The sequence below is a fragment of the Periplaneta americana genome, chromosome 3, assembly GCF_040183065.1.
Source record: "Periplaneta americana isolate PAMFEO1 chromosome 3, P.americana_PAMFEO1_priV1, whole genome shotgun sequence".
In the NCBI taxonomy this organism is placed as follows: Eukaryota; Metazoa; Arthropoda; class Insecta; order Blattodea; family Blattidae; genus Periplaneta; species Periplaneta americana.
The window spans coordinates 155455293-155718679 of record NC_091119.1 but is presented as its reverse complement, the minus strand read 5'-3'; the positions used below and the strand labels follow the sequence as shown (position 1 = coordinate 155718679).

Genomic DNA, 263387 nt, shown 5'->3' with positions numbered 1-263387 from the left:
CTAATCCTAATATAAGCTTATCTTAACGAAATTTACATTCATCTATAACACACCAGCAAGAATTCTGTGGCTTCAAGGCAAAATGTGATAGGTAGAGGTTTAAAGTCTCAGTATTTTTTTTTTTTTTTTTTTTTTCGAAAATCAGCTTGTGTTCGCGATTCCAGATTTGATGCTGTCGTGTCCGAAGTAAGTCAAGGGTGTATACGACACCGCATCCCGTTCCTCAATATCGCCTTTATTTCCGGAGATTAGGGGCTGAAACATTTTAGATGGTCAGAAAAAAGTCTAGAAAAAGAAGTGCAACGGATTTGCTCGATTTTACTGGTGATTACTTATAAACATGCAGGGATGCTACAGTTAAAAGGGCGGACCTCTGAGCCCTTTCGTTTTCCTTGTGTAGAGAAAAGTCTGTTTTGGAAAGCCAAAATGACCATTTTTTGAAAATTTGCCGGCCTCTACAGTCCATATCCCTGGGGGCAGAGGGTTGTCCTTTGCGCTGCAGATAGAGTTCGAGGAGCTCTATTCGCTCCACTTATCGGCTTTGTTCGCACTACACTTGCGGCGGAGATATGGCGGCGAGAATGCTGGCGGACTAGAGGTATTTTTTTCTCGAAAATCATCTTGTGTTCGGGATTCCCGATTTGATGCTATCGTGTCCGAAGCAAGTCAAGGGGGAATACAACACCGCATCCCGTTCCTCGATGTGGCCTTATTTCCCGGGATTAGGGTCTGAAATATTGTAGGTAGGCAAAAATATAAGTGAAAAAAAGTGGCAACGGATGATCTCGATTTTATTGATGATTATTAGTAAATATGCGGGGATGCTACAGTGAAAAGGGCGGGTTTCTGAGTCCCTTCATTCTTCTTGTGTAGAGAAAAGTATGTTTTGGAAGGTCTAAATCACCATTTTTTTTAATCTTTGCCGGACTCTATAGTCCATATGTCTGCGGACAGAGAGTTGTCCTTTACACTACAGATAGAGTTAGAGGAACTCTATTCACCGCACCTATCAGCTTTATTCTGACTACACATACGGCGGAGTTATGGCGACGATAATATTGGCGGAATAAGCCTTGGTATTTTTCTTTCTCGAAAATCAGCTTATATGTTCGGGATTCCCATTTTGATGTTAGCGTGTCCGAATTAAGTCAAGGGGGAATACAAGACTGCATCCCGTTCCTCGATATGGCCATTATTTCCGGGGATTAGAGACTGAAATATTGTAGATAGGCAAAAAAAATAAAAAATAAAAAATAAGCGTACAAAAAAGTGCAACGGATTTGCTCGATTATTAGTAAACATGCGGGGATGCTAATTTAAATATTAGGGTCTATGATCAACGTAACAACACAACCTAATCTACTTTGTGAGATATTCGAAGTGTTTTAATCTGTGTTAAAGTACAAAGTGACAGTATACGAAGTGAGAGTAGCTTACACTGAGGTAATCAAATTATTTAATAATCTATATTAAGATATGATCAAAGTATTAATATGCTGAGATAATCGTAGTTCCTTAATCTATGTTAAAATATTATCAGTGTCATAATACAACAACATAATCCAAGTGTCTTAACCTATGTTAAATGTAATTAAATTAATAGTATATTAATAGGTCTATAATCGAAATGTAGGCCTAATTAAATTAATAGTATATTAATAGGTCTATAATCGAAGTGTCTTAATTTATGTTCAATGTTATCATTATAATAGTACAATGTTATAATCGAAGTGTTTTAATCTATGTTAAATGTTATCAAATTAATAGTAGGTATATTAAAAGGTCTATAATCGTAGTGTCTTAATCTATGTTAAATGTCATCAACTTAATAGTAGGTATATTAAGAGATCTATACTGTAGTGCCTTAATCTATGTTAAATGTTACCATTATAATAGTACAATAATATAATCGAAGTGTTTTAATCTATGCTAAATGTTATCAAATTAATAGTAGGTATATTAATAGATCTATAATCGAATTGTCTTAATTTATGCTAAATGTTATCAAAATTATAGTACAATAATATAATCGAAGTGTCTTAATCTATGTTAAATGTTATCAAAATAATTGTACAATAATATAATCAAGGTGTCTTAATCTATGTCAAATGTTACCAAATTAATAGTACTGGTATATTAATAGATCTATAATCGAATTCTCTTAAACTATGATAAATGTTATCAAAATAGTAGTACAATAATATAATCGAAGTGTCTTAATCTATGCTAAATGTTATCAAAATAATAGTACAATTATATAATCGAAGTGTCTTAATCTATGTCAAATGTTACCAAATTAATAGTACTGGTAGGCCTATATTAATCTATCTATATATAATTTGAATTCGTAATGGAAATTACGGGAAAACGGCTGAACGGATTTTAATAAATGACCCCTCATTTTGAAGCTTGGAACCCAAAGTTTTTCAGAAAAATATTAGTTTTCAGTGAAATGTTAATTTTCCTACATCATTTTCCTATTTTCCAAAATCCATCTGTCGTCAATTTTGAGAATTAAGAATAAAACAAAACACACACTACAATAAACAATATTACGCGAAGGTCATGACCTGCAGGATTGCTGACATATTTAGAGCTCAAATTCAAATGGTTATTAAAAACTTCAAAGCTTACCCTACTAAAAATAATTTACAGGTCTGATTCTATAGCGTGTAATTTTATGAGCACAGCTGTGTATTGGATATTAAAAACTACAAAACTTGAGGTAGTTTGATAACATTATTACCATTAGAAATGAAATATTATTATGCCATGATGCGACTATTTTTCATTAATTATACATATAACATATTATTAATGCTATATAGATGATATGATAGTGAAACGTTTTCGGGTTATATAAATGGGTGTAGAGAATATCTTAAGTTAGATATTCATTTCTATAATTTACTGAGTGGCGGCTATATAGTATATGTTACTGAAAACTACAAAGCTTACGTAAGATAATGATATTATTAAATGTAAAATATTTTATAGTTATTAATTAATCAAGTGGGGTTGGGTCTTTTTCATATATTTAATGGCAGTGTGGTGTAGATATTTATATGCGTGATTCTCTTCAGTACTGGCTCGAGAGAGTGCAAAAATAACAGTTCCTAAGGTAAAATAAGAGGCCTACAAAGTATTGTAGTCTCCCGATCATTTCAGCAATATTTCTTAGCAGGATAGAATGATTTTACCCTCTACATTTCAAAGTAGTTCACGAAACATCCAGCAGCTATACCAAGATGCTATGTCTATTGTTCGAAAGCATAGCAAACCTGACATTTTTTTAACTTTCAACTACAATCCACAATGACCTGAATTAGCTATTGCTTTACTCCCACATGATTAACTCACTGATCGTCCTGACATTGGTACTTGCGTTTTCGCGTTCAAACTCAAAAACTGAACATGTATAGGTTCAAGAAAATGTATTTGGGATAAAAAACCATTCAGAGGGAGTATGTTTCATTATTATGGAAGCAAATAACTTTCATAAAATCTGGTATTTTTCATTGAAAATAAATCTGAAAATGTTTATTTGAATGTCTAATGAACTTAGTTTGCAGCAGTTGCTGCACAAGCCACTAGTAGATCTATAATCGAATTGTCTTAATCTATGCTAAATGTTATCAAAATAATAGTACAATAATATAATCGAAGTGTCTGTATCTATGTTACTGTTCAAGAATTATACTATGTACGTTAAGATATTTCCAAAATAATAGTACAGTAGAATACTTGATATTGTTTTGAACAATGCTGAAATACAAAATGAGAGTAAACTGTAAGCAAATCGAAATATTTTAATCTATGTTAAAGTACGATGCAAATAACATCACAATGGATCAGTGAAGTTGAAGTTTTCTGAGTTGTGCTAAAATACGATCAAAGCATAATAGATACATCTAACACAGTGAGGAGAGCCACTTACCTCGGACATCGTGGCGACGCTCAACTTTATGATAGCCGCTTGGTGAACGATACTGAATATGGCCCATGTTAATAAGTAATAGTGTTCTAATTTGACATCAATGTGAACTTCCAAGACACCCAGGACGACATGCAGCAGTCCTAAGGTGACTATCACGAAAGACGATGTTCAGTAAACAAGAAGCGGCAAGGTGAAGCATGTGTTAACCGTGTCGCTAATATTTCGGAGAGTCTCAAAAAGGTCACGCAAACATGCCAGCTTTTTCTTTTTTGTTCTACAGTCAGGTACTGTGTTATTAAAACTGTTAATTTGGGAATTAATATAGGAGAAATAACTCTTCAATATATAAGTAACAGTAAGATACAGCATCCTAAAAGCGTCGTTTATGACGTACGTTAGAGACATAGCAAAGAACACCGTGATGGCTATCGGTGTAACTTCTGCAGACAACTTCGTACACAAGAGAACTCCTACACATGCGGAGTTAAGGATTATGTGAGTACAGGAAATTCGATAAACAGCTTTGTAGAAGTTAGTGAATGGTTTCTTGAAAGTTCTGTCAAGCACCATTAAGATATTAAATATCTTTATAATTTCCGTACGTTTCACATAACATGTAATGTAAATACACGGGACATTCAGGAAGAAGATAGCAGTTTGACCAATGAGAGTGAATTGGAAAACAGATTTCTTCATCAATGGAACTATTAAGAAAAGAATGAAACAATGAGCTCCTGTCAATACACAGAAAGCTGTAACACTCTGTATCAGAGCGTACCTCTTAAATTCAAAATGCCTCTGTCCTGTGTTTCCTACAATTCTGAATGATATCAAACCGAAAACATATGATAACACTAATGTCGGTCTGATTGCAGAACCGACATCCATAGAAAGAAATATTAACAGCGGAACAATCTCAGGAAACTTAAGGCCTGTACAGTAGTGTTGTTATAACCAAAGCCACCGTTTTTGGCGCGTGAAATAGTCTAAGTAATGGGAACGTTGAGAGCGAGTATCTTATCTTTGCCACAGTCTTTGGACGAGAAACCTGACAACTATGATTGGCAGATTGCTGACGTCATACCTGTTTAGGAGGTGGTACCACTCTCAACAGAAGTGGCAACAGATGCCACTGACTGGACAGTGTACTCAAGAACGTAAAATGCGAGTGTCTTGCCTTTGACACAATCAGTAGGCAATAAGACTGTCAACTGTGATTGGCAGATTGCTAATGTGAAGTGTTGGATGGTACCATTCTCAGCTGCACCGGCAACAAGTGTTCACTGACTGGCTTTTTACTGAAGGACACGCGCCTAGCTGTATAAATACGGTTCACAACGTAGGCCTATATAAATGTGTTCCAACACATTTCGAGATATGACACTCATGAACATGTGAGTCTATATTTATCTTGAAAATATTATCTTTAAAATTTAGAAGCGTTAATAAAATCTACAAATTCTTCACCTTGAATTTATCTATAAAGAATTTATTTACCGGTATTACATTTTGTTTTACTTCTCATAAGTGGTCTTCCTGCTAATTTGTAGTTCTGGTTTTCGATTGAAGTGATTTAAATCAGTTACATTATACACATATTACTTCCGAAACATAGCTAAATTATACTCAGCTAGAATGGGTGACTCAGCGATTTACAGAAAATATTGCCTACTTACAGAAACTCAAACATAGTCACGTAGTCCATCGTCTTGCAAGAAAAAAAAATTCTCATTTGTTAGGTCTTAGTAACATCGTCGATATAATTCAAGTTTTATTAAAGACGTTGAACTGTGGTGAATTTGGAATGACGGAGTTCTTCATAACGTTTAAGGACAGTGACAGATTTTTGAAGCACAAAATGATACCTCACTGTAGACCTATGTTTCGTAACTTAATTCTTCTTCAATACTTATATCAATTGTTTTGTGAATTTCATTTACAAGTATGATGTCCTCCATAATGAAGATTTTATTAATTTTAATTATGCAATTTTATTTCTTTACTAATAAATTTTAGAACCCGCAAATTAAAAAATAAGGCCTATCACTACTCGTAAAAAGCTAATATTTTTAATATTCAAATCCGTTGTTAAACTCTTGACATTCTGTTATTCAGTGATTATTTTAAAGCAATTATGTTTCTATCGAATAATGCTTAGGCTATATTTTAACGCAGATTTTTAGACTGCCATATGCGCATCTAAATGTCTAGTGTTCCATTCGTGCTGATTTCACTTCTGAAAGAAACATTTCGAAGAGAGATTAAGATTCCTACTGACTGAAAGAACATGACACTAGATGCAGTTCTAAATCGATCGCTAAAGCACTCACTTTAATAAGTTAATATTTATTGGGCTTATCACTAATGTCAGCTTTCAGAATATCAGGAATACTAGATCATTCGTAAACATTTCGTGCATAAAAATATGTTATTAATGTCTTTTATCCTAATCATTATACTAGGATCCTAAATGCGCAGTTCATTTTCAAGGTCTATTATACTAATTGGTTACTTTTTTTAGGTTTCTTCTGAGCTTTCAGAAAGAGAGTTTTGTGAAATTATGTTATGAATCGCAATGGTCCGTTTGGACCTTATTCGGAACGATGTAGATGCCTAGTGAAAAATCCCGGTTTTGTTCGCAACCTCCACAACTACCGGTTAAGTGAGATATGGTCCACTTTGCAATAGGTCCTCTATACGAAAATGCCCGACGTTTAGAAATGTCCGTATAGAAAATTCGTCCATGCCATAAAAATGTCCTTGTCTGAAAAGGTCCACTCTCAGCAAGTCCTCTTCTTACAAATGTCCTACGTTTTAAAATGTTCACAAATAAATTCGTCCATTTTCCTAAAATGTCCGAAAAGGAAAACTGCAAGGAATGTGCCGAGAAATTTATTGTCATTTCAATTATGTTACGTCACTATATAATTTCAAATGGTATGATATCGCTCTAAGATATCGAAAAATTTAATTCCTATCTTTGTAATCTTGGTAATTACAGACGATGTTGAAAATTCTCGTTTGATTATTGATATACAGTAGAACCTCTATTATCCGTGGTAATGAAGGGGGTGGAGTGAACGGTTAATCGAAAAAATCGGATAATCCATACCATAAAAAGTTTACATAAACTAAGTACATAATATTTTCGTAATTTCCTCCATGGTCTTTTCTTTTAATAAGCCAGGTAGTGGATCAGAAGTTCACTAATTTAAGTCTGTTTTTTTTACAATTCACGTTTGATTTTCCGATAGGTCAGTTATTAAAACATTATTTATGCTCGACCATGCCGAAATGTAGTAATTATACACCTGGTAGCAGACCTTTAATGCATGTCATTAAAGTACACCTACTCATTAAAGGTCAGGTCTTTCAGCCAATGACGACTCAGGTTACAACTGTTCATCCAATGACAGGTCAGCTTTCTACCGTTATAAAACCGCAAGTATCGATTATTCTCGGATATGCAATCGAAAGAGAATTAGCGAAAGTCACGGAGGCTGGAAATCCAATACTGTCGCGGGTTATGTTCTGTTACTATAATAATTAGCGTTAATTGTAAATAATATTCAAATAAATTCAATTTGTCATCTCGTTTTTCAATGTCTAATTTAATTTCAATGTTATCTCTTGAGGTTCTTATGGCCTAGCATGGTCAATGTGGACATCTGTTCCTCGGAAAAAATAAACACTTTCGCGTCTGCGCACATCTCACAACATACGGGACATTGCTCAAAAATGAATAATATCAAGTTAGAAATATGGTCGAGTATAAAAAGTCGTATGAAACTCGCCTATAATGGTAATTAAGAAGCTCGTATGAAAATTATGAAACTCGCTTGCGCTCGTTTCATAAATATCCATACTCACTTCTTAATTACCTTCATTATAGGCTCGTTGCATAATGTACTATTATCTCATTATTTACAGTGCGGTATTTTCAGTCTTATTTACAGTTAGGCAATATACTAAAGGAAATACAAAACCTCAAACAATCCCATGCACTGTGAAAAGCTGAAAGTATTGATTTCGTGAGATGGACATTTTCATATGATGGGCTTTATAATATGGTGGACCACATAGAAGTTGGGCTTTTTTACTCCATGGAAAAATTGTATGTAGGATTTTAAATGTTGGACTATTTAGTTTATGGACATTTTCTTGTGGACATTTTGTACTTGTGGACATTTTGTTATGGACATTATAACCTGGAAGCCAACTACCCTAAAGAAAGCAAAACTGTGAGGAACAAAGACGGTAACTGTTTCGTCGAGGCTAACTAGACATTCAACCTTAAGCGTTCGAAGTGAAGTTCCATTATCTATGTCCAACTGGCCTCATGTTACGTTGTTATATAACCTTTGTAGTTGTAAGAAGCCGGTAATGAGCCACGAAATAAAGCTATTATTCACTATTACTAATTTATATCGGGAGTGTAACGACCCGAGCACTGAACCATAAGGAATTCAGGTTAGGTTACTTTATTGTTTTGTGAAATCATCATTTAATTGAATGCAGTCCTGCAGTAAGTTTGTTGTGAACTGAACTTATGTCTCGTAGTGTGGAATATTTCGAAATAGCTTCTAGTAATTAGGTTGTTACAGCGTTGTTTAGGACCATGACAAAGAGAAACAAAATATTCGTTGATCACGTAATGCCTCCATTTTGATTAATATAGATTTTCGCAGATTTGTTTGATTGCAGTGTAGCCGTATAAGTGACATGTAGCATGTAACATGTTAAAGCTTATAGTGTGCCCATCTTTAAATGGTTTCCACTACTCGAAGACTACCGAACGGTTTGTGCTAGATATTGTCTATAAATTTCAGTACTAATGGCGTCATCTCCATTAAGATAATTGAAGATAATTCGGCGTGCAACAGCATTCGAGAGACAGATATTACCAGTAGACAGTAACAGACCGAAAAATGCAAAAAAAAAAAAAAAAAAAAAAAAGTAAAATAAAAGCAGGCTATGTTAGTTCGTGTTGAAGTGAATTTTTCTAAAAAATTACCAGTAGACAGTCAAAGACCGAGAAAAAATAATGCAACATAAGAGTAGGCTATATTAGTGAAGTGAAATTTTCTAAAAACAATTACCATTAGACAGTAAAAGACCGAAAAATGCAAAAAAAAAAAAAAAAAAAAAAAAAAAAAAATGCAAAATTAAAGTAGGCTATATTAGTTCATGTTGAAGTGAATTTTTCTAAAAAATTACCAGTAGACAGTAAAAGACCGAAAATGCAAATAAATAAATAAATAAATAAATAAATAAATAAATAAATAAATAAATAAATAAATAAATAAATAAATAAATTAATTAAAAGTAGACTATTAGTTCATGTTGAAGTGAAATTTTCTAAAAAATTACCTGTAGACAGTAAAAGACCGAAAATGCAAATAAATAAATAAATAAATAAATAAATAAATAAATAAATAAATAAATAAATAAATAAATAAATAAATAAATAAATAAATAAATAAATAAATAAATTAATTAATTAAAAGTAGACTATTAGTTCGTGTTGAAGTGAAATTTTCTAACAAATTACCAGTAGACAGTAAAAGACCGAAAATGCAAATAAATAAATAAATAAATAAATAAATAAATAAATAAATAAATAAATAAATAAATAAATAAATAAATAAATAAATAAATAAATAAATTAAAAGTAGACTATTAGTTCGTGTTGAAGTGAAATTTTCTAAAAAATCACCTGTAGACAGTAAAAGACCGAAAAATGCAAAAAAAAAAAAAAACAAAATAAAAGTAGACTATATTAGTTCGTGTTGAAGTGAAATTTTCTAAAAAAATACCTGTAGACAGTAAAAGACCGAAAAATGCAAAAAAAAAAAAAAAACAAAATAAAAGTAGACTATATTAGTTCGTGTTGAAGTGAAATTTCTAAAAAATTACCAGTAGACAGTAAAAGACCGAAAAATGCAAAAAAAAAAAAAAAACAAAAACAAAAAACAAAATAAAAGTAGACTATATTAGTTCGTGTTGAAGTGAAATTTTCTAAAAAATTACCAGTAGACAGTAAAAGACCGAAAAATGCAAAACAAAAAAAAAAAAAAATTAAAAAAATAAAAGTAGACTATATTAGTTCGTGTTGAAGTGAAATTTTCTAAAAAATTACCAGTAGACAGTAAAAGACCGAAAAATGCAAAAAAAAAAAAAAAATTAAAAAAATAAAAGTAGACTATATTAGTTCGTGTTGAAGTGAAATTTTCTAAAAAAAATTACCAATAGACAGTAAAAGACCGAAAAATGCAAAACAAAAAAAAAAAATAATAAAAAAAAATAAAAGTAGACTATATTAGTTCGTGTTGAAATGAAATTTTCTAAAAAAAATTACCAATAGACAGTAAAAGACCGAAAAATGCAAAACAAAAAAAAAAAATTAAAAAAATAAAAGTAGACTATATTAGTTCGTGTTGAAGTGAAATTTTCTAAAAAAAATTACCAATAGACAGTAAAAGACCGAAAAATGCAAAACAAAAAAAAAATAAAAAAAAATAAAAGTAGACTATATTATTTCGTGTTGAAGTGAAATTTTCTAAAAAAAAATTGCAGTAGACAGTAAAAGACCGAAAAATGCAAAAAAAAAAAAAAAATGGAAAATAAAAGTAGACTATATTAGTTCGTGTTGAAGTGAAATTTTCTAAAAAAAAAAAAAATACCAGTAGACAGTAAAAGACCGAAAAATGCAAAAAAAAAAAAAAAAAAATGCAAAATAAAACTAGGCTATATTAGTTCGTGTTGAAGTAAAACGAGTTTGTACTTCAACCTGCATTGCCTGAGATGTCTCAGAAAAAGATGATATCTCATCAACTTCCGAGCCTTACTAATAATTATATACACGAAAATGATTGTTTCTTCCTTTACAATAATTTGCAGAGATCGAACCACATCTCAACACCTTTCCTCTCGCTCACAAAACTTGATTACAATATCTCGTCTGCAATGTGGTGTTTATCCCAGTTTTTGACGTACCCAGGGAACGGAAGCAAGGCGCGTCCGCTTCTGGCCTCTAACGTGAGCGCCTGTTTGTTTACTCGCTTGAAAGACGCGATGACAATTGGGGTTAAGTGCCATTTAAATTGCGATCCACTTCATCTCTCACGGCCGTCTTTTACAATACACTGCTATTTAGTACTGCATTGTCTTTTATTTAGTCTCTTTGTCGATTCTTTTGTTCTCGATAGCATTATGCATTTACCGTACTTGCATGTCTAGGAGGTCCGAGCTGAATTTATGCCAATTGTATCGTAAGTGGTTATTGAGGGTTACTCATATGAGTCATGGTCGCAGATTCGAGTCCCGTCTAAAGGACAGATGTTTCTATCATTGTTTTTATGATGCTCCCTATTTATTTTAAATTTTATCATCATCAGCATCATCTACCATTGATGGAGGTTCTGGCTGATATGTACAGTAGTGGGAAAAAAACCGGACCGACCCTTGTAGCTGATTTCAGAGCCTTGTTCACTCCAGAGCACGACAGACTGGTAACTAAGACTTTCGTGGTTCGAATCCTGCCTGGGGAGGAAACTTTTTTTTGTTCCTTATTCAAATTTATTCCCAATACTTTTCGATTGCTGGTAAAATTAATGTTCTGGGAATAATAAGTTAATTAAGTAGTAAAATATCGCTTCAATCCGCATCCTTTCTATTTACACCAACTTCAATATAACAGTCAACTAGACAGTCGCGGCTCGTGATAAAATATTATGTGTGTTCACAATTTTGTGACAGTGAAAATTTGAAATCGTACGTTTTTAGCCTAATATGAAATGTCATGATTCCAATGTTTCACTGTCGAAAAAACCGTATATAAATTCAAAACAACATATAATAATAATAATAATAATAATAATAATAATAATAATAATAATAATAATAATAATAATAATAATGAAACCTAGTCTTTTTATATCCAATTTTTCCTAGAAAGCCAGTTTACCCAGTTCTTTACTCTTCAAAATTACTTGAACAGAGTTCATTTTTTACGTTTGTTAAAAATTAATACATAAAACAATTTACAAAAGCGTGTGTTCAGTAATATACTGTATTTTAATTTACAACACACTTATAGACTATAGCCTATACCAGTACTGTAATTCCATTCGCATAGATTGATTACTATAAATACATGCCAGTAAATATTATTCTTAAATAATAAACACCACCATATAGATATTTAAATTCATACCACCATCATATTCAGCCAGCACGTCTTTGAAAGCCAAACTATGCTATATGCCGACACTGAAGTATAGTAATTCACAAACTACACTCTCGTAGTAGCACTATACACACATCCACATAAAGTAAACGTTCCGACAGTGAGATGCTGACACCTGCAGGCTAAAATACAGACTTATTAAATTTTCTCCTCGAGATATAGCACGTAAACGATAGGCATCGATGCACCTGACATCTGTAGGATAGATTCACTGTTCACTTAATGCTTTGTGCTCTTGACGAGTCATAAGCGGCCAGCGAAAGACAATTTTCTCTCTCGCATGCGTGAAATTTCTGTAACCTTCTTGAAAAGAGCACGGCTTGTACGTGAACGGATGTTTCCAAGTTTAAATGAGAAGTTTATGCAAGATGCGGGAAGTTTAAAATACTCGATCCTGATATTATACATCCCCACTACGCCAATACGGTATTAAATAATAAAACTAGTCGTGCATTAATGGAAACAAGGTGTTCACGTGCTCTTGTGCTCTTATTGACGCACCGCTACTGCAACTAGGACCCCTTACACCTTTCTGACCTTTTTTGATTTTTTGATGATTTTGAATTTTGATATGTAATATTTTCAAGTGACTTTCTGTTAAAATATGCACATTTAACCTAAGAGTCTTATTGTTAAACAAGTATTCACCTTTGAGTTATTATGCAGTTTATTGATCCAATGTAATAACTCGTTCGCGATCTCTAGCTGTCATGAATGATTATAATATGACATTAAATATGCATACTTATTATACAACTACTTTTTGTTGCTGTATTTTTAGTGTACCTTTTTAGAAGATGTTTCAAGTGTATTTATAAACTTCCATTAATTGTTTGTAGAATTTTAATATGCATTATGCAATTATGTACAGATATGTTTATGGTCTGAAAATGCCCAAAAATGGGCGAAAACGTTCACAAGTAAAATATTAAAATGTGTTAACAAACATATTCCTGGATTAAAATTAAAAGAAGTCAAGACGGAAACAAAACTAAAATTATATTATTTCTTCATTATAATTCGACTTATTTGACAGCTTTATTAAAATGAATTCAAAATTCAAATTTAATAATTTTCATTGTTGAATGACAAGAGAATAGAGAACTTCATGGTTTTTGAGCTTTTCATTAATTTCGGAAAGGTAAGTTTCACTTCCTAGTAGATAGTTTGATCCCGGTACCGCTGAACGTTCCATGACTCCATCAGAGCTATTCGTGTAAAATTAAAACTATGACCCCATCAGAGCTATTCGTATAAAATTAAAAAAAAAAACTCCGTGTATTTTAAGTTATAGCCGCTCTTTTATTTGAAATGTTATTTCATGATGGTGTTACAGTAGTGACGTTTACTCCTTCTTCAGACGAAGAACTATTCGACATCTCGAACTGCAGCAAAACCACCAGATATGTCACCAACATCGAACCTATCTGAAAAAAGTAAACAATCATATAATGAAATAAATATTAATAAAAGTGTCAAATTATAATACTTTAGGTAAGCTATAAGAAAATCAGAACTGCAGAATTCCCATATGTCATGTTCCAACCAATTGAACCTACATTTACGGACAGAAACTTCTTTATGCGATATAGTTTTCGGATATTTAAATTATGATAGAAGAAGAAAGTTCTAGAATTTTTTGAAAATATCATGACATGTTCAAATCTTAAAGAGACTTGGTTTGAGCATAGCAAAGAGACAGTTAATACAGAAACTTGATACTTCAACAAGGGGACTATTTACATTACGTTGAAAGAGAATTTTGTACACGGGTAAATACTGTAAATAAATATGTCCCTACAAATCATAGACAAAAAGAAAGTTCAAATACACGGATCTAGTAATATATGAGTAAAGTTTCCATTTGTCTTTAGCGAACGTAAAGTAGAGTGCGATCAGTTATGCTTTCTCCTGCGACGCGGGGTTTTTCCTATGAGCGAGCCCCCACTCGTTTGCCGCGCACTGGAGGGAGTAGCAAGCCTGCTTGCTTATCAGTCAGCTCGTGAAGTTCGAAGACGGTTTCAAGAAAGATTCCCGGGTGTAGACATTCCACATCGTAAAACAGTCCATAATCTTAATCATAAATTTCAGGAAACTGGAAGTGTCCAGCCTAAGAAATATTCCCAATAGTTCAATATTGTATTTTAGCATAACTAGATCTACTAGTTCCAACTCATTTCAACACTACGCAGTACAGAGACTTACAGACAGCAGCATTCCTCTGTTCACCACGACGTATCCACCGAAGTTGATTTCTGGAGGGCGCAATTCAATCGTTCTCAAGAAAGCGTCCACCTGGAACACGAGTTTGTTTAAAACTGCAGTTGTTAGCAGGAGATCCATCTTATCCGTTTATGTTCCAGATTTTATAAGAGATGTTAAATATTTCGCTTCTATTTTTAAGATTGAAAAGCATGAAGAGTTCAATGTAGACACGCATATGGCTTAGAAAAAAAGATTTAAGACAAACGTTTGCCGATTTGTTGAAGATAACTAGAATATCCAAGAAAAACGTTCATTATTCCATTCAAAAATATCGTCGGCCTCGGTAGTGTAGTCGGTATAGTGCTGGCCATCTGTGCTCGAGGTTGCGGGTTCGACCCCAGCCCAGATCGATGGCATTTAAGTGTGCTTAAATGCGACAGGCTCATGTGAGTAGATTTACTGGCATGTAAAAGAACTCCTGCGGGACAAAATTCCGGCACATCGGCGACGCTGATATAACCTCTGCAGTTGCGAGCGTCGTTAAATAAACCGTAATTTAATTTTTCAAAATATCATATCTGACCAACCGTACCCCATACCTAAGTGGGGCTCAATTGAATACCGTTCATGACACAATCTGGAAGGCTCCCTTCTCTAATGAGATTTGAAAAATCAGCATTTAGTTTTACTGATCTATTTAAGAGAAAGTAACTTGTAATACTTTATGTGGGCCACCTTGTACATTATGTGATTAATAATTAATTAGCTAAATAATTACTTACTTACAAATGGCTTTTAAGGAACCCGGAGGTTCATTGCCGCCCTCACATAAGCCCGCCATCGGACCCTATCCTGTGCAAGATTAATCCACTCTCTATCATCATATCCCATCTTCCTCAAATCCATTTTAATATTACCCTCCCATCTAAGTCTCGGCCTCCCAAAAGGTCTTTTTCTCTCCGGTCTCCCAACTAACACTCTATATGCGTTTCTGGATTCGCCCATACGTGCTACATGCCCTGCCCATCTCAAACGTCTGGATTTAATGTTTCTAATTATGAATTAACTAAATAACATAGGCTACAATTAATTTCAACAAGCTAAATCATTTCAGTACGGCAAGCTATGTGAGATTAGACAGTAATTCGAGCAACTATCAAAATTCAGTTACTTTGTTCTTAATAGTTAATTATTCCAGCACTTCTATATAAATGTCATACGTTAATTCTCTCACCTCCTGCTGTGCTTGATCATTTAATGACGTCTGCCCGATGTCCAAGAGTTTACTCTGAAAGGTCAGTCCCGCCTGCAACATGAAATGATAAAACAGTTATAAAAATCTGAAGTTTACATTAAAAATGGTAAATTTCCATTCATTCTTTAATTCATTATTTCATTCGTACACATTACAGTAATAGTACCGGGTGGAAAGGGACTGAATATGATCCCTTTCAGAGATGCTTCAGGAAGGGGGATTAAATATAAAAGTCTAATAGCCTATCATTATGGTCGTTTGTGAACGATTTTTGAGGAAGATATTCATACAAACAAAAGCTAATAGATTGAAACATTGCATCACTTGATCACGTAACAGTAGCGGTTTAGTGTCAAAATTTTTTACGTAACTGTATGAAAGGTTCAGTAATCTAACGCGTCACAGAGCGACGTTGATGCTTGTGCACTTCCTCCTTCCCTCCGTAGTCTTGCTTCCGACTTGCTACTACCTCAGTTTAGTATATATAGTCACGAAGCTCAATACGCAGTAAATATGCATCCATAGATAGTTGCTAACCACAAGGATCGCTACTATCGCCTCATTACAGACGATGTGAAATAGTACCGGCACAGCTATTGTTCCTAGCACCCTTATAAACTCAAGCTTCGTGACTGTGTACAGTATACTAACTAGACTGTGCTACTACCGTCACTGAAAGCACGGTTGCCACGTCTTCCTGTCACACACTTTGTTACCGATCTTCAAATTAAATTATGACCAAATCGTCAGTGTTACACAACAAACCAATAACAACATATTTGCCTCTACAAAATCCCCCATTATCACCTCCTCCCCAGAGTCTCCCGTTTTCCTGGAAGACGCATTAAAAAATTCAGCTAAAAATGCTACTGCACTTTTTCTCGTAACATGTTCACAAAAGACAATAATGATAGACCCTATTACCCTTTTCGATCTAACTCACTGCCCTCATCCATCTCTCAAAAAGACTCTATTTAGTCTTCTTGCACTTTGTATATCTTATTACCCTTTGAAACTCAAGATGGAATAACAATAAAATTTATCAAACAACATTCTTTCCCATGGTAACCGCTTTCGCTTTGTTTATAACGAAGGTACAAGACTAACTATTTATCGGTACTCCTTAGTAATGGAAATTTTCGAGTGATTTTAGTGATAGAATTAGAATTACTCTTATAATAGAGTAATTTGAACCATTTAAACTATTATAATAGGTCATTCATTCATAGTTTTGTGCTCAAGAACAGACTGCAAACCCAGCATTCTCCACTCTTTCCTATTTTCTGCCTTCCTCTTAGTTTCCGCATATGATCCATATATCTTAATATCGTTTATCATCTGATATATTCTTCTGCCCCGAACTCTTCTCCCGTTTACCATTCCTTCCAATGCATCCTTCAGTAGGCAGTTTCTTCTGAGGTAGTGACTCAACCAATTTTAATTGTACAATATTTAAAATAAACAAGTGTCTGTCTGTCTCACCCTGTTCTTCGAAAACGGTGCGTAAAAGAGAAAGACTCTAAAGACCAGAAACATTACATTTTGAGAGCGTACTCCGGGAAAATTATTGGTTTCTTTCTCAGCACCCTGTGGGCCAAGAAATATCACCATTCAATGGTGTAGATCAGACATGTCAATTGATGCTCACAGGAGCAAGCTAGCGCTTTAGAGCCCAGGAGAGCCTGAGCGCTTTACAGCGGAAAGGAAAGAGACCGACGAAAGAGGTGGTATATGCCGCTTGATCGAGCTATATACAGGGATGGCCAGCACTGATTCAATGGATAAAGGGAAGAGAACTTATTAAAACTGTATCCATGGTAATTTTTAGATTTGCCTGAGAAGTATAAGTGCATTATAAGAATGTAAGTTTTAATTTTAATGCTCATTTATCACAAGTTTGATTTTTTTATTCAAAAGAAATATTTTCTCAACTTTTCGTATAGAAAAATGAAATTTTCAGATATAGGCCTATTTATTTAGTAGCCTTACAGAATGTTTTCTTAAATCTAATATGCCGTATATACGTATTACTGAAGATAGTGTATTGAAAATTTTGAAAATATTCGCATGGAAATTGTTTGTAAGGAAATGAATTAACAAAGCAACTACTGTTACATTATAAGCAAAAGATACGTGCCCATGTCTTGTAAAAATGTCAGCTCTATAGCTTCAGCAGATTTCGAGAAAATAATTTAATATTCCGATGATAGGAAGTTGCTCACAAATATCACCTTAAAAGCATAATGAGATAAGAATTTTGTTACGTAATATTAGTTACACTTAAAACAGATACAGTACCTAGGTAACTTTGCTTTGTACTGTAATATTGTTTTGATTAGTTTATTGATTACTTTTGTAAGGCTAAAGATACCATCAATATCAATTCCAACTTACCATGTCATACTCAATCTCTTTCTTTGGAATATCACTTTCTTTACGAATGATGTGTTTCATCCATTTAGTACAGTTTAGTTGTACTACTATGGAATTTATATGAATATTTCTTCTTAACTTTTTATTGTGTTATTAAGATTTGAAACACAAGTGCAATATTAAGAAATCAGTGTTAGTACTTTTGTTTTACAGACAATATAGATAATATTAAACAGAAAGAAGCCATATAAAAATAACGACATAAAATTTCACGTCCCGTTTGAAGTTTGTGCACCACTGTTTTCTTAATCCAACAGGTTGCTTATTCATATACATAACCCTTCCTCTTTCCATACTTAGGGCTTGCTGCCCGCGCACGACGTCAAGGTCAGAAAAATGCGCTTGCTTTGACATCACTGGTGTAGATTGAAAAAAACATTGTATGGTACACATTCGTGAAGTTATGTTTTTGGTCCTCGTGTGTTTGTGAAACGAGGTGAAGCCGAGTTTCACAAATTTCATACTCGTGCCAAAAATAGAACCTTTACGAACTTGTGTCATAATTAACTATTTTGAGTAGAATACTTGCGTGAATTTTTAATGCAGTATTTCTATTGTAGTGAAGTATCTGAATGAATTGTTTCGGTGTAAGTATGTGCTGCAGTTGCTGACCTCTCGAGTGACGGTGTTGGCGCCGTCGCAGACGACGAAGAGTTCGGCGCTGGTGAAGAGGCTATCGCAGACGAGATAGACGAGGCGCGTCTTTAAGCCCTCCGCCAGCGTGGTGATGAAGCCGAATAGCGACACGGTGAGCATGAGGAACAGGTACAGGACGTAGAAGCTGTACGTGTAGCACATGGCCTGGCCTGCCCTGCTCACCAGTCGGCTCAACTGCAGCCACAGCGTCTTGTAGCGCGTCACCACCGCGCCGGGCCGCGTCGCCGCGTCCATGTCCTGCGGGACAATTAACACGGTCCAGGGTTTTGGGCTTCTACAGGGTGTTTCAGAATAGTTATTCCTACTTTCCAGATGTGATAGAAGGCAGAAGTCTCTGGACTAAATTTATCCCATATTTCATCGAAGTAATAATAATAATAATAATAATAATAATAATAATAATAATAATAATAATAATAATAATAATAATTTATTTTGAAAGATAATAATAGTACACATTTGGTTGGTACTCCCGAAGAAGCAAAAGTTTGTGGCCGTGAGTGGAGTTTACATTAAATAATGAAAAAGGTAATATTACTCGCTTAAGCATATACTAAAATAATTATTTAATTGTTTAATTTAATTAAACAAGTATAAATAAGTGGAAGTAAAGTGAAAAATACCAACATAATAATACAAGATATACAATGAAATTGTATCGGGTAATGCATAGAAGAGTAGGTAAACTAGAAAGCTCAAAGGGCGATGGCCCCTTTAAACAATAATAAATCAAAATGAAAAAAGTATTAAATAATACAATTGTAAAATAAATACAAAATATTATGCAATAATATAATGAAGTAATATAATATAGACAAGTTTTAATGAAGGATGATGAAATAAACATGAATCATTTTAAAAGGTACATTATGGAAAGTACAACGTTGGCAAACAAAGAAACAAATGTTAGGGAGGTGATAAAATTATAGCATAAGCAGACATGATTGATTAAAACACATCGTTCCGTACCGTTTTATTGGTCAAAAGTAGTATGACATAATGAAAAATGTGTAATAGTCGTATTAACTTCATACAGAAGAATTTCCGGACATTACTTTATTGAAAAAAAAATTGTTAATTGTCCTCTATCATATCTGAAAATTAGGAATAGTTATTCTGAAACACTCTGTAGAAGTCTAAAAATCTGGACCGTGTTATTTTTCATTCTGAAACATCTTGTGTAAGTATTATTATGGCCCTTGTTTGTAACAAATAGTTCTTAGGTTCTTAAAAAACAACCAATTTTTAGTATTTCAGAGCACTTTATTAGAAATAGATGCTTAAGCAATCATATAAATTAGAAAGTTATCATGATTTATGAACACTTAAGTTTATCATCTCATTAATAATTTAATCTCATTTCTGTGTATAATTAGGCGCAGTGATTCAATTGATGTGAAGGGAGACAGAAGTGAAGAATATAAATATTAGAAGAAGTGTAGAACAATGTAAAGGGAGCAGCAAATGAGGAAGGACATACATATTGGCATAATTGAAGGGTTCAGAGCCATAGTGGGCCAAGCGCCATTTACTAAAACCGTAGAAAACAAGGGTTAAAATGAAGTTATTATCATAATTCAATGCAAACATATAGCAAGTGATATAAAGTATACACATTCAAATTAAATGATATGTCAATCTTCATTAAAATATAGTATTCACTTAACTTTAACCCTTGCTTTCTCCGTTTTTAATAAATGGCGCTTGGCCCACTATGGCTCTGAACCCTTCAATTAAAGAGACTGTAAAGGGAGAAATATATAAGAAAGTATATAAAATCTGAAAGAATTAAGGAAGGCTGATAGAGAGGAAGAAATCAGGTACAATGTAAATAGTGGAAGAAGTACAGTATCTAATGAATTATAGGTCCTACGAAGGATGAATGTGGAGAGATTGAATTAAGGAAGAATGTAAACAGAAAAAGATCAACGAGGATGAAAAGTGAGGAGGAAAGATACAAGTAAATATATAAGAGAAGACAAAAGGAAGGAATAAGAGGAAGTATGGATATAGGAAAAAGATGAAAGAATAAAGGAATCGAAAAGACAAAGAATAGGAAAAAATCAGACTTAAACAATAAGGAAGAAAGAAAAGGAAGTATTTAGGGGGAAAGGACAGTGTAAAGCGTTACCGCTCTTTTCTGTGTGGCGCACGCCTGACCTGCTGGAAGCTGGTGGCCAGGCTCTGCGCAGTCTGCTGGAGCACGAGGCACAGCAGGTACCAGTGCAGCGCCATGGCGTCCCGCAGCGTCCCCTGATACATGTACGTCAGCAGCACCAGGTAGTTGTGCAGGTTGTTCTCCAGCATCTGGTACACGGTCTCGCGTGTGCACGCCACCACCACCATCACGACGCTCAGCTTGGCGGCGCGCCGTCGCAGCTTTATGTCCAGGCTGCGTCCAGTCGTCAGCTGGTACTTCTTCTGTGGATCAGGGGAGAGATACTACACCTTTCCCTGGTATAATTTTGCTATATTTCAACTTTTTTTTTCAGAATGCATAGATCCTTTGGAAATAAAAATTGGCATCCTTAATATACACTACCTTATCAGACAGTACATCTCATTTGACGATATGTGTCAGAGGAAGAACAATTGTTTGTATGGATCTGAAGTCAGACTAGTGTAATATATAGCTAGTCGGCGATGTATGCATTGGAGAGGGAAAGGAACTGGCCACCCTACCCCATTACCTCCTGGCGTACTTGCCTGGTGCCTTGTTGGTATCACTTGTGAGGTTCAGACTTGTCTTCGGACAGTTGACAACAAACAATATACACTATCTGTACATCACTAAGCAGTAATATTTTTGAAAACCTAATAATTTTGTTAATTATGAAAATTTTTGGAGTATTTTGTTTAGCCGGAGGGCGTTTACCTGATAAGTAGGGAAAGGAAATTCACGCATTTTCATATTTGTTCTCTATCGTTGTGTGAATATGCTGAAAGATTATCTACATGAATCACAAATTTCTGAATACAAACAATATACTTTTATTGTGCATAAAAGTGCATATTTTGCCTTTATTTATAAAAGCATCATATTTTAAAATTTATGCAGGGAAACGGCATATTGGGCCAAGTGAATAAAAAGTAAGCTGTAGCTGTTAGAATTAAGTATTAGCAAAAGTAATTGCTATCTAGCATTCAGTACTAGCATTAGCATTAGCTTAACATTGTGTGAATAATCTTTTGCTAATGCTAGGTAGAAAGTGCTGGAAAATCTTAGATCTTAGCTTTTGCTGGCTAGACACGTGTATTTACAGTGTGGCATGTATTGACGATAATACCATTATCGATTGTTGAAATTACTTTAATTAACACCTGTTTTCTTTATTTTGACTCTGTGTTGGGTTAATTCAGATGCTTTCTTTAACATTTATTTAGTTCGACTCTGGGTAGTTCAGGTGTGTAGTTTTAGAAATGTCTTCTTCGGAAAGTGAGTATCCTGATGATTGTGGAAGCGATTCTCGAGCAAGGCTTGTGACTATTTTGAGCAAGCATCCTATGATTTTTAATAAATCACAGATTCCTATAACGATAAGCTAAGTAACAGTGAGAGTAATGACTTAATTTACACAGTTTTGTGAATGGTCACAGAATGAAACATCTCTTGCATTTAAATTAATAATAATTGTAAAAACAATTTAATTTTCATAAGTTTGACCACCTCTGGATTCATTCGTCGCACCAAGAAAATAATTAGCAATCCATTCCACATTCTCCTCATTAAACCTGTAGAAATCACAGTAGTCTTCTTCCCTGGTCCTTACTCGTTCCCTTTAGAACTTGGGAAACCTCAACTGCATAAATCCCGCCATTTGAAATGAAAGTTTAGAAAAAGACTGAAACCTTTAAGTCTGGGTTGACCCACACTTAAAATTTTTTAAGCAATTGCTAATAAAATCAAGACAATGCTTGGTTTTATTCACACTTTTTCTAGTATATGCTGGAAAATTTAGCTTTTACTAGTACCGCTAGATCTTTCTATTTAGCAAAAGCTTTATCTTAGATGTTATTCACTAATATTACTAGCTTTTGCCTAAAATGTACTAGTAAAAGCATTTGCTAGACTTTATTCACTTGACCCATTATGTATGTTTATTTGTCTTTCCCTCATTTTTAAAAGTGTGTAACCTCGAAAACACGACTAATTTACGTTTATGAATTTTGAACGTAACGATGACGCCCTCACAGGGAGCCTCTCAAGTTAGCAATTGGTATTCCTTTACTGCAGTCTTCAGCAGATTTCGATAGAACAATATCCAGTTTAACATCAGTTTCAGGAAATGTAGGAGAGAAAGTGAACGAGAAAACAGCAAATATTCTTTCCAAAAACCCTGGCTATTATCAACTTAAAGAAATTCAAGATATTCTCGAAGAAAAAAACACCCCAAAAACCAATAAAATTTTCTATAGAACAGCTCACAGCTTTTGTGCAAGCCCCTCTTACTTCTTGTGACGTAGAACGAAGTTTTTCGCGCTACAAATCTATGCTGAGAGACAACAGGCGAAGAATGACGACAGAAAACATACGTCACTGCTTAGTTGTGAACTGTAACAGCATAAATGGAGCATTCAGCAATGAGGTAAACACTTCAAAATCCATAGACTAAACGTAAGTTACCTATACCTTATTATTCTGTTAAAAAATCCCAGGCTGATGATGCATATTTTGTAGCATATTTATCTATTTTACAGCATAAATACATACATATTCTTCACGTTTTTAGGGCATGAACTTCCTTTCCCTGCTGATAACTCAAAAAGTAGGCCTACCTTAAGATGTTTTAATGAAATTTTACATGCATGTGTAGTTCTCCCATGTGAACTACTTACTCTAAAATCTTTAATGCAGAAGTATAGTTTAAATTTTTGAAAAAAATATTTATCCTTTTTTTTTAATTTAAGATGAAATTGATATTATATTTTTTTAAATAAACTATAAGTTACACTTTACAGTAAAGATTTTAGATTTTTACGTATATGCATGCAAATTTTCATTAAAATATCTTAAATAGTTTTTGAGTTATCAAGTAAACGCTGTCTGACTGAACAGAATACTCCACAAATTTTCTAAATAGAAAAGAATAACTACTATTAGGTTTTGAAAAATATTAAAATTGCTTGGTGATATACAGGGTGTTTAAAAAATACGGGGCATAATTTCAGGTATGTATTTCCCACATGTAGACAATCAAAATAGTTCATTACAACATGTGTCCGGAAATGCTTTATTTCCGAGTTATGGCCTTCACAACATTGAAATTCACTCTGTATAGATACTGTATATTACGCATACCAATTTTTATTTCAAAAGGACTTTAAGATTCTGAGGGGAAAAAATGTTGAAATACAGTAAAATTATGCTAGTGAAAGGTGTGCCTCCACCATTAATCACATATCCACTATACCCTGAACAGCAACTGCATTTTACAGTATGTTCTATGTTTAAAGTAATTTCCAATCTAATAATTTAACATCTAACCGAACCTCTTGCTGAGGAGGAGAGGAAGCCTTACACTGTAGCCCGAGACTTAACTTAATGCGTTTTACATTTTTATTGAAGGGATGTATATTGAAGTCTGTAGGACCGCATTTCTATAGCCTATGTACTTATTCTGATTCACTATTTGGTGCTGAATATCGATCAATTTTTACAACACTCATTTCCGACGAAGTCCGCGGCCCCTCCGCACCCCTTAGAGCTCGGCAACCTGTGCCAGAGTAAAACTTTGGCTCCTTCAGATGTCATAAGTCTGTTGTTTTAATTTCACTAAAGAGTATGAACAGTGTTGCGTTAATACAAAAATGGATGAGTAATAAAATTATATTAGCCTATACTGCGTAACCGTTTAAATCACCTAGAAGATATGTTTTCCGATAAGTCAAGTATAAGTCGTAACAATAAATGAATGGTAGGTCTAATCAGTCACTGGGCTTATCTTTCAGATAAGTTCAGTGACTGATTACCATTCATTTATTATTAGACATGTTGATAAATACGCAGCACGATAGCAATTGTGTAATGTAGAGCCGTCTGGTGATATGTACTCACGTTCTCGAAATATATTTCTCACCACTGGTATCTGCGAAATAGTTGCTTTGCGTAAATTTAGGGTTCCCATTTTATTTTATCTGAAAACCGGGACTTTTGAAAAATACCTCATTAAAAATATGGGACATTTTGTAAAAAAGCGGGACACACAAAAAAGGAAAAAAATCTCAACATTAAGTTATTAACTAATTAAATTTTAATTAACTGAAGTACCTACTACTAAACTACTTGTATTTTATTTTCATCACAGCATAGTAATTTTTACGCATTTTTTTTCACATACAGATATTATGTTGAATGTTCTGCTGAAGTAAATGGACAGTAATTTTTTTCTGCTGAAGAAGATGATGCAGTCTTTTTTTTTTCCGCTGAAGTAGATTCACAGTGAATTTTATATTTACACGAACTGTGTATTTGTTCAACAAGTTTGGACTCTTTCAACATTACATTGAAAAATTCAACACACATTCTCTACGGCTGCATTTGAACTTGTTAATGCTAAGAGATAATCGCGATCGGACGCAGTCGTCTATCTCTAGTATTCGATAGGACACTTACAAGTAAACCCCTTTTTTGAGATCGAGAAAAAGCAGAACATTTTCCCGATCCGAAAAATGTTTTTGAGATGGTGGGACATTTTGTAAAAAATGGGACTGTTCCAGGTGAAACGGGACTGTCCCGGGTAAAACGGGACTGCCCCAGGTAAAACGGGACTGTCCCGGGTAAAACGAGACTGTCCCGGGTAAAACGGGACTGTCCCGGGTAAAACGAAACTGTCCCGGGTAAAACGGGACAAATGGGATCCCTACGTAAATTGCGTGTAGAAATTGGTCTGTACAAATTGCATGTATATGTAAACGGTACTTAATTCGACTATTGCTGACCTGAAAAGCGTTCCAGCTCGCCACGTACGCCGCTATTAGCCCGGCCTCTCTCCAGTTGGTGAAGGGCAGTGCTAAGTCGATGAGGTGGTACGCCAGGTCCAAGTAGCCTATCACAGTGGTGTCGAAGGACTGTGAGTTTAGAGCTTCGAGGAAGCCCTTACTGTACGCAAACCATAGGGCGACGATCAGGGCTGCGTATACACATGCAGACCACAGCATGATGGCGGAGAAATGTCTTCGCAAGCAGACAGTAGCCAGCTCTGAAACGGAATTAGACATGCTAAAACACATTTCATCGTCCCTACTCTATTCCCCTTATTTCATCCTTCGTACTCCGTTTTCTACTTAGCTTTATTATGTTAACAGGAGAGTGAAAAGTATGGAATACTGCTTGCAGCTCTCCCATATTTAATTTATGAAGAAATTCTATGCAGAGGGTATCAGAACTTACCACATTACACACACTAGAAGCACCAAAGCAGGAGTGCAAAGCGATGATACCTGCTTAATTTATTTTACTCACCGATCACGCGCAGGTCCTGTTACTGACATACCTTGTCTAGACCTCTTCTTTTGTTGTCCTATCTTGTATTACTAAATATACTTCATACCCTTTCGGCTTTTCCATTCTGAATTTGCTAAGTTTCTTCAGTAAAGCAATGATTGCCAAACTAAAACAAGTGACCAGTCCACTTGTTGCTCATAGTTTGCTACGTTCCCTTCATTGCAAGGACGCGATTTTATTTTCTCTTTTAAATGTTTCTCCTCCCAACACCACGCTGATTCTAAACCTTATTCTGATTTTTAACGCATGTTTGCCAACATAAATATTTTACAACAGATGCCAGAATACTTTTTACTGTTTGAATAAATATCATTTCTAAAATAAAATGATACAAACAAAAAATGAAGTTACCGACATTTTCGAATGATTTTAATGTGACTATTACACTTTCACTACATCGTACTACTTTTGACCAATAACACAGTACGAAAGGACGTGTTTCAACCAATCATGGTTGTTTATCGCTACAATTTTATCACTTTCCTAGCATTTGTTTGTTTTTATTACTTCCCTAGCATTTGTTTCTTTTTTGCCAACATTTTAAAATGCAAATTCTTTACGGCACTATAAAACATGCTTTGTGATCATCATTTGTTTCCCGCATAGATAGTCAACTGAAAATGGCGGCTCCGTTCAAATGTTTTGGTGAAGCTAACATTACTAAAGTAGAATTTTAGTAAATCAATTATTATTTTATTGTATTAGAGTATTTCATATCTTCTAATATTTATATATTTTCTTCCAATCGTGTAATAGTCAATTAAATCCCACTCGAGTTTTGATTTTCTCTAGATAAATCAAAACCTCTAGTGAGATTACTGTTGACAAAAACCTATCACTAAAAGTATCGAGTGAATATCAAGTCTTTTTGTTGAAAGTATCGAGGTAATTTACATAAGGATCCACTTGTATAAGTTGCATTACCGGATTTTTTGTCCTGTATGGCGAGGAAATTCTTGATGGGAAGTGCTCCGATTGCTCTCAGAAGCCAGAGGATAGGCGCCATATTGGTGTAGAAGACATCGGTTTGTTCTTCAGCATGAAAAGTTGTTGGAAACGTTCTCAAATCAAAAGGCTCTTGTGATGCGGATTTTGTGGCGTCATGGTCATTTTTAACCAACCAGATCCGCGTCTTAGAGCTCATGTTTCTTAAATATAATTCACAGAAGCCGAGGGCCACAAAATTTTCAAAGTCATTGTCTGTTTCATGTTGACGGAAACTTAGTCACAGGTGGCGGGAACAAAGCTGCTGACAGAATGTAATATAAATTAGCTAGAGTATTTTAAAAGATTGCTGTAAATATGTCTTAAGTTATAGCTACTTCACTTGAGAAAATGACAGGAATTGTATATTCATTTTCGCTGTAAATGTCACTAGGACATCATTCAATCGAATGTACACAGCCATCTACAATCATGTTAAAAAAGTAATGACAGTTTTACTTCCGATTGAAAAAAGATTGATGACGAGATTATTTGCAGAGAAGCTAACGAAAACAGCTTCATAAATTTTCTGTCAATGTTACAATTTTTATCAGTGAATATTGTCAGCAACATATTGAGTACAAAGCTCTTAAATCGATTACAAACTGTAAAAATAAGTCCAGTATAGGATATGGACAATAAATGCTTACTTTGGGGAAATGAATTGTTAAAAATTAATCTGAACTTTGAAGTTCAGAGGGATTTAATGTAGCATGAATATTTCGGCCATGTATTCTACTTTACGCGATTGAATTTATGAGTTAAAGGTTATAATTTATAATTAATTTTATTTTACATCTATAAGCGCCAATTATTATGCACTTAGTCGTGGTGAACATATCTAAAGCTGTTTCATTTGCAAAATTTAGTAACAGTCTTTTCGATGAGTGAAAATTCAAATTGAATCCAAGCATCTGAGTGTTTTTGTTAACAATGCATATATTAAAATTATTATTTTCAAACACTTCAAATAATTTCAAAACAAAATCGTAATTATTATTAAGTTTTAATAAATTGGACATTTATGTAACATTATGCCATTAAAATTTCTGCATTTTAACAAATTAGACAAAATTATGTATAAGTATTATATTTGTTCTGAACTTATAGGTTCTATTATTTATGCCATACATTTCCAGTGGCATTATATATTATATACTGTAGTTGCCATTATTCTTTCTCATAATACGAGGAATAAAGATAGAATATTATTGCCATATTGAAAAAAAATCGATTTCGAAATATCCATGGAAATACATTTTTCCGGCATATCTGAAAATCTTCAGTGAGTTCAAGAACACATCCGCTACATTCATCATATTGTTGCCCCAGCTACTACCAATTATGGAAATCCACACAGGCATCAAACTGTACCACTATTACTCCTGATTATAATAATTTTAAAGTATTTTATGTAATTTTATCATCAACAATTTTAACACTCTAATACAGCCTACAGAGCCGCTTTGTATTTGTAATGTAATTATTGCCATATAATCATCGATTTTATACAGAAACATGTTATTTAATATTAATTGAGTTTACTTGTACGGCAACATACAGTGTACTTACATCATACATATGGGCTTACTTGTTTCTGATGATGGCTCCATAGAGCCGAAAACGTTCAATTGATATATTATGTAACAAAATATTGTATAACCAATATACTTGTTAAATAAGGATAAACATAGACGGCACATGAAATAAATTTTAATTGTCACTAATAGTAAATTAGCTTATCGGTCCCATCATGCCTTTTAAATTTGAAAATCTTGGCTGTTCCTCTATGTAGGGCTATCATTCTGGCGTCCGTTTCGGTGAAGTGCGGACGTCAGCATTGGATATAATTGTTTGTACTTGCTAGTAACTTTATATTTGTGGAGCTAATAGTTATTCTTACATGCCAGTGATGTTACATTTACATGATTATTAGTAATATTTTCAGTTATATATTTTATATGAGTCTTTGGTTTCTTAATATGAATTAACATAGACCGTAATGGTTGACGTTGAACCAATCAACCAACCGTCGGTATAGCGCTGGCCTTCTATGCCCGAGGTTGCGGGTTCGATCCCGAGCCAGGTCGATGGCATTTAAGTGTGCTTAAATGCGACAGGTTCATATCAGTAAATTTACTGACATATAAAAGAGCTCCTGTGGGACAAAATTCCGGCACACCGGCAACGCTGATATAGGCCTAACCTCTGCAGTTGCGAGCGTCGTTAAATAAAATATAACATTTAAACATTTAATTGCAATAAAATTTATGATCTCAGAATTATAGTATGTTGAAAATTATACCACAACCATCTAGGAAATTCTCGATTGTAGAATACAACTATTATGTTTTCACTGCTTGTGTCCAGTTAAATTGTTGGAATGTAAATTATTTTTATAACAGAGTATCGATTTTTGTTTACTGAAACAAATAAATGTATGTAAATTTTCTAGTTTTATCATGTGGAAGGCAGTTACTAGGCCTAAGTGACATATGCTATCTCAAAACAAAAAAAAAAAAAAAAAAACAAAAAAAAAAATATATATATATATATATATATATATATATATATATATATTACAAAAACTTCAGTCATTGTATATGCAATGCTTTTTTCAGAGATGGATAAATTACAACAAGCGATGGCGATGACAATTTTATTATACAGTGTGACACAGAAGTCAGTTGATGAATGGAAAACGTTGCTAATTGTAAAACTGAAATAATTATTGTACAAAGTAACATAATGACGTGTTCTCTCCAAGATGTCCGTAATCTGAGTGACCTTTTTCATTTGTACTGTTAGGTTGGCAATACCATATATATTCCCCTTTTTTGCCGCTAGAATTATCCATCTTTCGTCACAAATCTGCTACTGATGGACAGCATTGAATACACATGATTGCGAAGATGTCGGTCAGCCTTAAAATTTCAGTACGCTATGTGGTTCGAGAAAGTGGTATGAGTAGATAATCTTTTCGTAGAATATTGAAAGCTGCACGTTTTCACGCGTACAAATTACAACTTTTATACACAATGCAAGAAGAGGATCCACTCAAGGGGCGAACATATTGCAACTGGATCACACAGCGTTAGCATACTGATCGATCCTTCCTTCAGCATGTTCTGTTCAGTGACGAATGCTTATTCGTTCTGGATGGGTACGCTCATACACAAAATGCACGATACTAGTCCAAAGAAAACCTAAGATAGATGGATGCGTGAAGCTAACAACTCTGGTGCTCCAAAAGTTATGGTGTGGTGTGGAATACTAGGTGATATAGTTGTGGGACCATATTTCTTTGATGGAAATGTAAACGAACACATATATGAGGAATTGCTGGACAGCGCTGTAATAGGATTCCTGTATGATTTATCACTGAACAAACGAATAAGAATGTGGTTTCAACAAGATGGGGCCACGGCACATTATGCTCTAACAGTTTGCCAGAAACTAAACGAGATTTTTGGTGTGCACTGGATTGGACGAGGTGGACCTCAGTCATGGTCTCCACGTTCACCAGACCTCACATTCCTTGATTTATTTCTATGAGGATTTGTGAAACGGCACGTTTTTCAGACAGAGCGTACATATTATATAGATGACTTGAAGCAAAGGATCACGCATGTTATCCAGCACATCCCACACTTTTAAGCGTGACAGAAGAATGTCAGGATCGAGTGAGGCATAGTTTTCAAGTAACTGGAGCACATTTTGAACATTTGCGTAGTGAACATACTGTACACAATTGTATTTCCAATTAGAGTAATGTTTCCCATTTGTCAACCTGACTTCTGTGATACATGGTATTAGTGATAAACAATAGTGATGGCGATAATAATAATAATGTTAATAACAATAACAATAATAATAAAATTCACTTCTTTCGCTCTCCTAAACAACAATGTAACACATTTTTATATTTAAAAACTAAATTGTTGACATTTCACAAATAAATATGTAACGTCACACAAGAACTCAAATCCACAACTGTCGCTTCTGATAACTAATGCTGTGATCGATGTTCACTGCATATAAGCATCGCTAAAACTGAAGTAAACACTCATAGCAAGTATCGCATGTCCGTCAGTGTTTGCGTGATCAGCACCGCTGGTAAAGAACTGTCGGGGAAGGGGGCTGCATAAAGATGATGGATCTTGTCCCCGATAGTATACCAACTTAACATTTCACCCTGATAGAAATCCAAAAGTAATTACAATTCATTTCCTAGAAAGAAGTATGAAAGGACAAATGAATGTTGATACTGTCGGTAGAAGTATTAATATCTGAGATAATATGGGGTTGTTTACATTCAGGAAAAGAGAAAGCGTAACAATATTACTTTCTCTTCTGAACTGGGGTGAAAGCATGACTGCATGTGTTGGCATAATACTCTAACCCCTAAGCTAGGTTCATTCTCATTGCCACCGGCTGACTGCGCTAAGGTACTGGCCCTAGACTAGCTTCCTACGATCGTCGCTGACCGGTGAATGATCTGAAAGAGGCGTAGGTTGGACGTCTGACGTATAACTAAATCTTATTCCGAGTGTGGCTGAGGGAATACATACAGAGTTTCGGATGTCCCAAAAAGTGCAAGTTTACTTGCTTACTTACTTACAAATGCCTTTTAAGGAACCTGGAGGTTCATTGCCGCCCTCACGTAAGCTCGCTATCTGTCTCTATACTGATCAAGATTAATCCAGTCCCTATTATCATATCCCTCCTCCATCAAATCCATTTTAATATTATCCTCCCATCTACGTCTCGGTTTACCCAAAGGTATTTTTCCCTCCGGCCTCCCATATAACACTCTATATGCATTTCTGGATTCGCCCATACGTGCTACATGCCCTAACCATCTCAAACGTCTGGATTTAGTATTCCTAATTATGTCAGGTGAAGAATACAATGCGTGCAGTTCTACGTTATGCAAGTTTCTCCATTCTCCTCTAACTTCATGTTTCTTAGCCCCAAATATTTTTCTAAGCACCTTATTCTCAAACACACTTAACCTCTGTTCCTCTCCCAAAGTGAAAGTCAAAGTTTTACAACCATACAGAACAACCGGTAATATAACTGTTTTATAAATTCTAACTTTCAGATTTTTGACAGCAGACTAGATGACAAAAGCTTCTCAGCCGAATAATAACAGCCATTTCCCATATTCTTACTGCGTTTAATTTCCTCTCTAGTATCATTTATATGTGTTGCTGTTGCTCCAAGATATTTTAACTTTTCCACCTTTTCAAAGGATAAATTTCCAATTTTTATATTTCCATTTCGTACTATGTTCTGGTCACGAGACATAGGCCTAATCATATACTTTGTCTTTTCGGGATTTACTTCCAAACCTATCTATTTAATTGCTACAAGTAAAATTTCCGTGTTTTCCCTAATAGTTTGTGGATTTTCTCCTAACATATTCACGTCATCCGCATAGGAAAGCAGATGATGTAACCCGTTCAAATCCAAACTCTGTCTGTTATCCTGGACTTTCCTAATGACATATTCTAGAGCGAAGTTAAAAAGCAAGGAAAACAAAGAGACCATAAGGGTAACAAGGTGAATGCAAAGAGAACAATTAGAGGGAATGCATTTTTGTGTGACTATCAACTCTCAAGTTACTCGCTCCATACCTAGTGAGAAGGACGTAATTCTATATAAAATAATTTCTACAGAAATTAAATAAATGTCATGAATTTTGTCCTGATGTGGATACTTGACTGCATCATTCACCCAAGCATCCCCATCTATGAGCGAAGCGCCGAAACTGTAGTTATTTTTGCTGCCGTAGGCGTCGTTCTCGGTGCACCATGGGTGGCAAAGTATATAGCATCGCATGATCGTGATTAATGGAGCAATGGTGGAATGCGAGTAGGGGAAACGAGAGTGTCTGTCGAAAACTTATCACCAAGCACAGTCTTTGTCCACCACAAATTTCGCCTGGACCCACCGGGATTCAAACGCAGGTTAGCAGCGTGTAAAGCCTACGCGTTAGCCGTCCCACTAATAGAGAGCCAGGAATATTGTAAGTCGTGATAGCATATTTCCGACAACGCCAATTGTACCTATAATTTCTGGTGCAGATCAGTTAGACTGGAGTACGAAACTTTTGGATATTTTGCGTGTGACCAGTCTCTTGGTCTAGTAGTTAGCGATGCTGGATCTTAACCAGCAGGTTTCGGGGCCGATTCCCAATTCTACGAAGGGATTTTTTTCTCTATTAGGAAGTATTCCTTCTTTAATGTGGCCTGGGTGTTTATGTTATCTTTGGATTTAAGTTATATTTATATAGACATAGGCCTATAGGTGTTAAGAGGGGACTGGTAATATCTATCAAAAATACGCTCGAATATCCCATTACAGAAAGAATCGCTCGTGACCAAATGGACTTTTGTATAGATCCCAACATCAAAAGTTTATGAATAGAGTATAAATAAACGCGTTTTATACTCTGAAATCAAAAGCACACACCGTTGTCCATCCCTCCTGGAAGAATAACACGTAGCCCCACCTTACTGCATTGCTTTGTTACACATTAATTGAACAGCTGTCGCCACGTAAAATAGAATTGATTATGTGGGAAACCTTTCTCGAATCTACAGCTATAAGCAGGACAATAACAGCGCAATTATGTAGATCACTGATGGCAGTAAGCAGATAGCATTATCCACACCAGACTAATGACTAGAAATAACAGAGTAGGCCTATCAACAAAACATACCGAGGCTTACGAGCTCTCTAATAATTACAGGGAAAGCATACGATATCCAGTCGAAATGCTTTGTTTCCAGGATAAAATATAAAGTAGAAAAACTGTTCAATTTGTTTTTCAACATGGAAACATCTTGTTCGTATGTCTGTGAATCCAACTGAATTTCTTCCATAGTAATATCATCAGTCTTACATTATTTTACTACCTCTGTCCCATGTGAAAGTGTGCAAACATGCCAGGCTGTACATACTGTAGGCCCTAAAATATTTTGCGGGCTCGGGTTCGTTTCCCGTCGTTCACTTAAGTAGTAGAGGCATAGAAGTGCTTAAGGGGTGCGACAAAAATCATCTCTAAGCACTTCAGCTTAAAGAGGCTTTTGCGCACCCGTGATGAAATGAGGTGCGTGCCGACTGTGTTGTCCGGCTAAGCCGGCCCCATAATCCCCCTCACTACGCATTCCTTTCCAGCTTTCTAATCTGTATAGCATACTTGCGGTGGTGATCTGCCGTATCTCGTGTATTATACAGAATTTTCTAATATTTAGGGAGGAGGCATTATACAAAAAATAGAAGTCCTACAAACATGGGTACTAAAATGAATATCTTCTGAGAAAGGAGCAAATTTTACAATTATACAGAATGTTCTGAAAAAATGTTCTAATATTTAGGGAAGAGGTATTATACAAGAAATAGAAGTCCTACAAACATGGGTCCTAAATAAATATCTTCTGAGAAAGGAGAAAATTTTACAATTATACAGAATGTTCTGAAAAAGGTTATAATATTTAGGGAGGAAGTATTATACAAGAAATAGAAGTCCTACAAACATGGGTCCTAAATGAATATCTTCTGAGAATGGAGCAAATTTTACCATTATACAGAATGTTCTGAAAAAGGTTCTAATATTTAGGGAGGAGGTATTATACAAGAATAGAAGTCCTACAAACATGGGTACTAAAATTAATATCTTCTGAGGAAGGAGAAAATGTTACCATTGTACAGGATGTTCTTAAAAGCTTCTAATATTTAGGGAGGAGGTATTATACAAGAAATAGAAGTCCTACAAACATGGGTCCTAAATGAATATCTTCTGAGAAAGGAGCAAATTTTACCATTATACAGAATATTCTGAAAAAGGTTCTAATATTTAGGGAGGAGGTATTATACAAGAAATAGAAGTCCTACAAACATGAGTCCTAAATGAATATCTTCTGAGAAAGGAGAAAATTTTACCATTATACAGAATGTTCTGAAAAAGGTTCTAATATTTAGGGAGGAGGTATTATACAAGAAATAGAAGTCCTACAAACATGGGTCCTAAATGAAAATCTTCTGAGAAAGGAGCAAATTTTACCATTATACAGAATGTTCTGAAAAAGGTTCTAATATTTAGGGAGGAGGTATTATACAAGAAATAGAAGTCCTACAAACATGGGTCCTAAATGAATATCTTCTGAGAATGGAGAAAATTTTACCATTATATAGAATATTCTGAAAAACGTTCTAATATTTAGGGAGGAGGTATTATACAAGAAATAGAAGTCCTACAAACATGAGTCCTAAATGAATATCTTCTGAGAAAGGAGAAAATTTTACCATTATACAGAATGTTCTGAAAAAGGTTCTAATATTTAGGGAGGAGGTATTATACAAGAAATAGAAGTCCTACAAACATGGGTCCTAAATGAATAGCTTCTGAGAAAGGAGCAAATTTTACCATTATACAGAATGTTCTTAAAAAGGTTCTAATATTTAGGGAGGAGGTATTATACAAGAAATAGAAGTCCTACAAACATGGGTCCTAAATGAATATCTTCTGAGAAAGGAGAAAATTTTACCATTATATAGAATGTCCTGAAAAAGGTTCTAATATTTAGGGAGGAGGTATTATACAAGAAATAGAAGTCCTACAAACATGGGTCCTAAATGAATATCTTCTGAGAATGGAGAAAATTTTAGCATTATACAGAATGTTCTGAAAAAGGTTCTAATATTTAGGGAGGAGGTATTATACAAGAAATAGAAGTCCTACAAACATGGGTCCTAAAATGAATATCTTCTGAGAAAGGAGAAAATGTTACCATTATACAGAGTGTTCTTAAAAAGTTTCTAATATTTAGGGAGGAGGTATTATACAAGAAATAGAAGTCCTACAAACATGGGTCCTAAATGAATATCTTCTGAGAAAGGAGCAGATTTTACAATTATACAGAATGTTCTAAAAGAGGTTATAATATTTAGGGAGGAGGTATTATGTATCAAAACAAGAAGTAGAAGTCCTACAAACATGGGCCCTGAAATTAATATTTTCTGAGAAATGAGCAAATTTTTACCATAACTGTAAGAGCAGCATATCTTCCACTGCGAAGTCTTTAGCAAGAAACAAATGAGACAACAATGCAACCGTTTGTCACTGTGTATCACACAACATACCTTTTTTTGTGTTTGTATCAAGAAGACCCTTAATCAGACGGCAGCACGTTAGAGTTCGTAACCGTACTACTGTACCAGTCAGGTAAGTTAGTTTTGTATCTGTAATACTTGGTGACAAACGGTTGCATTCTGTTTCATTTGTTTTTTGCCAAAGAACTCACAGTGGAAGATATGCTGAGCGCTCTTACAGTGATGGCAAACATTTGCTCATTTCTCAGAAGATATTCATTTTAGGATCCATGTTTGTAGGACTTTTATTTCTTGTTTCGATGCACACTACCTCTTCTCTAAATATTATAATTTTTTCAGAACACTCTGTATATATTATATGTATACCTATATATATATACAGGGTGGAATTGAAATAACCCTGCAGTTGAAAGGGACGATAGGTTACACTGAAATTAATAGAAAACCTATGTTACATTTTGTGATTAAATGCACGGTTAATCAGAAAATTAAGTTGGAAATTTGAGCAGTCCGGCAACATCGTCTTTAACACACCCCTTCTCCCTTCTTGTAATACTCATGAAAGAGGTCAACGAACTCAGGCTGTCTAACTGTCTCCACCTGCCTCTCTGACTACAACGATGCAATCTTGTCGCATCGTTCAGTGGCTTCAAATTAAGTGCTTTACAAATTAAATTTACACGAAAACCGTCCACGCTATTGAAATATGCCAGAAGGATAAATGGTTATTTTTTAGATTTTCTATCGATATGGACGAAAATGACGATCTTATTCGCAATAGTTACCGAATAAGAAGGTGTTGAACATTTGGGGTAAAAGGTAAAGGTATCCCCGTAACATGCCATGAAGGCACTTGGGGGGCATGGAGGTAGAGCCCCATGCTTTCCATGACCTCGGCACTAGAATGAGGTGGTGTGGTCGGCACCACGCTCTGACCGCCTTTTACCCCTGGGAAAGACCCGGTACTCAATTTTATAGGAGGCTGAGTGAACCTCGGGGCCGTTCTGAAAGTTTGGAAACGAGAAAAAACCCTGTCACCACCTGGGATCGAACCCCGGACCTTCCAGTCCATAGCCAGCTGCTCTACCAACTGAGCTACCCGGCCGGGAAACATTTTTTCTGAGAAAACTATGAACTTCCTACCAATATGGTATCTATTACACTTTTTTGTTACATACAACAACATGAGCTATTTTCTCTGAAAATATACAGGGTTATTTCACTTCCACCCTCTATATATAGGGAAAGGCGAAGTATATGTGTTGGAGGGTGCTTACACTCTGCAGATAACTGACGTGTTTACTGTTTGGGTTAGTGTAAGGTGCGGACGGGTTATCGAATTGTATAAAATGGAGTGCTGACAAGCGAGACAGTTTCCTAATAGATAACAACTTTCGAAAGCTTTCCTCGATTGTTGACGCAAGTTTTGACGTGCCTTTCTCCCGGCAAAGGGAATATATAGGCTACTTTTAGCAATGCATTTAAACACCTGCGTGAGCACTGTAAAAACAGACAGTTGAATAAATTTCCGAAAGAAGTCTTCGTTGATTTTGAGCAGGCGATTCACGAGGCAATCAGAAATACTTAGCCATCATCGGAAATTAAGGGCTGCCGATTTCATTGTGCAGAACAATGCAATCTCGTGGTCTGTACAGGCTGAAAGTTTGGAAAAATGTTAAAACTAATTCTTAGCCTTCCATATCAGCGAATAGGAATTAATGAGAATGGACGCTGATCGAAATTTCCTGTTCTGTCTTTAGTGCGCATGTGCTAAGTTAGTGTTTAACTCCACTTTCAAACTCTATAGAGATCAGTCTGATCGAGCAACCGCGAACGGTGGAACAACAATCCCTATTTGCTGGCAAAGTCTGTTAAATATTAGCCATTTGCTGATGCAATACCAGCGCCAACTCTAGGGAAAACGCAGAACCTCACGCTGATGTAGGTACAGCTGGTTTGAAGGTAATTGAAATGGCATCTGTTACATCAAATGTTCCAACACGCAGTTTCATACTCATTACTCCCTATATGATGTCTATATCTTTCTCCATAAGAACCTGAGCAGAGTTATATTTTTAACTTAGACTTCTGATACTTTATCTGTGCGTTCCGAAACAGTTTGTGTGCAAGATAGAAAAATAATAAAAGTCAGGAATAGAAAACTTCACGCAAGCCTAGACCAGTACTTTTCCCACTCTGACGCATTTCCACGAACATGAGTTGTATAAAATGTAAAAAATGCACAATTGTATCCCTATTCTGAAGTAGAATTTATGTATAAAATAAAATAAGAATAAAACAAGACATTCTAAGAAAACTTATAAAATCTCCTTTCCTCTTACAAAACATTGAACTGTTCTTGCGAAACCAACGCTAAGCTTGCGCGCTTGAACTGATATTTTTGTCATGAATTATAGTCTAGATCATACATACCCAGATTGCTCGGCCTTATAGGTTTTGACGGTAACAACTTTTGTCAGGTTTACTATTCTGCCATCTAGTTGTTACATAAGGATTAAGGTCATAACTCCCATTTGAATTGCATTCCATTCCTCAATAGTTTAGTAATTTCTCGTGTTTAATGAATGAGTTCTTGTAAAACACTTCACTCTTGGTGAAAGTGTTTGAATGTAAATTGTATTTTTTATACTGAATCATGTTTTGCGACCTGGTGCTATACATAAAAATTGAATTGCATAAGCGACTGTACTGCTATCTCGTGTTCGTTTACGGCGGACGGGTGGCGATCCTGGCGATTGTTTTCTTCAGAGTGCTACCGATTTTAACATAGGGTTTAGCAATCTATATGTGATCTGGGTTGTAGTGAAATATCTCCTCTTCGCTCTAACGTCTTCAGAGCGCACAGATAAAGTGTTAGAAGTCTACTTTCCTTGCAGTCTAGTGATGAAGAAATTAATTTGTTAATGAGTTATTTAAGGGGTACTTACGCACTATAATCGAGATACACAATTCTGACTGTACCTTCAGACATTCAATTTAAACAGATGTTACGTACAGGTATTTGCAGTAAGGTGGAAAGAAAAGTTCTGTTGTGGAAGATGAAGTTAATGTTAAAAAAGTCGAGGATGGTAGAAGGAGAGCTGATGTGTATCATGAAGAATTTAGATTGATTTACAGATTCAGTATTTTGCAAAACTAAAGGAGAAAAAATACAGATTTCTTCAACTTACGTTCTTAATAATTTCGTGCGTAGTATATGTACCTTATTTAATTTACATTATATAATTTACAACGCATTTCACAATCCAGTACGGCATTTTTAAGAAAAAAAAAGAGTGAAGTATATAACAAGTTGTACTGTATGCCTATATTAAATTGCAAAATAAATTATAATGTTGTATAAAATACGTAATACTCTGGATATATTTCATCTTTAAGGTTTACCTACCTACAGTATTTATTTATTTTTATAGCGACACTCGCTTATTGCGACATAATTTCTTCAATCCCTTCGATGACGCTATAACCGAGTTCAACTCTATACCATAATGCTTGTACTAGGATTGAATTTGTAACATACACAGTAGCAGTGAAATAATCCTGCAGATTGAAAAGGGCGATTGGGTACAGCAAAATATATAGAAAATCTATATTACGTTTTGTGATGAAATACACTGTTCATTAGAAAATTAAGTTGGACGTTTCAGAAGTCTGGCAACATCGCCGCTAACACTTCTCGTAACACAAGTGTAAGAGGTCAACGAACTCAGGTCTGTCTCCGTACGTGAACTACCTCGCGTCTCCATATCTGGTCACAATGTTGCAATTCGGTTGCTTAGTTCAGTGGCTTGAAATTGTTTCCTTTAAGGTGTTAGGTACAGCTTACAGCAGTAAAGGTTTTAGAAATATTCAACATTTTTTTTCCTCCATTACTGTGTCCTGTACAATAATAAAACTTGGTATGTGTAAAACACTATCCTTCTGCTATATTAAAAAAAATATTTTTACGATTAAAAAAATTATTTATACATTTTTTTCAAAATTAAAAATGGTAGCAGTTTACTGTGCAGAGATGAAGTATTTCCCTCACAACTCATAAACTTGCTAATTTTTTCATGTTCTCTCTCTTTTATTTTATAGATGAAACTCATGTTTGCAACATCACGCTCTTTCAACTACATTCCTTAATAAATAATGTTTTTTTTTTATATTTTGTGTTAGAAAAAATGACTGATATTTGACCATTTTTAAAAATGAATTTATTTTTTATCAGACAATCTATCAAAGATAGAGAAGTGATCTTGCATCATATTGTAGATATGACATGCATTAATACACACAAGAAATTTAATCACAGAATGTTGGATAGTTTTTGAGTTATGTGGGAAAAGCTTCATCACTGAACAGTGAACTGAATTTTGAAAACAAAAATGTAAATAATCTTTTTTAAACCGTAAAAAAATATTTTTTTTTCATATAACAGAAGGACAATGTTTTATACCCACTAATTTTCATTATTGTACGAGATACAGTAATGGAGGAAAAAAATGTTGAATATTTCCAAACATTTTACAGCTGTAAGCTGTACCTAACCTCTTAATTAAATTTACATGAAAACCATCCACGCTATAGAAATATCCAGAAGGATAAGTTATTCTATATTAGATTTTTCTGTCGATATGATTATAAATCACGATCCTACTCGCAGTAGTTACCGAATAAGAAGATGTTAAACATAAAATAACATTTTTTTCTGAGAAAACAATGAACTTTCCACCAATATGGTATTACACTTTTTTGTTACATACAACATAAACTATTGGCTCTGAAAGTCTGCAGGGTTATTTTACTTCAACATATAGCCTAAATTTTACCCAATATTTAACCACTTAACAGAGAAAGAATTTATTGCAAAATGAACAGCATTTAATCAATCAATACGCCAGTCTTAAGTCTGTGAAAAGTGTGAAGGAATTTGTTGGAAAACGATGTAAAATCTGTCTTGAACGGAAATGTACTGTACTACTCCTGTCAGCATTTTACTCGAGGTACAATGGATTGTGCCCCGCACTTTACCCTGTCTTTACTTCACGCTGTTTTCGAATTAAAATTAATATTCGCACTTTATCGGAACGAGTGTGGGATCTGCTACTAAGAGTTGTTCTCCTGTCTTCAAAACGTTGGGTAGCTATACTGTTTTCGCTGTAAGAAAAATCCTAATGTAAACACAAGCACGTGGCTGTCATACCCGTGATTGGCTCACCGTCGAAATACTCACACGACGCAGGGAAATATAGTCCGTATTTGAAAACAATCATCTTGTATTAAATGAAAATAAAAAATTAAATTCTAGTTGTTAAATACAATGAAACATATAACTTCACTCATATGTAAAACGATATGTAAAAGAAAAGCTACTTTTGCAGTGGGGTATACTGGTTAAAGGGTTTGGGCTACCGCTGACCCTATTATTACACAAAATATATCTAACAATTACTTTAATTTTAATTACTATGGTAAAACTAATAATACAAAATTATTACATTATGTTATATTATAAACTTTTTCTTTTGTAATTTCCTTGGGCTACCGCCGGTAGCCCCGGTAGCCCGCAAAATACGCCCCTGATATTTTGTTATGTGCTAAAACGCGGATGAATACAAACAGTAACACCGAGGTAGTCTGTTCTTGTAACAAGATGGCGTCACTTGAGCTCGTAGTTGTTCACGTTGTAGGCACGTGGTATTGAAGTATGAGCGTATTTCGAATCTCAGCGCTGAGCAATCTGATGGCATCACGGTGTTCCGAATTTCACCGATGGCGACACTGATGCTCCACTGGTGTCGCACCGGTGCCATCAGCTTGCAGAGGTGGTGGCAGTCTCCATCAGCGGCCATCAGTGAATCTCATTGGTTCTTGGATAGGGCGGGAATTAGCAGACGAATGACATCTTGCACTGTTGTGTCATGGCGGCGTGTTCTGCTTTAGTTCTGCTGTATTGTTTGTAATGAGCACAACGTAAAAACAATATGTTAATGGCTTATGAGCGAACATGTCAACGGACCAATTATTACTACCGGTTCAAGAAATAAATTGTTTATGCTCTCTTTTCTGTGAATGAGATGGCAATACGGAAATTTCGCAAAATTTTGCTGGCGTAGCACAGACAACAACTTACACAGTCGCCATGACAGCCATCGATTGTTCCTATTTCGCTGCAGCGTGACGTCATTGTTGTCCACCGGTCCGGTGAGATTCGGAATACGCTGTATGGCTTCTGCATCCTCGGTGTGTTTGGTTATTAAACTTAAGAGTAGAAACCCTCTCAAAAGCGGAGAAAAACAAATAGTCTTAAATGTATATAATAAGTTAAATGAGTTTTAATCACAATAATTATAAAGTAAATGTTTCCTAAACAAATGAATGCATGGTAGTGAGGTTAGATCTACTTGACGAGTAACGGGACATGTTTAACATGAAACAGAATGTACAACAGTAGGCGGGAACACGTACTGAGAATCTATGGCACCTAACTGCGCCAATGATGCCTCACTTCAGCCACGTGCTATTGTTTATATTAGGATTTTTCTTACAGCGAAAAGATTATGGCTACCTCTACATCTAGAACTCGGAGCAAATACTCGAAAACTTCCTCTAGGTTGATCACTGTTAACGTCTCAAATCATACTTCCTTCTAATTTCTCTCCCCCTCTGTTTCCTCCTTCCTTACCCAACAGTAATTCACAGTTGAATATATTAATACGAGTATACGCTGTCAGCGTTATTGATCGAGTGGCCACTTTTGTATGAATTAATAATAGAATTCTGTATTGGAATATAATAATGTTACGGTTGGGAAAATAATGATCTTTTCATTCGTTATGTCATGTGGAGTGATATAGGCCTACCAAAGTTAGATACACATTTAAGAAGGCAGGCCGTGACTTATTGTACAATATCACGCCACCGTAAATCTATTATTTAAGCGACACTAGTAAATTACTAGCAAAGCTAACAACCATTCGTGAACAATCACAGTCCAAAGAACACAAAATCAAGCTGACGTAATAACGGCAATGGTATACAGTTTGGCTAATAATAATTGTAATAGGCTATAATAATAATAATAATAATAATAATAATAATAATAATAATATTAATAATAATAAACTAATCGTCCCGCGCGCTGCCAGTTCCAGGTTTCACTATCGAGACACGTTGAAACGTTGTGTTCAAGAAATAACATTTTTAAAATCACTAGTAATTTAATGCAAGTTACAATTTTCAATTTTTACAAGAATAAAAGCGGGCCACATAAAAATCCGTAACTTGCCAGACATGGAAGTCTCATTTATCGCACATTTATTGTTCAATTTATTTATTTATTTATTTATTTATTTATTTATTTATTTATTTATTTATTCTGTTGTAGTTAAGGCCATCAGGCCTTCTTTTCCACAACACCAGGAATACAAATACAATAATAGAAATAAACAGAAAAAATACACTATAATATACAAAGTAAAGCTACACAAGTAATAAAGAGAGAGAAAAAACACTATAAACAAAGTAAAGCCACACAGAAATATAAAGGTTGCAGTCACACAAACTTTAAATGAGTGATTAAGTATCATAATTAATACTATCCTAACTAATTAACTAACATAAACAAGAAACTTGCAATTTTAATCTAGATTTAAAAAGAAAAAGAAAAAAAAACACAAATCAATACTTCTAGCAATACCTAAAAAACATTAACTAAGACACAATTTTCCAATTTAATTTTGAATTGTGATAAAGTCCAGCAGTCCCTGACATCATTAGGTAACGAATTCCAGAGGCGAGGTATTTCTACAGTATAGTAGGCCTACATTGCGTAACGAATTTTAACTATTTTTGCGCTGGACATGTGATACATGATTTCTGTATAATTTGAACCTCCTGAATACGAATATGACAATATAAAACAGTTGTTGGTTACTTTTTTTTTTTTTTAGAAATTTTCGAATTTATATATATATTCAAAATAATGCTTTATATAATGACAAGTCCACACCTGTGGAGTAACGGTCAGCACGTTTGGCCGAGAAACGTGGTGGCCCGGGTTCGAATCCCGGTTGGGACAAGTTACCTGGTTGAAGTTTATCCGGGGGTTTTCCCTCAACCCAATATGAAAAAACTGCTGGGTAACTTTCGGTGCTGGACCCCGGACTCATTTCACCGGCATTATTACCTTCATTTCATTCAGGCGCTAAGTAACCTGAGATGTTGATACAGAGTCGTAAAATAACACAATAAAAATATATATAATGACACTCACTGTTCAGAAGATGACAGCTTTCCTTTCCTGCATTTTCTTTTATACTGCGCATCAGGTACATCATGAGCTAAAGTCCAACAATAGTTTGCTAGCATATTGGTACTCCACTGACCTTGGTATCTTTCTTCCATAGTTGAAATTTCTTGATGAAAACGCTCACCATGCTCATCACTGAAATCGCCACAATTCTCGGGGAAAGGTCAAGATGGGAGTGAAGGAAATGAATTTTCAGGGCCATGTTACATTGTTTCATACGCCAACAGTAAATTTTGCACTACTTCTTCGTAGGTCTCACTTCTACAGTTACCCAGAAAATTTAATACAACCTCCTTGAATGCAATCCAGGCGTCTCTCTTCCTTCCAACAAACATTCGAAGTGATTGTCCTTCATTATTTCTCTAATTTGTGTTTCATTGAAAACTCCCTCTTTTATTTTTGAGTCACTAATAGCAGGAACATTTTCCTGGATAGGTCTATGTTTAAATGCTTCAGTTTCATGATACATCCTTTTAACAAAATTCTCCATTAACCCTAACTTAATGTATAAAGGGGATAAAATTACTTTATTTTGAGGTACAAGGGGTTGATGTACAATATTTTTCTTCCCCGGGTCTAGTGATTGTCGTGTTGGTGATATTTTTATTTTATAATGCTCATCTCGAGCACGATTGTCCCATTCTCACAGAAAGCAGCAAAATTTTGTGTAGTAGCCTAATTGCATTTCAAGAAGCAATACTGTAACTTTCAAATCAGCATATATAAACCATTCGTTGCTCTGAATATTATCATTAAAGCACACATTAAAAAATACACGTCTTACACAGAATACTACACCACAGAAATCTCCTGGTAAACTGAAGCGATTTCATACGGCGAACCTGTTTCTCCCCCACCAAATGAAACCAAAAAGGGCAATAAAACTATTTCCGCTTCTATAAGTGCTTCTAACATGATGGTCTACTTATACTAATATTGTTTTCACATAATGAGTCGTAACATTTGTAAAACAAAATAGTTACACACGAAATGCGGTAATTTTTTAAAAATAAAATTCATAGAAAATTAATTATATTGTGCATCTGGAAAACCTGAACTGATGGAAAATTTTGCTTGTTATTTTTTAATTCAGGAGGTCGAAATTAGTAAGAATTTGTTAGTTTTATGTCTGGCGCAAAATGACTGTTGACCAGTGTTATCCGTTCTTATCATTACAAAATTTCATAAAACGACTAAACAGGAAAACTGACTTTCTAGCCATACTGTAAACAGAGAGGCGTCGTGTTGAACATAGCCATTACGTCAAGACTCTTAAATACTGCCCTGGTTAAATAACATTATCTCAAAGTTGTTTGCCAAATTTAATGGGAAAAGCTAGCCTGCATGCAATTCTCCCGCACTACAGCTGCGGTGAAGAAGTTGCCTACTGAGCACGGCGAAGGTCTAAACTTATAAACAGGTTATAGTGCGCTTGCGCGGGGAGGGATTTTTAAGACAAGCCCATTTGCGTCTGTGTGTGAACTTCAGGCGCCTGTAACGCACTAACTACGTATCGCAGCTACGTAAGTGTGGTGTCTATGGATGGACAATTATAAGCTTTCCTTCATAACCATAGCTTGTTTATCCACGCCATGTTATTCCACATTGGCGATTTCAACGTGGACATCACCAACAACAATGGTATCGATGAGTAGCCAACATTTCAAACTTAACTGCAAGAAAATTTAAATTATGATTTATTTAACGACGCTCGCAGTGGTTATATCAGCGTCGCCAGTGTGCCGAGATTTTGTCCCGCAAGAGTTCTTTTACATGCCAGTAAATTTACTGACATGAGCCTGTCGCATTTAAACATACTTAAATGACATCGACCTGGGCCGGGATCGAACCCGCAACCTTGAGCATAGAAGGCCAGCGTTATACTAACTACGCTACCCAGGCCGACTTAACTGCAAGATCTAACATATATTTTATGAAGAGGCCAAGAGAAAACCTGATAAATCTCATGTTACTATTTTACAGGATAGCAAATTAAAAGATTCAAGACTCACTATCAGTGGCGGCTGATTGGATGAAGCAAGTGAAGCACTTGACTTCCTCTCTAATATGACATACATATGAAAGCTGTGTCATTTGTAGTTTTTGAGTAATAAATTAAGACTTTTGGGACTTTTGGTATATATATATATATATATATATATATATATATATATATATATATATGTAGGAAATAAAGGGAAATGTCGAGGGCATAATCTTAATTCTTTAGCAAGGCCTATCAATTGTATTGGGGATAAAGATAAGCCTTTTGCTCCTCATCTTTGTTGTGCAATTAACTTGCGTAAATGGATACAGGGTTCTCGATCATTAATGGCATTTATGGTATCATTGGTATGGCGTGAACAGAAAGATCATGTCACTGAATGTTATTTTCGTTTGACAAAAGTAAAAGGATATTCTGCAAAATCAGTACCCAAACTTGCCCTCAGCCATGCGACCAGTTCCTCACGATTGTACTCTGCCTCCTAAGGCACCAAGTGGTTGGACCATTGATGAAGACGAAGAACATGTAGAGGTATTATCCGATATTTGGAATGAGCTAGCAACCAACACAGCACGTGCTGATCCAGAGTATTCTCATAAGATAATCAATTCGCAAGAAATAGACTTAAGAAACTATGCGAAATTTGCTTAATTAGACTGTGTTAATACAAGTGGACATTGTATGCAGCTCTGAAATTACCAGGACTATTTCTTGTTTTAAGGTTACACGGAGTACTGCTGTTTTCTGTGTAATTGGGACAGTCGCAATAAGAAAGAATATTATGTTCATAAAGAGTGACCTAAAATGAGTGTGCATTGTGAGCCATTATTAAATCCTGAAGATGTATATATCTCACCCCTACACATATTAGAATGGGGTTAATGAAGGGATTTGTAAAAACATTGGACAGAGGAGGAGAAGCTTTTGCATAGGTACTTGAGAACAAAGTTTGCCAAAATAAGCGAGACAAAAATTAAAGATTGAGACTTTATTGACCTCCAATTGACGATTTGAGGAAATCTGTAAAAAAAATTGTGTCATTTTAGTGTTTTGAATCTATCGGTAGGTAAACGTTTATACATGCAACATTTTTTAAAATGCATAATTAATAACGAAGTAGTATCAAAACCACTAGGTTTTTTGCCTACCATAAGTACTTAACTACTTGAGAGGAAAACTAAGTGGGACAAAACCACTAAATCAAAATTCAGTGGTGATAACATGAGATTGAGAATAAAGAAAAACCAGTTAATACATGCTACAGTTTGTATAGTTGCCAGGAAAGTAAAATCTGTATACTTCTGCCATCTGCTGAGATGTTGGAGAACAATTACTGCATAACACGCAAATTGTAAGATAACATAACGCTACATAGTATATCTCATTTTTGACCAAAATGTCAGTTACTATTTTTTACGCCCGAGCCCCTCAATTTATACTTAATCTACATCAACATTTTCCCAGATACGTATTTACCAGTCCCAATAATAGTGTCACCCACCTATTGAGAACTAGCGGAACTAATTCAAAGTTTGTCAGTTGCTTAGATTTCCCCCCCCCCTCGTGGTTAGAAATTTCACGACCCGAAAATTGGAGGTTAGATAACTTTGAACGCCGGCACGGGAAAAGTCAGAACCAAAGAGATAAAAAATTGACAAACTTTGAAAGAGTTCCGTTAGTTCTCAATAGGTGGCACCATTATTGATGTGGTTAAGAAGTGTCAGGAAAAATGATTATCTAGATTAAGCATAAATTATTCTCATAATTGACAATATCAACGGTTTCCAGTTAAACCTATACTTGGTTTTTTGAAAGTGGGACATGACAGTTAAGTGGCCGAGCTTGGAACTATGTTGCCAATATGAAATACCATGCTGCCAGCTGATGGAAGCTAGCAATTGACATTAAGATGGCTGACGTTAAAACATTCATTGACAATTGACGCGAAGGTAAGAAAACAATACAAAAATCGACAGAGAATCAAACACGAAACGTATCAATGCTAACATTGTGTGCACAATAAATGTCGCCAAGAGAGCTATGCCTACTACGCTAAGCGACATTCAGTTGTTTTTCCGATCGCAACGCTCCTGTCATGTCCCATCTTAAAAAAAAGTATAGTGTTGTTTTGCAATCAGTATAATAATAATAATAATAATAATAATAATAATAATAATAATAATAATAATAATAATCATAATAATAATCCGTGTCGCAACAGCCCTTGAATGGTCCAGACCGACCAGCCGACTGCTGACCTCACGTTCACATGTCCAAGCAGAGGTGGACGATCATCCAAGTAGAATGGAGGTTCATGTGGTTAGCACGATCATCCCCAGCCATTATAGCTGGCTTTTGTAACCTGATTTCGCTACCTATCGTAGCTCCCCAAGTGCATCACGATGCTGGATGGCCACCGGTCCCAGCAAACTAGTATAGTGATATGAAAAATTTAATTCTATAATGCGGGTATATTTATGTACTATTGGGAACACTGACTATTATCTTGGTCATCTATTCGTAGAAATAATATATATATATATATATATATATATATATATATATATATATATATATATATATATATATATATATATATATTTAAATATTGGTCGACCAGCAAGCTTGCTATACAGACCACTGTTAAATTATGGAATATCACATGCAGAATATCATGCTGAGGTTGGCTCTAAAGGCTCCTCTAATTAATTTAAATTAATTAATTAAACTTTTTGTGAACTATGTGAATAAAAATATGATGATTTTCTGTGTTAAATTTATGAAGAGTCGTCAGTATCACTAAGAAGGATGTCTTGAGGGAGTTTCCTTTTAAGTCGAGATGGCTGACAAGATCTTGCTCCAATGTTATATGTCACAGCTCCAGGAAAACCAGAAAGTTTGTTGAAGAAAGATTTTGACATTGAATGGATGTACTGTTCTAGTGGAAGAATTCCCAATTCTTGATGCAGTTGTTGATTTCTTACAAACCAGGGGGCATTTGTTGCAGTACGCAGGAACTTGTTCTGGAGAACTTGTAGGCGATGCATGTGTGTCTTATTTGCAGTCCCCCACACTGGCGCTGCATAAGTTAAAAGAGGTCGTACAAGCGAGATGTAGAGTAGCATTGAACAGTCCAATCCAATTTGTGAACGTCTATTAACCAAAGGGTATAATTTTCGAATTCTAGAAGAGGTTAGTGTAACAATGCGAGTTATATGGGCATTCCATGTAAGTTTCGTGTCTAATAATATTCCCAAATATTTGACAGCTTCTTGACTAGAGAGCCATATAACTTGTTCATTTAGAAGAACCAAAGGAGGTGGATTATGAATAGGCCTTAAAGAGAAGATTTTAGCTCTGTCTTGGTAATGTTGAGTAGTAATCTCCAGTCAGAGAACCATTTAGACAGCTCCTGTAAGGATGTCTGAAGAGTGCTGATTGCAGTATTTAGGTTACTATGAGAATAAAAGAGAACTGTATCGTCAGCATACATAGCTATGTGTGACGGTTGTAAACATGGAATGTCATATGTGAAGATATTGAAGAAAAGTGGTGACAGTATAGATCCTTGTGGTACTCCGGCTAAAACTGGACGAAGCGTTGATTTAATGCCTCTATACGTACTGAGAACTGACGCTCAGATAAAAAACTTTTCACGATGCGTGTGAGATAGTCAGGAAAACCAATTCTATATAATTTTAGCATTAAACCATCATGCCAAACAGTATCAAATGCTTGGGCAATATCCAGAAACACAGTGGCATCACAGTCTACTATATACAGTCGCGAAGCTTGAGGTGTTTTTTTGCAAATCTCGTGATAAAGCGCTCCAAGCGGTTAGCAACTAGAAACAATAGACTGTCCATGGTCGACGTTGGACTGTGTCGTATTTCTATCGAGTGCTAGCTCATTGCGTATTTCACATTGATGCTTGTGAAATATTCGTTATTGGTTATAATGAAAATGTTAATGGCTAAAATATAATAATTGGAATAATAATATGGGACAAGGAGGAGACTTTGTAGTGCTATAAATTGTAGCAACAATAAGAGAAAGAGGCCAGAGTTATCCTTTTTCCGATTTCCGAAAGATTCAGAAAGGTTCCTGGGTTTCCACAAGAATGCCGTGCAGAAACAAAACTGTTAATTTGAAGTTCTTTGTGACTGTTAGAATACATTATATCCTTAAATTTCACAATTAAATGATTCAGTCTAACCGAAAGGACATTAGATACCGGTTAAAGTTCTGTCACTTAGGCTGCTAAATTTCCAGAGAAATAAAGGTTAGGTCTACTTTTTTTTCAGAGGATATATTTTTAATTGTAGCTATTAATTTTGTTATTATTTTTATGTGTTATTTTACTAAAGACGTAGAAAAATTAAGTTTGTTTTAATGAAATTTATTGATCACGTTTTATTTTCAATTCTGGTGGGATTATTATTGCTTAGGCCTACTTTTTTCTTCAAAGTATATGTTTTTAATTATAGCTGTTAATTTTGTTGTTATTTTTATTTGTTGCTTTACTAGAGACGTAGAAAAAGTCTGTTATAATAAAATTTATTGATCACGTTTTATTTCCAATTTTGGTGTGATTATTATTGCTTAACATCATCCCACTTTGTTAACTACGTAAGCCTACACTACAAGTACCGGTACATGTAAGTTACTCCATTAATTCATATTTCAATTATTATTGTTGTAAAGAGAAATGCAAATTAATATTTATTGATTTCATAGTTAATTATCGCTATAATTTTGAATGAGTGAAGGTATTATAGTAAATTTCAGTTCGTTTTTCACAAACAAAAATTATATTAACTTATTTCTTGCAGGTATCTTCGAGTTTATGTTGGAATTTAATATACTTCATTAAAATAATAAATTAACTTTATGCATTTAATATTTCAATAATGGAAGGAAGGTGTTAATTTTTCCAAAAGAACACGACAACGAAAGTATAACATATTTTGTTGGCTGCTAGGAGAGAGATCTGCGATGATGAGGCGATAGTAGCGATCCTAATGGTGGGCAACTACCCATGTTTGCATTTTTACTACATATTGAGCTGTATATAGTAGACTGTGGTGGCATTATACTGTTTTTCTTCAAAGCCTTTTATAATGGATTCAGTGACTCTTTGCAGTTGGTGTGTTGTAGAATGTTTTGGACGAAAGCCAAACTGAAAATTTGGTATTATCTTGTTTTGGAACGTAAATTTACAAATTCGATGATGAATAACCTTCTCAAACAATTTCGATAGCGTGGGCAGTAAGCTAATAGGTCGATAACTTGATGGCAAGTGCTTAGGTTTGTTAGGCTTATGAAAAACAATGATTTCAGCAAGCTTCCAGGCTCGAGGAAAGTACCCAATTAAAAGGACAGCATTGAAAATTATCGTCAAGTAAGTAACAGCTTTGTTGGTGAGCTTCTTTAGTACAATGTTGGGTTTAAGATCATGGCCTGGAGATTTTTTATTTGGAAGCCTTTGAATGAAGTGAAACAATTCTTGTGGAGTAGTATAGGAAATTTTCTCTGGGACAGTCGGTTTATTAATATTTTCTATAAGTTCTTCTTCAAATTCAGAGGTAGTCTGTTCATTTTTATTCTCGTTTGGGGTGAATACATGTTGATAATGAGATGCAAGCAAGTTACAAGAAATAATAATTAAATCAGCCACATTCTTACAACAACAAATTATCATCACTATCGATTAGCAAGGTCAGATATCTTTGAACGTCAGTGTACCAGGTCTCTTTGGACCCTTGCCTTTTATAAAAAAATATGATTATACAAATTGAAGTATAAGTAGATAATATTGAAACAAAATTGATTAATAAGACCGTCAAAGACGGAGGTATTTGCTTGAAGTTATGTTAGTTTTCTTAGTAAAGGATTGGCAGTTGGAGAAAAGTTCTGAAAAACGCAATCAGATATCAGCTCAGGCGGGGCTCGCTCGGAGTCTCGGAGCATGAGCCCGCTCGGTATGCTTAGGGTACGTACACATTGGAGCGACGATAAATGATAAAACAAGCAGCGATGCTATATCAGAGAGAATTGAAGCATGCATTGTCATTGAGTTGTGCATCACAGTCTAGTATATACAGTCACGAAAGTGAATACGTACTAAATATGCATGCATAGATAGCTAGACGTAAGTGTAGTTTGAACAATTAATTACTGAGATTTTCGATAAATTAATTTGTTTAGGAAATTGTACATTTATTATGTATAACTGCTTTTGTATATAGATCATTTTTTAAATTATTAAGTTTGTACTTTTGTGAACTAATATCAATAAATCTATCACTATATGCATCCATAGATAGTTGCTAACCATTAGGATCGCTAATATCGCCTCATTACAGACAATGCGAAATAGTACAGGCACAGTCTATTATTCCTAGCACCCTCACAACTCAAGCTGCGTGACTGTATATACTAGACTGTGGTGTGCATATTGGAGTAACGATAAAAGTGAAGATACACGATAAAAGCGACGAAAAAGAAAAATTCTATTTTCTTCGCTCTTGTCCTTCATATGATCCCTGATTAAGATAATATTAATCTGTATAATGACCGGTGGTTATCAGTATAACCGAATATTAATCACTTTATGATTATTTCGGCATATTAAATTAATTATCATGGATCTTGACAAATTGATCAGTTGTGTATTCATTTGTGATACCTTATGTGATCACAAGAACCAGTCACATCACAATGAATTTATACTAGTTTTAGGATGAGAAACAGGTTCAATTTTGTACGTATTTAAGTTATATTAACCTTGAACCTAGCAGCTGATATTTTCTATATATATTCTTTCATTAAGTGTTGTACAGAATATCTTCTACTGATAAATCAAAATGTTCGCTTGCCGCGACCTCGTTCTTCCGATATGAACACTTGATTCTTTGGTAATACCACAGTCTAGTGTATACAGTCACGAAGCTTGAGTTGTGAGGGTGCTAGGAACAATAGATTGTGCCGGTACTATTTCGCATTATCTGTAATGAGGCGATATTAGCGATCGTATTGGTTAGCAACTATCTATGGATGCATATTTACCACGTATTGAGCTTCGTGACTGTATATACTAAACTTGATACCCTTAGGGTACATACACGTTGGAGCAACGATAAACGAAAAAAAGAAACGACCCAGCGACGCTTTGGTATTATGCCGAAATAATATTAAATCGATTAATCTTCGGATATATTGATAATATTATAATATTAAGATTAATATTATCTTAATCAGAGATCATATGAACGACAAGAGTGAAAAAATGGATTTTTTTTCTTTTTCTTCACTTTTATCGTGTATCTTCACTTTTATCGTTAGTCCAATATGCACACCTCAATGACAATACATGCTTCAATTCTCTCTGATATAGCATCGCTGCTTCTTTTATCGTTTATCGTCGCTCCAACGTGTACGTACCCTTAAGACACTGCTGATGATCTACACACATGTTGCGCCAAACATGAAGTAGGCCTATGAGAATATCGCAGCAATTTTTTAACATTCACAACGTAATTATGCTCAACTTCATGTTGCGCTGACACAATTATCTTGTAGCAATTGCGTACATTTTCCCATTTTTATACTGACATCGATTACTTATAGGATGAGTATGTTTGTGCACCCCTGAGTGCGCTCTAGCGATGTAGCTGGTTAATTTCTGTACTACGTGGACGGAGTCAAATGTAGAAGAATATTTTTGAACTGGGTGAACTTCCAACTTAATATTTTATTACGATTGTTTGTACGTGTGCGTGGAATTTAAAGGCAGAAAGATAGAGAATTTAAATATCCGCATTTGAAATTAATTTTCCCACTATTATACACTCATTTAAAGCAATATGTTACCCTACATTATATTAAACATATATTAATATTTCTCAATAGCGATATCTACGTCATTTCCGTATGCAGTGCTATTGGCTGAATTCGAAGGCTTGAAGTTAACTAGTTTACTTGCTGTGAGCAGCGGCCTCCATTTAAACCAATGTACATCGTTGAGTACGGTACGGTCCTGGATTTGTAAAGGTAACTGTTGAATTTCCACTTTCTTTTAAACTCATTCGCAAAATTGTTTTATTCAGATTGAGTTAGAATATTATTTCAAAGTAAAATTAGTTTGATACGATAAAGTAAGCAACTTTCTATTGCAGTAAATTCAATGAACATATTTCAATAATGAAATATTGATAGTTTAACCAAGTGAAATTATTAAAATGCTATACTAAATGAGTAATCTGTAATGTAAAATTGTCTGTCTTCACTATTTTCTTATTAGAAAAGAATATAGGCCCACGGTTTTTTTACTAGACCAATGGAATCTATAGATATTGGAAAACCTTGTTTTGTCGATATCGAATAATTTTATCATAAATTACATGTTTGTTTAGCTACATTTTCTGCAGCTATGTAAGCGTTACAGGTCTACTTGGACTGATAGAAAACGAATGCGAATTAAATACTTTGATATAAAAATTTTATGTTATACACTTCTTCATAGTGTTCGGATAACATATGTTATACGCGTTCAAATTAGAAAGCACGTAAATTAACTCAGATTTTGAGATTAAACTTGTCTAAATGATAACGGGAAATGGAAAGCCTAAAGTTTTATCTTGGTTTCTAAAATGGCCACACTTTAATCTTGATTTCTAAAATGGCCACCATTTTGTATCAATGATGGAAGTGCAGTATGAAGATCGGAAAATTTTAATGTCTGTAGAAACTAATTTGGTGAAAGTATTCTGAATGTTTTGTGTTTGTGTTGGGTAAAATTAGACCTAATCGTAGTATGTGGACATTTACTAAGTTGTAAGATAACTTTGTGGTGGTGAAAGTATAGCATACTGCACTTCTTCAGTCCAAAAATTTAACTGTTTTTCTTAGTTAAAGATATGACTACTGGCTATTTTTTTCGTCATTGTTAGATCGCATAAAATTAACTATCAAAGAGTACGACTTGATACAATTTTGTGAAGTTTCAGAATTTCATCACAATTCTCGCTCAAAGATTTCTACTTATTAAAGTAACTAGGACCTATTAGTTAAATTTTGCTTTGTCGTGTGTTCCAGACCGAAAAACACTGTCCCATTTGAAGTACAAAAGAAGGAAGAATGAAGCTTTTAAATTTATTCAGCTGAAATGGTGCAGAAAATGTTTTAATTGCTGTAAAATGTATTGCAAGGATGCATTTGACTGCTCCAGGTATACTTCCTATAAGCAGTATTGAACGTCTCTGAATTCTTTTCGTTCCCGATAGGTGATAGAAAGCCGAAACCAAACTCCTTGGTAAAATGCATAGAGCCTGTAGAGACTTTCTCGTCGCATAGTGTGAGAAAGTAAAATGATAGAATTGTAGAATAAAATAAATTAGGAAGTTACGACCACGTCTATCGAAAATGGTAGTCTGACGAGTTCCCGTAAACGTGTCGTAGATTCTTTTAAGAGACCTTCGTACCTGAAGGAAGACCTCAGGAATTATTTAGATCAAATTCCTGATGTAATTTTCAGCGAGTGTCGGCTTCACCACTTGCATTAAAAAAAATATAGGCCTATAGCATGGACCATCGATCCCAATTCTGTGGTCTGATTCATCTGCGATCCTTTCTTAAGCGAGTGTTCCTCTTTTTAGACTTGCTGGCGTCTTGATTTTGAGCTCATCGCCTCATGAGGCCGAGAATAATTGAGACGTTGAGAATTGTCCTGCGTCGTTCAGTGAATGAACAGTTTGTAAGTATCGACGTTACATATCTCTAAGTAACGTAGTCTAGTAGGAGGTCTTGGTTATGCAGAAATTATGGCGTGGTCCTGTATGTACTCTTAAATTTAATTCTGAGAACCTTTAGTTATATGCTGATCCACGACTTCGTTACGAGAAGAGAATTTGTGAATCTTTGGATGCGTTCAGGCGATGGGTTTGAATATATCCGCATTCCCGGGATTCTTTGAAGCTGAGTGAGTAAGAGTAATCAATTGTAATTCGTACCCAAGTTCTCACTAGGTAACGAAATGGAGTAATTACGTAAGGAAATCATGGTGAAAATCTGTAATTCGAACAAAGTTTTTAAACGATCGCTACAACATGGATACAGGGAGTCCACACCTGTGGAGTAACCAGGTGGCCCGGGTTCGATTCCCCGTCGGGGAAAGTTACTTGGTTGAGGTTTTTTCCGGGGTTTTACCCTCAACTCGATATGAGCAAATGCTGGGTAACTTTCGGTACTGGACCTCGGACTCATTTCACCAGCAATATCACCATCTCATTCAGACGCTAAATAACCTGAGATATTGATAAAGCTCGTAAAATAACCTAACTGGATATAGGGGTATAAGAACGACAGAGAGATAAGGTAACTTGGTTCTGCATGCAAAAAGTCTTGTATCATTTGCTCGTCTCTATGGCTTGTTCCCGTTAACTCGGGCATTACAACTTATGAAATTGTAAATATAATTGGAGAAGGTAGCATTCAAATCAGCGAGACTGTAATTTCGAAACGATATATTAAGACACGGAGACTTAAAAAAATGAGAATGAAATTTCCCCGTAACTACACGTCCAAATCGGTTTAGAATTTTGAAAAAAAATTGTCTTTAAAAAACAAACCCCTATTTTAAAACAAAAATCCGTGGACTCTGAAATAACCTAGCTCTATATGAGTACAGTACAATTAGCCTGAAATAACCAATATAACCTAACCTCTCCCCACAAAGTGTATAAAGTGAAATTTGTCAGAAAATAACCACTCTATAGAAACCAGAAGTGGCGTAAACAATTTGCACATGTTAAGCTCAATAGAATAAATTCGGTCGGAGCGATAGCTGAAGGTTTATCCATCAGGAGCAACTACATATTAGTGCAGGTGTTATCTGCCAGCCTGTAAGGTATCATTGTTTATGCCATAATATTGAACAACTTTGGTGTCGAATGTGGGAGGGTGGGTCTCTTAATGAGGTCAAATTCTAGTTTCATCTTTTGAGAATATTTCGTATTGGAATAAAAAAAGCCAGACGAACAGATGAATGAGATGTATTAAAATGTAATGAATCTGCTAATTTGAATTAAAATTCTTGATATGTACATGTTATAAAAAGTAACGTTTTTGTTCATAGCATGAAGACCTGGACCTACTTCACGTAGGCCTAATTTCCGTCTACAAGTCACGGCTTGCAATTGGTGCACGTCGCTGAAATGTGGTATTGGTCAAACATACCCAGTGGAGCAGAGCGTATGGTCCTGAGTTCACTAAGGTAAGTGATCTGAAACTTCTTTAATAATAATAATAATAAAATAATAATAATGATTTATTTAACCTGGCAGAATTAAGGCCATATGACCTTCTCTAACACTCAACCAGGAGTCAAACTGCGTTACAAAAAACACTACAAATTTACAAAGTACGCTAAAATTTTATACACAAAACTGAATAAGATAATAATAATAAAATGTAAACAACAAGTAAGTAGAAATCAGACATAATATATAACATACAGAAAGAAAGGAGAAAGCATAATAAAATGTGAACAGCAGGCCAAAACAAATGAGACATACAAAGTATAAAAAATAAGACAATTATTGATAATGATAATAATAATAATAATAATAATAGTAATAATAATAATACTAATAGTAGTAATAAAATAGTGCAGTATAAAGCATACAATGAATACAATATTTTTAAGTACACAGAGTAAGGAAAATTATGATTAGACAGTTTTCGTGTATTTGAATTAAAATTACAAATCCATAATGAAGACTGCTGTTCCCAGGGTACAATGCCAAGTTATAATTTATATTGTAACAGAAGAAATCGGATTTCAAGTTAAGATTCTAACAATTCTTCGGGCCCAGGGCTCTGGAGAAGGCCCGGGTTCAAATCCTGGTTGGGACATCTTACCTGGTTGAGGCTTTTCCCAGGGTTTTCATAAACACACTTCCCCCCTTCTCCCCGTATGTTGTAGCTAATAAGTTACGCCCATTTTCAGCTTTCCCCCTTCCAAATTTTCTAGCGCTGTTTCTGTTGAGCGGCGAAACCCTAAGTGAGACAAGTGGCCAACAGGCTTGGGGTTCACATATTCAGTATTTCTCAGCCCCAACTCCCTTGCAAGGACATGTTTTCACGTACTTTTAAAGTTTCTCCTCCCATTTTCCTCTCATTCATTCTGAGCCCCTACGCGCCTCTGATTATGGGTCTGTGAACAACTGCTTTTGGACTACACGACATTGCCCTTTGAGCCAAACGCTTCTGGGATCAGAGCTGTGTGTCACTGACGCTAGCCTTCCACTTAGTTAAATACCCCTCCTTCAAACACACTCCTGTCTTGTCATTAACCTCGACGTATTACAATCACAGATAATGTTAAAATGTTCCGATTGCATATTATGTAATAGTCTCTGATTTCCTTTTTGATGTCTTTCAGGTATTGTCACTACTTTTAACGCCTATTATGAGAAGCTTAAGGGAAGCTTTTCATCTGGCTAATATAAAGTCGTTAGTACTTTTTAATGCTGTAGGACGACTTGCCATTCGTTCATTTTTCTCGTTCAGCTGTCAAGTGAACATAAAGTTTAAGATGAGATGTACTGATCTTGACTGACACTCATAAGCAGCCAATCATAACCAATAACCGAACATGACGTTTTCGACCCATACGAATGAAGTAATGTAACATAAAATCTAAAGCGTAAATTTGAAACCAAAATTATGAAATCGTTTAATATTTAGATATTCAGGCGCTCATTTAAATTCGTAAAAATTAACTTCTTATATGAAAGGCATTATCGATGATGAATAAAATGAGAAAAGGCAGCATTGATTTTGGCTATATAGATTATTTTATAGAAACTTTCGATTTATTGCTGTAGAATATTTTTCATAATCAAAATCTATTTTTATTATCTGTAATTTGTGGTTATGGTTTTTACATAATTGTTGGAATAATAGCAACCAACGGAAACTGAATAAGCTATTAACTTAAGTCTTAAGGAATTGCTGCCCACATTTTTAAATATGCATTTGAAAATCAATTGGTGATATTTGTCAGTGCGACGGAATGAAAGTAGAGAACTGATACCTACATTACCCTGGGTGTCGAGAAAATTATAACAGTTATTAAATTCTCTACCTTTATTAAGATACTAAAAATAAATTGATCAACATTTTACATTCATCAATGGTAAAGTGCAGTAGACTGGCCAGAATAGTTTTATGTGGCATGTAACTAATTTGGTGAGAGATCTGAATGAATTCTATGACTAGTAGTTATGGTTTCAGGAGTATTGAAAATTATTTTGTAAAGGGGTTTTGAATATTAGCCGAGTTGTGAATGTGTTCCATACATTTATTGTAATTGAATCACAATATTAAGAAACTATACATGTCCATTTTTTTTTTTACGAAATTGAGTTATATATGATTACGTATTCTAAACATGTAGACTCATGATATGAAGAGACATCCTACATATTCCCATAAACATTCATTTTAGCTAAAGTGTTAAGAAAAAAATAATTTGAGCACAAATCTAGGATCTCAGATGCATTTTGTATCTCCTGAAAAGTTAACTTTTCTAGACATGTGGAGTTTCTCAATATTCCGGTTCAATTAGATGATTAGTAGTTACTAAATTGGTATTGGTTATGGTGGTGATGGTAGTGATGGTGAAATATACATGTCGTACTGCACTTTTCACATTATGAAATGTGACCTTTAAAAGTCAAATATGTATGCGTCCATTAACTTCTGGTTCAAGAATGAGTACATTTTACAAGAAATGAGTCCACAACTGTGGAGTGACGGTTAGCGCGTCTGGCCACGAAACCAGGTGGCTCGGGTTCGATTCCCGGTCGGGACAAGTTACCTGGTTGAGGTTTTTTCCGTGGTTTTCGCTCAACCCAATATGAGCAAGTGCTGGGTAACTTTCGGTGCTGGACCCTCGACTCATTTCGCTGGCATTATCACCTTCTCATTCAGACGCTAAATAACCTAAGATGTTGACAAAGCGTCGTAAAATAACCTACTTAAAATACAAGAAAGAACATAAATAAATTTGATAACCGTGAAAATTTATTCTGAAATGTTACGAGTACAAGATTTTCTTCAATACAATTTAACATTGCCGCTAACCAGGCTAGATTTTTCCATTAGACAACATATTAATTGAAAGTGTGGGGTCCACACCTGTGAAGTAACTGTTAGCGCGTCTGACCGGGAAACCAGGTGGCCCGGATTCGAATCTCGGTCGGGGTAAGTTACCTGGTTGAAATTTTTCCCCGATTTTCCCTCAACCCAATATGAGCAAATGATGGGTAACTTTCGGTGCTGGACCCTGGACTCATTTCGCCGGCATTATCATCTTCATTTCATTCAGATGCAAAATAACCTGAGATACAGCGTCGTAAAAAAACAATAAAAAGTGTAGGAAGACTTGAACGCAAATTAAATAATTAATTTTGGGGTTTGTGGTCGATATGAATGAAAACGTTCTCATAAAAATTTTGTATGCATCGTTAAATTTTCACAAATTTGTTGGATCTAGATTTTAATTACCAGAATTGTTAATAATGGTACTGCTCCAAATATTAGCTGTGAAGAGTCTTATTTTATACAGCAACTTTATCAATGTCAGTTTTAATTTGGATTAGGTATACTTCGCTTGCAAAGGAGATAATTTGTAACCGTGTACTAAGTTCTATTGCTGAATTTCGATGAACTTATTACGAAAATATATAGGCTAACAAGATACTATGGAAGTTAATATAAGAATAGTAATTTCAATTTGAAATGTTAGTGAAAAGGATTCTTGTGTGTGTGTGTGTGTGTGTGTTTGTGTTCATTAAGTGTTACCATATTGTGATATATTACTTATTTTATGCCGAGGATTGCTGCTGAGAAATTCTGCAACTGGATGAACGGAATCAGTACCAAGGGACCAGACTGCAGTCATCATTATTCCCCATTTCATAGTAGTCGGTAAGTTCAATTAATATCTCACATAATTTCTTAAATAATCAAATTTTTTGTAAGAAAACTAAGTAATGGTGGAAGTCTAGTCTTCAAAACAGTGGTCTAATTTAGCTGTTACATTCCTTTGCTATATTTTGGGACAAATGCAGTATTATTATATTTTCAAGTAAAATAACGCAATTAATTTATGCAAGTATCGTATCTATTTCAAAATATTCTTCATATAAATTTACGTTGCGTAGGTACACAAATATTACAGAGGAGTGTGGTGTACCTCACTAATGTTCAAAAGAATTAGTTCTACTGAAGCTGTTCATATGGGTAGGCAAGTTTACCATCTTTACTTTTCTTCCTATGACCATGGTCTTCGTCTTGTTGGGATTTATCTTCATCCCATTTGGAAGATCAAAATGATAATTTTTTTAAACTTTGCCGGCCTTTACCGTCCATATGCATGGGGGAAGAGGGTTGCCCTTTACACTACAGATAGAGTACGAGGAGCTCTATTCGCTCCACTTATCGGCTTTGTTCTGACTACACATAGAGCGGAGTTATGGTGACGAGAATGTCGGCGGAGTAGAAGTTTAAAGCCTTGGTATTTTTTTTTATCGAAAATCAGCTTGTTCTGGATTCCTATCTTGATGCTATCGTGTCCGAAGTACTGTCCGCATTTCACGAGAAGATCCGAGCAAGGAATGCGAGTTTTCCCCTCCCCGCTCTTATAACCTACCCTCAACTCGGAACCGCCCGGCCATTGACTGAGTCTTGTTTGTCCCAGCCGGCCAATGACATCAACCCCATCCACCTGCTCCTTCAAGAACGCCGAGTTACTGGCTTACTCTCTCCTCTTACCCCGCAAGGACCATACTCCCCTCGCAGGGATTCTCTCGTGAAATTTGGATAGTAAGTCAAGGGGGAATACAAGACCGCATTCAGTTCTTCGATATGGCCATTATTTCCGTGGATTAGAGAATGAAATATTGTAGGTAGGCAAAAAAGTCTACAAAAAAGTGCAACGGATTTGCTCGGTTTTATTGGTAATTATTAGTAAACTTGCGGGGATGCTACAGAAAAAAACGGAGGGTCTCTGAGCCCCTTCGTTCTCCTTCTGTAGAGAAAAGTCTGTTTTGAAAGGTCAAAATGACCATTTTTTTTATATTTGCCGGTCTCTACCGTCTATATAGACTACATCGGGGCAGAGGGTTGTCTTTTACACTACAGCTAGAGTAGGAGGAGCTCTATTCGTCGCACTTATCAGCTTTGTTCTCACTACACAGGGCGGAGTTATGGCGACGAGAATGTTGGCGGAATAGAGGTTTAAGCCTTGGTATTTTTTTCCTAAAAATTCAGCTTATGTTCTGGATTGTCATTTTGATGCTATCGTGTACGAAGTAAATCAAGGGGAATACAAGACCCCATTCAGTTCCTCGATATGGCCATTATTTCCGTGAATTAGAGAGTAAAATATACTAGGTAGGCAAAAAAAGTCTACAAAAAAGTGCAACGGATTTATTCGATTTTATTGATGATTGTTAGTAAACATGCGGGGATGCTACACAAATAAGATTTTAATAAATTAAAAGCATTATTTTTAATTCAACACATTTTAATTTCTCTAGTAATAAATGATGTCTTAGAGTATTAAAAGCTTTTAGAGAGAAGAATCCAAAAAGGATAGCTCCCCTTGAAAAGGGGTACCGAGCGGTAACAGCACCTAAATTAATTGTAGATCAACAATATTAGATTTCAAAATTTAAATTTTATTTTTATTTAATTTTATTTTAATTTATTTCTTTTTGGGAGGGCAGTTATCCTCGACAGAAATAATTTATTTTTCATATATAGAACTGTACAGATGGTTATTTACAATTAACAAGGAATGTCTTAAAACATTAATGGCTATATCTTGAAGTTCCAAAAGATCGATATGGAAACGATGAAAGAAATTGACACAAACTCTTGATATAGTGCCCCTTGCACCAAAAAGCAAGCCAATTACTTCTCAGCGACAAACGGGTATGTGGTATTTCTCTTCCAGATAAGTAAAGCAGGGTTCATAATGCTTTTTCTTTTCCAAAACACTTAAAATCTTGAAGTACCTTATTATTTTTTTGAGCAACATTGAAAATAGAATTCTCTGTACTACAGTTTTTTCTACATCTGGGTCTTATTATGGCATTCACTCAGTTTATATTTTGTTTATGTACTGAATTCTAAAATATTTTCATTGTTACTTCAAATTGTAGGCGAGTTATATGGCTGAGCAGACAGTCTGGTGCCTTGACAAGAGGATCTTCCTGGAAGATGAGGTTAGAGCCACGCCGAAGTGAACGAAGTTAAGTATTAGATAAGAGATTTTCTTTTCTATTGTACGTGCATAAAATAATTTTAAGCTTCTAGCAGTATTGAGATATACGTACTACATTGTAATTTTCGGACCAGAAAATCCCATATCAGGGTCGTGTTGCCCAAGACATGAATTGTCTCCATTTTTGTTCGGTCCTGTATGTCTGGTAGAGAAAAATTCTATCAAATGTCATAGAAAGTGTAACTCTTCAGATATAGGCAGATACATCCCCGATTGTGAAACGTATTCAAGGAACGTGGAATATAATAAGCGTTAACATGTTATTGGAAAGCGAAAATTCATTATAAGAACTAGATTAATTCTTAAATTACAATTGAAGTGAACGAAATTAATAAATTTAACATGTTCCTGAGTAGTACAATTTGCGAGAACACTTCGAGCATTTGGTTGCTTTGTGTAGTTCAGTCTACATAAACATCGAAAACTTTATTAACACAATATGACGGTAAAACTTGATTTCCTAAGATAATTTAAGTGTCAAAAAGTATTCTAAATAACGTTTAATTAAAATTATTTAAACATTCCTCTGCTCAACCTTAAGAAACATTTGAATTATTACATATGCTCACATAATATAAAACGGTTCGTAATAATCAGTTAAGCTTATTAAAATTTTCAATTTACATATCCATTCTGCAAATTTTATATCGTGCTTTTCATAAACTGTAATGAATTTTCCAATGTTCTCCTGGAAAACATTTTCCAAGCCTGATCTGTGTAAATTTCTAAATTGATAACAAATTATCATTATTTTATTTAAAATTCTACATCATTCTAATACGTTACATAAGAGTGAACTTTACAAGGTTAAGACAAATAATATGAGAATGTTTCATCAAGTCTACGTCGCCATTGTCATATAAATCTATGTAACAGTGCTTTCGCCCTAAACATTAGATCCGATGACCATAATGAAGACTTGGAAGTGTCCGATCATTTGCCGTTCATCCAATACTGTCAGTTTTATTTAAGGAAATTCATAATCTAATCTATCGGTCAGAATTTTTCACAACTTATGTCTGAGGAACGTAGATAATAAAGGGTATATTCAGGGATTTCTCTCAACTCGTAATTTAAAACACTTAAAACATTGGATTAGCTATGTGATAAAGCGTAATATTTTTTACTTAGCTGGAGTTAATTTGCTTTAGTTCGTTCATTTAGTGTTCTGCCCAAGGGAAGGTCTTTCACTGCAAAACCAACTTTCTCCAGGCTTTCCTATTTTCTGTCTTCCTCTTTGTTTCCTCATATGATCCATATATCTTAATGTCATCTATCATCTGATATCTTCTTCTACCTCGAACTCTTCTCCCGTTCACCATTCCTTCCTATGCATCCTTCAGTAGGCAGTTTCTTCTAGCCAGTGACCCAACCAATTCCTCTTCCTCTTCCTGATCAGTTTCAGCATTATTCTTTCTTCACCCACTCTTTCCAACATAGCTTCATTTCTTATTCTGTCTGTCCACTTCACACGTTCCATTCTTCTCCATATCCACACTTCAATTGCTTCTAGTCGCTTCTCTTCACTTCATCGTAATGTCCATATTTCTACCCCATACAATGCCACACTCCATACAAAACACTGTACTAGTCTCTTCCTTAGTTATTTTTCCAGAGGTCCGCAGAAGATTCTTCTTTTTCTATTAAAAGCTTCCTTTGCCATTGCTATCCTCCTTTTGACTTCTTGGCAGCAGCTCATGTTACTGCTTGTAGTACACCCCAAATATCTGAAGCTGCCTCATTTAGAATTCGCAAGTTTATTCTCTGTATTTTTTTCTTCCTATTGCCATGCTCTTCGTCTTATTTGCTTTAGTATTTATTTATAATTATTCCGAATTAATTTTAAATAAATTAGTATTTTCCTATGTAAAGTAAATTCGATTGATTTTCTCGAAATTTTGACACAACACAAAAATACTTTCTATCATACGTACTAGTTAGAGAAAGAATTTTATGAAGTACTGTATAGACTATAATGTGATGTGTATTATTAAATAAATCCTAGATTTAATAGTATTCTTCATAATTTGTCTGGATTGGTAATTCTGTGCTTCGATATTTTTATTTTTCATTATTCTACAATTCCAGTAATTTTTTATCTTAGAATACAAAAACGAGTTCATACTAATAATATTTATTCTTTAAAGGTGACGAGCAATATTTCTCTACTCTCGAAATTATAAATAATTAAATTTTGAGGGTTCTGTAAGACACAATATTGATTTTTACGTTTTTTTTTGTTAAATTTGTCAGTTTTCTCTTGTAGGCCTACTACCTATTCTTAATATCTGGCATGTGTGTTACTGATAATTAATGTATGCTAATATATTATATTTAATATAATATACTATGTTTGTAAAGCTACACTTTCCTATTCCAATGCTTGTAGAAAATGTATTTGAATATATTGACCTGAAAGTGTTCGTTATTTTAAGTTGATTACACAGACAAGTAGTTTCAATGTTGTATGGTCGTGGAAGGAGAAAATGCACAATTTGTGCACTGTAAATTACATTCTTTAAATTTTTTCTTATTTTCTGTAAATTTTCCAATTTTGTGAAAGTTTTAATTTGCAGGATCTGGAGAACTTTTTTTTTTATTAAGTACCTTCATATATTTCATGTTCTCTTTCAGTTGCCCATATGAATGACTAATTTAAACAAGTTTCATTTGAATGTGTATGCTTCTGTTAGTCTTAATTTAGCGGTGAGAACATAAATTTCATGTTCACGAAAAAATTAAATAAATTATTCAGTGCTTGTTTGTGTACTTTCAGATGTACTAAATTAAATATTGCAGAAATGCAAATAATGTTCAGTCGTAGGCACGGTTCTTAAAAAGCAAAACTGCTTGTTTTTTACCGCCTATATTGTCAACTTCTCTCTTACGAAGTACACGCAATTGTATACACAGTTCACGATGATTGTGTACTTACCTACTAGAGATGAACAAAACTGATTGCCGCTCTCTCACGCTGTGTTCGTTGCATTTGTCTTTCGAGTCTCGTCTCGTAACTCTCGTGCGCTTCGTGTCTTGCTCATCATTCTTGAAATAGAATTTGGTCGGCGCGGAAAGATTTCATAACTTTGAATAACGTACATCATTGAAATAAATAACATTGGAAATATTTAATTGATGCAAAAAGGCAAAACAAAACAGTATCATAGTTGCGGATTAAGAATTTAATACGAATTCTAAATATAAATTGAAATTGTTTAGAAAAGGAAATATGTAATTAGGAAACTCAAAAATTACAGAATTAAAATTTGAATTTAAAGTTATTCAGAAGCGAAAATTTTGAACGTCATGTACTGCTACTTAGAATGCCCATGCCAAATTTTGATTCAAAATTAGATTGTGATTTCCCAAGAATTGCTCGATGCCAATGTTGAAAATTAAAGATAATGTTACCTTATCTATTGAGTCTTCTGTGATACTTGTACTCTTCTTTAAAAAAATCGTAGAAATAGAAATAGAAAGTGAAGTGAAGTGCAGCGTGTGTAGTGAAGTGAAACCATAAAGATAATGCGATACGAAATGAAGGGAAGTGAAATAGTGAAGAAAATGCGAAAAGAAATTAATAGTGAAGAGGAAAATGAAAAACAAGAAGAAAATAGAGAAAACTCAAGAATAGAAATGAAGCAAATAGATTTGGAAGAAATATATTGTGAAGGAATGACATGCAAGTTATCTAGGAAGATGGAGGAAAAGGAAATGAAAGTCGGAACGTAATCTGAAGTGTGAAGAGGGGTACAAGAATTCTTTTTAAATAAATCGCGGATATTTGTGTACAGTTCTCTGGGAAGTCACACTCACACTACGGAACTGAACTAACTTTCGAAGTTCCTTTACAGAAACAAAATTCCTATTAAAATAACTTCGTGAAAAAATTCAAACTTTTCCACACAAATGCTATAACTCTATAGATGTCGGCAGATATCTCTGAAAAGACAGTTTCGCGAAAAGTATTGAGAATTATGTTTCCAATTAAAACGGTAAAATGTTACACATGTTTAAATTAAAAATTACTGGCATTTCAGTATCGAACATTTTTTCACCATTTTTTTTTACATAAAAATTATTGCTTGCAGAAAGGAAAATGGCGAAGCTTCAAGTTTCCTGGAGTTTTATTGGGGCTCCTCGATACTAAAATATGCTTCATTGTCTTTTTCTTACAATTTTAGGATAAGATGGTTGGAGAGATTGATATTAATCGACATGACTGGGAGGCAGTGGCTCGATTTTTTTACAGAATGGCAAAATCTTCCTTGTTCATAAAATTGCTATATCAAAAGATATTCTTTCGATTTCTTGAACATTTCTCTCCGTAATTTCTTGTTGTCTGCATGTGGCTTAATGTATTATATTCATAAATTTATGCATTGATATTAAATTTTTTACGTTTATAATTTATTTTCTGCAAGTGTAATTAATTTAATATTAGTTAGTCTTAACGTCTCTATTATTATTATTATTATTATTATTATTATTATTATTATTATTATTATATTTCTTTTCTTAGTTTTAGTATGTCATTATCTCATTATGTGATTGTTTTCAGGGTAGAGTAGATCTGTTCTTAGTTCTAGTATATAATTATCTCATTATGTGATTGTTTTCAGGGTAGAGTAGATCTGTTCTTAGCTCTAGTATATAATTATCTCATTATGTGATTGTTTTCAGGGTAAAGTAGATCTGTTCTTAGTTCTAGTATATAATTATCTCATTATGTGATTGTTTTCAGGGTAGAGTAGATCTGTTCTTAGCTCTAGTATATAATTATCTCATTATGTGATTGTTTTCAGGGTAGAGTAGATCTGTTCTTAGTTCTAGTATATAATTATCTCATTATGTGATTGTTTTCAGGGTAGAGTAGATCTGTTCTTAGCTCTAGTATATAATTATCTCATTATGTGATTGTTTTCAGGGTAAAGTAGATCTGTTCTTATTTCTAGTATATAATTATCTCATTATGTGATTTTTTCAGGGTAGAGTAGATCTATTCTTAGTTCTAGTATATAATTATCTCATCATGTGATTGTTTTCAGGGTAGAGTAGATCTGTTCTTAGTTCTAGTATATAATTATCTCATTATGTGATTGTTTTCAGGGTAGAGTAGATCTGTTCTTAGTTCTAGTATATAATTATCTCATCATGTGATTGTTTTCAGGGTAGAGTAGATCTGTTCTTAGTTCTAGTATATAATTATCTCATTATGTGATTGTTTTCAGGGTAGAGTAGATCTGTTCTTAGCTCTAGCATATAATTATCTCATTATGTGATTGTTTTCAGGGTAGAGTAGATTTAATATAAAGTTATTCCTAATAGGCTACAAGTTTTTTTCTTTATCTTGTAAGAGTATTAGTTGACTAACGTGATTGATAAAATTTTCTTACTAAAATGCCACGTTATTTTCTACCGCAACAAATGGTTTATTTTTATATTGTGTATGGTGCAGAAATCTTGCCATACCAAATACTGTATATCCTAACTTTCTTTCACTAAAAACACAGCTTGTTTCAGACTACTTAGCCCGTTCACTTCCACAATCTGAAATCGACGTGTGTTCTTACATATTGTGTAGAAATTGGTTTCAAAGTGATGCAAGAAATTTATAAACACTTTTAAAATTTCTCTACCAGTAATTTTTCTTCATTGCTCATAAGCTCTATTGGCTACTAAATGAATTTCAGTTATGTTTGATTTCTGTAAGAGACTACTTCTTCTCCATGGCGTTACAGGCCTGCCTCACTATCGAAACTCATTCTCAACTATCATACATTTTCCTCCTCCATCCTTTTATCCCCAACTCTTTCATATCCTCCTGGATATTCTCTATCCATTTCTTCCTTGGTTTTCCCACACATCTTCTCCCTCCCGGTTTCCCTTTCCATATCCTTTGCAATAGAGATCCTTTCTTGCTTCTTTCTACGTGCCCTGCCCATCTAAGTCTTGTACTCTGATAGTTCTCAATTGGGAGCCACCATAGAGTTCATAGTTTTTTTATTGGTTCTAATTCTCCATTCCTCATTTTCATATTCTGTAAGAGATTATTCTTATAGATTTCACATAAGTGAACTTTACTTACGTCTTCTCATTTATAATTTAATTTGGGTTACAGGTAAAATGGCTCGTCCTGGTTGGGACAAGTTACCTGGTTGAGGTTTCCTCTCAACCCATTAAGAGCAAATGCTGGGTAACTTTCGACGCTGGACCCTGGACTCATTTCGCCGGCATTATCACCATCTTACTCAGACGCTAAATAATCATAGCAGTTGATACATCGTAGTAAAATAACCAATTAAGAAAAACATTACTCCTGGAGGTTGCAGATTTCTCAATAGGATGAAAGTGGTTGTGAATCGACCATCACTTCTGCGTGAAGATTAAAATGAGCTAAATCCACAGAATATGAATTTAATGTATGCAGACAGATTTAACATGTTATATATATTTTTTATCTATTTGTGAATATACTGAGCAAATCTGTTTTCTCGCTACTTTATATTCATTTTACCTAAAATCACATGAGAATCCCATATTTCCCTGCGAATACAGTGTGAATACTTGAAAAATTCTTAACACGTGATGAGTTATGGTGCAGGCAGAAATAATGGTACAATGAAGACAAAATGATCTCAACTTAATCCTTACTCACCAGAAATTCCACTTAAAGACTTTGACATAATATAGTTACAAAAATTGAGCAAAACTTCCACAGATGAAGTGCAGACAATAACAATGGAAAGTATTGTTGTAGAAAACCACATTCGTATTCTTGTAAAACACACTTTCTAAGAAGCGAAATTTGAACTCTTAATAGCCAAAGATAGGTAGGCCTATTTTAAATATCCAAAATTAACATTACATTGAAGTGCATCTTAATTATATATTGTAAGTTGAAACTTATATAATGGAGGAAATAAAGCTGAACATGTAGTGAAAGACGAGGGTCATTTCTTACAATAAGAATAGCAATGTCGTGTAGGAAGAATGTCCACGCAGTACATTCATGAAGAGAATGTTTTACAGCTCTTTTGTAAAATTATATAATTAAAATAAGCAATAACTGTGACTAATAAAGGATGATTGTTGTTATTCTTACCTGATCTCCAGTAGCAACAGCTTCGAGCTAAATAACTCCGAAGATGTAAAAAAAGAAATCTCAATTTGATTAGATGGAAAGTAAAAATTGTTGCCAAAATGTAATTTTCACAATGCTACCGAAATTGATCATGCTTTCAGTTCATAGAGTGGAAGTAATATAATTGTGCAGATTTTAATAGCTTGTACCTTGGATAAAGTAGCAAAAAAAAAAGGTCACAAATACTTCTTTTAGAAAAAAATAATTTTCCCCTAAATGTGAACAATTTCTGATTTTTACTCTCATCATTAGAAAAACGATAAGAAATCGTTTATTCCTTTTGTTTATAAGTAAAATGCACGGTTTTCATTAAATTTGTTGCCATTGGGAATTACGAAGTCAGGCAACCCTGTTGCAATGACTAAGGGACGGAATGGTGCTATTCAGATCTAAGTTCATGCGTGTGTTTGTAAGTGAGCCGGCGATGCGCTGTTACCAAATTAGGTAAATTGTCAACCTAATTTTCTAATTAACCATGGACGTAATTACAAGATGCATAATAAATTTTATACTTATTTTAATGTATTCAGTCGGCCTGGGTGGCGCAGTGGGAGTGCCGGCCCTATGTGCCTGAGGTTGCGGATTCGACTCCGGCTCAGATCGATGGCATTTAAGTGTGTTGGCAGCTAGAGGCACATGGTTTAAGAAAGCAACGAAGTAGAAAATTTCTTTCAAGTACTGTAATAAAATTATCCTCTGAACCTGTTACATCGTTGAGCTACTTTCATGTCGGTGTAAACTATAAGTTAAGAGTATTTGTGTGTAAATGCGAAAAAGTACAATTTTCTAACTTCTCAAAATGTAACTCAAATAGTGGGAATAATTATGCTTTGTATCTAAGAAATGTACAAGTTAATACAACACAAACTGTAATAAAAACATAAAACTACCTAATAAAGAATTCATTAGGCCTATTATATTTATAGAAATTAAAAGCACTTGAATTCAGCAAAAAAAAAAAAAAACTATGCTCCTTTCAATCTATATTCCTTACGGAAATTGCAAGCTTATAAGAAATCATGATCGTAGGTATGAAGTTCGTATCAAAACAGATTTCAGTTGAGTACGGCGAGGAGGATAGATGTCACCCGCACCTCGCCCTGCTCCCGCACGTTACATAATATGCACGATTCCAAAAAAGTAAACTCGTCTGTTATTGAATAATTATGCAAACAGGATTGTGTAACACGTTTATTTTTTTCATGATTATTCTTTGTTAAATGTTGACGTCTCGTGCTGCTGTGCATTCGGTTGAGTTACAGTCCAAGTTCAACATCGGAATTACGATACGAACTTCCTGGCTGTCATTACAATAGAAATGAAAAATTTTCTTGAAATCAATATGGGTTTAATATTGCATGTCACATATGAGATACACTATGAGATTGACAAAGTAGTGCAACTGAAGATAGTAAGATATACTGTATCATATTTCAGATTTGCTCCAGTAACGCCTTGTGACGTAGAAAGAATATTTTCAAAGTACAAATATAGTTTTTTTCTTTCTGAACATAAAAGGTATATTTCTTTTGATCAAATGAAAATGTTTATTGTTATTTGTCATAATGAGACTAGAATCATAATTGTAGGCCTATACATTGAAAGTTAGAATTTATAAAACAGTTATATTACCGGTTGTACTGTATGGTTGTGAAACTTGGACTCTCACTCTGAGAGAGGAATATAGGTTAAGGGTGTTTGAGAATAAGGTGCTTAGGAAAATATTTGGGGCTAAGCGGGATGAAGTTACAGGAGAATGGAGAAAGTTACATAACGCAGAACTGCACGCATTATATTCTTCACCTGACATAATTAGGAACATTAAATCCAGACGTTTGAGATGGGCAGGGTATGTAGCACGTATGGGCGAATCTAGAAATGCATATAGAGTGTTAGTTGGAAGACCGGAGGGAAAAAGACCTTTGGGGATGCCGAGACGTAGATGGGAGGATAATATTAAAATGGATTTGAGGGAGGTGGGATATGATCATAGAGACTGGATTAATCTTGCACAGGATAGGGACCGATGGCGGGCTTATGTGAGGGCGGCAATGAACCTTCGGGTTCCTTAAAAGCTATTTGTAAGTAAGGCCTATACATTGTATGCTATTTTTATATGTATGGGTAAATTATTTTAGTTTGGGAGTTACGAAGTTTATAATTACAAATTACTGTTTTTTTATATTCGTTTATTATTTTCTTGTTCTAAGGCTGTGGAGGATTGGAACACATGTTTGGTTACCACCCGGCAGTACATGTTTGTCGTTCTGATTCAGTGATATTTGAGAGATGCGCTATTACCTTTCATTCGGTAGAGAGATAGTCCAAGCTCTAACCAGTTTCCTAGCTCTGATCTTGACCCTCAGAAACCAAACGAAATTTTAATAATGTGAATTCCTCACTACAATAAAACAGGCCTAGCCTATACTAAAGCTCAGCAATAAACGACAAACAAATTTAAGGAAGTAGCCGAATCGAGCGAAAGCCTGCACTTAGTCACTTGCCGAATATGTTTCTTTTATCACGCAGTACAAGGTAAGTTACCTATATGATCTATTTACTTCAGTCTTCATGCAGAGCAAAACCTTAATTGTGTTTGATGAACGTTTTATTTATTGTACTAAAATTGCAAATATAGCAATGTAAAGATATTCAAGTCTAAGTTGAGTCTAGTTGGAGTCCAGAATGACCAGCATAAAATTATAAACTTTATGCTCTAGAACAGGTATGCTCAAAATTGTAAAAGCCCAGATTACACGGGTGATGCTGCACTGCATAACACACACACTGTGTACGGATTGGGCTCCGCAACTACATTGCAGCACCGCCCGTAGCATAGTTCTTACACTCTTACAAATATGGCTAATAAACTGAATTTGAAAAAGGAAAGAGTATACACTGCAATATTCAGTTATTACATTATTTATTATATTTAATATAGTTATGATATAATAATACCATAATAACATTTTCATATTCCACCATATAGTCTATTCAACATCTGCATTCTTTTCTGCAAGTAATCGGGAATCTATTTCCAACGAATTTACTGCAATGCGCTAAAGATGCTCGGGACCTATGTTTGGATTTAGTAACCTTCATTCTCGAAAATAATTGTTCGCACACATATGTCGAGGCGAAGGTAGCTAACATAGTGGCAACGAATAAGCTCATCTTGTAATATTTAGTTTTGTTCATTTTTTAAATAATTCTATGCTTGTCAAGTCATATTCTCTGCATTTAGTTCTGAATTCTACGTTACTTAGTAAATCAATTAACTCGTCCGGGAACTGCACTCTCACAGATTGTACTAAATTGATGAAAAGATTAACAAAAATACTAATATCACTCTCCATACGTCTAAAATCACTAAAACTATGTTCTGTGAATTCACATTTGAACTGTTGCAGTACAGAGACATAATTAACTATATTTTGTTCAGGCACCATACATCTCTTTACAAGTTCACCATCCGTGAAGGGTTTTAGTGCCTTAGCTAATTCCCAACATACTACATAGGCTAACTTGCTCCAAAACATAGGCTCTGAATTATTCGACTCTCTTCAATGTTTGGCCTTTCATGAAGTGCTTTCAATTCTTGAAACTGTAGTGCACGTTGCACCCCTGAAAAATTATTTTATCCAAATATCTATTTCTGCTGGAATAAAATAACCACAATAACAATAATAATAGTAATAATAATAGGTCTAATAATAATAATAATAATAATAATAATAATAATAATAATAATAATAATAATAACGTTGGTATATGAAAATAGACTATATTACAGAAAACAGCTTCTCTGTCACTTCCGCATGTTCTGGGTAGCAGAGCCTATAATGTAGTTTCATGTTGCTCAGTAGTATTCCTGACAGTACCTTACAATATAGTAATCAGCTAATCACTTTCCATTTTCACCGAACGTACAACAAAAATGGTCTTCCTCCCACTACGGAATGATCGTTTGCTTACATAAGGTTTCGACTGTGTCATTGTCCCGCACTGTTCGTGCGTTTGCTAAGTACTTGAACTGCCTTCTGCAGCCATCCGTCGAGCTTCGAACGGGGAACAGCACGCTCTCCATTAGAAGGTTGTAATTACAGAACGTAATCGCGAGTCAGAGAATGAGCATACCTGCTCTAGAATGAATATGAGCCCCGTTAGAGATTGAGGCGGTTAAGTAGATCGACGACTTCATCTCTCTAAGAAGTCGAGATGATTATTCCTGAAATTAACGTTTCTTCATTAGTACTAGAGGGGCTGCTGCCAAGGAACGTTCAAAATATATAGGCACAACACAGTCTACTATATAGTCACGAAGCTTGAGTTTTGAGGGTGCTAGAAACAATAGACTGTGACGGTACTATTTTGCATTGCCTGTAATAAGCGATATTAGCGATCCCAGTGGTGAGCAACTATCTAATGTTTGCATATTTACTACGTATTGAGCTTCGTGACTGTATATACTAGACTGTGGGCACAAATCATAGAAATAAGGAATTACACAATAATGCAATTTCGCAACTATTATTTTAGAAATTCCAAATAATTCTGAGATAAAGAAATGGGAGGAATTTTACCACCTCCACACCATTGTATGTAGCAACAAGTTTCTGTGTGGAAATTTTAACTTTCAAGGCCTAACAACAATAGCTTAAATACAGCCAAAAAAAAAAAAGCATTGCTTTTTAAAATACACAGCGTGTCTTCGTAGTAACTGAAACTAATTTCCATATTAACAGACAGTACGAAACGCACGTGGACAGTTCGCGAGCTGCAATTTGGTGACATCCATTCACGTTATCACAGTATTTAAATACATATAGGCTACTGTGATTGTACTCGCTAATAAATCTATGATAACTATGTTGTTGTTTAGTCAACTATCCGAAGACAGGTCTGGACCTCACAAATGACACCAACAAGGTATCACTCATGAGGCAACTAGGCCAGGAGATAATGGGGTAGGGTGGCCAGTTCCTTTCCCCCTCTATTGTATACATCGCTGACTAGTTACATATTACACTAATTAGATTTCAGATGTACCGATATATAAAACAATATTGTTCTTCCTCTGACACATAACAAGTGAGATTCAGATGTACCGATATACAAACAATATTGTTCTTCCTCTGACACATAACAAGTGAGATTCAGATGTACCGATATACAAACCATATTGTTCTTCCTGTGACATATAACAAGTGAGATTCAGATGTACCGATATACAAACAATATTGTTCTTCCTCTGATACATAACAAGTGAGATTCAGATGTACCGATATACAAACAATATTGTTATTCCTCTGACACATAACAAGTGAGATTCAGATGTACCGATATACAAACAATATTGTTCTTCCTCTGACACATAACAAGTGAGATGTAGCCTACTCCTGATAATAGATGTAGCCTACATATCAGCCAGAACATCAATCAGAGGTAATAATAACTATAGCATTGTTAAATTTAGTTTCCTAAAAACAATGCAAAACCAAATCGTAAACGTATACTATATCATTTCACAAGCCAAGTTATTAGTGTACCGTTACATTGTGGCCTATTCAACGTATCTTCGTAGAAATGGCTTAATGCAGTGGTCGTCAGCATTCGCTGAAATGGGTAGAGTGTAAGAGGTGCAACGAAATATGCTCTGTTGTGCAGAAGGGAGAGCTAGACCAGCAGCCACGGGTGCACGCTGGTGTTGTAAGAGACCTGCGGGTAAGAGACGCTAGCCCGGGAGTGCACTGTGCTAATGACCGCTGGCTTAATGTATTGTTCTGAAGCGAGAAGAGAGAATACCAGACGTCAATCTGTGGAGTTGAGTTCTCTTCCAATATTATTTGGTTTTAAGTTTTGATATCTACCTATTATTATACAATTTCGAATGGTACCTCAATACAGTATGTATTGCATTTTCTTCACTTTTGCTTACACAGTCAATAATAATTTAAGGTAAACTATAAGCTATAATAGTCTGCTATTAGAAATGCCGTTGAAAATAACACTATGCGGAACGAAATTAATTCGTAGCCGTTATATCAACTCCATAAATCAGAAATATTTAGATTTCATTTTGTCTTCTTTTGTACGCTCCCTGGTAGAACTCTTGACTCAACCCGTTGCCGAAGATGCGACGACCAAGAAACGCTTACTCACGTCTTGGGTTTCTGCCATCATAGAGAATTGCTCCGAATCAACAGACATAATACGGTTCGTTCTCTCATCGCAGCTTCGATCCGTCAGAATGCTTCCTATGAGGTTTATGAGGAGGTTGGTTGCATCTCTTCTGATGGCTCTACTAGCCGTGCTGATATCATAATAATTGATCGGCAGAAGGTAAGGGTGTCATTCTTGATCCCACAATCCGTTTCGAGATGCATGAGCAACAGCCACTCAACGATCCCACGAGAAACTTTAAGTCAACTTAAACAATTTAACATTTCTGATGCAACGATTGATGCCATAAGATCTCACGTGTTAAAATCATCCTTAGCTATAATTAGTAATCATTTGTACTCAACAAACTTTTATTGTAAATGATTTCCTATGTTTTCTTATCATTTATCTTAATGTTATTTTTTCTTTCCAAGTGTCACAAAATTGTTTTCTTTTTACTTATTATTCTTTATGAATTGATTAGTAGGCCGATCTATCGAACCCTTATTTAGGACGGCTTTTGTTTATACAAATTATCTCTACAATTCATATAGTATAATAATAATAATAATAATAATAATAATAATAATAATAATAATATTTGTGAATCCTGTCCCTTATCCTCCCGCCAAGAGAACTCATGCATTTGTTCTCTGTCATGGACTCGTTACCTAATGACGTCAGGGACTGCCGAACTTTATCACAATTCAAAATTAAATTGAAAAATGTTTTTTTATTTAACGGTTTTTAGGTATTGCTAGAAGTGTTGATTTGTGTTTTTTACTGTAGACTAAAATTGCAAGTTTCTTGTTTATGTTCGTTAATTAGTTAGGATATAATTAATTACGATACTTAATCACTCATCTAAAGTTTGTGTGACTACAATCTGTGTATACTTTTGTGTGGCTTTACTTTGTTTATAGTGCGATTTTTCTTTTTATTTCTATTATTGTATTTGCATTTCTGGTGGCGTGGAAGAGAAGGCCTGATGGCCTTAACTACACCAGAATAAATAAATAAATAATAAATAAATAAATAAATAAATAAAAAAATAAATAATAAATAAATAAATAAATAAATAAATTAATATTGTATCCTCAGAAGTAGGATGTTCAGTACGATCACATAATCGTCTTGTGCAGCAACTTCTACCTTGGTCTTTATGAAGGGAGAAATGTCATTAGTATCCCATCTAATTTTCCCATTTCATCTACTTCAACGTCCCTTGCTCCTCGATCTGTATGCTTTAGTTTATGAAGCTGTATTCTTTCTCTCGGCATCTTTAGAGTCTACTTATCTTAGATATGTAGGCTAAGATTATAGCTGAGATCTCCCGTGCACACTTCCAACATTCTCATATAGTTCACCAAAGTTATAGGCATACTTTTCCAAGTCCTTCCTATTACTGGAGGAGCGGCCGGCGGGATTCTTTGTAATTTCTTATAGAGTTGAAGTAAAAATATGTTTAACTTCAATGACGAACCAGTACATATGTATAATAAAACATCACAACTTCTCGTCATATGCGTATAATCATGTTGTTCGTGGTATAACGTTGACGTAAGCAGAACTCAAATTCAAAGAAAAATATTGCAAAATTTTATAATAACATACTATAAATTTGTCCTTACATTTCTTAGTCGATAAATTGTACACATTGTTAATTAATTAAAGTACATATATACTTATATTTTGTTATTAATGATTGAAACACTACAATTTTATGAATTTCAGTTCAATTACATCATGAAAATTCATTCATATTACTTAATTAATTAGACATACGAAATAGACATGTTTCGAACCTGGAACGCTATACCTAGAACACTGAAAGAGAACACAGCTACTGAACCATTTACGCTACGACAACACATCAGCCAACTGCTTTTTCATTCGTACATGAGGTGTGCTGTTGAGTTGCTACCTGAATGTAGTGTCTAGTAAGATATAAGGGAAATTTAGAGCGTTTATCGGTATCGTTTTCCTTAACTGAGAGCGCTAAAGTCTAGTTTGTTCTTGTCAGCAATTCAGATTTCACTTTCACAGGTTCGAACCCCGTGTGTTTCAGTTCTTTCTTTTTTTCAATAATTGAAAATAAAAGACTAAACGTTTCGTCGTATATCAGCAAAATTTAGAGCGGCAATCGGCATCACCTTTCTTAGTCGAGAGCGTTAAGGCATGGCTTGTTTCAATTAACTTTCACTGGCAGAGGTTCGAAACCCTTGCAGTCCTGTGTTATATTAATTTATATTTATTTATCTTTTCGATAATTAAAAATAAAAGGCTAAGCCTCTCGTCCTATATCAGCAAAATTTAGAGCGCTAACCGGCATCGCCTTCTTTAGCCGAGAGCACTAAGGCATGACTTGTTTCAGCTCGCTTTCACTGTTATGGGTTCGACACCCGTGCGGTTCTGTGGTTACATTGATTTCAATTTCTTTCTTTTTTCGATAATTAAAAATAAAAGACTAAGCCTCTCGTCCTATATCAGCAAAATTTAGAGCGGTAATCGGCATCGCCTTCCTTAGCCGAGAGCGTTATAGCATAACTTGTTTCAGCTCGGTCTCACTTTCACGGGTTCGAAACCCGTGCAGTTCAGTGGTTACATTAGTTTCACTTTAATTCTTTTTTCGATAGTTGAAAATAAAAGACTAAGGCTCTCGTCCTATATCAGCAAAAGTTAGAGGGCTAACCGGCATCGCCTTCCTTAGCCGAGAGCGCTGAGGCATGGTTTGTTCTGTTCGTTTCTATTCTAGTTTCATTGGTTCGAAACCTGGTAGAAACAAGAACATTAAATATACACAAAAATTTTAATTATTGTGTGTCTTACCATGTCAACTGAGCTTGGCGGCCGAAGGCCGCCAAGCTCAGTTGACATGGTAAGATACACCACCCCTGCCGGCCGAAGGCCGGCAGGGGTGGTGTGTTTTTAAAAACGACGGGGCGGGGGTGTCGTTTTTAAAAACACACCACCCCTGCCGGCCTTCGGCCGGCAGGGGTGGTGTATCTTACCATGTCAACTGAGCTTGGCGGCCTTCGGCCGCCAAGCTCAGTTGACATGGTAAGACACACAATAATTAAAATTTTTGTATATATTTAATGTTCTTGTTTCTACCAGGTTTCGAACCAATGAAACTAGAATAGTAGAATAGAAACGAACAGAACAAACCATGCCTCAGCGCTCTCGGCTAAGGAAGGCGATGCCGGTTAGCCCTCTAACTTTTGCTGATATAGGACGAGAGGCTTAGTCTTTTATTTTCAATTATCGAAAAAAGAAATTAAAACTAATGAAACCACGGAACCGCACCGGTTTCGAACCCGTGACAGTGAGAGCGAGCTGAAACAAACGATGCTTTAGTACCCTCGGCTAAGAAAGGCGATGCCGAGGAGCGCTCAAAATTTTGCTAATATAGGACGAGAGGATTAGTCTTGTATTTTTAATTATCGAAAAAAAGGAAGAAATTGAAACTAATGTAACCGCACGGGTTTCGAACCCATGACAACAAGAGCGAACTGAAACCAGCCATGCCTTAGCGCTCTCGGCTAGGGAAGGTGACGCCGATTAGCGCTCTAAATTTTGCTGATATAGGACGAGAGGCTTAGTCTTTTATTTTTAATTATCGAAAAAAGAAGGGAATTGAAACTAATGTAACCACGGAACCGCACAAGTTTCGAACCCATACAAACAAGAGTGAGCTAAAACAAGCCATGCTTTAGCGCTCTCGGCTAAAGAAAGCGATGCCGATGGTCGCTCTAAATTTTGCTCATATACGACGAAACGTTTAGTCTTTTTATTTTCAATTATTGAAAAAAAAGAAAGAACTGGAATACACGGGTTTCGAACCCATGAAAGTGAAATCTGAATTACCGACGAGAACAAGCTAAGCTTTAGCACTCTCGGCTAAGGAAAACGATGCCGATCGTCTCTCTAAATTTCCCTTATATCTTGCTAGACGCTATATTCAGGTAGCAACTCAACAGCACATCTCATGTACGAATGAAAAAGCAGTTGGCCGATATGTTGTCGTAGCGTAAGTTGTTCAATGACTGTGTTCTCTTTCAGTGTTCTAGGTACAGCGTTTCGGGTTCGAGATATGTCTATTTCAAATATCTAATTAATAAATTACTATGAGTGAATTTTCATGATGTAATTAAACTGAAATTCATAAAATTGTAACATTACAGCCATTAGTAACAAAATATATGTATGTATTAAACAATTAATATGTGTGATCTATTAACCAACAAATATAGTTTAATGAAACGTTTATAGCACATTATTATAAAATTTTGCAATATTTTTCTTTGAATTTGAGTTCCGCATACGTCAACGCTATACCACGTTACCTTGTAAGACGTAACGAACAATACGATTGTAGATATGTGACGAGCAGTTGTGATGTTTTGGTACAGAAATCTGTTGTTTAGTGAATGAAGTTACGTATGTTTTCAGTGTTCCATGTTCCATACATCTCTACTATAAATATGTAAGTGAATTTGCATCATGTTCTTGAAATGAAGCATGTAAATGATTAATATTGTAGTTGTATGCAATTGCGTAATATTATGTAATTTAAGAGTTCGTGTTGGTACAGCTGAAATTACAATCCTTAATAAAGTGTATTATTAATTATATTATTATTACTATTATTATTATTATTATTATTATTATTATTATTATTATTATTATTACTGTATCATCATTAAATTTTGTAATTTTTCTTTGAATGCGACTTTCCTTTATGTCTAGTCTATACCGAGTTACTTTGTAAGTCGTGACTATACGATTAAATGACATTCAGTTTTGATGTTTTACTATTGAAGTCTATTGTTTCGTTAAAAGAAGTTACGTATATTTCTAAACGATTTAACAAATACACAAAGGAATGTTTGTCTAGTTAATAGGATGGATTTGTCAAAGTTTAATTTTTGTGAAGACATACAAATGGAAACTGCATGAGCTCTCTCGTCTGTTGTTTAGCCAAGTGTCTGAAGTCAGGTCAGATACCAGCAAGGCACCACTTATGAGACAACTAGACCAGGAGATAATGGGGTAGGGTGGCCAGTTCCTTTCCCCCCTTCATTGCATACGTCACCGACTAGATATATTACATTATTCGGAATTCAGATGTATACAAACAAATTGTTCTTCCTCTGACACATATCGTCAAGTGAGTTGTAAGTTAGTGCCTAATAATAGATATAGGCCTACATATCAGCCAGATCCTCAATCAGAGGTACTCTCGATTATAAACTGACATGACTATGATAAAAAAGTAAAGGTGTCGAGAGAAACGCAACGTCATAAGGAATCATTCCTAAAGCATACGAATGAGGATTTTTCCTTTTATTTTATAGGAAAATGGAACAAGGGACGTTGAAGTAGATGAAGTGTGAAAATTAGATGCTACACTAATGAGATATCCCCCTTGATAAACGGGATAAAAGCTGGTTTACACAAATAAGTGATCATATTCCTGGAACAGGAAAAATCATACTCTCGAGGATACAAGATGACAGAGCAACAAATTCATGAGATCTCTCGGCTGGACGATAAGGGACGGAACTCACATAATAATAATATTATTATTAAATATTGTGATGACTGGAATGCTTTGTAGGGACTGGAATGCTTTCTAGGGACTGGAATGCTTTCTAGGGACTGGAATGCTTTACCTGCAGACTTACTAAAGGCTTTACCAATAACCAAAAATGTATTTAAAATAGGCTTAAGGACTTTAATAATAGACGGTAGTATATTATACACACTATTTAAAGGCTGTAATTGATATTTTGTTATGGAAGTGTTGTATCAGTGGAGAAGTGTGTTGTGTCAGTGAAGTATTTGTATTTGTATTTATTAACATTCCATGGTATTCATATATTGCTTCATAGCTAGAATATGGAACAAGTCAAAAAACTTAATACTATTATAAAGTCTTAATTTATAGTCACAGTCTAGATGAAATATATACAGACGAGATTTACAATATAGTCTACTTGTACAACACAAAGTTTTAGTATCAATTTCATGAAGCGTTATTGAATGTCATGAATTCACCTACAGAACAGAAGGCGTGAGAAATTAAGTACTTCTTTAATTTGGCCCTAAATAATCTTATGTTTTGAATTTCATTTTTTATACCGATAGGGAGGCTATTAAAAATTTTTACTGCCATATAACGCACTCCTTTTTGATAGCATGATAGACTCGCCGATGGAGTATGAAAGTCATTTTTTTGACGTGTATTTATGCTATGAACTTTTGAATTAGTTACAAAGTTTTCACGATTGCATAAGAGGAAGATTATTAATGAAAAATATACTGACAAGCCATGGGCATTATTTGTAGTTTTTTGAAAATAGTCCTACAAGATTCCCTAGATTTGGCACGTACTATTATTCTAATTACTCTTTTTTGTAATAGAAATATATTGTTACTATCTGTGGAATTTTCCCAGAATATTATTCCAAATCTCATTACCGAGTGAAAGTATGCAAAGTATATTGTTTTTAAGGTATTGACATTTACTATTTTTTGCATAGATCTAATAGCAAAACATGCTGAATTTATGTGTGAAGTATGTTGTGCCAGCGAAGTGTGTTATGTAAGTGAAATGTGTTTCTGTCAGTGAAGCTTTATAGTTTATAGTGGCAGTGCAAAATATTTGAACAGTGAAATGTTTTGAAGTGTTAGTGAAAACACGATAGAATCAGTGAAATGTGTCGTAGTTCCAGTGCAGTGAGTGAGTTGTCAGCGAAATGAGTGTAGTGCTGAAAGGTACTTGTGCAGGTATGAACATATCATACTCGTGGGTTTCAGTTCGAACTTAGGTTTAAGATACAAATTAGATTTACTTTAAATGTTATTTTAAGTGATCGTGCTTCATTTAATTTAAGATGCTCCCTGTTGTTGTTGTTGTTGTTGTTGTTGTTGTTATTATTATTATTATTATTACTATTATTATTATTATTATTATTATTATTATTATTATTATTATTATTAGTAGTAGTAGTAGTAGTAGTAGTAGTAGTAGTAGTAGTAGTAGTAATTATTATTTTATTAGTATTATTATTATTAATTTATTATTAATTGTATTTTTATTCATTGTCATTATTGAGTGTAATTGTTAACACTGCCACCGGGTATATACCCATTTGCAGTGTGAATAAATACATACATTATTTTCGTGTATCATATGCAGCTCATAGTTACTTATAAAATAGTAAATATTTCAAATATACGGAATTAAAATAACAGAATGAATAACTTTAGTTCTGTACAGTGTTATTTTGGACTTTATCTCTAGAATTTTATGGCATATATGAATATCTCCAGTTGTTATTAGCTGTATAAATTGGAAGTTAAGAAATTGCAAAACATACCATTCGGCAGCATCCATTGGTAGGTAGATACTGAAACTTAAAACAAAGAAATATTGGAAGAGAATGGAAATTGGCAGACACCTGTAGTGTTCTCTTTTTTCACTTCAGAACAATACATTAATCATTTCATATGAAGGTAAGTTCAATAGGCCACAATATTAGGGTATACTAACAACTCCGTCTTTTATAATAGGGTCTGGGTGGGGAAGAAAATAACAAAACCCATACTTTGACATAAAGTTGAAATACTTTTGTGGTTGGAAAATATGAACAAGTATGAGCTTAAATATTTCAATTTCCTTTAATATATAATGCATATAAACAATGGTCTATGGTCTATGGCAGTGGTCGTCAGCACTCGCTGAAATGTGCAAAGGGTACGCGGTGCTGTCCCGTGTGCACTGTCATGCAGCAGGGAGAGATAGAGAGCATACCCGCTAGCAGCTACGGAGTACACCCTAGTGCACTGCGTTTTCCGCGGGTAAGAGAGACTAGCCCCAGCGTGCTCTGTGCTGATGACCCCTGGTCTATGGGCCTTATATAAGAAAATAAAACACTCTTTCTCTGTTTCTCAATATGAGGGGAAACCGAAAACGTATGCTTTTCCTGTTTATATATCACAATAATAGTTTCATGGGTCATAAATTTAAACACAAATAATGTTCCACTCTTGCTAGCAACCTTAAAATACTTTTTCTCTGTTTCTCAATATGAGGGGAAAACGAAAACGTATGCTTAAAACACTTTTTCTCTGTTTCTCAATATGAGGGGAAAACGAAAACGTATGATTAAAACACTTTTTCTCTGTTTCTCAATATGAGGGGAAAACGAAAACGTATGATTAAAACACTTTTTCTCTGTTTCTCAATATGAGGGGAAAACGAAAACGTATGCTTAAAACACTTTTTCTCTGTTTCTCAATATGAGGGGAAAACGAAAACGTATGATTAAAACACTTTTTCTCTGTTTCTCAATATGAGGGGAAAACGAAAACGTATGCTTAAAACACTTTTTCTCTGTTTCTCAATATGAGGGGAAAACGAAAACGTATGATTAAAACACTTTTTCTCTGTTTCTCAATATGAGGGGAAAACGAAAACGTATGCTTAAAACACTTTTTCTCTGTTTCTCAATATGAGGGGAAAACGAAAACGTATGATTAAAACACTTTTTCTCTGTTTCTCAATATGAGGGGAAAACGAAAACGTATGCTTAAAACACTTTTTCTCTGTTTCTCAATATGAGGGGAAAACGAAAACGTATGCTTAAAACACTTTTTCTCTGTTTCTCAATATGAGGGGAAAACGAAAACGTATGCTTTTCCTGTTTATCCATCACAATAATAGTTTCATGGTCATAAATTTAAACACAAATAATGTTTCACTCTTGCTAGCAACCTTAAAACACTTTTTCTCCGTTTCTCAATATGAGAGGAAAACGAAAACGTATGCTTTTCCTGTTTATCTATCACAATAATAGTTTCATGTGTCATAAATTTAAACACAAATAATGTTTCACTCTTGCTAGCAACCTTAAAACGCTTTTTCTCTGTTTCTCAATATGAGGGGAAAACGAAAGCGTATGCTTTTCTGTTTATCCATCACAATAATAGTTTCATGGGTCATAAATTTAAACACAAATAATGTTTCACTCTTGCTAGCAACCTTAAAACACTTTTTCTTTGTTTCTCAATATGAGAGGAAAACGAAAACATATGCTTTTCCTGTTTATCTATCACAATAATAGTTTCATGGGTCATAAATTTAAACACAAATAATGTTTCACTCTTGCTAGCAACCTTAAAGCAGTTTTTCTTTGTTTCTCAATATGTGTGGGAAACAATAACAATGTTTTTCTTTGAAAGTGTATAATCTTATTTGAAAACGTATATTGATGAAACAAATTAAATTATAAATGTATAGGGTAGATCCCTCTACAATCATACAATCAATGAAACAGCCAAGAACTAACAGTTCACTGATCACAATACATGTTATTTTTTTCCCCACTTTCTGAGAGTTATTTTCTTCTCCACCCAGACTCTAATATAAGATAGGTACGTTTAAAATTTGGTTTTGTATTGAATTGTATTTTGTTTTGTATTGAGCCGCACCTACATTGGGGCACTCAGATTAATGATACAAAGTCAAGTACCCATTTATGGGGGGAAAAATACACATATTTAATAACTGAACTCAACTCTATCAGTACTACAAAATAGCCTAAATCGCAACTGTCCATTTCCAAAATGTTTTACGAGTAACCATGGTCCTACAAAAGGAATTATGGCTCGGGTTATCTTCTTTCGTTTATATCTGCATCAAATACAATTACTTTGGGAATAGTTTTGAGATAGAAATTGGGCCATTTTGTTGCTCCATGTGCCATTAATTTACGATATTGAAACAGAAAAGTTTACATTTTTTAGACTTACAATGGAAAAGTGCCACGTTTTTCCTAAGGGATAAAATAGGAATGTATAGGTCTACAAGAATTGAGCCTCAACTGACGTCTGGTTGAAGCAGTTCGCTTAAGAAAGCATTTCTTTGCCATTGCTTGAAGAACATTGTGTGTGCATGAAAGTACAGCAGAACCACAGTCTAGTAGATACAGTCACGAAGCTTGAGTTGTGAGGGTGTCAGAAACAATTGACTATGCCGGTACTATTTCACATTGTCTGTAATGAGGCGATATTAGCGATCCCAGTGGTTAGCAACTATCTATGGATGCATATTTACTACATATTGAGCTTCGTGACTGTATATACTAGACTGTGGTAGAACCCCGATTATTCTTCATCCTATTAACCGATAGGCGGATTATCCGACTATCTTCCTTTCGCTCTTTTTTGCTGCAGAAAAAAATATGTACTACTGTACCTTCTATTAGTACCTACACATTTCTTTTCCTGAAGTTCGTTTTTACAAGCCTTTACCCATACACAGTGGGCTGCTGCTGCTGCTACCGCTGCTGGCAACAGGAGTACAATAGTCTCGATTATCCGACTTAATGTGGACCAAGACTACCTTGGATAAGAAAAAAACTCGGACAAAACGGATGGTTACTGAAAAACTGTTTTTCATTAGAAATTAGACAAACTCTTTACTCAGTAAACAAAATAGAATGAACAAATCAGATTAATATGAACTCTAGGCGTTAGAAACTAAGTACGTATGCATTTAAGAAAAGCAACTAACATACAATATTGTACAAAATTTTTACAAAATATCTTTTGGATCGGGCTCAGATAACGCAGAACCTCGCCTAATCGCAACTCGGATAATCGAGACTCTACTGTAGTAACTTATGGGTTTTTTCCAACTTGTGAAATAGTCACTACTTACCTGCTTTCAAAGAAATGATCCCAAAAACTTCAGCAGTGTATAGCAAACCCGTGCACTACTCAGTCCTTGTCTTATGTTCGAGTGACAGTACAGTGTAACTTCTATGCATAATACATTCTACAGCTAACAAAACAAAAAAAAAAGTTTTGCTCAGTATCAAAAAATAATGATGCAAATAACTCAGCGGTTTGGGAAAAGAGAAACCGTATTTCATCTCGCATCAGAATACTAGATTGGGGTTACAACCAGGATGCGAATTAACGGGGCGATGGAGGATTCCCCGTTGGAAAGTTATCCCCCCCTCTCATAAATTCATATTAACATTCCTGCCAGGGATAACTTCTATCTCCCTCACAAAATATAATTCTTTTAATTCGAGTATATGTACTTTATAAAGTATAAAGTAAGCGAAGAAAATAATATTCATGTATTATCATCACCAGCAAGCTGACAACAACTTAGGAATCACACATCTTATCTTAAGCCTGCTCATGGATGTAATAATTATTATGATGATCAAGATGCAAGACAAGCAACTCAGTGCGACCAAGCGTTGAGCCGTATCGAATGATATTAATTTTTTGTGTGGTATTCTCTAACCAGGATTCTATCTCCACCCTCATCAGAAATCTTAATTCGCACCCTGGTTACAACTGTGCTAGATTTGATTTAAAAATTAAGGAGTATAAAGTGTAAAAAGAAGCTACATAAATCTGCAACATGAGATCTCTCTCCGAAGACAAGGTATTTCCTTCGCCATTGTAAACCCATTGCTGACAACCAGAATTTAATTAGTGAACTTCTGATTCATTATCCAGCATGTTAAACACAACGCCACGGAAAAAAATACGAACCTGTAACTTTATTTATGAAAATATTTCATGGTACAGATTATCAGATTTCTTCGATTAACCGTTCAATCCATTTCCCTCATAACTACGGATAACTAATAGACGTTCTAGCGTAATTCTAAGTGCAATACTCTAACAACTTCCGTAAAGTGAGTGTTGAATATCCTTACTTTGCTATGCTTATAATTCTAGTGTAGGAATTAAAATTTTTATCAACCAAACTTATTCACTGTGGGAGATACGTTAAGAATAATGAAACAGTCTTGTATTGTGATTGGATTGACATCAATTGTAAAGTTTGTTTAAACATGGGTGTAATTCTAATAATTTATTGTAAATTAGGAAGGATAATTTAATATATAGCCTACGTGGAGTTCGAAATGGAAGCGAACTTCATGCACAACGCTCGAACATCATCTCCCTGTATGAAGGAGGGGTAAATGTAGCCTACTTGCGTCGTACCGCTCCTCTTTCAGGGATGAGAAATAGCAAACAACGGAGTGCAGGCTCTCGCTCGATTAGACTAGGAGTACTTTCCTATATTATTTACTAAATTAAATTAAATTAAATTAAATTGCATATAACATGAAAAAGAGATAAAACAGAAACAAATGCAAGATACAAGTGTAATTAGAAATTAAAAATTAAAAATGAAAAAAAAAATAGATACTACCTAAATAAAAGGCACATATAGATATAAGTGAAAAATACAAAAAAAAAATTAAAAAGAGATAAGTATAAATATCGTAGCCAAAAATGTAAACTGTAGCTATAATTGGCAAATTACAGAGTAAATATAACACTACGTTAATAAATTCAGTATACAGTATTATATAGTAGGCCTAATAGGCTTAATTTATTTATTTAAGAAATTCACTACTACAGAACAGGTGTTCCAATTAGTAGAATGTCTGATTAAAACTATAACTAACTAACATGCAACTAGAATTTGACATATCATGAAACTATTGTTGGTTTGCTTCTCGGCTAAAGTATATCTTTTATTGTGGCAAGGGATTCGAATTATGTCTATTTTTCTGGAGGCCATGACTGCTCATAGGCTTGTAACACTGATTACAAGGATGCACTGGTTCCTTTAGCACGAATTCAAGTAGTTTCATTTTCTACAAAAATGTGGATAGGAATTCTTTATTAGGAAGTTTTGTTTTATTACAATTTGTGTTGTATTTTACAATAGTTACAAAACATAATTCATTCAATGTGTCTTGAGTTACATTTCAGCAAATAAACTATTTCGTATATACACATCATTTATTCACAGTGGGCAAGTTGTTATAGAGACTGCAGTAAAACAGTGAAGCAGTTCAACAATGTGATGAGTTGACAAGAAAGTTGAAGCACTTGAATGTTCTACTGTCTCCTCCACCACAAATAATGTTATGTTCGCTGTCAACAGTATTCCCACCCTGCCTCATGTTCACATGCTGAAGCAGAGGTGGACGATCATCCAACCAGAATGGAGGTATCGTGTTGTTAGCACGATGATCCTCCCAGCCGTTATAGCTGGCTTTCGCTCCCCAATTGCATCACGATGCTGGGTGGGCACCGGTCCCATACAGTGGCCGAAATTTCATGAGAAAATTTCTTCCCTCATGAGGACTCGAACCCCGTAACGCGAGTCCTACGCAAGATGTCTTAGCCCACGACGCCATGGGAAATACTATTAAAGTACAACAAAATTATTGTTAAATTCTCTTCCAAATCTGGAAGTTTCAGAGGGTTGCCGAGTTTCTCAAATACACGATTGTCAAAATACTACTTCACGAATATGTACCATACAATGTTTTTCTTCGATAACCTCAAATTATTACTTCACGCACACTTCGCTTACTTCACGCACACTATGCTCACTTCACGCACTGGTGTTAAAGAAGGCTCATTTCACAAACTGCTAACAGTCCGTGAAATTGCACTTCACGCACTAAAATATAAAAAATAAATTATTCCTTCATTATAGGCTAAAAATTCCTAACTTTTACTCTTAGAATTCTTTTTTGCACTTGCTGTAACATAATACGAATTTTTAAGCTTACAAAATAATGCTTAAAATTATTAAAGTCTAGATACTAGTTTCCAGTCAATAGTAAGTAAGTCATGGAAATTAGTTCAGTGAAATGGTGTTCAACTCAAAGTTACTTTCATCAGCTTGTTACAATGTTTATTTTACAGAACTCGTTTGTTAAAAGCTTATTCCATGAATGAAATAGGTCGTTACACGTATCTTTTGCCAGTCTGAGTAATTTACGAAAGCGATTTAACTAAAGGTCTTGGAAAATAAATACCTGGCTGGTGATTACTAATTGCAAATTCCTCTGTGAATATTTCTTACCCCAAAGCAGATGCGGGCAAAACGTAAGGAGTTATTGATGCAACCTGCAATGACAACAAAATGACAATGTGGGAAGAATAAGAAATAGTGCAATGATATCTACGGTTGGTTTCGTTTTGCTTTGGGGAGTAGCCTAACTTCACGGCGACCACACATTTTGTCCACCTGTGCTATAATAGTACATTATGCGACCTTCTTAATTACCATTATAGGCGAGTTTCATACGACTTTTTATGCTCGACCATATTTTTAACTTGAAATTATTCAGATGTATACATTTTATTTGTATCTGACAAGATCGGAAGTGACCTCGTTCTAGGTCGTGAATTGTGAGATGTGCGCAGACGCGAAAGTATTGATTTTTTTCCAAGGAACAATAATGTCATTGACCTTGATGTAATCCCGTTAAACTTGGTATAACCTTGATTATTGAATTCGACATTGAAAAACGAGATGACAAATTGAATTTATTTGAATATTATTTACAATTAACGCTAATTATTATAGTAACAGAACATAACCTTCTGCGACAGTATTGGATTTCCAGCCTCCGTGACTTTTCGCTAATTCTCTTTCGATTGCATATCCGAGAATAATAGATACTTGCGGTTTTATAACGGTACAAAGCTGACTTGTCATTGACTGAACACCTGTAAGCTGAGTTGTCATTGGCTGAAAACACCTGTACTTTAATGAGTAGGTGTACTTTAATGACATGCGTTAAAGGACTGCTATTAGGTGTATAATTACTACATTTCGGCATGGTCGAGCATAAAAGTATATCGAGTGGTTAGAGAATAGCAAGCTTCGTAGTTTTTCAAACGAATGAAACATTTAAATGTTTACAAGCGTTCCCGGTTATTTTTCCTAAAGTTTTTTCCTAAAATAAATTTCTTAATCATTTTTTCTAAGGACTATTTTTTCATAACCACTTTTTCTCAACTTTTTTCCTAAACAGTTTTCCACAACTGCAACTTCTTTTTCCTAATAAAAAATATTAGGTTATTCAAACTGTCTCCTACAATATTTACGCTAGTATTTACTATTCTTGAAATTATTAATAAAAATACGAGTGATCCAATAACAAAAACTGAAGTTACAATTTAATTTTGGTTTATGCTTTATTATTCTCCAACCTACCTTCGGACAGTTGACTAAACATCGTCTGAAGAAAACATCCAATGTGAAACAATATTATGTTCTGTCGTATCTGCTGCACGGAATTTTCGAATTCTAGGTTGGCCTTAAAAAATTACGACCAATTTCGGATTAGCAATCATAAACTTATACACAACAATACACATTCCCAAACGTACGAATTTTCAACTGGCTTGGCGATACAGCTGTTGGAATGTTGCGTGCACCTTTACAAATGTGTAAAGGAAACACAAATGACTGTGCATTATTGATTACGCACAAAGGAATAGCATTTGTTTCTCTTCTGAGATCGTCCTAGTTCAGCGCTGTTCATAATGGGTGTAGTGAAACAGCTGTTTATAATTCTCTTGACTACGTGCATTGGCCACCAAGATCCCATACCTCGCGCCAGTCGATTTTTGTGTCAGTGGGTCAAAGTGTACAAAAACACTGAACTGTTGAAATTTATCGGTATCATGTAAATTAGCAATCAGGTCATTTTTATTTCCTTCTTGCCACTTTGAACACTCGTTAGTTGAATCGCCACTCTCGTTAAAAATTGGACACATGTTTATATGAGCTTTTTTTAGTTCAGAATAATCCATACCATCTCCCTAAAAATATTTACTACTACTATTTCATCTTGTAGGTCTATACATTGCGTATCATAAAGCAAATTCATCCGATATTTTAACATCATATAAAAGTAGACTTTAAAACTGGAGTTAAATTTTAACAAGAAAATAGACAGGGCCCAATATTTATGGAGATCGCGAAAATCAAGACATAACAGATATACAATAGATTTATATTGCAATAACGACTATTGTGTTGCTCTGTTGAGTGGAATACCCGTTGTTGTAGGATGAATTATTAAGAATAAAAGTCACATTGTTGTCGGGTGTGTGTTGGTAAAAGTAGAAAAAAGTTTCAATATTAATCTTTACGAATTGATTGTGATTAATAATATGCGGATAAAACAATCGCGAAATAGAGTTCTAATAGCGAAATATGAACACATTTGAGAATTACTGTTGCGTCGTTTTATGACGAATTTCATATTCTGAGTTTTTTTCGGACTTTTTTCTTTTGAATTTGTTATATATCCAAGCAGACTATATTAAATGGTATTCCAGGTGTTCTGATTACATTAGTGAACTCAAAAGACGGAGAATTCAACATTTCACTATAATTTGAAAGTGTTAATTTGAGGGCTGCAAGTTTTTTTTTTTCTTTTTTGTTTTTAACGACTGTGTTAAATAGTCTCAATCCAACAAATATTGCCTATTGCCCATACCGAATATTTACCAGAATCCAGCGAACCTTTAATGTTATTTTGAAATTAATATTCATACAGAATTAATACTCCAGTTCGAAAACAATTGTATTTTCCAAAATTTCCATTAATGTGCGCCAAGAGTACAAATCAATCTCCAACAATTTCCGCCGACATCAATATTAAAAAACACAATACAAATTAATCTTCATAAATACCTGCCCCTGGAAATAGAATTTAAAATTGTAACTATTTCTTTAAAGTATCAAATAAAATATTTATACAGTATAATAGAATAATGAACCAATAATGAGACCAATTTGACTGGCATTTTAATGATTACATTTTTGACATGAAGTTTTTGCAAATATCTTGCTTTTTACCAAGTGATCAAATTTATGTTCGTGTTTTACATCTAAGAAATAAAATCATTCAACTCTAAGTGCGTTCTAATGAAGATCAGGGAAGTTAAGACTGAATATCATCCTTTCTGTAGTCACTGTTCTCCCTTTTCGAAGTAATTTTGTCTCATTTTCCAAAAGACCTATAAAATATTATCTTGAATGTATTCTGTGGACATTATTTCTATATGAATTTCTATTCTAATCCATGACCTTTGTTTTACAATACACATTTTCCTTTCAAAATTTTGTCTTACTAAAACAATTTTCAACTTACAATAATTATAAATCAGATGCATTGTAATCCCGATAAATTAATGGTCAGGTTTCGCTTTCATAGAACTGTTTTGGAAAATCATTATGAATTTGGTTTTCTGCGACATTATTTTTCTATATCTTCCAGAATGCTTTGAATTTCTTCAGTTATTAGAACACACTTTACACTTGTTCTTAAGATCTCAATTTTGTAATTATGTCAGGAGAATTAAAAAGATTTAGAAACAGCTTGCGATAGGGACTGAAGATTTTCATGTGCTATAATGTAATACTGTGAATTGTAACCGGATGCACGAAAATATTGCAGTCACGATAAACACGACAAAAATAAGTAGTGCATTTCGCTCCTTTTTTCAGTTCACTTTATATTTCATCTCAATTTAAATCCTGTCCAAATTCGACCTCGCAAATTTCAAGCGCAATAATTAACAATACATCCCTATTACAAACAACCAAATTTCTTGGTTTAAAAATCGATACTGTGTTAAATTGTAAAAATCATATTAAAGAAATTACTCCCAAACTAAATTCAGCATGTTTTGCTATTAGATCTATGCAAAAGACAGTAAATATCAATACCTTAAAACAATATATTTTGCAGACTTCCACTCGGTAATGAGTTTTGGAATAATATTCTGGATAAATTCCACAGATAGTAACAATATATTCCTACTACAAGAAAGAGTAATTAGAATAATAGTAATTGCCAAATCTAGGGAATCGTGTAGGACTATTTTAAAAAAACTACAAATAATGCCCCTGGCTTGTCAGTATATTTTTTCATTAATAATTTTCCTCGTATGTAACCGTAAAAAATTTGTAACTAATTCAACAGTTCATAGCATAAATACACGAAAAAAAAAATTACTTTCATACTCCATCGGCAAGTCTATCGTGCTATCAAAAAGAAGTGCGTTATAAGGCAGTAAAAATTTTAATAACCTCCCTATCGATATATGAAATGAAATTCAAAACATAAGATTATTTAGGGCCAAATTAAAGAAGTACCTAATTTCTCACGCCTTCTATTCTGTAGGTGAATTCATGACATTCAATAACGTTTCATGAAATTGATACTAAAACTTTGTGTTGTACTAGTAGACTATATTGTAAATCTCGTCTGTATACGTTTCATCTAGACTGTGACTATAGATAGGCTATATTAAGACTTTATAATAGTATTAAGTTTTTTGACTTGTTCCATATTCTAGCTGTAAAACATCGTATGAATACCATGGACTGTTTAATAAATACAATTACAAGCAATTGAAGCTTGTTTCATTGTTGCAAATTAATGCTGTAAATGATGTTAACTGCATTAAATTGTATTTTAAGAGAAATGATAGATTTCAAAAAGTACACGACTTTTTTAATTTCAATTTGAAAAAATTTCTAATTTTTAGTTCAGGACACGGCCGGAAACTACGTTTTTTGTGGAATCTGGCATACCCAGAACCGCGCATGCGCAACATTGATATTTGCTTTAGTCTGCTACAAACCACGAGAACCAGAGGCATGGGCACAAATTGCAATAATTTGTCTGTTGATGTTAAACTGAAACACGAATGTTCATTCAGTGTTACAGGAAAATGGATAGTCCTCAGCGTACTCGTAAATAACTTCGTACTTTCCTTTTGTTAGAATTTTCATGATTTTTGTTTATTTCTTTGCCATTTTGACAACGTATTGATATAACATTTAAACCTGGAGAGACAAAAGGTTGTATTCTGGATCCGACCATCAGATTCGAGACGAATCAGAATCAACCCGAGGAGGTTAATCTAGAGAAAAGGAGAATTTATGAACCCATTATCCCTTATTACAAAACATCATATAAACTCAGAGATATAGAAGTCATTGGATTAATGGTGGGCGGTAGAGGGACCGTAACAAAACAATTTGTGTCATTCTGTCATAAATTTGGAGTCCCAACAACAACAATTAAGGTAATTTCTATTATAGCTTTGAAGGATTCTCTGCAGATTTTACGGCGACATTTGTATTTCAACTCAAATTACAGTTGAATTTTCTCAGTCTATTTTTTATCTATATTTTTATAAGTTTTCATTATGTGAAATATTATCTACTGCAAATTTTAGTTTCTTGTAAACAAATTCCTTACAAGACATTTTTAATGTAATTTTAAATGTTACTGTTTAACATTCTTTGTCTTTGGCAACCTCACCAAGTTGAGGAAGATTTGGTTATATATAACTGAGCATTGTAACATTGATAAGTTATGTTCACTACCATTTATATAATATCTCATTTCCATTTATCCCTCAAATACATAAAATAACGAAACAGGTTTCAGCTAATAAATTATATGAGGAGCTTCGTATCAAAGTTGGAAAACACCATTTTCTTATGGGTCACAGAAATATTTTTTCAGTCTCAAAATGTGATTAAAATTAATATTAGGTCGAAATTTAAATTTAAAAAGTGGATTGTCCACCTCTGAGCCTAAGTCACGGAGTTGTCTGTGTTTGAAACCAAATTAAGTCCTATTTAAATTGGAGTTGTCTGTTTTTGAAACCAAACGAAGCCATATTTAAAGTGAAATTGTCTACTTTTGAATCTAAGTCTCTTCTAACTCGGTTTCAAAGCAAATTTACGTAAAACAGTAGCCCACTTATTCATCCACAAACAGATTATATAAGTAATCAGCCATGTTGGATTCGCAATGCGTGATGGGAAAAGGTGGTACGAATGTGGGCTTCTCATTGGCTACTGAAAGAACTGTCCCAATTTGAAACCAAGCCACAATAGAGTTGTCAATTTTGATTAAGCGCACAATTAAGTGCTATTTTCGCTCTGTTCTGTCCGTTTTATAAACTAAACAGTTCCAGAATCGCACTCAGCACACAAAATTCTATGAGAAACAATATCTCGAAATCGCAAAAATGGAGTTGTCTAACTTTGATACTGTGCTCCTCATATTTCTTCAAATAATGAATGCCATAAAATGCTATTTTTTTTAACTTTTTATTATAAACAAAACATTAAAATATGCTACAATTTCACATCTCGTTATAATTACTATACTGTCTCTCCAGATTCAAACCAAGCGTGTTTAGTGGAATTTGGTGAACAATGATTAAGTTTGAAACCATTTTGGGTTTATTGTGCCATTATTTCTTCCGAACCTAAAAGTAAAATGTCAAAAACACTCAAAGTATTCACAATTTTTCTCGTGTAACCTTCAGATGAATGGAACATACAGTTATAATGTTTTTAGCAGGTTATTTTACGACGCTTTATCATCAGCTTAGGTTATTAAGCGTCTGAATGAGGTGAAAGTGATAATGCCGGCGAAATGAGTCCGGGGTCCAGCATTTGTTCATATTGGGTTGAGGGAAAACCCCGGAAAAAACCTCAACCTGGGATAAAGTTACAATGAACACTGAAAAACTATCATGACCACTATATTCACAACTATGTATTCACAATTCGTGACTACTTCAAATCACTTCAAATATTCAATTCAGATTTTATAGATTCAGTTTTTCGTTTTAATCTTCTCACAGAAGTGACGAGCGATTCACCACCACTTGCATCCTCTTCTAAGAACTATTTTATTTAGTTTATTTTACGACGCTTTATCAACTGCTGTGGTTATCTAACATCCGAGTGAAATAAAAGTTGAAATGCTAGCAAGATGAGTCTAGAGTCCAGCTCCGAAAGTTCCCAGCATACGTTCTTAATGAGTTGAAAGTCCCGAGAAAATCTCAACCAGGTAACTTGTCTTAACAAGGATTTGAAACGATCCATGGTATCTGTAATCAAAATGAAATTATAGGTACATGAGAAAAAAATGACGAGTAGTATAGTTCTATTAAATCTGTAACAGTAGTTTCTTGCAGAAATAAAAAAAAACTGAGATCCGTTCAGATACGAAGAAAAATTAACAGAAGTTACTGGCGAAGAAATTGTAGAAAAATTAAAAATAGGCCTAAATATCACTTCGAAACAAGTATATACATATATGATTGTGGAAGTGAACGGGCTAAACGGTCTAATAACTGTTATGGTATTAGTTAAATCATATTAATAATGAATTATTTTATGTAGGTTTAAACTTGTAATATTACTTTTTAATTATTTTATGTAAACTCCACTCCCAGCCACAAGCTTTTGCTTAATCGGGAGTGCCAACCAAAAGTGTACAATTATTATCGTTCAAATAAAATTATTATTATTATTATTATTATTATTATTATTATTATTATTTATTTTATCGAGTTATTTTACGACGCTGTATCATCATCTCAGGTTATTTAGCGTCTGAATGAAATAAAGATGATAATGCCGGTGAAATGAATCCGTGGTCCAGCACCAAAAGTTACCCAGCATTTGCTCGTATTGAATTGAGGGATAATCCCGGAAAAATACCGGAAAGGTAACTTGCCCCGACTGAGATTCGAACCCGGGCCACTTGGTTTCCATTATTATTATTATTATTATTATTATTATTATTATTATCATCATTTTAAAATATTAAAATGTATTTGATGTGTTTAAGATTTATAGCACGATATATCATGGAAAACATTTTTTGAAGTAGAAATGAACCTCGAAATTCAGTGAGAAAATTTCATCATCGCCCTTCGCTAGCGAGTAAGATTCTAAGATAAAGTAACATCTATTAGAAGTAAATTGATATTAACTCGTACCCTCTCCTGAAAAATAAATCACATACCGAGAGACATTAAACCTAATAAACATTAAAACATCCGAAATAAATCCAAACGTTAAACGTACACAAATTAATTAGCCTACACTTACATAGAATCAATCATTAATATTAATTAAAATCAATGTCAATGTAAGTAAATACAATATTAAGCTAGAAATAAAAACATAGTATAATAATTACTGAGGGAATAATTTAAAATATCTTAAGGATATGCTGTTAATATATCACGAGGAAGAAATTGCCATTCTGAAGAAGTCATTTAATACACAAGATTTTAACTGAATCCTAATAAAACAATAATAAACAAGTATATTTTAGGAATTCGAGGAGTCCCAATGAAACATCAGGAGGCTTTGAGCTTGACAATTTTCTCTTCTACATGCAATAAATTTCCTGTAACAAATTTGGTGCAAAAATATTTTACACTATTTTTGTCAGTCATTTTAAATTTAAAAATTTGTTAAATGTCTGTTTTAATTAGGAACATAATTCTCGATATTTCCTGAAACTATGTTTTGTCCGAGATGTCTCCAAACTCCAATAGAGTTATAGCATTTAAATTAAATTTATGTGGAAAAATCTGGATGTTTCACAAACATCCTTCATGACTATTTCAATTCAAATTTTGTTTGTGTGAACGAACTTCAAGCTTAGTCGATTTTCATATTACGAATGTCACTTCCCAGACAACTGTTCACAGAAATTTTCGCGGTTGTTTATCTAGAAATAATCCTTGTACCCTTCTTCACGCGTTACATTTTCCTTCATTATCTTGATTTTATCTTCTTCCATCTTCCTCTTCTGTTATTCCTTTACTATTTCATTTCTTTTAAATCCATTTGCTTCATTTCTATTCTTCAGTTTTCTTCATTTCCTTCTTCAGTTTTCTTCATTCTTCATTTCATTTCGTTTCGCATTTTCCCCCACTATCACTTCACTACACAATATACACTTCACATTTCACTTCGCGTTTCTACGATTTTTTTAAGGAGGGTACAAGTTTCACTTTAATAAAATAACGTAAGGTTATCTTTAATATCAACATTGATATCGATCAATTCTTGGGAAATCACAATCTAATTTGGAGTCTAAATTTGGCATGAGCATTCTAATATAAGACAACTTTCAAAATTTTCAATAATTTTCAATTTCAAATTCTAATTTAGTATTTTTTTAATTACATGAATAACATACTTGCTTTTCTTAACAATTTCAAACGAGATTTTTTACACTAAGAATTGGTATTGCATTCGTATCCGTATGTTATTAGTTCACGGACATAAATTGCCGTGCATTTCGTAATAAAACAGTGGCCAAAATGGGTGGTACCTAAGTGCGAGTAGTTTCACCGTTATAAGATGTGTAATTTATTTAGTCAAGGACTTAATATAATTTGTATTTACCGGTATCGCAATATTTAATTTTGTACTAATAAAAGTATATAAATATGCAGTGAATAATTCCTACTTTTTCGCGAACATGAGATTTATGTTCCCACTACTTAACAAAAGCATGCAACATTCAAATGAAATTTGCTTAAATTAGTTATTCATTTGTGACATCTGAAGAATATATCGTTGATTGCATGAAGTGATTTGCTGAATTACAAATCCCTTTCTCCGAAAAATCTGAAAATTAAAACATTACAAAAAATACGAGACAAATCTTAGTAAGCCCTATTTACAAGACTGAATTACGAATATTTTTCACAAGACCATTCGAAAATCGCAACTTTTCTCATTACAACCATTAAAAAAACACTTAAATTAACATTTTTAAACGAAAATTCTTTCATTCAGAGTAAAAAATTAATATAGGTAGACATAGCATATTATTAAAATTAATGTAGTAAAATTAATATTAGCATATTATCAAGTCACTCTACACTATACGGCAATTTTGTAACACTACCAGAAAAACACAAAATGAACGAGAAAGAAGTAAAATTCATTAGTCTATGTCACATGATTCTAAAAATTTAATTGTACCATTTTCAGAGTACAGAAATGCCACTCGCTAAGTTAAACGGAATACACAATGATAGTCATTTATTTTCAAGATTTCAAACTACTGAAATTTCAAAATAATATAAAATAAGTGTAATAAATAAGACCGTTAACGAAACAGTTAAGACGCTTATTGCCCCTTACTCATTCAGACAGATTATGAATACTAGAGAATTTAGGACGTCTCTAACACGCATTATATAATTACACTTCTTACTCTAATTAGTACAATTGTAAGAAGACAGTTTTGTATTTTACAGTGGCGAAGTTTGGAACAAATTAATTAAATTTATTTCAGATAGGGGAAAATACAATCTCAGTTTAAAGATTAGGAGCATGAACAAATTAAGTCCAACTTAATAAATTATTATGATATTATCGCTCATTCGTATGGTATTTATCAGTATTGTAAATTTACAGATTTGATTGAAATCTCTTAGATTATAAGTTGCTATCTACATTCCACTGCAACACTATGAAAAGTTTTATGTTGCGACGTGAATTACCTAAAAATAAAACAATAGCATTATATGAACCCTTATGTATCGTGATAACACAGTAAACTGAAGACTTTCAGGTCTTCAGGTAGACATCAGTATCTCGTGCTGTTTAGGGAGAATGCAGTGTTGCATAAAATGACAGTGACGAATTAGACATGATGAAATTTTCTCATTTTATTTCCTTGATCATATGAAGTTCACTGAAGTGTGAGTTGCATATTAGAATAAAATGAAGGTTTAAAATGTAATAATAATTTGGGGAGTTTAGCATGGACCCTATTACAACGATTCAAAGTGAAAAATATTTTCCGCTCTATCATAAAAAATTCATAGTTCACATTTTATTAAATTAAGGTACGAAATTCGCGAAATGGAACGTAACTCTGAAAATTTAATAGGGCGTAACAATATTACAACTGCTTAATATGCAAGTGCAGATAATAATTTAAGTATTTAGGTTAAATTGAATAACCGCCAGAATGTTCAGGTATCTCAATTTATTTTAACTAAACGAAATTTAGAACAGTTTTGAGACACCTAACCCAAAATTAATTCATTGTCTTACTACATTAATGAAATATATATATATATATATATATATATATATATATATATACACACACACACACACACACACACACACACACACACACACACACACACACACACACACACACACACACACACACACACACACACACACACACACACACACACACACACACACACACACACACACACACACACACACACACACATATATATGCAGTCAAATACTCTATGAAAGCCAATAATTTAATACCCAGGTTTGATAAAAATATTTTTACTACTAAAATGATTTTTCTCATTTCTAATACCTAATCCTAGTTTAAGAAATAATCTTGACACAAAAACTTTGCTTTCCAACTGAATGTTAGAATTAATATTATATTCTAAAATCAACTAGTTTTAGTTTTAATTTATCTCCCAGGATCTGCAGTGTTGCCTGTTCTGTTTGATCCAGAACATAACGGACAGAATCAAATTGGAGACCATTTCTATAGCAGGAGAGATGATACTAAGGAATATGCTACTAGAGCTAAATGACAGCTGTGAGCAGTATGGGATGAAGCTGTGTTGGAAAAAGAGAATTAAGAAAGAATTATGCTGAAGCTGGTCAGAAAGAAGAAAAAGAATTGGTTGGGTCACTGGCTGAGAAGAAACTACCTACTGAAGAATGGACTAGAAGGAATGTTGAACAGGAGTAGAGTTCGGACAGAAAAAGTTATCAGATAGACGACATTAAAAGATATGGATCATATGATGAGACAAACAGAAAAGCAGAAAATATGAAAGATTGGAGAAAACTGGGTTTGCAGTGAAATAACTGCCCTCGGACAGAACACAATGAATGAATGAACGAATTCTAAACCAGTATGACTTCCAAAATGGAACTTCATGGTCCGAAACTTACAGCGTATTATATCTCAACGCTGGTGGAAACTGAAAATTCGTCTATACAACCACAATGAAAAGTATAACATCTCTCATCTGATACTTAACTTCAGTGCGGCTGCAGATAATCTTCCAAGAAGTTCCTCTTGTTATGGCACCATATTGTCTGCTGAGTCGTGCACCTCGCCTAGAAAAGTATTTTAGAATTCATTACATAAAGCATAAAACCAACTGAAGAAACAATGAGGTCATGCTATAACAATTAATACAAGATATCTGCAGGTGTGCATCCATGTTGTGACTTATGCGTACTATTTAAGTGCAAGTTTCACATATGCAATGAATTTCAGTTTATCAGATATCTAACACCAAAGTTTATGTTTACAGTGTCTGACTCTTAGAAGTTTTGTAGTGAGAGTAAGCGTAATACAGAATTATACATTCATAGTAAACGAATTTGTCTCAATACGATCTCTGTTCATTCGAAATCTTACACACATGCTTTTTGTTGCTATTCACACTATTTTCACGCTGTTTAACTGTTTTGTAGGAAAACTTTTATTATCCTTTCAGTTATGCTGAAAGCTTAATTCAATGTATTGTAATGCATTTAAGATGTAGGCCTACTATTTCCTTTCGATGTATTTTTTAACAAGGCTTTGATTTAAAATTTTTATTATTCTAATGTTATTGTATCATAACGATTGTCACCAAAAGGCACTTAAAAGTACACTGTATTTTGTAACACCTACGCTAACAGAAATTAAAATTAAATAATCTATCATTCATTAAAGTTCTCGTTAACACTTTGTTAAAACCATAAAATTTACTTAGTCTTACGTTAAAAGGTGTTAAAATTGTTAAAAAAGGTATATACCTTCGACAGACGGCCCGTTTCGACGCTATGTCACGTCATCCTCAGTGTCTCTTGAACCACTATTGATCTTGACTCTACGATGTAGAGTCAAGATATAACTTTTTTAACAATTTTAACACTTTTTAACATAAGACTAAGTATATTTTATGGTAAATAATCTAATTTGAAACTGTGGGTTGAAGAGTTTTCAACTGTAGTATTTGCATCTAAAATAATTGTGCTAATTAAATAAAGGGCGTAACTACAGGGTGGCTTTTACAGGTTTTCACAGGGTGAAGGAACTTCACAAGATATCTTACTATCAAAAGTGATAGTGAACTAGCCCCTATCTTCTTGAAGTGAAAAATCACTTGCTTTCATCCAGTTTTCCGGACATTTGTACAGCTTTGATGTTGTTTCTGGACATTTCTCTCAACTGCTAAAGCAAAGAATTCATTTTCTAAACTTCAAATAACAAGCTATGTGACGAGGTACTAAAGTGTTTAGGACTTCTATCCATCGAGCAATCCGTGACTACGAAGCTGAAGTTCGTAAAAGTTATAGCTAACTTTGCCGAGATCAAAGCAAGAATGAATGGGTCTTGAGGTAAAGAAAAATTCTATACGTAGGCTTACATTTATAAAACTGAACTGAAAACAAATTTTGAACATTATTTTGTACATAAATTGCATTTAGAATCACGTATTTATATTATTATGCGTGGATAAGAATGATTAAGACATTATGTAACATGTATAAATTTATAAGACTCAAAAATGGTAAAGGGTCCATCTTCAAAATTTTGCAGGAACCTCAAATCCTCCAGTTACGTCACTGTATTAATGTTAAATGTGTTATTTATATTTAAAAGATAAAACTGAATTTTAACTTTTTAGCAGAGAAAAAAATTTCTGTTGTATTTAAAATTAGTATAACTTATAATATGAAACTGACCACTTCTGAGGAAGTTCGATACTGAACTAGGTTTATGATTTCTAATGTATTACGCTTCGAAAATTAAAATAATGAGTTCAATTAAGGAAATACGTTCATATGATTACATGTACGAGTAGCTTAAAACTATTACAATAAATTGAAACTATCATACATAACTCTTCCTTTCAATAAGTAAAGTTTCTTTAAAATAATGGTGTATTTTATATGTGATTAACTTAAAATTTAAGTTCTTAAAATAATAATATACTATTACTTAAATTCATGTTAAAATCTTTCCACGTAAATGTACACCCTTTGAGTACATCTAGCTGATGCCTATTTTATTTCGTTGACCTATCTCCACTGCTGATTTCAGACTCGAGAATTTCTCAATGTAATTCGGAACAACAAGGGCCTCCATTAATAATGCTGTGATGTCTGGAGTTAACATAAAAATTATGAATTCGAAGATAATTTACTTTAATTATTTTATCATCTAAAATTAACTGGTCTATTGCGAACGAACAAATAGTAAATTTTTGTCGCATGTCTTGAAACATTTGGAAGGCAGTTACATCTAAATGTTCTGAATTATAACAGTGATTTAAAACTTAATATCAGAGTAATCATTTGTTCACAAGAGTAAGTCGATTTTCTACACGAAATAAAGTGAAAATTATTAGGAAGAATTTGAACTAGGCTATTTGCAGAATCTTTAGCCCAAATGTGAAAGGACCACAAATCTCTGCTTTCAGGGTGTTAGAAAGATTTTAATCTTTCTGTTGCTTATAATCTGCAACCCTCAAATCCAATAGTATTTGCAGGCCTATAATGTATCTCGCAAATCTGATTTCACTTATCTAAAGCAGTCGTAGAAATTTGAAATTCGATTTATTTACAAGAATACGTTAAATGCTCACAAACAAAGATCACCAAAACAAACTTTTCGTACCTAGTACATTTCCTTCTATTCCGCTATAATTTTTATATGAACTGCAGCATAAATAGAAGAAACTCTTGAAAAATTACGTATGATAGTTCCATAAATTATTTGAATTCTTTTATTTCAAAGTAACTATTGTGTAGCCCAATACATATCAAAAGTATGTACAGCTAAGTTACAGTTTTTTTTAGAACTGTGTGTATTTATATTATTTAGATATTTTTTTTTACAAAAAGTTGGTAATCTAGTAAGAAATTATGTGACTTATCAACTGAACTTACCGATTGCCACTAAGAAATTAGAAAAATGTACGCTGCAATCTGATCCCTTAGAACCGATTTTCTTGTTCCCTTCATCTGGTTGGAAAATCTTTCAGCAGCAATCCTCGGCAGAAATAAATAATATATCACACCTCATGACAGCAACATGCTAACATGTAATTATGACTATATAAACACACAAAACAATCCTCGTCGAATTATATTTTCACTAGTCGAATTTGAAATTCCTGTTTATGTTATCATAGCATATTTGTTAAATATTTTCCAAGAAACTATGTATTTACCAACAGAACTTTTTATACAGAAGCAAATGATCTCCTTTGTAAGCTAAGTATCTAGTTCATCATATTTATAAAATTCCTATACAAAAATGCAACTCCCTTCCCATATCATCTTTAGAATAATAGCAGTATTTACTACCAATATTATTTTATTAATAGCAGAGACAATTATCATGAAGCTCAACAAATTTGGAAGATTTACCGAAACATAACAAAACTATGTAATTAAAATTTTCATCTATCTCGATCACCGAACCATAAATATTAATACGATTAAATTTGCGTTCATTATTTTTGCATTTCTAATTACAAATAGATTATAGATTTATCCTTCGAAGAGGTGGAAAAATTCAAATAGCTTGGAGCAACAGTAACAAATATAAATGCCATTCGGGAGGAAACTAAACGCAGAATAAATATGGGAAATGCGTCTTATTCGGTTGAGGAGCTTTTGTCATCTAGTCTGCTGTCAAAAAATCTGAAAGTTAGAATTTATAAAACAGTTATATTACCGGTTGTTCTGTATGGATGTGAAACTTGGACTCTCACTTTGAGAGAACAGAGATTAAGGATATTTGAGAATAAGGTTCTTAGGAAAATATTTGGGGCTAAGAGGGATAAAGTTCGGAGAATGGAGAAAGTTACACAACGCAGAACTGCACGCATTGTATTCTTCACCTGACATAATTAGGAACATTAAATCCAGTCGTTTGAGATGGGCAAGGCATGTAGCACTTATGGACGAATCCAGAAATGCATATGGAGTGTTAGTTGGGAGGCCGGAGGGAAAAAGACCTTTGGGGAGGCCGAGACGTAGATGGGAAGATAATATTAAAATGGATTTGAGGGAGGTGGGATATGATGATAGAGACTGGATTAATCTTGCTCAGGATAGAGATCAATGGCGGGCTTATGTGAGGGCGGCAATGAATCTCCGGGTTCCTTGAAAGCCATAAGTAAGTTAATTACCGTAATATCAGTCATGGAAAGTTCCGACCTGGTTAGCAGTAAATGCAAAATAAATTGGAGAACTACAATGTTGAATTTCAATTTAAGAAAATTTTGAAATTGCATTTCGTTAACATTTCAGAAAATACTCGAAACCGTAATTTATTTTTGTATCCTTTCCTGTAGAATTTAAGTGCAATCACAGGTATACTTAAACCAGAATTTAATAGATGCATATATATTTAACAATGGTAAAAGTGCAGTATGTTTATCTTTCACCATCAATACCACCACCAAGTCTAGCAACTCTACTAAGCACCTAATTACGATAAATTTATGGAACACATTACACCCTGAAACTTTAATTGGCCTACTACAGTTACATCGCACAGACATTAAGACTAATATTCAGATCCCTTTCATAAAATTGGTCTCTACATACCACATAAAAGTTTTCTGCTCAGTTTACTGCACTTTTACCATTGACAAATATAAAATGGTGACCAATTTAATTTTTAATATATTAAAAAAAAAGAGAAAATTAAAAAATTTGTACCTGTTTGTGACTTTCATTGCATCACACAGACATATGACAATGTATTTTCAAAAGATAATTTCAAAATAGAAGTTATTATTCATTACGATTTAAAGCTATAGGCCTATTTAGTTTTCGTTGGTTGATATTACTTCAAGAATTATGTATTAAAATTATAGCCACAAATGACAATTAATATAGACTTTATTATGAAAAATATTATATAGCAATACAACAGAAGTCTCTAGGCTACAAAATAATGTAACTTAAATAGCCTACATAAACTCTGTCCTTTCTAATTATATTCATCGTTCTTAGTAATCCCTTTGACAGATGTAGATTAATTTTATTTAATTTAAGTCAGAGCATAGGTACGTAATATTAAACGGTTTCATAAATTTGGTTGCAAATTTACAAAGAATAATTATCGAATGGTAACTTCAGCTACATTATTATAAATTGTACCGACTTTATATCAGCCAAATGAGAAGCATCCCGTTAGGTTTTTTCCTAATAGACAGCAGGGAGATGCATTGTCACCTCTACTTTTTAACTTTTCTCTAGAATATGCCATTAGGAAAGTTCAGGATAACACAGAGGGTTTGGAATTGGACGGGTTACATCAGCTTCTTGTCTATGCGGATGACGTGAATATGTTAGCAAGAAATCCACAAACCATTAGGGAAAACACGAAAATTCTACTTGAAGCAAGTAAAGCGATAGGGTTGGAAGTAAATCCCGAAAAGACAAAGTATATGATTATGTCTCGTGACCAGAATATTGTACGAAATGGAACTATAAAAATTGGAGATTTATCCTTCGAAGAGGTGGAAAAATTCAAATATCTTGGAGCAACAGTAACAAATATAAATTATACTCGGGAGGAAATTAAACACAGAATAAATATGGGAAATGCCTGTTATTATTCGGTTGAGAAGCTTTTGTCATCTACTCTGCTGTCAAAAAATCTGAAAGTTAGAATTTATAAAACAGTTATATTACCGGTTGTTCTGTATGGTTGTGAAACTTGGACTCTCACTTTGAGAGAGGAAGAGATTAAGGGTGTTTGAAAATAAGGTGCTTAGGAAAATATTTGGGGCTAAGAGGGATGAAGTTACAGAAGAATGGAGAAAGTTACACAACGCGGAACTGCACGCATTGTATTCTTCACCTGACATAATTAGGAACATTAAATCCAGTCGTTTGAGATGGGCAAGGCATGTAGCACTTATGGACGAATCCAGAAATGCATATGGAGTGTTAGTTGGGAGGCCGGAGGGAAAAATACCTTTGGGGAGGCCGAGACGTAGATGGGAAGATAATATTAAAATGGATTTGAGGGAGGTGGGATATGATAGAGACTGGATTAATCTTGCTCAGGATAGAGATCAATGGCGGGCTTATGTGAGGGCGGCAATGAACCTCCGGGCTCCTTAAAAGCCAGTAAGGAAGTAAGACATAAAAGTAGCCGCAATATAAAATAGCCAAAAAACGGAAAATCTAAGACCATTACATAATACGAAATAGGAATATTTAAGCACCTTTCATACTAATACGGCGATATTTGTGATAAGGCTAGAGTGAGTTTGAAGGTGGATTATTTATGACAGGCTGGAGTCAGCTTCAACTTCAGAGGGGGTCATCGGCGCACGGATTCTATATACGATGAGAAAAATCTACCAGAGGACAGACAAAGTTTAACAGGAGGTCAGAGTAGTGTGAACCAGTGGTCAGAGACGCATGCCCTAGAAGTCAGAGGCACATGCACCAGGGGAAAGAGGTGCATGAACCAAGGGTAGAGTTTTATGTCCCAGAGTCAGTGGGGCATGTTCCTGACGAAAAAAGCGCATGATTCGGATGCCAGAGGCGCTTGCCCGGTGTCTGAGGCCCTTGGCCAAGCACCGATTGCCGAGAGGTGCTACGTAGGTCCGTGTAAACATGCGCCATGGCCCGTAAATACAAAGGCACGTATCCCCGTCGTCAGAGGTGCTTGACCCCGTCGTCAGAGCCGCGTGGCCCCTTCGTATTCGTCGTCAGAGGTGCGTACACCAGTCAAGAGGCATGTAGCCCTAGTCAGCTGAACGTGGACCCAAGTCAGCGGAACGTAGCCGCAATGTCAACGGATCGTAGTCTCAAAGTCAGCGGATCGTAGTCTCAAAGTCAGCGGATCGTAGTCTCAAAGTCAGCGGATCGTAGTCTCAAAGTCAGCGGATCGTAGTCTCAAAGTCAGCGGATCGTAGTCTCAAAGTCAGCGGATCGTAGTCTCATTTGTCGCGCGTAGCCCCAGGTTCAGCAGCGAGAGACTTCTATATAAGCGGAGATAAAGCGAAAGTACCAAATGTCAGAGGCACGTCTCCCTCATACCAGAGGTGTCCCAACCGACGCATAACTTCTACTGTATATAAGGAGTTTAACTGTTTTGCAATAGGCCTACTGTTCACGTAGTGACATTCTATCCATACGTTTGTAACGCCGAATATTGACTATATAAGCTCGGACGTTTTGTAACAATGTAGAAACCGATCTGTAATTCCATATTGTGTTGTATAACAAAGAATAGATTCTGGGACTAGAGGGTGGGATTGTAGGTCGCGCATCCTGTTCTAATAGTGCTCTCCATTTTCCACAGTAGAATATCCCAGTGATTTTAACCTTGCTACGAAATAGTATAGATTAGCTTATCCACAGAACAATTCATAGAATCTTAACTTTTAAATCTTATTTCTTTTATCTTCACAAAAATATAAATTGTAACTTTATATTTTATTCTGAGAACAGCAGTCTTTTTGAGACATTTGTAATTTACCGGTAAATTCATATTTTAAATTTTTGAAGAAATTTCAGGTACTTACCTTAGTGAACTCAGGACCATACGCTCTCTCCATTGAGCATGTTGGACTAATACCACATTACAGCGAATGTGCACCAATGGCAAGCCGTGTAGTTCTGCCAGTGACGTGTAGTCGGAAATTACGTGAAGTAGGCCTAGGCCTAACGCTACGAACAAAAATGTTACTTTGAGTAGTATATAGTAAGAATTTTATTTCAAATTAACAAATTCTCTAAATAATTACGTTTTAATGCATCTCATTCCTCCGTTTGCCTGTGGTTTTTAATTCCATAGGAAATATTCCTAAAATGCAGAACTAGAATTTAACCCACCTTTCATTATGTGATTAATCATCTAGTGAGAATCTATCTACGAATTACAACCGATTACTTTTGGCCATTCTGTTCATGTCCACAGAAGTCCGGGATTAGGATAGATTCAAACCCATAGCGAGGATACATTCAGAGATGCAGAAACTCTCACATTTTTAAGAAGACGTAGAATTAAAGGATCTCAAAGTTAATTGATTTTAACCTTGCTACGAAATGGTGCAGACTAGTTTATCACTCACCGAACAATTCGTAGAATCCTAACTTGAATCTCATTTCTTCAGTCTTCCCAAAAATATAAATTATACCTTTATATTTTATTATGAGAACAGCAGTCATTTTGAGAGATTTATAATTTACTGGTACATTAATATTTTCAATTTTTGAAGAAATTTCAGGTCACTTACCTCAGTGAACTCAGGACCATACGCTCTGCTCCATTGGCTATGTTGGACTAATACCACATTACAGCGACGTGCACTAATGGCAAGATGTGTAGTTCAGCCAGTGACTTGTGGACGGAAATTACGTGAAGTAGGCCTAGGCCTACGCGCTATGAACAAAAAAGTTTTTGTGTAATACATAAAAATAACTATTTCAAATTGGCAAATTCTTTCTCCATAATTACGTTTTAATGCATCTCATTCCTCCATTTACCTGTGGTTTTTAATTTCAAATTATTATTATTATTATTATTATTATTATTATTATTATTATTATTATCATTATTATTATTAATTATTATTAGTATTATTACTAACTGATTATTAATTTTTTATTAGTTGTGTTTATTATTAATTGTCATCGAGTGTAATTAGTTACCACTGTCATTTGCAGTGTGAATAAATGCATGCATACAATATTCCTTAAATGCAAAAGTAGAATTTAATCCACCTTTTATTATGTGATTAATCGTCTAGTGAGAATCTATCTACGAATTAGGGCCTACAGCAGATTACTTTTGGCCATTCTGCTCATGTTCACAGGAGTCCGGGATTACGGACAGATTCAGACTCATAGTGTGAACGCATTTAGAGATGCAAAAAATTCTGTTTCAAAGAAGACCGAAGTAAAGGATCTCAAAGTTAAAGTTAAGAGTATACGTAATATTACCACGCTACTGAAGTATATTACTTAGAAATATGCACACGACGTCTACAAACAGTCCATTTTGGAAAATAGAATGGGGCAAGGCAAATCTCAACGTCTCGAATGCTGTGGGCCTCACGAGGCAAAAAGCTCAGAACCAGGTTCTCAGAAGAATTTAATTTAAGAGAAGGTAAAAACACTCACAAAATCCTGCCTACGAAACCACACAAAAGAATTGGGGTTGATGGTTCATACTGTATTTTTTTAATTGCGAGAGAAACCGACGTCTGGAAATTGTCATACATATGTTTCGCGAGTAACATGAATTCTTCATTCAAGTATGATGTCCTTTACGTTTCGTTATTCTACAAGACGCTGTCGGACCATATCAGACAACCTGTATTCCAATGACGTGATCATAACATTCTAATCCATTTTATTATATGATTCTATAATTTACTTCCTCATACGATATATGAAAAGAAAACATCCACATGAATTACTAAGGATCTTCGTTACTGCTGTCTATCATCTCACTGGGACGAGAGGAATAAAGACGTCAAATATTGCATTCAGGAAGTAAGCCAAGAGTAGTCAAATGCGCCATTGCAACAAATTGTTTGCGGTAATTAGCAACTTTTTCTGCAGGATCTCAACGAAGACTTAAGACTAATAAAATTAAATCTTTCTTCAATTCTCGTGTTTCAAATGAGACTGTTTTTCAGCCTGAAACTGATATCGTGAAAGTAAAACATTCCCATTTTAAATTTTATTTCAAATTCACAAGTCTGAGTGCATGTATTTTAAAAAAAATCCTTAAACTCTCCAAAAATATTAATTCGCTACCATTTTATTTTATGTGTACTATCAATCAGCAAAGAAATAATTATAAATAAATTTATCTTTGACTCCAGAAATGTGAGCGAAATTTTCATAATGGCAGAAGTTCAGTATAGTATAATCTCTCCTTCACCAGTTTTCTCGAGACTTACTAAACCTTCAAATGCTATAGTTAATTTTTTATTTCACACGAACAGAAAATGGCTAACATTCAGAATACTTTCACCAAATTAGTTTCTACATGCTACATACCGTAGCCTACATACATTTTCCCCGACTATTTTACTGCACTTCTGCCATTGATACAAAATGGTGCCATTTTAACCATTTTAGAACCAAGATAGAATTTCAAACTGCACTGAGACACTTAAGACCATTCCCATGAGTCAAGTGAATTTAATTTCTTTCGCTTTCCATGCGTTGCATTAACGAACAAACGTGACTAAGATATTTACCAGAATTCTAGCCGAACAGTATGAAATACAAACCAATGACGTAGCCTACAATCTTCTTTTACAGTAAAGTGTATTCGTGTCGGTTTGCTATCAGTCCAACTACAAAAACTTTCATAGCTGCAGAAAATGTCGCTTATTCAGAATGGAGCCTACGATTAAAATATTGAATGTAGACGCAACAAAATTTTTCAGAATGATCGAAATCCGGTGATTTTCTAGAACTAAATTACATTTTCCTTTAGTGAAAATTTTGAGTGGAAGCAGACATTTTATTTCAAATACCTAGCTTATTCTCATCGTATAGGTCTCTAATATCTTAATTCCGTTAAACTATGTGTAATACTTCATTAGTAAAATTTTAAAAAGAATTTTAGTGAATGTACGGCAATAGAGAATTGATTACTCGAATAAAAGTTACATCGAACAATTATTTCCTGTTTATTTGTTTCATTGCAAATTAGCTTCTACTTCGGGGAGAGAGAAAAAAAAAAAAAAAAAAAAACTGGAAACTCGACAATTACCTTACCGAACCCAGAACCTACCACTCCGCTCTTCGGAATACGTTGGACTAAATAGAGTCCAGAGTTCCGCGACAGGTACTAACGGCAAACTGCTCGATTTAGCCAGTGGCATTGCAGACGGAAGTTACGTACATATCGCTTTTGGGGGAACTAACGTACATTTCGTATAATATAGATTGATGATTTGCTTTAAATATCTGTATTTGTTGTTGAAAATTATTTCAGATGCAGCTATTTAATATTTATATCTGCCTGTCTTCTAAATCTCACATATATACAAATAATCATAATAAAATACTAAATCGGAAGTCGGCCCAATTCAAATATCCACTATTCTACAGCCGATCCCGTCCGCGTATACATAAATTAACCTGCCTCATCGCTTGAACGCACTCAGGGGTGTACACTGGCGTTCAAAGCTATCCTAAAGCTTCATAAGGCTTTTAAATATAGCCGACAAGTCCTACAATCACGACAATTCTACAAATATGTTAGAATATTTTAGCATTTGTTTTCTGACAATTCTTACCTGCTTTGACAAATACAATTTGTGAATTGTCAACAGTGTTTCAGTAAACATGACGACAGAAAAAGTATGTAAGATCGATAGCAAATTATAAACGTAATCGATATGAGAAGAGCTGATCGATTTATTTATAAAGCATGCCATTATTGAATTTGTTGAAATTAGTATCTACCAATAAATTATGAACAGCAAGATAATTACAATGAATTATAAATTTGACTAAGAGAACAACGACATTCCTATCAACAAATATAGCCTCATTTTCAAAAGAAGGAAGGAACCATCGATCTTTCCATCGACTCCTGGCAAATTGGCTGCTTTCATGAAGAATTATGGAATGATTTCGATAAGCGATATGCATCAGTAGTTAAGTGATATTGAGCTCTATTTCCATCTAGTGTAAGAACACATAATTATTTTGGCTCAAGTGTTTTATTTCTTTTTGTTTTGTGCAGCAAATCTCTTATTTCGCTCATTATATATTCAGCTGATATTTTGCTAATATGACATTTATCTATGAATACAAACTCACTGAAAACGTAATTTAGATTTATACTTTCTTTAAATACCTTTGTCCTACGTGGTTCCCCCTAGAACCATTATTTTCTTTACAGATGCTGCTACTGCTAGTAGTACCACAGTCTACTATACAGGGTGTATCTAAATTGGTGTCAAATATTTCGGAGACGTGTTCCTAACATCAAAACAATTAAAAAAGTTAATAAGAACATGGGTCTGAAAACCATTTGTTAGAGAGTTATTAAAGGATTTGTCCCTTCATTGACCGCTGATTGTTTGATGGTGTTTTGTTTGTTTATATTTTGTAGAGCGAAGAAATCAGAAGAAAATGTATTCTGTGAGTGAACAGAACGAAATGATTTGCATAATTTAATTGAAGATGTGCTTCTGGACGTCATCCAACGAATGTGTTTTAACACGATGCTGCTCCAGCTCATTTCAGTCTGATAGTTCGTAATTTTTTTAATGAACGATTTCCCCAAAGATGTATTGGTCGAAGGGGATTCATTGCATGGCCTGCTCGATCACCTGATTTGAATCCAATGGATTTCTTCGTCTGGGGACATTTAAAGTCCCTGGTTTATGCGACTCCTGTACTTAATGTTGATATTCTGAGAGCGTATCCAAACTGGATTTCACGAAATACGAAACACTCCAGGAATTTTCAACAGAGCACGCCACAGCATGTAACGCAGGTTTAGGGGACACATCGAAGCAGGAGGAAGCCACTCCGAGCAATTTTTGTAACATTAAATTTTGTCTTATAACTCTGAAATAAATTATTTTGAGACCAATGTTCATATGAACTTTTTGTAATGTTTTGGTGTTAGGAACATGTCCCCGAAATATTTGACACCAATTTAGATACACCCTGTATACAGTCACGAAGCTTGAGTTTTGAGGGTGCTAGAAACAATAGACTGTGACGGTACTATTTTGCATTGCCTGTAATGAGGCGATATTAGCGATCCTAGTGGTGAGCAACTATCTAATGTTTGCATATTTACTATGTATTGAGCTTCGCGACTGTATATACTAGACTGTGGTAGTACCTAACGAACATGACACTTGAAATAAAGTATTTTCCCTAAAATCAACCAATATTCAAGAGTCCCAATTAAAATATAGCCCAAGTACTGCAACAATAAATTGTCAACCTTTTATGACATACGAAACATGAGGCGTCATAATTGCATGACAGTTCTACAAATTAATATGTCAACAAATGAATTGACACTTTTCTGTTTCATAAAATGAAATATGTCAGAAAAATCTTGACAAATTGTAAAATTTTATTTGTCATTGTAGAAATTGTATGAAACGGGAATCTGAAAAATTGTCATGACGTTTCCACAAATTAACACGATTTTTTCTGACAGGCGGAATGTTTTTTGAAACAGAAATTTGACAATTTGTAGAGTCGTCATTCGTTACCTGTCAGAATGACATATTTACAATTGTCAAGTTTTATGAAATAGCCCCTGATCTACGATTTTCTGATCCTGTAAGCGAACTTTCAACCAACGGAATAAGTCAGAGCCAAAGATACAACAAACTGACCGACTTTGAAATAGTTCCGCTAGTTTCCAATAGGTAACACAATTATTGGACAATTAAACAAGTGATGGGGAAAATGGTGATATAGCTTAAGTATAAATTATTCTCATAATTGACAGTATCAGCGGTTCCCCGCTGAACCTAGTGTCTTTTACAATCATTAAAGGGGGATGAAAATTTGGATTCTGTAATGCGCGTATATTTATGTACACTGACGTCCAAAGATATCTGACCTTAACTTTCTAACCACGGGATAAGTCAGAACTAAAGATATAACAAATTTACAAACTTTGAAACAGTTCCGCTAGTTCTCAAGAGGTGATCCTGTAATTGGGACGGGGAAAGCAGTATTTGGGAAAATGCTGATATAGATCAAGGTATAAACTATTCTCATAATTAACAGTATCCGCGGTTTCCCAATAAATGTCATGTTTTTTTTTACAATCATTAGATGCGGATGAAATTTTGAATTTGATAATGGGGGTATATTTATTATATTGGCGACACAGACTATTATCTTCGCCATCTATTCATAGTTAGTTATTACTTCTATGAATAAGTGGCGAAGATAACACGAACAAAATTACCGATCACTATTAATATTAGGAGGAATCAGAGATCTTTGAACGCCACTGTACTATTAACTATACTGAATTTTACCTTTGTCATCTATTCATCCCAGAAGTATTTGATTCCGAAATAAATATGATTACTATTAATATAAAATTGATGATAGTACGGAGCAGCTCCGAGAAGATGATGTCAGCAGCACAACATGAACTTTGCTTTATTAGGCCTATGTTCTTAATGTTAACAAAAATTGCTGCCATATTCTTATAATTTTAATTTTTCTTTGGTGAAACATAGGCTACTATCTGTAGGCGCCAGGTGTGTTCTGTGGGTAGCAAGTGGGGCTCATGCTTCAAAACTGTGCCCTAGCGTGGGATTAAATTCCGGCTGTGTTGATTGTATTGTTGAAATTTTCAGACGGCTCCGCCAGATGTCAGACGAATGTCGCCTAATCTACAGTGTCTGTCAGACACTGTAGCCTAATCCCTTGGAGAACGCTCGGGCTCATCTGGCCTGAATACCATCTTCATATCATCTTCGGTATCTAGAGGCGACCATACTCCGTTGAGTCAGACGTTTCTTACATGATAGTTGCAGTTCTCACAAACTGGATAAGCGGTGACATTTAGCTATGCCAATGAGTTACACTACAATTAGCAAATATTATTGTATTACAACCCGCAGTGCAGTAAGAAATGATGATCGGAATTGCCCACACTGATTTTGAAAGTAGTAGTTGCTGACGGTTATGAGGAGGAGGCGGAGAAAACGAGGAAAATGAGGGGAAGGAAGAGGAAAAGAAACAGCAATAAGAATAGCAAGAGAACGAGAAATAAGAATGGAAGAAATACAGCAAGAAGAAGAAAATATACTATAGAAGGAATATAGAAGGACAGAAATGAAGAATAAATGAGTGTTACCTTCGTCGTGTATTCATAGAAACCTGATCACTAGGGAACGGAATTTGGAGTAGTAAAAGCTAGTATTGGCATCTACACAGTCATTTGTTTACAACCCTTTATACCAAGTCCTCCCCTCCATGACATACCCGCAGCTCTCTGCACGTCAACAACAGATGAACGGGACAGTTGTCGCATAAGAACTTCAACATGCAGGTTTGCAGTTCAGAGTAATGAAGTGCAGGTACAATGCCGAAAGTGAAACCAACTAACAATACAAAATTGAAAGACTAGCCTATATTTGTAAAAGCTCCAGATCGAGTATCAAAATTCAGGAAACAATTCCCTAAATTGTCTCTTCCCCCATGTCCAGTTCTTAAGAGCTTACGAAGCTTGCAATTATTACGCACATCACCTCAAATCTATGAAGAAAGTGGTCCAGTCTTTCGATCTCGATGACGCCGCTGCGATTCAAATACGCCAGGAACTGCTAAATGATAGAAAAATCGAGAAAGAAGTCATGGATATTAAGACAAATTTTGGATATTTACCGGATGCCATTATTCAATTAGGAAGGTCAGGAGTGGAAATAGTTGAGCAAATAATTATGATGAGGACTATTGTAAATAAACTGAGTGCAGTAGAATGTAAAGTAGGAAAACGTGTTGGTGAAAAAATGAACAGAGGTTTGATTAAAAATGATGGGTACGTTATTCTTAGTCGGATTTCAGATGTACTAACAAGGATGTGTCCCAATGACATCATTCAACATGTGAATTTAATTGACGATCTTGTTTCAAGTACTTTCCAATTGTCTCTCCTAGATGTAGAGCGGAGTTTTTCCATGTTAAAAAATTTCCTTCCTTGCAACAGAGCAAAGTTGTATTTTGAAAATTTGAAAATAATATTTACAATTTATTATAATAAGGCACTGCAGGAATAATTGTTTCATCAACAAAACATAGCATTAATTGAAAATGCCATTTCGTTTGGTTCTACATTTTGTTCAACATTTAATGATACTGTATTAGGCTATATTGTAAATATTGTAGTATATTGCAAATATTGTAAATACTGTAGTATACGGTGTATAAACATATTATCATATTTCATGACATTATAAATAAAGGTTTTAATTTAACACGCTCCTGACAGAAAAACACACATATTCAGAGGCGAGTTCCATATAGAAGACAACTGTCTATCAGCCATAAATATGTCCACTGACAGGCGAAGATGCAGAGGTTGATATTTGTAATGTTGTTTATTGCTGTCTTGTGCGTTGCCAAGAAAAGCACATATAGTTAAAAAAGGAATGCAGATTATGTATGTAGGTCACTATATGTCATTAAACTATTCCATTTGTTTATTCTGAAATACGTTTATAGCACGTTGCGTGTAAGTTTGTGTGAAGTGTACTGTACTAGCCCATGCTCTGTGACGCAGCTCGCTTGACAGTCAGTGAGCTACGAATATCTATACTACATTTCACCATTCTTTATAATACTCCAAATCCCTTTCCCTGCTGATCACATATACCTATATAATGTATAACAGATTGACCATTCCCATATTTAAATCGGTAACATGTGGAAGAGAATAACCATCGTCGATTCAGAACGCCCGCCAGATGGAAGTACAGTTGTTCCATGCAATTAAATTGTTTTTTTTTTTAAATATATATTCTTATAATATATGACATAGTATCGGATTTTTTTTAAATCCCTGACTATACATTTGTTCTTTTAACATAAATCAATACATTGTTCGCCTAACAAATTAGGAGAATAAAACCTCAAAGACATTAAGAACACGACACATTGAGGACAGGATACAAGGAAAGATACGTAGATATACAATACGTAAATCAATACATAAAACACTTGCACAAACACATTATAAAATATAGATACAATAACTAACACAAATACATGCACACGCGCTCAAAACAATGGTCAACTTCAGGGATTTAGAGCCATTTTTGGAATCCTGTATTTTACAAATTGATTTATGTTGTATTGTCCAATTTACCGCACTGTGGGATTGGGACTCTTGTCAAGGCGTGAGTAGAATTTTCGTGTAAGATTTTTCAAGATCACAGACACATATTCAACTTCTAGGTCTTCGTGAATCTGTGTAGTCTTGGTGTACCAATCAGAGCCATGAATAATCCTTAAAGCCTTATTTTGAACAATTTGTAAAGGCTTCATCTTATTTTCTAAGACATATGCCCATGCTGGAGCAGCATATGTTAAAATTGGATCAAGGAGCTACAAAGCAACAATTTGCGATTTATAGATATTAATCCTGATTTGAACAGGAGGAAAAGTTGTACTGTTCGACCCATGGCTTTGCATTTGGAATACTGGAAATGTTTCTGCCAGTTCAACTTTCTGTCTAAGATTACACCTAAGTATTTGGTATTGTTTTTGTACTCCAACACGCGGTCATAAATACGTAACTGGGGAACTCTTTTTAGCGACAATTGAGTGAAACATACTGCTTTCGTCTTTTCAACATTAAGATATATTTTCCATTTTTTAAACCAATCTTCAATTAAGTTGATATGTTCTTGTAATCGACCTGTAGCATACAACGGATTTACATGAGAAGGTAATAATACAGTGTTATCAGCATATTGAACCACGTTTATTTCAGGTGTTGGTAGATCTGCTGTGTAAATATTGTACAGAAGCGGACCAAATGCAGCAATTCAAATAAGAGTTATAATACATCTTGATTACACAACTTTTAACACTGTATCACTTCGGAATATGTATGATATGACTTTCTTGTGTTAAATTCTAACGTACCTGGTTTACATGTTTCGACTTATTATGGGTCATCCTCAGAACTGGTCGTTGCTGGTCTTGGCGCCTCTTTTGTTTTCTGTGAGGGTGTGTTTGTGTTATTTAAAGTGGAGTTAAAGAATGCGTGTGTTCTGAAATTAGTTGTGTGTTGAGAATTTCATTGGGGTCCCAAAAACACACCCCTGGATATCGAAGGATACTTCCCCTTTGATCGGTCGGCACACTGAGTCTATATGCCTGGAGAGTAGGCCATATACCACACAGACAAGGCAGAGAAGTTGCCTAGAGAGCATGGCGTTGCCACCCAAAGTTCGGGTACTTTCTGACTCTACTAATATATGTAATTTGTGTTATGTGCATTTTATGTTTGCATTAGCATTATTAGCGTTGCAATTTATCTGCCACTATAACCAAAATATATACATGATTTTTAACCCGCTATGACTAAGATTTTTACATTGATTTTCATGAATTTATTCACAACTTTTCAGGATCCCTGCATACCATATGTACAATTCCCGAATGATTTGCCTTGTTTATAATAAATTGGAACTATATTCGTCTTACACTGTAAGAGAAAAGGCTGTATACAAAATGGATGGTTAGACACATAGGCGTCCACACCTGTGGAGTAACGGTCAGCGCGTCTGGCTGCGAAACCAGGTGGCCCGGGTTCGAATCCCGGTCGGGGCAAGTTACCTGGTTAAGGTTTTTTCCGGGGTTTTCCCTCAACCCAATACGAGCAAATGCTGGGCAACTTTCGGTGCTGAACCCCGGACTCATTTCACCGGCATTATCACCTTCATATCATTCAGACGCTAAATAACCTAGATGTTGATACAGCGTCGTAAAATAACCCAATAAAATAAAAAATAAAAAGACACATAGGCAGGCAATCAGACAGCATGCCATGCTGTAAGTATAGTGTGTATAAAAAGTGTATGGTGAAAATCTTGAAGTAATTTTTTTGACAATTTTTATACATTGGTATTTCAATTTTACTTATATATAATTAACATCACAATAATATGAGACTTGTGGAGAGGATGACCTTCATTAACTTTCCTCAAAGCAACAATAAATCAGTGTGTCTTTTCCTCTTGAGGCAACGATCAGGTCGTGCAGGGGGCAGGTTCCGAGGAATCTGGTTGATTAAGCTATTAGAATGTATTAGCAATGTTGTATATAACCGTATGTAGGAAGAATGAATTACAGTCTCTACTTTGGCTAGATCTAGATCTGAATGAAGTGTTTCATTTCTTATGTACCATGGTGCTCCAGTGATTATCCTTAATGCCCGATTTTGGAATGTTTGAATATGCTTGATTTGGCTTATAGAAGCCGATCCTCATAATGAACATCCATAGAGCCAAATAGGTTTAAGAAGCATTACATGTATTAACGTTTTGTTGGAAAGGGAAAGACAAGAGCTGGAAAGTATTGCTTTCAATCGATGAAGTCTGTATCTTAATCTCTGGAGGGTGTGAGTGAGGTGTTTATTCCAAGTCAAGTGACTATCTAGGATGAGTCCAAGATATCGTATTTCTTTATCTGTTGAGGTATAATGGAAGGGCACTCACTCACTGAAAATAATTAATATCATATTCTAGACAATTTATAATTATTTTATTTACTTTCAGTATGCATCAAATTATCTATACTAATAATAAATCTGTAGCCGAAATTTTTCTGATAATTTTCGATTTTCCAAAAATAATTGGTCCTAACATATATAATTAACCACCCTGAAACCGAAAATCGCTTTTTTGAAATTTTTGTTTGTATGTCTGTCTGTATGTTTGTTACCTTTTCACGCGATAATGGCTGAACGGATTTCGATGAAAATTGGAATATAAATTAAGTTCGTTGTAACTTAGATTTTAGGCTATATGGTATTCAAAATACATTATTTAAAAGGAGGGTTATAAGGGGGCCTCAATTAAATAAATCGAAATATCTCGCTTATTATTGATTTTTGTGAAAAATGTTACATAACAAAAGTTTCTTTAAAAATAATTTGCGATAAGTCTTATTCCTTAAAAATTTTGATAGGACTGATATTTAATGAGATAAATGAGTTTTAAAATTAAAATAACTGTCATCTAAGGCCGTGTAATGAATTAAAAAACAAATGACTTCGTCTATAAGGGGCCTTGGACAGCAACAATAGAAAGCTATGAAAGATAGCCTACAGAGAATGTTTCTGTGTTTGTATGAAGTAATATCGGAAGCTAAATTAACCGATTTGTATAATTAATTATTATTTCACCATTGGAAAGTGTAGTTTCTCTAGATGGACATAATGCTATAATGTTATTACAGTAACTTCTGATATAATATAATGTAATATAATATAATATAATATAATATAATATAATATAATATAATATAATATAATATAATATATGTAATGTAATATTATATCATATAATTTAAGTTATTTGAAGGGTTCAGAACCATAGTTGGCCAAGCGCCATTTACTGAATACATAGAAAACAAGGGTTAAAATTAAGTTATTACCATAATTCAATGGAAACCTATAACAAGTAAAATAAAATGTACACATTAAATCTAAATGATGTCAATCTTCATTAAACTATGGTTGCATGTAATAAAAATTAAGAAACATGTTAAAGGAATTGTCATTGCACCAAAGGAGTGTCTCTGGACCAAAATGATAGCATTTTAATTATTTGGATGCAATTTAAATTAAGTAACATATTAAATGATTTATCCTTCTATCAAACACGAATGTTCCCTGGATCAAATGTCCTATTTTAATTATGTAATTACTTTATATGAGTATTTATTTCTAACGGGTGCAGCGGAGCGCACGGGTACGGCTAGTTCTGAAATAAAATAAGAGTATCATTTGTTCTTAAGCATATATTAATAAAATTCAGCACTGAAACATACTTATAAATATCAGTATGTACATCACAGTAAACATCCAGTCTTCAGATTCACAAGCAGTCAATTAACAGTCTGTTGTTTATAACACACTAAAAAAAAGGCTGAGGTGTCAAACTTAACCGAGCATTTCGAATAATCTGGGGGTCTAGGCGATTTTAAATGGCAACAACAATTCAAACAGAAGATGTTGACTGACTCGAAATTTTGTCAGCACTTGGAAGTAAAGACATGACGAGTAAACACTCCATAGACTAAAACTAATGAGTGATGACCAGGGAAAGGATTTATATGTAAATACATATTTACTTATAAAGCTAATATAATTTATATTTTGCATTATCTTTATGTTTCACAATGTGTAGGGTTGAAAAATCCTACTTTTATTTTCCATATTTTTCCATATTTTAGAGTTTAGTACATATTTTCGTTAATTTCCATATATTTTCCATATTTCATATAAAACAGTCCATATTATATTAGGTTTAACAATAAAACAAAACAAAATTCCATTAACTTTTAAAAATACATTTCAACAATAGAGATTTAAACACATGTTCAGTAATCCCTTTAACATCAGAGTTATTTGAAAATTAGCAGTCCTATCAACAATGGGAAAGTAAGTTACAAAACTGTATTAATTTAATTTAAAATTTTTAACAGACTTCAGTTGTGCAGCTCAACAGTTAAATGCCAGTCAGAGTACACATAGGTTCAGTTTTGTAAATCATACTATAAAGACGGTAAATATGCCAAAAGTACGTCATTCAGTCAATTTAAAATCAAAACTAACAAGTTACATTTCAGAATTTAAAAAAGATGGTTTATCAACTGACAATAAAATATTATTTTGTAATTTGTGTCAGTGTGCAGTATCATCTACACAAAAGTTCCTGGTGCAACAACACATTACAACTAGTAAACATCAGGCCAACAAACAACTAAATTTCCAAGCAGAGACAATTGTTTTTAACACAACCAACAACATCGAATGTAAGATCTGAGTTTAACATCGACCTGTGCCGTTCTCTCATCTCTGCTGATATTCCTCTCTACAAACTAAAGAATAAGGTCTTCAGGGAATTCCTTGAAAAATATACTCAACATACAATCCCGGATGAGTCAACACTTAGGAAGACGTATGCTCCATCCATCTACGATGAGACAATACAGAAGATAAGAGATGAAATTAAAGATAGTTCAATTTGGGTTTCCATTGATGAGACTCCCGACAAAGAAGGTAGACTTGTTGGTAATGTAGTTATCGGTTTGTTAAGTGAACAATATTCTGAACGAATTCTTTTACATTGTGATGTTCTAGAAAAGTGCAATAACAAAACTATAGTTAAACTGTTCAACGAAGCTATGGGTATCCTGTGGCCAAAGGGTATTATGTACGATAATGTGTTATTCTTTATTAGCGATGCTGCCCCTTATATGGTCAAAGCTGGACAAGCATTATCTGTTGTATATCCTAAATTGACTCATTTTACTTGTGTGGCGCATGCATTTCATCGTGTGGCAGAAGTGGTCAGAGACAATTTCCCTAAAGTAGATTTGTTGATTTCATCAGTGAAAAAAGTATTTCTCAAAGCTCCCAGTAGAGTTAACGTGTTGAAAGAAATGTACCCTGAAATTCCATTGCCACCAAAGCCAATTTTAACTAGATGGGGTACATGGCTAGAAGCAGTTGAATATTATGCCGAACATATAGACTCTATTAACAATGTTCTCCTTGCATTGGACTCTGAAGATGCAGTCTCAATTGATACTGCGAAAACAGTTACCTGTGACATAAGTGTGAAGAATGACTTAGCTCACATTCAGCATACATTTTCATGCATCATAAAAACGCTCAAAAGTCTCCAAAATAGGCACCTTTCACTATCTGAAAGTTTTGAAATTATAAATAGTACTGTGGAACAACTGAATCGTGGTAGAGGTAAAGTTGCAGATGCAGTAAGAGCTAAGGTGGACACTGTACTTTCAAAAAACCCTGGATATGAAGAACTACAAAAGGTTGTTGCTGTGATGAGTGGTGAATCAACAGTGAAGATTAACTTGGACTTATCCCCAGCAGACATTGTGAAATTGAATTATGTACCAGTTACTTCTTGTGACGTCGAACGCTCTTTTAGTCAGTATAAATCTATCCTCAGAGACAATAGAAGAAGATTCACTTTTCAGCACTTGAAAGAAATGTTTGTAACCTATTGTTATGGTAACAGACAATAAAAATTGTGTTTTGTTGAAACTACATTGGAAGATAAGGTACGTCCATTATATTTTTTGTTTAGTTTGATTAAAATGTACCAATATTTAACGTACATAGTCATTTTTTTATAATTTTAAGTCCATATTTAATTCCATATTTTGGTAAAAATCCATATTTAATTCCATATTTTGGTAAAAATAACTACATATATATTTACATATTTCATATATTTTTAGTCCATATAAATCCGTTCCCTGGTGATGACTGACACTGAAAGAAATAATGAATTCAAGGTGAAAGCTTTATGCATTCAAATGACTCCAAAATTCATGCATCACTTCTCTTAAAATCACCCATTATACCTACCAATATCTTCAAGTGATGAAGGCATCATACCAAGCTCACAGCATGGACTACAAAAAGCAATATTTAAACTGAATAATAATACGAAGATATTATGAAGTTTATGAATGTTTATTGTCATAAAATCATATACACTTTACAAGAAACTGTCTCGGGTCTAGGCAATTTTCCTATTCAATAGATAGAATAAAATTATTAAAATGTTCAAATGTTCTTGCTGCATTAATGATATCAAATAATTAATTAATGCTCATAACATTGGATTTTCTCCATCACTTTTCTAATGTGCCAGTAAAAATCTGTGATTTTATTATCTGAAATGTTGATGATTTATGTCCAATTACTAGTCTGAAGATAGCCACTGCTATTCTTCTTGAAGAATTCACAGTTTCATTTTTATTTAATTTTTTTTTAAATTTCGCACTAAGATTTATTTTTAGGTCTACTAACTGTAATAAGTTATTATTATTATTATTATTATTATTATTATTATTATATTATTATTATTATTATTATTATTATTATTATTATTATTGTTATTGTTATTGTCTGCTTATAATTTTTCTTTATTAATAATTTTGCTCAACAAAATGATATCTTTATTGGATTGTGTTCTTTTCTTTGTTGTCATATAAGTTTTCATTGATTTAAGCTTGGAAAAACTTCACTAGGACTGTCAGGAAGATCCAAAGGGCAAAGAAAAAAAAATTGGAAATGCAGTACCAGTAGACCTATTGCAAGCGAGAAATTCAAGCATTTTCATGTGGGTTTTAATCTCTGCTGGAAGAATTATCTTCAATACTTCACTTCACAAGCACGTAACCATTTATATTAGCAACTTTATGGTATTAATTTATTCTTGTTTCTGTTCTATCCTCATAACTGTCATTGCCACTTCCAGATCTGCTGCGCATTTTCGCATAGTAGTCATAGACAGATCCAGAAAATAAAAATCATTGTGCTTAGGCTTAGGTGTGGGGCCCAAGTGGGACAAATCCGTTCAATTGGCTTAAAGCAGGCCCTGATTCTTCCTGTCCCCACACAACTTTCATTTCTCTGCAATTTGTCAACGGCACGAACTATTGTCTGAAGACCACCACGAAAAGATGGCACCACCATCACAGTTGAAAGCAACAAGCTATAAAAAAGAGTCTTTCTAACTCGTTGAGATAGACACTATAGGTTATGATGGTAGGTACTGGTATGCCAGTTCTTATAGTAAGAAAACTGGTGAGGTGAAAAAGATGATGTTTCTTTCCATTGTCATTTATTGCTTAATTTGAATTTTGGTATAAACAAGTGCTGAAGTAGTTCCCTACAAACTCCTCTTACAAAACTTGCATATACGAATTTGTGACAGGTTAGGTTTGGTTAAATAAGATTACCAAATCTCTTATATTAAGAGTTCTTCGTGCTTGTAAAATGAAATTTAAGTAAAAAATTACACAGAAGGTTGTGATGAAAGACGTCAATAGATTTGCAACAAAATATTTACGGATACTATATAAATTTGAGGTTATTGTTGAAAATATTTCTTATATTGCGTGATTTGTGGCCTTAGAACATGAAATTTACGTCTGAAATTGCACTCGACATTGAGACTATGGTCAAAGATATACAGAAATTTCACATAGCCAATTTATATATCACATATTATGTGTATGATGGGGATAAAGTAAAGGAACTTACCAATGAAAGAGAAGAGAACGAAAGCAAAAATCCAGTTAAGTCGTTCCCATGAAAATGGTGGCACAAGACTGCAGAAACTTAGGAGGGGGGACCTGTGTTCGTGCCCTGCAGTTGCAGTTTAAGTTTACTATAATAACCCACTACTCCTCAAAAGCTATCCCTTTTACACATATTTAAAACACTTGCGTCCAGTCATCAATTCCGTCCAATTATTAAAACGAAAGAAGAAATACTTTGCCTATGTTAAAATTAATTTTTTCGTACTTGTAATGCAAATATAAGTTCAACAGATAGCTACACTACCCATGTATAAAATACTGATGTGACAATAGTAATACCGGTATAGTTTCATTAGTATTAATGATGGAATGGTATTAAATTCTGCCCCTGTTTCATCAGCCTTCTCAGTTATTATTAAAGTCAAATCCACTCATAGGATACGGAATTATTTTAGTTATGGAGTTTCTGGCATTCAATTAATTATATCTAAAACCCACATTTATAGATTTGAAAAGCAATTTTACCCTACTTTCATGTCCAAATTGTATCGGTTTGAATACCCAATTCCTGTAGAGCTCTTTCTTTCAAGATCATTTTCTGTACTTTTCCCAAAACTGTGCGAGGATAGTCACTGACAAACTCGATGTGGCGTGGAATCCTGAATTCAGCCAGCTGAAAGAACAAGTTAATTGAGTCAAAAATCAATTTATTACTTATTGATACACAAATAAACATTCTGTGCCCTTATTTTTTAAATAAGTATCTACATATTTCATTACCTGGAGGAATTTTTAACTAAACATTGCATGATAATGAGATAGATTACTGTTGGAGAATCTGAAAAGCAGTGTGTCATGAGTAAAAACTTTGACTTCTCATACCCATTTCCTAAATTTGAACTACTACTTATCTCCGTAAATTTTTTCACCTACACCTGCTGTCTATTATAACAACTTTTATGCTCGACCATGCCGAAATGTAGTAATTATACACCTGGTAGCAGTCCTTTAATGCATGCCATTAAAGTACACCTATTCATTAAAGTTCAGGTTTTCGATTATTCTCGGATATGCAATCGAAAGACAACAAGGGAAACATCACGGAGGCTGGAAATCCAATAATGTCACAGAAGGTTATGTTCTGTTACTATAATAATTAGCGTTAATTGTAAATAAATTCAATTTGTCATCTCGTTTTTCAATTCTAAATCAATTTCCAGGTTATATCAAAATTAGTTCACGTTATTCTCTAGATTACATCAAGGTCAGTGACATTATTGTTCCTCGGAAAAAAATCAATACTTTCGCGTCTGCGCACATCTCACAATTTACGAGCTATGCACAAAGTCACTTCCGATCTTCAGTCAGATACGAATAAAATGTATACTTCTGAATAATTTCAAGTTAGAAATATGGTCGAGCATAAAAAGTCGTATGAAACTTGCCTATAAAGGTAATTAAGACGCTCGTATGAAAATTATGAAACTCGCTTGTGCTCGTTTCATAAACAAACATACTCGCGTCTTAATTACTATCATTATAGGCCCGTTGCATAATGTACTATTCTATGTTCACTCACTAATAACAAAATTATGTACAATGATAAAGTAATACAAGATGGCTCAGAGCCTACTGACTATTTCTAAAGGAAAGTGTTTATGAATACTTGACAGAAGAAGTTTAATGTTACAGACTGGTACCGGTATCAACTGTACCGGTGTACATATATTCCTATTTATTATATAGAACCAGTGGCATCATGATAAGTTGAAACCCCCATGAAGCAACTGAATCTTATTATAAAGGTCTTTATTTTCTGATATCTTAATTTCAGTGTATGTGTATGTGTGTATACACATACATGTATGTATATGTGTGTATGCAATCTCCTCACCAAATTAAGAGGATCTCAGCCCTTTAGAGAGGTCAACCTATTTTGCAGCAAATGTTTACACTTATGCAGGGGCAGTATATTAATGGCTCTAAAATTTTAAATATGATGTTGCCATATATCTCTCAGAGGTACTATACTGCATTAATGTGATGATGACGCAATGGCTGATAAGAAGACACTTGCGAGTAACAACTGCTCTTTTTATATTAAAAAAGTGACAATGCTGCGTAACAGACATATATGGTATGATTTATTATGTTTTGGTTCAGCCACGAAAGTAATGTGAGTGAGGCCATTCAAGCTTGACAAGAACTATAGTAGTGATTACAATGGGTTTGACAAATTCCAATCTAAAATTTATGGTTTCTGGTTTATAAATCGATATTACATTTCATTCGACGAATGTACCTCTTTTTTACTAACGTAACATTTTTAACAATTATACCTAGCAAGTAATTTACTGCGGGCTAAAGCAAGGAGATGCACTATCACCTTTACTTTGTAACTTTGCTCTAGAATATGCCATTAGGAAAGTTCAGGATAACAGTGAGGGTCTGGAATTGAACGGGTTACATCAGCTTCTTGTCTATGCAGATGACATGAATATGTTAGGAGAAAATCCACAAATGATTAGAAAAAACACGGAAATTCTACTTGAAGCGAGTAAAGCGATAAGTTTGGAAGTAAGTCTCGAAAAGACAAAGCATATGATCATGTCTCGTGACCAGAATATTCTACAAAATGGAAATATGAAAATTGGAGATTTATCCTTCGAAGAGGTGGAAAAATTCAAGTATCTTCGAGCAACAGTAACAAATAGAAATGACACTCAGGAGGAAATTAAACACAGAATAAATATGGGAAATGCCTGTTATTATTCGGTTGAGAAGCTTTGTCATCTAGTCTGCTGTCTGCTGTCAATAAATCTGAAAGTTAGAATTTATAAAACATTTATATTACCGGTTGTTCTGTATGGTTGTGAAACTTGAACTCTCACTTTGAGAGAGGAAGAGAGATTAAGGGTATTTGAGAATAAGGTTCTTAGGAAAATATTTGGGGCTAAAAGGGATGAAGTTACAGAAGAATGGAGAAAGTTACACAACACAGAACTACATGCATTGTATTGTTCACCTGACATAATTATGAACATTAAATCCAGATGGTTGAGATGGGTAGGGCATGTAGCACGTATGGGCAGAAATGCATATAGTGATAGTTGGGAGGCCAGAGTGAAAAAGACCTTTGGGAAGACCGAGACATAGATGGGAAGATAATATTAAAATGGATTTGAGAGATGTGGGATATGATGACAAAGACTGGATTAATCTTGAACAGGATAGGGACCGATGGCGGGCTTATGTGAGGGCGGCAATGAACCTGTGAGTTCCTTAAAAGCCATTTGTAAGTAAGTAATACCTAGCAAGTACAGTAGTGTTAATGCTGTAGTAACCAACCTTTCCTTTACAGAAATCCCTAACTTTCTGTTCTGTTAATTTCTTTGAATTTCTTGGGCGAATGAACGCATATAATTCCTCTCCCATTCTAGGGTCTGGTACTCCAACAATCTGAAATGACAATACAGGTTACTACAATGTTATAGTAAATCTGAGCCATGTACAAACCCAGAAACAAAATTTGAGCCACGTAATTTTACTAAGTTCCAGATACATTGCACATGTGCAGTAAACAAGAACGCCTAAATGTATACTACTTATGTACAGTCTTGCGAAGTTTGTTTCCTACATAGTGGAGGATTGTTACCAAGACTCGGCCCATTTTTTTAAATTCTGTATCTGTATACTACGAAAATAGACAAAGTTAATCAATAATACAGTGTATAATGAAGATTAATTCTGTACCTCAGAACGAAAAGGATGGAAGTCCAATTTTACTGATTTTGAAATAAGCACATTATTTTGATCAGAATTTCTTCCTCTGTCAGCTGGAAAAAGATGGAAGTGCACAAAATCCGTATTCTCTTTAAATTCAGATGTCAAAAGATTGAAGGACCATTGCTCTTCATATACTTTCTTTGGGGTTCTTTTGCTTTCCTGAAAAGTTATGTTTTTGAGACTTCCATCCATTTTGCTCCGAGGTGCAGAATTATAAGCTTAATAGACATAGTGTACAAAAATATGTTGTCTTAGGAAAACACAAAAGAAAGAAAGAAATAGCGCAATCTTACTTTAAGCACATACTTACTACACATACATTGGACGAGGTTTTAAAATTATTATTATTCATGACATGCTTTTTCACTTTTTCTACATCTATTTCTAAACCACACAACAATGTTTTAAAGGAAGAGATTCGAAGTACCTGGACTTCCAAGATATCTGGATGTGTTGAAAGAAAATCTTCAATTTCAATAGGAAATACATTCGTGTTGTCCTTAATGATCATATCTTTGAGTCGTCCAACAACTTTTCCATATCCGTCCTTCTGTAGCACAAACAGATCCCTGTGAAATAAGACATCTCGTAATCAACATAATGCCATTTACGTCAGTATGACTTTAATGTCTTTGTAATAACGGTATATTATTTGATTCTGAAGTGTTTTAATAGCTTTCCAAGTCCTTCGTTTTTGTGAAGTGTTCTCCATTTTCAATTAGAAGAAAATAAATAATAATTAAATTTTGTGGGTATTAATTTGAAAATTAGACTCTATATTCTTAAGTTTACATAGAGTGTTAATTGAAGTCACTTCATATCTGCTGTTATAAATGACTGACTCGATTATATCATCAGATTTATTTTGAATTGTCTGATCAAACGAATTCATTCTCAATAATTCTGTGGTTTCGAGGCAAAAGGTGATATGTCAATTTTTTGTGAAAATGAGACTTTGCAATATGCTGTGCATCCTGATGGTATCTTTATTGTGGCAAAAGATGACATGCATACTTCTATTATTTTTCACTTTAACCTGTTATTATGAAACATGATATTATGATTTTATACAGTTGTTCAGACTTTAAATACTCACTCCTGAAAAACTGCAGATAATGACAAATCATATTTTGCTCTGGGGTCACAGAATTTAGTCATGATTTAACCCTTGCTAGTGAAGGTTTGCAGTCTTTGTCAGCTCACCCTGTTTTAAGCCAACCTTCTGGTGTCACAGTACTCTTTGTCTTCTCGTCATCATTCCAATATCCTAACATAATGCTATTTCCTCGTACCCACAGCTCTCCTGAAGTTTCCATAGGAACCATTCGTCCTTCCTGGTCCACCACTTTTACCTAAAAAGAACCACGAGGCAATATCAGTTTTATTGTCACATATATTTTTCTGGATAGCTTCAAATACTTGGGATGTATTATAAGTAGCAAGATGAGCTGCTCCAGAAAGTCAAAAAGAGGATAGCAATGGCAAAGGAGCATTTTCTGCGGACCTCTGGAAAGAGAACTAAGAAACTAGTGAAGAGCTTTGTATGGAATGTCGTGTTGTATGGAGCAGAAACATGGGCATTACGACGAAGTGAAGAGAAGCAGATAGAAGCATTTGAAATGTGGATATGGAGAAGAATAGAATGTGTGAAGTGGACAGACAGAATAAAAAATGAAGCTGTGTTGGAAAGAGTGGGTGAAGAAAGAATGATGCTGAAACTGATCAGGAAGAGGAATTGGTTGGATCACTGGCTGAGAAGAAACTGCCTACTGAAGGATGCACTGGAAGGAATGGTGAACGGGAAAAGAGTTCAGGGCAGAAGAAGATATCAGAGACAAAGAGGAAGGCAGAAAATAAGAAAGATTGGAGAATGCTGGGTTTCATTGACAGACCTGCCATTGGACATAAAACTATGAATGAATGAATGAATGAATGAATGTAGTTTTCTGATAAATGAAGAATAATAAATGCCAACGTGAGACAAGTGTTTAAATCTAACATATTAAAATACAGTATTTTGTTACTAAAGTAATGCTTATTCCTTTAATAAAAACAGGTACCTACAGCATTCGTCTAAGACGAATTAAAATTTATCATGGAAGCTTAGATGTGAATTACCAGGCCAATGACAGGCAGTAAACAGGGTCAGATGTCATTGATAAGCACATGCACTATTTTGACCTACTAAAAGTTGTTGTTTTCTAATGCCAGGCGTTTGACAATGAAGCCATTTGACCTCTTGCACTCCAATATTTTTCAAAGATATTATCATGACCAGCCACTGAAGCACAGATTTTGAGGTGTTCCGAATCCATTTCTTGGTTTGAGTTGCACAATGGGCAGTTAGGGGACTGATATATTCCAATTCTATGCAGGTGTTTGGCCAAACAATCATGGCCTGTTGCCAATCTAAATGCAGCTACAGACGATTTTCGTGGTAAATCGGGAATTAACTGTGGATTTTGATGCAGAGAGTTCCATTTTTTCCCTTGGGACTGAGTTATCAAATTTTGTTTCTTGAAGTCTAAGTATGTAGATTTAATAAATCTCTTCACAGAGTAATACGTAGATTTAGTAACAGGTCTGTAAGTAGCAGTGCTGCCCTTCTTAGCTAAAGCATCAGCATTCTCGTTTCCCAGGATTCCACAATGGGATGGTATCCATTGGAATACAATTCTTTTATTGAGTGATATTAATTGAGAGAGCATTTTAGTTATTTCTGCTGTTTGAGATGAAGGTGTGTGTTTAGAGACGATTGATAGAATAGCTGCTTTGGAGTTTGACAATATAACTGCATTCCTAAATTTATTGATGTGTCATAGAAGATTCCTGAGACATTCACTTATTGCAATGATTTCACCATCAAAACTTGTTGTTCCATATCCAAGAGATCTATAAAGTGAGAAGAGACAGCACGTAACACCTGCACCGGCACCTTGTTCTCTGGAGATCAAGGATCCGTCGGTGTATAAATGAAGCCAGTTTTGTGGAGGGTACCTAATATTAATTGTCTCTAAAGACAATTGTTTCAGTATTTCAGTGTTTACTTCTGATTTCAGTATTTCTTCTGTTAAATTTAGATTATACTCTATGTTTAATAGAGTTAAAGGGTTTGGTTTAATTTGTAAGTTTTCTTTTAAATTCGGGATATTGATTTTCTGTTTCAATTCTTGAACAATGGATATGGAACTTTTTTGAGTTTTCAATCTACAGAATGAATGAATGCCATTTGTTTCCTGGTAATCTGATAAGTTTTTCATATTGACCTACTAAACGTACAGTCACTACTAAGTAAATATAATGCTGGCATTGTGTAAATTAAAAAAAAAATCACGCATTAGGTGTATTATATTAAGTACCAGTATTAAATGCTACTTAAAAACAGTTGTACATCGTGTTTACAGTATGCTGATCCACGTACAAAATACACTCATTACCAAAAAATATAATGGTGACACTCTCTCAACGTTTTAAATACCGGTACCAAATATTATGGTTTACGAATTAAATAAACTAGTTGCCTTCCATTTCTTCCACACCTGACATGTCTTTGTTTTCCAATGGGTCACTTCATTGCTGCATTCAATTCCATTGTCTTCAATTATAATCCTCTAAATTCTTTCTTTCACTTTGCCATCTTTCTCACAATATTCCCTTCAATGTCTTCCACTCTACAACATACCTTTTCCCATTCCATCTGACCAATTTCTTGAAATCTTTGCTGATACAACACTTCGCCACATTTTATTTTAAAAGTTTCATTTCTGCTACCAAGCTATTGCTTGACGTCTCTCCAAATTAATTCAATGGGATTTAAGTCGAAATGGTAGGGTAGAAATCTTAAGCCTATATGTTTATTTCAGCTAATATTTGGTCAATTAAAATTGTGTGTTTGGCTTACTGGCTAAGAATAAATCGTATAATTTAGTTTTAGTACTGCTTTCATCAAATGGGATGTTATGTTTAACCACACTTAAGGAATTTGAGGTTAGAAGTTTACCTTGTTGTGTATTATGAAATGAAACCCTGTCGATAACTAGGACAAAGTTAGGATGTAAATATGAAATTAACATTGTACAAAGAAACTTCAGGTATATATCTGTATTAATTTCTCTGTGAAAGTCTCCAGTTTTCAGTTCCGATCTGTAAATAAGGAAAACATTTGGTACCGTACAAACCTGAATCTTCCACCCGCATAAACCATTATAAGTTGCTTCCCTTTAGATACAGGAGCCACTAAAACAAGGGTGCTATCATCAAACCAACTTTTCAGGACGATGTGACTACTAAGTACTGTACATATATAAGTCTCGTCTTCATGAATTACTGTATTGGTCGACTGTTAGCTCTGAATTTTCGAAGAGAAATCTGGTATGTTTCGCAAAGAGAATGAATAACGTTTCTTCCTATTAGAACTTTTGTCCTCCTTACCTCCTCCGAAAGCCTAAGTACTTGATTACTGTTCTAACAAGGGAAACTTTTCATTGCTCCCCCTTCAGATTTTAACAAATGATAGCTTATTTTATTGCTCTGGGAGACCTGAATCAGGATATAAGATCAAAACATGCCGAAGCTGTGATTAAAAGGGCTTAAATAACATTACAAGAATCATAAAAAATTCTATGTAAACATGGACATAGAATGGCTTTGGAAAGACATTGAGTTAGCCCAACAGATAGCATATTTAGTTGTTAAGTAAGGGAGCACAGAAAGGAGGATTTTTTAGGAGGATCACGTGTGTGGCAGGGATTTACTGCGTGCAGGTGAGCGACAAGGTTTTCTCACAGAGCTTTATGATCAAGGTTATTCTTCAGAATCCCTTTCGAGGCCAGTAAAAAGCTAATTTCATGTTTTTTGATGAAGGACATTAAAAATGATCTTGCACTCTACATAAAAACCGTGTTTAAGCCATTGGATATAAAAGAAAAACTCAAATTCTTGAACACAAAAAAGTACCTCCAAGTGCTCGTACACATATCCTACAGTGTAGGCAGATTTTTCAGGCACATCACTGCTCTGGGACAGAAAGGTAAGTGGACCAGTCTCTGTCATACCATATGCAATCTGAAAAAAAAAATGAATGGATTTATTATGTTCACTTACGATAGTATCTACATTTAAATTGATGTAATTGGTAACAAGATAGGCATAGATTTATATATTTGACAGTGGGAATAGACATCATGTTATTATTATTATTATTATTATTATTATTATTATTATTATTATTATTATTATTATTGTATTCGGTTGTATTGTACAGTATGGTAGATATACAGTATTAAATAGTACAGTAAAATTCCTTGTAACCAGCACCCAAATAACTGGCAATACCAAAAGAACGGCACTTTTGGTTGGGCCAAAAAAAAGTTTATATCTGCTATATTACATCAGCCATGGGACTGAAGCCGGATGGTCTATGGCGAGTCCTCGGCATCACTTCATTTCACCCCTTTGATTTGATTACCTGGTTGGGTTTTTCCGAGGTTTTCCCCAACCAAAAGGCAAATGCGGGTAATCTTTTGGCGAATCCTCGGACCTCACCTCATCATTGTAGAAAATTACTAAATTGTAAAACTGTAAAAATTGTAAAATATTGTAAAAATCTGTAAAAATTGTAATTGTAATATTGTAAAATTTTGACTTGTTCCACATCTTAAAACTTCATTGCTCATGTAAGATCTATGGAATATAATAAATGAATGAGGAATGAATAATGTTTATATCGACTTCGACCAAGAATACTATTGAATGTTTCTGTACAAAGTACACAAATATAGAAATAAATAGCACAAAATATTTTTGTTCCGTAATGGAACATTTTGAGTAAAAGAAATTCCATGAAAATGGAGTGTGTATCAGTGTATTCAAAGGTATATTATAATTTATTCTTTTTTATTTTATTTTTTTAGTATAAAAACTGGTATGGATTTGAGGGAGGTGGGGTATGATGATAGAGACTGGATTAATCTTGCACAGGATAGGGACCGCTGGCGGGCTTATGTGAGGGCGGCAATGAACCTTCGGGTTCCTTAAAAGCCATTTGTAAGTAAGTAAGAATAAAAACTGGTTTAATTAATTTAGGTTTATTTACAGTCCGTTTAACTGTAAGATCATATTAAGTTATTGTAACTCCGTTGAAAATAGTACTACATTTTTGATACATTGGTCTTTTCCATTTCTGACGCTGCAGTCACCCCGCAGATGCATGTACTTCCTGCTGCATCCATCGTCATATGCTTGGCGTGAATCCTTTTTCCATACTAAACTGTATTTTCATGAAGTGGCCATATCTGAGTAGTCTGCAGATCTGTGCACGGGTAAAATTATAGTTTCATGTCTTGCGAATCAGTATCTGTATCTTTGATTCGTAGTCTAAGTGGGAACAATTCTGTATTTGCCTTTAAAATACTCTGAAAAGATTCCTAGTTATTTGTAAACAAGGAAACCACTAAAAATATATCACTAGGTAACTGCTCTGAAGTAACGTTAAATAATAAGAAAAACAATGGTAGACCTAAGTTAATTAGGAAGATGTTTGAAAATATGCAAAAAGATGTTCTGTGCATTATGTTGATAAGAAATCAAGCTGTTAGTGAAAGGTAGCCTATGATTTTGACTTGAATCGTGACTGTATGTTACCTGTTTTCGATGACACTTACCGAAACTCGAACTGGTTTCAAGTTTTTCATAATGTTTTTCACAAGTGTAGGAGATACTGGAGCTGTGCCCATAACCACCGTTTCAAGAGTTGTCGGTGTCAAATTTGGTTCTTCATCAAGAGCAACCAATATATTTATGAACTGAGATGGACTCCCTAGCACAATAGTGCATCTGCAACAACACCATCCATTTTGTTATAAATCAAATCACACGTTTATTAGCAAATATGCTAATTCCTGTTTCCTTAAAGCTAATTTTACTCAATCACAATTTTTATTAATAAACCAATACAAAATAGAATGTGTATGTTTATTTCGCATTTATGCCTGAGTTGAATTTACCACATGCACGAAAAAAAGGAGTTAACCCACACTTTTTCAAAATGGGGAAAAATAGTTTTGTGAATGAGACTGAAAAAAAATATTACAAATTATCTTTATAGATTTTTGTGAACATGGGGAGCATACAGTATAAATTTATATATTTTGTCAAAGATTTTTTCTCTTTTTTTTGTCCAAAATCAGAAAAATTTAATAATATATAAAAATAATAAATCTCTTCCTAAATTGAAAATTTCTATTCATTACTACCCAAAAATAATAATCAAATCTTTCGTTTAACCAGGTAGAGCATCCACCCGCCAATGTAATGAATATTGCACATTTTTATCATTGCCAATGTGGCTCTATGAAGCAATTTTCAACACTTCTATCACAGCCACAACACATTTCAATTCTTATTGCACTGTATATCTGTGTGTGTGGAATTATCACATTAAGCATTTATTATTTCACAAAATACACACTTAACGAACTAAATGAAATTATGAAAGTAGTCATATTTTCTTCCCCCATCACGATAAACTTCCACTAGGTGTCTAGGTGGCATCCGAGCAGGGATGGCAATATACGAGGCGTGTTCTTAAAGTAAGTTCCGTTTTCAATTATAGCCGTCACATCACTGCAGTCGTTATTTTGCGCATGTGTCTTTTCTTCTTCAGTCCTCAGGCAAGCTGTGCATGCAGTTTCAGAGCTTCAGTCCATGTGTGTGGTTAGCTGTGATCAGTTGAAATGTTTAAAGTGATCGAGCACCCCGCCGACTGTGAGATGCGGTCTGTTATCTGTTTCTTGAATGCGAGGAACATCAAACCAGCTGACATTCATTGTCAACTTTGTGAGGTGTATGGTGATGATGCCATTAGTGATGGAATGGTCAGGAGATGGGTTAGGAAGTTCAACGAGGGCTGCGTCTTTGTGCATGACGAGCAGCGTACTGGTCGGCCATCTTTGATCAATGATGATTTGGTGCGTGCTGTCGATGAAAAAATTCATGAGGACAGGAGGTTCACAATTTCTTCGCTTTCCTTCACTCTTCCACAAATGTCACGTAGTGTTCTCTACAAAATTGTGACAGATCGATTACAATATCGAAAATTGTGCTCATGATGGGTACCCAAGATGCTCACCGAAGAACACAAAACCAAACGAGCTTCCAGCGCATTGAGCTTTCTCACACGTTACAGTGAGCAAGGCAATGAGTTTCTTGACCATTTCGTGACAGGTGACAAGACTTGGGTGTCTCACATGACACCTGAATCAAAGCAGCAGTCCGTGGAATGGAGGCACACTGCATCGCCAAGGAAAAAGAAATTCAAACAAACCATGTCAACACACAAGATCATGTGCACTGTTTTTTGGGACAGAAAAGGAGTCCTACTCATCGAATTCTTGCCTCGGGGTGAAACCACTAATAGAGATACCTATTGTCAGACCTTGAAGAAGCTCCACCGTGCAATTCAGAACAAGAGACGTGGGATGCTAACCGACGGAGTTGTGTTGCTTCATGACAACGCTCGGCCACACACAGCTCGTGACACCCAAAATCTCATCTCGAAATTTGGCTGGGAACAAATTGACTATCCCCCCTACAGCCCAGATTTGGCTCCAAGTGACTTTCATCTCTTCCTGCACCTCAAGAAGTTTCTCAGTGGTCAACGTTTTGATGGCGACGATGAAGTGAAAACAGCAGTGCGGGAGTGGTTCGCATCGCAGGTGGGCGAATTCTACAATGAGGGGATAGAAAGACTTGTGCCACAACTCGATAAATGCCTCAATAATGGTGTAGATTATGTTGAGAAGTAATTGAAATGTGGGAAATACAATGCAACAAAAATGGTTTGTAAATATCTTCCCGTTTACTTACTACACCCTTTTGGAACTTACTTAAAGAACACGCCTCGTATACAAACGAAATGATACTAAACTTCAGGAAAGTTACTACAGATGTGTAGTATGTGACAGGTTAGGTTAGATTAGGTATGTATTATGTGACAGGTTAGATTAGGTTAGGTATGTAGTATTATGTGAGAGATTAGGTTAGATGTGTCTTATTACTACTATGTTGACGACACAAACCCCCTTCATTCTCACCTTTAAATTACGTCGCATTCACGAAATATGGCCGTGTTCTTCATTCATGCACGACGATTTTGTTATATAAGTAAGGTATGTATTTGGGATGGGTTGGGTGGTCACACAGCTCTACCAGTGATCATATCCAGTTTTCAGTACTCCATACTATAAATCCAGGCATTTTCAAGGTATCTGAGCAATTTCCTATAGTGCCAGGTAGATAAGTAACCTTCACCGTCAGTTTTTTTTTCGATTACACTTCCTTTTGCGATAACTTCCACTAACTTTCACATTTTCGCCAACATTCCCTTCTTCTGCTACCGCCATTGTTTCTGTTTATATCTTCAGTACAGTGTACCAACATAAACACTGTTCAATAACACAAGAAGCTGGTTACCCAGATTACGTATAATTATGTGAACAGGGGTTTTTATTACGGTACTTATTATATTCTTAAAATTCGTAGGTTAATGTATTATCTTGCTTACATTTATTTCTTTAAAGCTAAAATGTACTGGTATTATAAAGTTTATGCAACATTTTACTCTGTATCACAGCTCTTGTGTGTCTTTGTGTCGGTTATCTTGCTTATCCACTAGTTCCAATACTCACCACTAGAGCACTTGTGTATTGCAGCTTGCAGAGTCCATGGATAAATACATTATTATATTTATATATTATATTATAATATATATTTATCCATGGCAGAATCAGTGACTCTGGCAGCTTGCAGCAATTGGTTAGCCCGTTCCTGACATTATAGAAAAAGAATATCGTGCAACACAAGAACTTCGGTTCACTCGCTATAAGAACTGCAGATAGTTCGCACACGTTAGGCGTCGAGGTAAAAGATAAGTCCCGACTAAAATGTTGCCTAAAACATCAGCACCATGTTGAAATGCTGAAATTTTCACTGTTAGACCATGTGTTCTTAATATAATAATATATGCTGTTTTTATTGCTTGCAATGTTTTGGAAGCAGAATATTGTAATGGATCCAAGGACTGCGGACAACAATACTTGCTGACAGTGTGCATTGCATTATCGGAAGCAGAGCCTCGCTGTTTGTGTTCCAAGATCAGTTATGCAGAACTAGGGAAGAGAGGGGTGGAAGCATGGGGAAAGAGTTTATTTCCCGTCCACAATTCCCCGACCTTGAATTACGTATCTATGACGTCCGCAAGAACACTGAATACATATTTCCTCTCCCCCTATCATATTCAATGATGTGTGGGGGTGAAATGAAGGGGTGACAAGATGATTATAACAGCCCTCTTGTGGTCAAAGAATTCTATTCGTGTGGTGAAGGATTAGAATAAGTATAAGAAAGTGACGTGAGGAAAGAGAACTGTGGACTTGTTATGTATTAAACAAAAATGGAACGTAGGCTAATATTTTGGTGGAGCGCAGAAGCGAACACAAGGCAAGGGGAAGAAGGATTGAGCGAGAAAATGGAGAGTCTGGAAGTGATCTTCCTCACAATTTTATTAGGCCTATTTAGAATCACATTACTGAAAGAGTGGAGAAAACAAGTAAGGACCTGCAGTCAGAGTATGTGGACATAGTTATCGTCCTGAATCTTCCTGAGTGTCTAAAAACCTATCTTCAGAAAATTACAGACAAATATAGTGAATACGTATTGGAAGTCAGACGTAGGTGTCCTGATTCAGATGATAGAGATGTTAAAAAAACGGGAACAAAAGGGAGGTGTAGTCTTACTAGATATGACGGGACAGAAGGAATTCTCTGCAAAGAAATTTTGAAAATGTTAGTGTTTAACACTTGAGCAGTAATAAATAATTTATGGTAATTTCATAACCTGCGCCTGTGTTCTCTCCGTCAGTACGATTTACCAAGTAGGCCTACCATTTTATGTTGCAATTTTTTATTTTCAAGATCAAGGCTAATGGTGTATTCTTCAAACGTCAATACTGACTAACTTTGCTGTGTATCATATTTTTTTAATGTCAATACAACGATTTTGTTGGAAGTACCAATGAAAGTAAATTTATTTTATAGATAATTTATATGTTTACTCCTGTGAGTGATTGTGTAGGCAGGGCCCAGTTCTTTGCTTTGCCTGGGGCTCTATAATGCTGCTCAGACGGTCCTGTATATAATATATATCATATATATTTATATATATTAATATTAATATGTATTATAGTCGGCCTCGGTAGCATAGCCGCTATAGCGTTGGTCTTCTGTTGCGAGGTTGCGGGTTCGATCCAGGCCCAGCTCGATGACAATGCGACAGGCTCATATCAGTAGATTTACTGGCATGTAAAAGAACTCCTGCGGTATAAAATTCCAGCATATCTGCGGCGCTGATATAACCTCTGCAGTTGCGAGCGTCGTTAAATAAACCATAACTTTTTAAAAAATATAATATATTATATATGTGTGTGTGTTATAAATATTTAGGTCACCGTTTCTTGTGAAATGTCTCATTCTTAAGTTCCTGTGGGGAAGATCAATTTTTTTCTGAAGAAACAACATGCAAAACTTCCTCTTTCTGTGAACATTTTCTTTTGTAGACATTACACACGCTGACTGTGATACAGTAGAAGACGTTCCACATGCAGCGTCCCATGAACTGTCCAGTGGAACACGTGAATATCTAGCGCAATATTTCGAGTACCAATATGCAAGTACGGGTGTTAAAAATTGGGGTAGGCTGCATTGGAAACATAGCCGCAAGTTTTATGCATTATTGCGTCTCTGATAGAATTGCTATTAAGGTAAACGTCAGAAGTGACAATCAACATCTCTTCTTTCCAGATACTTTGAAAATCCGGTAGGCTATACCTTCGCTGAGCTGAAACTCCTGAGAGTAGCCATCTTGTAATGCATTGAGAGTAAACATGTCAGTTGCCATAGTAACCATCGTGCTCTATCGTTTGCTATCCAATGCATATAACGCCCGCTCTCATGTGCACTGCATACCCTTCGACATTATAAATTTTCTCTTTTCACTCAACGTCACTCGCGAATTTTTCCAATCTAACTTGTCAACTGCTGATTTGTTGCTGAATTGAGATTGTAGCCTGGTTCGTTATTAATCGTTTGATACCACTGCGAAAGTTCTTTCGCTTCGCATTCTCGGGTTATATTGCCTCGGCTGCCTTGCAACTCGTCAATTCGTTCTTCCAATTACCCCCTCCCATGTATCGCTAGATGACGTCATTCACTTCAACTCAAGGTCACGTTGGATAAATTGATCTTTTTGTCGATCGCCGTTTTTTCATTGGAGTAGGTCTATGTCGTGTAGTTTAGAAATTATATGCGCGACAAAACTGGTCTGAAAATGTGTCGCTCGCTTTCTAGGATGACACCGCAATCACCGATACTCTATCGCAGCGGTTCCCAACCTTTTTGAAGATGCGACCCACTTTTGGGGAGACTTCAGTTTGCGACCCCCCCCCCACCCCCATCGTACCGGTTCTTGACCCCATTCGAAAAGTACAAATCCCTATAAAATCGCAAACAATTTTAATCTTGCTCGAAACCAGTGGACATTACCCGAAGTGCGATTTTAAACAAGAGCTTTTTGAGCATTTTCAGGAAGAAACTCAAAACAATTTATTAAGACAGTCACAGATGGATACTGAACTGGCTGCGGGGGGGAACTCATTGAAGTACCGTAAAGTGGGGATATTTCGGACGCAGGGGTAACATCAGACAGTAATTCAATTTATCATATTTTATGTTGGTGACACCAGTTCACCAATGGACAACGAGTTAGAAAGAGAAGACTATAGAGTGGCCATGTTGTCCTGTACAGCGCTCTTTGCGGTGCCACCGCGAAACACGGCAGATCTGAGCTAAGCGCCCACCTTTGTAAAAATTCGTCTGCTTACAATGTTGTATAACGGAGGTAAAAAGTACAAAAAACGAAGAAAAAACATGCCTGTTGTGTGTGCTGCATATAACTGCAATGTCAAAAGGAAAAAGACAACTGATATATCATATTTCATGTAAATTTTATAAAGTTAAGTCCATAGTTTTGTTAATTAGCAGCATTTTTTTTCATGCATAAATGTGTAACAACGCCCGGCATAAACAAAATAAATGGTTCACTGGTAATGTACTTAAACTAAATACGGATCAAACCAATACAATTCCGTTTCAGACCCAGTGAAAAACAAATAGCAATAAAATGTTAAAACTGTATTTCGACACCGGCATCCTTTATTTCTGCTCCTTCTGTCCTTACTGCTTATACAAGAATACGATGAGCTGTAGCTTATAAGAAGTAGGCCTATTTCGAAGACAAACGTTTAATCAAATAAATGGTTCACTAGTAATAAAGTTAAACTAAATACGGATAAAACCGCTACAATTTCGTTTCAAACCTAGTAATAGCAATGAAATATTAAAATTGTATTTCGACACTCTCATCCAAAATAACGCAGAACTCTGGGGTAGGTCGTATTGTTGTTAGCATTTTGACTGGAAGGACATGAAAGAACATAATTGAGCACCCACGTGCAATAATGGGGTAAGTATGAATATATTTCGTAACTACTTACCCCATTATTGTACGTGGTTGCTCAATTATACACTAATAATTATCTGTGGTGCCACAGCCCTTGAAAGGCTCAGACAGACCAGCCGGCTGTTGGCCTCACGTTCACATTTCGATAATAATTATACTTTACTGTAACAAAAAAACTGAAAGCGTGTTTTATCATGTTTCACCCACGTTACAAGCTTGGAGGTAAAGGTTGTTTACTACAGATAGGGCCTACTTTCATTCTATATCTTACGGTATAGTAAATAGTTTTGCAACGTGTAGAGACTGGGAAAACAATTTAATAAAATCATCCGAATCATACTCGTTCATTTTATAGGCAATCTTGCAGGTCGCATTTAAAAGAACCTAGGATTATTAACATTTTCTTCAGTATATTTGCTAGGACTTCTTGTCATACTACATGACAATTTTGCTTAGGTTATTCTTTTAAGCATTCCTTCTAGGAATAGCTCAAGTGTTGTAAATTTAGCGTACATAAGTTTAGATTAAGTTTCTAGCACGTATTTGACGAAATACTAGGTTTTTCCACTTCAGTTTAACTGATTTATGCAAACGAAATTAAGACAGCTGACGATTCTAATGTCAGTTATCACCACGCCCACTTTGTTTTGGGCGCATAAGTTCATTACCGACGGTCGTTCAATTTTCTTCAAACATGGCGGCGCAATGACCACTCTATATCTTTCTCTTTCTAACTCGTTGCCAATGGGTCTTTAAAAATGTGCAGAAACCAACGAGTTAGATACTAACTCGTTGGCAGAAACATACAAACATAGTAAAAAGCGCGGAAAAGATGCTAAGAACTGGTGTTACCAACATAAAATATGATACATTGAATTACCGTCCGATGTTACCCCTGCGTCCGAAATATCCCCACTTTACGGTATGTAGATACCTAATGATGGAACATTGAAACTAGAATTTTTACTTCATAACTGCTAAAAGATTTTATATTTTTATGTTCAACGTTGTTTATGTTTCTAAACACTGTAAAAAATATCACATGTATGTCACTAAGGCGTTTTTGTTTTATTTTGTAAATCATCTCGCGACCCTCCTCAGCTCTTTACATAACCCTCCCCCAGGGGGTCGCAACCCCCACTTTGGGAACCACTCCTCTATCGGATGGCACCTATTGCTGGACCGAACTTAAAAACGTATTTATATCAATAACTGTTTTCAGAAAAACCATTGGAGAGACAAAGAATATTGCACATTTTGTGACAATTAACATTCTCTATCATTCTCCATAGCAAAGACTTCAAAATGTCCTTGCATTCTGTATTTTTTTAAAGTGTCATATTTTAATTCCTTTAACGAAACAAAGTGAGCGGCATAATTGTGATTATGAAGATCAACAGTGAAGTCTTACAATAAAAAGTGTAATCTGTATTGAGTAGTAATTTAATGCATATTACCTTTCATCTCTAATTGTTTTCACAGTTTCAGTTGGATAAAACTGCGGTCCTGGAATTATTAGCGTTGCTCCGTAGTACAAACAAGAAATTATTGCGAGACAACTGGCTGATGTGTGGGAAAACTGAGTGAATAAGCAATAACGACTCTGTAAAACAATAAGACTTAATAAACTCAAATTTTTATAATCGTTGTCCAATGTAAAACATCAGAGTTCATATAATAACACTAACACGAATTAAAGAGTTACGTTTTGTAAGTATAGACCATTCGTTATCTCGTGAAACTATCTGGGCGTGAGGAGAAGAAACATGTGGACTGGGCAGCTTCCCTCCCTGCTAGATAGCTTCCACTCGTAGCTAGCTACTAGCTCGCTTATCCCACCATCAGGTTCTTACTATAAGCCTAGATCATATATGTAACAGATAACTCTTCGCTACGTTAAAATCGGCAGCACTTTGAAGAGAACAACCTCCAGGATCGCCACCCGTCCGCCGTAAACGAACACGAGATGGCAGCACAGTCGCTAATTCAATTCAAATGGGTATTATGACGTGACTCCTTATGTAAGAACTAGATGGCAGCGTAGTAAACCTGACAAAAGTTGTTAACCTCAAAGCCTATAACCCCGACATATCTGTTACATATGTGATCTAGGCTATAAGCTACCGCGCATGCAAGCATTTGGTTTCACAAGATAACGAATGACCTGTACTATTTGACACAGCGGAAAAATGTGTGATGTCATGCTTCAGCCACAAGTATCCTCTATTCCACTTAATACTCGCGCAGTTCAACATATCGAAGCCAGGAAAGGTAATGCTAGTGAAGCGAGACAAATTTGTTATGAAGCTTTTACATTTTGTGACTCAGAGAAGGAAGCTGGTATGACCATACCTACATCCAATGCAACGAAACGTGTTGAATATAAATAAAGCCACTGTTGTGAGATATAAAAAGAAGGTAAGCTGGCTGAAAAACAAGGCTCTAATATTACAACTCCGAAGAAATGTCGATCAGCTCTTGCAAATGAAATTGATGTAGACGACATGGCATTATTAGACCTCAGATTCACAAATATTATTGTAATCACAAAGAAGTACCGACTTCACGAAAGTAAAATAAATGGTGCCAAATCGAAATAAAGTCGTGTGGAAACACAGAAAAGATTCTTAAAGCAAGGGGACTATAATTATAGCACTCTTGTCAAAGATATGGAATTCAAATTTAAAAAGTGTAAAAGCAAAAGACGCTTGCTAAGGCGTGTATAAATATTGCAGCTAAATATGTTGCATACCTATCTTCTTTTCATTATAAAGAATGATACAAGTGACAAAAACCTGTAGTCTACATCGATCTAAAGTGGTTTCATATGCATTATAGCTTACCTTCCACAAAATAATGTTGGCAAGAAGTGACTGAGTTTGATGTGTAGTCTATACTAATGACAGTAACACATTGTCAATTCTTAATCATTCTATAGTTTGTTTGTTTATTTATTTACTTATTTATTTGTTTATTTATTTTTTATTTATTTATCCCTCCAAACTGTATCCAACAGCAATCTCGAAAACTTGTCACGATTTCACTTGTATATAATATGGCAACCCTAGTGTTTATCACAACGAATTGAATAATGAAAATTATGTAAAATGGTTGACCAAACAATTAATCCCTAGATTTCCAGAGGGAGTATTGTAGCTATGGATAATGTCCCTAAACTAGACAATAGACCTCCAACGCGTTACTCATTAAAAAGGGATGTGCAACAATGGCTTACTGACAGTGGTATAGCTTTTGACACCACCCACGAGTCCATAGGATATTCTGATGGGAGGAGTTGAGCCACTTTAGGAATTCGCAGACTTTACAAGTTAATGTGTTTACTAAGTTACGTTTAAGTGTTATTATCCGTATGTTTAAAGTTAAGTAAAGAAACGGGGTTTAATAATCATAATTAATAATGTGAATAATAATGACGATAATACCAATAATAGGTTAATTATTTTGTGTACAGGTTGCAGGCATTTTTACGATTCCACTTATGTGGTGTATTGTATGCACTTATTTCTGCAGGAGACTATTAACCACAAAGACATGGGTGCGCCCAAGCCATTACGCTTTTCCACTGTGTCGACTAGTACTTGAGGAGCTCATTTTCAAAACGTCTCTTGTCCACCTGATAACGGAAATGAGCTTCCTGTGTCCATGCATTCTTCAAATATAACTCTACAAAGAACTGTTATGATTTGACTTCAGAACGCCCTCTAAACCACTAAAATCTTGCGTTAAAAGTGACTATTGGAATCAAAATGGCTCTTGTCCACAGCAAAATTGCGATAAAATATTAGTTTCAGCTATAGAATCAGAGAGTCTCATGCGCCCATTTGATTCTAAATGCACCCAATGTCTCTTGCCTGACTGATAAGAAATTTTAGACTTGAAAATGTTTTTCGTGATTTCCCACAAAGTTATGGGACTGGACAAAGGTTGTTTTGAAAATAAGCTTCTCACTTATAATTCTCGTTTCAATGGTTTGAAAGTTGATAAAAAATGACCTCCAACTGCGAAATTACTTGGTACTGACTTTTTAATATGCTATGATATAATTCATAGTGACTCATTTCTAATTTCATTTGTTAATTCCTAACATAATATACTGTTATACTATAAGTCAATTTACTTCAAAAAACTTACCTCTTCATTTAAACACACTCTGCGACCATATACTATGGCATTATTGATAATGCTGTGGTGACTAAGAATGGCTCCTTTTGATTTCCCTGTCGTACCCTGTTGGCATGAGGAATTCAGTATTACCTAAATGTTTATGTACATGGCTAGTGACTTAAGTATTACAGTGAAACCTCGTTAATTCGAACAGCTCTTTTTTTATATATATAAGATAGTTGTAGATTAATATTCCATTCATTTAAGTTAGAAGTCAATGCAAAGAGTGAAAAATTTGGTGACAAATTCAAGTGATGCAAAATAAGATTCATTTACACCTTCTTATTGAACGCAGTGCCGAAGGTAAGATGTAAATACTGGGTAGGTCGGAAAATCTGATTATCTTATATATATTTTATACAGCAGATGTTTCTCGGCTTTCTATAATTTTTTTTTTGTGACACAGACCTCAACCTCACAAGATGATAACCACTCATGTTCATCCCAAACACAATACAGGTAAAACAATATAACTTATTTGTCTCACAGCATCCTGTTAGCCAAGAATATTTCTTATACTATGAAAATTGAAAGTTTCTATTTTGTCTTCTTATTCCATCCGCTACTTTAATATGTAAATGTGGTGTCGAGCTCCTATCTTTGTAAGCACATTTTGTTTCATACATCCAACTTGAAAACGGTTTCTCTTTTAATTGTACAAATAATAGCCTCAATGTTCTTTCAGTACGAGCCATTTTACACAAAATCAATATATAACACACACACGCATGCACTTTGATTAAACTAACATTCAACAACACACCACAGCTCGACGTATGATTGTGACGGAAGGCTGGCCTCGGTTTGTACGGAGATGTTACGAATCGATGCCCCCCTCCCCAGTGCCCCCCTCAAGCTTAATAGTCAAGGTCGTAGCCATGCCTTTAGAGCACTTCCTACTGGATAGCATTCTATTGCTGCTTACACTGCCTGCTCAATCAACGCTAATGAGCGAGTAGCCGCTAGGTGGCTGGTAGTACACACCCCTATCGGACTCTGATCCCTATTAGGATAAAGTTAATAGCGGTGTGCACTATCTGCCACCTAGCGGCAAAATAATTTTGATTGAGCAGGCAGTTTACGTAGCCATAGGATGCGATCCAGCAGGCAGTGCTTTCTGCCACAACCCTCGTACTGAACTCTACATACTGGAATGGCTGCCAACAGTGAAGTTAATATAATAATAGACGGATCGGAGTGAAACCAAATGTTGCGATACATCGTTATTACGAATTTATCGCTACTTCGGATTAACTGGGGAAAATTCAGTCCGAAATAGTGAAAGTCCAAAGTACGGAGAATTTACTGGAACCGGATTATTTAAATTTATTCAGATGGCTGGGTACGGCCTGGTCACTAGGTAGTTGTGAACATAACCGGCACTGCTGTACCATATTCATTCTCCAGTTGTTCCTTTTGTTTTAATATAGAAAGTAAGAATTCAAGAACATGATAATCTACGATTACCGGGTGTTTATAAAATAATGGAATTTTAAATTGTTTACATGAAGCTTCATCAACAGTACACATTCACATAATTTTTCTCTCTGACATTTTAGGATGTGTTACTTATGTATCCAATGCTACTGTAGAAGTAGTAAAAATATGGTAGACGCATATATTCAAATGTAATTCCTAAAAATAATTATACAATTTTAAATGTGAAGTTTTTTGTTATTGCTTGTAATAATTGTGCAACATGAGCCTCACCGAGGTGAAGATAATATCGCATGCATCATCTGGCTGTATCATAATCTGTGATTTTCTGATGCGATCAACATTTTGCGGAGTGGCACTGTCCATAACATCTTGGAAACGGCAAATCCCTCTGTAACAATATGTTTTTGACATGATTAGACTGTGTGTACGTAGATCACTGAAAATTATAATCATACATAACACAAGTGATGAACAAATATTATAATATAATCAGTAATATGCTAGAGTTTAGAAGTACTGTTTCTCAATTAACTTATTAATAGAACTCAAGATTCTTTTATATAGTTTATTTTTATCACTATCCTTAGTAAGCTAATAAGCCAAGTCTCCTTGGAAAAATATTCTGCTGAAGGCCTTCTTTATTAATTATTGCATTTTAAAATATGTTATTTCATATTATACAGTGTTGGAGAATGAATAGTGGGGTTTCATGAGGTTGCTGTGAAGTACGATATTTTGCAGAGTGTTTCAGTGTAAACAGTTTCACAATGACAACATTCCGAATCTTGTAGTCCTCAAGGAAAGAATCAGTCAGAAAATTTCAAGTGTTACTCCAGACGTTCTTTCCAAAGTGTTGACTGAAATTGAATATCGTTATGTCTTGTGTCGTCCTGTTAATCTTATATTGAAACTTGCTAATGTTGTTCTGTCTTTCTGAGTTACTGAATTCAATCCATTACACATAATATATACTTCACAATGATCTCATAAAACTTCTTGGAGACTCTGTATTGTTTAAGGCTATTTTCAGAACTGAGGTTGAGATAGGGTGTGCGTTCTTTAATTTTATATTACTCTATGTAATAAAACTTATCTTTTAACCAAATTACTTAGAAACTTCTGGCTACTCTATTATTGTCTATAGTAATGGCTCAGAATGTGAGGTAGAGTTTGCAGCAGCATGGTTAACTCCACGTATTTACATTCAAAGTGAATATGTTAGATACAATCTAGCTCTAAACCCTAGAGGTAACAACTAGAGCAGTGGTTCCCAAAGTGGGAGTCGCGACTCCCTGGGGAGTCGTGAGAAGAGCTGAGGAGGGTCGCGAAATGATTTACAAAATAAAATAAAAATGCCTTATTAACGTACATTTATTTTGCATTTAAAAACATAAACAAACAACAATGAACATTTTTTTTTTACTAATGGCGGATACTTGACTGTTCGTCATTCACCCATATGAAGCCATTTTCTTAGCCCAATTTACCGCCATAGTAGGCTGGTCTACGCTACACCCACGATGAAATAGGTTGATGATGGAGATTTGTTGAGATGCCACAAGGAATCTGGAGCTGTCGGAGGAAACCCCTGTGTTACCTGGACCACGGGCGTGCCCAACACAAGGTATAAATTGAGAACACACTGGGGATCGAACCAAGGCCCGCAGGATTGTAAGTCCAGAGCTCTAGCCACTAGACCACTGTGGCGGCTTCACTGAACGTAAAAATAAAAATAAAAATACATATTTCAGTAGTTACAGAGTAAAAAAAAAAAAATGTGATAACTAGAGACGAGAATTGCATGCAAATGCATGTGTTTATAGGAACATAGGACATAGCGCAAACTTAATACTTATCCATTTCATTACTTTTCAGTTCGAAATATGTGCACTTTTTCCGTGCATATTTGCATGTTTTGGCCTTTTTAGAGATAAAAAATGCATAATGCATATTTAAGCAATTTTAAGCTTAATAATGCATATAATAATACATTATATTTAGTTTAAATGCGTGTTTTAATGGTTTTGAGTGGACACCTCAGTTTCTCGATTTTTATATCCCTTATGTTAGCTTCAGGAATCAGGATCGAAGAAGGAAAGGAAAAGAAAATTAAATAAAAGGAAAAGGTTCATTCAAGTTAGCACCCATAACGTCTTGCAATGTAGAGAGGTCATTCTCTGCCTACAAAAATATATTGACTGACATGAACAGGAACCTTACAGAAACCAATAGAAATGTTAGTTGCTAGCTGTGCAAAAAAAAAAAAAAAAAAAAAAGGTGAAGTGAAATAAGAAATTTTGAAAAAAAAAATGAAAGTGCATATTTTGATGTATTTTTCGCTTGATCATGCATGTTTCATAGTTTGATAGTGCATGAATGCATGCCTGTTTTTCAAAATGTGTCCTCTCAAATCTGGACTAAGTGTATTCGATAGACACAGCGATATTTTCAAATTCGAGATCTCTCGCTTTTGTTTTGATGGAAATCGTAGACGGAAAACTTAATTTGGATGAATACGAGGTTGCAAATGTTGTAAACAATTTAAGAACTTCTTTTGCAAACTCGAGATATTCTTTTGATATAAAACTGGTCAACGTCCTGCGAAAAAAAGATCTAGTTTCAACATTCCATCAGTGGGTACATATTTAAATGAGTTTTTCGTTCATATATTTTGCTTAATTTCAGCCAGATGAACGCAATGGAGTCAGTATCCATCTATGCCTGTCGTAATTTTTTTGAGTTTCTTTCGGAAAATACTAAAAAAACTGTTCTTAAAATCGCACTTCGAGTGGTGGTCACTGGTTTCAGGCTAAGAAAAAATTATTGTTGTTTACGATATTACAAGTATTTATATTTTTGGAATGGGGTGAGTGGATCGCTTCTACGAAACGTTTGGGAACCACTGAACTAGAGTATTATGATTTGTTTATAAAAAAAGTAGAACTTTATCTAATAAAAACATGTAGTGCTTATATGAAGAATTACACATAATCAGACTTACGGAAACTTCCTATCACTTATTAAAATCACTCTTGTAAGTGATGGAACCTGAGAGCTTTGGAATTCAACATCGGAATCTTGACAAGCAGAAAGTTCTGGGATTATATGTGTTAACTTCTCAACAGAACTCCTCGAACCGCAGATTTCATCACAGACGATTGCCTGAATCTCAACCTTGTTAAGAGTGTACAGTAACTCTGACGGCTCATATTCTGGTGTCAGCTTTACCTGAAATGTGTGAAAGTGATGATATGAAAAAATTAAGAACACTTTCTTCATGACGCACTATATTACAGTGTTTTAGAGGTATGCGTGCAAATAGTTTTAGAGGTATCGATTATAATATACTGAACCACACTATGTAAACAACTGCTCAATTTTCGAAGTTACTTTTAAACAACATCATGTTTTTAGGTTAGTTAACGCTTCCAGACTATCTATTTTACCTACAAACCCCTGGCTAGTTAGGCGTATATCCTTAAGTCTATCATAGACCTATCATGAAGGTCTTTGTACTGTAATAAGGAACCAAATAATTTAAAGCTTATTCAAACAGAAAAAAACACATTTTAAGATATCTTTTTACATTAACACATGCCATTAAATTAATTCTTTATTTTGTTCGAATTTCGAACACAGTCTTTCTTTTTATTCTCATAAGTATGGTAGTCTGTAGTGAAACAACATAATTTAAAATAATGTTACCTTAATTATCAACAGCAATCTCACTGGAGGTTTTGATTTATCTAGAGAAAATCAAAACTCGAGTGGGAATTAATTGACTATCACACGATTAGAAGAAAGTATATAAAGATTATAAGAACTAAAGTAATCTAATACAATAAAATACATAATTTGTATTAATTGACTTACTAAAAATCTATTTCACTAATGTTAGCTCCACCAAAACGTTTGAACGGAGCCGTCATTTTCAATTGAATATGCGGTAAAGAAATGACGATCGCAAAGTATGTTTTTAGTACCGTAAAGAATTTGCAGTTTGAAATGTTGGCAAACAAAGAAACAAATGGTAGGAGAGTGATAAAAACAGAAGAAAGTATAACTTATACATATTAGAAGAAATAACGTACGCTAATACAATAAAATAGATATTAATTGACTTATCAAAATTCTGTTTCACTAATGTTACCTTCACCAAAACGTTTGAACGGAGCCGCCATTTTCAGTCCGCTATCTATGCGGGAAATAAATGATCATCGCAAAGCATGTTTTATAGTACCGTAAAGAATTTGCAGTTTTAAATGTTGGTAAACAAAGAAACAAATGCTAGGGAAGTGATAAAAATAAACAAATGTTAGGGAAGTGATAAAAATTGTAGCAATAAACATTGGTTGAAACATGTCCTTTCGTATCGTTTTATTAGTCAAAAGTAATATGATGTAGTAAAAGTGTAATAGTCAAAATAAAAATACTTCATAAACGACATGGTATTCACTTCCAAACAATCATGAAATAATTAAAATAAATTCACGTACAAAAATTGTTCTTCATGAATTAAAAGAAACAAACAAAATAAAACAATCTCTCAATTGTTAACAAAAGTTAATATTTTCTTAATTAGAGTACCGTACATATTGTTTTTTCAAAGGTCGTGTCACATTACGGAAGAAAACAACATCACGTTGCGGTCCACGATCCTTGATTCTAATTGCAGATGTTTTCTGTAAACAGCAATGAATAATAGTCTATTTGAAATCCCACGAAATGGAAATCGTAGCCAATAGATCTACTTCCCTTGTCACGTTAGCATATTCCTGTTCCGTACATTAAATGAATGTCGGCTAATTCAAAATCAGTGGATCCTTACATTACGTCAAATGTTGGTGAGTTTTCTGCAAGGTAAATGATCCTTAACTAAGAAAGAGTGTTTATGCTGGAGTATATGTGATCGAAATATAGCCTAAAATTATAGGCTCTTCATAGTACGATCATTTATAAAACATTAGACCGTAAAATACGTGACACATTTTTTGAAAAACTATTAGAGCAACGAAAAAATAAAATAGGATGTTGTTTAACATGAATTTTTCTTAAATAAAATACCAAAATATATGCAATTATAGTTCTAACACCCTGTGTATTGATAGGCTACATGTGATATTTAAAATTAGGCCTATTTGTACAAACTATTCACATGTCAAGTCTGTGGTAAACTACTTCAAGCATATAACCTTTCCCAGACATATCGCAATTTCTCCTTTACAGTTTTGAAACAGATTTTAACGTTACATGAACAATAAATCTTAGATATTTGAACATACCTCGGATCTCAGTTGTGCTTGCGAGATTATGAATACTAAAAAAAGTCAAAATACTGAACACATTTAAATATTTTAAATAAATGGAACAAGATACTATAAGGTGGCGTCTGTAGTTGAAGCGCTAGTGCGCTGGTCTTCCATTCAGGCGGTCCAGGTTCGATACCCAGTTAGATAATGATGGGATTTGTGGTGGAAAAAACAGACATTGCATAGGGATTTTCTCAGGGTACTTTCATTTCTCTCTATCATTCCAACAATATTCTCCATCTTCCCCATATTTTAATGCTAGATTAGCATAAAACGTGTATGTAACACGTGTATAATCTTCATTACAAACACTTGTGAAAATATTATGTTATAAATTCCTGATTTCTTATCATATTGTTTTCGATTTTAATCTTATTTCCATTATTCTTTGTCTCATATGGCAACCTCACAATTTGGGAAAGACATAAATTAAAAAACTAAATAATAATAATAATAATAATAATAATAATAATAATAATAATAATAATAATAATAATAATAATAATAATAATAATAATACTTCTGAAAATATGTGGTTTACTTACAAGAAAGAAGTTGTAAAATTTATTCCTAACCTCTTAAAACTGTAATTTATTAATTAATGAAATACAGCTTCAATTTCATTAAACAGATATTCATAAATTAAAATTATATTTTTATCCATTTTAAAATGTACGCAAAATATGAGGACAACAACTACGTCTGGCTGTATGTACAGCCCTCATCCCTAGAAAAGCCACTGACCGTGATAAGTCCTGCTCTCGCAGCTGCAAGGTACGTAATGTACCACTGACTTGAGTTATGGCCCCATACTCCAATCCGATCGCCTGTTTTGAGGCCAAGTTGCAACAGCCCTGCAGCTAGCTTGTCCACCTGAAAAATTCAAATTGCAACATCATTTTTGTACTACCAAATAACATAAGTTCTCACTAACTCTTCTCTTTTAATTTATCCTTGCTTTGATATCTTCCTCTCCAAATCAGTTTCTAATTTTACTTCACAGGTGGCGTCCTTGAAATAGTCTATATAGGTTTCAGACGTCTTCGTGACATAATTATAAGCCCTAATATAATATGACTGCTGCTGCACAATTTAAATGAATATTTGATTTGATATATTGGCAATTTCATGTATCACTTTCTTTTAATTACTACGATTACTTAAAAAGTAATGCATCACATTTTTCTTTTCGCGGGCTATAAAAATGCTGAAAATTTGCGAATGCTGCATGTATGTGTGTACATACATACATACATACATACATACATACATACATACATACATACATACACACATACATACACACATACATACATACATACATACATACATACATACATACATACATACATACATACACACATACATACATACATACATACATACATACATACACACATACATACATACATACATACATACATACATACATACATACATACATACATACATACATACATACATACATACACACATACATACATACATACATACATACATACATACACACATACATACATACATACATACATACATACATACATACATACATACACACATACATACATACATACATACATACATACATACATACATACATACATACATACATACATACATGACAAAACAGCAACTGATATAGTGTAAAACAAAAATGTGTGATAAAACAGCAACTAAAAGTCAGTTTAGAAATGTGTGACTTGAACAGGCACTATTACAGTGTTAAAAATGTGTAATACAACATAAGGACCATACATACATAGACATTTTAAGTAAATTAAGATTAACAAATTGTAAATTTGTTTGTACTACATAGAAATTGAAAACATGTAGTATTACTTAGGTAATGGGGCATGCTGTAATTAAAAAAAAAACATACATACATACATTACATTTATACATTACATACATACATTACATATATACATACATTACATTCATACATACCTACATTACATACATACATACATTGCATACATACCTACATTACATACGTACATATATACATACAGTACATACATACATACATACATACATGCATACATTACATACATACATACATACATTACATACATACATTACAGACATATATTACATACATACATTACATACATACTGTACATACATACATACATACATACATACATACATACATACATACATACATACATACAGGGTGAAAGTGAAATAATCCTGCAGATTGTAAGGGACGATAGGGCACATTTAAATGAATACAAGACCAATGTTACGTTTAGAAGTTAAATGTACGGTTAATTAGAAAATTGAGTTGAAAGTTTCAGCAGTCTGGCAACATTGACGCTAACACATTGCTCTTTCTTCTCGTAACACAGATGTAAGAGGTCAACGAACTCAGGCCTGTCTCCCTAGATGAACTACCTTCCATTTCCCTTACATGCTACAGCGTTGAAATCAGTTCGGATTGTTCAGTGACATGTCATCCCGTGGGATCAAAAGAGAGGTGCGGACGGCTGTCACACACTGTTCCATCCCAGGCGGCTGACTTCTACAGCACAGGGATACAGAAGTTGATCCCACGGTATGACAAATGTCTCAATTTCGGTGGGGAATATGATGAAAAATAGCTCAACAATGGCTGTATCTCTTCCAATAAATCTACCATTAATTTGTTTTCTCTTTGTAAATGGATCCAGGCAAACTTATTTTCTGAACCGCCCTCGTAATTGCGCTCGAATGGTCAAAATTTGTATAAGCACTTGTTTTGACATTAGTAACATGGTGGAAGGAAAAAAATTAACTTTTTTTTATCTGCCCCCATCAGAATGTTTGCTTGTGAGAATATTATTCTATGTGCTTCAATTTCGCCGTGTTGACTAGGCAACTTCTTCACCGTAGCTGTAGTACGGGAGAATGGCATGAAGGCTAGTTTTCCCATTAAATTTGGCAAGCGACTTTTGAGACAATAACACCAAGCTCGTATTTAAGATTCTTGATGGCCCGGCTATGTTCACGAACATGGTGGAAGAAAGAAATTAACTTTTTTTTTTATCTGCCCCCATCAGAATGTTTTCTTGTGAGAATATTATGCTATGTGCTTAAATTTCGCCATGTTGAGTAGGCAACTTCTTCACCGTAGCTATAGTGCGGGAGAATGGCATACAGGCTAGCTTTTCCCATTAATGAAAATGTTGCCTATAAAAGTTGTTTGTTTTGAAGAGTCTTATCAAATGGTACCCTATTTGACCTCGGCTCCCATTTGAAATTAGAAAGTGATACGCCACTGACCCTACTTCCTGTTAGGGCTGACTGATGAAATCACGCTCAAGTGAAAGTTCACATGTGCCTTAGTAACAAATGCTTTTGTTTCGAAACTTTTAATTCACTAGTTTCCGAAATAAAAGACTGTAACGGGTGGTCTGAATCACCCTGTATAAATTAAAGGTCTATTAAATCTGTTATATCAGTGAAGAATTTTATTCTTTACTAGCCGTACCCGTGCGTTCCGCTGCACCCGTTAGAAATAAATATAAAGTATTTACATAATTAAAATAGGACATTTGATCCAGGAAACATTCGTGTTTGATAGAAGGCATTCAAGAACAAGAATTAATAAAAATCACTGATATTACCTATGCATCTGAAATCCGATTTACAAATAAATGAAGAGCACCATTCGGAAACCCTGAATAAGTTGAATACACCATGTAGGCCTAAATCAACTAGTTCCACTTCTATTACGCACACGTCCAATATAACATCAATTGAACCACCAACCACATTCAAATTTGAAAATTGTACATTCAATAATTATTCATTTTAAAATTATTCATTCGGAAATTCTGAATAAGTTGAATACACCATGTAGGCCTAAATCAACTAGTTCCACTTCTATTACGCACACGTCCAATATAACATCAATTGAACCACCAACCACATTCAAATTTGAAAATTGCACATTAAATAATTATTCCTTTTAAAATTATTCATGTTTATTTTTTATGTCATCGTCGTTAATTAAAACTTTTCTAACACTTGTGTACAGTATATTAGTTAGGTTATGTTATAGCTTCTACTATATGATATTATGGATAGTCGCGTATCAAAGATTGTTTAATATTAAGATTTATTGAAAATCATCTGTCAAGTGACGTTGATTACTGGGATTCGGATAATTGAAGTGGAATGCAACTGTTTTAATAATAAAAATGGAACTGAATCAACAAAGCCTTCTTGACTAGTAACATTGCCATCATGTATAGATCGAGAACTTCTCGACGAGAAGGCATTGCTCACTACTGCCATCTAGCATGCATCTAGCGTAATATTTGTAATGTTGAGATGGTACAATAATACATTTGAAGACAGTTGTATTTTCGTAAGTAAATTAATATTTTATTGTATTGGAGTACTTCGTTACTTCTAATCTTTATATACTTTCTTCTAATCGTGTAATAGTCAATTAAATACCACTCGAGTTTTGATTTTCTCTAGATAAATCAAAACGTCTAGTGAGATTACTGTTGATAATAATTCGTTATAAAATGTTTCATAACGCGTTGCTAAGTAAACTAAGAAAAGCATTGCGTGAAGATTCTTTTCATCAATGGAGCAAATTGAAAAGTAAAGTTTTGGGAGTTGTTTTCTATTTTCACTGGAAGAAAGGTAATTCGTGGATCTCAACCAAAAAGGGACTTTCGAGCAGTCAGTGGACGCAAGCCATTAAGATGAACTGTAATACAATACCTGTACGTACTCTCCCTGGTAGAACTCTTGACTCAACCCGTTGCAGAAGATGCGACGAGCAAGAAACGCTTCCTCACGTCTTGGGTTTCTGCCATCATGGAGAATTGCTCCGAATCAACAGACCTAATACGGTTCGTTCTCTCATCGCAGCTTAAATCCGTCAGAATGCTTCCTATGAGGTTTATGAGGAGGTTGGTTGCATCTCTTCTGATGGCTCTACTAGACGGGCTGATATCATCATAATTGATCGGCGGAAGGATAAGGGTGTCATTCTTGATCCCACAATCCGTTTTGAGATGCATGAGCAACAGTCACAAGAGGTGTGTCGTGAAAAACAAGTCATATATGAGCCTTGTTGTCAGCATCTTGGAGCACAATACCACATTACACATTGGATAGTTTTTGGGCTCATGTTCGGTGCCCGTGGCACGATCCCACGTGAAACTTTAAATCAACTTAAACAATATAAAATTTCTGATGCAACGATTGATGCCATAGGATCTCACGTGTTAAAATCATCCTTAGCTATAATTAGTAATCATTTGTACCCAACAAAACTTTTATTGTAAATGATTTCCTACGTTTTCTTATCTTAACGTTTTTTCTTTTTCTTTCCAAATGTCACAAAATTGTTTTGTTTACTTATTATTCTTTATGAATTGATTAGTAGGCCGATCTATCGAACCCTTATTTAGGGCGGCATTTGTTTAAACAAATATCATAACATACAACGTGTTTTCCATTTTATTGAACTATAAAGACAAATTTTTGCAGTACAAAAGTGTCAAATAATAGCCTATTGTTCCAACGTTAGTAGATAAATACTGTTTTTGAGTGTAATCTGAAAAACGTAAATTCACTTTCTCATTTTAATACATATTAAATATTTTCTTCTTCTTCTTCTTTCTCTTAGTTTAACCTCTCCCTTTTAGGTGCATTTACACGACCCACACCACCCGGGCCTTACAGGCCCGCGACCTGTCGGGAGAGGAATTATCTATTGATCACATACATACTTTTTTGACCACACAAGGACATGGAGGGCCTCCCCGGATGAGGGATCAGCTCAATGCCAGGGCCACCTCCGATACAACACAAACATTTAAGACATTACACATCATTCACTCACACATATGAAAGGATTAAGGGAAGGATCGCCGTCCATGGCCGGACTTTTAAGAGGTAGGCTACAATCCCGGCATTTGCCTGGAAAATAACTGAGGAAACCATGGAAAACCTCAGTGAGGATTGCTGGCCCCTGGGATCGAACCCCGGACCTCCCGAATGCGAGGCCAGCCCTCTACCACGCCGCTAGCCCGCTCGGTTTAAATCTTTTTACTAGTGTTTAATTAATTAATTAATTAATACGTGGTCAAGAACACAAATTAAAAACATTAAGATCGTTATCAATATGTTAAAGAAAATAATTGTTGCATACGCAAAAAACTTATGAGAAAGTATTTGTCGAAAATAAGAGTCAGATGGAAATATTGATTGATTGGTCATCTATCTGACATTCACTCTTTAACATAGGCTAATGGAACTAGGTTTCATATATGCCCAGGATACGAATTAAGATTTCTGATGGGGAGGATAGGATCCCAAACGTAACATTATTATTATCCTCACTCGATACGGCTCACACGTGGTCGCACTGAGCTGCTTGACTTACATCTTGATCATAGTAATAAATAATTATATCCATGAGTAGCTTAAAATAAGATATGTAATTCCTAAGTTATTAATTGTTGTCAGTTTGCCGGTGATGATAATACATTAATATTATTTTCTTTGCTTATTTTATACTTTATACTTTATAAAGTATACTCATATTAAAACAATTATATTTTGACTGGCAGGGATGTTAATATAAATTTATGAGAGGAGGATAACTTTCCAATAGGGGGGAAATCCCCCCATCCCCTTCGTTATTTCGCATTCTTTATATGTCAGTATTAAATGTAGCCTACCATTAAGAAATATTAGCCCATATTGCGAGTTCACTACACATTTTGCTGTTATCGCGAAAAGTAGGCCTACTTAAAAACGAAATTTTAAATTTTACTATAAATGCTATAACCTACATCACCATGGTGCTGGTTGCAGATGTGCAACACAAGATATTCATTAATTGACCTAATTCAGAATACGCAGCATGCCGTTCAATTTATTTGTAGCGTACGCTAAATATTCCACATTTTAAAAAATAAATAAAGATTAAACATCACGAAACACTATCAGTTATTTCTTCGTGATAGTAATGAACGTTGTTCATGACTTGTTTATGTGTGACGTGATAACATTAGTCTCAAACTCGTTCAAGGCTGGGTTGTCCAACATACGGCCGACACAGTCTTGTTCTCATACGATTAACGATAAACTTTATAAATTCATTGAATTCTACTTCAAAACATTTTTTATTTTCATGCCCTTTTATCATAAATATACTTTTATTTTATAATCTTACAAAGTGTATTAGAGAACGTAACTAGTCTTTATAGAACAGGAGGGGTAACATTAATAGCTAAAGAACTAGCTAGATATAGAATAGACTTCGTGGGAGTACAAGAGGTTAGGTTAGATGGGAATGGCATATCACAAATAGGAGATTACTTGTTGTATTATGGGGAAGGAAACAATAATCACCAATTAGGAACAGGATTCTTTGTTCATAAAAGAATAAAATCAGCAGTAAAAAAAGGTCGAATTTATCAGTGATAGGTTATCGTATTTAGTACTTAAGGGTAGATGGTGCGATATCGTAGTTACAAATGCTCATGCCCCTACAGAAGAGAAAGACGACCATATAAAAGATAGCTTCTATGAGGAATTGGAACAGACTTTTGAACAGTTACCTAGATATCACATGAAAATTTTATTGGGGGATTTCAATGCTAAAGTAGGACGGGAGGATATTTTTAAACCGACTATTAGAAAAGAGAGCCTACACATATCTAGTAATGACAATGGTGTTAGATTAGTCAACTTTGCCACATCAAAAAATGTAGGCCTAATTGTTAAAAGTACAACATTCCCCCATAAGGATATACACAAATATACTTGGACTTCTCCAGATGGATTGACACACAACCAAATAGATCACATCTTGATAGATAAACGGAGACATACTAGTATAGTAGACATTCGAACTTTCAGGGGTGTAGATTGTAATTCTGACCATTATTTGGTAATTGGAGAATTGAGAGAAAGACTATCAGTAGCCAAGCGCGTAGAGCAACAAGTTAATATTACTAAATTCAATATTTTGAAATTAAAGGAAGAGGAAACTAAGCAAAATTATCAGGTCGAAATTTCGAATAGATTTGCCACTTTAGAAAGTTCCAACGAAGTTGAGAAAGAATTAGATGTTAACAGCGTGTGGGAAAATATCAGAGATAGTATCAAAATTGCAGCTGAGCAGAGCATAGGTTATTATGAAACTAAGAAAAGAAACCGTGGTTTGATGAAGATTGTTGCATTGCAGTAGAAAGAAGGAAACAGGCATAATTGAAATTCTTACAGGATCCAGTAGAGGAGAAGAGAGATAATTATTTCAATGAAAGACGGGGAGCAGGTCGTACACTTAGGAATAAAAAGAGAGGTTACTTGAAGGAAAAACTAAATGTGGTAGAAACAAATAGTAAGAATAAAAACATTAGAGATTTATATAAGGGTATAAAGGAATTTAAGAATAGATATCAGCCAAGGGTAAACGTGATCAAGGATGAGAATGGTGACTTGCTTGCAGACTCTCCATCAGTCCTAAACAGATGGAAAAAGTATTTTGCGCAACTACTAAATGTACATAGGCCAGATAGAAATGATCGGGACGAAATTGAAATACAAAGTGCTGAGCCATTTATACCCGAACCCACGCTTTCAGAAGTCGAAATTGCGATAGAAAATCTGAAAAATTGCAAGTCTCCAGGTATCGATGAAATTCCAGCAGAATTAATACAAGAGGGTGGAAGTGCATTATATAGCGAAATTTATAAACTTGTACTTGCTATTTGGGAAAGGGAAATTGTACCAGAACAATGGAAGGAGTCCATAATTGTACCGTACCTATTTTTAAGAAGGGGGACAAAATCAACTGTGGTAACTTTCGAGGAATATCACTTTTGTTGACGTCGCACAAAATTTTGTCCAATATTCTTTTGAGAAGATTACCTCCGTACGTAAATGAAATTATTGGGGATCATCAGTGCGGTTTTCGGCGTAATAGATCGACTATTGATCAGATTTTTTGTATTCGACAGATAATGGAGAAAAAATGGGAGTATAAGGGTACAGTACATCAGTTATTCATAGATTTCAAAAAGGCATATGACTCGGTTAAGAGGGAAGTATTATATGATATTCTTATTTAATTTGGTATTCCCAAGAAACTAGTTCGATTAATTAAAATGTGTCTCAATGAAACATACAGCAGAGTCCGTATAGGTCAGTTTCTATCAGACGCTTTTCCAATTCACTGCGGGCTAAAGCAGGGAGATGCACTATCACCTTTACTTTTTAACTTCGCTTTAGAATATGCCATTAGGAAAGTCCAAGATAACAGAGAGGGTTTGGAATTGAACGGGTTACATCAGCTTCTTGTCTATACGGATGACTTGAATATGTTAGGAGAAAATCCACAAACGATTAGGGAAAACACGGAAATTTTACTGGAAGCAAGTAAAGCGATCGGTTTGGAAGTAAATCCCGAAAAGACTAAGGCCCGGTTGCAAAAACGCAAATCAAATCAGTCCCTGATCGCCAATCAGTTGATGTCTGATTTATTTGATTGTTCATTGCGTTGCACAAACGTGAATCTCCAATCAACTTGTCTCAATTGACTAATTGCTGATTTAAGAAAGAAATACATTTGACAACAGCGCTATTTAGCAACCACAGCCAATTTGATGCTCTTTAAAAGTCGCGAAACGAATGCATCAAGTGGGGGTGACTAGGAAAACAAGTGAATGTTTTGCTGTTTTGTTGCTTTTTGTAGAAAGGAAACAGGCGGATTCTATTTGTATATAGACTACAATATAGTGAAAGAAAATGAAGAAGAAAAAAAAAGTGAGGGGGCTTCTGTTGTGGGATTTGCTAGGGGAATCGACGAGAAATTGGAATATGCATAGCCTCCATAACCCAAAATAATTCCATTTCCCATCTCTCTCTTTACAAATGGAGCTCGTAACCTACTCATTAAAAATAATGTGTTGTCATGTGTAGAACCCTGCCAATTGGCTACAACATTCCAGAATTTCAATGATGGTGTAGTCTACATATTGCCTGTATATTCACAGAAAAGAAACCTTTTCTATTTCGATAAAGTTCGAAATCATTTCAACCAGGTGATTGGATGGGGATGTGAGCAGTCTATACAATCAATATTAGGCTACTCTTGGAAATCCTGACATGGCTGAAAATTCTCTCTGGATTTCAAATCGTTCCCTGTTTGAAGTTTGGGGATTTATGAGACCCTGCCATAACAAAGCAATTTCATACGTAACATTCCTAACTACTCGGCAAAATAGTTGATTTGTGGACCCTAACAAGATAACCCAAGACCGCCTGAAAAATTCCAACAGCATAAAATCTCAGCATTATTAGAACTTGGTTCATAGGAGAAAGTGGAAGGTTTCGATTTATCTGTCTGCATATATTTGTTTCAATTTTTGAAAGTAACAAAACACAGGAATCCTTACTTAACCTAAATCTTTGCTCAAATTCTCTGTCATTACACATAAAAACAATTCATGTCTATCACGGAAACGCCTTCTTCTTAATAATATTTTTTTCATTTAAAATTTCTTCATCAGAAGAATCCATTATGTCGAAAACAATATTGTTACGCTATAACTATTTACTATATACATTACAGTAACTGCATTATAAACAAAACAACATAAATAGCCTGCTTGATCGATGATCAATGACTTAACCAGCAAAAATCTGTTGATCAAATCTGATGGAAGACTGATTTCCGATCAAACACTGATTGTTCTTTCTGCAACAGAAATAGAACTGATGGCCAATCAAACCCTCCTTGATTGCCAATCATATTTTGATCGGTGTTTCTGCAACCGGGCCTAAGTATATGATTATGTCTCGTGACCAGAATATTGTACGAAATAGAAATATAAAAATTGGAGATTTATCCTTCGAAGAGGTGGAAAAATTCAAATATCTTGGAGCAACAGTAACAAATATAAATGACACTCGGGAGGAAATTAAACGCAGAATAAATACGGGAAATGCGTGTTATTATTCGGTTGAGAAGCTTTTGTCATCTAGTCTGCTGTCAAAAAATCTGAAAGTTAGAATTTATAAAACAGTTATATTACTGGTTGTTCTGTATGGTTGTGAAACTTGGACTCTCACTCTGAGAGAGGAACATAGGTTAAGGGTGTTTGAGAATAAGGTACTTAGGAAAATATTTGGGGCTAAGCGGGATGAGGTTACAGGAGAATGGAGAAAGTTACACAACGCAGAACTGCACGCATTGTATTCTTCACCTGACGTAATTAGGAACATTAAATCCAGACGTTTGAGATGGGCAGGGCATGTAGCACGTATGGGCGAATCCAGAAATGCATATAGAGTGTTAGTTGGGAGACCGGAGGGAAAAAGATCTTTAGGGAGGCCGAGACGTAGATGGAAAGATAATATTAAAATGGATTTGTGGGAGGTAGGATATGATGATAGAGACTGGATTAATCTTGCACAGGATAGGGACCGATGGCGGGCTTATGTGAGGGCGGCAATAAACCTTCGGGTTCCTTAAAAGCCATTTGTAAGTAAGTAAGTAAAGAATGCTACAATTACCGTCTCACGCGCTTCTCTGAAAGTAAGACGGCGATCTTCATGCAGAGATAGCAGAGCTTCTCTGTCACCCCAGCGATCATCTGCTATGTCCAGGAGTCTCCCTAAAGTGTGAGGAGTTTGCGGTGCTTGTCCGGGGTTGTGCCAGTAGCTGGGTACCATCTTGGTGAACGGTGTGCTGTTATGAGGCGCAGGCAACACTGACTGCATTTTTACTTCGCTCTGACTTGTTTATGTGTGACGTGATAACATTAGTCTCAACCTCGTTCAAGGCTGGGTTGTCCAACATACGGCCGACACAGTCTTGTTCTCATACGCTTAACGATAAACTTTATAAATTCATTGAATTCTACTTCAAAACATTTTTTACTTTTATGTCCTTTTATCATACTGTCCTTTAATACAGTACTGTATTAAGAATAAGTGTTTTTACTCACGAACTGAGTTAGCCATTCGAACGCATTCATTATGCAGTGTATATTATACTGTCTACAGCACATTACCGTACACTATAGAGAATGAAGTTAAATTGAAAAATAATCATAATATGGATATTTAAAAACATTTTTGAAAATGGTGGCCGTTCATTTCGATACAGGCTTCAGTTCTTTTGTGCATATTATCGCACTATACACTATTGCATCTAATTCTAATTGCCAGTTTCGTCCTTCGTACTAGTAACTCATGTTGAAATAATTCTATACCTACTCTATAAAAGAGTACCTTACGTACTGTAAATTCAATCTTCACTTCTGCCCGACTGCACAGATAAAATTACTCAAACATGCTATCTACTGTCCGTCCAAGTGGTTATGTCGCAGGATCGTAGAAAGGGGGAAAATCACGTGATAGTGAATTACTTAACGAGGCCCTTTTAAGTTATTTGAAACAGTTGTATAATATTACGTAAACGTCCAATTCCTAACAGAAATTAATGTTTTCAGAAAAGAGCTAAGACAGCCCTGCTTTTACAGAGGAGAGAACAGAAGCAGGTGGAGGAAATAGGGATGCGACGTAGGCAAACGGACAGCACCTGTGCGAAAATATGATTCAATATTGAAAGCTCTTTCATCACTGGAAAACGCGAACATATTTCTGGAACGTACTATGCTCACTAACTAAGTGCGGTCTTGGATCTGTGTGTAGAGGACAGTTGGAACTTCATTAGTAGAAGGGGTGGGAGTGAAGTACATTCAAAGACTCAGGTACAGTAAAAATTGAAGTAAAAATAAAATGTTGTCCCTGTACTTTTATTTTATAATCTTACAAAAGTGTATTAGAGAAGCTTTCTTTTAACATTTGATTAATTAAACGTAATCTTTCTTATCCTTTTTATGTTGAATAATTAGCGACATCGTAGATTTATTATCCCTCCATACTTGGGCAATCAAAACCTCTTTCTTCATCGTTAGAATATTTAACAAAACTCATATGTACACCTTATCATATGTAGTGCCTGGCTGCTTAAAAAGCGAAATATCGCCTCTCTTTAAAAGAGAGATTAATTTGTAGAAAACATTAATTACATAATTATATAAGTACGTACGTCATGATTTTAGATAAGTGTTTTATATTTACGCACAACTTTGTGACAAGATAACAAAATAATGTTACAGCAAAAACAACTGGGCTATATAGGCCTATAAGAGACTAAGAAGTTATAATTTAAGATTTCGAATAAATAATCAATGAAGTTATTTTTGTCTGAAGAATTTCTAGTGGTTGTTATTTGATTAAAATTCTGTAATGTCATCTGCATGTTTCGTGATCAGTTACACGCAGGGATGTCAAGGTCAGAGCACGTGAAAGATTCTACGTGCTCCCAAGCGCTCGCGGGTTCCAATGAATCTTTTCTGCAAGCAGTAGCGGTGAAAAAGAAGGGGTGAGCAAAATGAACTCTATTGGCCTACCATTGCAAGATGAATTAAACTGCTCTTCAATAATGGATAATGTGTTACTCTCATACAAGAAAAGAAGAAATAAAAGCATGTTTTGCAGCATGTACTTCTCTAATAAATGCAATTAATTATAAAATAGTAGGATATAACATAATAAACATAGCTTCTCTTTAACTTAAGCAGTTTTACATAATGAGGCTTATAATTAGCCTATTTATTGTTATTAACTGTTACATAATCATGTACTACTTATATGAGCATTATCACACTTCTAGAAAGAAATTTAAATTCCTGACTTCTCGCGTAATTCAGAAGTGCTTTTTCTGATTTTTTCCGACATCAGCCTTCTTAAGTCGGGTGAAATGTTGTTTCCTGCAGCAAAATAATTTCTAATGGAAGACCTGAATCGGCTAACATTCCAAATCCTTGAAGTACATTTTTCAGGACCGCAAACCAACTATATAGACTTGCACTATGAGTATTGAAATAAATATTTGTATGATCCAAAAACACAGGCTTACAGTCGGTCTTGGGATATTCTTTTTTACAGAGTGATAACCTACGTAAAACACAACTTGTTAGGTAAAAAGTCGAATTCGGTAAATTTTGAACTTGGAATGTTTGTCAATTCAGGTATTCAATTGTAACTGTGTTGGTATATTTTCCAGTGGCGTAGCATGAAATTTTGAGCAGGGGAAGCTAACTCAAGTTGTCTTTCATGCAATATGAGAAAACGTATTACAAAAATACAGTCTTAAAATAAATAGTAGTCAATTTCAAGTCAGCAGTCGAAGATTGGTTGGAACATCGTAAGTAACACCAATAAGGCATGACCTCAAATGATACGTAGTAAAATATGATTTCACGGTTTACACATATCTCTTAACAAATAGACACGCATACGTATAACATTAGCTCACTCCCTGTCATACTTAGAGAAATCACAATATTACTATCATTACGTAAGTATGCGTCTGTCTTTTAGTTGTGTCCTTCATTGACAGCAAGGGAGTCGGTCATTTGTTTTTTAGATCACACTTTTGTTCGTAAGTCAGTCTTGATAATACAATTGTCCTAAAAAAATTCAAGTAAATTAGTGTCAGGAACTGTTATTTCGCTCATTATTTATTATATCAGCCACAATGCACACTAACACTTCAACTGAACACAACTGACGAAAAGGGATAACTCGGAAACGACTTATTTTAAATGTTAAAGCTAGCTTCTTGCGGGCCTTGCGACTAGGGTAGTTTAGTTAGAAAGGGATGGAAAGTCTGCGGGGTGGATTACACAGAAGAAACCAGTCTGCTTGGAAGCTGGTGTGTGCAGGCTTCTTGTTTACTGCTGCATCACAAATCATCCTGAGCTGCCGCATCACAATATTTAACGCGTAAATATAAATTCTATTAAAATTAATAAATAATTTTCTCCATAAACTGCAGGTTTATTATGAAATTATTATTAACTGGGGAAGCTAAGCTTTTTAGCTTACATTAACACTACGCCACTGATATTTTCTGGGTTTGATGAGTAAGGATCACAAAACAAATCCAATTCGGGCTGGAGCAGGTCAATCTCTTTAAATCGTCTATGGAACTCTGCCCAGAGATTTTTAAAACATTGCGGTATTTTATACTATTGAGCAGAAGTTCAGTGACTGAAGGCGTTGAAATTATAAAAATTGTTCTGTGAGATCTGTGACATCCACAATGAAATCTTCATCTGAAAGCTTTTAACAATATCTGTCGACAAAAATTTATTGATTCTTTCCTTGCTCAAGTTCGTTCAATCCTACTATCACTCGTACCGTATTATACATCTCTCTTATAACTTCTACTCCTTTATCCTGATTATTTCGTCATTACTTGTAACTCAAATGTTCTTTTCTCTGTACAATTATTACAAGCATTTTTGCAACATACGGAGAAATATGTCAGTTTGGGACAGAAAGAATCTAACGTTCTTAGACAAGTATCTTTATGCCATATTAGCCAAAACAATGCCCATTATAAGCAGATGTCATGGACTTTGAGTCATGTCCTTGAGCAGGTTTCCCAGCACAATATGATTGTCATGGTTTAGGACTTTGACATTACTGGCTTTGAGCCAGCGGCTGTTATATGTTCTTACACACGCAGGAAACCCTCTTCAGTCATTGTACATAAATAGCAGTAAATATAATATACACATAGGCCTATATTAAACTATTTCTGGCATAAATACCAGTAGATGTGTGGATGAAGTAGAGTGGAGTGATTTGATTTTTTGCTATAATTTGTGATATTTGTTTCGTAGGGGATTTGACAGTAGGAGGGATAAAATATTGTTTATGTATGCTGAAGGCCTACATTTCATTATATATAATTTATTCGTTATTAAGTTATTTAAATTTCTCTTTCCGATGGCATAAGGGTGGTTATGGAGATTTTCATGGGGCAAAGCTGTTTTGGTACGTCGTATGTATATATTTATTCACACTGCAATGGGTATATACCCGGTGGCAGTGGTAACTAATTACACTCAATAATGACAATAATAAATTTATTAATTAAAATACAGTTAATAATAATACCAATAATTAATACAAATAATTAATACTAACAATAATTTATAATAATAATAATAATAATAATAATAATAATAATAATAATAATAATAATAATAGGGAATATCCTAAATTAAATGAAGCACGATCACTTAAAATAACATTTAAAATAAATCTAATTTGTATCTTAAATCTAAGTTCGAACTAAAACCCACGAGTATGATATATTCATACTGTATCTGCACAAGTACCTTTCCACATTACACTCATTTCGCTGTCAACTCACTCACTGCACTGGAACTACGACACATTTCACTGATTCTTTCCTGATTTCACTAACACTTCAAAAACATTTCACTGTTCAAATACTTTGCACTGCCACTATAAACTATAAAGCTTCTCTGACAGGAACACATTTCACTGACACAACACACTTCACTGACACAACATAATTCTTCACTAATACAACACTTCAATAACAAAATATCATTTACATCCATTACATACTGTGTATGTTCACGTTTTATCACAAACTCACTCACTTTACAAAAGTTGAATGTTTGCACTGTGTGTAGCACAGCAGATGTAATATCTATATTCCTGCATTCTATTTCAGTTCAAACATTGTCAAGGACAGCAGGTGTAATTGCAACTGCAGCAGTTCAAACCTCAGTGGGACATAAACAACAACATTAATACAGAAAAACATGAGCAGTGTCATGTCAAAGGAAGACGGCCCAATCTGCCAATCCATTTAGGTCTACGTAACAATAGTGAAAATGCGGAGGCACATTCATTCAGAATCGACAGAAAGAATTGCTCCAGCACGTTTAGATACAGCAGAACCTCGATTATCCATCGTAAGGACGGGGAGAGGGTGACGGTTAATGAAAAAAGATTAATAATCCATTCTGTTTATTCTTACCTTATTTTTATATTGTTTTAAAGAAGTCTGTTATTAGTTTATAAACTGTACTTCTAGAAATTTTTTTCATCGTATCAGAAACATGGACATTAGGTAAGACAAAGTGAAGAGAAGCGACTAGAAGCATTTGGAATGTGGTTATGGAGAGGAATGGAGCATGTGAAATGAACAGACAGAATAAGAGATGAATCTGTGTTGGAAAGACTGAATGAAGAAAGAAAAATGCTAAAACTGATCAGGAAGGGAAAAAGAACCTGGTTGGGTCACTGGCCGAGAAGAAACTGCCTACTGAAGATTGCACTGGAAGGAATGGTGAGGGACAGAAAAAGATATTAAATGATAGACGACATTAAGATATATGGATCATATTCGAAGACTAAGAGAAAGGCAGAAAACAGGAAAGACTGGATAATGCTGGGTTTGCAATGAAAGACTTGCCCTTAGGCAGTGCATTATGTATGTATATATATATATATATATATATATATATATATATATATATATATATATATATATATATATACACAGAGCGTTCGCCTACGAGTGGGGCCAGGAAAGCGGCATGTACTGATACGCCGCTTTGTGCGCGCAGTTGTTGAGACACGCTCGACAATCAAGGACATCAAGGTCGACAAGTTATCAGTTGTGAGTCAGATGTTGCAGTATTTAACACGTACAGTGCAGTTTCTTGACACAGTTGCTTAAATATTCAGCGTGTGTGTAAAATTTGTTAACAATGCAAAACGCAAAATTCACGCTTGAACGGAGAGTTTTTTTTATGTAGGCCTATAATGCATATGTGAAAACAGAGTCATGTAGAGAGGTGCGTAGGCAATTTGAAGCGAAATATTCGGGTGCTCCAATTCAGGGTAGACGTCCTGTTAACAAATTAAGGACAACAGGGTCGATAAATGCTACAATTCCTAAGCGAAAACAAAGAGTATTGACGGAAGAAAAAATTGATGAAACCAGTGCATCATTTACACGCTCTCCTAATAAATCTCTAAGAAGTGTTTGACAGGAAGTTAGTGTTTCAAAAACATCAGTCTTTACTGCTGCTAAACTTTTAAAATTAAAACCCAACAGAGTATAGTATAGAAAGCGGAAGCTTATGGATAGACGATTCCCGCAAGCGACGCCGCAGGCAGGCCGGCCGCTTTCCTGGCCCCACCCGTAGGCGAACGCTCTGTATGTATGTATGTATGTATGTATGTATGCATGTATGTATGTATGTATGTATGTATGTATGTATGTATGTATGTATGCATGTATGTATGTATGTATGTATGTATGTATGTATGCATGTATGTATGTATGTATGTATATATAGTCTCTATATATATAGGCTATCCATTCTAATTCTCCGAAGTCAAATAATGTCCGGAAATGAAGTGTCATGTTTTTGCTCCAAGAACCTCACGAGGGTTTACGTTGATTAAAGTGCAGTTTGTAGTGGAACACGTGATTCAGACATCGGATAATCTGATTATCGGTTAATAAAGACAAGAATAATCGAGCTTCTACAGTACTATACATAAAATCAGTCTTAAACATATCGAAGTTAATGGTATTTGAAAGGACAAATTACCTATAAAACGATTATCTTGAGAATCTCTTACAACAGCGTACCTCAAACTTTTTTGAAGTGGGGACCACTTTTTTAAATCAGAACAGTTTCGCGGACCATCTTACTCTTGTTCCCTTCGAAAGCAAATTTATCATTTTTTTAGCATACATTAATACCAGTATGCTTATATTTTAAAATAGAATTATTTATTTAAAATTAATTTAATTCAATTAATTTTATATTAGTATTAACTAATTAAATTAATATTAATATAATTCATTTTCGTTTTTTTAATAATTCCATGTATGTGTCATTTCCAAACTCTAAGATGTTCAGCTATAGTGTGATACGCAATTCGTTTGAATTTTTTTATTTTTTCTTCTGTCTTTTTTAAATGACCACAGATGGTCCGCGGGTCTTAGTTTGAGAAACGCTGCCTTATAACATGAATTACCATACCAGAACACACAAATAATAATGCTTTAAACAATGCATGAGTTAACAAATGAAAAAAAAAGCCAAAACATAATTCTGTTGCATGCTATCCCATCAAATTCAAAGAATGTGTTGAATAATGAACATAATATGCAAAGGCAAATTTTTTTTACCCGTGCCTGTAAACCCTGGTAATGTTAGGAGCATTATCATCATTATACCGTACACACATCAAAATTGTCAAAGGTACAGCTTGATTTTTATTTACGTCTCAATTAAAGAACAAGATTCATGCAATATAAGTAATGTTTGTGCAAATACAAAGTATTTCGTCAGTAAATTAGCACAGTCATCATCATCATCATCATCATCCTTCACGAATTAGGCCTCTGTAGACCTGTTTCGGCCCCATCTAGCAGTCTTCTAAAAGGTCTTCCTGGTCGACGATGTCCTCTAGGTTTATACTGCATCATAATTTTTGGGATTCTTGAATTTTCCATTCTTCTTACATGATCTAGCCAATTGAATTTGTATCTGCTGATTTTTTCTTCTACTGACTCTACTTCTAATTGTTCTAAAATTTCTTCATTCCTTTTTTCGGTCTAACAGAGTATATCCTGCTGTCCTCCTGAAAAATTTCATTTCCGTTGCTTAGATTCTCTTCATGTCTTTTTTCTTTAATGTCCAAATCTTGCTTCCGTATAAAAGGGAGGGTAATGCTAGTGTATTATATATTTTTATTCTTGTAGATTTTTGTACTAATTTAGCTTTTAATGTATTGTTTATTATTCCTAGAATTTGTGTAAATTTGAAAAATTTCAGTCCTTTAAAACAAGCAGTATAAGGACTGAAAATAGCAGAGTAGCAATACTAAATCATACTGATATAACAATACTTGGGAGTAGGTATAGACAGGGTGAAAGTTAAAAAGTCCTGCAGATTTCCAGAGCAAATAGCTCATGTTGTATGTAACAAAAATCTATAATACCGTGTCATATTGGTGGAAACTTCATAGTTTTTTTTTTCAGAAAAAAAAAATGTTTTTCCTAAATGTTTAACAATCTCTTATTCGGTACCGTAAAGTGGGGTGACTTTGAACAGTAATTTAGTTCCTTTCTAAATTAAATGTTGTACCCTATTGCGAAAGAACTGAACTAGTTTATTGACAACTTAAACAGTTTTATCGCAATTGGGTACAGCATTTAATTTAGAAAGGTGCTAAATTACTGTTCAAAGTCAGCCCTCTTTACGGCAACTATTGTGAGTAGGATCGTGATTTTTGTCCATATCGATAGAAAATCTATTGAAGAATAATTTATCCTCTGGCGTGTTTCAATAGCGTGAAAGGTTTACGTGTACATTTAATTTTAAAAAACTCTAAATTCATGCCATTTCACGAAGCGAGCGAATGGCAACGTCTTGGCAGAGCAGCAGCTTACGTACGGAGACTTACCGAGTTCGTTAACCTCTTACATCTGTATCATGAGTAAAGTGTATGAGCGACGACGCTGCCAGAATGCTCAAACTTCCAACTTAATTTTCTAATTAACCGTGCATTTAATCACATAACGTAATATAGATTTTCTATTCATTTACGTGTACCCTATCGTCCCTTTCAATCTGCAAGGTTATTTCAATTCCATCCTATATTCAATTCGTTACTTGTTACACTTCAAGGTTTATATTACGAGGGCTATTCATAAAGTAACTTCCGTTTTCATATAGCGTGCGTAACAACAGAGACAGTGGCGCCGCTCTTGCGATGGAGTGTACCTTGAAGAATACGCATCGAGCAGCGGTAGAGTCAAGGTCGTGTCTTTGTTCCTCTCTGAGCCACAAGCTGTCAAAATGTGTGCTGCAATCGCAAGTCCCGCCAGGTGTGAGGTATGTTCTGTAATAAGATTTCTTGTGGCCAAAAACTGTAAAGCTAGTGAAATTCATCGCCAACTTTGTGAAGTATATGGGCCAGACGTAATGAGTGAAGGTGGTGTAAGACAATGATGCTGTATGTTCAAAAATGGGCGAACCAATGTCCATGATGAAGAGAGAAGTTGTCGACCGAGTATCGTGAATGCAGATCTGATTCGTTTGGTTGACGAAAGGGTTAGAGTAAACCGCAGGTTCATCATGAAGACGTGGCTTGGCTCGAAGCGCTTTGACGATGACGAAGAGTTGAAAATCAGCGTCGTAGGTTGGCTTCAGTCGTAGGCGGCCGAATTCTACGACTGCGGAATTTCGAAGTTCGTCAAACACTACGACAATTGTCTCAATGTGATTGGAAACTATATGGAAAAATAAACTAGAGTGTATACTTTCAAACGTATTGTAACCAAATTCTGTAACGTCATTCACAGGTTTGTAAAAAATAAACGGAAGTTACTTTATGACTAGCCCTCGTACCAGAAGTATTGCATTTTCTTACAGAGTTTATTGTCACTGTTAACAATAAATCACTCATACTTGTACGTTGTATTACCACATCTCGCATTCAGGATTACTTTGCATGTTCTTGGCACTGAGGAAATGAGTTTATTTTGGTCAATATTGGTGTTGGAACAGCTGATCCAATGTCTTCATGTTCTCCATTTACTCTAAAACTCTACTCTGTAGCGTATCCCACAGCGGGATTGTTGTTCATCTTTGAGTTACACACTTTCAACACTAGTACGAGTATATCATTAATGGTAATCCTCAACCTGGTAACTTGTCCCAACCAAGATTTGAACTCGAGCCCACTCGTTCCATGGTTAGACATGCTAATCATTACTAATTTAGGTAACAAATATATTAAAACGAGGTATGTGTTTTTATGCAACAATACTTTATTGGAAAGTCCAGGAAAGCGAGAAGAGTTTGGAATTGAACGGGTTACATCAGCTGCACGTTTATGCAGGTGACGTGAATATGTTAGGAGAAAATCCACAAACGATTAGGAAAACTATAGGAATTTTACTTGAAGCAAGCAAGGAGAAGTTTTGAAGTAAACCTCGAAAAACAAAATATGTTGTTGTTGTTGTTGTTGTTGTTGTTTTCTAATACCAGGCGTTTAACAAAGTCATTTGACCTCTTGCACTCCAATATTTTTCAAAGATATTATCATGGTCAGCCACTGAAGCACAGATTTTGAGGTGTTCCGAATCCATTTCTTGGTTTGAGTTGCACAATGGCCAGTTAGGGGATTGATATATTCCAATTCTATGCAGGTGTTTGGCTAAACAGTCATGGCCTGTTGACAATCTAAATGCAGCTACAGAAGATTTTCGTGGTAAATCGGGAATTAACTGTGGATTATGAAATGGAAATGGAAATGGAAATATCAAAATTGAAAATTTATCCTTTGAAAAGATAGAAAAATTAAAATATCTTGGAGCAACAGTAATAAATATAAATGGCACTCGAGAGGAAATTAAACACAGAATAAATATGAGAAATGCCTGTTATTATTCAGTTGAGAATTTTTGTCATCTAGTCTGCCCTCGAAAAAGCTGAAAGTTAGAATTTATAAAACAGTTATATTAGCGGTTGTTCTGTATGGTTGTGAAACTTGGACTCTCACTTTGAGAGAGGAACAGAGGTTGAGAATAAGGTGCTTAGGAAAATATTTGAGGCTAAGAGGGCTGAAGTTACAGAAAAATGGAGAAAGTTACACAACGCAGAACTGCATGCATTGTATTCTCCACCTGACATAATTAGGAACATTAAATCCAGGCGTTTGAGTTGGGCAGGGCAAGTAGCACGTATGGGTGAATCTAGGATTGCATATAGAGTGTTAGTTGGAAGACCTGATGGGAAAGACCTTTGGGGAGGCCAAGGCGTTGATGGGAGGATAATATAGAATGGGGGCCGATGGCGAGCTTATGTGAAGGCGGCATTGAACCTCCAGGTTCCTTAAAAGCCATAAGTAAGTACAGTAAGTGCTTTATTTTTCGTTTAATAGAATAAGACATAAAGGTGACAGAATTGCGATTTATGGCATTCTCTGTAGCATGCAGATGTACAAATCATGAAACTCGTACTCTTACGTAACTGCGTTCATACTCTGGAGGCTGTGAAATCATAATTCTGAAACAAATAGAAATAAAACAGACATTAATGGAGAAAGGAATCAGTACAGTCTTTAGCAGTAGTCTAAATATTTAAAATAATTTCTTCAGGAAACGAAAAGAGAAGTATTTATATTCTTACTGTTAGTAATGAAAGACTCTGAATTAAAAATGAATGCTGTCTGAACGATTATAATGGAATTCTTACATTCTCAGCGATGAAACACAGTTTTTCTGCCGTTGCACGTCCTGTTCTTTGAACTAATTTCCAGAAATGGCCACCTTTGTTGAGAAGTAATAGGTATGGATGGTCGTATTCCTGTAGAAATAAAACCTTTAGAAATCCTGTGGCACTCTTCATGGCATATTAATAATATTGTATTATTGCCTTAAGCGTGTTTGAAGAAAGAATGCAATTTCTCATCCAAGCAACATAACATGTTTAACAAAATGTGGTAAATATACGTATAATAAACATGAAGTATTTTCAAATTTGATGAAACATTAATAAAATTCCATCATCTGAATCTGTTTTAGTGGCCAACATACATGAAAATGTGCGTTACTGGAAAATATGACAAAACTCTTAGCACAGATACTGTAAGTCATTCTTGCTGACAAAGCTTTTTAGTTTTTTCGTTGCATAGTAGATGGATTTGTTAATAATTAAGATGAAATGAATAAAACTGTGTACAGAGTTTCCAGACATCTCTGGTTTTATGGGACAGTTTCGTATTCCTATCAGGGATGTCAATGTCCCGTTATTATAATCTCGAAATAAATAGAATTTCAAATTGTGCTATGAAACGTGGTTTATTCTGCCGCGAGAGTTCCCTCAATATGCAATTTATTACATTTATGAGTTGGCCAAACTGACGTATGTGATGCACAAGGTTCGGTTGCCAGGTCGTACAATAATCTTATTATAATTTTATATGATGATTTCATCCAACAAAGGATATGCCATTATGGTATTAAAATCCGCCCTAAAAACGATAATTTTGGACCAACTTTTCAAATTGTAATAAACTAGAATATTTTAAAATTATTTCGTGTGATCAATGATCACACAATATCACACAATGCTCAATGGCACGAGGCTCACAAGCTTACTTAAAATTTAACTTCAGAAACAAACTGATAGACGGATTGACTGTCAGCGTTTACATTAAAAATGACGTACGGGGCAAGGATTGAATGAGAGTAAGCGGTTCCTTTACAGCATGGTATAGATGTGAATTCTAGACCTCTGCAAAACATTAATTTATTTTAATTCAAGTCGAACCTATTATTTCTTGTATGCAGTGAAAAGATATAATTAAAGCATAATATATTGTACAATTTTATCTTCCCTGGTCGTGGATGTAGAGCGTACGTGGCAATGCACAAAGCAGCTACATATATGAGAGTCGGGAAGATAAAATGTACGAACTGTATGTAATAGTGTTATGCAACGTTCGAACATGAGAGGGAACATCAAGCTACTACAAACTTCTCCCTGCTTCATAGGCATCCAACAATACGTAGGGGCGAAACATGTAAACTAAAATAACCGAATTCGTTAAAAGCCTTATGTTCGGTTCATGTTTGTCGAGTCTCTGTAGAATCGGTAATAAGCCTTATGTTCGGTTCATGTTTGTTGAGTCTCTCTAGAATCGGTAATAAGCCTTATGTTCGGTTCATGTTTGTCGAGTCTGTAGAATCGGTAATAAGCCTTATGTTCGGTTCATGTTTGTCGAGTCTCTGTAGAATCGGTAATAAGCCTTATGTTCGGTTCATGTTTGTCGAGTCTGTAGAATCGGTAATAAGCCTTATGTTCGGTTCATGTTTGTCGAGTCTCTGTAGAATCGGTAATAAGCCTTATGTTCGGTTCACGTTTGTCGAGTCTGTAGAATCGGTAATAAGCCTTATGTTCGGTTCATGTTTGTCGAGTCTCTGTAGAATCGGTAATAAGCCTTATGTTCGGTTCACGTTTGTCGAGTCTGTAGAATCGGTAATAAACCTTATGCTCGGTTCATGTTTGTCGAATCTCTGTAGAAACGGTAATAAGCCTTATGTTCGGTTCATGTTTGTCGAATCTCTGTAGAATCGGTAATAAGCCTTATGTTCGGTTCATGTTTGTCGAATCTCTGTAGAATCGGTAATAAGCCTTATGTTCGGTTCATGTTTGTCGAGTCTCTGTAGAATCGGTAATAAGCCTATGTAGAATCGAAGTTCGCTTGGTGTTTGTTCAAAGAAAAAAATTATGATTTAGGCTATTTAACGACGCTCGCAACTGCCGAGGTTATATCTGCGTCACCAATGTGCCGGAATTTTGTCCCACAGGAGTTCTTTTACATGCCAGTAAATCTACTGACATAAGCCTGTCGTATTTAAGCACACTTATATGCCATTGACCTGGACTGGCAGTGTGAGAATTAAGATTTCTGATGAGGGGGGATAGAACCCTAGATAGAATATATCATATATAAAATATTATTAATATTATTATTATTATTTATTATTATTATTATTATTATTATGGCTCAATGGCTCAACGCTTGGTCGCACTGAGTTGCTTGTCTTGCATCTTGATCATAATAATTATTACATCCATGAGCAGGCTTAAGATAAGATGTGTGATTCCTAAGTAAGTTATTGATTATTGTCAGCTTGCCGGTGATGATAATACACCAATATTAATTTCTTTGCTTAGTTCATATACTTTATAAAGTATACTCGTTTTAAGCAATTATATTTTGTGAGGGAGATAGAAGTTATCCCTGTGAGGGATGTTAATATGAACTTATGAGAGGAAGATAATTTTCCAACAAGGGGAGAAATTCCCCCCCCCCATCCTTTCCCCGTTAATTCGCACCCTGTGGGCCGGGATCGAACCCGCAACCTCGAGCACAGAAGGCCAGTGCTATACCGACTGCGCTATCCAGGCCAACACATTTGTTCAGTCTTTCGCCTTCCTTATGTTCGGATCCTTTCTCCTTAGCTCTTCCTTTCCTGCGACTTAATGTTTTAGGTGCATAAGGATGCCTGGCATCTATCTTGCGAATTTACGCAAAGTAATATTTATTGTTATTTATATGATTTAATAGACATAATGAACCGACAGGTTGAAATATAATATACAGTGAAATTATTTAATATTCCGTCAACAACCGTTACTATTTAATTGGATTATCAATCTTTACATTAATAAAATCAATTTTACTGAAAAGACAAGTACTCTTGCCCATTCGGACATCTTCAGGTCTCAATTTTTGTTTACTTAACCCTATTTGAACAGAAAGGTTTAACGTCATTCCAAGAGAGAATGTAAGAACTAGCTCTTCAAATCTTCGAGATAATTTTATTAAAGATTGTAAACCACTATTTTCAACTTAATGTTCCCTCCAGAAATTGAAGCACCTTGCCTAGAATGTCGACGACTTTTCACAGCAAAGAACTAGGTTGAAATTTTTGGTGTCTAAATAGTGTTGGAACATATTTTTGTGACATTCTCGCTTCTCCACCTATCGTTTCACTAATTTTTTTTATCACCGTCTCATAATCACCATCCCATAATGAAATATATGGCTTTGTCAACCAGCAATGAATTATTCCAATGCACATATTAGAAGTTTCATGTTTAACCAGTATTTGAGTTGGAAATATATTGGAGATAAACAAAATATATGAAAGTAACAAGTAAAACTTACCACTACTCTTCCATTATCAATTACGAGCACTTTACTAGAGTCCATGATAGTATTTAATCTGTGTGCAATGGTCAGAATTGTGCAGCTTGCAAATTTCTCCCTGACTTTCTTCTGTATGAGAAAATCTGTGCTGTAATTGTAGTAGAAATTATTAAAAATTAAATTAAAGGAAGATTTAACACAATACATAACTTTGCATAGCACAATATTATTCAACACTCACTTCAACCTGGGAGATGTCACTGTATACAGTGTCGTTTTAGTAGTAATGTGCCCGGAATTTTGCAAGGCTAGTGCTGCATTGGATGTTTTCCTGTTATATCTATTGAAAAGGTTAAAATACCGATTTTAAGTGACAAGACATGTTTTCTTAAGAGTTGGGGCTTTCTTTCGATGTATCACAATACACAGTTTCTCTGAAAAGAATGTTCATATTTGCTTCATTACTTCCAGGCCCTATTATGTTCATTTGGATTTTGTACTGCAAAGTACATGTTTTTATTTCATTTTAGACAAGGGCAAGTTGTCTGGCGAAATACCTGCATTCAAGGAAAGGTTTAGGAACTTTTAATGGGGAATAATAAACCCAAATAAAGATCAAAAGTCCATTTGATTTAAAAAGATACGACAGAAATTATTCCACCATAATTGAGTTACTGGTCTGATAAATATTTCCTGTACAGAGTATCGTGTACTGTTAGAAGAAAATTCTTCTAACAGGTAATAGCCAACATCTATTAAGTCAGCTAGAAAAAGGGACGAACTTGCAACCCCTTTCATTTTGGTGTGATTGTCATTTGAATTTGATACTTAGCAAAATGCTCATATAGTGATCAGCGCCAGATTAATATACTATTTTATAACTCCGATAAAATGACCACTGAGAATCTTACGGTGATTTTCAAGGAAATCTCCAGAACATTTTTACGTTTTTAAACTTAACTGCTATTACAAAAATTAATTGAAATCTACACATTTATTGAAAGCATTTCTCCCTGTACGAATACAGACTCTGGAAAATGTATCATGAATTCAATTTGACTTTATTAGACAATGACATCATCCTCGACTGAAAATGGAATTTGTGGTGGACAATGACGGTGTTTGAAACACTTTTCTTTTTCGGAAAACTCCCGTTTGTCTTGTCATAATTTCACCACTTCTCCATTAATACAACATTGTCATCAATTCACGAAATGTCCAGGTTCGCCAGTTAGTACTGTAACGTCCTGCAGCATAGCTTAGAAATATAATCAATCATTCGAACTGAAAACAATTATTCACATACTGAGTATCTGGAGTTAGTGACTTATAATTTCGATAAATCTCAAATTTCAAAAAACACTTCGCGACATCTTGCTGGTTTAAATGAGATTAGATTCATTTTGACACAAATAATTTTTTACTGAATTAATTTTCCCGATTTGTAAAATATGTACATAATTTCAATGATCTCTGTGGTTTATACCTATACAGGTGTCCTTTAGTATTTACTGACATCCACTTACTGAGGATCAACATTGGCTGTTGCTTCATCTAGGACGAGGATTTTGTTATTGCGCAGAATGGCACGTGCGAGGCACACCAACTGTCTTTGTCCCACGCTGAAATTGGTGCCACCCTTTGTTACGTTTTCATCCAAGCTGCTTATTGATTCCTTCAGCTCTACCTACGAACAGAACATGAAATGTATTATGAATTACAACCCAAATGGATTATGCAGAAAAGAACAATCCCAAAAGCAAAAAAGAAACTAAGCCGACCATATAAATTGTTTCTCTAATAATATTTATATTTATTTATATAGAGTGGAAGTGAAATAACCTTGCAGATTAAAAAGGACGATAGGATACTCTAAAATGAATAGAAAATCTATATTACGTTTTGTGATTAAATGCACAGTTAATTATAAAATTAAGTTTGAAGTTTCAGCAGTCCAGCAACATCGCCGCTAACACATTCTCCTCGTGATACAGATGTACAGTACGATTATTTAGTCCTGACAGTCGCTGGCAATGTGCACTTGGTCAGGCGAGTCCATTAATTTAGGCAAGGGATGTTCAGGTTAGTCTGTCGCCTGCATTCAGAGCGATTGGATGTCACGCATGCAGTATAATCTCGTAAGTAAGAATTTTACTGTACCTCTTCCAAAGCTCTCCACAGGACATCATCAGAGAACTCTTCGAAAGGGTCGAGATTCCGACGCATGGTTCCAGAGAATAACACAGGGTCCTGAGGGATGATGGAGATTCTTTTCCGGAGATCTTGTAGTGCTATATCTTTTGTATCTACTCCATCTATCTTTAAGGAACCTTCTACCCATGCAAGGCGGAACAATGCTGTTATTAGAGATGACTTTCCTGCACCGGTCCTACCAACTATACCAACCTGAATACAAAAGAATGTTTATTACCATAATCAAATTTGAGAAAGATAAATAACAATGCAACAATAAGGCTATTGTAATTTAAAAAATCGACAGTACAGGCTGAAAATTTACCAGTATATCTGCTCTGAGGACACATTGCAGTAAGGTGTAATGTTGCAAGCCAGAGTTTATTGATATGATTTCATTATATTATGTAACATATAGCCTATGGCAAGCAGATTAATTGAATTTACAATCATAAACAATTCATCAATTAAAGGCTGGTCAATAATAAATTGGGAATGGAAATGACAACGAGAACGAGAACGTAAAAATTGTTAAAATACATAATGAGAACCTTGCCGGAGACCGGGAATGGGAACTTAAAAGTTGGCCAAGTTTTAACTTTGCCATTCTCGTTTCCAATCACAGCCTACTAAATTCACTCTTTTATAAAAAAGCCATTTGGTTGTCGTATATTTTGTAGCAAGGAAGCCGTGACATAATTTCTTCTTCATCCATTGCTTGTAACTAACCCAGAAATTCAGTAGAATCACTTTCAATATATGCTACGTTATACACAAATGACATAAGAATGCGTAATATTGATTTTTATGTATCGTTATTGCCATATATGTCAATATACACAGCCGTTTCCGTTCTCGGATTATTGTGAATAAAAAATCTTCACCTTCACGTTCTCTGCTTCCCATTCTCGTTCTGGTGCTCGTTCCCGGTTTATTTGTATGCATCTGAAGTCTGACTAGTGTAATATGTAGCTAGTCGACGATGTATGCAATGAAAGGGAAAAAGAACTAGCCATCCTATCCGATTATCTCCTGGCCTAGTTGCCTCATAAGTGGTGCCTACTTGGTATCACTTGTGAAGTTCAGACCTGTCTTCGGACAGCTGACTAAACAACAACAAACAACTCATCCATCCCTTCATGCTCTCGTGCTTAAAATAAATGTAGGTGCCTATGGATATGAGTACAGAGAAATTTTATTAATTCTATTTTGAATCTTTTGCCTTGGCCCCTCATAGCTTTACGAAAATTAGGCAATGCATTAATTACGTGAATAATGAAGTCCTTTTTTTATAACAGCTGAGTTTTAACACAAAACACTATCAGGGAAAGAATGTACTCACAAGGTAGGGTCAAGATTTTTAAATTTTGATTTTTTTATAGGTTGTCCTTTCATTATTCTTACGACTCTCTTTTCTAAAACAAAAATATTTTCAGCTTCAGAAGAGTTACCGGTACCAAAGAATATTAATCCATATGTATTTCATTATAACATGAAAGCAGGCCAATACAAAGTAGGCCAATTTACAGTTGTCACGCCACAGGATGAAAGAGAAACGTTCTAGGCGGGGTGTGGGTGGGGGGGTAAAACTATGACGCATGCACATAGTATTGTTAATCGGCTTTCCCCTGCCCTGCCTCTGCCACCTCGTGGCGCGGCAACAGTAAGTGTGTTTATACCGTCAATAGAAGACAAGGATCTTAACGCATAGCAGGCAGAGCTCAATTTATTTAGAATAATATATTCTATGTGGAGCAAAATTAAGATGGTTAGACAGAGTTACAAAGAACTTAGAAACTATAAGAGTAGAAAAGAATTGAAAAAAAGAAAGAATGGAAAGAATTAGAGGCGGATAGATCAAGATGAAAAGCTGTCATCCAAGCGGTCAAAACCCACTCAGGGTTGTAGAGCCTAAGAAGAAGAAGACATTCTATGTGTGTTTTTCTATTCAAGTATTATCCAATTCCAAACTAAGAAACTTTATGCTAGTAGATTCTTTGAGATCAGTTCCACTCAATCTAATATGGTAGGGAAACTGAGAACTATTATTATGTAGACGTACTAAATTTGATCACATTGGTTTTTATCAATATTAAGTTCATATGTTCTAAACCATCCATTCATTAAACTTAGCACTGTATTAGAAGTGTTTATAAAGAGATCGTATTATTTACTTGAGACAATCACACTTTATCTGCAAATGAGATTACCTGGGATAAATTTATTTATGGTTGATGCTAAATTATTAGTATAAACTAAAAATAATAATGGACTTAAAACTGACCCCTGGAGAACTCCATATTTAATATTTATAAATTCTGAGCAACTTTGTCACTAAAGTAACGGGTTCGATTCCCGATGGGATCATGGTTTTCTCCATTGTGTGTAATCTTACAGGCAAAACTATGGCCCTGTTACTCAGCCTCTAACAGAAATGAGTACCGGTATCAGGGATATCTCCCTAGCAGACACATACAACTGATATCCCTGTCGATTGTACAGGTGGGAACCTTAACCTCCCTCCACTCTATGGGACCTCCATGGCCTGAAATAGGGATGACTTTACCTTTTTATCTTATATTTATTCTGCAGTTTGACTAAATTCCTTACTTAGAATAATTCTACTTATAAATATTAAATTACCTTTTCCATTGCATTAATAGTTATGTTAAGGTCTTGCAGAACTGTTGGTCCTACTTCACTGTACTTCAGATTAATATTATTAAAGTCAATACGTCCAGTTGTTGGCCATTCTGCTGGAGTTTGTTTGTCTGGAAAATGATGTTGCGTTTTGTCAATTTAAATTGAATATTAAATATAAATCGATTATGTTTGAGTAAAGGAAGATAAGTCATAGAAATGAGTTTTGAGAAAAATTAAAATTAAACTTCGAACCCTTATTGCCAATAATTTTCTACACAAAACACATCAAATGCTAGTATTATTTTGTTTTTTTGCACACCCACTTGTAGAATTTAACTTGTGTATTCACCTGGGAAACAGAATTCGATTTGCAGAAAAAATAACTTAATCCACTTTACCTGAACATCACTGAAATGTAATCTTCATCTTACGATGTTTGGTGACGTATACACGTCCGTTGATGTGACATATTAATGAATTTAAATACTATTACAGTCACAATCATGCCATGGTATGAAAGAAAAATTTCACAACCTCGAGCAACCCATAAGCAGTGCTGACTAGATCAGACGCTATGGACAGTACTCTATAACAGAGTCGCCAGTATGAAAGGATGATTCCAAGCCTTTGGCGTGAGACGAACTCGATAGCTCAGTGATAGAGCGCCTGACCGGAGAACAGGAAGTCGCAGGTTCGATTCCCGCTCGAGGTTGTGAAATTTTTCTTTCATACCATGGCATGATTGTGACTATAATAGTATTTAAATTCATCACTGAAATGCTTCTGAGTTGTTTAAGTGGTGTGTGCTTAATATCTGTAAACTTTCTTTATTCTTTCCCTAGTTTAATCTTATTTTAATCTCTGCCACTTTGAGTTCTTAAGTGAAGAAGGGAATGATTTCTTTCAGAGAGAAGTCAAATGAAGATGAGAAGAAAGGATTGTAAGGAAAAAGAACTACGAGAAGAAGGATGACAAGCAGTGAAAAGGGAGGAATAAGAAGAGGTAGAGAAAATAGAAAGATACGAAAATAATAACAATCATACCTGGCATAGATTCCAACAATGGTTCTTCCTCCAGTCGTGTATATTCTACAATGCGCTCTACTGATACTAAGTCAGTACTTACTTCAACAAACCTTCTCAACCCTACTTGTACTAGGTTTGCCACAGTCAAAGACAATGAAATTAAAAGACCTGTTTTTTCTCCGGATGAATCTGAAAGGAAAAAAATAAGAAACTCTTCATCTTCATATTCTTACCATAGGTACTGCTTCAGAAAGAAAACTTTCTAATTACTATAGAACCTGGATTCTGATGCAATTACGTATTCCCCCTCTGTTGGTAAGTTATCCTCCTCTCATAAATTCATGTTAACATCCCTGCCAGGGATAGCTTCTATCCCCCCCCCCCTCACAAAATATAATTGTTTTAATAGAGTAGACTTTATAATATATAAAGTAAGCAAAGGAAATAATATTGATGTATTATCATCACCGGCAAACTGACAACAATCAATAACTTAGGAATTACACATCTTATCTTAAGCCTGCTCATGGATATAATTATTATTATGATCAAGATGCAAAACAAGCAACTCAGTGTGACCAAGCATTGAGCCATATCCAATTAAGATAATAATAATAATAATAATAATAATAATAATAATAATAATAATAATAATAATAATAATAGTAATAATAGTAATAATAATAGTATTGTCTATCTAGGAATCTATCTCCTCCTCATTATAAATCTTAATTCGCACCCTGATTACATGAAAAATATATAAAATTGACAGAATGTGACGGACTGACACTTGCAGAACTGCACTTCCTGTTTAAAGAAAGAGTGCTTCCGGTCTATAAAAACTCAGCTAATTAATTAACCAGACATCTTAGGGATAAAACTGATATATTTTTGAAAACTAGACAATTCAAGCTTTCAGATGACACAAAAATAAAAAAAAAATCTTTTTTTTTTTTCAAGGAAAATAAAAAATTTAGGGTAGATGAGTACTGTACTTTAACAATAAATTCAAAGAGGAAGCAAATTCTATAATGTTTTTATTAAAATGGCAATTTTTATAACCATATTAGTTTTTAACTTCATATAAAGGAATAATGTTTTCTCTCTCTCTCTTTTCTTTATTTGTTCAATTATGGCATATCAACTCTGCCCATACTCACATCACTCTCAAAGACTGAACATAAATATTTATTAGGTAGGCCTACCGCTGGGAAAAGGATGTCCCTCCTTGGAAAATCTAAAATCTGGCAACCCTGGATCTGGTACATAGCGTCTTAAGAATTACTAGCTCCATTTCCTTCGACGAGACAATGAAATCAGAGGTTTATGATGGTATCTTTACAAAATTCGAGGAACACATTGATGACATAGAGTTCATTGAGGGCTACTTCCAGCACATCCAACGAGTCCATGAAGTTCATAACCAGCTTCTTCAGTGATCACATAATTTCAAAGACTCATGTGCCCCCTCAGATCATTGGACGTAACCTCCCCAGACTTCTTTCTTTGGATCAAGAAAACTAGATATAATATAGGCCTAGTCCTCTTGCTTTGGATGTAAAATCATCCAAGGACATTTCCTCAGCTTCGAAAAAAACATCAGGAATGAAGTTAAGGCTGATTCACAATAAACCGGGAACGGAAACGACAACGAGAACGAGAACGGAAATATTGTTAAAATAAATGTATTTTAATGTAAGCATTCACAATGAGCTATTATGAATGCTCACATTTAAATATATTTATTTTAACATGATTTTCGTTCTCGTTCTCGTTGTCGTTTCCGTTCCCGGTTTATTGCGAATCAGTCTTTAATAACATTGACAACAATACACTTCAGCAACCGTCACAGAATATAGTGCAACGGTACAATTCTGTTTGAATGAAGGTGTAGGACACTTCCAACATTTGTAGTGACAGGTAGAGACACAATGAGTTTGATTCTCCTACAATTACTGTATGCTTCAGAAGTAAATTCACGGGTTTGCTATTTTTCTGTTAGGAAGTTATAACTGATCAAAATGTGAAAGGTTTATATGGACCACTCTATATAAGAATTAGTCCATTATATTACAGCTCCAAAATCTCTACATCCTAGCTTAAAACCATGTCAGCAAGACGAGGAAATATTACAATAGGTACTGGTACATACTGTACTAATGGAATGCAAATGAAATTATCGAACACGCAAAGAATGATTAATTACAATCTACAAGACAAACTAAATAACAATATTGATTGTAAATTAATCCTTTACGTAAATAACAACAATCAAAGCAAACACCTTCAATGTATTGGAAATATCGTACCATTGGAATCCCTTACTGGAAGCATGTAAGAAGAAGAAGAAGAAGAAGAAGAAGAAGAAGAAGAAGAAGAAGAAGAAGACGAAACAAGTCTCGAATATAACCCTAAATTTACGAACATATTTACTTTTGAATTATATATTTTGTACTATTCAGAAAACAAAAATTAAATTATACACTGTAAATGAAAACTAAGAATTTTTTTCTTTTATGTCTCTCGAAAGTAGCTCACCAACATAAATGCAGGAGTTTTGTCCAGAATGTAATGGGTTCACTGATATTGATGCCAACTATAAAAATTTAAATATAAAACAGAATAGAACTTACTATGGAATAAGTTATAAGACATTAAACAAATGCGCAGATATTATTTAGACTGAAAACTTTGCATCAGCTATTGTAATGGAATATCTCTATATATCTTAACGGTAATTATATAAAAAGTACAAGTTACTGCTACATTACAAACTTGTAAAGCTAGTAGCTCATTAAGGGCCATTTTTATAATAAATAATAATAATAATAATAATAATAATAATAATAATAATAATATTATTATTAATAATAATAATAATAATAATAATAATAATAATAATAATAATAATATTTTATTAAAATTAGCGAAAGTTATCTGATTTCTCAACCAATTTTAGATAAAAATGGGGCTAAAATGATACAAATTAATTCTTTTAATGCTATATTACTTCCTATTAATTCCACTCTTCATAAATTAGATATAACATAAATGAAATCAATTTTGACTGAAAGAAGATTTCTGATTAAAACTTTACCTGTATATAAAAGGACGAATACTACCACAATTGTGAATAAGGAGAATAGTAAATCCACATAAAAGCCACAAGTGGTTTGAACTGCTATGAACATAAACCAAGCCGAGGAGTGTACATCCTGAAATACAGTGAATTGTATTTTAATTACCTGTCAGGAACCTTACATTCAATATTTGAAAGTTTACAACAATAATTCTGGAAACAAGAGATGGTCACAAACCTGATGTTTGTCGAATTCCCGACTAAGAACATGTTGTGCTCCAAAAGTTCGTACAGTAGCAAGCCCTTGAACAGTGGCATTTACATGTGTGAACACAGGACTTTTGGCTGTTAACACAGAATGAACACATATTATTTATTGTCGTGGTCAAAGATTTCGTGATTCCTGCAGTGTTTATAGAAACCTAAGGTTTTTTTCATTTCTAATAAGCCTAAATTACTTTTCAGTGTATTATTTCTGTTGCATTGTTTCTTAACATGAATTTTTGTTGCGTCTATTTCCTCTATATTAAAAAATCACAATTTCAAATGGCAGTAGTAGTTTAATTGTTTCACCGCTCATTTATTTATTTCCTATTTTTCATCATTTCACTATTTCCACTGTTGGTTATTAGTGTCTATTATTCCTTGTTGTTTATGTTATTGTGACATATAATTAGTTTAGTTACAATCACAAAATTCTTCTTTTCATTCTATATATTTCACGTTACAACAGCCCATGACATCGTGTGTTTCGTCTTTATATTTCACACCGACCTGACAGTCGTCAATCAGTCAGACAGGCTAGCTGTTTGTAACGATCCCCACAGTAGGTTTTCACCTGATGACGAACAATTCACCATTGCTCTCCCCCTCTTCATTCAGATCAATTCAAATTATTCGTTAAATATCTTATTTCTAACATTCATTAACAATGTTGTTGTTGTTGTTATCTAATGCCGGGCTTTGGCAACGAAGCCATTAGTTTCTTGCTCTCCAATATTTCTCTGTGGTGGATCCATCAGGTAGAACTTCACAGGTTTCTAGATGATCTTCAGTCATTTCTTCTTCTTTGTTGCATAGAGGGGAATTTGGATTTGTGTGAATTCCTATTTTACTCAAGTGTTTGGCTTAATAATCGTGTTCTGTAAGCAGTCTGAATTTTGCTACTGCAGATTTACGTGGGATTTCTGGAATAATTTCTGTTTTTTTTTTTTATTAAAATGCTCCATTTTTTATCTTTGGCTTTGGTACATAGTGCTTGGTTTTGCTTGATTTTATATTTATTTTTAATTAGTCTTTTGATGGATGTAAAAGGTAGGCTTGTATTTGTATTCTGAATTAAATTGGATCCTTTTTTGGCAAGAAAGTCAGCAGTTTCATTTCCAGCAATTCCGCAATGTGCAGGTATCCATTGCAATTGAATTCTTTTCTGTAGTTTTTTAAGTTGTTGGATCATTTTGTGACATTCTTTAATTTGGATTAACATCATTTTATATGAATTTATTGCATATAATGCTGCTTTAGAGTCAGAGAGAATGACAGCATTTTGAAATTTATCTATTCTGTACAGTAGGTGTTGGAGTGAGATATGAATAGCCATTATTTCCGCATCAAAATTTGTTGTATGATATCCTGCTGGTTGATAAAATGAGAATAACGCACACGTAATTCCTGATCCTGAGTTGTTATCGATAATAAACCCATCTGTGTAGATATGTAACCATTCTTCTGGTGGGTATCTATTGTTCACAGCTTCTAATGCTAGCGCCTTTAGTACCGGTACAGGTTTGGAAGTTTCAGATTTTGTAACTGGTTCTTCTAAATCTTGTTGAATGTTAATTGGTTCGAAGGTTAGAGGGTTTTCTCTGCTTAAAATGTTTTCTTTAGATTTAGATTTGAGTGGGTAATGTAACCACTATTACAAACAAAAAATTGGTGCCCACTTAAAAAACGGTTACACTTATGCTAATTAACTAACTAATTTGCATTAACAATTTTAATAGAAGCATTTGCTATGAATGGTTAGTAAATGTCTTCTAGTTAACTTTTTAATATTCTGTCTACACCAATATTAAGTGCTAAAGAAGTTTACAGCATGAATCTAAGAAAGTAGAAAGTATCGAGTGCAGAATTTACTATTTCCTGCAAAATGATACACAAAAATAAAGCTTGCTGAAAAGTGTGGCAAAGAAATATGCTACAAAGACAGAATCAAATTTTCTGTATTCCTCCTCATTGTAACAGTAAAATTCATCATATTAAAAATCAAGTGATGGTATAGCCCAGGGTAGACCATTCAACTACAGATCAAGAGGTCCCTGGGTGAAACCTGGGTGCCACCTAATTTTTATAATTAAATTTAAATCTTAATTGTTTCATATTGATGGTGTTGAACAGCAACCTCATATGTCAAAATTTTAAATTTTACAGGAGAGCAAAAAAACATTTTAATATCTTGCATAAGAGGTATTTAAATATCTTCTTGTAAAATTTGTATACATGTCTTTAGATAATAAGACGTGTTTGTAGAAGATTCAGGAAAGATTTTTTTTTTATAGGGATAAAGTGAACTCACTTTTTGGGGGGGGGGGGTGCATACAAGGTTCCTGTTCAACACATTTACTTGAATTGTGTTACTAGACACGAAGTAATAGTGTTGGGATGGATCACCCTGCGAATGTTTCATCACCGTTTCCATCCTGGTACCCCATGAGTCAGTCTGATTTTAAAGAAGTATTCATGTGAAAAGCTTCTGAAATTTATTTATAAACAAACAGAGTTAATGAACAATCGATTTTGTTCTAGAACGTACAAAAATGTTAATAAACATGAACAATTTATAAACACATTAATAAATAAAGTTAACAAAAGCTTTCCTGTGTGGATGTACAGAGAGTTCCTATGCAGACCAGTTCCAGGTAGTAATGTCCCGTCAGCTTAATGATTGTAGTGAGAAGTGCCTGTCGTGAGCAAGCTAAGCAGTAAAGGGTGGAGTGGGACTGGTCTGCATAGTGAAGCGTGCACGGACCTATCTGCATGTCGGCGTATGACCACTTGCCACCCAACAACAGATTTTGTTAGGTAGAGGTTGGCGTGGGACTGCACAGGAACTCTCTGTACTCTAATTTTCGTAACAGAAGCAAGAAGGAGAAAGTCATGCAATTAAATAATTTATTTGATTCTGCAGGCTACTCACTAATTCCTTCCACCCTTTTGATTTCGCTGGCCACCATGAGATAGAGTCGACATATCATGCCAGTTATAGCACACACTATAACCAATGAAATCAGCAATATATAATGGTGAGTTGATATAACAATCAGAGATCCAATTAGCAACACGAATGTCTGAAATAAGACAAGAATGAACACTATATAAATGAAGAAATAGTTAAAATCATGTTAACACTTCAGAACTGAATGAAATACCAACCTGTAAAAATGAATGTATTCCTCTTGGAACGTAATCATCTGTACATCCCGTATCCTTCGAAAATCTGTTCAAGATGCGACCTGAAAAATTTAAGACCGTAATTTAATTTAACTTTCAGTATTTCATTGTTTTTTAATGATGGGAACTTAAAATCCTACAGTTACTTCACTAAACATTAAACATTTGTAGCATGATAATTTCAATAACAATGCACAGAAATTTTTGAAACTGAAACACTATTAGCTAATTATTTTAGAATTTGAGAAACATCTATCTTTTCGAGAATTCTTTAAAGAAAGAACTACAAAAAATTCTTCTGAATATTATATGAAGAAAGACTTGCAATGATTGCATTTCTGACTTAGATTTATGGGTGTATGTACCTACACCTGAATTAATTTTGCTCTGAAATTTTGTACAGTGATTACACAAAACTTCTAGATTAATCAACAATTTCTGTAATCCAAAAAAAAAAACTTTTATTGGTAAAGGTAATTATATTTCCAAATTGGGGGGTGCAATTTGTGCAGGGAAAATTAGTTTCGCTGATATCTTGTACAATTATGAATATTTTTTAATCCGTTCTCCTAAATAAGTTCTGCCATTATCAGAGTTATTTTTTTTTTTACATAAAGAATTATTAATGAAAAAGAACTTAAAATGAAAAACAGTACTAATGGCAGGGTTTGTTCCCCAGTATGAATAATTTACGGAAAAGAGCAGCAAATTTACTGAAGATGAGAAGTTTTGTCCACAATACTATGGTATAAATGGAAGGGAGTTGGATCTTCTCTCATCGTACATGTTCGGTAGAAAACAAATCGTAGAAATTCAAGGAGTCAGGTCTTTTGAAGGAGAAGTGCAACATGGTGTCCCACAGGGTTCCATCTTAGGACCTTTCTTATTCCTAATTATTGTAAATGATTTAAGTTACAACATTATGGCCAAATCAACATTATATGCAGATGACACTTCTTTCATAACAGGGGCAGCCCGTCCACAAGAGCTGCGGAGCTGCAGCACTCCCTGCTTTGACAGGAAAATAAAAATAATATTTATTTTAATTTGTAGAAGAATTGTTACAGCTTTTATTGATAGATTGCTTTATATTTCATCTGGCCAGGAATATGTACTATTATCTTATGCATAACCTTTTTGCACATCGACTGTATTGGAATTGACACTGCATTCAAAGTCGTCCTGGGATCTGCAGAGTGGGACAGCTCATAGAGAGTGTCTCTTGCATGGTCAGGGGGTAGAGAGGTGAAGGGAATCAGAGGGAAACTGCAGCTGTTTAAAACCCATATTTCGCTGCAGTGGCTTGCAGAGCCAGGCGACAAGGAAAGATCTTTCCTCCACTCCCACACCGCTATTGTAATGCTACATAGAATCTTATTGAGTTAATATAACGAAATTAATATTCTCTTTTGCCTTATTATTACGTATATATCCAGCCTCCAGCAGAACCTAATATTTGCCTTAACTCATAATGATTGCACGAGTAGAATCCTTTTAATATAGCACGAAAAATACGAAAGAGACTTCTTTTCCACTTTTAGAACATTGCTTTGGTGTGACGTCTTAGTACTCTAACTTAACCAGTGCAAATGTGCAAGCATGAGTGTGTGTGAATTACAGAATATTAATTTTATTTTTCTCAACTTTCCCTTGCGGAGAAGATTGATGTAATGAAGTGAAATTAAATGGTCGTTCATTACCCGACTTAAATCTTACTCAAGCTTCATCCAGCCGAAATAGTGCATATACAGTATGTAAGGAAGTATAACAATGAAATTTACGCTAAGCATTTGTGGTTACGTGGATGTGAACAAAAAAAATTCTGTATTTTGTTTTCCTTGCCTCCTCTTCGGTGGTGATAGGAGTGGTGCGACAGATTTAGGACATTTGCCCCTAAAAATTAAAAAGCACGAATCTTCGCTGTCTCACCTGAAAAATGTTGTTTCATTGGCAATGTTAGGCAAAACTAACATTGCTGCGCAACTAAGTGAAGCGAACAGAACAAACATTCTCAAACATAATCAAGAAATGAGAAAAAATCGTGAAATTATTTTAAAAATATTGATTTTGTGGCCAATCTGAACTTCCCCTTAGGGGATATGATGAAAAAACGATTCGAAGAACCCTGGTGTATTTCGTGGGTTGCTACAGTTCGTTAGTGATCTACACGAGCCTCTCAAAAATCATTGGAACATGCCACTGTTTAAAGGTAGTTCTAAAACAATTCAGAATGAACTGGTAGATTGCATGTTGAGTGTCTGCCGATCTGAAATTCAGACTGAAATCGATAGTATTAGTTTTTTTTTTTTAGCGATTATGGCAAATGATGCCACAGACATCTCCCAACTAAGCCAGGAAGTTTTGATTTTTCGATATGTAGTGCATTTATTTTTGTCCTATACTTATTAGTAATAATATCAAGAAGTGAAATTTGTATGTACCAAAATCTACTACAGCTCCGCCAGTCCACAAGTTCACGAGCCGCCACTGTTTCATAACATGTTCGACTAGTGCAGCAGAACTGCGTCAGCTAACCTCAAATACAGTTGTGGAAGCAGCAGAATGGTTCAGAGCAAATAAATTAATTTTAAACGAGGAGGAGACTCAAAAATTAATTTTGACATTGAAAAAAGAAGAAGGGTCTGAAGAAAAGTCAGTAAAATTACTTGGTATCAGTGGCGTGCGGTGCTATTTGTCGATGGGGAACAGGTCAGAATCAACACTAATAATAATAATAATAATAATAATAATAATAATAATAATAATAATAATAATAATAATAATAATAATAATCTGGTAATGCATATAGAGTGTTAGTTGGGAGACCGGAGGGAAAAAGGCCTTTGGGGAGGCAGAGACGTATAGGGAGGATAATATTAAAATTGATTTGAGGTGGGACATGATGATAGTGACTGGATTAATCTTGCACAGGATAGGGATCGATGGCGGGCTTATGTGATGGCGGCAATGAACCTGCGGGTTCCTTAAAAACCATTTGTAAGTATAATAATAATAATAATAATAATAATAATAATAATAATAATAATAATAATAATAATAATCTGTATTATGATTTAGCACATTACCAATTCTTTTTTTTTTACTTCTTTTACAACTTAATCAAAAAAGAATGTGTTAATGTAAAACAAATTAATGATATGGTATTATTATTATTATTATTATTATTATTATTATTATTAGGCCTAAATATATAATACACTTAACTAAAAATAAATAAACCTCAATTAAACCTACAATTTACCGCTTGAGGAGCAACCAGTTAACCATTTCACAGAATTATAGTAACTACTTTGAAAATGTCTTGGGATGCCCATGTCTTGTATAAGATTTTGTTTTAGTTTTAAGTTATGTAAGGAGAGGAGTACCTTTTGCCATTCAAAATAACCGCGCTTTCCTCAGCAAAATTGATCGAACTAAACGCTCTCGACTTCAGCTGATCGATAACACAACACTCGCTGTCTTGGTTCGCATCAGGGCGCTCGCGCTCGGTCTCGTTAAAGTTGGAACAGGCAGGAGTCACCTGTTCCATTGCCATTATTTTGTCAGATTTAACTCAGACCGTGAATGCGTAAATTGTACCGATTTTTTTAAGAACTATTGTATAATTTCACACACAATATTATGTCACACGAAAAACTCTTAAAACTTAAATTGTTTTCCTAATTATCACTATATAAATAAACTAGCTTGATGAAAGAGTACATTCCACACTTCTCAATACTCCGCGAGGGAAGAGGTAACTCTACAGCTTCCAGCGATACTCGGGTAAGTTCGTGCCCGCTCGAGCCTGCTTCGGAGGAAACATTGCTTGAGACTCCCACTCACATCATCACGCACAGCAGACGAGAAGGGCTCGACTCGTTTTCACTTCACTGCAATAAGCCTGCTAACGATAGCTGTTTTAGCTTTTCGAAAACTGCAAGTAGCCTATCCTTTAGATAGCATGAAGTATATCTCACATCTCAGTTAAGGGGGCAGGGAGGAAGGGAACAGCCTGTTCCCTCTGTTCCATGGAGGAACCGCCACTGCTTGATATCCATCTTGATACAAAACTAACATGGGATTGCCACATTGAATATATCTCTCGGAGACTATCCAGAGTCCTGTACCTCTTAAGAGTAATTAGAGACAAAGTACCCGGGCAGTACCTAAGAAGTGCTTATTTTGTTTTTTTTTTTCATAGCATATTGAAGTATGGAATCCTGGTGTGGGGAAACAGCAATAAACTTATTGAAGTCCTACTGATTCAGAAGAAAGCAATAAGAATTATCACAGAAGTATGGTACCAAGCAAAGCACATTGTAAACCACTGTTCATACAGGAGTCCATCTTAACAGTTGTTAATGAATATATTCTGGAACTCCTTCTTTACATCAAGAAAAATCTTTATGGCTTCACCAGTAGGATGGATGAACATGAGTATAATACTCGTAATAAAGAAAAACTGGACATACCATTTTGCAGACTATCCAAAGTTAAAAGAGTCCTTAACATGTTGGGCTGTAGGATATTCAACATGTTACCACAAGAAGCACAGGAAGTGTCACTAGACATATTCAGAGTCAAAGTGAAAATGTGGCTTCTTAGAAACCCATTCTATTCTGTGCAAGAATTTTTTGAGTTAGAAAATCAAGCTGCAGATATTTTTTAGGTTTCTTTCTCTGAGTTTTATTATTATTTTGTAATATATTAGGAAATTCTCATAAATTGTTCAGTTAATTCTTGTTTTATTGTATATAAGCAGAGCATATGAAATAATATTTGTGATTAGTGTGTTACATTTTTCATCTAGTTATTATCCTATTTTTGATAATCTTGACTCTCAATTGTAAACTCTAAGGAGTATTTGTGATCATTTTGTTTTATCTTTAGTGATGTAATAGAATATTTTTCATTTTAGTACGATAATTTCATACTTATAATTCGACAATGTCATTAGCTTTTGCTATAACGACAGCTAATAAATACTATACTATACTATACTATACTACCATATTTAAATGATCAAATCATCGGACACAGTCTCACATATTAGATCATAACTCGAAAAGTATTAGAGATATTTAAACATTTTTTTCACCATACTATTAAAGAAAGTCCATAAAAAAATTCGTTATATATATATTTGACATATTTTGAACAATAATTTGAAAATGTAAAGATATACATTGTCTTATTTATTGCAATAAATAAAAATTAGATCAAAATTCTCACGATTTAGAAAGCTGAATTGATGCTGGTGAACTACTTTCGAGGGATATGAATAAAAAAATTCGTTTTCACATACAGTGTACAATTTACTTTGTTCTCTTAGTATTAGAAATATTGTTGTTGTTCTTTTGTAAATGCCAGGCGTTTGACAATAAAGTCATTTGGCCTCTTGCACTCCAATACTTTTCAAAGATATTGTCATGGTTAGCCATTGAAGCACAGATTTTGATGTGTTCCGAATCCATTTCTTGATTTGAATTGCACAATGGGCAGTTAGGGGACTGATATATTCCAATTCTATGCAGGTATCTGGCCAAACAGTCATGGCCTGTTGCCAATCTAAATGCAGCTACAGACGATTTGCGTGGTAAATCGGGAATTAACTGTGGATTATAATGCAGAGAGTTCCATTTCTTCCCTTGAGATTGTGTTAACAATTTTTTTTGTATTAGAAATGTAATTCACAAGTAGACATGTCCGTAAATTCAGGGTGATATTAAAAACAAATACTGCATAAACCTCATCCTAAGAAAGTTCATACACTTATAATTTGTTTGCTAATATTTCGCTTTTATATTCTTAAGGGTCAAATATGAGATAAAAAATTATTTTACCAGATGGATTGATGGTGAAGAAACGCATTCTCGTTCGTATTACAGAATTAAACATGGAATTATGTAACAGCTTGGAACTCTGATTAGCAAAGAAAATGAGAGATATAGCTCCCAAAAGAAATCCGAGAAACTGCAATAAAATCAGTCCACAGTAGATGTACAAGCTGGTTCTTGTGTCTAACTGTGGGAGGAAATCTGTAAAAAGATTATTGATAATCCACTTGAGTCAATTAGATAATTGTTACTTAATACTTATTTATAAGGACCTGCATCTTTATTTTCATTTTTGGTGAAAATCGGTGTTATTTTTAACGATTTCGCGTTATTTTTTAATGGATTTAGGTGTATTTTAAGAAACGTTTATGTCATTTTTACAGGTTTTCGGTGATTCCATAATATCATACATTTAAAGAATTTTGGGATTTTTAGAGGTTTTTAAAAGATGTCACGAGAAGAAATCTTCATGCATGTAATTCAATTATCGAAGGACAATATTGAATTTTTAATAAACAAAACCATTATTTGTTACTTCATATAACTAAATAGGCACATTGTCATTAAAGCAAAATGCATTATTTTGTGTTAGCTGTCAAAGGAGAACACTGTCATAGTGTTCACATTATCTTCTTTCCTGTTGTAATGCAAGTTGCTCAAGATTTTTGAGTAGGAAGAATCGTTCACTGTCAACATTGGCACACGGATACCAAATTGACTAAAGAACTCTGCTAGTAAATTCACGGTGATTGTGAAGCAAACTAGTAAAAAATTTCACAATATTTGTCTTTCCATCTCGCAATATAATTTGATTGGTTTGCTCTTGAAGTTCACTGTACCCTTGAATGATCACTGAATCATTTGTTTTCTAAAGAACAGAATAGATTTAATCTTTCTCACTGTAGTCATATTCACATTACTGCTAATATTGAATCCTATTGAATCAAGTGCTGAATACAACTTGTATGGCAGTGGAAAAACTAATAGAAATCGAAAAAAAAAAAAAAAAAAAAAAAAAAACATTTGTGATTTCGCGCTATTTTCGCATAAAGTTGATAATTCTGACAAATTTGCGTTATTGTTCGATTTCGCGTTAATTTGAGAAAAAATACACCTAAATTTTAGTTTATTAACATATATAAAGCTTATAAAGTTTTCTAAGCATTTTATTATCGGTATATTTAAATAAAAGTAGATTTTATTGCAAACACGAAAAATGCAGGTCCCTTCTTATTTAATATCACATTAATATAATATTACAGGTTTAATGGTTGAGCTGTTTGGACTGTTTGTTTTTTCATTGCTAACTTTCAAAATTGTAACACAACGTTTCAAAGAGTGGATCTCTCTTCATCATCAGGTGAAAACCTACTGTGGGGATCGTTACAAACAGCTAATCTCTCTGACTGAAAATTAGCAATGGAAAAAGTCCAAACTGCTCAACCATTGAACAATTCACAGTTGCTCTCCCTGCCTTCATTCAGATCAATATTTCAGGTTATCGAATCAAATGTGGTTATGATAGTTGAATGGAGTGATGGTAGTGGTGATGGTGATGGTAATAGTAATGGTGGTGAAAAAGAGAAAGTAGAGAAGCAGTAGGAAGAAGACGAGGGAGCAGGAGAAGAATGACTTGTAAGAATTGAAAATTGAAAACAGATCACATTGAGTACCAGTATCATTCTATCTTTCGTTGTAGGAGGCAGTATGATATGAGGCGTTTAGTTGCAAAATCAGATACATCACTAAAACATAATTTTTCAGTATGAAGGAAAAAAGTTTGCATGGAGCCAAGAATTTACAACCAATACTATTCTTTCATCATACAAATCCATATGATGTATCTGGCTTTGGAGCATAACAGTGCTATACCAGTTGTAGAATCATATGAAATACTAGCCATACCCATGCACTCCGCTGCACCCGTTAGAAATAAATATAAAGTAATTACATAATTAAAATAGGACGTTTGATCCAGGGAACATTCGTGTTTGATAGAAGGATAAATCGTTTAATATGTTACTTAATTTAAATTGTATTTATATAATTAAAATGCGATCATTTTGGTCCAGAGATGACTCATTTGGTGCAATGACAATTCCTTTAACATGTTTCTTAATTTTTATTACATGCAACTATAGTTTAATGAAGATTGACATCATTTAGATTTAATGTGTATACTTTATTTTACTTGCTATATGTTTCCATTGAATTATGGTATTTTAAGAAATACAGGAAACAAATATACAGAATAGCCTATCAAGTGTTCTGTGCATAAGAAGCTATTTTAATCTTACCTGTCCTCAATTCACTCAGAAGTTACTGTAATAACATTATAGCATTATGTCCATCTAGAGAAACTACACTTTCCAATGGTGAAATAATAATTAATTATACAAATCGGTTAATTAAGCTTCCGATATTACTTCATACAAACACAGAAACATTCTCTGTAGGCTATCTTTCATAGCTTTCGATTGTTGCTGTACAAGGCCCCTTATAGACGAAGTCATTTGTTTTTTAATTCATTACACGGCTTTAGATTGCAGTTATTTTAATTTTAAAACTCATTTATCTCATTAAATATCAGTCCTATCAAAATTTTTCAAGGAATAAAACTTATCGCAAATTATTTTTAAAGAAACTTTTGTTATGTAACATTTTGAATGAAAATCAATAATAAGCGAGATATTTCGATTCATTTAATTCAGGCTCCCTTATAACCTCCCTTTTATATAATGTATTTTGAATGCCATATAGCCTAAAATCTAAGTTACAACGAACTTAATTTATATTCCAATTTTCATCGAAATCCGTTCAGCCATTATCGCGTGAAAAGGTAACAAACATGCAGACAGACAGACAGACAGACAGACAGACAGACAGACAGACAGACAGACATACAAACAAAAATTAAAAAAAAGCGATTTTCGGTTTCAGGGTAGTTAATTATATATGTTAGGACCAATTATTTTTGGAAAATCGAAAATTACCAGAAAAATTTCGGCTACAGATTTATTATTAGTATAGATAACATTAACTCATTTTCGAAAAAAAAAAAAAAAAAAAAAAAAGAAAAAAAAGTAATCTGATTTTGCAACTACATGCCTCATATATGAGTGCAGTACATACTGGTAACCAAACTTCTAGGGATGATGGAAGAGACCAAAACAAACGTTTTCTGTTAAATGACCATGGGTCTGAAACTAATATTTTTGAATGACAAAACCAGAAACTGTATTATACTGTAAAGAATAAACATACTATAGTTGTAACGTTACTTATGACACTAAATTTTTTTGAGAAGCCATACAAAGTAGTTATATGAGACAGAAGTGCTGCTTTTAATAGCTATCTGATCTTATAGGTATTTGAATCAATAACAGATAATATGTCAACAATTATGGAGTTCTCAAGCTTTCTTCATTAAAAAAGAATCACTACAGTATATTTTATAATTACAGAAATCGATGGAACAGTTAGTTACCCTCACCTGTTGATGTGCTGTACAAATAATAAGTGTTGTTTGTTGTCGATTCATTATTTTGCAATACAAAACTCTCAGACTGAAGTTGAGTGAATCTTCGTTCTTCTTGCGTTGTCCTTAAAAAAAATATGGTTTGTATTAAACTACACAGGTCTTTAATGAAATATTCATTTTTTTAGCTCTCTCTGATTTATTTTCTGTCATCTGAAAACAACACTTCAAAACATCATTTCGTGCACCGTTTTTTCTTCACAAAATTATATTAATTTTTTGTACAGTATTCATGTACAAAATAGGTAAGCTTACTGGTGATTAATTAACTCTTAATGGGATTTTTTTCTGCTAACATGTTAGTGGTCAATGGAAACAAATTCTACAAGGCTGTGACTATGGTGAGTACTGATTTATCATTCACTAACCACTTTAGTCATATTGTATTGTGTTGTGAAACATGGCTAGCCGAAGTTGTGTGAGCAGCCCAGATAAATTTTGTTATAATATTATTTGTAGTGAGTTTCTGATTGAGAAACACCGAAGAAATACTGTATTAGTAATTTCATTAGAAAAGTGTACAATGTCTATTTTGGAATAAAGCTGAGAGATAAAGATAAATCACGGGCTTCACACAAAATTTATGTTGTGTAGAATATCTAAGGGTAAAAATAAAGCATTCAGATTTGGTGGTCCAATTATATAGAGGAAATAAACAAATTATAATGATAATTGCTATTTTTGCTGTTGTGATGTTAATTGCTAAAGTCTAAAAATAATAAAGTTACTATGTATCCAAACCTTCCATTAGTTTTACACCCAGTTCCTCATTGCCCAGAGGTTCCTGTCCTTCTGTCAACAGACAGATTAGAAGATGCTTCCACTAGTCATTCTGATTTTGATTGATGATCATCAGAAATTTCAGTCTGATACAGAAAGTCGAAGTTCTTAATAGTTGACTCAATCTGAACTCCCGGTTGAATAAGAGATTTATGATTACCTAAGGAAAAATCTAAACTTTTAAGTTCCAGATTGAAAGTAAAAGTATTTACTGGCAGCTGGAACATCTACTTATTAGTATAGGAGGAGAGAACAAGAGTTTCGTCGAACTACCATAAAAATTTCACATCCCCTTTCTTGAATATTTTAGTAACTAATTAGTATTTTTAGAATGGTAATAAAAAATTAGTTGTAGGAAAATGTATGATTTTGAAGGTACCTTAACTTTAGTGGAAAGAAATAGAGACGTAAGTTTATTAAAATTGAAATTCTTCTTTTTTTTTTTTAATTAATCATCCACTTTGTCCCGTCCATTAAAACAGATATAATCGAGAGGGTACTCTGTAAGATTCTACACACATGTTATTCTTCACTCACTGATTTGCGAAAACTGTTGTACATTTGTCAAGTTCTCTAAAGATAAAGTAATCCAAAGAGGTATTTAATTAATGAATTAATTAATTAATAAGTTGTTGTTTAGTCAACTGTCCGAAGACAGGTTTGACCCTCATAAGTAACACCAATATGGGATCACTCGTGAAGCAACTAGGCCAGGAGATAATGGGGCAGTCAGTAAGCAAATAAATAAATACCGGTACCGGTAAATAAATAATATGGCAGTGGTTTATCTTTTCTTCCTATTCAAGATAATGCTATGGGACAAGTAATCCATTTATTTCTGTTTAAAAATACTGAGGCAGGAAGATACTACTTTTCTGTAGCATATGAACACATTTCACAAAAATTTGGCTCTAGTACAAGATGGACAGCACTATATGATTAGAGTCCTAAGATTTTAATTTCAATTAGGGGAGACTGTTGTACCTTCAGCATAGTGTACCTTTGAACATTTTTTGTTTAAAAATTTTGCTGCTACCTAGAGGACTCAAACTGAAGTAGATTGTAGGAAAAGCCGCTAAGTAGTTTTGGTTTGATTTATTGCAAAGTGTGAGTTCTGTGGACAAAATAATTTTTAGTACCAAAAGTAAACATTTCGTTCATTGATATATATTTCCTAAGACGAAACCAAATTGTATTTGTGACTATTAATCAAGTGCAGTGTGTTGCCTATCATCTGATGATTAATAACACATTTTAATTTCCATGATTTATTCGAATCTCTAGTTTTGGCAGCCATATTTGTTCAAACGTGCACCCTTTTGTACCTTGGAATGCAAAACATCTTGTACCATGGAACATGTTCCATGGTACACGATACTATCTATTTTTGTTTTTCTTTTATTTTAAGATTATGTCACGTCTGGAGGCTCCCAATTGATCCAGATATCTTGAAGAAACCTGTTGAAGCAGTTATGGCTTCTCCAGGAAATAAAACTTCAATCAGAGAAGCTTGCTTTCGTTTATGATGACAAATATATTTTAAATATGATTGTCAGTTTTACAGCTATGCTCCTACCTGTAGTCCATGTGTTCCAACTTACAAGAGGGTATGTTCCAAGATACATGAACTTCTTGTACCTTGGAACACATTAGGCCTACATATCCCTTCATTTTATTTTTTCCATCCCTAATAGATCTGTACAACAGTAAAATAAATACAGAAAGTTGTAAAGGTATCATCAATAATTATTTTAAGCAATTTTTAATTTAAAAATTTCATTTCCAAAAATAAAAAAATGTGAAAACTGTTTCAAGGTATAACAGTCTCCCCTACTGAAGGAAACATTGTTAGTAATGATTATATTTATTTGTTTGTTCATGCATTCACTTATCTATTTATTAATTCACTACTTCATCTACTCAACCATTTATTCAATTATTCATTCATTTATTTATTTCACTTATGTTCTTCCTTACTTACATATTCATTAATTAATCTGGAGGCAGGTAAGATGGGTGAATGACCCCATGACGTGTAAGATATTAAATAGATTTTTCATATACTGACAATGGAAGCAGAAAACAACTGAAAATTCATTAATCTTACCAGATTGAAAGCCAATAATCTCCACAACTCAAAGCTGCTTGTCCCATGATAAACATCAACATTGAAAAAGTTAAAATATATAAGTTAGCTCCACTTTTTATGTAATTTATAATGTTAGATCCCATCTTGGATGAAATTTCTGGAGTGAGTTTCTCTTCCTGTGTGTTTAGTGGTACGTCACTGTTACCCTGTTTGAAGTTTAAGTATAACATTAATAAGTTGTTCACACCATCTAATCAAGTCACATGGATGAACTTCAACTCCTTACAACATCCCAAAACAATGCTAGCATTTGGACTATAGTAGATTATCCATTGTAATGAAGGTAAAATTAAAATTCATTATATTGCAATTTATTATTCAAAAACTACAATTCTGAAGAGACATTACTTTTTGGATTCTTTCAAGTTTATTTATCGCTCAAAATATAATGTAATTTAGGTTTTCCAGTCAACTGGAAGAGCTACTTAAATTTTTCAACGATTGTTCTGCTTCTCTTTTTATCAAAAGAAGAGCAATATCTGAATACCATTACTGAAACTGGACATAATGTTTTGAGTAACATCCTTCCTAACAATAAAAGTGCTCTGAAAGAGAACATCTTGTAACATAAGAACGTTGTTTATAACCTACAAAAGTATTATTTATTTTAATAGAAAGAATGGAAAATAAAAAATAAGAAGAAACCAGGAATTTATAATTAATCAATTATTCACTATAGCAAGTTACAATACAAACGACAACAGATTGCCATAACATTGATAAGAAAATCAAAACAGAACAAAATGAAAGTACCAGTACCATAGTAGTTGATTTTAAAATTTATGCCTCCAATATCGAAAAATAAAACAGTATGATTATTTTGATTAAGTTAATATGAGGTGTAGAATATTTCTTCCTTACTAGCATGCAGGAAATCTTTTCCATACCCCTTATCTAATGAACAAGAAAATCATAACATTATGACATAGGCTTATAGATTCATAATGGTTAGGTATCGTAACAAGATAACAATATCAGACAATATGACACATTTCTTTATTATAGTATGTGTATATTACTTACTTCTATTAACTGTCTTGAAATCATCTTATCCAAACGTAACATTTGTTTCTCATTTTCTCCTTGTTCATTCTCAGAGGAACTTTTAAGGCCCAGCAACTTCGTATAAACTGTTTTATCGCTCATTACTTCATCATAAGTTCCTTGTGCTTCAATTATCCCCTGAATGACAAAGGTTACAACATCTATGAAAATGTAAATTTTGAGTAAGTACTGTGTAACATAAACGGCTGTTAATAATAATAATAATAATACTTACAAATGGCTTATGAAGACCTGAGAGTTCATTGCCACCCTCAAATAAGCCAACCATTGGTCCCTAACCTGAGCAAGATTAATCCAGTCCCTACCATCACATCCCACCTACCTCAAATCCATTTTCATATTATCCTCCCATTTATGTCTCGGTCTCCTCAAAGGTCTTTTTCCTTCAGGTCTTTCAACTAACACTCTATATACATTTCTGGATTCACACATGTGCTACATGCCCTGCCCATCTCAAACATCTGGATTTAGTGTTCCTAATTATGTTAGGTGAAGAATACAATGCATGCAGTTCTGCGTTGTGTACCGGTAACTTTCTCCATTCTCCTGTAACTTCATCCCTCTCATCCCCAAATATTTTCCTAAGTATATTATTCTCGAACACTCTTAATCTCTGTTCCTCTCTCGAAGTGAGAGTTCAAGTTTCACAACCATACAGAACAACCAGTAATACATTATGTACATACACACATAGTGTTCTGCTCAAAGCAGGTTTTCACTGCAAACCTAGCATTCTCCAGTCTTTTTCATTTTCTGCCTTCCTGTTAGTCTCCACAAGTGATCTATACTGGTATATCTTAATGTCGTCTAAAATCTGATATTTTCTTCTGCCCTGAACTCTTCTCCCATTCACCATTCCTTCCAGTGCATCCTTCAGTAGGTGACCCAGCCAATTCCTTTTTCTCCTCCTGTAAAGGCTAATTGGGATTTCTCGGTCTCTGATTGGATCAAAAACCCTAATAGAACTGATATTTAACCTTTGCGTTAAATTTTAGTGAAGTCCGGGGGGCTTAATTAGTCAAATCCATTCTCCTCATCTCCATGCTGGGGCCCCCTGGTATCTTTCAAGATGCGAAAGAGAGAGTGGTGTATGGAAAACAATGGGAAGTTGCCGTATTTATCCTTCCCAAGAAAAACTGCAAACTGGTAATATAACTGTTCTATAAAATCTAACTTTCAGTCTTTTTGAAAGCAGACTGGATGAATAATAACAGGCATTTCCCATATTTACTCTGTGTTTAATTTTCTCTCGAGTGTCATTTAATTTGACACTGCTGCTCCAAGGTATTTGAATTTTTCCGCCTTTTCAAAGAATAAATTTCCAATTTTTATATTTCCATTTCGTACTATGTTCTGGTCACGAGACATAATCATATACTTCGTCTTTTTCGGGATTTACTTTCAAACCTATCTCATTACTTTCTTCAAGTAAAATTCCCGTGATTTCCCTAATAGTTTGTGGATTTTCTCCTAACATATTCAAGTCATCTGCATAAACAAGCAGCTGATGTAATCGATTCAATTCCAAACCCTCTCTGTTTTCCTGAACTTTCTTAATGGCATATTCCAGAGCAGTGTTTCTCAATTGCTGGACCACAGCCTGGTACTGGGCCGTGGGATGTTCTCTTGGAATTTATCATTTTACTTTTCTAAGCATTTTTCACGAATAAATATTTTATAAATAATTGATTAACTAACGGACTTACTCGTGTTAATTATGATAATTAACACGAGTAAGTCCGCTAGTTAATCAATTACTTATATTCAAGTATTAAAAGTAGTGTATGCAAGATTCAAAATGAAATATTTTATGGTGGAGATATTCTTAGGAGAATAATTAGTGTCGTGATTATGTCGAAAAGAAAGATCCAGATTGCCTCTAAACTCTAAATTCTAAAATCTAAATAAATAATCTGTGTAGCAAATATCAGTGTCCTAGCCACTCATTTTGTAATTATTGGGAATTTTTCAGACTTAGGGAAATCTCTCAACATTCGGGAAAGGAAATACTGTACCTCTGTTTATGACCGATCATAAAAATTGCGGGATACCAGTAGCTTATTACAACAATGGATGGCGAATCATCTGTTCTCAAAACTGAACGAAATAACATCTATGTTGCAGATGTCAGTGACCAATTAGCTGGAAAGTATAAACGAAACTTTTTCACTTAACCCTGCATTAGTTACATGTTCAAAGTGTAGCACCACAGATTATTATTATTATTATTACTACTACTACTACTACTACTACTACTACTACTACTACTATTACTACTACTTACTTACTTACAAATGGCTTTTAAGGAACCCGAAGGTTCATTGCCGCCCTCACATAAGCCCGCCAGCGGTCCCTATCCTGTGCAAGATTAATCCAGTCTCTATCATCATACCCCACCTCCCTCAAATCCATTTTAATATTATCCTCCCATCTACGTCTCGGCCTCCCTAAAGGTCTTTTTCCCCCCGGTCTCCCAACTAACACTCTATATGCATTTCTGGATTCGCCCATACGTGCTACATGCCCTGCCCATCTCAATCGTCTGGATTTAATGTTCCTAATTATGTCAGGTGAAGAATACAATGCGTGCAGTTCTGTGTTGTGTAACTTTCTCCATTCTCCTGTAACTTCATCCCGCTTAGCCCCAAATATTTTCCTTAGCACCTTATTCTCAAACACCCTTAACCTATGTTCCTCTCTCAGAGTGAGAGTCCAAGTTTCACAACCATACAGAAGAACCGGTAATATAACTGTTTTATAAATTCTAACTTTCAGATTTTTGGACAGCAGACTGGATGATAAGAGCTTCTCAACCGAATAATAACACGCATTTCCCATATTTATTCTGCGTTTAATTTCCTCCCGAGTGTCATTTATATTTGTTACTGTTGCTCCAAGATATTTGAATTTTTCCACCTCTTCGAAGGATAAATCTCCAATTTTTATATTTCCATTTCGTACAATATTCTGGTCACGAGACATAATCATATACTTTGTCTTTTCGGGATTTACTTCCAAACCGATCGCTCTACTTGCTTCAAGTAAAATTTCCGTGTTTTCCCTAATCGTTTGTGTATTTTCTCCTAACATATTCACGTCATCTGCATAGACAAGAAGCTGATGTAACCCGTTCAATTCCAAACCCTGCCTGTTATCCTGAACTTTCCTAATGGTATATTCTAGAGCGAAGTTAAAAAGTAAAGGTGATAGTGCATCTCCCTGCTTTAGCCCGCAGTGAATTGGAAAAGCATCAGATAGAAACTGACCTATACGGACTCTGCTGTATGTTTCACTGAGACACATTTTAATTAATCGAACTAGTTTCTTGGGAATACCAAATTCAATAAGAATATCATATAATACTTCCCTCTTAACCGAGTCATAAGCCTTTTTGAAATCTATGAATAACTGATGTACTGTACCCTTATACTCCCATTTTTTCTCCATTATCTGTCGAATACAAAAAATCTGATCAATAGTCGATCTATTACGCCGAAAACTGCACTGATGATCCCCAATAATTTCATCTACATACGGAGTTAATCTTCTCAAAAGGATATTGGACAAAATTTTGTACGACGTCAACAAAAGTGATATTCCTCGAAAGTTACCACAGTTGGTTTTGTCCCCCTTTTTAAAAATAGGTACAATTATGGACTCCTTCCATTGTTCTGGTACAATTTCCTTTTCCCAAATAGCAAGTACAAGTTTATAAATTTCGCTATATAATGCACTCCCACCCTCTTGTATTAATTCTGCTGGAATTTGATCGATACCTGGAGACTTGTACTTTTTCAGATTTTCTATAGCAATTTCGACTTCTGAAAGCGTGGGTTCGGGTATAAATGGCTCAGCAGTTTGTATTTCAATTTCGTCCCGATCATTTCTATTTGGCCTATGTACATTTAGTAGTTGCGCAAAATAGTTTTTCCATCTGTTTAGGATTGATGGAGAGTCTGCAAGCAAGTCACCATTCTCATCCTTGATCACGTTTACCCTTGGCTGATATCCGTTCTTAAATTCCTTTATACCCTTATATAAATCTCGAATGTTTTTATTCTTACTATTTGTTTCTACCTCATTCAGTTTTTCCTTCAAGTAACCTCTCTTTTTATTCCTAAGTGTACGACTTGCTTCCCGTCTTTCATTGAAATAATTATCTCTCTTCTCCTCAACTGGATCCTGTAAGAATTTCAATTTTGCCTGTTTCCTTCTTTCTACTACCATGCAACAATCTTCATCAAACCACGGTTTGTTTTTCTTAGTTTCATAATAACCTATGCTCTGCTCAGCTGCAATTTTGATACTATCTCTGATATTTTCCCACACGCTTTTAACATCTAATTCTTTCTCAACTTCGTCGCAACTTTCTAAAGTGGCAAACCTATTCGAAATTTCGACCTGATAATTTTGCTTAGCTTCCTCGTCCTTTAATTTCAAAATATTGAATTTAGTAATATTAACTTGTTGCTCTACTCGCTTGGCTACTGATAATCTTTCTCTTAATTCTCCAATCACCAAATAATGGTCAGAATTACAGTCTGCACCCCTGAAAGTTCGAATATCTACTATACTAGTATGTCTCCGTTTATCTATCAAGATGTGATCTATTTGGTTGTGTGTCAATCCATCTGGAGAAGTCCAAGTATATTTATGTATATCCTTATGGGGGAATGTTGTACTTTTGACAATTAAATTTTTCGATGTGGCAAAGTTGACTAATCTAACTCCATTGTCACTACTAATTGCGTGTAGGCTCTTTTTTCCAATAGTAGGTCTAAAAATATCCTCCCGTCCTACTTTAGCATTGAAATCCCCCAATAAAATTTTCATGTGATATCTAGGGAACTGATCAAAAGTATGTTCCAATTCCTCATAGAAGCTATTCTTTATATGGCCGTCTTTCTCTTTTGTAGGGGCGTGAGCATTTATAACTATGATGTCGCACCATCTACCCTTAAGTACTAAATATGATAACCTGTCACTGATAAATTCGACCTTTTTTACTGCTGATTTTATTATTTTATGAACAAAGAATCCTGTTCCTAATTGGTGATTATTGTTTCCTTCCCCATAATACAACAAGTACTACTACTACTACTACTACTACTACTACTACTACTACTACTACTACTACTACTACTACTACTACTACTACTACTACTGAAATATAACCTATTATGTTAGACTAAAATTTGATATAATTGATCATTGATTTCACTCACATTATTCAGGATGATAATATGGTCTGCATTTTTCAGAAACTGTATTTGATGAGTTACTAGTATCCGAATTTTCTGCTTCAGATATGTGTTTATGCATTTATCATACAAATGTTTTCCGACAAATGTGTCTACTGCAGACAGTGGGTCGTCTAGAAGATATATATCTGCGTCTTTATAAACTGCCCTAAAACACAAATTAAACTTTGGGTAATGAGACGAGAACTGAAATTCATAAATAATATGGTTAAATGATAGGCGAACACAATTTTCAATTTGCAGCTATACTACTGGTGCATTTCAAACCGTGCACCAGGTTGTTGTTGTTGTTGTTTAATATTATACTTTGTTCAAAATAAGATACAACTATGAAAAAGGAGTACCTCTGAATATTACAGGTTTCCAATGTCATATACATATTTAAATATGAGAATTGTTCAAATTAATGTGTGATTTTGTTATAGGGGCTATACTCTGATACCCGGTACCAAATTTTACGAGATGAACTACAGTAAATATTTGTCTCAATGATGACATTAGACAATTTGTGCTCAAGCGCAAAAAAAAAAAAAAATATATATATATATATATATATATATATATATATATCTGTGCTTAATTTATAAAATTTAAAGTACCATGGCCCCGAAATCTAGCCCAGGTGAAGGTGAGTCCAGGGGGTGTCCCTCTCCCAAGATAGTATATCCCGTTTAATTCTTAAAAAGGGCCCAGAATTGATTTACATAAAAAAAGTTAATAAAACTAGAAATATTGATGTGACCTCTATTTTTTTAAAATAATTTTTCTAACATTATTATCAAACATTTAGCAGATTAATTTGTCTTTTGTGCATTACTCAAGAAATAGGTTATGTTTTCATTATTCTGTAACATTTGCCAATAAAACTTGTTTGTGATGGCGAGAATTAAATTATTTCAACCACAATGTTTATAGATTTAAAGAATTACACTTTTTGGAAATTGAAATATTAAGAATTTAATATATACATAAGGTACCGGTACGAAATAGGTACTCATTGTTACACAAGCACACACAGGCCTGCGATGAAAAAAAAATAATAAAAAAAATTAGCTCTCCTTTCTGCATTTTTGTGTGTTGAAGTCAGAAATGACATAAAAAATGGCACATTACACACTATTTATACACAAAACTATATTTTATGTTTTATATTATAAATATACTAATGATTTTGCTGCATCCATAATCCAGTGTTCTAATGTAAAATTTTGTACTAACCAGTTGATGAGGATCAGAAACACAATCTAGAAGGCTGTGTGATGTAGAGAATGAAAGTCATGAACAGTTTACCAGTTTGAACTCAATGATTTAATAAGATATGTAGGATTAGCCAAGGAAAAAGCTGAGCTCTTACTCTCCACATTAAAGGAAATAAATTTGCTGATATCAGGAACATTTCTTCAGTGGTACGGTACAGGAATAGATAAGAGGAATTTACGCCTGCTCTTCATAAGAGGATGCTTTAGTATACTGCAGTGATATTCCTGGTTTCATACAAAAGTTTAATGTTCAGTATGAAGTGGGTGATGGAGACTTTTATCCTCCAAAAACAATGATGAGTGCTTTTGCACAATGGCAACAAGTATGCTTTGTTACCTGTTGATCATTCGGTATACCTCAAAGAAACTTATGAGAATCTTGAACTGGTTCTTGTAAAGATAAAATACAAAGATCACAATTGGATGATTTGTGAAGATCTGAGAGAGTTATACATACTTATTGGTCTGCAGGCTGTGTAGACCCTATACTAAGTTTCCATATTTCCTTTGTGAATGGGACAGCAGAGCAAGAAGCAGTCATTGGGAACAAAAACACTGGCCATAAAGAGCATTTCTTGAACCTCACATAAGAGAAAAAGCAATAAACGCAACTTTACCATGAAGAGAAAAAGGTGGTATGAAACATTTGACTAAATGTGAGTTGTTAATTATGACAATCTAATAGTTCTTGTAAAATATACCTTTAACATTTGTCACAGGACATGTTTCACTTCATCACTTTTCCATATTAAATTCAATAATGCTACATTCATATTGCTAAAAGTTCCAATGCAGTTGCGTGATAGAGAAAATTTGAGCTCAGATTTGGATTCAGCATCCCAAGAAATTATAGATGTAGCATAAATTTTTAGAAAAATTTTTATGACTCTTAATTTTGCAGGCCTCTGTAATTATTAACATGCATGTTATTGGTTCACAAGAAAATATGAAATGAAGTTCATGAAAAACATTTCCACAGTGTATAATTGTCTTTGTCGTATTTCTTCTGTGATCGTTCTTTGGATTTAGTGTCTGAGGTAGAGTGTCGTCTCTTTGTCAGCCATGGTTTTACATACCAAGTAAATTGACATTTATTCACAAGTCTTATAAAGAGTAAATCAAGGACGATTTTCCCCCACAAAGAGATTTTCTTACTAGAGTAATAATCGGGTTCATTATGATGAACCCCTTCCCCTCACATTTGGTACTTGAGATTGCAACACTTTTAAAATTGATATTATTTATTTCATCATTGGCGAGATGTTCCAGAGCTGAGCCCTATATATATATATATATATATATATATATATATATATATATATATATATATATATATATATATTTTCAGTCCCCTAACTGCCCATTGTGCAACTCAAACCAAGAAATGGGTTCGGAACACCTCAACTCTGTGCTTCATTGGCTGGTCATAATAATAATAATAATAATAATAATAATAATAATAATAATAATAATAATAATAATAATAATAATAATATTTATTTGTCAGAAACCAGTGTACAAGGCCTGGATATGACATCGTCAGGTTCGATAATACACACACACGCACACATACACTCACACATGCACAAACAAACTTAGCACAAGTAAATATAGACAAGTAAACAAATAATTATAAGCAAATAAACATACATAGTCAAATAAACAAACACTGAGAAATAAACAAAACAAACACCGAGAGATAAACAGAGTATGCTGTAGGTTAACACATTTATATAAGGACAAAAGGTATAATTAAAATACAAAGAGACAAATTAAAACATAAAGAAAGGGTAACATTTCTAAAATACAATATTTACATCACACTCCATGAATTCATGATAATATCTTTGAAAAATATTGGAGTGCAAGAGGTCAAATAACTTTATTGTCAAACGCCTGGCATTAGAAAACAACAACAACATATATATATATATATATATATATATATATATATATATATATATATATATATATATATAATATATATATTATCTACATTTTTATACAAGCTAAGTACCCAGTATCAAAACTACAGAAAACCAAAACGAATTATCTTGACTAGTCCCTAAAGATGAATTTTGACATAGCGTCACTTATATGAATTAATGACTTTCTTTGCCAAAATGCCTGCTGAGTTTAATTCCAATAAAAACATCTGTAAATCAAGCACAAAAAAAGTTTTTATTTGAATTAGTTCATACCATCAATGACCATAGTCAACTGTATGTGATATATTATATAATATGAAGAAGTGAGAATGAGATAGTCCAAAGCCACACTTTTAACAAAAATGGAGTTTTGTGCGAATTCATTTCTTATACATATGACGAAGTTACCAGTAACATATTATAAAAATTATTCAACAAATGACGTAAGTATATGCTGAAGAAATTATGATGCCGCACCTAATAGCATTGGACTCTAAACATTCAACATGCTCTCCTGTCAAATTTTGTCTGCCTTAGGACTATATCATTCTCACCCCTTCATATATAAAAGTCACAGCTCAATGTTACCCACATGGTTACTGTACTTAATCATTGTTCCTCAACACTGTTGTTTCCAAAGTTTTTGACAAAAGTGTAAATAAAAATGTTATAAGAAACATTGTATATTTGTTATTTAAAAGTCTGCCTTTTGATCGGAATTAATTTTACCTTGCCAGGTTAATCCTTGCCTTCTGTCCTCCTGAAACGGTAATACCTCTCTCCCCAACAAGACTGAGATCTCCTTGAGGGAACTGTGTGAAGTCTTGCTGGAGTGCACACACATTCACCACATTATTGTAGCGCTCCTTATCAAAGATGGAGTCGAACACTATGTTCTGGCGTACTGTGGCTCCGAATAACCAAGAATCTTGATTCGCATATGATACTTTTCCATTTATATTGCATGTTCCACTCAATATGGGCAGCTCACCCAGTATGACTTGCAGCAGGGAACTCTGCACATAAGATACAGCAGCAAATGAAGTTTATGTCTGAAGGAGATACATATTTTATAATACCAGTACGGTATGTAAAGTTTTGCAAGAACTAATCTCTGGAACGTTCATTACCAAATTATTTAGCAATTTTAAAGGCATGTTGGGTCCGATAAATATAATACTGGGTGTTCAGTTCAAAATGTGTCATGGCTCGCTGTATGCCGTCATGTGGCTAGCTGATGAGCCTAGAGAATTCAATCCTACACTTCCGCAGCTCAGGTGTATAACCTAAGAGGCAGAGAAGTTGGCTAGCAAGTACGGCGTTCATTCTGAAGAGTACGTACCGATACGTACGGAAACGCCGGTAGTGGCAGGAATGTGAACTGTTTGGAAATACGTACTGTCAGGATATGGGGAGAGGGTTAAGACAATTACTTACGTATTTGTTGACATTAACTTCGACGGTCAACATGGACACGGAGCATATGATTTGTGTTGTGGAATGTTACCGTATGCAACCGATGATAACAAATACCCTGCGTATGACTTGCCGGCGCAAAACACAGTTCGAAAGAGGTTATTGTAGCACACAGACCGTACAGACCGCCATCTGTTGCTACGACGTTCAAGTTATACAGTACACGTTCTCAAGTTCAGATTGAAGAACGCCTTAAATAATAGGCAACTTCGCTAACATATAAGCTGAAACTAGCTTCAAATCGGTGACCCAACAACAGTGACGTCATGACACACTTTGAAATGAACACCCAGTATAAGTATGAAATATGTGTAGGTTTATTACAGTCAAATTACTTATCAACAGTACACACTTTTTAACGATTGTTTCACCTGATTATTTTAAGTGTTCATCATGTGTTATTGTGTTCTCCTTTAATATGACCTGAAGATGCCATGGTTATGGCGAAGACGTTTGTCAAAAACTTTTATATACCATTTCATGTAATATCATAATGGTTCAACGTGTGTACTATTGATAAGTAATTTGACTGTAATAAACCGACACATATTTGATACTCAAATTATTTAGGCAAGGAAATGTGAAGAGTAGAATATTACATGTAACTTTTATTTGTAACACCGTGTATGCTAATTTTTAAATAGGATATTGTAATCAGTGTTGAGATACAGTACACATTTTCATCTGCAATAAAACACATTCTGTCATATTGAAACGTTATGTAATATAATTAATTATATGCTGTATCAAAAGATTTTATATATTCTTATTGGAACAACCCAGATTATGTTTTATTTTTTTGATAATTATGCTTTATCTTTTTTTCAAATTATGCTTTATTAGCTTTGTTTTAAATTTATTTTAACGTAAATAATACATAATATCAGTAATGTCACCTGATGGATCCACCACAGAAAAATATTGAAGAGCAAGAACGCCAATGGCTTCGTTGCCAAAGCCCAGCGTTAGATAACAACAACAACTTTTATACCAATAAACTTAAGTCAAATACTGTTTATGTATATCATCAAACTGAATTCTTTTTGTCACTAATGCTAGTTTTCAGGATAGGTATTAAGTTTATAAAAGAATACACTGTAAGCAATCTAGTCATGAAATGAATGAAAATCTAGTCATCCTTGTCACTCTCACTCGCACTCTCCAGATGAACAACACCCTCTTGGAGTTGATTTTGATTAATTGAAAATCGTAAGTGAGACTGTAGATTTTCTTCTGTCAGACATGACCGTTTTACATGGAGTTTACAAACTAAAATGCAATAGTTGCCCACATTTTTACATAGGACAGACAGGAAGATCCTTTCACACAAGATATAATGAACATATTAAAGCTATAAACAAACCCTACATCACATCAAATTATGCAGACCACATTATCAACAATAATCATGACTACAATGATAGAGAAACAGATATGGAAATTTTACACTTCACACCAAAAAGTTCACAGTTAAACATCTTAGAACAATACGAAATATATAAACATACAATAACATACCCACAACATATACTTAACACACAATTACAGTTCAACACCCACACATTATTCGACGTCATGATACGTCATAACACACAAATAACCAGCCCCAACCATAAGAGCAACATACCCCCATCCCTACAATCGACAAATGCACATTGCAGAATTCAAGATCACCAGTAGTTCAGGAGACACTAATGAAGACGTGACATCACAACGAAACGGGCCGTCTGTCGAAGGTATATACCTTTTTTTTTTTAAATTTTAACACTTTTCAACGTATGACTAAGTAATTTCATGTTTTTAACAAACAAAGTGTTAACGTGAACTTTAATCAATGACCGTTTAGAATTCAAAATCCAATTGAGAGTAGAAAATTTTCTCTTAACTGAAGCAGATGATGGGGGAACCATAATTGTCTTCATTGCCAGCTTACTTAGGACAGGTGGAATGTTTCTGCCAGAAGGATAAGGCAAAAGTTGAAGACAATTTTTCTCCATGCACCATTGCTGGATATGTTAATATTTCTTCCACTGGAACATCAATGGCAGAGAAATATTTCAGTACATTTGAAGTAAGAATCAAAGAAACCTTCTCAGGAACAGCTAATGTTGGATCTAAATTCTGAACTTCCTTCCAGAAATTTAGAGTAGGATGACGTTCATCCATATATTCATGTAGGCCTAAGTGCACGATATAGGAATATTTCTCAATATAGGCCAGGCTTTCTTATAAAAATATAGGTATTAGTAAGCCTGACTTTAAATATTTCGTTATTCTTGACTGCAAACATCCTACATACTAAGACCTTCAAAGCTCAAACAGCTGCAGCAAATCAGATGTATTATTATTATAAATATTCTGCTACATACAACAGAGCAACAGAAATCATCTTGTCACAGAAAAAATCTTACTGTCAATTAATACAGTTATTGCCACAATAGCCAAAACACAGTATGGTATCATGGATTTTTAATCATATCTTTCAGCAAGGTACTCAACGTGCGTTAATACTTTATTATACCTAGGATGACCAAATACTAAGAATGAAAAAAGAAGACACTAATTCTTGGGAGGAAAAATAAACGTTATATTGTTTTTCTTATGTACATGTAAAAAAATAATTAATCTCACCTTGCCTGAGCCAACTGTTCCGATTACAGCAACTAGTTGTCCTTCTTTGGCATTCATTGTGACGTCACGGAGTGCAAAACCATGGCGCCAGTTGGCTGTCACATTTCTGAGTGTCACGTGAGATGGTTGTATTTTATCTTTGTGTGTTGTCTCATCTTCTGTGATAGCTTTGAACTCTTCAGATAATAGAAATTCCTATAGAAAGTAGTTTTTTATTATTTATTTTTATACTGTTTTTTTAATTTTTCGACATGTTCAAGAATTTATTATGTGTGTAAGTCTTGTTACAGTTTTTGGCACACACGAGTAAGTTATTTGTATCACAAACTTACTGAAATTATTAGAACTGAATGGAAACTAAAGGATCTAGATTTCATTATAGTTCCAGTTTCATTTACGTAGCTGTAGCGAATATATTATTCATGTAAGAATATTAAAGCACATACGGTACCAGTATTGTGAAACACTTTTTTTTTTCTCTCTTGTATGCAGGAGGGTCCCGAAGGCTTGCACTGCAGTCTGAGGCATTGTGAAACATCAGGCTTGTATAAAAAAGCAAGCAATGCTATTTTTTTGACAAAGAGATGCAAAATATTGGAAATTAAGGTCAGGTTTACTGATGTTCTATTGCTTTCTACCAGGACTGGTTAGTTTATTTTAAATGACGATTTAAAATTAAAAAAATAAAAAGAAGAAATTAATTCTATTTTTTACAAAGAGGTGCAAAATACTGGAAATTAAGGTCAGGTTTACAGATGTTCTGTTGCTTTCTACCAGAACTGGTTGGTTTATTTTAAATGACGATTTAAAATTGAAAAACAAGAAATTAATGCTATTTTTTGACAAAGAGATGGAAAATATTGGAAATTAAGGTCAGGTTTACTGATGTTCTGTTACTTTCTACCAGGACTGATGATTTAAAATAATTGACCTTTTTAAATACAAAGTCCAGCTATCATTACCATTTTCGAGCATTCTTACTGGACCAATAATGAACATATTATTTTAATGCTAACAGATTGTAGGAAACATCCGTTTTTGGTGCAAGGATAATTCGTTTAACATTTTTATAAATTAGTTTTGATTGCATCCTTTAATAAATCACTCCAAATTAATGTCAATATACAGTGGATTGTGTGCGAAGATAATTTTTATGTTGGCCTCACTGTGCATCTTTTTTCCTTGTTAAGTTTATTTTATTCACATTTTAACAAGTGTGGTCATGCCATGTGTTTAGAATGTGTTTGTATATCAGTAGGTCGTTTTTACTTTTGTTGAGTTCCCCTTATTGCTCAATATTAGACTAGAAGGCGACAGCAAGTGCAGGAACGTCATTTCGTGACACTTATTAAAATAACTCAGCTCCAGTGAGCTCAATGGTAAAATACTTATTTTCACTCTATATGATTTTGGTTCATTAAAATACTCATCTTTACGACAAAACTCTTAAAAATACTATTATGTTCTGTGGACAAAAAGAAACTGAAGTGTATAAAATTAGACTATTTTATGTGGACCAAATAAAGTTTAATAATCAAGTTATACAATATTTCGACAGAGTATCAAGTTTTCTGTGCGTAAAGACCTATTTTAATCTTATCTCAGTCCTCATATGCGGCATTACATCCATCTAGAGAAACTAAAAATTTGAAATATTGAGGAATTATCCAAATCGGTTAATTAGCTTCTGAGATTACTTCATACAAACACACAAACATTCTCTGTATATTAATAGGGTAAACTAGGGTCTGTTGGACAGTCGGGCATGTTGGACACTTTGTACTTTAACGTGTTACCTCGCCACTTGTGGACTGCTTTCGTCATTGACTTCTAGCAGAATGTGGTGCCCACAAGTGGCGAGGTAACACGTTAAAGTACAAAGTGTCCAACATGCCCGACTGTCCAACAGACCCTAATTTACCCTATTGATAAACATTTATATTATATTCCCATCATAGAATATAAGTATATCTGTATAAAAATAGTAGTGTTAAATGAATAATATTCTCCGTTTGTTTAAGGCAAGGCTGCCTTAAATAGTTTGTTTTCATTTCATTATAGCCTATAATATGAGGTGGTGGTGATAAAACGTTTTATTTTAAAACTCTTGTATCTCCTTAAATAACAGTCCTATCAAAATTTTTCATAGAACAAAACTTATCGGAAATCATTTTTAAAGAAACTTTTGTTATGTAACATTTTTCATGAGAACCGATAATAAGCGAGATAGTTCGGTTTATTTAATTCGGGCTCCTTTATAACACCCCTTTTAAATGAAGAATGTCATATAGCCTAAAATCTAACTTAGAATGAATTAATTTATATTCCAGTTTTCATAGCAATCTGTTCAGCCTTTATCGCGTGAAAAGGTAACAAACATACAGACAGACAGATATACAAACAAAAATTTCAAAAATGCGATTTTCGGTCTCAGGATGTTATACATGTTAACACCAATTATTTTTGGAAAAACGAAATTACCAGAAAAATTTCGGTTACAGATTTATTGTTAGTATAGAACAGCAAGTGATAGAAAAATAAGCTTCATAAGGCTGCAGTTTCAACATTTGGCACCATGAAATACGAACTTTTTTTTTGTATATACCGGTATTTATTCAATTATCCAGCAAAATCTCGTATCCGGAATTAGCCTAGTCCCTTTGGTGCCTATTAAGGAGTCTAATGTATACCTATTGATTTTATAATATTTATATTTTTGTCACTTATAGGCCTACCTGTTTGTTGTAATACATTCCATAATACAATTCTTGGTACATTATCTTATGCCTTTAATAAATGAATGAAAATCAAGGCTAATATCTGTCATTTTTCACCACTTTTCTCTAGTAATTGTACTTTATCTAGTTCATGTTTGATAATACTCGTAAATGTTTTTATAAATGGATTTGTAACACATATTCCTCTATAGTTTGTACATTGTCTTCGATCTCCCTTCTTATAGAACTTATAAATCCAAGTTTCATTTCTGCAGGTATTTTTCCACCTTCTAACATTTTCACATAGAACTCTGTAAGCAGTCTAATTAATTTTCTTCCTCTATATTTCAATAACTCTAAATTAATTCCATCAGGTTCATTTGCTTTCCCATTCTTTCCTTCTTGTAAACATCATTCTACATCTCCTTCAGATAATTTCCATTACGGATTTCCATGTTTGAATATGTTCTCTTCCTTGAATTCTTTTCTGTCTTCATTCAGAAGCTGTTTATAACACTCTGTCCAGTTATCTAAGGAGATTAACTCTATATGTGCTTTATGTATGGGATGTGTTCGTTTTCAACTTCTTTAATACTGACCAAGCTGCTGCTGAACATTTAACAATAACAGTAATAACAACAGTAATAATAATAATAATAATAATAATAATAATAATAATAATAATAATAATAATAATACTGGTAATAATAATAATAATAATAATAATAATAATAATAATAATAATAATAATAATATATTATCAATTTAATGACGTGATTTCATGGAATATTACCTGTAATCTTTTGATTGACACCATTGTTTCAGTTCCATCTATTATTGCTACCAAAAAGCATGTAGCGAAGGGGAAAGCCAATATTCCGAGAAATGTAAATATGACAAACACCTGTAAGAGAACAGAATTTTATATTTCTGTAATTAGTTTAATAACACTGGTCAACAAAATTTAACTTTTTTTCTGTTACAGAAACGAAAACACTGGAATTCAATGTATTTTTTTCATGCTGAATATGAATATGGCAATAAAATTGTCAGATATGGTCTAGTTTTCTTGTATAATTTGAGAAAGAAATAAATAGATAAAAAATTATATTTTCCTAAACATATTAGGCTGGGCTTACCTCAATTATTACCGGTATATTAGAGACGTCTCCTTTCAGATTGTCTGCTATACTAGTCCTCGGGAGCATCCCTCATTACCGACCAATAATAATCAGTTAATATGGATGTACTCCATTTATTCTGGCATCATCTTTCAAATGTTGAAATTGTCTGGTGAAAGCGCTCTCCATGTTCAACAGAAACTGCACTACACTTTTCAGGGAAAAAGCCCAAATGAGAGTGGAGAAAGTGTATCTTCAATGACATATTGCACCACATTTGATGATAAGTCAGCAACATACTATGCACCATTTCCCTATAGTTTGGCACACCACTGTTCCTAGGAAATTTGAGGTGATCGTTCTGAAAGATTCCCATGCAGCATGTTCTTTTCTTGTCAGAAATCTGTCGAAATCTTGATCTGAAAAGAGTTCTCTGACTTGGGGCCCTATGAAAATTTCCTTCTTTAATTTTAGCTGTACTTATCATTGGACATTTTGACTGTAAATATCTGAATGCTGATCTGTCATGATCGAATGCTTTTACGAAATTTTTAATCAGTCTCAGTTTGGTATATAATGGAGGGAACAAAATTTTTCTAGATTCAAGCAATGGCTGCTGCTTTATGTTCTTCGTTCCTTATTCCAAAGTTTGTCGAAGAGGCCAGTCTATCCTTTTGTAGTGCAAAGTCTTAGCTCGGCTGTCCCATTCACATAGGAAAAAGCAATATTTTGTAAACCATTGTTGTAAGCCAAGAAGAATCGCAACCATATTTAAGTCACCACATATTTGCCACTTAAATCTGTCATAATTTATGTAATTTAAAATATCTCTTATATTTTAATGTCTCTTTCATATGGACTGTGCAGCCAATTGGAACTAAAGGCAAAGTATTTCCATTGTGCAATAATACAGCTTTAAGGCTCAGCATGGAAGCCTAAAAATAGCCTCCATTGTTCTGGTGTGTGTTGGATATCACTACGCAGAATTAAAAATGAGTCTGCTGGCAAAAGAGACTTATATATGGTTAAGCACAGCACTACAAAAATTTTATGAATTCAAAAGAAAGACGAAAAGCGGTCTCCACTCAGCAATGTCTTGGATCTAACTAAACCAACAATCTTTTACAAGCAAACACAACCCTTCAGGATCATAAATCTATCTCCACATCTCCTGTGTAAGAAATTTGCTGTAACCTTTACTGAGAAACCGCTAACGCTCTTCCTGAAATGAGTAGCCTAATCCCAGACATATGCTGTACATTGAAAACGAGACCACTGCATCCATTTTTACTGTCATATTCGTCATTAGCGGTACAAAATTAGTCAGAAATCCCTTATTTTGTTTCCGTAACATTTTGGCTGTTGTCCAATGTAATTTTTTTAATGAGTTCAAGTTTTAAATACTTTTTTGAACAAAAGATTTTTTCCTTTGTCCTGTAACATGATACCGAAAAATTTCTTCGAAATCCACGAGGTTTAAGAAATTTAATTTAAGACTCTTTTTAATAATTATCAATACTACAAAAAAATTAACAATATAATGGTAACATTACATTTTTTTGTCATCATCGCAGCAAAGTTCACCACCAACAATTCTGTCATTGCAAATTTTTCATCTCGATAATAAAATAATTGCTAAGAACTGAAGTGTTTATTTTACCCCAGGAAACGTCATTTATATCTTGTAACAACACATATACTACAATTCGTAAATGTAAGGAGGGGTAATATATGTAGCTTTTACCAATTATAATTATCAAGACATATTAACCTTACTGTTAGTGAGATGATCTCCAAGCAAAACCATCGTCGTTACTGCTATGAGAAAACCAATCCGAGAAGCTGAATAGAATAGTACAACAGTGATACAATTTAATAATTGTGACATCCTGAGTGTATTAACCTCCTCTCTGAAACAGATGACAGACGTCTAATGTAATAACTACAGCGAGTAAGCATGTGAAATTTCATAATCTAAAGTATGAAGAAGTACTTAGGAACCAGAAATCTTTACATTTTAGACAATGACGAATCTAAATCAATGCAAAGAATTTTTCATATTTTATTATATTTCGACAAAGTCTTCATAATTTAAGAGAATTGTAGTATTTCTCACATTTTAAAATTTTCATACATTTAGTAAAATAATATTGATAGTTCACAAATGTTTTCATTTGACTGTGGCTCTGGCTGAGTTGGTCTTTAGCAATGAAGGCATTAAGGGTGATCTTGCCTATATCTAAACTTATTTCGACATAATGCTAAAGACGATTGAGAATTTGTAAGCCAACAATTTGACCTTTATGTCAGCAGTTCAGTAGGTGGTAGATTTGAGGAAAATTGTTACCTAAGTTCCAGAGAATCCACAGATAGAATTGTGCCAGAAAAATTTGAATTTTTGCTGGACAAAACAAGGTACTAAGTGAAGTGAATCAAGTTCTTGAAGATAAATCAAACATTATTCCACCAAACATTAAATTAACTGAGGTAGCAAGCTACAAATATCTTCCCATTACATTTAATGTGGAATGAAGTTCCTAGTCATACAAAATAATATTGACAGATAAACGATACAGTCTGCTTCCTCAAAATGTAGAGATACGAGTGGTTGTAGCCTATATTGCCACAAGTAGATTAATTTTATTTGATTCTGTATCGTTATTTTAATGTAAATAGACTAATCATTATCTTATATAAATTATGATTACTTTCTGGCTTGTACTCAACTGATAAAACATTTTACTACAGTGTTAAAATAAGTACATTTAGCCCATTATTATCAGTATTAAGTTTTTACTTGAATGATCATTATTTACCTTCTGAGTATCAAAATTAAAGCCAACAGAAAAAGAAAAACAATTCACATTATTTCATATTTTGTCATGTTGTTTAGTGAAACTTAGATACATGAAATTGGCACCACTAGAAAGAAAAAAAAATTACTACCTTACGTCACAAATGTTCAAAGTCAGCCCCTTTGGTAACTAAGCACACATCAAGCCTGTAGTCAAATTACTCCCAAGCACATTATAGGTTATAGCATACCATAATTGATGTGATGGTTCCTGTGATGCACACTCGTAGGTAAAGCATGGTCTGCGCTAAGTGTAGCACATAGACTCTATCTTTAGTATATCCCCCACATGAAAAAAATCAAGGGATAGTCAGGTCTGGGGAACGTGAAGGTCAACAAAGAAGTTCATTATCATTACGACCAACATGACTGATCCATCTGTTTGGCAGTTGGTTACTAAGCTCATTTCTGACTTTTCTGTGAAAATATGGAAGTGTGCTGTACTTTTGAAGGATGAAACAGGAATGCCCTGTTCATGCTGTGGCAGGAGCCATTGTTGTAGTATGTCCAGATACTGAATTCCATAGACTGTTTGGTTAATGAAAAAGAAGGGTTCATACACTTTCTCATGTTTTATAGTGCAGAACACGTTCACCTTAGGGCAGTTGCACTTATGCTCCACATAGAGATGCAAATTTTTCGACCCCCAGATTCAGACGTTATGTCCTTCAATTTATCCGAAAGATGGAAAGTGGCTTCGTCAGTAAACACTAAGGTTCGACAAAATCATCGGTTGCCATGAGGTCCTAATTTTTAACAGACTCCCGGCTCCAGTATGTTTCTTCCCTTTGACCATTTTTCTCCCTTATTTTTGCATAATGTAAAAATTTTCATTTCAAACATTTGAATTTTCCGTGAATGATGATTATATATATCATTAATTTTGAGATGCACTAAAATGTACAGCCTTTGTAGAAGCTAACACTTGCCAGAAATGAATTTCAGTGCTCACTCGTTTAAAATAAAATCATTTTAATGTTATAAATTTGGAAAAAGTGATGAGTTTTATTCTAAACATACCAAGTAGTAAGTAATGCTCATGCAAAGAGGGTGTTTCATTTCATGAACAATAATTGGACAGATGTTCAATACACGACGCTTCTAATCAAATCCTAACTGCAAACTGCTGTCAACTTCAACCATTATGCAAGACAAAATCTGTCTCAAAATACTCCAAATTTAAGTATAGCTGCCAAAGTGTAGAATAAAGTTGTTTTGTACTAACGGAACTGGATAATTTGTCCATTTTCTATGCGAAATTTTGTTGATTCCATAGTCTCCCGTATTTTCTTCAGAAAGAGTTGGCAATCCTAGTTTGAATACTCTTGCATAAAGCACGCTATAGCACTTTGTCCTCTGGTTTAGGGCCTGCAACAGCTGTAGTCAGTATGGATGAACACGTAACCGCGTGTGCAGAATCTTTTACACAATCGACTTTGGGATTTGCAACTCCCTACTGGCTTTTATAGTACATTTTAGCGGATTACGTTAGAAGCTTGCACAAACACGCTCCACTGTTCCACCTCTTATTGGTAGGCATCCGATTGATTTCCCCTTACAAATGCATTCTCTTACCTACCTTGAAAACGTAGTAGGTACCACTTGCGAATTGTAGGTCCAGTGAGTGGATATGCACCAAATCTTGTTCGGAAAAGTTGTTGGACATCAATAACAGATGGTTAACATTTAGTCATTTAGTGTCAATAATGAACAAAGTTACTACACGTGAATATTACCAAAAGTGATGCACTAGAACAAAAATAAAATAAACAAAACTTTGAGAGTTTTTCTGTCTATTGCTACCAATTTTATGTATCTCCGTTTCTTTAAACATAAGTTACTGTTCCAAAACCGGAAGATTGTTAGTGGTAACCATTTGTAGAGAGAGTGCTCAATAGAAACATTTATATTAATTCAATTTTTAGAATATCCAATACCGTACTAAGGTGAAAAAGTTTTTGAGCACTTGTCTGTGATGATACCTTCTAACTTTGGCGATCAGCTTAGAGAATGGTTTCTCCCAAGCATACATCTTGATGACTTGCACAGCAGAAATTATCTCATCCATAAGCTTTATTCGTACATCAGATTTCTGTGCAGTTTTACATCTGTATGAAGATAAGAATTTTCCCGTGGATGCTGCAACAAAATTCCATATGTAATGAGAGAGTTCTTTTTTTCTACTTGTGAAAATGATGCGGGTGCACAGCCTTATGTGAACATTTTAAGTTAAATGTACATTACTGTGTTTTCCTTAAAAATTCCTTCTTCTGTTTATGTTAACGTCGTAAATTCTTGTACATTAACAAAGATTGTTGATAATTCATGTTGATTGTTGATAATTATTAAAATGTAGACTCACCAAAATTTGCTTGAACATATTACTAAATAATTGGAATATTCTCAATTTCGTCTTAACTTTACACTAATGGTTAATATGGATTATAATAATAACAATATAACTTGAATTCTTTTTATTAAAATTTAATAAATTATTATTAAATTATATTTATAAGACTCTATATTAAGACTGGCATAATGGCAGATAATTTATAATGGAATAAGACAAGGATGTGGCCTTTCACAATTTCTGTTTACTCTTAATTATTATACAGAGTGATCTGTTTGGGTATGGATAAAATAAAAACACCGTAAAACATTTACTACTGAATTTTATTTGTTGAAACTTTGTGCATACAACACTGAAAGATGGAAAATTCCTCAGAGCTCAACATGACTCCCATTGCACAACTCATAACAGTGATGCAATTCAGCCCATGTTCGTTGTAACATAAGAGGGGTGATTTGTTGAAAAGTAATTTTTACTCTCAGATCATCATGTTTCTGGGTTTCTGTGAATAGACAATGTCTTTAACAAAACCCCACACGAAGAATCAGGAGGGGTTAGATTGTGGAGTTTGGGGGTCAAGCCAAGAGATAGCTGCTTCTCATACTGAATTTCGCCTACGACTTCCTGCATGATTTTTACCACAGAACCTGTTTCTATAAATGTTCGACACCACAACATTATGGAATCGTATTTAGGTACATTATGCACACTATACTCACGTCGAAATTCCCTTTGAACTCTTTTAACACTCTCAAATTTAGCATACCAAAGAACACATTGTGCCTGCTGTTGATTTGTAGTAGCCATTTTAATCATCTACGATTTTCATTTGTCCTTTCAGATTATGCATTGTTGATTGTCATATATGGAAACTCCCATCTTTTAATCATAATATAACCACCACTAAATTTTTCCTTCTATCCTAATAGTTTATAATAATAAATTAATATTATCCATGCCCAAACGGATCAGACTGTATATATATAAGGATTATTCTGGAATGGAGACATGCACCACGGTCAATCAATCGAAACTTACAGACTGATGCTTTACTTTTGCAGATGATCCAACTCTTGTAGCGTCCACTGAAGATAATCTTCAATATTCAGATCACAATTTAAACATTGCTGGTGAAAAATAATTTTTTGAACGATGGTGTTTTTCTTTTTTTTTACAGCTATTGTTGTTATGCCTTGAAAGTTAGATTTTCACACAGAAACTTGTTGCTAGAGAAACCATTCTTCATAACGTAAAACTACACTGAAATGGACACATTACAATGCACTTATTGTTACTTAGTTACCATTACAGTGCAGTTTTGCGAAAACTTTGGAATAATATTGCTCTAAATTTTTAATGCAAAATATATTGTATTTGGAATTTTAAAAATATGATCGTGTAAAAAATGTACAATACACGTTTGTGAAGTGCATTACAAAATCTCAGAAACTGAAAAACTCGCTCTGCTTTTTTTAAAACCTTTCCTCGATTTTGTAAAAAGCACTTCCTAACCTTGTATCGGAATATACTATTGTGGTAAATAGCCTTCTTTAAGTAAAATTTGAAAATGATAAGTTACTTGAAAGTGAAAATTATTTTACATATCTCGGAAACAAAATCATCATTATTTTGATGAATTAGTTATAACTTACTTACAAATGGCTTTTAGAGAACCAGGAGGCTCATTGCTGCCCTCACATAAACCCACCATCGGTCCCTATCCTCTCTCTATCATCATATCCCACCTCCCTCTACGTCTCAGCATTCCCAAGAGTCTTTTTCACTCTGGCCTCCCAACTAACATTCTATATGCATTTTTGGATTCGCCCATGGGTGCTACATGCACTGCCCCTCTCAAACATCTAGATTTCATTTTTTTAGTAAGTTATTTTACGACGCTGTGTCAACATCTTAGGTTATTTAGCGTCTGAATGAGATGAAGGTGATAATGCTGGTGAAATGAATCCGGAGTCCAGCACCGAAAGTTACCCAGCATTTGCTCATATTGGATTGAGGAAAAAGCCCGGAAAAACCTCAACCAGGTAACTTGCCCCGACCGGGAATCGAACCCGGGCCACCTGGTTTCGCGGCCAGACGCGCTAGCCATTACTCCACAGGTGTGGACTCTGGATTTAATGTACCTAATTATGTCAGGTGAATAATACAATGCATGCAGTTCTGCATTGCATAACTTTCTCCATTCTCCTGTAACGTCATCCCTCTTGGCCCAGATATTTTCCTAAGCGCCTTATTCTCGAACACCTTTAACCTCTGTTTACCTCTCAAAGTGAGAGTCCAAGTTTCACAACCATACAGAACAACCGGTAATATAACTGTTTTATAAATTCTAACTTTCAGCTTTTTTGAGTGCAGACTGGATGACGAAAGCTTCTCAATAGAATAATAACAGGCATTTTCCATATTTATTCTGCATTTAATTTCCTCCCGAGTGTCATTTATATTTGTTATTGTTGCTCCAAGATATTTGAGTTTTTCCACCCCTTCAAAGGATAAATTTCCAATTTTTATATTTCCATTTCGTACTATGTTCTGGTCACGAGATATAATCATATAGTTTGTCTTTTCGGGATTTACTTTCAAACCTATCTCTTTATTTTCTTTAAGTAAAATTCCCGTGTTTTCCCTAATAATTTGTGGATTTTCTCCTAACATATTTACATCACCTGCATAAACAGTTTATGTACCCTAACCCGTTCAATTGCAAACCTTCTCTGTTATCCTGGACTTTCCTAATGTCATATTCTAGAGCAAAGTTAAAAAGTAAAAGTGATAGTGCATCTCCTTGCTTTAGCCTGTAGTGAATTGGAAAAACATCCGACAGAAACTGGCCTATACGGACTCTGCTGTACGTTTCACTGAGGCACATTTTAATTAATCAAACTAGTTTCTTGGGAATACTGGTGCCAAATTCAATAAGAGTATTATATAAAACTTCTCGAAGAATGAGTTATTTCTCATAAAATTTATAAATACAGTAGAACAATAGAAATAATTAAAGAATACTGGAACCTTTCCTGATACGACACACAAGAATAAGATTATATAAAACAGTAGCAACACCTGTACTATGTTACAAAAGTGAGACATGGACAATGAGAAAAACAAAAGGAAATCAAATTACAGCCAATGAAATAGAATTTATCAGAAAAACAATGATATCATGTAGGTACTTCAGTTACAACCGGGTATTTGTGCATTTTATAAATGGTTATCAGTAGCCCTAAAGATGGGAATGCGAGCTGGTTTGAGACCTCATGAGGGAAGAAATTTTCTCATGAAATTTCGGCCAGTGTATGGGACCGGTGATCACCCAGCGTCGTGATGCAATTAGGGAGTTACGATAGGTAGCGAAATCCGGTTGTGAAAGCCAGCTATAAGGGGTGGGGGGGATCATCATGATAACCACACGATATCTCCATTCTGGTTGGATGATCGTCCACCTCTGCTTCGGCATGTGAACGTGAAGCCAGCAGCCGGCTGGTCGGTCTGGGCCCTTCAAGGGCTGTGGTGCCATGGATTATTATTAACTTATTATTAATTTTATTATTATTATTATATTATTATTATTATTATTATTATTATTATTATTTATTATCAGTTAAAATGGAAAAATCGTGTATAACATACGGTATACAACCAAACAGAATTTCAAAAGCCATGCTTAATTTCTATACACATAAGAAGAGATCCTCGTGTCGTCCAAAGAAGAGATGGACTGAAAATTTAGCACTGAGGTCGTAACAGACTATTACAACAAACTGTTAAGTCACCACAATAGAAGACCAACGATTTTCACCACGTGACTAATTTAAGTGACTGGTTAATGCAACCATGGGGAAAAATGGCTCCGAAGGGCCACTGCACTCAAAGCCGCCTTACCTCACTCCACCGACCCTCTCTTCCGCCTGGTGCTTCTCTAGACACGCTTCATTCAGTGGCGGGTATGGCTTCGATATCGGGACGTCAGTTTCAGGAAGAGTGGCAGAAAGAATTTTTTGTTACAAAAAGAAGAAATAATGTAGGTTGCTTAATATGTAGGTTTTAAATTGCGCATATAAAACGCTTCAATATTAAACGCCACTTTGATCGGAAGCATAAAGCGGACTTCGGTGATCTTACAGGTATTTACTTATAATTTAAAAAGCTATTTTCGTAATATTTGTGAAAAGATACAAAACAAGATATGTTTATGGTATTTTCAGGATTTAGATACTTATTATTTTATTAAGTATCTGGAACTGAACTTATTTAAAACTTTGAGTGCATATTAGGCCTACTTGATGCGTTCTCTTTCCGAGAAAGATTTTCAGAAGTAACTGCAATGGACAAGAAGATGGGTCTGTTCAATAATCCATTTGTATTTGATGTTACCCAAGCATCAGAGCCACTATAGAGATTCAAAAGAGCACGCCACTAAAGTGTTTAGGAAAAAATGGATTAGATCTCTTTAAATACCTACCAGAAGAGCAAGTCCCTAATCTGCGCACATTTGCAATGCGTATGGTATCTATATTTGGCTCAACTTACTGTAGTGAGCTGTTTTTCTTTTCAAAATGAATATGACCAAAAGTATCTCCAGGTCTAGGATCACAGACATGCATTTAGTTTCAGTATTACGATTGAGTTGTTCTATTTTAGAGCCAAATATATCCTTTTTAGTTAATAACAAGAAATTTCGAGGGCAATCAACAACAAAAAATGAAAACCAGCAGTGTAGGCCTACAGGAGTATTTCGTTTCATTTATATCTCATATATTTTGTTTAATATATTTTAAAGTTAAATGAAAGTGGAGCTTAGTTTTACTTTCTTTAGTATTTATAAAAAGAAACAATTGATTTTGTTGGTCATTATATTATGTTTAATATGTTTTCGAGTTAAATGATAATGGAGCTTAGTTACTTTCTTGGTTTTAAAAAGAAACAATTTATTATGTTGAGCATTGTATCTTTTAATATATTGTGCAGTTAAATGACAATGGAGTTTTGCTTTTTCTTTGTTGTTTTTAAAAAAGAAATACTTATTATGTCGATAACAAGGCAGTTCAAGAATTTTTTTGTGCACATGATAAAGGAATAGTTATACAATTGAAAAATATATAATTTGCCTAATGACAGTAGGTCGCCGTCATAATTATTGTATGATACGTGTACTTCCTATAAACAAAATACTGTAAAGATTTTGAAACAAGAAATAAGAGCGGAGAAATTACTGATGCGCAAGGTGTGTCGAATCCACCACTGCACTTGACTTAGCAAAACAATTGCGTTACCCCTCGCCTGTCAATCAAACGAATGTGGGGTGAGTAGGAACGTTCCCTCCCTACTTTGATGTGATATAGCTGGGTTAATGTGATATATGATACGTCACATGTTAATTAGGAGTAATTGAATAAAAAGAATCTTGCTTAATAAGTTTCCTGCAAGTAGGCCTATTCATATTGCATACACAGTATGTAAAAATCTTCTTAAAATATTTCAAATTAACATCTATTCTTGTAAAATATTTGCAATAATGTCGTTAAATTCGTAAGTTTATCTCGTGTGTTGGTTGAAATGAAGTTTAATTCAATGTGAGAATGCAAGTCACAAGGTATAAAAATTCTTGGTTGGTGCTTAAGTTCGTAGCGTTCGTTGCTAGAATATACAGTCACGAAGCTTGAGTTCATGAGAGTACTAGAAACAACAGACTGTGCCGGTACTATTTCGTATTGTCTATGATGAGGCTATAGTAGCGATCATAATGGTTAGGAACTATCTATGGATGCATATTTCCTATGTATTGAGCTTCGTGACTGTATATACTAGACTGTGATAATACTATTAAGTGAACGAAAGTACACAAAAATGCTACGAACTTATGCACCTACCTAATATTTAAATTGGTGTTGCATCTGTTTCAAATTTATAAACAAAGACAAATTGTGTAAATCTACTATTTGCTGTACAATTACTATTGAAAAGGAAACGTATTTTTGTTTTCAAGATTTGGGACAATCAAAGATTTACAAGGGACATGGGACTGTCCTATAAAATCTGGAATGTCTAGCAACCCTGTCGTGGAGGTACTTTATCAACGCTTTAATTCATCACTTTTGTTGTTGTCTATATTTACCTTGGAAAATGATAATTACAACAATAACTATTACTCCGACTGCTCCTGCTACGCCGTAGGTAAGTGACATATAGGTCGCCACAATAAGTACTAAAATAGGCATCAAGATCAGGTAGTGCCAGTACAGTAGTACTCTGTCAAATCGACTAACATCGTTGGACATCAGATTCACTATCTTACCAGCTGCAATGTCTTGCAGTGCATCTTGACTTAGAGTTAGTGCCTAGAAAATAACACCATGTTTATATAAGGTTACAAATCATCTTCATTAAAAAATACTGTACATTTAATAAATTATAAGATGAGTTACTGTGAGGCACAGAAAGTATTTCAGTATTGTTATCTTAGTAGTGTTTCTTCAATATTGTGCTTTGCAGAATTCCTGTGAAAATGGTATCTACAAAACTGGTTTTTGTGTTCTCAGAAACATGGGAGGAAAATAAGGAAAAACGATAGGCCTGAGGTTAAAAATATAGAGAGGAAGATAAGAGTGAGGATGTAAGAAAAGGCTGATAAAAGTATGTGAGAGAAGGTAAGGAATGAGGGAGCAGAGGAAATTGATATATAAATTGAAGGTTATGGCGAAATATTTTAACCTATATTACGTGGGATACTAAAAGCAAATTTAATCTTTAAGGGGAGAGGATGGTATTTTTTGGTGAAAAATGAGTAAATTAAAAAACAATTCTCTAAAATACTCTGTAATATGTGTGGAATACATAGCATAACATTTTGTGGGTATTTGTGCCCTTATCGGATGTTGAGTCGCCATTTTTAAACTTCCTGCGTTATGGATTTTTAAATCACTCGCCCACTTTTATTGTTGTTTCCGGTAAATTAAATTTTCAAATTTTTTTTAAATACCGTTTGATATGTGTGGAATGCATTGCATAACATTTTGTGGGTATTTGTGCCCTTATCGGATGTTGAGACGTCATTTTTAAACTTCCTGCGCTATGGATTTTTAAATCATACGCCCGCTTTTATCGGTTTCCAGTAACTTCATTTTTTTTTTGCTACATTGCCAGACAAAAATGGATATAACTTCTGAGCTATTAAAGATACATACATGAAATTTAGAACACAGATTCTTTAGACTATTAGCAAACTTTTCTCTGTAACAGAATTTTATTAATTTATTTCATTTTAAAAATACGTCCGTTTGTTTGCAAGAAAGAAAATCAGAAAATTGTTATTACTTTTTAATTGTTTATTTTACAAACGCAGGGACTAATATCAAAATTCTGTTACAGACAGTTTTTAGAATATGCTTTTGCAAATTCATTGCAAAAAACAGTTTGAATCTATCTTTAAAAACGGTTTAGATATATCGGTTTTAGTACAATCTTGCATTGGGTATATATATTTTTTTCAAATTTGGGCCCCCAAATAATTTTTTTTTTCAAAATATTTATATTTGGTTGAGTTTCCACAGCTATGAGCTCTCTACATACAAAAAATTAATATTTTACATCAAATAAGAAAAAAAGTTTTAAAAAATACCATCCTCTCCCCTTAAGAAAGAGAAGTCTTCCGCTGTTGATCAGAGTAAATAACATTTGTGACTATAAATTAAACAGATACTACAAAATATATTGGCGATTTATGCCCCTTCCATATAGAATAGAAGTATGTTTCTTTCCTTGCTTTCGTACTGTCTTTAAATGGCAATAGTCTTATGGCATACTAGTCACGTGATTAGGAACGCTTAATATTTATGAATGTCTGCTGTTTGATTACAATCTCTTAATAGTACAGTTAAAAGGGGATGAAGGGGGTAAATTCTTGACAATTTAGAGAAGAAGAAGAAGAAGAAGAAGAAGAAGACGATGATGATGATGATCATCATCATGATTTTGTTGCTGGTAACAGTGAAATAGAGATGAAGGCAAAAGTTATTAAAATGATAATAATGATAAAAATAAGATTATGTTGTTGGTACTGGTGACAGCCATGGTGATTGTTGGTGGTAGTCATTGTGGCGGCGATGATGATGATGATGATGATAATGACAATGATGATAGCGATACAGGAGTATTCACCCAACAGATCCCTTTAGTTGGTCATAGCTCTCAATTCTTTTCTCATGACACCCCCTAACCCCACTAGTGACATCAAACATAAATTAAGATCACATGCATTTCACGGAGAAATTTTCCCTTTTTCCATTTTTTTTGTTTATATTAGGTCATTTATTGTAGTGATACAATTAAAAATTTTCCTGAAAATTTTCCCCTTAGGCTTATTAAGCAATTTTATTAGCTTGTTGATCTTCCTAAGTTCTATAATTATTCTCTTTAAAATTTTCCTCTTATAATGCAATTATTTCAGATCGGCCTACTTTATTTTGCTAAGAATATAATACAGAGTGGGCCAGTCAAACGGAAAGATTTTAAGGTGCAGAAAAAGAATTAAAAGTAACTATTACATCAATTTAATGAGTAGAAATGACAAGTACATGAATAACCATTAGGTATGCAAGAAGAAAAAAAAATATTTCTTAAAAATTACATCGGCTAAGTGACCTCCATTGACACGCACACATTCTTCGAGTCTGGTCACGAACAGTTGCATAACTCCTCTCAGCATAGTGACAGGTGTCGCAGCGACCTCTTCTCGTATACGTTGTTTTAGGGCTGGAATTGTTCTGGCTGGATTTCCCCCAAACACCTTCGTTTTGAGGTGTCCCCATAGGAAGAAATCACATACCGTTAAATCAGGTGACCTAGGCGGCCAAGCGATATCCCCGTTCCGAGAAATGACGCGGCTCGGAAACAAAGCATTCACAGCATCAATCGAAATTCTTGCGGTATGACTTGTTGCTCTGTTCTGTTGAAACAGTATGTTTTCATTCACTGGAAAATGGGCAAGTTGTGGTGTAAAAAAGTTCTGTATCATTTCAACATATCGCACTGAATTAACAGGCAATGCATTTCCGGCCTCATTCTCAAAAAAGAATGGGCCTATTATTCCAGTTGATGAAACCGCGCACCATACCGTTGCCTTTTGGGCATGGAGAGGTTTTTCATGACCATTGAAGTCGATTAATTTGCAGTTTGTAGTAATGTTAGCACAATTTAACAAAACATGGTAGAGACAAACAACTTGGTTACTAGGGAACGCGGGGATAGTGACGTCACCGCCTAAGGAGAGTAGCTAACGAAAAAGAGAGGTTATGGCGCGAATCGGAGTCACATGGTTATCTTGGTCTTGTCATGGTCATCGTGATAATCACCCAATATAAATACATATTCAAAGTTCTAAAAAACAAAGGAATTGCTATATTAAACTCCTGTTAAACGTGCTTTCATATATAAACTTGTTCAATGTTGGCCATGTTATGACTAAGAATGTGACGTCGCGCTGTAACCGCTAAGGAGTCATAAAATGTAAAGTAAGTAGGTAGAGAAGAATATCACAGTCTACTATATACAGTCACGAAGCTTGAGTTTTGAGGGTGCTAGAAACAATAGACTGTGACGGTACTATTTTGCATTGCCTGTAATGAGGCGATATTAGCGATCCTAGTGGTTAGCAACTATCTGATGTTTGCATATTTACTACGTATTGAGCTTCGCGACTGTATATACTAGACTGTGGTTATATTCATTCTCACCCTCTGCATATGAACAGTACACTCGCATCAAATCTTTCCGTTTGACTGGCCCACCTTGTACTAGGCCTAATTTCATTCTGTAAGTGTGATTAGTGGAATATGTAGCTAATCGGCGATGTAAGAATTGGAGGGGAAAGGAACTGGCTACCCTACCCCATTATTTCCTGGCTAGTTGCCTCATGAGTGATGCCTTATTGGTGTTACTTGTGAGATTGAAACCTGTTTTCAGACAGTTGACTAAACAACAACACATCAACAACAACAACAACAACAACAACAACAACAACAACAACAACAACAACAACAACAATTCCATTATTACGGTAATCTTTAAAGTTGAATAAAATCTTACCTTCCTGTAAACCAGAGAACAGCAAGCTACCCGTATCTGCATACCAATATGACCACTCCTGTATATGGCGTGCTGATTTATGAAAGCTGCAATTACTACTTCAAAGACGAGAATTCCACCATATTGGAAGGCTTCACTACTGCCAGGTTCCCAAGAAAGAACGTTGAGTAGTCTACCCAGTGTGAATGGTAAAAACGTTCTGTAAAAATAAACTGTCGATAGACTTTTTCAAAACAGTTTTTAGTTGATTATTTATTGACGTTATATCAACTACTACGTTAGGCCTATTTCGCGTCGATGAATTGGTACCGGCAACAGCAAAACAGTATTTGGCGAGATGATGCCAAGGATTCGCAATATGATTAGGTACCTGACATTCACCTTACAGTTCGGAAAACCTCGGAAAAACCCCAACCATGTACTAATCAGCCCAAGTGGATATCGAACTCACGCGCGAGTGCTCTATGTAGAAAAAATGGATTTGAATATTTAGAATGCATATTAAGTATAAGTCGTTTTTTAGTACAGATTGCAATTTAAACAGCTTTAAACTATTTTTGGTGTAGTAATTAAATTGCTCTTCACTAGTACCGATAGCCTATGTAGGCTGTATTTTCAATCGGTTATTTAACGACACTGTATCAACTAACGCTATCTAGCACCGTTAGATACTACGATAGCAACAGTTATTCGTCATGAAATTACCTGATATTCGCCTTACAACAAGGGAATTATTTCTGACAATACTATTACACATACATTACAAAAAGTACTGCTCTCTCTCTCTCTCTCTCTTTGCACCAAAGGGTTCGTTTGTAGTATATAAGAATGTTATAAGTAGCCTACAAATCTCAAGTTCTTGTTAATAATAGAAGTGAAATTAAGAATCTCTAACAAAGCGTTAAATTACCACTTATTTCAGTAGTCTTTGTCTTTGCACTGTCGCCAATTCAATTCTTAAAAAGCCTCTAGAACAATGTAGAAGTTTCATCTTTGTCTTGATTTTCCGATAAGCTCACTATAATGTAATAAATTTCAATTAGACCATCTATGCTTATCTTATGTTACAATTATAAATTTTATTAATTTGTCACATTAACGTTTTCGGTACGTTGGTGTACCATCTTCATATGTGTGTATATGATACTAATTAATAACCAAGCCAATAGGAGTATGTATCGTAGACTTAAATGATCTGTGTTTGTGTGCATAATATACTATATCCATTATGAATTACAATGATTACATAAATAAATACCTTAAAACTCTTATATGCTATTAGCTGATAAAAACACTCTATTAAAATTAAAATGTTTAAAATTAGTATTTAAAAACACTATTTAAAAAACACATTGGTCGTTGCTGTTACGTCGTGATCTGTTGATATGTGTTATCATGATGATTTAATAGGGCAACAAGTTATTAAATTCCACTATGTTGTATCACTGTATTAGTTGCACTGTATGTTGAATATAGTTTTAACCTTTAGAATTCTTGTATAATTGGTATTGTCACTTAATGTTCATTGTTATGCACACGCTAATATTGAAGCACTTTTAAATGGAACATTACATGGAGTACACCAATGTTAATAATTATGCGTGTAAATTAACTCAATCATCTTACATATTTAAATTACAGTTTTTTTAATTTGTTGTCAATCCCCGGATTCCAGTGAAGCCTTGCTTTCTGCAAACAATGTAGATTAAGTTGTAAAATTTTGTTAATGTTACATGATGCACAAAATTTTACAACAAATTGAAATTCATTACAATGTAGAAGTTGTTGTATACTAGTAGAGTGAAAAAATAACCGAACATATGTATAACACTTGGCTGCAGATGACATGTAATCATTTACTCAACACCATCTTCAAAGTACGCAGCGACACACTTCTCCCAGCGTCCATACCATTTCTCGAAACATTTCTGCAGCCCTTATTTGGTCACTTCCCGCAGAGCGAGCGTCGCACGAATTTTAACCTCTTCGGCTGACGCAAACCGCTTCCCTTGAGTAGGAATTTGACTTTTGGAAATAGGTAGAAATCTGCTGGAGCAAAATCTGGAGAATACGGTGGCTCTGGAAGGATAAGTATTTCGTGTTGTGCCAGGAATTCGTTCACCAAGAGCGACCGATGTGCTAGAGTACTGTTATGATGAAGAACCCAATTCTATCCTTGCCACAAATTGGGCCATTGTCGTCGAACTGCACCACGAAGACGTCGAAGAATTTCAACATGCGTCTCCTTACTGACAGTTCGACCTTCAGAAATAAACTCGAAATTTACGAGACCCTGGATAACGAAGAACACTTCAAACATTACTTTCCTCTTTGATATCGGCACAGAGTCTATACGCCCGGAGAGTAGGCCACATACCAGATGGAGAAGTCAGAGAAGTTGCTTGGAGAGCACGGCGTTGCCACCCGAAGTTCGGGTACTTTCATAGTAAATTATATTTTCCCACTGTGAGGATCAAAAACTACCGGATTACTATATCAACAATACAATTTTGATTATTTTTTCCCGCTAAACTAACATACGGTAAATACACCAGGCCTAGCAAAGAAAACCTCTATATTAGCAACATTATCTTTTTGAAAAGTGAGCGTAACTATATTTTTAAAGCGTTCGCGCCAGACTGTAGCAGTGTTTGACAGGTCGCAAGATTAACATTTCCCTTTCCTACCCTAAAATGTAACATCACAAACCACCCAAGGAAAAACGTAAACAAAAAGGCGGAGGCGGAACATGAGACAACGCCCACATTTATACTGGGTGTTCAGTTCAAATTGTGTCATGACTCGCTGTATGGCGTCATGTGGCTAGCCGATGAGCCTAGATAATCCAATCTTCCTACACTTCCGCAGAGGCGTATCACCTATGAGCGAGAGAAGTTGCCTAGCAAGTACGGCGTTCATTCTGAAGAGTACGTACCGATACGTACGGTAACGCCAGTAGTGGCAGGAATGTGAACTGTTTGGAAACACATGCTATCGGGATATGGGGAGAGGGTTAAGACGATTACTTACGTATTTGTTGACATTAATTTCGACGGTCAACATGGACACGGAGCATTTGATTTGTGTTGTGGAATTTGCCGTACGCAACCGATGATAACAAATACCCTCCGTACGACTTGCCCGCGCAAAACACAGTTCGAAAGAGGTTATGAGGTTATGGTAGCACACAGACCGTACAGACCGCCATCTGTTGCTGCGAAGTTCACGTTATACCGTACGCGTTCTCAAGTTCAGATTGAACGCCTTGAATAATAGGCAACTTCTCTGACATATAAGGTGAAACTCGCTTCACATCGGTGACTCAACAACAGTGACGTCATGACACACTTTGAAATGAACACCCAATATTAGTGTTACGACTGGCTAATGATGATAAAATGATTTATTGATTCAACGAAACAAATAAATGAAGCTACTTGTGTGTAACACGTAGCCTTAAGATAGAGCTGATAAGGTCAATAACTACAACAAATATAATAAATAGCCTACATATTCTCTTAGTGTTTAGTGATTTAAAATTCCAATGCAATTAGCAATAATGTTTTCGGAAAATGAAGAAGCTATTGTTTGTTTTGAAGCCAAAATTATTAAATAAATTTACCATATTGTGATATAAGCCCCCCCCCCTCGCACCAAAAAGTAAACCTTGTGCAATTAATTTGAAATTAGGGAACTTGTCTCTATACTTCTCCTGAAAGAAAGAAATGCACGGCTCATAAATATTTGGTCCACATCTTGTGCTTGGTCCTGTCCATTCTTCTCATATCTGATTGTCGGATCAATATTATATAGGCCTAAACTGTTTTCGCTTTTTATCAAATAAGCAAATTCTGGGTAACTTTCGGTGCTGGACGCCGGACTCATTTCACCGGCATTATCACCTTCATCTCATTCAGATGCTAAATAACCTGAGATGTTGATACAGCGTCATAAAATATGTCACAAAAACAATGTTGTATTGTGTTTAATTTAAAATATTATTACAACCATTGTTTCACAGAAATGTAATAGGCCTATGCATAAGTATGTCATTTCAAAGAATAGTTAATTATCCCGTTTGTCAAGCGACTTTTCTATCACACTTTATATATATATATATATATATATATATACAGTGGGTGATCAAATTATTAGGGACACTTCGTAAAAGTAGGAATTTCATCTTCAAATTCACATAAAACAAAAGTAATTTGGATTTTCTTAACTGGAAAAGCTTTATTACTCTAAATAGTGTTTTATAAACAATATTATTACATATTTGATTGTGTAATAATGAATATGAAATGAAATGAACAAGAAAACTAATATTTTGTCACATATCCCTTTGCAGAAATTACAGTTTTAACTCTCTTTGGCATACTAGAAATGCATTGAAGACAATTGTTTTTAATTTCTTGGCTGTGATGCCACATATTGATCAGTTTTTCTATTAAAGATTGTTTATTTGTAATAATTTCTGAATGAATTTGCCTCTTCATTAGCTCCTAAATATTTTCAATCGAATTAAGGTCCGGAGAGTTACCAGGCCAATCCAGAACATTAATTTTGTTGTCAGACAGGAATTTTGTCACCTTATTTGCCTTGTGACAGGACGCAGAGTCGTGCATGAACACAAAATCACCGTCAGGAAATCATTCACGGACTTGTGAAAGCAGCCGTTCCTTCAGAACCTTTATGTAATGATATTGTCTCATTATTCCTTGAACAAAATGCAGGCGACCAGTTCCATGACCACTAATCACAGACCACACCATGATGCTTAGAGGATGTTTAACAGTCTTCTACATAGAAAGGCGCCAATGAGAGATGCTGGAATCAACATATCTTCTATGACAACCCGTCGGAGGATCAAAGAGTTAGGGTTTTCATGTCGCACTCCACCCAAGAAACCATTCCTGAAACCATACATGGTGAAGAAGCGTCTCTCTTGTGCAAAGCAGCATCAATTTTGGGCTGTAGATGATTGGAAAAAAGTGAGTTGTTTGTCATTCACATGATTTCTTTATTAGTCACAATTTTACTTTGTGCAAATGTGTTTTATGTAGGCCTACTGTTTATTTCTTTTTTCAGGTGTGTTTTTCAGATGAATCTACCATACAGATACTTGCTGACAAATCTGTGTTCGTTAGAAGGCGTAAAGGTGAAAACTACAATAATGACTGTATTATGAAGACTGTTAAACATCCTCTAAGCCTCATGGTGTGGTCTGTGATTAGTGGTCATGGTCGTCTGTATTATGTTCAAGGAATGATGGGACAGTATCAATACATAAAGATTCTGAAGGAACGGCTTCTTCCACAAGTCCGTGAATGGTTTCCTGATGGTGATTTTGTGTTCATGCACGACTCTGCGCCCTGTCACAAGGCAAATAAGATGACAAAATTCCTGTCTGACAACAAAATTAAGGATCTGGATTGGCCTGGTAACTCTCCGGATCTTAATCCGATTGAAAATATTTGGGAGCTAATGAAGAGGCAAATTCATTCAGAAATTATTACAAATAAACAATCTTTAATAGAAAAACTGATCAATGTGTGGCATCACGGCCAAGAAATTAAAAATAATTGTATCCAATGCATTTCTAATATGCCAAATAGACTTAATGCTGTAATTGCTGCAAAGGGATTTGTGACAAAATATTGGTTTTCTTGTTTATTTCATTCCATATTCATTATTACACAATTAAATATGTAATAATATTGTTTATAAAACACTGTTTAGAGTAATAAAGCTTTTCTAGTTAAGAAAATCCAAATTACTTTTGTTTTATGTGAATTTGAAGATGAAATTCCTACTTTTACGAGTGTCCCTAATAATTTGATCACCCACTGTATATATATATATATATATATATATATATATATATATCTTTTCGCTGTAAGAAAAATCCTAATACAAACAATAGCACGTGACTGAAGTGAGGCTTCATTGGCCACTGTTTGGGGCCATAGATTCTCAGTACGTGTTCCCGCCCACTGTTGTACACTCTGTTTCATGTTAAAGATTTCCCGTTACTCGTCAAGTAGGTCTAACCCCACTACTATGCATTCATTTGCTTAGGAAACATTTACTTTATAATTACTGTCATTAAAACTCACATAACTTATTATATACATTTAAGACTATTTGTTTTTCTCCGCTTTTGAGAGGGTTTTTACTCTTACGTTTAATAACCAAACACACCGTGGATGCAGAAGCCATACTTCAGTACCACGTGCTTACGTGAACAACTACGATCTCAAGTGACGCCAGCTTGTTACAAGAAGAGACTACCTCGGTATTACTGTTTGTATTCATCCGCGTTCATAGCACATAACGAAATATAAAAGTAGCTTTTCTTTTACATATCGTTTTACATATGAGTGAAGTTATATGTTTCATTGTATTTAACAACTAGAATTTAATTTTTTTATTTTCATTTAATACAAGATGATTGTTTTCAAATACGGACTATATTTTCCTGCGTCATGTTAGTGTTTCGACTGTGAGCCAATCACGGGTATGACAGCCACGTGCTTGTGTTTACATTAGGATTTTTCTTGCAGCGAAAACAGTATATATATATATGCGCGCACACGCACACGCCCACACACACACACACACACACACACACACGTCGTTAAGCACTTACTTCCGGTGGGAGGGTACTTCACATATTTTACTACATATACAGAGTGTCCCATTTATCTTGTGCACCTATTATAACTCTTTTGTTTGGATAGGTATAGGAATTTTTGTTTTTGAGCGTTGTGTTAGAACGAGGGGCTAACATGAATGTGGAGATTTGGTGCATGTAAGTACATTATGGTATAAGATACACGTGACGTCATCAATGTAACATGTGCTATTTGAAAAATTGATGACGTCACGTGTATCTTGTACCATAATGTAGTTACATGCACCAAATCTCTACACTCATGTTAACCCCTCGTTCTAACATAACTCTTAAAAACAAAAATTCCAATACCTATCCAAACAAAAAAGTTATAATAGGTGAACAAGATGTTGCGTTTCTAATTCACTGTAGGTTAAAGTAAGAAGATGCACAATCACCTTTACTTTTTAACTTGTCTCTAGAGAATGTCATTAGGAAAGTCCAGGATAACAGAGAGGGTTTGGAATTGAGCGGGTTACATCAACTGCTTGCCTATGCGGATGACGTGAATATGTTAGGAGAAAATTCACAAACTATTAGGGAAAATACGGGAATTTTACTTGAAGCAAATAAAGAGGTAAGTTTGGAAGTAAATCCCGAAAAGACAAAGTGTATGATTATGTCTCGTGACCAGAATATTGTACGAAATGGAAATATAAAAATTGGAAATTTATCCTTTGAAGACGTGGAAAAATTCAAATATCTTGGAGCAACAGTAACAAATATAAATGATACTCGGGAGGAAACTAAACGCAGAATAAATATGGGAAGTGCCTGTTATTATTCGGTTGAGAAGCTTTTGTCATCTAGTCTGCTGTCAAAAAATCTGAAAGTTCGAATTTATAAAACAGTTATATTACCGGTTGTTCTTTATGGTTGTGAAACTTGGACTCTCACTTTGAGAGAGAAACATAGTTTAAGGGTGTTTGAGAATAAGGTTCTTAGGAATATATTTGGGGCTAAGAGGGATAATGTTACAGGAAAATGGAGAAAGGTACACAACACAGAACTGCACGCATTGTATTCTTCACCTGACAAAATTAGGAACATTAAATCCAGACGTTTGAGATGGGCAGGGCATGTAACACGTCTGGGCGAATCCAGAAATGCATATAGAGTGTTAGCTGGGAGGCCGGAGGGAAGAAGACCTTTGGGAGGCCGAGACGTAGATGGGAAGATAATATTAAAATGGATTTGAGGGAGGTGGGATATGATGATAGAGACTAGATTAATCTTGCTCAGGATAGGGACCGATGGCGGGCTTATGTGAGGGCGGCAATGAACCTCCGGGTTCCTTAAAAGCCAGTGAGTAAGTAAGTAGGTGAACAAGATTAATGGGACACTCTGTATATATATATATATATATTGGAAATAAAATAATCAGTATTTTCAGTTTTACCTTACAATTAGAGTTGTAGTCTGAAGAAAAACCAGACACAACAAGCTCCAACGAAATGTGATGAGAATCGCTGTGAATAAGCTAGGCTTTCCATGCCTTTTCTTCAACTGACGGTTCCATTGTCTGAAATAAAATGTTGACAGTTTAATTAAGATTTAAGTAGTTAATATGAAAATAGAAACTCTTGATACAAAAAGAAATATTAATTCGATATGTTAATTTTATTTTCAACTGAAGATAGTCTATTTCATTCAAAATATTAGGGAAATCTGAAAGAATTGAAGGCAGTATTCATGCTTTTATAGACCTGCGTGTTTTTATGAGGTATTTATACTTCAAGAAGCAAAGAATGTAGGTATCTTAGGTAAAATGGGGTATTATATATAATTTATGTTACTTTCGCTAATGACGATTGTTTTGTTGCTCTTGTCTATCTGCAGTTAAAGGAAGAATAATAATAAGAAGAGAATGATTACGAAGTCTTACTCTTGCAGTCGATCTGCCAGATCATTGGATTTGTCTTCTGAAGGTATATTATACAGGTCTTCTTCCCTTAGTGTCTTATTGTATGTCATTTTGAAAAAGTTCTTGGTCCAACTGTAACACAAATTTCATAGATAAATAAGAGTGGATAGGTGGATAAGTTATCGACTGATAAATGGACGGATGGACGGATAGATCGAGGGATAAATAGATAGGTAATAGTCAGTGGCGTAGCATGAAATTTTGAGCAGGGGAAGCTAACTCAAATTGTCTTCCATGTACATATGAAATAACGTATTGGAAAAATATAGTCTTAAAGTAAATAGTAGTCAATGTCAAGTCAGCAGTCCGAAGATTGGTTGGAACCTCGTAAGTAACGCCAATAAGACATCACCTCAAATGGTACGTAGTAAATGATGATTTCATAGTTTACACATATCTCTAACAAATAGACAAATATACGTATAATTTAACACTAGCTCACTCTCTGTCATATTTAGAGAAATCAAAATATTAACGGTCAATAAATACAGTTAGTAACTACGTAAGTATGCGTCTGTCTTGGTTATGTCCTTCATTGACAGCAAGGGAGTCGGTCGTTTGTTTTTTAAATCACACTTTTGTTCATAAGCCAGTCTTGATAATGGAATTGTCCTAAAAATTCAAGTAAATTAGTGTCAGCAACAATTATTTCACTCATTATTTATTATATCAGCCACAATGCACACTAATACTTCAACTAAACACAACTCACGAAAGGGATAACTCGGAAACTAAATTCTTTTCCATGTTAAAGCTAGCTTTTTGCGAGCCTTGCGACCAGGGTAGTTTTGTTAGAAAGAGATGGAAAATCTGCGGGGTGGGTTACACAGAAAAATGAGGGGATTGGAAGCTGATGTGTGCAGGCTTCATGTTTACTGCTGTATCACAAATCATCCTGAGCTGCCGCATCACAATATTTAACGCGTAAATAAAAATTGTATTAAAATTAATAAATAATTTTGTTAATAAACTGCAGGTTCGTTATGAAATTATTATTAACTGGGGAAGCTGAGATTTTTAGCTTACATTGACGCTACGCCACTGGTAATAGTGTTTGCAATGTTCGTACATGGGAGGGGATATCAAGATACTACAAACTTCGCCCTACTCTTTAGGCATCCAACAATACGTAGAAGTGAATCATGTAAATTAATGGAGTCCGTTGAAAACCGGTAAGAGACCTTATGTTCGGTTCATGTTTGCCGAGTCTCTGTAGAACAGAAGCTCTTAGCCTTTCCTTATATATGTTCGGTGCCTTTCTCCTTAATTCCTCATCTACATGCTCCATTATGCTTTAGCTGCATAAAGATGTTAGGCACATACATATTAATGATTTTTTAATGATAGACCTTAAATAATATTATGAAGGTGATTTATATTCGTATGCTGATGATACTGTTTTACTTTTTAGTGTAAAAACTTGGACTGATGCTTATTATAATGCAAATTGCGGATTGAAATTAAAAAAAAAATGGTTCGATCGAAATTCACTTGTAATTAATAAAGATAAAACAATAGCTACCCCATTTTCTTTAAATAATAAAGGTAATAAACCAATTTTGTCTACACTACAACTTTAAATGCATGATTTTGATTGTTCCCATATAAATTGCAATTGTTCAGTTATTAATGAAGTTAAGGAGATTAAATACTTAGGTATAATTATTGGTAATCATTTTTTTCTTTCAGAAGGTTATTTTACGACGCTTTATCAACAACTTAGGTTATTTAGCGTCTGAATGAGATGAAGGTGATAATGCTGGTGAAATGAATCTGGGATCCAACACCGATAGTTACCCAGCATTTGCTACATTGGGTTCAGGGAAAATCCAGGAAAAAACCTCAACCAGGTAACTTGCCCCAACCGGTAATCGAACCTAGGGCACCTGGTTTCGCGGCCAGACGTGCTAACCGTTACTCCACAGGTTGGACGACAATCATTATATCTGTAATAAATTACGTAAAACATTATATTACTTTGTTGTTCTAATATATATTTTGTCAATTAACTGTTTATGTATAATTTATTTAGCATTATTTCAATATATATTTATGTATGGCATTATAGGTTGGGGTGGAACTTATACATCCAACCTATATCCCTTAATTTTACTAAAAAATATTACTAATTTGTTTAAAAAAGCAGAAAGATCACTCAACTGAATTGTTGTTTAAACATTTCAAAGTTTTCAACATTAAACAAATTTATTATTTCATTTTATTAAAATATTTTCACAGAAATCTTAATAACTTTGAAAGGTATATACATAAATATAGAACTAAAAATACGAATTCTCTGCGTTTGTCTGAACCTAAATGTAAAAACCAATGCAGCTTTTTATCATAGCATGAGTCAAGTTCCAGATCATTAAACAGATTTTATTCTAATATTATTTTAACCACGAATCCTCTCCAAATTAATAAAAAATACAAAAATTTGTATTGGATTTATAGTTTGGGTTGAAACATATTAAACACTTTTTAATCGGTATTCGCTCTCAATTTTAATTTTATTTTTGTCTGTATTGAAATCCCCTCCTGAGCACGAGTCTTACTCATTCAGGAGTGGGCTAGTTCATCTTACATTTTATTAACTTGTATTCATTTCAAATTTACCAGCAATAAAATAAATAAATAAATAAACAGACAGACAGACAGACAGACAGACAGACAGACAGACAGACAGACAGAGAGATAGATAGATAGATAGATAGATAGATAGATAGATAGATAGATAGATAGATAGATAGATAGATAGATAGATAGATAGATAGATAGATAGATAGATAGATAGATAGATAGATAGATAGATAGATAGATAGATAGATAGATAGATAGATAGATAGATAGATAGATAGATAGATAGATAGATAGATAGATAGATAGATAGATAGATAGATAGATAGATAGATAGATAGATAGATAAATATCTTGCGAAGTTACCCATATTAATGAGTATAGTTAATTTTTGTTGTTATTAATATGACTAAACATTCACAAAAGTATACGTAAATAAATCATACAAAATACATATAAAAAACGCATATGTTCACAGTACCGACTAATGTCATGCAATGTTCAAACATGAGAGAGAAAACCGATACAATACAAACTTCGTCTGGGGGTTTTTCCTCAACCAATAGAAACAGAATTGTTCGGTAACTTTCGGTGTTGGACCTCGGACTCATTTCGCCATCAATAATTCAGATATCATCATCATCATCATCATCATCATCATCCTCGACATCATCATCCATACTATAGCTCAGGTTCAGTTCATGTTGCAGCGTGCTGTACTTGTACAAGAGCTCGGCCGTTGGGCTACCCAATTATTCACAGAATAGGAGTGGTAAGCACAATAAGCCTCAGGTTACAGTGCAAGCCTTCGGGTCCCTCCTCCGTACAAGAGGGGGGAGAAAAATTCCTTAACACGGGGCACACGGGTTTATTTCCCTCTCAGTAGACGTCATGCTAAGAACTTAGCTCCCTTCATAATCAACCCATATCTCTGCCTTTAAAACCAATCAATCCACTCACTTTTAAAATAATTTCATCTATCTCCCTTTCAGTCCATCTCCTATTAATATTAATCGATGTATTTCCCCTTTAAAACTAATCAGTCCATCTCCCTTTAAAATCAATTTATTATTCCCCTTTAAAACCAATCTGTCCACTTCCCTTTAAAATCAATTAATCTATCTCACTTTAAAAGCTACCAATCTCTTTCCCATTGACAATCTGTCAATCTCACTTCATAATCAATTTATCTCACTTTAAAATCAATCAGTTCATCTTTCTTTAAAATCAATTCTTTAAAGACAATGTGTCCATCTCGTTTCAAAATTAATCCATCAATCTCCTTCTAAAATCAATTAATTTATTTCGTTTTAAAAGCGATCAGTGTATCTCTCCCTAAAATTGATTCGTTTATCTCCCTTTAAAACCAATGTGTCCATCTCGCTTTAAAATCAATTCGTTTATCTTACTTTAAAACCAATCTGTTTATCACTCTTTAAAATCAATCAATATATCTAATGCGTTTTCAGTTCAAAGAGTGTCATGGCTCGCTGTATGACGTCATGTGGCTAGTCGATGAGCCTAGACAATTTAATATTCCTACGCTTCCGCAGAGGCGTATTACCTATGTGCCAGAGAAGTTGCATAGCAAGTACGGCGTTCATTCTGAAGAGTGTTTAACGATACGTACGGTAACTCCAGTAGTGGCAGGAATGTGAACTGTTTGGAAACACGTACTGGGGTGAGTTTTTTCCCTTGCTGTCGGGATATGGGGAGAGGGTTAAGACGATTACTTACGTACAGTATTTGTTGACATTAACTTCGACTGTCAACATGGACACGGAGCATTTGATTTATGTTGTGGAATGTTGCCATACGCAACCATTGATAATAAATACCCTGCGTACGACTTGCCCTAGCAAAACACAGTTCGAAAGAGGTTATGGTAGCACACAGACCGTACAGACCGCCATCTGTTGCTACGACGTTCAAGTTATACCGTCCACTTTCTCGAGTTCAGATTGAACGCCTTGATTAATAGGCAACTTCTCTGACATAGTAAAAGTTGAAACTCGCTCCAAATCGCTGACTCACAACAGTGATGTCATGACACACTTTGAAATGAACACCCAGTATTTTTGAAACCAATCAGCCCACCTTCCTTTAAAAAAATCCATCTCCCTTTAATACCAATCACAATGTCCATTTAAAATTAATACCTCTCTCTCCCTTTAAAACCAATCAGTCCATATCCATTTAGAACGAATATATTCTCTCCCTTTGAAACAAATCCGTTCATTTCCCTTTAAAATCAATTCATGTATCACCCTTTAAGACCAACGTGTCCATCCCGCATTCAGATCAAATAATATATACTGTACATCTCCCTTTGAAACTAGTCTGCTATTTCACTTTAAAATCGTTCAAGATATCTTCCTTTAAAATAAAATAAATGAATTTATCTCACTCTAAAAACAATCTGTTCATCTCTCTTTGAAACCAGTGTGTCCATATCGCTTTAAAATCAATATATATATATATATATATATATATATATATATATATGAAACTAAACTGTTCATCTCCATTTAAAACAATCAGCCCATTTCCAATTGAAATCTCTCTGTCCATTTGCCTGTTTGTCCCTCATCTGTCAATTTGTCCGTCCATCTGTCAAACTGTTCGTGCATCAGTTCTAGAGGTAAACCAGATTGTAGTTGAAAAGTTATGCAATACAATAAAATTTACTAGATTACTTGTTTTTTATTTGTTTTTTGGTTTGCCTATTTGTTTGCTTATTATTCGTTTTACCAACGTGTGTTAAAACAAAATACCGATAATTCTGAAACTTTTAAAATAGCGGGGTATTATGTTATGATTAAATTCTTGGGATTTATACTTCAAGCTCACAAAATATTTGTAAGAATTTATGACATTTTTCAATAGGGTTGATAGAAATTTCGAGTCCCGAATTAAATGCTTGTACAGTAGTTGAAGGTTTGTTTCCTGCTTATCGCGAGTGATAATTTTCCGCAAATGCGTTCTGTTTTGTAAGTTGTTTGTTGCAGACTAAGAAAATTAACACTTGTTTATATGAGGCAAGAAGAATTTTTTAAGTTGAATCACAATCTCCACAAGTGCATAGCGACGCTTGTTAATCAAATTGCTGTAGAATCGTGAAATGATTAATGCGAGTTGAAATAAAAGACGAATTATTATTTTTGTTCATTCTATTTTATAATTTTTTGTCAGAAGGAAGAATTTGGATTAAAATGTGTTAATTAAATACTTATATTTTATTCTAGAAATATGTTTCTTCAGTTTTAAGAAAATTTAGCTTAAAGTTACTGGAGATGTAATTGAAACTCTCAATGCACAAATTTTATCCTTCTTTATTGCTGTGTGGCTATGACTAACACAAACCAGCGCACTATTAACCTCATATATCAATACAAGGACACGCCACTGATAAAAATATATTTTGACGTAAGTCAGACAAGACTGGTTCGGTCACTGCCCAATTTTGTGAAAGTCATCATTAGGCACGCAAAGTTAAAAAAATCGGCACTACGAAGAGAGAGAATTTCTCACTCTATGTTTCAGGCGTTTTACATTAATTCAATTTAGTCCCGTCGCTCTAATTTCCGGCAGCCAATCACGTTGCAGGTCGGCTACATTTAAACGTGTGCGTCTTGTGATTCGCTGATGAAGAAATTATGCATTTCCTAAGGCTGGATAAATACTTAATATAATCGCCCGCCATTTTGGCTCTTTCGTTGGAGTTCGCAGAAAGCACATGAGGACGTTATTTGCAGTTCAATTATTTGCTGAATTACAGTGCGTTTGATTTCTTATCATAGGAGCTACGACATGATAATATTTAACGGTGTGGCAAATAGATCCCTCGTCTGGTAGCTCGGCAACGAAAGAACAAAAATGGCGAACGATACTACCTACCTAGACTTTATAGAGCCTTGACTTCCTAAGACGTATCATATTATCAGTAGCAATACAATTTGCAGTTTATTTCCTCCAGCAATTATTGGAAATACATAGGCTATATAAATAAATACTATTTACTATGCCTAAAAAACGTGAAAATCAGCTGTCGTGTTCTAGATTTTGCGCAAATTGCGTTTATAATACTCGTAAAACTTATTCAGAAATGGCTTTTAGAGAACCCGGAGGTTCATTGCCGCCCTCACATAAGCCCGCCGTCGGTCCCTATTCTGAGCAAGATTAATCCAGTCCTTATCATCATATCCTACTTCCCTCAAATCCATTTTAATATTATCCTACCATCTACGTCTCGGCCACCCCAAAGGTTTCTTTCCCTCCTGACACTCTATATGCATTTATGGATTCGCCCATACGTGCTACATGTCCTGCCTATCTCAAACTTCTGGATTTAATGTTCCTAATTATGTCAGGTGAAGAACACAATGCGTGCAGTTCTGTGTTATGTAACTTTCTCCATTCTCTTGTAACTTTATCCTTCTTAGAATATCCGCAAAACTACAATATTTAACTTCATTTATAAATTTTAAGTTTTAAGTATTTAATTTTTAAATAGGATTTCTTTATAGTCATCTGAATAGGCTACTTGTTACTATAGCAACTACTTAATAAGATTAAATGCAGTTAAATTATTGTACATTACATGGGCATTCTAGTTAAGATTGCGCTACATTAGTTTGTCATATACGTCGTACGTCTGTGGGCTCAGAAAATTTAATTAGCTTTCATAACAACTAGCATCTCTTACAATACTTGATAGTTCTGGGGAAATGTTAGTATGTTTCCTGCATTTGTGAAGATTGCACTCGGTAATGTAATATTGCATTCGAATAATAATAATAATAATAATAATAATAATAATAATAATAATAATAATAATAATAATAATAATAATAATAATACAGCTCGTGAAGGGCCTAGACCGACCAGCCAGCTGCTGGCCTCACGCCCACATACCGAAGTAGAGGTGGACGATCATCAACCAGAATGGCGGTATCGTGTGGTTAGCACGATAATCTTCCCAGCCGTTATTGCTGGCTTTCGCAACCAGATTTCGCTCCCCAAGTGCATCACGATGCTGGTTGAGCACCGATCCCATACACTGGCCGAAATTTCATGAGAAAATTTCTTCCCCCATGAGGACGCGCGCATTCCGTAACGTGGGTCTTAGGCAGGATGCCTTAGACCACGACGCCACGCATTCGAATTTTGGGTGACTTAAATATTAATTCTTTTAAATGCAGGAACAGGATAAGGCATTTGTTACATATTTCAATCTAGAAAATCAGATTTCTAAAAGGTTAATTAAGATAATGCAATACAATTTTTACTACTCATTTAAAACTCTGTATTCTATGGAAATGTATTATTTTATGTCGCTCGAAAAATACAGCCAATATAAATTTTATGCATGACCTTAAGAAAAAAAATTTCAGAAAATTCTTCAACAATATATTTTTTTTATTGCAAACCACAAATTGTAACAAAAAGTAAGTTCACAATTATTTTGTTATACCTTATTTTATTTCATGGAGTGCAGTTTCACAGAAAGGACTTTGCCGACAGACATTCTACTGCCTCCTACTAATTGGTTGTCATAAATAAATGTCTTCCTTACTGTGACGGAAATCTTGTCTTCTCCTCTTATTAACCAATCACAACCTTCGTTCAGAAGAATTGACAGGCTCCCCTCAAATCCACGTGGAGGCAGAGTTGTCGCATCTTTTCCGAATTCCAAGAATCCCGTCAGTCTGATTTCGAGGGTCACCAGGATTGTGGCAACTGTGCAATGTTGGGACGAGGGGACAGGACGGAATTATCAGAGTTGTTTTGTAGGAAGTCATCAATCTGTAAGTGGGTGTTCAAAGGAGCCACCGAACTGCACTCCTTGAAATAAAATAAGGTATACTCAATTATTCAGCTACACCGGGGACAGAACATATAGAAGCTTGGAAACCGTTACTTTTAAGCGGTCCGATCACCCCCTCCTCCCGCATTAGCAGGTACGGTATACCATTCATCTGCAAAAAATTTTCCGAACGGAAGTTATTGTATTGTGAGAGCGCAGCTGGATCAGTGACAGTAAGTGGTCAACGTTTACAGTTTGCTGGTAAAATTCATGTTCTGGGAATAATAAGTTAATTAAGTAGCAAAATATCGCTGCAATCGAAAAGTATTGGGAATAAATTTGAATAAGGAACAAAAAAAAGTTTTCTTCCTAGGCAGAATTCGAACCACGAAAGTCTTAGTTACCAGTCTATCGTGCTCTGGAGTGAACAAGGCTCTGAAATCAGCTACAAGGGTCGGTCCGGTTTTTTTGGCACCACTGTACATCTATTATCAGGCACTAGGCTACATCTCACTTGACGATATGTGTCAAAGGAACAACAATTATTGTTTGTATACATCTGAAGTCTGACTAGTGTAGTATGTAACTAGTCGGCGATGTATGCAATGGAGGGGGAAAGGAACTGGTCACTCTACCCTATTATCTCCTGGCCTAGTTGCCTCATAAGTGATGCCTTGTTGGTATTACTTGAGGTTCAGACCTGTCTTCAGAAAGTTGACTAAACAACAACAGCAATAATAATAATAATAATAATAATAATAATAATAATAATAATAATAATAATAATAAAAATAATAATAATAATTCCCATAATATTACATGAATATTGAAAATATTAAAATAAAATTTTAATAGTAATAAATAAGTTAATAATTAATTATTAGTATCACATTCAATAATAAATGATTAAGAGGAATAGGTATTCCATTTCATCTGCTGCAGTATTACACGTATGAATAACATTCTTTTTATATACACAGTAGATATTGTGACGATTTTCCAAACTTGGAAGGTCACAAGAAGCCATGTAATCAAACTGGATATTGTGTTTAAGTGTGACACAGTTACACGAGGTGACATAATAAAAGCTCGTCAGAACTTCTACACTGAAGAAAATAAAATAATTCAAGACAATAAACTATCACATCTAATAACTGTGACTTCGCCAAAGAGGGAGAGACATAACTTCGCGACGGCATCGTGTTCAATATTAGTTCCGGACATTCGAAGGAAGTATCACTGTTTGCCAGAAATTCTTCGTTGCAGTCACTCAGAGGACTTTCGTGGTAGGGAAAGTCACTACAACAGTTCAACATCCCAGCGCGTATACTTGTCATCAGAACTCAACATCTCAAAACTTTATAAAATGTACACTGAAACTGTCTCTGCTGAATACAGTGTGAATTATAAGTTTTTGCAATGATCTTTAATAAACAGTTAAATATATATTTCCGATCACCCGCTAGTGACACGTGCAACTTTTGTACCAGGAAAAAAATAAAATTTTGTTTGGAGCAAGTAAAAGCATTACTAAAGACGAACTTAAGAATACATAAATTGAGGGCAAGTGCATTCTATCTCCTTATGAAAGAATCGCCCCAGGATACTGTATCCTACTGTTTTAACCTCCAGCAAGCACAGGTTTTGCCCAAAGTACCTATTCAGAAAGCTTTCTATGGACGACAATTGTCCTTTTTATTGTCTCTACATCACTGATTTGCTGACAAAACAACCTAGGCCTATGTGGTTATAAAGGGAAAAAAATTGAGTCAGTGTCTGGTAGAGTTCATGGATAGTTCAGTCGGTAGAGCGTTGATGCGTTTAGCCAAAGGTCCCGGGTTCGATACCCAGCCCCGAAACAATTGTTCCCTTGAAATTATTCAAATTAACTTTACAGGGAGCTATACCTGAAAGCTAGATTTGCATAATACAAGTCATTGTTCGTTAAGGGGACACTCAACTTAAAAATTAGAGAAAAAGTGTCATAGAAATGAAAAATTAAATTTCTACACTGATTTACGTGACAGAACTAAATCAATAAGCAGAATTCTTCCCCTATTCATTGAGAAGTCACAGTCAAATGCACAAAGCCAAAAAATGAAAAATGATAATTAAAAGTGATATTTCAATTAATGATTGATTAAAAATTGAAATATTTTTTATTTTGAAAAGTACTGGATCTAATGAGCTGAGATTTTGCATGTTACTTTCCATGTGTATATTAAACTTTTCCTCCAAATTTGAAAAAGATTGGTCAAATAGGAAAAAAGTTCCAAAATATAGTTGAGTGTCCCCTTAACAGAAAACCACAATTTAAGTCAGAGTTTGTGTGCGCTCAATGCTGGATGTGTGACGGTTTATCAGCCCACTTTGAGGTATGTGGATATAAAGGAGAAAATTGAGTCGGTGTCTGGTAGAGTTCCTGGGTAGCTCAGTCGGTAGGACGTTGGTGCGCTTAGTCAAAAGTCTCGGGTTCGATACCCAGAGGAGAACAATTTTTCCCTTGAAAATATTGAAATCAGCTTCACAGGGAGCTATATCTTTAAGCTAGATTTGCAAACAATAAACTCACCAGACAAAGGCTGCAGACAAAGGATTTGCCCCTTCATAAGGATTACGTTTCCTCTCCTTAACTGTGGAATCCATGTTTTAACTTAAGGTTCGCCAGCGCGATTGATAGTGATAGAGTCAGTACACAGCAACTAATAATGAAATAAAGAGAGTACTTCAGTACAACTGACTGCAAACAACTTTAAGACGTTAATCACTAACTAATTCATACTTAACATACTGCTACATTTAAAACAGCACGGTATCAACTAAACTAGATAACACTGTGTAACATTACTAGCTAGGCATTGTCCTTCGTTAACTCGCATCTCTTTCCTATAAGACAGAGATAATGCAGACGGTTTTATTGTCTAGAAAAACGTGTTATTTTATTATGTTCCTTCTTAGAAACATGCCAATTAGTATTTCGTTACACAGGGCTTTCATTTAAAAACATTCCAGACTAAATAACTATTTAGTTCACCTCTGTGGAGTAAGGTTAGCGCGTCTGACCGTGAAACGAGCGGGCCTGAGTTCAAATTCTGGTTGGGTTTTTTCCAGAGTTTTTCCTCAAGCAATTGAAGCAGAATTGCTGGGTAACTTTCGGCGTTGAACCTCGCACTCATCATCATCATCATCATCATCATCATCCATACCATAGCCCGGGTTCAGTTCACGGTGCATCGTGCTGTACTTGTACAAGAGCGCTGCCGTTCCGCTACCCAATCATTCACAGAATAGCAGAGGTGAGCACAACAAGCCTCAGGCTGCAGTGCAAGCCTTCGGGTTCCTCCTCAGTACCAGAGAGGAAGAAAAAATTATTTATTTAAATTAAATTAAATTTAAACAAAAATCACGGAAATTTAGTTACTGATGGAAAGTTTAAAACCAGTGTCAATTGCATTATAGCCTATGTTTCACTTCTCCATCTCTTCCATAATCCTTTGGAATTTTAAATGGCACCCCTATATTTTGATACTTAAATTTTAAAGAGAATTCAACTGTTTATACAACTCTTTAATTTGTTTCACATCTTTTATTTTCTATCGTCGCCTGGGATGTTACAGGCTTACTATTTGAGGCGAGGGATTGTTTACCAAAATTTACATGCAATATCCTTAAATCCTTTAAAATTCCCTTTTGTGAGGTTCAGAAGATTATAATGGAAATTCCGAAGGCCTCTCTTCAAATTCTACACTATCATCTATATGCTAACACGTAAATTTTTGTTTTAATGTACAAATCGAATCATTATTTTGCTCATTTCATTTCCCTTTATCTTTTATGTTTGTTAATTCCGGATCCCAGTGGTCAACCTCACTTGAGGACGGATGATTTGAAATAAATCTTAGTAGTCGGTTGTAGGATGAAATAGTATATTATACATTAAGGGAGAGAAACGCATGATTTTCCGAGAGGTACACAATTGGAGCTTGAGGGCTACAAATGTACCGAGAGGAAAATATATGTTTCGATTCCATGTTGTATGTACTATTTTTTCCAAGGCCGCGACTAAATTGTCGCAGTTTATTTTATTTCTCTTTATTGAAGTTCGTTGGAGCTATTTTTTGCACTGATGCAAAGGAAATGTCATAGCAACGTTCTTCTGTTTATATTGATTATATTGTGGATTTGTATGTGCAATGCAAAATAGGTAGTTTTGAAAAGCCAAAATAAATAACGTATGCTGCTAATGAGGCAGTTTGTGGTTTAGTGCCCAAAAAATCCAGAAGATTATATGAAGGTCCATACAGCCGTATCAAAAGACAAAAAAGAATTTCCTATTTTAAGGGAAGAAGATGAACTAGCGCTTAGGGAAATGAAGAATGGGAAAGCAACAGTAGTTTATGGAATCCCTATTGAATTAGCGAAATGCTTGGGTGAATACAAGAAGGAAATTAGCTATATCATTATGCAAAGAAATAAATGAGAAAGGCGTCTGGCCTGAAGATTTCACGGAGACAGGTTGCTTCCAATACCGAAGAAAAATAATGCCAAGAAATTAGCATGAAATCACACTCGGCGAAGATTCTTCTGCGAATACTGAATCGACGTTTATATTGAAAGATGGAAGAACTGTTGGAAGAAGAGCAGTTTGGCTTAAGGAAGGGAAAAGGTACGAGAGATGCAATTGGACTGCTATGGACAATCGGCGAAAGATACCTAGAGAAGAATAAAGAAGTGTGTGTAGTATTTGTGGACCTAGAGAAGGCGTCTGACAGAGTGAATTGGAATAAACTGATTGGGATCCTAAAGAAAATGGGCGTGGATTGGAAAGAGAGAAGGCAGTTCAGTAATCTTCATATGAAACAACGAGTCAAAGTCAGGACAGGAGGAGAAATGATAGAAGTAAGTGAAATAGGGAGAGGAGTACGACAAGGATGCCCTTTATTCCTACCCTGTTCAACATATACTTGGAGGACTTAGTGAAGAATTATTTTCAGAGCATGGGAGGAGTGACAGTAGGAGGAAGAAGAGTAAAGTGCATAATATTTACTGATGATATAGCGTTGTTAGCAGAAGAGGAAATGATACTAAGAGATATGCTACTGGAGCTAAATGATGCATAGCTGTGGGTAGTATGAAATGAAGATAAATGCCAAAAAGACGAAGACCATGGTCATATTATGAAGACAAGTCTCAGATAATATACAACTGGAGGAGAATATGCATACAGAAACCGGACGGTCTCATTCAGAAACATTAACAGCATTTATGGATTTTGCTCGTATACACAAACGTGAATCTCCAATCAGCTTATTTCAATTTACTAATTGTTGATTTGAGAAAGAAGTGCATTTGACAACAGCGCTATTTAGCAACCACAGCCGATTTGATGCTCGCGAAACGAATGCATCAAGTGGGCGGTGACAAGGAAAACAAGTGAATGCTCTGCTGCTTTGTTGCTTTTTGTAGAAAGGAAACAGGCGGATTCTATTTCTATACTAGCCGTATCCGTGCGCTCCGCTGCACCTGTTAGAAATAAATATAAAGTAATTACATAATTAAAATAGGACGTTTGATCCATGGAACATTCGTGTTTGTTAGAAGGATAAATCGTTTAATATGTTACTTAATTGAAATTGTATTTAAATAATTAAATTGCGATCATTTTGGTTCAGAGAGCACTCATTTGGTGCAATGACAATTCCTTTAACATGTTTCTTATTTGTTATTACATGCAACTATAGTTTAATGAAGATTGACATATCATTTAGTTTTAATGTGTAAACTTTATATTACTTGCTATATGGTTCCATTGAATTATGGTAACTTAATTTTAACCCTTGTTTTCTACGTCTTCAGTAAATGGCGCTTGGCCCACTATGCTTCTCAAACCTTCAAATAACTTAAATAGTGATACAGCATAAACAGTGATATGTAATTATATTTCTTTCTTTCGAAAATGTAAGAATTCACGATCTCCTATGTACCATTGCCATGGAATGAATAAATGTGTTTTTTCTTCCTACTCAAAAATTTTATATTTTGCACATGGGAATTACTGCAGGAACAACGACGCTACAATCTGAGGCGGCGGTTCAAACGTATTGTATTGTTATTTTAAAAGTCTATTAGACCTACCAAATTTTGCA

General features: G+C 34.5%; 3 protein-coding genes and 1 long non-coding RNA gene across 5 annotated transcripts; all 4 read right to left on the bottom strand.

Moving 5' to 3' along the window:
* Positions 1-13969: 13969 nt before the first annotated feature.
* On the bottom strand, positions 13970-18846 carry LOC138697157 (gustatory and odorant receptor 63a-like). The gene is made up of 3 exons (XM_069822733.1): positions 18691-18846; positions 15625-15696; positions 13970-14480 (listed from the first exon to the last, which is right to left on the bottom strand). Exons 1-3 carry the CDS (start codon positions 18832-18834, stop codon positions 14370-14372), a joined length of 327 nt encoding a protein of 108 aa, XP_069678834.1. The 5' UTR covers positions 18835-18846; the 3' UTR covers positions 13970-14369.
* Positions 18847-103087: 84241 nt separating this feature from the next.
* Positions 103088-111470, bottom strand: LOC138697156 (uncharacterized). Its single transcript, XR_011331543.1, has 4 exons — positions 111330-111470; positions 110616-110760; positions 106000-106102; positions 103088-103170 (listed from the first exon to the last, which is right to left on the bottom strand). It is a non-coding gene; the product is annotated as an uncharacterized lncRNA (long non-coding RNA).
* A 15976-nt stretch (positions 111471-127446) lies between these two features.
* Positions 127447-167932, bottom strand: LOC138696719 (medium-chain acyl-CoA ligase ACSF2, mitochondrial-like). 2 transcript variants are annotated; one of them, XM_069822044.1, is made up of 12 exons: positions 167715-167932; positions 156921-157049; positions 153869-154095; positions 151138-151255; positions 149395-149490; positions 146700-146845; positions 138333-138504; positions 136627-136734; positions 132874-133022; positions 132098-132239; positions 131233-131343; positions 127447-128557 (listed from the first exon to the last, which is right to left on the bottom strand). In XM_069822044.1, exons 1-12 carry the CDS (start codon positions 167919-167921, stop codon positions 128417-128419), a joined length of 1746 nt encoding a protein of 581 aa, XP_069678145.1. In that variant the 5' UTR covers positions 167922-167932; the 3' UTR covers positions 127447-128416. The 2 variants fall into 2 exon arrangements, with proteins under 2 accessions (XP_069678145.1, XP_069678146.1); XM_069822045.1 differs by lacking the exons at positions 138333-138504; positions 146700-146845 and having other exon boundaries at positions 128327-128557.
* Positions 167933-178983: 11051 nt separating this feature from the next.
* LOC138696718 (ATP-binding cassette sub-family C member 4-like) lies at positions 178984-260011 on the bottom strand. The gene is made up of 26 exons (XM_069822043.1): positions 259814-260011; positions 248820-248930; positions 248334-248456; positions 240259-240457; positions 236291-236513; positions 229790-229946; positions 226725-226863; positions 224626-224736; positions 221116-221310; positions 217738-218024; positions 213786-213969; positions 208519-208677; positions 207454-207641; positions 204522-204631; positions 201035-201229; positions 195171-195250; positions 194935-195085; positions 191977-192083; positions 191757-191874; positions 188678-188848; positions 187635-187762; positions 184959-185204; positions 184325-184485; positions 182817-182946; positions 179333-179443; positions 178984-179143 (listed from the first exon to the last, which is right to left on the bottom strand). The coding sequence occupies exons 1-26, from the start codon at positions 259885-259887 to the stop codon at positions 179114-179116; spliced, it is 3888 nt and encodes a 1295-aa protein (XP_069678144.1). The 5' UTR covers positions 259888-260011; the 3' UTR covers positions 178984-179113.
* Between the last annotated feature and the right edge of the window lie 3376 nt (positions 260012-263387).

Excerpts from the sequence above, each read along its gene's own strand:
- LOC138697157 (XM_069822733.1), bottom strand. The coding sequence starts at position 18,834 with ATGCTCACCGTGTCGCTATTCGGCTTCATCACCACGCTGGCGGAGGGC. Across the intron at positions 15,697-18,690 it reads CCAACACCGTCACTCGAGAG|GCGGGACTGACCTTTCAGAG; the intron begins GTCAGCAACTGC and ends TTCATGTTGCAG. Across the intron at positions 14,481-15,624 it reads ATGATCAAGCACAGCAGGAG|GTGGACGCTTTCTTGAGAAC; the intron begins GTGAGAGAATTA and ends CTCGTGTTCCAG.
- LOC138696719 (XM_069822044.1), bottom strand. The coding sequence starts at position 167,921 with ATGCAGTCAGTGTTGCCTGCGCCTCATAACAGCACACCGTTCACCAAG. Across the intron at positions 154,096-156,920 it reads CGAGAGCAGGACTTATCACG|GTAAAGCTGACACCAGAATA; the intron begins GTCAGTGGCTTT and ends CACACATTTCAG. Across the intron at positions 138,505-146,699 it reads AAAACAATTAGAGATGAAAG|ATGCACTATTGTGCTAGGGA; the intron begins GTAATATGCATT and ends GTGTTGTTGCAG.
- LOC138696718 (XM_069822043.1), bottom strand. The coding sequence starts at position 259,887 with ATGGATTCCACAGTTAAGGAGAGGAAACGTAATCCTTATGAAGGGGCA. Across the intron at positions 207,642-208,518 it reads TTTCAAGACAGTTAATAGAA|GGTAACAGTGACGTACCACT; the intron begins GTAAGTAATATA and ends AACTTCAAACAG. Across the intron at positions 187,763-188,677 it reads ATTGTTGGAATCTATGCCAG|ACAAACAAACTCCAGCAGAA; the intron begins GTATGATTGTTA and ends ATCATTTTCCAG.